Source organism: Tubulanus polymorphus, chromosome 5 (assembly GCF_964204645.1).
Source record: "Tubulanus polymorphus chromosome 5, tnTubPoly1.2, whole genome shotgun sequence".
Taxonomy (NCBI): domain Eukaryota; kingdom Metazoa; phylum Nemertea; class Palaeonemertea; order Tubulaniformes; family Tubulanidae; genus Tubulanus; species Tubulanus polymorphus.
In genome coordinates this window covers 11,177,855-11,466,212 of record NC_134029.1, presented here as the reverse complement: position 1 = coordinate 11,466,212, position 288,358 = coordinate 11,177,855, and the positions used below count along the sequence as shown (strand labels likewise).

Below are 288,358 nucleotides of genomic sequence, written 5' to 3'. Positions count from 1 at the left end.
ATATTTATATCAAGAAATTTGCCAATTTAACCGGTCCTACATTGTTAAAATCAAAATTTTCAGTAACTATGGAAACAAGGGCACCTAGTTATTTGAAAAAAATGGTAAATAGAGATATATTTCTAGTAACACAGGGACAGACTACGGGTTTGGAGGGTCGGTAGTCCGGACCCCTGCTCCTTCCCATTAAGATTACCATCTTTGTCAAGACAGTGATCGCATAAAACTTACAAATCTAACACTCATCCTCTTGCAAATTAAATTGTTTTGGATGTATTTGTTTCAACACCGAGGGGCACCCTACTCACAGCCTTAAACCACGGAAAATGTCCTTATTTTTGGACCCCTCTCCCAATCATCTAAGATAGTCAAAAAAGTCGAAATAAGTCTTAGTGTCAGGCATTTAAGTTTCATTGATCTCCCGTCTATATTATATCGTTTCACAGTATATTGCATCAATGAAATATGGCCGTTGGCTGGTGATTCTGGAGCCAGTTGCTCAAAAGTTAACCATCAGAAATACCATGGTGTAATGGCGAGCACTCGGTCCTCGGTTAAATACCGGTACCCGATTTACATTTTTGAATTTTCAGCAGCAGCTCCACACAAATGGAGGCAGCCACGGCCGTGTCAAACTTGACGCTTGCAAACCGTTGGATCGGCTTTGCTTTTTTGAGAATGTTCGATGTTCGATCTTTATTACTGATCGTGACAAGAGCTGGAAGGTGTTTCAAATTGAATTTGAATATATTTGGCTTAGTCGATTGTGTTGGAAAGATTGGAACTTTGGAATATATTAGTAAGGAACATAACTTTCGTTTACTTTCTGTCAAAATTGATCTCGTGTGTTTGATAGTTGTTTTGAGATTTGGCACGAATTCCAAGTCAGTTTTGATCACACAAGGTCTGTATTAGCCCACTTCACGTAAGTAGCCATGCAAATTTGCGACGGCAATGCGACGCAGCATTGAGACTGTGGTCCTCATACATGTGCCACATAATGTCTGACTTTCACATTTGCAATCGTATACCCGTACGTGCAGCTTTGGAATCGAATGAAACACGTTGGACAAAATGATCTGTTGTGAACCTAGGTAGCTGGTTAAAGCAACACCTGGGTTATTTTGTTTATTTTGACAAATCCTAGAGAATATATATCTTTAATAACCATTTTTCAAAAACCTAGGTGCCCTTATTTCCATGGTTACTTAATGAATTGATTTTCAACAAAGTAGGGACCGGTGAAATTGTGAAATTTCCTGATATAAAGATGCACCCAGGGGACCCGGGAAAACGTGTTTTGGAAGTTTGACTCGCAATTACTTAAAAACTAATAAAGATAATTGAAAACGGTAAAAGGTATATAAGACCACATATAGATGGCTATTGGTCCTGAAAATTTCAAAAATGTAGATTAATATTTGTAAGAATTACGAACTTTTGAATGGGATGAGCAATAATTCAAGTTGAATTATCGGGAAGACGATATCAATGTTTATAACTTCACCAGCGCACATTGTTGCATTAACTTTATAAATGAGTGATATCATAAAAAAGTTTATTATCAGCCGAGTTCATCGATATTTCTACTTTGTTTCTATCTTAATCAAATCCAGAGATATGAACGAAATAGAAAAATTAAACCGGAGAAAAATAGGGACAAAAAATTCAACAATGCGGACCCGGCGGGTACCCAAAAAAATGGCGCCTGGAAACTGTAAAAAGGCTTATTACGCTCTCGTGCGCGCGTGCGACAGTCACCCCCAGCCGCAGCGCTGAAATATGTAATTATTTATCAAATTTAATGACCCTAAAACTGCGATGAGTCGCGTTGCCGTACGATTTCGGCAGCGCGATTTCGGCAGCGCGGCGGCCCGAGGATGGATCGGCACGGTATCGCTCCGAGGAGCAGCGACATCGCGGTCGGCAAAAACATTAATCTCCGTCCCTTCTTTCACCAAATAAGGAATTCGCTACCGCTGGCCACTTGCACTATTAATTTTGAGCCGTAGATTCCCGGTCCTCGACATTCCCCCGAGAATTAGAGACAAATAAATATTTTTCGCGAGAGAAATCAATTTTTTTATTGACATTTGGATTTTACTGCTGATGATTTATTCGATTTTTTTTCTGGCAGAAAAAAATTATGCGATCGATGCGTTTCAACGTGTCTTTCATTTTTTCGTGTCTTCCTTTACTTTTCAAATGGAGCTAATCTCTAAATTAACACCAGGTCAAATTCTTCAATCTCGCAAACCGTCTCAGTTTCACCATAATGTCGGTTTTTACATTTCGTGTTTTGCAAAGTGGTTTATAAACCATTGAAAAATTCCTGATACAAATCGAAATAGTAATCTTTTTAGCAGTGGTAAACCGACCTACCCAGGGTAGCCAAAGACCAGTTTATATTTAGTTAAGAAATGGGTCAAGTTATTTTCATAGAACATTGAATTTCATTAGATCTACAGATGAAATGAACAGGTTCGTCATAATTTTCCTAATCAAAATATAAGCCAAAATTTTTAATAACCAGAAATTAATCGAACCTTAAAGTTGAAGTTTCATCTACTTTCCCCCACCACTTAACTATATGGCATTAGTTTTCATTTTTCCAAGCTTAACAATAAGAATTGATTTAATTTCTTCAATAATTTAATGCTCGGGGCCTAAATCTACAGAACAATTTCAACATCGAAATAAAATTGATAGACTTTAAGAGTCATAGTAAGAGTTTCTTGGCAGTTTCATTGACAACAATTAATTTTCTCGGTGTTCCTTTAGTCACTGACATTATTTTGAGTGGTTTCGTTACACTCCGTGAACGAGGTTGTTTTCGAATCGTTATGATTTCTTAATCTTAGTCGTAAAAATTAAATCAAGCTGCAGTGACGAAGCGTCCGTCACTTAGATTTCATCTATTACATATTAATCTTTCATATCATTTAATTATAAAAGATAAACCACATTATTTCGCTTATAACAACAATGTAGACACACAACACGCATGAACAATCCTAAGCCAGAATGAAATATACATAATGTCTATTTATTTTCGTCTGACATCGATCCAGTTCCACAGTTGTGAGTTAACTATGTGTTACTTAGAATCAATTCATTTCCAATGTTTTAAATCCAGAGACCAGAGTCAAATCTTAACTCGGAAGTGAGTCCTGGAGAATGACCCATGGTGTCATCACAAATCCTACGTTTACGTACCATCGATTTGTATTCCTTCAGTTAATGCAGCGATACTCTGTATCACTGAATTCGCAAAGCACGTATTGCCTAGGTTCTCCATTATTTGGAACAGTATCGTTAAGTTGTTGACTGGCGATATAATAAATTATCAAATACTAATTCCCGGTGTTGAAAACCTGGGTCCGGTGCCCTGTCCGACAGTGGGTATCCCGGTGGGAAAACCCGTTTACTATTTATAGTAAAAATGAAGAAATTCCGCGTTTTTGGAAAATTACGCGATTCTCTCTTTCCGCGATATGACAACACCGAATATTTAGAGTGTCTTTCTTCCTGGATCGTTTGGCCAGTGTCATACACAAAAGACTGGTTCAGCTGGGAATAAATGCCAGGAAACCAACAAAGCGTGGTTCCCTCGTGCCGGTCATAGAAAGCAAAGACACATAAAATCAATATATGGGATTACGGGAAGTCAACCATGGACATCAAAACAGAGTGGAGTAAATATAAACAATTTGACAGTTATTCCAAAGATTTTATCAGTTACCCGCCGACTTGAAATAATGCTTTTTAATACACGATCACTTGTGAATAAGACAACATTAGTTAGTGAACATGTTTTAGATCAGTCCGCAGACATTGCTCTCTTTACAGAAACCTGGATTAAAGACAATGACCTCAATTCTTGTAGCATAGAGAATTTAAAACCTGAAGGATACAAATTCAAAAGTCAACCCCGGTCGTCTGGCCGCGGAGGCGGCATTGGCATCCTGTATAAGCCATCAGTTATTGTCAAAGTCAGGAAACCTCGAGTTACAGTTTCCACCTTCCAACTGTTGGAATCTGAGATCATTTCTGATAAGACAGTTTTGTCTATTATCTCTGCAGTTTATCGCCCTCCTCCGTCGAAGAAGAACCGCTTTACGGTAGGACAGTTCTTGGAGGAGTTTGAACAGTATATCGCTACTATGGCAATGTTACAATACCCTATTATTATTGCTGGGGATTTTAACCTTCACGTTGACGGTGCCAGCAAGCCAGATGTGGCTAAGTTTCTAAGTTTACTATCTGTTTATGGATTTAATCAGCGCGTCACCGGTTCAACTCATAAATATGGACACACGCTTGATCTTATCCTTTCTCGTTCATTGGATACTATCATAAGCAGCGTCACAGTTGAGGATTCTTGTATATCTGATCACTCAACAATTTTGTGTGAGTTATCTATAGATAAACCTAAGTGGCCTTTGGTGTGTAAAACTTCAATGAATCTCCGTAGCGTTAATTCACTAACTTTTTCGACAACTTGGGCTTCTCAACTTATGCATATTGGTCACTGGAATGCTAATCACTTAGTTGAGCAGTACAATCTCACTGGCTCTTATATTTTGGACTCAGTTGCGCCTCTGAAGAAACGTACTTTGAAACTACGACCAGGAACTTCTAAGTGGTACAACAATGACATCCACAGTGCTCGACAACTTCGCCGGAAACTAGAACATCAGTGGCAAAGGACAAAACTTGTTGTACACAAACAGCCGTTCCTTGATCAACGGAGTAAGGTCGTAAATTTAATTAAATGTGCCAAATTTGAATATTACAAAAGTAAAATGTGCAATATGAAACAAACTTTTAATGTTATCAACAGGGAACTTTTAAATAGGAATGCTACTTCTCTGCCATCTGGTGAACATGAGTTTATAGCTGAATCTTTCAGTAAATTTTTCTCTGATAAAGTGCAGCATATTCGTGAACAACTAGATGCTAATAACTGTGTTCCATTATTTGATAATGCTACTAAACCGAATCTTTGTGGGCCTTTGCAGTTTGATCACACAAATGTACTCGAGTTTTTCAAAATTATATCCACAATGCCTGATTAGATCCAGTACCTACTGCTGTTTTTAAACCTGTATTGAATGATTCTGGTATACTGCAGGTTCTAGTTAATATTGTTAACTCATGTATATCATCCAGCTGTTTTCCTGATGTGCTCGAGCACGCTATTGTTCATCCGTTGTTGATGAAATCGTCTCTAGATAGTGAAGTTTTTGGCAATTATCGGCCGGTTTCAAACATTCCTTTCCTCTCAAAGGTTATCGAGAAGGTCATTGCTTGTCGTATCACAGATCACCTAAAGTCTAATGGTTTATACTAACCTTTTCAGTCTGCATACCGCCCTTTCCATAGTACTGAAACAGCTTTGGTAAGAATGCAACTTGAATCAGAGCCTGCCGATAAAAACTTAAAGCGTGATCATGAGGAGAATATGGAAATTTGTAAAAAATTAAAACGTGAGCATTACATTCACTTTACCAAATATCCCACAATCCATCCAGCAACACTTAGAACCAAAGAAAACTGGACAATGAAAAGAGGTCGCTATTGTTAAAAATCATTTATTAGAATGAAGTGTCGGTATGAGAAGGTCGGCTCTCCAGAATTCAGAATGATTGCTGAAAATCGAATATCTCAATACCCGCTATCATTCGAATGTAGGCTACTGGGTCAATTCATTAAGGACGGAAAGGGTATCATAGTTAAGAAATTAGAACAACTTCGGGACCATGGAACTAGGTTGAAAAGACAAAGCGAAGATGGTGTAAACCTAAAAAACATAAAACTGCAACCGTGACATCCTTATTGAAATCTGATAAAAATCCAAATATGGTTAAAGTAAAAGAACTATATCAAAACAATGTGATCGATAATGTGGAAATAGTTGATCTGCTTAGAAAAAGGCATGATATTATTAGGAAACAGGTGCTAGAAAGACAACACTCTGAAGTGGTGAAGGGTAACTGACCCTTGGCCCTATTCCATAGGAGACATTTTGTTGACTTCTGTACATCTATTGATGGTAGTATGAACTTTGATGATGCCCGTGTAATGGACCGATTGTCTCTCCTCTATGATTTCTTAAAATCCAAGAATTATGAAATAGAGCACAGCGATCACCTCGAGGACCAATGCTTCAAAATGTTGACAACATTCTTCAAGGAAGATATAGAAATGGTTGAAAATGAGGTGGATGCTCCCGATGAAAGAAGTTGTACGAAATGTGTTGCACCTATGATATTGATATTTTGTTAGTATGAAATTATGATTTAGCACTTTTTAGCCCAATTGGGCCTTTAGTTCCAGCGGGCTATTGCAGCCTATAGACGCTTCTTTGGATTGTCTTGACACTTTATGAATCACGACGACTGACGACACATTGAAAGATGGCCGCCCATTCATAAGTGGAACAAGGAAAATATGAACAGGTTTTAACTGATAGTCTTAATACTTGGTTATTATTTGCAATGTTATAGGATATATCTCATCTCATTGAATTGGGATCCACCAATTTTAGGCTGGGCTGAGCCTATTACTTTACCAATGGAGGGAATTTAAATGACATGGTTTCCAGAGCTAAGGCCCTTTGACTGTGCAACCGAATACATATTCATAAAAATCATTCATACAAGTTACACACGCCGAATTAATCTCGAAAAATATTTTTAATAGATATGTCCACAGTATGGTGGCTGATTCGGGCCATACGAAAAAATTTTTCTGTACGGCTAAAGCACCGATAAAAAATTTTTCACATTGGCCCGTTTTTTGACGCCTTATAAAACGTTACCATTATGAAACCTAAACAATGATAACCATCCAGCGTCATTTTACAAACGACAACCGTAAATCGATGTACAAAACGTCACAGGTTTATGTGTACACATACAAGCTATTTGGCAAAATATTATTGATAAAGATGTAGAATGGCTCCCTGGGATTATATAATGACCTCTATTTGAACGTCGAAATGTTATATCGCATTGAATATCGTGAGAAGACGTATTGTAATAGTAAAGGATGTATGATTATATCAGGAGCGGCAGGGATAAATAGAAATGATAAGTAAATCGGATTATTCGGTTAAATGGCGGATGTATACACGATTTGGAAGTCTGATATAAAAGTCAGACCCTGACATGGGGATGCTAGTGGAATGGCGAAGCTATCTACGATCTGAGTTGGGCCAGCGTGAATTTCATCGGCGGCTACAAGCGGTCTATATAAAAACGTGTAAACATATAATTTCAATATTCAAATGTTTAGAAAATGTGTTCGATATTAGACGTATGCAGGTTTCATGAGATTAGCAATCTATAATAGCATAGCTGTCATATACGGCTCCGCGTCCACTGATGGCATGTGTATAAGGTGACAATTCAATTCAATACTTTATTGATCCTTATTTCATTGAAATTCCGGGATGAAATTCCAAAAATCAATAAATTTGCAAATTTTAAAATAAGAAAATACAAGACACACGGCTAATTCATACAGAATAACATGAATAAGTTATTTAAATGACAATGTCTACTTCAACCCAGACTCAAGTCTAGGATATCAAGTGACAGTCAGACCGGGCCCCAGGACCGGGCTGGCTGACTACACGATATGCTCAAAGTCATGATGAAGCAGACATCGGTGAGCTCTTTCTTCAACCATGGAGGCAATGAAGTTGCAGACCAGCTTAGCGGCAAAAGTGAATCGAAGTCACAAGTTGACAATTTTTTTTTTTAATTAGACCAGTCGAAGACTGTATCATCTACCCAATCACCAAATCTCATAATTCCCGAAATTTCTTAAAACTTCGATTTCAAATTTGCAATTCCACATTAGCTTATACCAGAAATTCTACATTTTTTCGCAGGCGTCAAATAATTTATTAAAGTTAATTTTCTTGTTTGGTTTTCTCGCGCGAGAATTCAAGACTTTCGGTTTTCTCGCGCGAAAATTCAAAAAGTTTGAAAACCCAAAAAGGGCCACTGTGAAAATTTTTTTATCGTTGCTCTAGCCGTACAGAAAATTGTTTTATTATGGCCCGAATCAGCCACCATACCACAGGACGCTTCCGTAGGTTTTAGTTTAGATCATTATTTTAGAGCTAAAATTGTGAAATTTTGGCTACCTGTTGATCTCAATAGAGCAGGTAATTCATTTTTAGATACTTAGTATTTTTTTAAAGCTAATTGTTTTAGCATTTGAAAATTTTTATTTGGAATTTGAGCTTACTCAGATTTAATGTACATTATAAAGAGTACAGATGTTAGTCCACCCACAAGTGAGTTTGCCCTTCATGAAATGAATAACTAATCTGTTTTATGTACACCGGTGTGATAATTTCATAAAGTGAACTATTGACGGAAAGATTTATATTGTATGTTATTATGTTTGCTCCAAGGATTCACCTTTAACATGTATAATTTTGGTCATAATTTCATAAAGTAAACTATTGATTGATTGATTTATATTGTAATAAATATTGCTCCAAGGATAGACCTTATACATGTAAACATGTTAGAAATAGTTAGGCAGTACACGTCTTAGGGCTGTTTGTAGGGCTTTTCTAATCAAACATGTTGTTTTATTGGAGATGTGATTATGTCAATTTCTAAGGGGAAGATGCCCTTATTACTTTTCTGGTCATTTTCCATGAGAAATTTCAGTTTGTTATCAATTACCACGTTTATAGTTCATTTATCAGAGCTCATTTATAGTTCATTTATAGGTCATTTATCAGAGGTTTTTCACCGTCTGGCAGCGAATTTAAATTAAACCGTTTATATACGGATCTCCATCGTCATAAAACGAATCCGTTTATGTTCTGGCCCGGGAAATATACCGCATAATAACGGAAAACGGTTTTCAATCCGTTTTAAAATTACGACAGCCATGCCGTTTTTAAACGGAGAATCAGAAATTTTAATTTACGGATTTATTCCCGGAAACACTGCAACAACGTGAAATTACGGCTTCTAGCCGTTAACTTACGGAAATACTTTTTACAGTGTGGTGACAGCCGTGTTAGCCCGCATATACCCAAACTCGTCCTGCCCAAATTTGACGTTGATTTTCTGAAGTGGCAAGGGTTCTGGGACTCCTTTGAATCCGCTGTACGCTGTAAAAAGTCGGCCGGATTTTCCATACGCATTTACAGTAATTTCCGTCATTTTCAGTTAAAACTTGGTTATTGATCGGGAAATTCATCACTTTCCGTAGGGTACAGTTTTTCCGGTATGTAATTTGTCCGTCCCGTTGCTTTTATAAGCGGTCAGTAATTGGGAATATGGGGGCTCATGCCAAAGGTCGAAGGGTCGAGCTCGCAAAAAATAAAAATCTCGCACGCTCGAATTTATTTTTATTTTTTTTCTCACTCGCCCCTTCAACCTTTGTTATGAACCCCCATATTCCCAATTACTCCTAATAATGTTCATATATATGAATAACATATAAATGAATAACATATATAAATGAATAACTTCTAAAATCAATTTTAATAAAAAATATGTTATTAAAATGGAGAGTAAACAAATATACAGTGAGAACAACAAATCATTTTTGATAGAATTAAAGATACTAAAATGCTAAATCAGTTAATTCAAAAAGTTAAATGAACTAACAATTCAAAAGAAATAATTAATTACAAATATTGAAACAATTACTAATAATTATGGAGATAAACTAGTTATCCACTTAGAATATGAAGGATTGAAATGAAATAAATATAAATTCAGAACATATTTACCAGATAGATTTCACAGATTATCAAGTGAAGATTTAGAAGAATTATGTTCAGGTGATTTCTATTTCATATACAAAGGTAAGAATGAAAAAGGGCACCATGATATAAATTTCGAATAATGTAAAAATATGTAAAATAAATGGTAGAATTGAAAGAATATAGAATATTTGTTGATTCAAGAAGACTTACAAATTATAAATCACATAATTTACTAGTACAATTAGATAGAGAATTTAAAAATTGTGTAGATTTAAAATTAGTAAATGTAAGTATATGTAACTCTTTTTACAATATATCGAATAAAAGTCTTGATCATTTAGCTTTTTTAGTTCATGCTAGAAATTTGAATAAATGGTATCATCTATTTTTAAAACCTGGATTATATAATTTAGTAACATTAGTGCAAGAAATTTATAAAAGAGCTCGTTGGGATTTGGAATTAAACTTTTAAAAAGTGATATCAATAATAAAGTAAGAATAAAGTTAGCTAATGATGAACATCAATTTGTGGTTAAAAAACCTATAGCTAAACTGTTAGGAATTAACCGAGATGTAGGGATACGTAATGCTGATGCTACACCAAACTTAATACCTTACACAAATTTTTATATTTATTGCAATTTAATTGATGCTACAAAAACATTCGAAGCAACTAAAGATACAACTTGTAATTCTAGTATATTAAATATTTTACCACTGAAGAATGGGGTCCTGCTAAAGTACGAAACTACGAAATTACGAAATATGGAGCGAAATTACGAAACGAAATTACGAAATTACGAAACTACGAAATTAAGAAATGGAAATTGTTTTGCCAGTAGGGCTAAAATACGAACCGAAATACTAAACGAAATGGTCACATTTCAAACACACGCCCATACTATGGTCAAAGCTCGTTATAACGCTACGGGACTGTAAAAATCTCGGCGGTGCATGTAAATGATCTTTTGAAAGTAACATATTCAAGAATTTATTTTCTTAAACTGGAGGGTTTTAAGAACGTCTACAATTAGTAGAAACTTGTAGGATGTTCTCAAAAACAAATAATGAATACGCGACGCCATTTCCACGAACTTAGACGCGGTAAAGCATAGTGAAATGATAGGCCCTACACATGGACTACATGACGATCTTTTTACCGCTTAACAGCGTAGTGACGAGCAATTTGAAAAAAATTCCGGCCGTGAATTTTCTTTTCGAATCCGCATCCCTTGCAAAATCCAGACTTTTAAGCTCCTCAGCAGAGGAGAAACGAGGTATCAATTTTTTAGCCTAAACACTGCAGGATATATTTTAAGGCACACTTCGTTCTCTAACCCTTAATTTATTAATCGCTACCTTCCAGTTGTATATGAGCATGCGCAGATCATTCTCCCTGATGGCATCGCTAAACTCAGTCGCGGCACGGAACCCTGCCACACTAGACCGGGTGCGCATGTTTAAGCCAGCTCCACGAATCCGCTGCTATAGCGCAAAAAATTACAAAATTTTCGTTTCGTATTTCATTTTATACTTTAGCAGGACCCACGAAAAAATCACCATTTCGTTTCGTAGTTTAGCATTTCGTATAGTATTTCGTTTCGTACTAGTAATAGGGATAATAGGCTTTCAAGCCAAAGGTCGAACGGTCGAGCTCGTAAAAAATGAAAATAATAACAATTTCTACTTGAATTACTCGCGAAACGCATAAAAATGAAAAATAAATTCTCACACGCTCGAATTTATTTTTCATTTTTATGAGTTTCACTCCTAATTCAAGTAGAAATTGTTATTATTTTCATGTTTTTCCTTTTTTACTCACCCGCCCGTTCAACCTTTAGCTTGAAAGCCTATTATCCCTATTACTCTTAAAATAATCATATACATGAATAAAATATATATGAATAGTATATAAATTGATAGATTATTCAATATAAAAGTGTGAGTAAAGTGTGAGCTCTTATAGAATAGATATAAAAGTATATATTTACAACATTATTTCAATATTCATATTTGTGTGAGTTAGATTTTTAAACATTAAAAGTGTTAGTAAAGTGTGATTGAAATAATGCATGATATAAATCATTGAACTTCTAAAATCAATTTTAATAAAAAATTTAGTATTAAAATGGAAGCAAATAAGTACTACTGTCCAACATGTAATATCAATATAGATAAATCCCAAAAAGCAAGACACAATAAAACTAAAACACATTTAGAGAATAAATTGAAATTAGAATATAAAGATGATATATTAGAAACTAAATTAGATGAATTAAAGAATGAAAAAGAAACATACAAATGTGATACATGTAATCAATCATTCAGTGATAAAAGATATTATAAAGAACATTTAAAATCTAAAAGTCATATTAGAAATAAGAATAATGATATTTTAGGTGAAGATTATTTTGATAAAGATAATTATAAGAAACAGAAGACAATTAAAAACATAAAAAATAAATTAAACAATAAAAGACCATACATGGAAGATGTAAGAAAATATATTAATTCATTAGATAATAAAAAAGATATAGAGATAACCGAAGCATTTAAAAGTGATATTGGTCCAGCAGCTATTGAGTTTAAATTTCATAAAGGTAAAACATTAGAAGAAAATAAAAAACATTTAGAAAATATGAAAGAAATAATAAAAATAATAACTGATGTTGAATATCCTAAAATAAGTATATCTTCTAAAGTTAAATTCATAAAATCCGAAGATAAACCAATATATAATATAAATTCTCATTCACAACATATTATTTCAAAACAACATATAGATGATAAATTAGATAAATGTTATAATGAAGTAAAAACTAAAATAGAAGAGAAATATTTTGATGGATCTGGTTTAATATTTGATGAAATAATATTTATGACTTTACATGTTTATAACACAAAATATAATAAGTTAACTAAATCAAAACCAATTGATGAAAATAATGTATCATATTATAAAGAACCAGATATTGAAGCATCGAGTTATATTAAACTACCATTTAAAACTAATGCTGTAATAAATGTACAAAATGAAGATGATAAATGTTTTCTATGGGCTATAATTAGTTGTTTACACCCAGTTGAAGATTATAAACAACATAGTTTTAGATTACCTCATTATAAACCATTTGAAAATAATTATAAGATAGATAAGTATCCTGTTAGAATTAAAAACATCCCAAAAATAGAAAGAGATAATAATTTAAGAATAAATGTATTTGATTTAATCAAATTACCAAATACAAAAGGTAACAACATAAAACATTATACATTAGAACCTTTATACCTATCAAAAGATTATGATTCAAATGATGTTATAGATATATTATATTATGAGAATCATTATATGTGGATTAAACAAATAGATTTATTCTTTAGAACAGAAAGTGATCACCATAATAAAATATATCTTTGTAGAAAATGTTTACATAGATTCAGTAATGAAAGTACATTATTAAATCATAAACAATTATGTGAAAATCATGATTATTGTAAATTAGTTTTACCAAATGAAAAGGATAAAATATTAGAATTCAAAAAATATGATCACAAAAATAAAGTACCATTTGTAATATATGGAGATTTTGAATCATTAAATAAAGAATTATCTGATCAAGATAGAAAAGAAATATATTATAAAAGAAAGAAATTAAATTCTAATGAAAATGATTGTTCTGATGAACCACCAATAACAAATACAATTAAAAAGATTCATCAATCAGCTGCTGCTTTCGGGTTATATATTAAATCTGATTATCCAGAACTAATTGAAAGTGAATATTATAATTATAGAAATGAAAATGTTATCAATCATTTTTGTGACTTATTAATTGAATATGAAATAAGATTTAGTAAATTATTGAATACAAATATAGAAATTATAATGACAGAAGAAGATAAAGAAGAATTTGAGTTTGCAGATAAATGTTATTATTGTGAAAAGATATTTAATTATAAAGATAAAAAAGGAAGAGACCATGATCATTTGAACGGAAAGTTTAGAGGCGCTGCACATGAGAATTGTAACTTACAAGCTAAGAAAATTAATTTTGTACCAGTTATATTTCATAATCTATCAGGATATGATGCACATTTATTCATCAAACAGTTATGCCATAAAATAGAAGAAATTAATAATGAAATAGAAAGATTAAATTCAAATAGATCAAAAGATAAGATACCAACTTATAAATTTAGAATGTTAGCTAAAACATCTGAGAATTATATATCATTCCAATTTGGATGTCTAAGATTTATAGATTCATATAGATTTTTAAATAGTTCATTAGATAACTTATAAAAATCATTAGTTGATGATGAATTAAAGTTATTAAAAGAATATTACCCAAATAATGATGATTTTCAATTAATGAGATATAAAGGAGCAATTCCATATTGATTTTATAAATCACATAATGATTTCAATATAACTGAATTATTGAAAGAACAATTCTATGATGAATTAAAAAATGAATACGTTAAAGATGTAGTCTATAATAGAACATTGAATATTTGGAATCATTTCAAAATAGAAAATCATGGGCAATTAGTAGATTTATATTTAAAATCAGATGTATTATTATTAACCGATATATTCGAAAGGTTTAGAGATGTAAACCTAAAATATTTTAACATTGATCCTTCTTGTCGTTGTTATTCATCACCAGGATTAACATGGGATTGTGGATTAAAATTTACAAATATAAAAATGGATTTGTTAACAAATATAGATCAATTACTATTATTTGTAAAATCTATAAGAGTTTTGGGTGTATTAGGTGATAGATATTTCAATGTAAATGATAACCCTGGATATAAGTTATTATATATAGATGCAAATAATTTATATGGTTGGGCTATGATGGAACCACAACCTTATGGAGTATTTGAATTAACTGAAGTTTTACAGAATGAAAATAATGATAAATTTGATTGGAAGAAAAGAATTCTAGATATTGCAGATGATTCAGATACTGGTTACTTCTTTGTTGTAGACTTGGAATATCCTGAACATATTAAATTTAAATCTAGAAATCTAGCTTACTGTCCCGAACATAAAACTGTAACTCATGAAGAATTATCAAATTACCAAAAAAGAATTAAACCCGAAAATCATATTCATACAGAAAAGTTAATGGTAACTCAAGAAGATAAATATAATTATGTAGTACATTATAGAATGTTGAAGTTTTATCTAAAACAAGGAATGGTTCTAAAAAAAAGTACATAGATATATTTCATTTAGTCAATCGAAGTGGTTAGAAAAATATATAGATTTTAACACCAAACAGAGAACTGAAGCTAAAACTGATTTTGAGAAAGATTTCTTCAAGTTAATGAATAATGCATTCTATGGTAAGACTTGTGAAAATATTAGAAATAGAAATGATATTGAGTTAGTTAGTAATGGTAAAAGAATTAGACATTTACAATCATATCCTAAGTTCATTGGTAACAGAATATTTGATGAAAATTTAGCTGCAGTTAAAATGAGGAGAACGTCTATGAAATTTAATAAACCAATCTATGTTGGCGCTTCAGTTTTAGAATTATCAAAATTACTAATGTATGAATTCTATTATAATATATTACAACCACTTTTTGGAGAAAAACATATAGAAATATTATATTTTGATACTGACAGTTACATATTAAAGATAAAAACTGATAACATAACTGATGATTTAAAAACATTAAAACATCATTTTGATTTTAGTAACTATCCTAAAAATCATGAATTGTTTAGCAATGATAATAAAAAAGTTCCCGGTAAATTCAAAGATGAATTAGGTGGTGAAGAAATGATTGAATTCATAGGTATTAGATCTAAAATGTATTCATATAAAACTAAAGAACATGAAGCTAAAAAGTTAAAAGGAATAACCAAAAGTGTAGTAGAAAAGAATATTCATTTCAAAGATTACATCAATTGTATATTCAATGAAGAAGTTAGAAAACATAAGATGAGATGTTTAAGATCTGAAGATCATGAAATGTTTATTGAAGAAATTGAAAAGATAAGTCTAAACCCATTTGATGATAAACGATATATTTTAGATGATGGAATTCATACAGTTGCTTATGGTTGCAATTTAGATGAATACTTAAAATTTAAAAGAGAAGAAACAAAAGAGAACGAGATAATGAAAAGAATTCTAACGTGTTTATCAAATTTTAATAAAAATATGTTATTAAAATGGAGAGTAAACAAGCGCACAGTGAGAAAAACAAATCATTTATAGATAGAATAAAAGATACTACAAATGTAAAATCTGTAGATTATAAATTCAAAAAGTTAACAGAATTAACAATCCATAAGAAATATCTAATTACAGATATTGTTACAGTTACTAACAAATATGGAGATAAATTAGTTATACACTTAGAATATGAAGGATTAAAAGGAAATACATATAAATTAAGAACATATTTACCGGATAGATTTCATAGATTATCAAGTGAAGATCTAGAAGAATTATGTTCTGGAGATTTCTATTTCGTATACAAAGGTAAGAATGAAAAAGGGCACCATGAAATAGATTTCGAATAAGATAAATTTTTAATTAAATTTAATAAAAGTGATAGCACAAATACAATTAAAATAAAGTTACATGATGAAAGTCAACATGCATTTATGGTAAAAAAACCTATAGCTTAACTGTTAGGAATTGTACCAGATACTGTTACAGGAAACGTAGATGGTAATTCAAATATAATACCTTTTACACACTTTTATATTTATTGCAATATAATCGAGCCTACAAAAACATTCGAAGCAACTAAAGATACAATTTGTAATTCTAGTATATTAAAAATTTTACCATTTAAAAATGTTAAACAATTTGGAACGCAAATAAATTATAATTTAGCTGAATGTGATTTTAAACCTTGCATTCCTAAATTTAATAATTTTAAATTAGAAATTAGAAATCATAATGGTTATTTAATTGATTTGAATAATTTCCCTGTAATTTATGAATTAGTTATAAGATGTAGAGAGTAATTCTTTTCACTATATAAATGAATATAACTGTTGGGCCGAGTATATGTTTTGGGTTTGATTTTAAACGTGAGAAAGAAATGAAATTTAACTTTAATGATGTAATTACACATATCAAAAATATTACATTTTCGTATGAAACAACATTTGAGTATGAAACAACAATAGATAAAGAAACTTATAATGTAGAAAAGATTACTAATTTAATTAGAGAATCTTTAAGATTTTATGAATTAGATGAAGATGAAGATCATCGATGATATTAAAAAAATAATAAATGAAATATATACAAATGAAACTAGTAATGAAATAAATGTTGAATTAATCGAATTAATCGAATTGAATAATGTTGAATTAAGATAACTAAATATTTTGATGATAGTAATTTTTTGATAAATAAATGAGTGATAATAAGTGGATAATAACTGGATTATAAAATGGCGCATTACTATCAGTTGGAACTGTTGGTTATTCAATGGTATTTAAAAAAGTATTCAAAATGGGAAGTGTTAATGTTGATAGATTTGATATAAATGATATTTTAAAATTAACATTAGCAGTAACTTTATCTAATTTAACTATTGATTATTTGGAAAAACAAAAATATATTCCTCCCATATAAATGCATAATTATTTTACTAAATAAATGGCTTCTGCAGTTATAACTATTATAGGATCGGCAATTGTTAACGCTTTAGCATTTACTGGTGGTGGTTATTTATTTAAACATATTGATAAATATGGATCATTAACAGAACAAAAAAGACATAACTTAGCATTAGAGAAATACAATAAAGCAGCAGAAGAATATAGAGAAAAAAGACAAAACTATATGGATTACATCAATAAAGAATTATATGATCAGAAGATTTCACATAGAGATTTTCAATCAGTTGATGATGCAATGAGTTTATATAACGCAGTAACAAATAAAGAAAAATTACATCTATACAAACCTAAATTATCAGATTATTATACCCCAAGTAAAGAACAACAGAAATATGAAATAATTTGGATTTTAGGCGGAACTGTTATTGTTATATTTGTTGCTTATAAGTTTACTAATTAGTAATTTTTTTTCTAAATAAATGGAAGATAATATTGATATTATTCCTCATGATATAAATAAAACTAAATTAAAAATATATTTAGAAAAACAAATATTAGAATTTGAAAATGATTTAAAAGTTAAAAAGAAAAAATATTTAAAATCTAAGATTATATATTATTTGATTATAAGTGGTTTGGTTACAATTAGTTCTGTAATAATATTTCTAGCAATATTCAGTCCATTAACACCTTTAGCTATATCAATTGGTGTATTAGGATTATCATCAAGTGTTTTAACTGGTATAAGTTCAAAATTAAATATAAAAAGTAATAAAGAAAAAATTAAAACTAATAAAAGAAATTAATAAATTAAAGAATACACTAGATTATATAATAAGTTTAAATGGTCATATAACAGTTGAAGAACAAGATAAATTATTAAAAGAATTAATAAATTATTAATTTTTTTATTATATAAATGGCAGATAGTTTTGCAAAAGCTTTCCAATATAATAAATCAATTAAATATTATTAAATATTCCTGCAATAGATTTTAATAAAGATATTACATATAGAAATGAAGTTTTAAATTCATTAATTGATTTATATATTTATGTTACTGAAAGTAATAATTTTCATGTAAAGATGGAAAATATATTTCATGTGTATACAATTAATTTCAAAAATTTAAATGAGGCAAAACAATGGTTATTAAAATCTAATATGAAGTATTGGCAGAACCAATTAAATTTTGCTGTTTATTGTGCAACAACAGGATGTGGAATTAGTTGGAATGATCATTTAAACAAACGAAGTTTACCATTGATGTTATCACTTTTTAGATTTCATACATATTTTCAAATAAAATTAATATTGGATGAATTAGAATGTCCTTTACCAGGTTCAAAATATTTTAAAGAATTGAATAATAATATTAATTGTTCTAAGTTTTATAAAATATGTAATGAATTTAATATTAATTCAAATAAAGATTTTAGAGCAAAAATTGGAACAATGGGTGGATTAGGAATATTATATACTAAAGAATTTGGAAAAATAATGACAAATTCAGATATAAGAACACTAAATTGGAATGAATTACCAAAATATTATAATAATATACAACAACAAAACAATAATGGTTGGGTTAATTTCATTTTAGAAAATAGTGAAGGTTTTACTAAAGCTGGAATACAAAGAATAAATCAATCTATTAGAACTTATTTGATATGTATTTTAGGTGCACAAGTTGAAACAAGATCCCCAATAATTGGAAATGATAACACTTCATTCGATGCGCAGAAACAATTCAAAGTATTATTTGAAGATTCCATTCATAATGATAAAAATAGATCGATTCCAGAAAACATTGTAAGATATCAAAATTATTTAGATAAATCACATATTAGATTAAATTATTGTATAGGCCCTAATCTATTTATTATTTCTAATGATTTAGTACAAAAGATGGGAAATATAATTGGTTATAATAATCTAATTAAAACTGCAACAATAAATAATTCATTTGGATTAAATGATATAGATAAAAAGATTATTACTGCTCCAAAATTAATGGAAGGTGAAAAAAATAAAAAAACACATTCAATCAACTGAAACTAAAACTAATAATATTAAATTAAATAATGATTCTAAAATAAAAGATTACAATACATCAGAAAATATAAAAACTGATATTATTCAACATGATATAATTAAACTAAATGATGATAATAAATCCCATGAAAATGCTAAATTAGCTTTAACTTGTATAGGAATTGTAATCGGAGGAATATTATATTCTAAATCTTAATTTTTTATTATGTAAATGGCAGAAGGTGGGGAAGATATTCCATTGGACCCTTTAGATGAACCTGGTATAAGTGATGAACAACCACCTGATTTTAGTGAAACAAGTTTTAATGATGGTAATGAGCCAGAATATAATTCTAATTTAAATACACCTGAAGTTGTTCCTGGTTCTAAACCCCAATCAACAAATGAATATATTAAAGGAGCTAGATCGAAAATACGTGCTGAAAATTTAGTCCTAGGTTTAATTAATAAAGAATTAAATTATAATGAAATTACTGACTGTTTTAACAGATAGTGGAATTACTTGTCCAAAAAGTAAATACTTTGATGGGTAATAAATGTTTTATATTTGAATAATCATCTATAATAAAGTATTGAACAAGGGTTGAATGAGAGAAATTTTTAACTCTTTATAGAAAATATCAGATTCAGAATTACATAATCCCAGTAAGAGATGACATCTCTGAACAGACAAATAGATACATTAAAAAATTTATATTAACAAGTGCATATGAGGTAGTATATTAAACTTATATAAAATTTAAAATAAAGTATTACATGATTGTAGGCATTTTTAGCCTAGATCACTTCACAACAAATTAATAGACTTACTAAATGCACAAAAATATTAAATGGTTGTATTTTGCTCAAGATTCAAGGACTGCCAATGTAAATGATCAGTAGCAGAATATGAGACTAAATAATAGGGTTTGTGAACTTCGCTGAAAAAACCACTGAAATTTCAGGGAATTCTTGAAAAACGCTGAAATCGTGCTAGGAACCGACAATACACGTTTTGTTATTTCTTCTTAGTCTTTATCTAATCAAGGTAAAGACTAAAGCACGGTTCAGGACTACACAGCAGCCTGGAAGAAATAACAAAACGTGTATTGTCGGTTTCTAGCACGATTTCAGCGTTTTTCGGCAATTCCCTGAAATTTCAGTTGCTTTATTTCAGCTTTTTCAGCGAGGTTCAGGAACCCTAAATAATACATGTATATAGGATCAGATGCAACTTCAAAACGTCTTACAAAATTAAGTAATCATATGAAAATTAATATAAAGCATTACATAGCATAAGGTATCACCGTTGCCCTATTTTTAAATAACGGACAAAAAACAATTATATGACTGTAGACAGATTCTCTAAAGTCATTAGTCAGTATATGAGATTACGTAAAAAGGTGCACTTGACTACCAGTTTGCAAAATCAAATGCAGCGATTACAATTAAGGTTACATCATACTCATCCCTACAAATTTAATGTATGGATTTACTTTTTAGCTTTGGATGATTTTGTTGGAGTAGTGGCAACAGTTTCAGAGTTAGAAATTATGGTACTGCATGTACTAGTGGGAGCAGTAGAGAGGACAATAGCACTGGCTACATTGTCATGAGATACATGAATAGTGATAGGTCCACATTCAAGGAAGTAATCTTCTAACAGATCAGGGTTATCTAATAAATGAGTCTTGGACAAAGGAGTAAGAAAATTAGACAGGGTCTCATCAAAACTCCTTATCTTATGATTCATAACATTCAAGAAAGCACAGGTGGTGGATTTCAGTCGAGAATGTAACTGTTTCATTCCACAGTTGCTGCATTTCAAAATGTTGCTACCAGTTCTTGTGATTTTAGTTTTGCAATTGTTACAAGAATATGACTTAAGAGACTTTAACTTCTGTAGTTTCACCTGTAATAACTTTATCCTTAGGTATCTCTATTTTAAAATTCAAACGAGGTAGATCTTGAACTTCGGTAATGGATGATGAAGGTGTAGATGTCAAGGTTTTAATGTCATGATAATTTCTGACTGATAGGTCTGTGAATTTATATGAATAATCTTTAGAAATCTCTCTGATATGGTCACCCCATAAAATTAATTCCATCGAATGTGTTTCATCAGCTATAATGAAGGACTGTTTGTCCATTTGTGTACCACGAACATCAATACGTTTAATTCCAGAGTATTCACCAACTACAGAAGCAATGATGTTTACCTGAAAACAGATGATAAAAAAAATTGCTTAAGAGAGAAGGTATATGAACCAAACAATTAACAACAATGCATAAGAAACAATGATTATACATGAAGAGCCAGCTGTAATTCAGATTTGGAAACGATGCACAAATGTGGGTAGATTGCGCCATATGTTCAAAATGATAAATAGGCTAAAATAGCTAATTTTAGGGAAATGAAACGGGTTATGAAATAGCTTTATGAAAAGGGAAGACTTCATTGTGTGATAGCAAACCAAGATCGTGAACAAAATGTTCCAAGTGACAAGAAAATTTATGGAGAAAAATGTGACGCAAATAAAAGGTGATGACAGAGGGATGGATGGATGATGGCTAATTCCATAACCTTACAGCTCAGCTGATATTAGATCACAGTGGAGCTAAAAAACAGAAGGTTTAGTACATTGAAGGAACTGATTAAACTGACACGTATTGGGAGTGATTTACCTTCTGATTTGAGTTTATACGATCTTTAATATGTTGGACTGTCACAATCTCACTTTGCACAGGAGCATTGTAGTTGAAGGAAAGTTGCTTTTTGACAACCGACACAGATGATTGTTTTCCAAATTTTACATCATATGTTGAAGAGTCACGAAATCCAGGTACTAAGTCAACGTTTTGCAAAGCAATAGGAGTTGAGTGGGTCTGCATTTTTGACTTGTTCATACTTGTCAGCACGGAAAAATACTGCAGGATGAAACTCGTTCTCAGACGGCAGGTGGCATTTTACGATGTCGCAAAAACTTACGTCGTCGGTAATTCATCAATACGTCGTGACATATGGCATAAAATAATACATCGTCGTAACAATTATATAGTGTACGTCGTCGCAGCACTCACATGAATCGAGCACTTGCAAGTCAAAAATTGTCATGAGAAATCTTACCTTTTCGGATCAAAGCCACCAGCACGTCTTTTTCTTTTAGGCATGATGTTAGCCTACTTAATGTGAACAATTTGACCTGTTGAATAGATATCAAACCATGATTATGGATCCAATAGTCAATACCTTGTTACTCGTAAGACTTTAATCACATTCAGCAAACATCTAGTGACTTAACTACACCCACGAGAGACTGGTGTGAATTCAGCAGAAGTTCTAACACTAGTAGATTCTCCTTTCGGAGCGACTGCAATTTAGGTGTCCCTAATGGTTATGTACCTAACCTAACCATAACACTATTCTTAATTAACACTAGCGCCACACAGTGGAAAGGTGACCTAAACTGCAGTTGGACCCTCCTTTCTACTACTACTAATTATTCTGTCACCCATGCTTGCGACGTTTTGATCCGTAATTTTTTTAATGATCAGTTGAAATAAACTGGGTTTTTCCTTAAGTTTTTCTGCTTTCATCTATCAGCGATACAGACAGTAGGGTTAAAACATTGAAATTGAACTGATTTTAACTCAAGAGTTAACTCTAATAACTCACAACTGTGGAACCGGGCCCAGGCAGGTGAATCAAACTTTGGCAAGGGCCGGCGCGGAGGATGAAATAGTACGGCGCGTACGGCCCGACTTCCTCCGCCAAAAATTCGTGTTTCAGTCATTGTCGTGGGCCGGCTATAAACAACTACAAGAAAGTGCTTCATCCTTACCTTTTACGTTGTTGTTCACTAAAGCTTATACACAACACAACCACAGGGGTTTGGCGATGGGCTTGGATTTTATTTCCGGGTTGTTGATAATCTCGCGAGCATGGCGCTAAATATGAACTGCGAATAAATTCAAAATATCACGGAAATACCTTGTTTTTATATTGTTTATTTATCCGCTATAAAGTTCTGATAAACAATTGGTCGTTAAGAATCATTTATCAGACGGTCGTCACGCTTTACTATATAAAATAACTATTATTTTATATAGTAGCGTGACGACCGTCTGATAATGATTCTTAATGAGTTAATGTTACATTTTTCTGGGAAACTGTCACGTATAATGTCCTTTTGTAATTATTTCGGTTGAATAATGATATTTTTATGGGCAACGCTGTTGCGCTAACGACAAATTAACGGGCTTTGGCAATGTCGTTCGCTAATGAGATGGGTTGGAGAATTGACTATATATACTGGGGTTTTTGGACCGTGGGGGAGACCGCTAGAAATATTTAGATCGTTGAGATCAGTTCGTGAAATAAAAAGTAATTTTGAAGACAGGAACTCTGTGTGTTGCGACTCGTTTATTCTTGGACGTTTGTTAACATTTTATCACTCAAGTGGAATTCAAAGATCCCGTTAGTGACAGAATTACTGTAGTTAAGAATTTATTCAAATGAAGTGAAAACTTCATTGTTAGCTCATACGGGTACATACATGCACATAAAACAATAACAACAATTTATATCATGATGCACAGTAAAATAAAATGAAAGTAAAATAGTATTTATTTATTTTCCATTTTGGAGAAGCATGATGGTAGCTTTTGGAACTGATGCAGTTTTTATGAACTAATTTTTGGCTAGTAAGTATCATGTTATGAAGTTTTTCCTGAACAATTATTGTTCCTCCTGATTCAACTGAAGATTCCGGCTCTTGTCAAGGAAATGAGGTCCTCCATCAATCGATCAAAAGTTGAGCTCAGACCACTATCTCATTTGCCGAAATTATGGCAACATTTATGGGGGACCTCTTCTTCACTCTAGCTACTATGGTCCGGCCATACGCACCTTCAAGCTACTAACTTATTTATTGTGGTCTGATGCCAGTTGAAAATGTTGAAGGGTGCCGAAGACAACGACCTTGTAGGCGTATCTCTATAACCCGAAAAAATTCGGTGAAGACTAAAGCACGGTTTAGGACCCGGCAGCAGACACCGGGCCCGGAAAAATTTTCAAAACATGTATCGTCGGTTCCTAGCACGATTTCAGCGTTTTTCTGGAATTGGATCTTAGGAAGAGAGTTCAAATATCCGAATAACCATAGAAGCGATAACATTAAAAACCTCATTTTCTAATGAGTAACTACAGTTTATTAACACGAACGTTTTCGGGATCATATCCCCTCATCAGGTGAAATACAAGTGAATCAAATGATTAAACTACAGGTTTATATACAACATAAGTTACAAAATTACAAGTGCTAAATTCTAAGCTAATTACAAACCAAGTATTTAATTACAAACTAATTATTTGAATACATTTAGGATAAAGGATGAGCCGTTTTGAAATAATTGTTGATTTAAAGAGGGTCGTTGCGCTTTAATAAACAGGGCCTCCCTAATTTTACAGTCGAGATCAGATGAACCTTTGTCTAGAATTTTGAATTTGTTGTTACTGAATTCCTGATCACAAGTGTGACAAATTGCGAGATGTTGTCCAATCGCAGAAGTCTTTGATCTGTGTTCCTTAATCCTGATGGCCAAATGTCGTTTAGTTTTCCCAATATAGGAAGTGTTTATATCACATAAACAATTAAATTTATATATGACTTTAGCCTTCAGCGATTTAGGGGTAGCACATTTCAAAGAGAAAAAATTCTTAATTTTGGTCGTAGTGAATGCACATTTCAAGTTGATTTCAAAATTCCTCTTAAATAGATATTTTAATTTTCGGGCAAATAGGATTGACGGGTTACCAATATACGGTAATGAAATGAATAGATCAATTCCATCTTCAACAGGTTTCGGTTGAGGTTCTGAGTTCTGTTTTGATTTCAAAAATCTATTAATACATTGATCGATGACATGAATAGGAAACGCATTAGATTTAAACAGATTTTTCAAGAAATTGATTTCTTCTAAAAAGATGGTCCAATCACTGCAAATATTGTAGGCACGAAAAAGCATGGTATTGATGAGTCCTATTTTCCATTTATACGGACACATGGCGTTGAAGTTCAAAAGTAGGCCTGTGTTGGAAGCTTTCCTGTACACTCGAGATATAAAGTCACTACCGGTTTCTAACGGAATTTGTATTTCGGTATCGAGAAAAGGTAATAGATTAGGACCTAGTTCAAAAGTGAATTTAAGGTTAGAATGGAGGCGATTCAATTCTTCAAAAAATAGTCTATAACTGGATACATTTCGAAATATGCCGAAAATATCGTCCACGTATCTCAGGTATAATGTCGGTTTGTAATTAGTTTTGGAGAGGAGCAAGTTTTCAAAATGGGCAAGACAAAAGTTCGCTAAGGTTGGGCCTAAGGGGCTGCCCATGGTGACCCCATCAACTTGCTTGAAAATACGATCATTGTACATAAACAAACCCGAAGTTGCGATTTTAAGTAATTCTTTGAATGTAGCCTGATCATATGTAGGTTTAGAGTCGGAAGCATATATATAATCGGAAACTATATCAATGGTTTCTTTCAATGGAACATTAGTGAAAAGTGACTCTACATCAAAACTTATTAGAATATCAGAAGGTTTAAAAACGAATTGTTTCAGTTTTTTAAGGAACTCCCAAGTGCTATTTAACATGAATTTAGACGGTATATGTGGTTTAATGATTTTATCGAGATATTTGGCCAGGTTATATTCAGCAGTGTCGATCATTGATACAACGGGTCGAAATGGAAAGTTTTCTGGAATTCCCTGTTTTATTTTCAGCGTTTCAGCGTTTCAGTGTTTCAGCTTTTTCAGCCAAGTTCAGGAACCGCACCCATTTAGATATGTTACAAAGTTTGTTTCAAATAAAAAAGTAAATGGTAAAGATTTATATGAAGATTTATTAGGTGAATTTTTATCTAAGGAACCTGAACTCAGTAAAGATGAATTAGATTTAACTGATGCTAATAAAATATTAGGATCAAACACTGTAAATAAAATATTAAGGTCAAACACTAAGAAAGAGGATAAGGAAAATATAGTTACAGTAAAGCATATATGAAATTGAAAGCAGAAAATATAGATACAGATTGGACGAAACGGAAAGTAGTAACTATTAATGATGCGGTAGATAGGATGAAAAAAGATTATAATGAAGAAACTTATGTCGATCCGGTAGATAGGTTGAATAAAATGTTAGAGTCTGATGATGAATTGGAGAATGATGATGAAAATGATGTTAATTATTACAAACTCACATAATATATTAGGTAAAGATTAAATATAATAATAGTTAATAAAAAAGGGGGTTTTAAGTATTAAGGTATCTAATACGTATTTAATGCGTAATTAATACATGGGTTTAAGTATTAAGGTATTTAATACGTATTTAAGTATTTATGTATCTAATATGTATTAATTTACATAACCTTTATTACTTTCAAACTTATTCATATATAAGTTGAAAAAATAAAAATATATTAATAAGTTGAAAATTGTATAAATAATATTTATCTAAAAAAGGGGGTTTTAAGTATTACGGTATCTAATAAGTATCTTATACGTATCTAATACATAAATGCTTAAATTAGGATTTTATTTTATAAATTTATATTCAGAGGGAAATTGTAGTCTCAGAAGTAATTTGGAACCTTTATTACTTTTTAATTTATTCATATATTCATCATGTAATTCAGTAGGTTTTATTTGATTCTCTTCCAATGATTGTTGCATAGATTTTCTATCTTTATTGTAGAATAAAACTAAAAATCTAATGTTTTCTCTAAAATCTTTAACAATTGAATTATATTTTTGATTCAAAACCCACGTTGTTATGCCAAAATGTCTACCAGAGAAAGCTAGATAACATAGTTCACTTTCTCTTACTTTTGAATCGTGTAAATTTGCACAATCATCAATGATGAATAATGTATTAGATCCTTTATAAATATCAATTGCTATTTTAATACAATTATCTAAATTTTCTTTAACTGTTTTAGGATCTAATATAATAAACTTTTTTACATTAACTATATCCCTATTATATGTTTTATTCATTTCATAAGTAGGGCAAAATAATATTATATCAAAATGATTCTTATAAACAGTTTCTAACAAATCTTATATGAAAGGTGTTTTACCACAATTTGTTACTCCAGTAACTAACATATTATGTGGTTCAAATATAGATAAATCTTTATTCATTAATTCTTTTAATTTTACTAGATAAAATCCATTCATTACATTTATCATCATACCCTTTATATTTCACCAAAGAATATTTCTTACCACGTAACGTTTTTGTTTTCAATACTTTTTCTATTTTGTATTCTATTTTATCTGGGTTTGGTACAAGTGATAATTCTTGTTCGTAGAAATAACCTAATATTTCGTCATCTTTTAAATCTACTAATTATTAACAAAAGGTTTAGTTAATATTATCTTTTTCATTTTAAATATTTCTTCGGTAATATTTGGAGTATATCCTTTATAAAATGTTTTTCGATATTTAGATATTCTTTCATGTTGCCCAATTTTGAATTTAGGTTCTCCGAAATCATGCGTTACAAATGCTCCATATAAATTATTACAAACAACTTCTGAATTATATTCTTTTCTAGCTTGTATAGGTTTCATATTTATAGAACTATGTTTAGAGTTATTATAACCTTTCACTAAATCATCTTACACATCGATATATCTATATGTTTCATTAGCAGTAAAATATTTCCACATTCAAGTTTTCAATGTTTTATCAAATCTTTCTATAATAGATGCTTTTTTATCTGAGTGTGTTGAAAAATACTCTACATCGTTATCAGATAATAATTTTTTTAATGTTTATTATAAAATTCCTTACCTTCATCAAATTGTATCTTACCTGGAATAGCTTCTTTAAATATTAACTTGAACGCATTAGTAACTTCTATACCTGTTTTATTTTTGATTGGAATTGACCATGCGTATCTAAGTAAGTTTTTCATGTCAATTAAATCTGCTTGCCATTGTTGATCGATATACGAAACCATAACTTTTCTTGTTTAATAATTTTTATCCATTTTCTTATGGATTTGATATGTGGGTTGATTTTGTAACCATAATTCTAATTCACTATATTTTATATTTTCATTATCAGATTTAATTTTATCCCATAATTCTGAAACACTAGAATATGAAACTTCACTCTCTGGATTATAATATAAGTCTCTTAAATATTGTTCTTTTTTCATCTTATTTTAATCCATTAATTATAATTTAGATTCAGTTTCATGTATAGTAGGTTTATAATCATCACTACTATCATCATTATCACTATCATCATTATTATTAGATTTGGATTTATACTTATATCTATATATTACACCAGAGAATATAATTACTGTTACTAATCCAATTGTAAAATATAATTTATTATTACTTCCAGCATTAGACGAATTAGATAAATTATTATTTGAATTAATATCAGGTGATTCATTAATATCAGTTAATTTCTTTTTCTTAGCTTTTTTTAATTCTGCAGATCTTTTCCCAACTCCTTTGCCCACTGTACTTGTTTTTCAGATCTAGGCTTCTTCTTAATATCATCACTCATTTATTAGGGTTTTCTGTTATTTCACAGAAAACCCTATTGATATCCGCGTGATTATTATTAGGGTTTTCTGTTATTTCACAGAAAACCCTATTGATATCCGCGTGATTATTATTATTATTATTTTCTTCCACACTATTTTTACCAAAAGAACATAGGCTTTGTTACCTTACCACTGTTTCATATACAATCCATATAATATCGTTCAGCTCACTGAGATCTACAAATAGCCCGCGTGTTTTTTCACGAATCATCGTTACAAAAGCGCTGTCGGGCCGTAAACATCGAAAATTTAGCCCCATTCAATGGGGCGACATGTTTTTCGAGTCTTCATCCCGAAATCAACCAGCAGGCCGACTGTCACTTCGATTATCAATTCAAGTATAAATGAACTAATTTATTGCCGCAGACTTCAAATTCAGTCGCGGTCTTCAAACAGTGATTTTAACAATAGCCCATTTTCCTCATCAAATCATATTACCGATACACTGGAAATTTACTACTTTAGATTTTAAAAGCACTGTCGAGCCGTAAACATCGACGAATCGACGTGTGTTACTACATCGTCGTTCCGGGGATCAGCTGCGAGTTTCTCCTCATCATGAGAATCAAATCGAGTACAAATTAATTTATTACTACCAGTGATTTGGCTGCGGGTTTCAAGGAGTTAGTATAACAATACCTATTTTTCTTCACCGAATTAACCGTGTATTTACTAAGATAAATCTTTAGTGTACCGGGGAATCGTAGGCCTAAACTAAACACGCCGAAGAGATATAGCGGAGAAAAGCTGTTATGTCGACGAGGTATCAAAATAAAAGAATATATTACTTTATTCGGCCGCGGGCTTCAACCTCTATATCAATACCATCAATACTCTATATTTCCTACAGTACATACCGATCATTGTCAAATGCACAAGTTATTTACTAAATACAAGTATATAACACACTCCTATCCGTATGCTGGACTCACTTGACATTCGGAGTAAGCGTTCGCTGTGGGGGAAAGGGATCGTTCGCTGTGTCGCTTGAAGTGTTTATCGAGTTTGACGCGGCTTTAGGCCTACCGGTACTGAGCTTTACTGTATCAAACAAACGCAGTACAATTGTTACGTTTATTAACGGACTCATTGGATTGAACTTCAAAACAAAATTTACGATATTTAGGTGGGTTGTTAAATTCAATAGGCCTACGACCAATCTGTCCGGATGTTAGGCCTACGCATATACATAGGCCTACATAGGCTAGTAGCCTCTACTAGGTTAAGCGTTCGCTGTAGGGGAAAGGAGATCGTTCGCTGTGTCGCTTGAAGTGTTTATCGAGTTTTACGCGACCTTAAGGCTTTAGTATGGTGGCTGATAAGGGCCATGCGTAAAAAAAACACGTACATGCAAATGAAGGCGACATTATGACAAAACCACAAAACTAAAATAACGCGACAAAACATTATTTCGGTTTTATCGCCCGCGACAACTCATTATTTTGATTTTATCGCCCGCGACAATTCATTAATTTGGTTTTGTCACCCGCGACAAATCAATATTTTGGTTTTGTCGCCCACGACAATTCAATATTTTGGTTTTATCGCCCGCGACAATTCATTATTTTGGTTTTATCGCCCGCGACAATTCATTATTTTGGTTTTGTCGCACGCGACAATTCATTATTTTGGTTTTATCGCCCGCGACAATTCATTAGTTTGGTTTTGTCGCCCGCGACATTTCAATATTTTGGTTTTATCGCCCGCGACAATTCATTATTTTGGTTTTATCGCCGCGACAATTCATTATTTTGGTTTTGTCGCCCGCGACAACTCATTATTTTGATTTTATCGCCCGCGACAATTCATTAATTTGGTTTTGTCACCCGCGACAAATCAATATTTTGGTTTTGTCGCCCACGACAATTCAATATTTTGGTTTTATCGCCCGCGACAATTCATTATTTTGGTTTTATCGCCCGCGACAATTCATTATTTTGGTTTTGTCGCACGCGACAATTCATTATTTTGGTTTTATCGCCCGCAACAATTCATTAGTTTGGTTTTGTCGCCCGCGACAATTCAATATTTTGGTTTTGTCGCCCGCGACAATTCAAGATTTTGGTTTTATCGCCCGCGACAATTAAATATTTTGGTTTTATCGTCCGCGACAATTCATTAATTTGGTTTTGTCACCCGCGACAAATCAGTATTTTGGTTTTGTCGCCCACGACAATTCAATTTTTTGGTTTTATCGCCCGCGACAATTCATTGTTTTGGTTTTATCGCCCGCGACAATCCATTAATTTGGTTTTGTCACCCGCGACAAATCAATATTTTGGTTTTGTCACCCGCGACAATTCAATATTTTGGTTTTATCGCCAGCGACAATTGATTATTTTGGTTTTATCGCCCGGAACAATTGATTATTTTGGTTTTATCGCCCGCGACAATTCATTAATTTGGTTTTGTCACCCGCGACAAATCAATACTTTGGTTTTGTCGCCCACGACAATTCATTATTTTGGTTTTATCGCCTGCGACAATTCATTGTTTTGGTTTTGTCGCACGCAACAATTCATAATTTTGGTTTTATCGCCCTCGACAATTTTTTTTTGTCCCGGTTTTATCGCCTGCGACAATTAATTATTTTTGTTTTATCGCCTGCGACAATTCATTATTTTGGTTTTGTCGCCCGCGACAATCCTTCTTTTTAGTTTTGTCGCCCGCGACATTTCATTACTTTGGTTTTATATTTTGTTTTTGTCGCCCGCAACAATTTTTTTTTGGTTTTGGCGCCCGCGACAATTTTTTTTTTGGTTTTGTCGCCCGCGACAATTCAATATTTTGGTTTTATCGCCCGCGATAATTCATCATTTTGGTTTTGTCGCCCGCGATAGTTCATTATTTTGGTTTTATCGCCCGCGACAATTCATTATTACGGTTTTATCGCCCGCGACAATTCATTATTTTGGTTTTATATTTCGTTTTTGTCGCCGACGACAATTTTTTTTTGGTTTTGTCGCCCGCGACAATTTTTTTTTTTGATTTGTTGCCCGCGACAATTCAATATTTTGGTTTTATCGCCCGCGATAATTCATTATTTTGGTTTTTTCGCCCGCGATAATTCATTATTTTGGTTTTATCGCCAGCGACAATTCATTATTTTGGTTTTATCGCCCGCGACAATTCACCATTTTGGTTTTATCGCCAGCGACAATTCATTATTTTGGTTTTATCGCCCACGACAATTCATTATTTTGGTTTTGTCGCCCACGACAATTCACCATTTTGGTTTTATCGCCAGCGACAATTCATTATTTTGGTTTTATCGCCCGCGACAATTCATTATTTTGGTTTTGTCGCCCCGACAATTCTTTTTTGGTTTTGTCGCCCGCGACAATTCATTAGTTTGGTTTTGTCTCCCGCGACAATTCAATATTTGGTTTTATCGCCCGCGACAATTCATTACTTTGGTTTTATCTCCAGCGACAATTCATTATTTTGGTTTTGTCGCCTGCGAAAATTCATTATTTTGGTTTTATCGCACGTGACAATTAAATATTATGTTTTTGTCGCCCGAGACAATTCATTATTTTGGTTTTATCGCCCGCGACAATTCATAGTTTGGTTTTATCGCCCGCGACAATTCATTAGTTTGGTTTTGTCGCCCGCTACAATTCAATATTTTGGTTTTATCACCCGCGACAATTCAATATTTGGTTTTATCGCCCGCGACAATTCATTACTTTGGTTTTATCTCCAGCGACAATTCATTATTTTGGTTTTATATTTTGTTTTTGTCGCCCGCGACAATTCATTATTTTGGTTTTATTTTTTTTTTGTCGCCCGCGATAATTCAATATTTTGGTTTGTCGCCCGCGACAAATCATTATTTTGGTTTTATCGCCCACGACAATTCATTATTTTGGTTTTGTCGCCCACGACAATTCACCATTTTGGTTTTATCGCCAGCGACAATTCATTATTTTGGTTTTATCGCCCGCGACAATTCATTATTTTGGTTTTGTCGCCCCGACAATTCTTTTTTGGTTTTGTCGCCCGCGACAATTCATTAGTTTGGTTGTGTCTCCCGCGACAATTCAATATTTGGTTTTATCGCCCGCGACAATTCATTACTTTGGTTTTATCTCCAGCGACAATTCATTATTTTGGTTTTGTCGCCTGCGAAAATTCATTATTTTGGTTTTATCGCACGTGACAATTAAATATTATGTTTTTGTCGCCCGAGACAATTCATTATTTTGGTTTTATCGCCCGCGACAATTCATAGTTTGGTTTTATCGCCCGCGACAATTCATTAGTTTGGTTTTGTCGCCCGCGACAATTCAATATTTAGGTTTTATCACCCGCGACAATTCAATATTTGGTTTTATCGCCCGCGACAATTCATTACTTTGGTTTTATCTCCAGCGACAATTCATTATTTTGGTTTTGTCGCCCGCGACAATTCATTATTTTGGTTTTATATTTTGTTTTTGTCGCCCGCGACAATTCATTATTTTGGTTTTATTTTTTTTTTGTCGCCCGCGATAATTCAATATTTTGGTTTGTCGCCCGCGACAAATCATTATTTTGGTTTTATCGCCCGCAACAATTCATTATTTTGGTTTTGTCGCCCGCGAAAATTCATTATTTTGGTTTTATCGCACGTGACAATTAAATATTATGTTTTTGTCGCCCGAGACAATTCATTATTTTGGTTGTGTCGCCCGAGACAATTCATTATTTTGGTTTTATCGCCAGCGACAATTCATTATTTTGGTTTTATCGCCCACGACAATTCATTATTTTGGTTTTGTCGCCCACGACAATTCACCATTTTGGTTTTATCGCCAGCGACAATTCATTATTTTGGTTTTATCGCCCGCGACAATTAAATATTATGTTTTTGTCGCCCGAGACAATTCTTTTTTGGTTTTGTCGCCCGCGACAATTCATTATTTTGGTTTTGTCGCCCGCGATAATTCAATATTTTGGTTTTGTCGCCCGCGACAAATCATTATTTTGGTTTTATCGCCCGCAACAATTCATTACTTTGGTTTTGTCGCCTGCGACAATTCATTATTTTGGTTTTGTCGCCTGCGAAAATTCATTATTTTGGTTTTATCGCACGTGACAATTAAATATTATGTTTTTGTCGCCCGAGACAATTCATTATTTTGGTTTTATCGCCCGCGACAATTCATAGTTTGGTTTTATCGCCCGCGACAATTCATTAGTTTGGTTTTGTCGCCCGCGACAATTCAATATTTTGGTTTTATCACCCGCGACAATTCAATATTTGATTTTATCGCCCGCGACAATTCATTACTTTGGTTTTATCTCCAGCGACAATTCATTATTTTGGTTTTGTCGCCCGCGACAATTCATTATTTTGGTTTTATATTTTGTTTTTGTCGCCCGCGACAATTCATTATTTTGGTTTTATTTTTTTTTTGTCGCCCGCGATAATTCAATATTTTGGTTTGTCGCCCGCGACAATTCATTATTTTGGTTTTATCGCCCACGACAATTCATTATTTTGGTTTTGTCGCCCACGACAATTCACCATTTTGGTTTTATCGCCAGCGACAATTCATTATTTTGGTTTTATCGCCCGCGACAATTCATTATTTTGGTTTTGTCGCCCCGACAATTCTTTTTTGGTTTTGTCGCCCGCGACAATTCATTAGTTTGGTTGTGTCTCCCGCGACAATTCAATATTTGGTTTTATCGCCCGCGACAATTCATTACTTTGGTTTTATCTCCAGCGACAATTCATTATTTTGGTTTTGTCGCCTGCGAAAATTCATTATTTTGGTTTTATCGCACGTGACAATTAAATATTATGTTTTTGTCGCCCGAGACAATTCATTATTTTGGTTTTATCGCCCGCGACAATTCATAGTTTGGTTTTATCGCCCGCGACAATTCATTAGTTTGGTTTTGTCGCCCGCGACAATTCAATATTTAGGTTTTATCACCCGCGACAATTCAATATTTGGTTTTATCGCCCGCGACAATTCATTACTTTGGTTTTATCTCCAGCGACAATTCATTATTTTGGTTTTGTCGCCCGCGACAATTCATTATTTTGGTTTTATATTTTGTTTTTGTCGCCCGCGACAATTCATTATTTTGGTTTTATTTTTTTTTTGTCGCCCGCGATAATTCAATATTTTGGTTTGTCGCCCGCGACAAATCATTATTTTGGTTTTATCGCCCGCAACAATTCATTATTTTGGTTTTGTCGCCCGCGAAAATTCATTATTTTGGTTTTATCGCACGTGACAATTAAATATTATGTTTTTGTCGCCCGAGACAATTCATTATTTTGGTTGTGTCGCCCGAGACAATTCATTATTTTGGTTTTATCGCCAGCGACAATTCATTATTTTGGTTTTATCGCCCACGACAATTCATTATTTTGGTTTTGTCGCCCACGACAATTCACCATTTTGGTTTTATCGCCAGCGACAATTCATTATTTTGGTTTTATCGCCCGCGACAATTAAATATTATGTTTTTGTCGCCCGAGACAATTCTTTTTTGGTTTTGTCGCCCGCGACAATTCATTATTTTGGTTTTGTCGCCCGGGATAATTCAATATTTTGGTTTTGTCGCCCGCGACAAATCATTATTTTGGTTTTATCGCCCGCAACAATTCATTACTTTGGTTTTGTCGCCTGCGACAATTCATTATTTTGGTTTTGTCGCCTGCGAAAATTCATTATTTTGGTTTTATCGCACGTGACAATTAAATATTATGTTTTTGTCGCCCGAGACAATTCATTATTTTGGTTTTATCGCCCGCGACAATTCATAGTTTGGTTTTATCGCCCGCGACAATTCATTAGTTTGGTTTTGTCGCCCGCAACAATTCAATATTTTGGTTTTATCACCCGCGACAATTCAATATTTTGTTTTATCGCCCGCGACAATTCATTACTTTGGTTTTATCTCCAGCGACAATTCATTATTTTGGTTTTGTCGCCCGCGACAATTCATTATTTTGGTTTTATATTTTGTTTTTGTCGCCCGCGACAATTCATTATTTTGGTTTTATTTTTTTTTTGTCGCCCGCGATAATTCAATATTTTGGTTTGTCGCCCGCGACAAATCATTATTTTGGTTTTATCGCCCGCAACAATTCATTATTTTGGTTTTGTCGCCCGCGAAAATTCATTATTTTGGTTTTATCGCACGTGACAATTAAATATTATGTTTTTGTCGCCCGAGACAATTCATTATTTTGGTTGTGTCGCCCGAGACAATTCATTATTTTGGTTTTATCGCCAGCGACAATTCATTATTTTGGTTTTATCGCCCACGACAATTCATTATTTTGGTTTTGTCGCCCACGACAATTCACCATTTTGGTTTTATCGCCAGCGACAATTCATTATTTTGGTTTTATCGCCCGCGACAATTCATTATTTTGGTTTTGTCGCCCGCGATAATTCAATATTTTGGTTTTGTCGCCCGCGACAAATCATTATTTTGGTTTTATCGCCCGCAACAATTCATTATTTTGGTTTTGTCGCCCGCGACAATTCATTATTTTGGTTTTGTCGCCTGCGAAAATTCATTATTTTGGTTTTATCGCACGTGACAATTAAATATTATGTTTTTGTCGCCCGAGACAATTCATTATTTTGGTTTTATCGCCCGCGACAATTCATAGTTTGGTTTTATCGCCCGCGACAATTCATTAGTTTGGTTTTGTCGCCCGCGACAATTCAAGATTTTGGTTTTATCGCCCGCGACAATTAAATATTTTGGTTTTATCGTCCGCGACAATTCATTAATTTGGTTTTGTCACCCGCGACAAATCAGTATTTTGGTTTTGTCGCCCACGACAATTCAATTTTTTGGTTTTATCGCCCGCGACAATTCATTGTTTTGGTTTTATCGCCTGCGACAATCCATTAATTTGGTTTTGTCACCCGCGACAAATCAATATTTTGGTTTTGTCACCCGCGACAATTCAATATTTTGGTTTTATCGCCAGCGACAATTGATTATTTTGGTTTTATCGCCCGGAACAATTGATTATTTTGGTTTTATCGCCCGCGACAATTCATTAATTTGGTTTTGTCACCCGCGACAAATCAATACTTTGGTTTTGTCGCCCACGACAATTCATTATTTTGGTTTTATCGCCTGCGACAATTCATTGTTTTGGTTTTGTCGCATGCAACAATTCATAATTTTGGTTTTATCGCCCTCGACAATTTTTTTTTGTCCCGGTTTTATCGCCTGCGACAATTCATTATTTTTGTTTTATCGCCAGCGACAATTCATTATTTTGGTTTTGTCGCCCGCGACAATCCTTCTTTTTAGTTTTGTCGCCCGCGACATTTCATTATTTTGGTTTTATATTTTGTTTTTGTCGCCCGCAACAATTTTTTTTTGGTTTTGGCGCCCGCGACAATTTTTTTTTTGGTTTTGTCGCCCGCGACAATTCAATATTTTGGTTTTATCGCCCGCGATAATTCATCATTTTGGTTTTGTCGCCCGCGATAGTTCATTATTTTGGTTTTATCGCCCGCGACAATTCATTATTACGGTTTTATCGCCCGCGACAATTCATTATTTTGGTTTTATATTTCGTTTTTGTCGCCGACGACAATTTTTTTATGGTTTTGTCGCCCGCGACAATTTTTTTTTTTGATTTGTCGCCCGCGACAATTCAATATTTTGGTTTTATCGCCCGCGATAATTCATTATTTTGGTTTTTTCGCCCGCGATAATTCATTATTTTGGTTTTATCGCCCGCGACAATTCACCATTTTGGTTTTGTCGCCCGCGACAATTCATCATTTTGGTTTTATCGCCCGCGACAATTCATTATTTTGGTTTTGTCGCCCCGACAATTCTTTTTTTTTGGTTTTGTCACCCGCGACAATTCATTATTTTGGTTTTGTCGCCCGCGACAATTCATTATTTTGGTTTTGTCGCCCGCGAAAATTCATTATTTTGGTTTTATCGCACGTGACAATTAAATATTATGTTTTTGTCGCCCGAGACAATTCATTATTTTGGTTGTGTCGCCCGAGACAATTCATTATTTTGGTTTTATCGCCAGCGACAATTCATTATTTTGGTTTTATCGCCCACGACAATTCATTATTTTGGTTTTGTCGCCCACGACAATTCACCATTTTGGTTTTATCGCCAGCGACAATTCATTATTTTGGTTTTATCGCCTGCGACAATTCATTATTTTGGTTTTGTCGCCCCGACAATTCATTATTTTGGTTGTGTCGCCCGAGACAATTCATTATTTTGGTTTTATCGCCAGCGACAATTCATTATTTTGGTTTTATCGCCCACGACAATTCATTATTTTGGTTTTGTCGCCCACGACAATTCACCATTTTGGTTTTATCGCCAGCGACAATTCATTATTTTGGTTTTATCGCCCGCGACAATTCATTATTTTGGTTTTGTCGCCCCGACAATTCTTTTTTGGTTTTGTCGCCCGCGACAATTCATTAGTTTGGTTTTGTCTCCCGCGACAATTCAATATTTGGTTTTATCGCCCGCGACAATTCATTACTTTGGTTTTATCTCCAGCGACAATTCATTATTTTGGTTTTGTCGCCTGCGAAAATTCATTATTTTGGTTTTATCGCACGTGACAATTAAATATTATGTTTTTGTCGCCCGAGACAATTCATTATTTTGGTTATATCACCCGCGACAATTCATTATTTTGGTTTTGTCGCCCGCGACAATTCATTATTTTGGTTTTGTCGCCCGCGAAAATTCATTATTTTGGTTTTATCGCACGTGACAATTAAATATTATGTTTTTGTCGCCCGAGACAATTCATTATTTTGGTTGTGTCGCCCGAGACAATTCATTATTTTGGTTTTATCGCCAGCGACAATTCATTATTTTGGTTTTATCGCCCACGACAATTCATTATTTTGGTTTTGTCGCCCACGACAATTCACCATTTTGGTTTTATCGCCAGCGACAATTCATTATTTTGGTTTTATCGCCTGCGACAATTCATTATTTTGGTTTTGTCGCCCCGACAATTCATTATTTTGGTTGTGTCGCCCGAGACAATTCATTATTTTGGTTTTATCGCCAGCGACAATTCATTATTTTGGTTTTATCGCCCACGACAATTCATTATTTTGGTTTTGTCGCCCACGACAATTCACCATTTTGGTTTTATCGCCAGCGACAATTCATTATTTTGGTTTTGTCGCCCCGACAATTCTTTTTTGGTTTTGTCGCCCGCGACAATTCATTAGTTTGGTTTTGTCTCCCGCGACAATTCAATATTTGGTTTTATCGCCCGCGACAATTCATTACTTTGGTTTTATCTCCAGCGACAATTCATTATTTTGGTTTTGTCGCCTGCGAAAATTCATTATTTTGGTTTTGTCGCACGTGACAATTAAATATTATGTTTTTGTCGCCCGAGACAATTCATTATTTTGGTTTTATCACCCGCGACAATTCAATATTTGGTTTTATCGCCCGCGACAATTCATTACTTTGGTTTTATCTCCAGCGACAATTCATTATTTTGGTTTTGTCGCCCGCGACAATTCATTATTTTGGTTTTATATTTTGTTTTTGTCGCCCGCGACAATTCATTATTTTGGTTTTATTTTTTTTTTGTCGCCCGCGATAATTCAATATTTTGGTTTGTCGCCCGCGACAATTCATTATTTTGGTTTTATCGCCCACGACAATTCATTATTTTGGTTTTGTCGCCCACGACAATTCACCATTTTGGTTTTATCGCCAGCGACAATTCATTATTTTGGTTTTATCGCCCGCGACAATTCATTATTTTGGTTTTGTCGCCCCGACAATTCTTTTTTGGTTTTGTCGCCCGCGACAATTCATTAGTTTGGTTTTGTCTCCCGCGACAATTCAATATTTGGTTTTATCGCCCGCGACAATTCATTATTTTGGTTTTATCTCCAGCGACAATTCATTATTTTGGTTTTGTCGCCTGCGAAAATTCATTATTTTGGTTTTATCGCACGTGACAATTAAATATTATGTTTTTGTCGCCCGAGACAATTCATTATTTTGGTTTTATCGCCCGCGACAATTCATAGTTTGGTTTTATCGCCCGCGACAATTCATTAGTTTGGTTTTGTCGCCCGCGACAATTCAATATTTAGGTTTTATCACCCGCGACAATTCAATATTTGGTTTTATCGCCCGCGACAATTCATTACTTTGGTTTTATCTCCAGCGACAATTCATTATTTTGGTTTTGTCGCCTGGACAATTCATTATTTCGGTTTTATATTTTGTTTTTGTCGCCCGCGACAATTCATTATTTTGGTTTTATTTTTTTTTTGTCGCCCGCGATAATTCAATATTTTGGTTTGTCGCCCGCGACAAATCATTATTTTGGTTTTATCGCCCGCAACAATTCATTATTTTGGTTTTGTCGCCCGCGAAAATTCATTATTTTGGTTTTATCGCACGTGACAATTAAATATTATGTTTTTGTCGCCCGAGACAATTCATTATTTTGGTTGTGTCGCCCGAGACAATTCATTATTTTGGTTTTATCGCCAGCGACAATTCATTATTTTGGTTTTATCGCCCACGACAATTCATTATTTTGGTTTTGTCGCCCACGACAATTCACCATTTTGGTTTTATCGCCAGCGACAATTCATTATTTTGGTTTTATCGCCCGCGACAATTAAATATTATGTTTTTGTCGCCCGAGACAATTCTTTTTTGGTTTTGTCGCCCGCGACAATTCATTATTTTGGTTTTGTCGCCCGCGATAATTCAATATTTTGGTTTTGTCGCCCGCGACAAATCATTATTTTGGTTTTATCGCCCGCAACAATTCATTACTTTGGTTTTGTCGCCTGCGACAATTCATTATTTTGGTTTTGTCGCCTGCGAAAATTCATTATTTTGGTTTTATCGCCCCGACAATTCTTTTTTGGTTTTGTCGCCCGCGACAATTCATTAGTTTGGTTTTGTCTCCCGCGACAATTCAATATTTGGTTTTATCGCTCGCGACAATTCATTACTTTGGTTTTATCTCCAGCGACAATTCATTATTTTGGTTTTGTCGCCTGCGAAAATTCATTATTTTGGTTTTATCGCACGTGACAATTAAATATTATGTTTTTGTCGCCCGAGACAATTCATTATTTTGGTTTTATCGCCCGCGACAATTCATAGTTTGGTTTTATCGCCTGCGACAATTCATTAGTTTGGTTTTGTCGCCCGCGACAATTCAATATTTTGGTTTTATCACCCGCGACAATTCAATATTTGGTTTTATCGCCCGCGACAATTCATTAGTTTGGTTTTATCGCCCGCGACAATTCATTAGTTTGGTTTTGTCGCCCGCGACAATTCAATATTTTGGTTTTATCACCCGCGACAATTCAATATTTGGTTTTATCGCCCGCGACAATTCATTACTTTGGTTTTATCTCCAGCGACAATTCATTATTTTGGTTTTATATTTTGTTTTTGTCGCCCGCGACAATTCATTATTTTGGTTTTATTTTTTTTTGTCGCCCGCGATAATTCAATATTTTGGTTTGTCGCCCGCGACAAATCATTATTTTGGTTTTATCGCCCGCAACAATTCATTATTTTGGTTTTGTCGCCCGCGAAAATTCATTATTTTGGTTTTATCGCACGTGACAATTAAATATTATGTTTTTGTCGCCCGAGACAATTCATTATTTTGGTTGTGTCGCCCGAGACAATTCATTATTTTGGTTTTATCGCCAGCGACAATTCATTATTTTGGTTTTATCGCCCACGACAATTCATTATTTTGGTTTTGTCGCCCACGACAATTCACCATTTTGGTTTTATCGCCAGCGACAATTCATTATTTTGGTTTTATCGCCCACGACAATTAAATATTATGTTTTTGTCGCCCGAGACAATTCTTTTTTGGTTTTGTCGCCCGCGACAATTCATTATTTTGGTTTTGTCGCCCGCGATAATTCAATATTTTGGTTTTGTCGCCCGCGACAAATCATTATTTTGGTTTTATCGCCCACAACAATTCATTACTTTGGTTTTGTCGCCTGCGACAATTCATTATTTTGGTTTTGTCGCCTGCGAAAATTCATTATTTTGGTTTTATCGCACGTGACAATTAAATATTATGTTTTTGTCGCCCGAGACAATTCATTATTTTGGTTTTATCGCCCGCGACAATTCATAGTTTGGTTTTATCGCCCGCGACAATTCATTAGTTTGGTTTTGTCGCCCGCGACAATTCAATATTTTGGTTTTATCACCCGCGACAATTCAATATTTGGTTTTATCGCCCGCGACAATTCATTACTTTGGTTTTATCTCCAGCGACAATTCATTATTTTGGTTTTGTCGCCCGCGACAATTCATTATTTTGGTTTTATATTTTGTTTTTGTCCCCCGCGACAATTCATTATTTTGGTTTTATTTTTTTTTTGTCGCCCGCGATAATTCAATATTTTGGTTTGTCGCCCGCGACAAATCATTATTTTGGTTTTATCGCCCGCAACAATTCATTATTTTGGTTTTGTCGCCCGCGAAAATTCATTATTTTGGTTTTATCGCACGTGACAATTAAATATTATGTTTTTGTCGCCCGAGACAATTCATTATTTTGGTTTTATCGCCCGCGACAATTCATAGTTTGGTTTTATCGCCCGCGACAATTCATTAGTTTGGTTTTGTCACCCGCGACAATTCATAGTTTGGTTTTATCGCCCCCGACAATTCATTAGTTTGGTTTTGTCGCCCGTGACAATTCAATATTTTCGTTTTATCACCCGCGACAATTCATTAGTTTGGTTTTGTCGCCCGCGACAATTCTTTTTCAGTCCACTTGGGACTTTAGTCCCAGCGGGCTATTGCGTTCACTTTTCGTCCGTCCGTCCGTCCATAGACGGAATCCAGTTATTTCGGGAAGTTTTGAAGACGCTTCAAGGTAATGTCTTGATATTTGGTTTATACATGTATCTACCCTAGACACATCGTCAGCCCAAAAACTGGCCCTGTCAGATTCAAGATGGTCGACTGGCAGCCATTGTTGTTTGCCATAATCAGCACTTTTTAAACATTTTCGAAGTTTTCGTGGGAAATTTTGAAGACGCTTTGATCAATTACCTTGATCTTTCGTTTATATTTGAATCTACCAAAGGCCCATCAGCATAAGAAAATTGGGTCGATCTGACTCAAGATGGCCGTCCTATGACCTTTTTAGTGCCCAAAAATGTCAATTTTGGCCAGAATTCTAGGTCCTGTAGCTTCCTACTGGTTTGCCATTTCTCATTGCAATTGCTGATGGGTATTCTTTAGAGAGGGATGTTTTATACCTGGGACAGGTATTTTGATCAGACAATTATGACGCAATTGGCGGCCATCTTGGTGTCATCAGTACTCATTCGTAGGTGGGAAAAAGTTTTTTCCACATTAAATCGATACCTAAGCATATTGTGTTACTATATTCAATTGGAAAGTTGTAGCCCATAACGTGTTCTATGATTTTGGTGAGTTTCAAGGTCATTGGTTTTTGTATGTGGCCATCAGGGGGCGTTGAATAATACAATAACTTAGTATCGCTATATTATATTTGTACCAAGGCATATTTTGTTACCATGATCAATTGCAAAGTTGTAGTTCATGACATCGTCTATGATTGCGGTGAGTTTTTAAGGACATTAGTTATTCCATATAGTCACCAGGGGGCGTTGAATAGTAGAAAAGCTTAGTTTTTCCTTATTAGATTGGTACCTAGGCATAGTTTGTTACCATGATCCATTGTTAAGATGTAGTTCATGACATGTACTACGATTGTGGTGAGTTTTAAGGTCATTGGGTTTTGCATATGGTCACCAGAGGGCGTTGAATAGTAGAATAACTTAGTATTTCCATATTAAATTGGTAACGAGGCATATTTTGTTATCACAATCAATTACAAAATCATAGCTGCTCACATGTTCTATGATTGTGGTGGGTTTCAAGGTCATTGGTTTTTGTATATGGTCACTAGAGGGCGTTATGTATTTAAATTGTTAGATAGTTGAGCATTTGAAACCACTTCCCAAGTGAGCATGGTGTCCCTGGACCCCTAGTTTGGTTTTGTCGCCCGCGACAATTCATTATTTTGGTTTTGTCGCACGCAACAATTCATTATTTTGTTTTTGCCGTCCGCGACAATTCATTATTTTGGTTTTATCGCCCGCGACGATTCAATATTTTGGTTTTAACGCCCGCGACAATTCATTATTGTGGTTTTATCGCCCGCGACAATTCATTATTTTGGTTTTATCCCTCGCGACAATTCATTATTTTTGTTTTGTCACCCGTGACAATTCAATATTTTGGTTTTGTCACCCGCGACAATTCATAATTTTGGTTTTGTCGCCCGTGGTTTTGTCGGAACATTAAGTTTTTTGGTCGAACAGTGTGTTAAGGTCGTTTTGGAAATTTACTCGGTCTGGTATATTTTGGATTACTGTGTATGTCATTTGTCAGGAGATTAAACAGAAGACGACTTAGGATACTACCTTGCGTGACTCCACTAGTTAGACCGTCTCATTCCAAGATGAGGCGTTCCGTTGATTTCGGTTACAAGTTTCCGTTCAGAGATAACTGCTGAGCCATTTGGCGACCTATCATTGATACTGTTTCCTAATAGCCTGTTTAGTAATGGCTGATGTTGAGCCTTATCAAATGCTTTGTTGAAATCCACCGTTGAACAGGATTCTAAGACTGTGCAGAAAACCCGTTATCGCTGCTTTGCAGCTATATTTATTATTATTTTCTTCCACACTATTTTTACCAAAAGAACATAGGCTTTGTTACCTTACCGCTGTTTCATATACAATCCATATAATATCGTTCAGCTCACTGAGATCTACAAATAGCCCGCGTGTTTTTTCACGAATCATCGTTACAAAAGCGCTGTCGGGCCGTAAACATCGAAAATTTAGCCCCATTCAATGGGGCGACATGTTTTTCGAGTCGTCATCCCGAAATCAACCCGCAGGCCGACTGTCACTTCGATTATCAATTCAAGTATAAATGAACTAATTTATTGCCGCAGACTTCACATTCAGTCGTGGTCTTCAAACAGTGATTTTAACAATAGCCCATTTTCCTCATCAAATCATATTACCGATACACTGGAAATTTACTACATTAGATTTTAAAAGCACTGTCGAGCCGTAAACATCGACGAATCGACGTGTGTTACTACATCGTCGTTCCGGGGATCAGCTGCGAGTTTCTCCTCAGCATGAACCTACGTGAAGTGAGCCTGTTATTCCAGCCTCGTATTCAGATATAGTGTGTACACACTGTACAGCTGCCTGTAGATACTGGTTGACATGAAATGTATAACTTAGCATGACGGAGCGATGATAACTAACGTTAACGTTAGTATATAGCATCGGATACTGATACTCAAATTTCTCTGAAACAAAAACTCCAGGTTTCGTAAAAACTGAGTATATTACTGAGTAGGCTCGATTGTTCAAGTAGATATATAAAGTAAATGTCTGTGCATCGATTTGTTCAGGTATTATTTCAACTCACGATTGCATCATTCCGCGACAATTCATTATTTTGGTTTTGTCGCCCGCGACAATTGATTATTTTGGTTTTATCGCCCGCGACAATTCAATATTTTGGTTTTATCGCCCGCGATAATTCATTATTTTGGTTTTATCGCCCGCGACAATTCATTATTTTGGTTTTGTCGCCTGCGAAAATTCATTATTTTGGTTTTATCGCACGTGACAATTAAATATTATGTTTTTGTCGCCCGAGACAATTCATTATTTTGTTTTTATCGCCCGCGACAATTCAATATTTTGTTTTTATCGCCCGCGACAATTCATTATTTTGGTTTTGTCTCCCGAGACCATTCATTTTTTTGGTTTTATCGCCCGCATCAATTCATTATTTTGGTTTTGTCGCCCGCGACAATTCATTATTTTGATTTTGTCGCCCGCGATAATTCAATATTTTGGTTTTGTCGCCCGCGACAAATCATTATTTTGGTTTTATCGCCCACAACAATTCATTACTTTGGTTTTGTCGCCTGCGACAATTCATTATTTTGGTTTTGTCGCCTGCGAAAATTCATTATTTTGGTTTTATCGCACGTGACAATTAAATATTATGTTTTTGTCGCCCGAGACAATTCATTATTTTGGTTTTATCGCCCGCGACAATTCATAGTTTGGTTTTATCGCCCGCGACAATTCATTAGTTTGGTTTTGTCGCCCGCGACAATTCAATATTTTGGTTTTATCACCCGCGACAATTCAATATTTGGTTTTATCGCCCGCGACAATTCATTACTTTGGTTTTATCTCCAGCGACAATTCATTATTTTGGTTTTGTCGCCCGCGACAATTCATTATTTTGGTTTTATATTTTGTTTTTGTCCCCCGCGACAATTCATTATTTTGGTTTTATTTTTTTTTTGTCGCCCGCGATAATTCAATATTTTGGTTTGTCGCCCGCGACAAATCATTATTTTGGTTTTATCGCCCGCAACAATTCATTATTTTGGTTTTGTCGCCCGCGAAAATTCATTATTTTGGTTTTATCGCACGTGACAATTAAATATTATGTTTTTGTCGCCCGAGACAATTCATTATTTTGGTTTTATCGCCCGCGACAATTCATAGTTTGGTTTTATCGCCCGCGACAATTCATTAGTTTGGTTTTGTCACCCGCGACAATTCATAGTTTGGTTTTATCGCCCCCGACAATTCATTAGTTTGGTTTTGTCGCCCGTGACAATTCAATATTTTCGTTTTATCACCCGCGACAATTCATTAGTTTGGTTTTGTCGCCCGCGACAATTCTTTTTCAGTCCACTTGGGACTTTAGTCCCAGCGGGCTATTGCGTTCACTTTTCGTCCGTCCGTCCGTCCATAGACGGAATCCAGTTATTTCGGGAAGTTTTGAAGACGCTTCAAGGTAATGTCTTGATATTTGGTTTATACATGTATCTACCCTAGACACATCGTCAGCCCAAAAACTGGCCCTGTCAGATTCAAGATGGTCGACTGGCAGCCATTGTTGTTTGCCATAATCAGCACTTTTTAAACATTTTCGAAGTTTTCGTGGGAAATTTTGAAGACGCTTTGATCAATTACCTTGATCTTTCGTTTATATTTGAATCTACCAAAGGCCCATCAGCATAAGAAAATTGGGTCGATCTGACTCAAGATGGCCGTCCTATGACCTTTTTAGTGCCCAAAAATGTCAATTTTGGCCAGAATTCTAGGTCCTGTAGCTTCCTACTGGTTTGCCATTTCTCATTGCAATTGCTGATGGGTATTCTTTAGAGAGGGATGTTTTATACCTGGGACAGGTATTTTGATCAGACAATTATGACGCAATTGGCGGCCATCTTGGTGTCATCAGTACTCATTCGTAGGTGGGAAAAAGTTTTTTCCACATTAAATCGATACCTAAGCATATTGTGTTACTATATTCAATTGGAAAGTTGTAGCCCATAACGTGTTCTATGATTTTGGTGAGTTTCAAGGTCATTGGTTTTTGTATGTGGCCATCAGGGGGCGTTGAATAATACAATAACTTAGTATCGCTATATTATATTTGTACCAAGGCATATTTTGTTACCATGATCAATTGCAAAGTTGTAGTTCATGACATCGTCTATGATTGCGGTGAGTTTTTAAGGACATTAGTTATTCCATATAGTCACCAGGGGGCGTTGAATAGTAGAAAAGCTTAGTTTTTCCTTATTAGATTGGTACCTAGGCATAGTTTGTTACCATGATCCATTGTTAAGATGTAGTTCATGACATGTACTACGATTGTGGTGAGTTTTAAGGTCATTGGGTTTTGCATATGGTCACCAGAGGGCGTTGAATAGTAGAATAACTTAGTATTTCCATATTAAATTGGTAACGAGGCATATTTTGTTATCACAATCAATTACAAAATCATAGCTGCTCACATGTTCTATGATTGTGGTGGGTTTCAAGGTCATTGGTTTTTGTATATGGTCACTAGAGGGCGTTATGTATTTAAATTGTTAGATAGTTGAGCATTTGAAACCACTTCCCAAGTGAGCATGGTGTCCCTGGACCCCTAGTTTGGTTTTGTCGCCCGCGACAATTCATTATTTTGGTTTTGTCGCACGCAACAATTCATTATTTTGTTTTTGCCGTCCGCGACAATTCATTATTTTGGTTTTATCGCCCGCGACGATTCAATATTTTGGTTTTAACGCCCGCGACAATTCATTATTGTGGTTTTATCGCCCGCGACAATTCATTATTTTGGTTTTATCCCTCGCGACAATTCATTATTTTTGTTTTGTCACCCGTGACAATTCAATATTTTGGTTTTGTCACCCGCGACAATTCATAATTTTGGTTTTGTCGCCCGTGGTTTTGTCGGAACATTAAGTTTTTTGGTCGAACAGTGTGTTAAGGTCGTTTTGGAAATTTACTCGGTCTGGTATATTTTGGATTACTGTGTATGTCATTTGTCAGGAGATTAAACAGAAGACGACTTAGGATACTACCTTGCGTGACTCCACTAGTTAGACCGTCTCATTCCAAGATGAGGCGTTCCGTTGATTTCGGTTACAAGTTTCCGTTCAGAGATAACTGCTGAGCCATTTGGCGACCTATCATTGATACTGTTTCCTAATAGCCTGTTTAGTAATGGCTGATGTTGAGCCTTATCAAATGCTTTGTTGAAATCCACCGTTGAACAGGATTCTAAGACTGTGCAGAAAACCCGTTATCGCTGCTTTGCAGCTATATTTATTATTATTTTCTTCCACACTATTTTTACCAAAAGAACATAGGCTTTGTTACCTTACCGCTGTTTCATATACAATCCATATAATATCGTTCAGCTCACTGAGATCTACAAATAGCCCGCGTGTTTTTTCACGAATCATCGTTACAAAAGCGCTGTCGGGCCGTAAACATCGAAAATTTAGCCCCATTCAATGGGGCGACATGTTTTTCGAGTCGTCATCCCGAAATCAACCCGCAGGCCGACTGTCACTTCGATTATCAATTCAAGTATAAATGAACTAATTTATTGCCGCAGACTTCACATTCAGTCGTGGTCTTCAAACAGTGATTTTAACAATAGCCCATTTTCCTCATCAAATCATATTACCGATACACTGGAAATTTACTACATTAGATTTTAAAAGCACTGTCGAGCCGTAAACATCGACGAATCGACGTGTGTTACTACATCGTCGTTCCGGGGATCAGCTGCGAGTTTCTCCTCAGCATGAACCTACGTGAAGTGAGCCTGTTATTCCAGCCTCGTATTCAGATATAGTGTGTACACACTGTACAGCTGCCTGTAGATACTGGTTGACATGAAATGTATAACTTAGCATGACGGAGCGATGATAACTAACGTTAACGTTAGTATATAGCATCGGATACTGATACTCAAATTTCTCTGAAACAAAAACTCCAGGTTTCGTAAAAACTGAGTATATTACTGAGTAGGCTCGATTGTTCAAGTAGATATATAAAGTAAATGTCTGTGCATCGATTTGTTCAGGTATTATTTCAACTCACGATTGCATCATTCCGCGACAATTCATTATTTTGGTTTTGTCGCCCGCGACAATTGATTATTTTGGTTTTATCGCCCGCGACAATTCAATATTTTGGTTTTATCGCCCGCGATAATTCATTATTTTGGTTTTATCGCCCGCGACAATTCATTATTTTGGTTTTGTCGCCTGCGAAAATTCATTATTTTGGTTTTATCGCACGTGACAATTAAATATTATGTTTTTGTCGCCCGAGACAATTCATTATTTTGTTTTTATCGCCCGCGACAATTCAATATTTTGTTTTTATCGCCCGCGACAATTCATTATTTTGGTTTTGTCTCCCGAGACCATTCATTTTTTTGGTTTTATCGCCCGCATCAATTCATTATTTTGGTTTTGTCGCCCGCGACAATTCATTATTTTGATTTTGTCGCCCGCGACGATTCAATATCTTGTTTTTGTCGTCCGAGACAATTCATTATTTTGGTTTTATCGCCCGCGACAATTCATTAGTTTGGTTTTATCGCCCGCGACAATTCATTAGTTTGGTTTTATCGCCCGCGACAATTCATTAGATTGGTTTTGTCGCCCGCGACAATTCATTATTTTGGTTTTATATTTTGTTTTTGTCACCCGCGACAATTTTCTTTTTTGGTTTTATCGCCCGCGACAATTCAATATTTTTTTTTTATCGCCCGCGATTATTCATTATTTTGGTTTTGTCGCCTGAGACAATTCATTATTTTGGTTTTATCGCCCGCGACAATTCATTATTACGGTTTTATTGCCCGCGACAATTCATTATTTTGGTTTTGTCGCCCGCGACAATTCACCATTTTGGTTTTGTCGCCCGCGACAATTCACCTTTTTGGTTTTGTCGCCCGCAACAATTAACCATTTTGGTTTTGTCGCCCGCGACAATTCATTATTTTGGTTTTATCGCCCGCGACAATTCATTAATTTTGATTGATCGCCCGCGACAATTCATTATTTTTGTTTTGTCGCCCCGACAATTCTTTTTTTGGTTTTGTCGCCCGCGACAATTCAATATTTTGGTTGAGTCGCCCGCGACAATTCAATATTTTGGTTTTGTCGCCCGCGATAATTCATTATTTTTGTTTTATCGCCTGCGACAATTCAATATTTTGGTTTTATCACCCGCGATAATTCATTATTTTGGTTTTATCGCCCGCGACAATTCATTATTTTTGTTTTATCGCCCACGACAATTCTTTATTTTGGTTTTATATTTTGTTTTTATCGCCTGCGCCAATTTTTTTTGGTTTTGTCGCCCGCGACAATTCAATATTTTGGTTTTGTCGCCCGCGACAATTCAATATTTTGGTTTTGTCGCCCGCGACAATTCATTATTTTGGTTTTATCGCCCGCGACAATTCAATATTTTGTTTTTATCGCCCGCGACAATTCATTATTTTGGTTTTGTCGCCCGAGACCATCCATTATTTTGGTTTTATCGCCCGCGACAATTCATTATTTTGATTTTGTCGCCCGCGACGATTCAATATTTTGTTTTTGTCGCCCGAGACGATTCATTATTTTGGTTTTATCGCCCGCGACGATTCAATATTTTTGTTTTATCACCCGCGACGATTCATTAGTTTGGTTTTATCGCCCGCGACAATTCATTAGTTTGGTTTTGTCGCCCGCGACAATTCATTAGTTTGGTTTTGTCGCCCGCGACAATTCAATATTTTGGTTTTGTCGCCCGCGACAATTATTTTTCAGTCCACTTGGGACTTTAGTCCCAGCGGGCTATTGCGTTCACTTTTCGTCCGTCCGTCCGTCCATAGACGGAATCCAGTTATTTTGGGAAGTTTTGAAGACGCTTCAAGGTAATGTCTTGATATTTGGTTTATACATGTATCTACCCTAGACACATCTTCAGCCCAAAAACTGGCCCTGTCAGATTTAAGATGGCCGACTGGCAGCCATTGTTGTTTGCCAAAATCGGCACTTTTTAAACATTTTCGAAGTTTTCGTGGGAAATTTTGAAGACGCTTTGATCAATTACCTTGATCATTCGTTTATATTTGAATCTACCAAAGGCCCATCAGCATAAGAAAATTGGGTCGATCTGACTCAAGATGGCCGTCCTATGACCTTTTTAGTGCCCAAAATGTCAATTTTGGCCAGAATTCTAGGTCACGTAGCTTCCTACTGGTTTGCCATTTCTCATTGCAATTGCTGATGGGTATTCTTCAGAGAGGGATGTTTTATACCTGGGACAGGTATCTTTGATCAGCCAATTATGACGCAATTGGCGGCCATCTTGGTGTCATCAGTACTCATTCGTAGGTGGGAAAAAGTTTTTCCACATTAAATTGATACCTAAGCATATTGTGTTACTATATTCAATTGGAAAGTTGTAGCCCATAACGTGTTCTATGATTTTGGTGAGTTTCAAGGTCATTGGTTTTTGTATGTGGCCATCAGGGGGCGTTGAATAATACAATAACTTAGTATTGCTATATTTGTACCAAGGCATATTTTGTTACCATGATCAATTGCAAAGTTGTAGTTCATGACATCGTCTATGATTGTGGTGAGTTTTTAAGGACATTAGTTATTTCATGTAGTCACCAGGGGGCGTTGAATGGTAGAATGGCTTAGTATTTCCTCATTAGATTGGTACCTAGGCATATTTTGTTACTATGATCAATTGCAAAGTTGTATTTCATGATATGTACTACGATTGGGGTGAGTTTTAAGGTCATTGGGTTTTGCATATGGTCACCAGGGGGCGTTGAATAGTAGAATAACTTAGTATTTCCATATTAAATTGGTAACGAGGCATATTTTGTTATCACAATCGATTACAAAATCATAGCTGCTCACATGTTCTATGATTGTGGTGGGTTTCAAGTTCATTGGTTTTTGTATATGGTCACTAGAGGGCGTTATGTATTGAAATTGTTAGATTGTTGAGCATTTGAAACCACTTCCCAAGTGAGCATGGTGTCCCTGGACCCCTAGTTTGGTTTTGTCGCCCGCGACAATTCATTATTTTGGTTTTGTCGCACGCAACAATTCAATATTTTGTTTTTGTCGTCCGCGACAATTCATTATTTTGGTTTTATCGCCCGCGACAATTCAATATTTTGGTTTTATCGCCCCCGACAATTCATTATTTTGGTTTTTATCGCCCGCGACAATTCATTATTTTTGTTTTGTCGCCCGTGACAATTCAATATTTTGGTTTTGTCACCCGCGACAATTCATAATTTTGGTTTTGTCACCCGTGGTTTTGTCGGAACATTAAGTTTTTTGGTCGAACAGTGTATTAAGGTCGTTTTGGAAATTTACTCGGTCTGGTATATTTTGGATTACTGTGTATGTCATTTGTCAGGACATTAAACAGAAGACGACTTAGGATACTACCTTGCGTGACTCCACTAGTTAGACCGTCTCATTCCAAGATGAGGCGTTCCGTTGATTTCGGTTACAAGTTTCCGTTCAGAGATAACTGCTGAGCCATTTGGGCGACCTATCATTGATACTGTTTCCTAATAGCCTGTTTAGTAATGGCTGATGTTGAGCCTTATCAAATGCTTTGTTGAAATCCACCGTTGAACAGGATTCTAAGACTGTGCAGAAAACCCGTTATCGCTGCTTTGCAGCTATATTTTTAGTTAATTTTTGTCCTGATTCAATATTTTCTGACTTATTATCTTTATATAATATAGGTTTGATATTAGAAAATGTAATTACACCAGTAGAAATAATTGTCATAATCGATCCTAATTGAAATGAAGCATATCCAACCCATTTTTAGCATTGGTTGACGTCTATGACGTCATGCCAATGCTAGTAAAATGGATCGAAAATAGTAGTACGAAAAAATAGCGCCGACTCTTCTCATTTTCATAGTAACTTCAAATTGTCACTCCGTTCACGTAAAACATTAGAAACAGCTGAAAATGACTAAAAAAATGTTCAATTATTCCCCACATCATAGCGTCGCCAGATTTCTGATTTAATGGTCCAAAAAGTTATTCGATGCAATTTTTTCGTTCATTATCTGGTAGATGAGAGCGGGTTAAACAATCGTGTAGCGATATGTCCGCATTGACATTGGTAGTAAAGAACGGGGAACAGCCTCTTCTGAATAGAAAAACATAAAATTATGTACCTCCGGTTTATAAATATCACAGTGTATCAATGTTATTTCAACTATCAGTATCCATGGGAATATTTGGGATTAATTCTCAGCGTCAGAATACGTATTTCTAGAGCAGTGGAACGGCAGCCTACTCGTGACTGAAACCCGTATGTGATCGTGCGGGAACGCCTTTACTAAAGTTAAAACCTTTTCATGATGACACGAAACATCGAACGGTAAACGGTAGGCTACCACCATGATACGATATCCCCAATAAAGATAGATCATTTTATTCAATTTTACCAGAGTTGTTTATTGGAGGAAAATATCATTGTTATGTACGCCGAGAACAACCATGTTGTATTATCAATCAGTTGACTGACATTGTAAAATTCGATTCGGCTATATTCTAATATAAGTTTTCTTTTTAGGACGCCCTACCCGCCTGCTGCGCACTCATAAGGCGGTAGCACCCTCTTACGCACTCGGCAGAGATTCGCTTTGTAATGCGCGCCGGGAAAAAATACCTTTTATTATCTTTTCCATGCGTTAAACAACAGTGATTGAATTTACGCGTTGTTTGTCGTAAATTGCAATATTGCGATGGTTATTTGCCGCTGCTGTTGTTTCTTGGAATTGAATCGAGCGGCCTCGGTAGCTCAGTGAGATAAGGGTGATGCTGTTGAATCCACTATCGATGCTGAGTTACAAGTGGGTTCGAGTCCTGCTGGCTGCGAACAGTGTGCGGGCAACACTTCAAAGGCCGTACCGTCGTGAGGTTAAATGAACAATCCAATAGGAATAGTCTTGGGAAACCAATATCCAAACGACGTACGTAAAACCAAACAAACAAAAAGACAAACAAACAATCATCAGCCGGCCTCTGTGACACCAACGCCGGCATCGCTCTCTGCGACGTTTTGCATGCGTACATGCATCAGAGCTTGGAGCTCTAAGATCAGAGGGTCTTGCAATTGCATTCAGAAAAATCGTTCTGTTTTTGTTTTCATTATTCAGTGGGGCCTAACAGTTCATGCGTAAAAATGGGTTTTTGTATCCAAATCTTGATTGATATAAATATCTTGGCTGGGACATGATGGAAAACATCAGAATAAACTAGTTTCGTCTTTTTAACAGAATCGCATTAATGAGGTTTAACAGTACAAATAGCCTAGGCTAAATCGTTTGGCAGAAAATAAATTCATTTTCAGGAATAAAATCGTACTAGACAAATAGACCTTTAAGTCTGTGGTCAGTAGTATTATATATAGGATTCCTAAGAAGGGATTCCTGCGTAAAAAAGCACCCGATTCCTCGGCTGCTATTTCTGCGAAATACCACCCCAGTAATCGCGCGCTTTTTTCCGCATGAACCCCTTCTTATGAATCCCACATATAATACTACGTTCCGGCGTAGATTTTTAAAAACGTCGGTTTCCCGCGCGCTATCGCGTATATATACTATTACGTTTTTACGCGCGAACCTATTCGATTGTTCTCCGACTTTCCGGCGCAGAAATTTTTAAAAACGTCGGTTTCCCGCGCGCCATCGCGTATATATAATATCACGTTTTTACGCGCGGACCTATTCGATTGTTCTCCGACTTTCCGGCGCAGAATTTTTTTAAAACGTCGGTTTCCCGCGCGCTATCGCGTGTATACTATTACGTTTTTACGCGCGAACCTATTCGATTGTTCTCAGACTCTCCGGCGCGGATATCTGATGGAAACGTTGGCTTTCCTGCGCGTTCCTTATAAAACATATATTACTTTTTTATTGCGTGATCTCTCTCCCTATGATCTTATTTTCCTAGCTTTGTTTTCAAACGTCTGCTTATATCCCGGGTAGACTTTTGTGGGAAAAAAAATGTTGCTTCCCCTCCGTTCTCCAAATATTATTGCATTGCCTCATGTTCTGGGAAATCCTCGATTTTTCAATATCTCCGCTTCCTTGTCTCTCCCTTCCGGAAAAAAAACTCTACAGCACAGCGAATACGACTGTACAGAAAACGACTGTAAGACTGAAGGATACCCCGAAGGCAGCAGAAAATAACTACAACGCGGCTAGATACAAATAGAAAACCGAACCGTACTTTATTTTTTTACAAATTCAAAAACGCTCTAGCTCACCCCAATCCCGATCCCCCTTTCTTTCTAGCTACCCTTCCACCTCCTCGATATTATCTAATACGTGTAAACCGCGTAAACCCCTTTTCATCGCTGCATACTGAAAAATATAAAACAATTACGTTTAGTAAGATTTTAAACGAGATATTACGCTTGATTTTCTACTAAACCGAATAAGATTTTTCTTTAGAAAATGTACTTCCGTTGTTTTGAGAATTAGAAGTTAATTTATTTTGGATATCTTCGCCGGGAATCCCTACGCACAACGCGTGGGAGACAATTCCCCCTATATAATCGTATCTCAAATTCGGTAACCCCTTTGCTTTAACTAGAAATGGCGGTTGAGAAACGCTCTCTACTTACGAAAAACTCGATCTCAACTTTTTCCCCGAAGGGCGTCCGCCGTTTTACCCGGAGCACGAGACTCCGGTATACGTCTCCTTCTCGTGGGCCAATGCTCCTCGGCGTACTCCTCCGCCTTCCGTCTGAAATGAAAAGTAGGCCGTTGATAAATACTATCACTCGCAATCATCAATATTCGAATACGTAAATTCTTAAGCTTGTTTACCGTTCAAGCCCCCCCCCCACGTCTGGGCTACGTCTAATACGAATTTCCTTACGTTCCTTTCGTTTGTTTGATCGTTGTGTTCGTGTTTCTGCAATATCAAAAGCATAATTTCGTGAATGTGTGCAAATAAATTTATATCGAATGATTTGCTTGCGGACGATCGACTGTTTTACCGTTTTTCAGAAGGAGTCATCTCCGGAACATTCCTTCGTATTCACGCTCACTTCTCGCCACCCCCGATATAAAAGTTTATCTACACCGTACACATGTATGATTGTTTTATTTATTTACATCTATTTAAACTTAAGCTCGCGTTTCTTTCCCTACATTTCCAAAAATAATATCTAAAAAACCCTTCAAGAAGTTCGAATTTCCCTCCCCGTATAGCGTCTATATTTTCTCTCAACTTTTTTTGGTGTTTTTTCTAAGCTTGCGCGTGGTCTTCCTATCGGTTTAGTTAATTCATCTGAAATTTGTTTCAAGCAATGCACACGGCATTGCTTGCATTTGGCGGAGAGGCAATCATTTTCGAAATAATTCATTATGAATCTATGCGTCTTCTTCGAACATTCCACCTGCGTGGCTAAAGCGGTGGATTTCTGGTGGCAGATTTCCAACGCATTTTTCAAATTTAAAAACGAATTTTCGAGATCTATCTCGTGTTTCCTAACCGCATCTGCGTGCGCGGACAATTTTTCCCCCACGCGGATATTTTGGTGAGGGAATTTCGCCCGCTCTTCTCATTGATTGATAGGTTGATAGAAGCGTTTATCAACCTATCCGCGTCTTTCTTTTCCGCGCAGATGCTTTTTATTTCTTGCCCTTCGCTGGAAAGCTCGCTTGACTCGCTGCGCACCGGCGATGTTGATATAGATTTGGTGCGTGCGCGTTTTCTTTCTATTAAAACCGATCGACTGCGTGCTCGTTTTTTGTTGCAACTCGTTGGTTTGCCCTCGAGCTGACATATCACTAAATCATTATCGTCGTCCAATATTATTTCCAAATGTTTCATATGTTTTCTGTTATCGCCGAAATTTCTCGCCCGAATGGTAAATTGACAAGTCTACGCTCCCTAAATTTGCGAGCGTTTCGAAAAACGAGTTCAACGAGCTTTCGATCATTTTATGTTCGCTTCCGCGTTTCTGCAGACACGAATTTAACTCGATCTTACTCATAGTTTTACGACGAAATATTGGCGGCAAAGCTACCATCGCATTCGAAAAAAAATCACAATTATTCTGCGTATGTAGCTTTCATTTACGCTCTCGCGCACTTCACGAGCCCTCATTCGAACGAATGATTTAAAAACCCCATCGACATTTTTTACGAGCTAGCGATATTGTATAAGAAAAATATATATCACTCTTAACGCGATGTACGTATACGACTAAAAAAAAACTACTATACACATCCTAAGCGGACCTATGACGTGCGGCTACCAACAGCTTTCGCGTATAGCGAATATACCAGCCGAAGAAACCTCGGCTCGAATACTTCCACTATAGGACGAAATATCGGTAACCTCGATGCGAATAAGAAATTAACTAATAATTCTGAAAATCGTAGATACCGATGCTTATTCGATAATGGTTCTATTAAATCTGTACGTACACGTATTAAATACAAAATAATAACGAGTCACACTGCTCGACTGAATACTTATGAAACAGCGCTTACCTTTGATACTCGTCGTCGATGTTGCTACTGCGATTTTCTGTCGAGTTGAGCCCGGAAAATATGAAACTGACGATTTCGCAAAAGCTTGCCGTTTTTCAGGAACCCGGAGCCAGGAGTGTTCACGAACTGATCTCGACGATCTGAATATTTCTAGCGCTCGCCCCAAAACGGTCTAAAAATTCCGGTATATATAGTCGATTCCCCCAATCCATCTCATTAGCGAAGCCCGTTAAATTCTCGTTAGCGCAAAAGCGTTGCCCATAAAATATCTGAATTCGACCGTAATAATTACAAAACGACGTTATAAGCGACAGTTTCCCATAAAAATGTAACATTAACTTTGAATAATCTTTTTCATTAGGTTCAATTTCGGATAATTCGTCGTTAGCGCAACGGCGTTGCCCGTAAAATATCGGAATTCGACTGTAATAATTACAAAACGACGTTATAAGCGACAGTTTCCCATAAAAATGTAACATTAACTTTGAATAATCTTTTTCATTAGGTTCGATTTCGGAAAATTCGTCGTTAGCGCAACAGCGTTGCCCGTAAAATATCGGAATTCGACCGAAATAATTAACTTTGATTAATGTTTGCAGCTGTTGCTCGCGAAATTTTTATCGCGAATAATGGCACGGTTGAACGAGTTGGATAATGAATTCGGAATAGTTTATGACATCGTTAGAAGATGACAACACCGCCTACGAATTGAGACTGCTGTTGAAACTCGATAATACTGTTGTCACCCGATATCATCAACGGACGAGAGTTATTGCCCGCGTAGATATTAAAAGCCAGAACGAATTCGGCGTATTCGTGCGAAATCTATTCCCTTCTACGAAAACTATTCTGTAAACTATCGATTCCACGATGTGTTTTCGTCGGTATTGCCGATTTAATTTTTTCAACGCGCGAAACTATGAACTTCTCTGTAATCTAACACCGCCGTTTGTCCGAAATATACGTACGACGCGTTATATACGCGCGGAAAACTGTTGATAGAACAAACTAAAATTTATACCGATGATGTGAAATTTAAAAAAAACAATCGCCTATACCTGTGTCGACAGTACTGTAACGCGCTATCCTCCAATCCGAAATTTACCCCGTTTTGCGCCTAAATCTACTCTACTGCCTTTATTTATTGTTAAATCTTTGAAGCCCAGTCAGTATGATAAATGTTCTCCCGGTTGACTCTCTTCCGAATGATACCAAACTTCGAATGATACTGAAAATAATGCCGCTGCGAGCTGTGTATAAACTTTTCAACTCACAGCCATTTTACTACGTATCCGAGGCAAAAGTGTAGCCGTACAGCCGGTTTTTATAAGCTTATTGTCAGCTTATATTATCTTGTTAACTAATTAGGATAGCGCACAAACCCGAGCGGTTTTCAACAGGGAAAACGTATTGTGGTTTTCAGAAGATATAAGTTCGGCGGTTGTACATTGAATAACCAAGCCGCGGTTTACCAATACCGCTGCTAACTATGTTACTCTTAATACTGCGCACAGAATACTACTGAGAAGCGTAGCTCGGTGTGTTGACCCCTGCTTATAGCGAGTTCGCCAACGTTCCCATATGCATATGTAACCTTTGCAAAATTTTGGAGGAAAAAAATGACAGTTAGGTTGCTGCTCTTTGCCAAAAGTTGAGTGGGAGGGACTCGGAATTTCAATAATGCCGACTCTTTCTATAAAAGGGGCCCGCACTCAGGGCGAGCAGACACTCGAGAGAGACACATTCAACGGACACTCGATAGACACGAGAAATTTGTTAGAAACTAGCGCTAGGGATCTGGATTGCGGTTGTTGGCTGGACATAAAACTATTTAAGGTAAATAAACTTCGTTTATATTTTTATCGTTAATCAGAATTCCGGCAATTCTTGTTTTTACTTGGGTTCGTGCACGGACGCGTTCTCTCGCCAGGGACCGATCTTTACGTTTAACGATTAACGATTAAGGAGAGGATTTCGACCGGTGTATCATTGCTGCCGGAACCCGTACAGTTTATCAGTTGCGCCGGAATTTTTTTTTGCATTGATCAATCATTGTTGTTCGAATGGTACATATTTTTGTATGTTCTCATTGTGGTGCGAAGAACGCGTTCTCTAAGAAGCGCCGCACCACAACCGACACGACACGCGGAAAGAAATTGTGGGAGTCGAACCCACCTCGTGTACAACCATTTGAAATTCCGGCGGAGTTTCGGGAACCATTGTGGGATTCGAACCCGCTGCCCACTCCGGTCGTCCCTGTTGAGACATTGCGGGATTCGAACCCGCGACGTGCGCGACCGTTCGAAATTCCGGAAGAGCATAGGGAGCCGTTGTGGGATTCGAACCCGCCGCCGACTTTGGCCGTCCTTGCTGAGCCTTCGCGGGATTCTAACCCAACTGCTACACAGCAGGAGGCCTCAGTTTCGATCACTTCAAGGGATTCGAACCCCCTCGAACGCCGGCAAAGGGTAAAGCCGGTGAGAGTGCCGGAAAAATTCGACCCATTCTGGGCACATTTCTTTCGCGATTTTGCCAACCCGGCCGAGTTGTTCTTCGGTGATAAGGACGCAGACGGCTACTTTCTTTGTCCAGCCTAGACCGGGAAACTACCGTTAGTTGATATCATCGCGATTGTCTGTTTTTTGTTGTTGTTGATACATGTCGGTTGGGTTGAAGTGTGGTCACCGGGGGCGACGGTTTTTAAAACGCACACGCTTGCCCCAGTTCACGAGTCTAGGCGGGAGGTACCGGCTCGTATATTAAGGGAGCCGCCGCGGGATTCGAACCCGCTCGGCACCAAGCGTACTACCACCGACGGAATTGTTGAACAGCCGCCGAGGGATTCGAACCCTCCACCCGACAGGTTGCCTTATACGGCTACCCGGGATCGGGGGGATTTCAGTTTATGCGCTATCCCCGATCACGACGTATTGTTAGCCGACAGGTCGCGTGTTTACGGTTACTTCGAGTGATCTGAAATTTTACAGCGTTATTTTGTAATAACGTTTCGTATATTATTACGTATTTCTTTTGATAGGCTTATTCATCTTTCGCGTCTTAATGACGGGGCCGATACCAGTTCGGTGTACGAATAAACGTCGCCGCGCCGGCTATTCGGGTGCCCCACCCCGCAAAGGTGTCTCGTTACGGTTCGTTTGACACCCGCTGCTCCTACCGAGACACCCGCTGCGCAGTCACCCTCCGGGGCCAGTACTAGGACGAATTCTCGGTCGTCCGACTTTGATTTTGCGGACGGGTGTTTGTATTGTGATTGTCCGACGTTAGCTGTTTTCCAGGACGAAATAAAGTGCACGTGCCCACCTTCGGCCTTCCCTTTCCCGACGACCGTAAGTCCTTCGGGTACGGATTCGAACCGGTGTAGCCCGATACGGGCTAGTGAACCATACACACGGCCGCCTTCATCGGCTGGTTCGACCTGTTCTAGCGCCTCCAGTTTTTCGTGCTGTTGTTCCGTGACGCCGGGTTCGCCAATTAGGTAATTACGTGTGTCCATTCGACGCGGAGCAACCGATAGACCCTACGTAACACCATTTTTCGCGGGCGAACCATCAGCGGTTGACACGTCTGCGGCGGACCGATTGTTGGGCGGGTCTATGGGCACACCCGTCTTAAATTTTCCGCTGGACCTGGTCTTAGGCGCGTCCGCGGTTGACCGACCGTTGGACCTTTCACCCGGCGAGTGTTTAGGCCCATTTTTGGAGAAGCAGCCCGCCCCTAGTCCTTGCTTGTCGCGGACCATTGAGGAGATCATTTGACGAGATTATTTTGTCGTCGACAACCGAAGAGTTGACCGTAGAAAACGTCGACCGCATTTGGGAGAACCTGCTCAGTTGGGCCGATCGCTACGATCAAGTTTCGAGTTAAGAAAATAAGGTAACAACTAGTCTACTGTACTCACCCGCTAATTCGATATCCGCTGTTAGGGCGGCGCCTTATTCCGCTGTTTCGCGCTCGGTTCGATATAGTTTTCGGTTTTATTCGCCGACGATTACAGCCGCATTCTGCTTTAAAAGAGCGCGCCCCCCATTTCGTCGCCACTCTCCTCCTTAACGCGATTGTTCATCAGGGCAGTTCGTTAACGTTTCAAAAAGTTCTACGAATGAAAGTTACGAGGGTATTCTTCACAACCTTCGCCGGCGGCGGTACTTTCCACCCGTCCTTACCGGCGAGCGTAGCGCGGAAAAAAGGGTGCGTCGAGGTAGAAAACGTTCCTAACGACGACGGCAAATGCTTCCTTTATTGTATACTCGCGACTCGAATGTGCGAGCGAAAAAATAAAAAGAGTAAATGTTATATAACGAAGCAACGCCTCTTCGATTGGACTTACAGAAATCACTACGAAGGTCTCGACGTTTCGATGCTCGGTTTTCCCACGTCTGTCAAACAAATCCCGAAATTCGAAACCAGAAACGCTATTTCCATCAACGTTTTCGGGCTGAACACGAATGAAAAACTCTTCGTGTTGTTCAACACGAAAAATCCCCATTGCGCGGAACGAGTAAATTTACTTTACCACCGGAAGCATTTCTATTTGATTAGGCACTTGAGCAGACTTTTGAACAGGAGAGATGTCGGTAAACGAAAGGTACACGTTTGTCATTATTGCCTCGCGACGTATAGCTGCAGGAGAAAACTATCGGAGCACGGGGTATTTTGTAAAAAGAAAGGCATCGTGTATCGTATGCCCGAGGGAGACGAAGAAAGTTGCTTGAAGTTTAGGAATATTTCAGAAGTATGTGTTACGCCGATCACGTGGTATTTTTCGATATAGAAACAGCGGCGATACCGACCGACGAGGGGGAGAAAGGACCGGTGAAGCGCCACCGCGCGATATGCGCGGCGGGAATTCGCTTATGTTCGAACGAGAAATATAATTCTACCTTGGCGATATTCGTCGGAGAAGACTGCATTGTTAAATTGGTGAAATGGTTCGTGCTGCAAAGAGATCACGTCGCTATAATCAACGACAAGATATACCGGCCGTTGAACATGACGGGAAAGGACTGGTTGCATTATTCGAAAGTTACGAAATGCGAATATTGTCAACGTAAGTTCCGCGCCGATGAAAAGCGGGCGGAGCACCACGATCACCTCACCGGAAAGTTTCTCGGCGTTCTCTGCGACGTCTGCAACAGAAATCGCGCGCAAAAATACGCACAGATTTTCGCGTTCGCGCATAACGGATCGCGATTCGATTTCAATTTGATCATCAGGGAACTGGTGGCTTTCGCGAAATCGCGGGAATTCCCTACCCCGAGAATAATGGCGAAAACGAAAGAAAGGTTTATCGTTATCAACTTCTTGAATTTCGTTTTTTTTGGACAGTTTTCAATTCATCCCCTATAGTTTGGCTAATCTAGTAGAATTGAAAAAAAGGAAATTCATCGACGACCGGAGAAGAAACGACCGTAGTAATAGGGGTAATGGGCTTTCATACCAAAGGTCGAAAGGTCGAGCTCATTAAAAAACAAAACATTAAAAGTAATTAAAAACTATAATATATTTTCATAACCGCGTGCATTTTATATTAAAACTAAATATTTATTCTAAGATATCAATAATTTAAAAAGCATATTGTAAATAAATCAATTGGTCGCTCCGCTTCGCTCCGCTCCGCGACCAATTGATTTATTTACAATACACAAATTCATATAATCAAATATATTCAAATAATAATAATTATTCTATTATTCAACTGAAATGCACGCGGTTATGAAAATATATTATAGTTTTTAATTACTTTTAATGTTTTGTTATTAATGAGCTCGACCATTCAACCTTTGATATGAAAACCCATTACCCCTATTACTCTTAAAATATTCATATAAATTAATAACATTTAAATCATTGAACTTCTAAAATCAATTTTAATAAAAAATTTAGTATTAAAATGGAAGCAAATAAGTACTACTGCCCAACATGTAATATCAATATAGATAAATCCCAAAAAGCAAGACACAATAAAACTAAAACACATTTAGAGAATAAATTGAAACTAGAATATTTACAGTTATATTCAGAACAGTTAACAAAGGCAAAGAAATTTATTGAATTATGGAACAATGATCCAAATAATGAACAATACGTTGAGGAATTTGATATCAAGGAATCGAAACAACTTATCAAAAGCATCGAGGAATGAAAAAGGATGACGTTGGTCGAAGAAATGGAAGAGGATTCTAAAATTATTAACCAATTTTTAATAAAAATATATATTTTAAATGGAAAGTACACAAACTATAAATATAAACAATAAGAAATGTTCTAAATGTAAAATAAATAAGCAACTCTCGGAATATTATAATTTAAAACTCAGAAAGATGGTAAGCAAAGTTATTGTAAAACTTGTCAAACAAAATCATAGAAATAATGCTGAAACACGCAAAGATAAAAATAAGCAATGGAAAGAAAATCATTTAGAACATATTAAAGTGTATAATAGAAATTATTATAAGGAAAAATATCATACAGATTTTAATTACAAATTGAAACAATGTTTGAGAATTAGATTAACACAATTATTCAACAAAGAAACACATTCAGAAACACTATCTAATCTATTGGGTTGTTCAGATGAATTTCTCAAATCATGGATTATATTTCAATTCGATGATAAAATGAATATAGATAATTATGGTGAATACTTTCATATTGATCACGTGTTGCCGATTTCTAAATTTGACATGAGTGATGATTATGATAAGAAGCTAATCTGGAACTGGAGAAATTTAAGGCCTTTAGAAAAGAAAGAAAATATAATTAAATCTAACAAACTAGATATGAAATTATATTTAGATCAACTGGATAAAGCAAATACATTTGTTGTATTATGGAACTCAACACATAATGAAAAATACGTTGAATGTTAAACGCTTAGAAAACCGGTTTCTCTCGATCTATGTCAAACCGCCTGTATGTAATTGTATTAGGTTGTTTACAAAAACATCTGTGCCGTATTTCATATTCAGTTGAATGGGGCGCAGCTCATTTGAATATTGATCGAACGTGCTATTTCAGTTGAAAAGGATTAATCAATTATATTACAAAAGAAGGAACATGTGTTGCACCAGACGGTGTTTAGCTAGTGAATAACTACCAGTTATAAACGCGCAGCACGTAAGCATAGGAACGTATTGGATATTCTCTCTCAAAACACAGTTTACAGTTCTAAATCTAAATGTAAGTAAATATATTATGAAGTAGGGAAACCTTTAAACATATTTAAGTACAGTAATTCATTTTCACGACATCTTTTAGATTAAAATGGAATACAAAGATGAACCAGAAATTCTAAGCCAACCATCGGAAAAGGAACTGATGCTGCTGAATAGTGAAACTCAGGAATCAATAGAAATGGAGGATGAAACACTCGTAACACACTGAAGGTCTTTAAGATATCAAAAAATGTAATCTCGATTGTATATATCTGTTTTAATATTGTATTGATTACTGTTAACTGTGTATTGCGCAATAACCGGTCCGATTAAACCGCTTTTCTATTGTTCTCCATTGTTCTATTATTGATCGTTGTTAATGGCGGCGGTTGTTCTATATTGATTGTTTACTGTTAACGAAGTATTGCGCAATAACCGCTCCGATTGGACCGCATTTCTATTTTTCTCCATTGTTCTATTATTGATCGTTGTTGACGGAAACAGCTGCTCAATATTGATCAGTTCTATGTTTGAATGTTGTAGTTTACAGAATAAAAATATAACTGTGTATTGCGCAATAACCGGTCCGATTGGACCGCTTTTCTATTGTTCTCCATTGTTCTATTATTGATCGCTAAAATTTACATAATAAATATATGTGTTTATGAAATAATATTTCCACCAGTCGTTTCTTTGAATTTATTTTCAGTTTGAGGATTTATTATCGAGGATCCGAAATGACTTATCTGGACAGTTATAATTACTGCTCCTAATAGATAAACAAAAGTAGTGAGATATTAAATCCTAATTTAAATAAAAAGTATATTATAAATGGAGGAACAATCACAAGCTATAAATATAAACAATGATAATGGTGTTGTAAATATATATCAGAAGACATGTTGCAAATGTAAAAAAAGTAAACCATTTACAGAATATTATAATAATAAAACTAAGAAAGATGGTAAACAAACATATTGCAAAAGCTGTGCTAAACTATATAGTAAAGAATTTCTTGAAAATAATCCAAATTATTCAACAGAATATTATATGGATAATATTGAAAAAATTCAAAGTTAAAAATAAAAAATGGAGAGAAAATCATCGAGATTATAAAACAGAATATATGAGAGAATGGAGGGATAATAATCGTGAACATTATAAAGAATATATGAATAATTATCAAAAAGAAAGGCGCCAATCAGATTTTAATTTTAAATTGAAAAAATATCTAAGTTCTAGATTATCAAATTTATTCAGTAAAGATAGACGCTCATACACGCTATCTAATTTGTTAGGTTGTACAGATGAATTCTTAAAATCATGGATAATATATCAGTTTAACGATGAAATGAATATAAATAATTATGGCGAATATTTTCAAATAGACCATGTTTTACCAGTTTCGAAATTTAACATGAATGATGAATACAATCAGAAGTTAATATGGAATTGGAAGAATCTAAGACCTCTTGAAAAGAAAGAAAATAAAATAAAATTTAATAAACTAGATTTACAGTTATATTTGAATCAACTGGATAAAGCAAAAAAAATTATTGAATTATGGAATTCAACACATGATGAACAATACGTTGAGTCTTTAATGAGTGGTTAAAGAATAATAGATTTTAAATAAAATATAATAAAAATTACATACCTTCAACTATCTATTATTTCTATTATATTTTTAATATTTTCTTTTCAAAAAAGAATACTTTATATCACAAATAAAAAATACTAAAAAAACAATAACTAATACTAGAATTCTTTAACTTGAACTATCTAGTATCATTTGAAGAATACTTATAATATTCTTTTTTGCTTTTTTCCTCTAATATAAATGTCAAAGAAATCGAGTAAGAATAATATTGATATTGAAAAGACATTAGATGATTTGGGTATAAGTGATAATAAAGATACAGTTGTTTCTAATTCTATTCAAGTTAATAACAATATAGATTATGAATACTACTTATATCGTAAGCATCATCTAGAACTATTGATTGCCGGTGGAAAAACTAAAGAGTTTTTAAATAGAATTATTACTTTTCAAGAATTAGATGCTATGAAACCCGATAAAGTAATAAAATATTTTAAGATTTATGAAGAAGCTAGATTAGCCCGAATAAATGATTCTATTTCAGATGGTATTGTCAAATGTTATTCTAAGTTATGTAACCAGTTAATACCAATTAATGATGAAAATGAATTATATAGTGATTTGAAAAATGACTACTTAGTTATGACTGAATTACAAAAATGGGTTGGATATGCTTCATTTCAATTAGGATCGGTTATGACATTAATTTCTACTGGTGTCATAACATTTTCGAACATCAAACCTATGGAATATAAATCGGGTAAGAACGAAACAGATGTACTACAACCAAACGTCGAAACAGAAAATGAATCAGAACAAAAATTAACTAAAATAAATGAGTGATGGAGTTAAGAAAAAGATTAGATCCGAGAAACAAATTAAATGGGCAAGAGAATTAGGTAAAAGATCTTCAGAATTAAAAAAAGCTAAGAAAAAGAAATGAACTGATATAAATGAATCACAGACTTTATCTGATATTGTTTCAAATAATAATCCATCTGATTCTTCTAATGCTGGAAGTAATTATAAATTATATATTACAATTGGATTAGTAACAGTTATTATATTCTCCGGTGTAATATATAAATCAAAATTCAATTCTGATGATAAAGATGATTCCAATGATGATAAACCTATTATACCAGAAAATAAGTAAAATCATAAAGTCATTGAAACTAAATCTAAATTATTATTAATGGATTAAAAGAAGATGAAAAAAGAACAATATTTAAGAGATTTATATTATAACCCAGAAAGTGAAGTATCATATTCTAACGTTTCAGAATTATGGAATAAAATTAAATCTGATAATAGTGATATAAAATATAGTGAATTAAAATCATGGTTACAAAATCAACCAACATATCAAATCCACAAGAAAATGGATAAAAGTTATTTAACAAGAAAAGTTATGGTTCATATGTCGATCAACAATGGCAAGCAGATTTAATTGACATGAAGAACTTACAGGAATACAACAAAGGATATTTCTGGATATTAAATGTTATAGATATATTCAGTAGATACGCATGGTCAATTCCAATCAAAAATAAAACTGGCATAGAAGTTACAAATGCTTTTAAATCTATATTTAAAGAAGCTATTCCAGATAAGATACAATTTGATGAAGGTAAGGAATTTTATAACAAACATTTCAAAAAACTATTATCTGATAACGATGTAAAATATTCACTATATAAAATATAACACACTCAGATAAAAAAGCATCTATTATAGAAAGATTTAATAAAACATTGAAAACTAGAATGTGGAAATATTTTACTGCTAATGAAACATATAAATATATCGATGTGTTAGATGATTTGGTGAAAGGTTATAATAATTCTAAACATAGTTCTATAAATATGAAACCTATACAAGCTAGAAAAGAAGATAATTCAGAAATAGTTTGGAATAATTTATATGGTGCGTTTGTTACACATGATTTCGGTGAACCTAGATTCAAAATTGGACAACACGTAAGAATATCTAAATATAGAAAAACATTTTATAAAGGTTATACCCCTAATTTTACAGAAGAAATATTTAAAATTAAAAAGATAATATTAACTAAACCTTTTGTTTATAAATTAGAAGATTTAAAAGATGAAGAAATATTAGGTTATTTCTATGAACAAGAATTATCACTTGTACCAAATCCAGATGAAATAGAATACAAAATAGAAAAAGTATTGAAAACAAAAACTCTTAAAGGAAAAAATTATTCTTTGGTGAAATATAAAGGATACGATGATAAATTTAATGAATGGATTTTATGTAGTAAAATTAAAAGAATAAATGAATAAAGATTTATTTATTTTTGAACCGCATAATATGTTAGTTACTGGAGTAACCAATTGTGGTAAAACACATTTCATATTAGACTTGTTAGAAACTATTTATAAGAATCATTTTGATAATATAATATTATTTTGTCCTACTTATGAAATGAATAAAACATGTAATAGAGATATAGTTAAGATGAAAAAGTTTATTATATTAGATCCTAAAACAGTAAAAGAAAATTTAGATGATTGTATAAAAATAGCAATTGATACTTATAAAGGATCAAATACATTATTCATTGTAGATGATTGCGCAAATTTACATGATTCAAAAGTGAGAGAAAGTGAGTTATGTTATTTAGCTTTCTCCGGGAGACATTTTGGGATAACAACATGGGTTTTAAATCAAAAATATAATTCAATTGTTAAAGACTTTAGAGAAAACATTAGATTTCTAGTTTTATTTTATAACAAAGATAAAAAATCTATGCAACAATCATTGGCAGAAAATCAAATTATACCTACTGAATTACATGATGAATATATGAATAAATTAAAGAATAATAAAGGTTCAAAATTATTACTGAGACTACAATTTCCATATGAATATAAATTTATAAAATAACTATTTATATGACTATGTATTAGATACCCTAATACCTGATACCCCATTAGATACCCTAATACCTGATACCCTTATACCTGATACCCTATTAGATACCTTAAATACTTAAAACCCCCTTTTTTATTTACTATTATTTTATACAATTTTCAACCTTTATTATTATTTGATTGTTAGATAATTAATTTCTGAATCACTTTCATCATCACTCTCCAATTCATTATCAGGCCCTAACAATTTATTCAAATGCTCTACCGTATCTTCATAAATAATTGGTTTATTGATATACTTATTAGGCAGCTCAACTATATCTTTATTTTCTGATTTAAGTTTCATAGAATCTTTATTATCAATGCGCTTTCCTGTATTTTCATTATTATTAGGGTTTTCTGTTATTTCACAGAAAACCCTATTGATATCCGCGTGATTATTATTATTATTATTTTCTTCCACACTATTTTTACCAAAAGAACATAGGCTTTGTTACCTTACCGCTGTTTCATATACAATCCATATAATATCGTTCAGCTCACTGAGATCTACAAATAGCCCGCGTGTTTTTTCACGAATCATCGTTACAAAAGCGCAGTCGGGCTGTAAACATCGAAAATTTAGCCCCAGGGGCGACATGTTTTTCGAGTCGTCATCCCGAAATCAACCCGCGGGCCGACTGTCACTTCGATTATCAATTCAAGTATAAATGAACTAATTTATTGCCGCAGACCTCAAATTCAGTCGCGGTCTTCAAACAGTGATTTTAACAATAGCCCATTTTCCTCATCAAATCCTATTACCGATACACTGGAAATTTACTACTTTAGATTTTAAAAGCACTGTCGAGCCGTAAACATCGACGAATCGACGTGTGTTACTACATCGTCGTTCCGGGGATCAGCTGCGAGTTTCTCCTCATCATAAGAATCAAATCGAGTACAAATTAATTTATTACTACCAGTGATTTGGCTGCGGGTTTCAAGGAGTTAGTATAACAATACCTATATTTCTTTACCGAATTAACCGTGTATTTACTAAGATAAAACTTTAGTGTACCGGGGAATCGTAGGCCTAAACGAAACACGCCGAAGAGATATAGCGGAGAAAAGCTGTTATGTCGACGAGGTATCAAAATAAAAGAATATATTACTTTATTCGGCCGCGGGCTTCAACCTCTATATCATACCATCAATACTCTATATTTCCTACAGTACATACCGATCATTGTCAAATGCACAAGGTATTTACTAAATACAAGTAAATAACACACTCCTATCCGTATGCTGGACTCACACTTGTCATTCGGAGTAAGCGTTCGCTGTGGGGTAAAGGGATCGTTCGCTGTGTCGCTTGAAGTGTTTATCGAGTTTGACGCGGCTTTAGGCCTACCGGTACTGAGCTTTACTGTATCAAACAAACACAGTACAATTGTTGCGTTTATTAACGGACTCATTGGATTGAACTTCAAAACAAAATTTACGTTATTTAGGTGGGTTGTTAAATTCAATAGGCCTACGACCAATCTGTCCGGATGTTAGGCCTACGCATATACATAGGCCTACATAGGCTAGTAGCCTCTACTAGGTTGAGCGTTCGCTGTGGGGGAAAGGAGATCGTTCGCTGTGTCGCTTGAAGTGTTTATCGAGTTTTACGCGACCTTAAGGCTTTAGTATGGTGGCTGATAAGGGCCATGCGTAAAAAAAAACATGTATATGCAAATGAGGGCGACATTATGACAAAACGACAAAACTAAAATAACGCGACAAAACAATAATTTTGGTTTTGTCGCCCGCGACAATTCATTATTTTGGTTTTATCGCCCGCGACAATTCATTAATTTGGTTTTGTCACCCGCGACAATTCAAGATTTTGGTTTTTCTGCCGCGACAATTCATTTTTTGGATTTGTCGACCGCGACAATTCAATATTTTGGTTTTATCGCCAGCGACAATTCATTATTTTTGTTTTATCGCCTGCGACAATTCATTAATTTGGTTTTGTCACCCGCGACAAAACAATATATTGGTTTTGTCGCCCACGACAATTCACCATTTTGGTTTTATCGCCCGCGACAATTCATTATTTTGGTTTTATCGCCCGCGACAATTCATTATTTTGGTTTTGTCGCACGCGACAATAGCGACAATTCAAGATTTTGATTTTATCGCCCGCGACAATTCATTTTTTGGATTTGTCGCCCACGACAATTCAATATTTTGGCTTTATCGCCCGCGACAATTCATTATTTTGGTTTTATCGCCCGCGACAATTTTTTTCTTTTTGTCGCGGTTTTATCGCCTGCGACACTTCAATATTTTGGTTTTATCGCCTGCGACAATTCATTATTTTGGTTTTATCGCCCGCGACAATTCATTTTTTTGGTTTTATCGCCCGCGACAATTCATTAGTTTGGTTTTGTTGCCCGCGACAATTGAATATTTTGGTTTTGTCGCCCGCGACAATTCATTATTTTGGTTTTATCGACCGCAACAATTCAATATTTTGGTTTTATCGCCCACGACAAATCACTACTTTGGTTTTATCGCCAGCGACAATTCATTATTTTGGTTCTGTCGACCGCGACAATTCTTCTTTTTGGTTTTGTCGCCCGCGACAATTCATTATTTTGGTTTTGTCGCCTGCGACAATTCACCATTTTGGTTTTGTCGCCCGCGACAATTCACCATTTTGGTTTTGTCACCCGCGACAATTCATTATTTTGGTTTTATCGCCCGCGAAAATTCATTATTTTGGTTTTGTCATCCGAGACAATTCATCATTTTGTTTTTATTGCCCGCGACAATTCATTATTTTGGTTTTGTCGCCCGCGACAATTCACCATTTTGGTTTTGTCGCCTGGACAATTCATCATTTTGGTTTTGTCGCCCGCGACAATTCATTATTTTTGTTTTGTTGCCCCCACAATTCTTTTTTTGGTTTTGTCGCCCGCGACAATTCATTAGTTTGGTTTTGTCGCCCGCGACAATTCAATATTTTCGTTTTATCGCCCACGACAATTCATTACTTTGGTTTTATCTCCAGCGACAATTCATTATTATGGTTTTGTCGCCCGCGACAATTCTTCTTTTCGTTTTGACGTCCGCGACAATTCATTATTTTGGTTTTATATTTTGTTTTTGTCGCCCGCGACAATTTTTTTTTGGTTTTGTTACCCGCGACAATTCATTATTTTGGTTTTATCGCCTGCGACAATTCAATATTTTGGTTTTATCGCCCGCGATAATTCATTATTTTGGTTTTATTGCCCTGTGACAATTTATTATTTTGGTTTTGTCGCACGAGACAATTCATTATTTTGGTTTTATCGCCCGCGACAATTCATTATTTTGGTTTTGTCGCCCGAAGAAAATTTTGAAGACGCTTTGATCAATTACCTTGATCTTTCGTTTATATTTGAATCTACCAAAGGCCCATCAGCATAAGAAAATTGGGTCGATCTGACTCAAGATGGCCGTCCTATGACCTTTTTAGTGCCCAAAAATGGCAATTTTGGCCAGAATTCTAGGTCCTGTAGCTTCCTACTGGTTTGCCATTTCTCATTGCAATTGCTGATGGATATTCTTTAGAGAGGGATGCTTTATACCTAGGACAGGTATTTTTGATCAGCCAATTATGAAGCAATTGGCGGCCATCTTGGTGTCATCAGTACTCATTCGTAGGTGGGAAAAAGTTTTTCCACAATTAATTGATACCTAAGCATATTGTGTTACTATATTCAATTGGAAAGTTGTAGCCCATAACGTGTTCTATGATTTTGGTGAGTTTCAAGGTCATTGGTTTTTGTATATGGCCATCAGGGGGCGTTGAATAATACAATAACTTAGTATCGCTATATTATATTTGTACCAAGGCATATTTTGTTACCATGATCAATGGCAAAGTTGTAGTTCATGACATCGTCTATGATTGTGGTGAGTTTTTAAGGACATTAGTTATTCCATATAGTCACCAGGGGGCGTTGAATAGTAGAAAAGCTTAGTTTTTCCTTATTAGATTGGTACCTAGGCATAGTTTGTTACCATGATCCATTGCTAAGTTGTAGTTCATGACATCGTCTATGATTGTGGTGAGTTTTTAAGGACATTAGTTATTCCATATAGTCACCAGGGGGCGCTGAATAGTAGAATGGCTTAGTATTTCCTTATTAGATTGGTACCTAGGCATATTTTGTTACTATGATCAATTGCAAAGTTGTATTTCATGACATGTACTACGATTGTGGTGAGTTTTGAGGTCATTTGGTTTTGCATATGGTCACCAGGGGGCGTTGAATAGTAGAATAACTTAGTATTTCCATATTAAATTGGTAACGAGGAATATTTTGTTATCACAATCAATTACAAAATCATAGCTGCTCACATTTTCTATGATTGTGGTGGGTTTCAAGGTCATTGGTTTTTGTATATGGTCACTAGAGGGCGTTATGTATTGAAATTGTTAGATTGTTGAGCATTTGAAACCACTGCCCAAGTGAGCATGGTGTCCCTGGACCCCTAGTTTGGTTTTGTCGCCCGCGACAATTCATTATTTTGGTTTTGTCGCACGCAACAATTCAATAGTTTGTTTTTGTCGCCCGCAACAATTCATTATTTTGGTTTTATCGCCCGCAACAATTCAATATTTTGGTTTTAACGCCCGCGACAATTCATTATTGTGGTTTTATCGCCCGCGACAATTCATTATTTTGGTTTTATCGGCCGCGACAATTCATTATTTTTGTTTTGTCGCCCGTGACAATTCAATATTTTGGTTTTGTCACCCGCGACAATTCATAATTTTGGTTTTGTCGGAACATTAAGTTTTTGGTCGAACAGTGTGTTAAGGTTGTTTTGGAAATTTACTCGGTCTGGTATATTTTGGATTACTGTGTATGTCATTTGTCAGGACATTAAACAGAAGACGACTTAGGATACTACCTTGCGTGACTCCACTAGTTAGACCGTCTCACTCCAAGATGAGGCGTTCCGTTGATTTCGGTTACAAGTTTCCGTTCAGAGATAACTGCTGTGCCATTTGGGCGACCTATCATTGATACTGTTTCCTAATAGCCTGTTCAGTAATGGCTGATGTTGAGCCTTATCAAATGCTTTGTTGAAATCCACCGTTGAACAGGATTCTAAGACTGTGCAGAAAACCCGTTATCGCTGCTTTGCAGCTATATTCTTTATTAGTGTTTGCTCCTAGTATTTCATTTACAGTGTTTGATTCTAATATTTCATTAGCATCGGTTAGATCTAATTCATCTTTATTAGGTGTTGCTAATAAAAAATCTTTATATAATTCTTTACCATTTACTTTTTGATTTGAAACAAACTTTGTAACATATCTAAATGGGTGTTCTATAAATTCTTTTAAACCAACACGTTCTATAACATTAGTAATATGTGAATTTGTATTCATATGTTTATTCCAATTTGATGGAGCGTTTGAAAATTCACCTTTACAATAATCACAATAATTTCTATTTTTACTAACATTTAATATTATTGCATTATTATATGTAGAAGGTATTACATTATTAGATGTAGTAGGTATTACATTATTAGATGTAGTAGGTATTACATTATTAGATGTAGTAGGTATTACATTATTAGATGTAGTAGGTATTACTGTAGTAGGTATTACATTATTAGATGTAGAAGGTATTACATTATTGTCAATTACATTACTTAAATTATCAACAACTTCACTTTTATTATTATCGATTTCTATTAGTTTAGTTTTATAAATTTTGAAAATAGGATCAAATATCAAAGCTATATTACAAGGTATTACATAATATAAACCATCATTATTTTCATGTGTATCGATGTATGGAATATGTTTATATACTTTACCTCCTTCCATTTATATAATAAATTTTTATTAAAGTTAAAATTCTAATACATAACACTATCTAATTGTGAATTTACAATATTTAATTGCGCGTCAGATATAATATAAATATGCATTTTAAAATTTTTGATTCCTTTATTCTTTGTCATGAATAATTGTATTCCATCTTTAGTGTTTTGTAATTTTTTTCCAGAACCATGTAATGAATTATCCTCTGTTGTTCTAAAATCTAACCATAATGCGTATTTATTGCCGGTATAATAATCAATTTGATTAATATTACAATTTTCGGATGATTTTACTTTTTCATTCATAAAATGTTTTCTAATTTCTGGCCATTGATCTATCATTCTCATTCCTTGACAAAATATTTTATTTGCTATTCCTTCGATAGTTATTTCTACTTTTGTTATTTCAGGATTATAATAATTATCAACATTTATTGCGCCATTAGTATATGTTGCAATGGTAAAAAATATTAATATGCCTTTAATAGATCTTCTTGGGAAGTTAATATTCTCATTAATTATTTCATCATTTGCATTAATAGTTACAGTTTTAAATTTATCAATATAATCATATAATAATGAAAATCCTTGATTGTATTTAGTTTGAATTATACTTGAAATATTTTCATCAGTTACTGTATCATATTCTAAACATATATTCGATAATTTATAACTCATATCTTTAACAACGCTAGATAATACAATTTCATTTACAGGAGCAAATGTTATCTCAAATATAATATCTTCTTGGATTGCGTATTTATATAAAGGTGCATTATTATTTATCAATTCAAAGTCTAATGGAATTTTATATTTGCTTCCATAAATCTTTTTTATCAAATTATCTACAGCATTAGTTACTACTGCATTATTGGCTTCAGATCTTAATTTGTTATGGTTTTCTGATTGGATGCCTTGAAATATCATATTATTTCTGTTCTCTTTAGTTAACCATAAATCTTTATAATGCATAAATAAATTATAATCATCTAATGAGAAAACTGTTTCTGGACCAATCTTTATTGTTAACTTTTTAATCAAATATCTTCCAACATTATCAACAACATAATAATTATTATTACCGATTACTTTTATATCGGCTGATAAATGAATACTATTTGGAACGTAAAAAGTATTTTGTGTTAATCGAGGGATTCTAACGTATTAAGTTTCATCGGGATTAATATTTGAAGGGTTATGAGTAATTATACGATGTGATCTTTCTGCTTTAATAGCATTAGATATTCTATGATTCTTAGAAGGATTGATATAACTCCCACTCATTTATTTAACAAAAAAATTAATTATTTATTTTTGATATCATGTTTACTAAACCAAAAATAATAGCACTTACAACTGTAATTAAAAATAAAATAATATGTTCAGCAGCAAAGTTAATAATGTTTCCTGCAGATTTCAATATAAAACCAACAATTGATGCAATAACTCCTGGTAATGCTGCAGCAGATTTTTTAGATAGTTCCCATAAATATTTTGCTAATTTCTTTAAACCATCTTTAACTTTATCTTGTATAGAATTATTACTTGGAGGTTTATCTGGTTTATTGGGAGTAGGAGTAGATTTCAAAGCATTTGATATTGCTAAACCAATTGTTGTAAATAACATAGTTACAGCTGTTAGAATGGAAAGAATTGTTATTCCTTCTAATTTAAATAATAATTTTATTCTATCTTTCAATGATATTCTAGAATCTGGTTTTATCAACAAATCTTTAAAAATAACTTTTAATTTTTTAATATGATTAAGATCATATGATTTTAATAATATATCTCTTTCTTCTTTTTGTAATTTTATGTTATATTCTAAATCATCTATTTCTTTTTCTAAAGCTAACTTTCTGCTTTCATAATCAGCTTCCTCGATTAATTGAAGATCTCTATTTAATTCTAATTGTTTTAATTCTTCATCTGCATTAGCTAATTCTTTTTCGAACATGGTTATTTTAGAAAATCTCATCTTAATATTAGCAATTTCACCAGCTGATTCTTGCATACCTTTAATTTCTCTACGTGCTTGTTCAGGAAATGCTTCTAATTCTTCATCAGTTAAATCAAGTATTCCTTTTTCTAGTAAAGATTGTATTCGATTTATTCCAGTTTCAGTATCTAAAATACTATTCATCTCTTCGTCAAATGAATGAATTGTATCAAACATTTTATCAAAATGTTTTACTACTTGTAATTGATTTGAATCATTATCAATTTGTTGAATATCTCTTCTAGATGTTTCGGGTGTTGAAGATCTTAATTTATCTAATCGATCTCTATTCTCTTCCATTTCTGTTTTTAAATTATTATCGATTGTTTCAAATAAGTCATCAATTCTTTGTTTGAATTCTTTTCTATTTTTTTTCATTTCTTCTTGTGTTACATTAGTTATTTCATTACTATTAATTATTCTCTTAATTCTATCTGGTTCTAACTTAAGCAAAGTTGATTCTGCTAATATTATATTTTGACTTTTATAAGAGATGTTAAAATAATAATCATCTCTCAATTTATAATAATATTCACCATCTAAAAACTTTAAATCTTGTACTAAAAGTCTGGCGCCTCTGTAATTTATATTATATCCAGATCTTTCAAATACAGGTTGGAATTTATATATAAATTTAATATTTTCTAAATCTTCCTTTTTTAAACCTTGATTTTCATATTCAGCAGGTATTCTCGATCTAGTTTTTCTATCATATTCCTCTGTTGATGGGGCTTTAGACCCACTATCTGCTATATTAGAATTATATGCTGATTCATCATCATTATCAATATTAGTTTCATTAAAATCAGGTTGTGGTTCATCACTTATACCGGGTTCATCACCAAAAGGATCCAATGGAATATCTTCTCCACCTTCTGCCATTTACATAATACAAAAATTAAAATTTAAAATATAATATTCCTCCGATTACAATTCCTATACAAGTTATAGCTAATTTAGTATTTTCATGGGATTTATTATCATCATTAGTTTTAATTATATCATGTTGAATAATATCAGTTCTATTATTTTCTGATGTATTATAATCTTTTATTTTAGAATCATTATTTAATTTAATATTCTTAGTTTTAGTTTCAGTTGATTGAATGTGTTTTTTATTTTTTTCACCTTCCATTAATTTTGGAGCAGTAATAATCTTTTTATTTATATCATTTAACCCAAATGAATTATTTATTGTTGCAGTTTTAATTAGATTATTATAACCAATTATGTTTCCCATCTTTAATACTAAATCATTAGAAATAATTAATAGATTAGGGCCTATACAATAATTAAGCCTTACATGAGATTTATCTAAATAATTTTGATATCTTATAATGTTTTCTGGAATCGATCTATTTTTATCATTATGAATTGAATCTTCAAATAAAACTTTAAATTGTTTTTGTGTATCGAATGATGTATTCAAATTTCCAATTATCGGTGATCTTGTTTCAACTTGTGCACCTAAAATACATATCAAATAAGTTCTAATTGATTGATTTATTCTTTCTTTACCTGATTTAGTAAAACCTTCACTATTTTCTAAAATAAAATTAACCCAACCATTATTATTTTCTTGTTTTAAATGATCATAAAATTTCGGTAATTTATTGAAATTTAATGTTTCTAAATCCTTTGTTTCTATTTTACCATAACCTAATTTATTATTATAGATATTATAAAAACTATTAGATGGTATGGGAAGTACACAATATTCTGCAATCTTTTTAGGGCAAGGAAGTGATCTTATTGTTCCAATTTTTGTTCTAAAATCAGAATTATTTATATCTATATTAAATTCATTACAAATTTTATAAAACTTTGATAAATTAATATTATTATCTAATTCTTTAAAATATCTAGATCCTGGTAAAGCACACTCTAATTCATTTAATATTATTCTGATTTGAAAGTATGTATGAATTCTAAACAAACTTTGAATTAGTTTATATTTAGAATTATTCAAATGATCATTCCAACTTATTCCACATCCTGTTGTTGAACAATAAACAGCAAAATTTAATTGATTCTGCCAATACTTCATATTAGATTTTAATAACCATTGTTTTTCATCTTTCAATTTTTTAAAATTAATTAAATATACATGAAATATATTTTCCATCTTTGCATTAAAATTATTAGTTTCAGTATCATAAATTTCTAAATTAGTTAATGAATCTAAAACTTCATTTCTATATGTAATATCTTTATTAAAATCTATTGCTGGAATATTATATTTAATTGATTTATTATATTGGAAAGCTTTTGGAAAACTATCTGCCATTTATATAATTAAAAAATTAATAATTTATTAATTCTTTTAATAATTTATCTTGTTCTTCAACTGTTATATGACCATTTAAACTTATGATATAATCTAGTGTGTTCTTTAATTTATTAATTTCTTTTATATTAGTTTTAATTTTTTCTTTATTACTTTTTATATTTAATTTTGAACTTATACCGGTTAAAACACTTGAACTTAATCCTAACACACCAATTGATATAGCTAAAGGTGTTAATGGACTGAATATTGCTAAAAATGTTATTACAGAACTAATTGTAACCGAACCACTTATAATTAAATAATATATAATTTTACTTTTTAGATATTTTTTCTTTTTTATCTTTAAGTCACTTTCAAATTCTAATATTTGTTTTTCTAAATATGTTTTTAATTTAGTTTTATTTATATCATGAGGAATAATATCAATACTATCAACTTTATCTTCCATTTATTTAGCAAAAAAAAATTACTAATTAGTAAACTTATAAGCAACAAATATAACAATAACTGTTCCGCCTAAAATCCAAATTATTTCATATTTCTGTTGTTCTTTACTTGGGGTATAATAATCTGATAATTTAGGTTTGTATAGATGTAATTTTTCTTTATTGGTTACCGCGTTATATAAACTCATTGCATCATCAACTGATTGAAAATCTCTATGTGAAATCTTCTGATCATATAATTCCTTGTTAATATAATCCATATAGTTTTGCCTCTTTTCTCTATATTCTTCTGCTGCTTTATTGTACTTCTCTAATGCTAAGTTATGTCTTCTTTGTTCTCCTAATGAACTATTTTTATCAATATGTTTAAATAAATAACCACCACCAGTAAATGCTAAAGCGTTAACAATTGCCGATCCTATAATAGTTATAATTGCAGAAGCCATTTATTTAGCAAAAGAATTATGCATTTATATGGGAGGAATATATTTTTGTTTTTCCAAATAATCAATTGTTAAATTAGATAAAGTAACTGCTAACGTTAATTTTAAAATATCATTTATATCAAATCTATCAACATTAACACTTCCCATTTTAAATACTTTTTTTAATACCATTGAATAACCAACAGTTCCAACTGATAGTAATGCGCCATTATATAATCCAGTTATTATCCACTTATTATCACTCATTTATTTATCAAAAAAATTACTATCATCAAAATATTTAGTTATCTTAGTGATGATTAATTCAACATTTATTTCATTACTAGTTTCATTTGTATATATTTCAATTATTATTTTTTTAATATCATCGATGATAAAATCTTCATCTAATTCATAAAATCTTAAAGATTCTCTAATTAAATTAGTAATCTTTTCTACATTTAAAGTTTCTTTATCTATTGTTGTTTCATACTCAAATGTTGTTTCATTAGAAAATGCAATATTTTTGATATGTGTAATTACATCATTAACGTTAAATTTCATTTCTTTCTCACGTTTAAAATCAAATCCAAAACATATACTCGGTCCAACAGTTATATTCATTTATATAGGTGAAAAATTACTCTCTACATCTTATAACTAATTCATAAATTACAGGAAAGTTATTCAAATCAATTAAATAACCATTATGATTTCTTATTTCTAATTTAAAATTATTAAATTGAGGAATACAAGGTTTGAAATCACATTCAGTTAAATTATAATTTATTTGAGTTTCAATTGTTTAACATTTTTTAGCGGTAAAATATTTAGCATACTAGAATTACATGTTGTATCTTTAGTTGCTTCAAATGTTTTTGTAGGATCAATTAAATTGCAATAAATATAAAAGTGTGTAAAAGGCATAATATTTGAAATGCCTTCTACGTTTCCTGTAACAGTTTGTGGTTTAATTCCTAACAGTTTAGCTAAAGGTTTCCTTACCATAAATGCATGTTTGCTTTCATCATCTAACTTTATTTTAATTTTATCAGAACTATCACTTTTTATAAATCTAATTGAAAATTTATCATCTTTTCTAATTTTCAACCGTGCTCTCCGATTAATTTCTTGGGCTAATGTTTCTAAATTATATAACCCTGGTTTTAAAAATAGATGATACCATTTATCCATATTTCTAATATGAATTAAAAAGACTCTATGTTCAATAGTTTTATTCGATATATTGTAAAAAGAATTACATAAACTTATATTAACTAATTTTAAATCTACGCAATTTTTATATTCTCTATCTAATTGTACTAGTAAATTATGAGATTTATAATTTGTAAGTTTTCTAGAATCAACAAATATTCTGTATTCTTTTAATTCTACCATTTATTTTACATATTTTCTTATTCGAAATCTATTTCATGGTGACCTTTTTCATTCTTACCTTTGTATACGAAATAGAAATCTCCAGAACATAATTCTTCTAAATCTTCACTTGATAATCTATGAAATCTATCCGGTAAATATGTTCTGAATTTATATGTATTTCCTTTTAATCCTTCATATTCTAAGTGTATAACGAATTTATCTCCATATTTGTTAGCAACTATATCAATATTTGTAATTAGATATTTTTTATGGATTGTTAATTCTGTTAACTTTTTGAATTTATAATCTACAGATTTTACATTTGTAGTATCTTTTATTCTATCTAGAAATGATTTGTTATTCTCACTGTGCGCTTGTTTACTCTTCATTTTAATAACATATTTTTATTAAAATTTGATTAACACGTTAGAATTCTTTTCATTATCTCGTTCTCTTTTGTTTCTTCTCTTTTAAATTTTAAGTATTCATCTAAAGTGCAACCATAAGCAACTGTATGAATTCCATCATCTAAAATATATCTTTTATCATCAAATGGGTTTAGACTTATCTTTTCAATTTCTTCAATAAATATTTCATGATCTTCAGATCTTAAACATCTCATCTTATGTTTTCTAACTTCTTAATTGAATATACAATTGATGTAATCTTTGAAATGAATATTCTTTTCTACTACACTTTTGGTTATTCCTTTTAACTTTTTAGCTTCATGTTCTTTAGTTTTATATGAATACATTTTAGATCTAATACCTATGAACTCTATCATTTCTTCACCACCTAATTCATCTTTGAATTTACCGGGAACTTTTTTATTATCATTGCTAAACAATTCATGATCTTTAGGATAGTTACTAAAATCAAAATGATGTTTTAATGTTTTTAAATCATCAGTTATGTTATCAGTTTTTATCTTTAATATGTAAGAATCTGTATCAAAATATAATATTTCTATATGTTTTTCTCCAAAAAGTGGTTGTAATACATTATAATAGAATTCATACATTAGTAATTTTGATAATTCTAAAACTGAAGCGCCAACATAGATTGGTTTATTAAATTTCATTGATGTTCTTCTCATCTTAACTGCGGCTAAATTTTCATCAAATATTCAGTTACCAATGAACTTAGGATATGTTTGTAAATGTCTAATTCTTTTACCATTACTAACTAACTCAATATCATTTCTATTTCTAATATTTTCACAAGTCTTACCATAGAATGCATTATTCATTAACTTGAAGAAATCTTTCTCGAAATCAGTTTTAGCTTTAGTTCTCTGTTTGGTGTTAAAATCTATATATTTTTCCAACCATTTAGATTGACTAAATGAAATATATCCATGTACTTTTTTTAGAACCATTCCTTGATTCAAATAAAACTTTAACATTCTATAATGTACTACATAATTATATTTATCTTCTTGAGTTACCATTAACTTTTCTGTATGAATATGATTTTCGGGTTTAATTCTTTTTTGGTAATTTGATAATTCTTCATGAGTTACAGTTTTATGTTCTGGACAGTATGCTAGATTTCTAGATTTAAATTTAATATGTTCAGGATATTCTAAATCTACAACAAAGAAGTAACCAGTATCTGAATCATCTGCAATATCTAGGATTCTTTTCTTCCAATCAAATTTATCATTATTTTCATTCTGTAAAACTTCAGTTAATTCAAATACTCCATAAGGTTGTGGTTCCATCATTGCCCAACCATACAAATTATTTGCATCTATATATAATAACTTATATCCGGGGTTATCATTTACATTGAAATATCTATCACCTAATACACCTGAAACTCCTCCTCTTATAGATTTTTCAAATAATAATAATTGATCTATATTTGTTAACAAATCCATTTTTATATTTGTAAATTTTAATCCACAATCCCATGTTAATCCTGGTGATGAATAACAATGACAAGGATCAATATTAAAATATTTTAGGTTTACATCTCTAAACCTTTCGAATATATCGGTTAATAATAATACATCTGATTTTAAATATAAATCTACTAATTGCCCATGATTTTCTATTTTGAAATGATTCCAAATATTCAATGTTCTATTATATACTTCATCTTTAACATATTCATTTTTTAATTCATCATAGAATTGTTCTTTCAATAATTCAGTTATATTGAAATCATTATGTGATTTATAAAATGAATATGGAATTGCGCCTTTATATCTCATTAATTGAAAATCATCATTATTTGGGTAATATTCTTTTAATATCTTTAATTCATCATCAACTAATGATTTTGATAAGTTATCTAATGAACTATTTAAAAATCTATATGAATCTATAAATCTTAGGCAACCAAATTGGAATGATATATAATTCTCAGATGTTTTAGCTAACATTTTAAATTTATAAGTTGGTATTTTATCTTTTGATCTATTTGAATTTAATATTTCTATTTCATTATTGATTTCTTCTATTTTATGGCATAACTGTTTGATGAATAAATGTGCATCATATCCTGATAGATTATGAAATATAACTGGTACAAAGTTAATTTTCTTAGCTTGTAAGTTACAATTCTCATGTGCAGCGCCTCTAAACTTTCCGTTCAAATGATCATGGTCTCTTACTTTTTTATCTTTATAATTAAATATCTTTTCACAATAATAACATTTATCTGAAAACGCAAATGCTTCTTTATCTTCTTCTGTCATTATAATTTCTATATTTGTATTCAATAATTTACTAAATCTTACTTCATATTCAATTAATAAGTCACAAAAATGATTGATAACATTTTCATTTCTATAATCATAATATTCACTTTCAATTAGTTCTGGATAATCAGATTTAATATATAACCCGAAAGCTGCAGCTGATTGATGAATCTTTTTAATAGTATTTGTTTTTGGTGGTTCATCTGAAAAATCATTTTCATTAGAATTTAATTTTTTTCTTTTATAATATATTCCTTTTCTATCTTGATCAGTTAATTCTTTATTTAATGATTCAAAATCTCCATATATTACAAATGGTACTTTATTTTTGTAATCATATTTTTTGAATTCTAATATTTTATCCTTTTCATTTGGTAAAACTAATTTACAATAATCATGATTTTCACATAATTGTTTATGATTTAATAATGTACTTTCATTACTGAATTTATGTAAACATTTTCTACAAAGATATATTTTATGGTGATCATTTTCTGATTTAAAAAATAAATCGATTTGTTTAATCCACATATAATGATTCTCATAATATAGTATATCTATAACATCATTTGAATCATAATCTTTTGATAGATATAAAGGTTCTAATGTATAATGTTTTATATTGTTACCTTTTGTATTTGGTAATTTGATTAAATCAAATACATTTATCTTTATATTATTATCTCTTTCTATTTTTGGGATGTTTTTAATTCTAACAGGATACTTATCTATCTTATAATTATTTTCAAATGGTTTATAATGAGTTAATCTAAAACTATGTGTAATATCTTCTGTTGGATGTAAACAACTTATTATAGCCCATAGAAAACATTTATCATCTTCATTTTGTACGTTTATAACAGCATTAGTTTTAAATGGTAGTTTGATATAACTCGATGCTTCAATATCTGGTTCTTTATAATATGATAAATTATTTTCATCAATTGGTTTTGATTTAGTTAACTTATTATATTTTGTGTTATAAACATGTAAAGTCATAAATATTATCTCATCAAATATTTAACCAGATCCTTCAAAATATTTCTCTTCTATTTTAGTTTTTACCTCATTATAACATTTATCTAATTTATCATCTATATGTTGTTTAGATATAATATGTTGTGAATGAGAATTTATATTATATATTGGTTTATCTTCAGATTTTATAAACTTTACTTTAACTGATATACTTATTTTAGGATATTCAACATCAGTAATTATTTTTATAATATTTTTCATATTTTCTAAATGTTTTTTATTTTCTTCTAATGTTTTTCCTTTATGAAATTTAAACTCGATAGCTGCTGGACCAATATCACTTTTAAATGCTTCGGTTATCTCTATATCTTTTTATTATCTAATGAATTAATATAATTTCTTACATCTTCCATGTATGGTCTTTTATTGTTTAATTTATTTCTTATTCTTTTAATTGTCTCATGTTTCTTATCATTATCTTTATCAAAATAATCTTCACCTAAAATATCATTATTCTTATTTCTAATATGACTTATAGATTTTAAATGTTCTTTATAATATCTTTTATCACTGAATGATTGATTACATGTATCACATTTGTATGTTTCTTTTTCATTCTTTAATTCTTCTAATTTAGATTCTAATATATCATCTTTATATTCTAGTTTCAATTTATTCTCTAAATGTGTTTTAGTTTTATTGTGTCTTGCTTTTTGGGATTTATCTACATTGATATTACATGTTGGACAGTAGTACTTATTTGCTTCCATTTTAATACTAAATTTTTTATTAAAATTGATTTTAGAAGTTCAGTGATTTAAATGTTATTCATTTATATGAATATTTTAAGAGTAATAGGGGTAATGGGCTTTCATATCAAAGGTTGAATGGTCGAGCTCATTAATAACAAAACATTAAAAGTAATTAAAAACTATAATATATTTTCATAACCGCGTGCATTTCAGTTGAATAATAGAATAATTATTATTATTTGAATATATTTGATTATATGAATTTGTGTATTGTAAATAAATCAATTGGTCGCGGCGCTATTTCTCCGAAAGAAAGAACTGGGGGTGTTGGCTAGACGAGCGGAGAGCAACGCTTACGCGAAGACGAAAGAGAGGGGGAAGGCTATTAGCGACAGCGACGGCGACAGCGAGGGAGATTCCGACAGCTGCGATCCGGCACCGAGAAGGGAAGAAAAGTGAAAATATAAAGGTGTAACGGCGCGTCCCGTTCATAGTAAGAAACGCGGCAAACACGACGACGGCGGGGGCGAGAAGAGACGGATGACGAAAAGCGCCGCGAACGATGCGAGACGAGATACCGGTGACAACGACGACGACGAGAGAGGAGACTACTTCCTCTAATCGCCGCCGCCGCAATATCAACAGCCCGCAAACGCTTTTGAAAGATATCGAATGTAAATACGTTTGTTGCAGTTATATAAAAACGAAAACGGTTGACAAAGACGAAATCGACGGAAACAACCCCGCGGAGGAGGGGTGTTGGAGGCGGTTTGTTCGGCGCATTATCCCTCGCTGCTGCTATAGTCGCGCAACGGATTGATCATGCAACGCGTCGACGGTCGTATATTGTTGACGTTCGTTTCCGGAAACATCGCCGCCGGGAAAACGACGATGATAGAACGGTTTATGGACAGAAAATCATCTCCGCTGTTCGAAAATTTCAACGTCCTGCCCAATTACGAACCGGTAGAACTCTATTCGAAATTTGAGAACCATAACCCTTTCCGTTTAATGCACGCGGAGAACAAATGTTTTTCCGTGTGCGCGCAACTGCATATCATCGATTGCGGGCAGCGATGCCTGCAAAACGCTATCGACGCCGCCAAAAATATCCGAAATGGGAAACCGACGCTGATCATCTCGGATAGGTCCGTGTTCGCGCCTACGGTTTTCACGGGAGTCGCTTTCCAGAGGAATGTAATCAACGAGTTCGAAAAGGACTTCATTCAGAAACAAACGCTCGACGGAGGGAAGGCGTTACTAGCGAGAAACAACCTCTCCTACGTCGGCGGGTATATTCTTTTACCGCCGGTGCAGACGTGCGCCGACAGAATGGAGAAACGTAAAAGGGAATACGAGTCGTCGAGCGTTACCATATCGTACCTACGCGATCTTCAGCGCGGTTTTGCCGCGCAAGAGAATTGGTGGAAAAAGAATTTCCCCGACACGATTGTCGAAACGTCCGAAACGAATTGCGAGACGGAGTACGAACGTTTTTTGAACAAGTGCATCGTCCAGGAACGGCGCGCGAAAACGGGGCCTTCAGAGGAAGAAATATCGCTGTAATAGTAGTTCGCGCTAACCCGGTTTAATAATAGCGCCGGACCACCGTCGTAAGAAAGCACCATGGAAACCAACGCCAACGCATCATTTCCGGACGATACGGATTTCACAAAAATTAGTAAACCGTGTTTGTGGTGCAATAGATACGTGGAGCTCGTCGAAGGGAAACAATATTGTAAAACGTGCGAGGAGAAAATGTTTCGCGAGTGCAGCAGGTGTCACAAACCGTACCCGGATAAACATTGCTTCGAATTGGACGAGTCGAGATGTAATTCCTGTCAGAATAAGTACAACAAAGAAAAAGAAAAACGTAAGTTAAAGCAAGCGGCGTTGATAACGACAACTACGAAAGTCGGAGAGAAAAAACAGCAGGTGTCCCGTTCGGCACCGACAACGACCGCGGCGAGCGTTACCGCGGCGGCGGACGAACCCACGCCCTCGACATCGGCGATCGGAGAAAAAAACAGAAAAGCGGCGATTACGGTGACGGACGACGACGAGGAGGAGGAGGAGGAGGAGGAGGAGGAGGAGGAGGATGACGACGACGAGGAGGAGGAGGACGTCGACGCCGACGAAAAGGTAGAGGCGCGACGCCGAAGCGGGATTAAAAAAGATATTTTTGACCTGTCCGACAGCAGTTCCTTCGAAGAAATCATCGCCAATAGAAAACTGAAAAAGACGAAATCATCGCATCGTGGCGCTGCCGCGAAACGAAACTCGAGCGGCGAAATCGAGCGGAATAGAAAACCGAAAAAGATAATTGTAATGTTGCCCGCCTACACCCTCGACGAAGAAGAAATTTAAATGGATAAGGGGGACATTTTTTCGCAAATTTATTACAACCCTGCCGAACCGGGATCGTTCGCTTCTTCGAAAAGTTTGTTCGAGAGAGCGAAAAAAACCGACCAAGCGGTGACCAGAAAATCGACGAGCGAGCGGTAGAAAACGCCAGACACGTACACGCTCCATAAACCAACCCGGAAGAAATTCCCGAGAAGGAAAGTGATCGTTCGCGGCATCGACGACCAATGGGCCGCAGATCTCGTATTTCTCATCGACTTGCAAAAATATAATTCGGGCTACAAATACTTGTTAACGGCGATCGATTGTTTCAGCCGTTACGCAATCGTTCGCGCGTTGAAGAGCAAGCACGCGAGTTCGATCGTAGACGCGTTCAAAGATATATTCCGTCGAGAACGACGCCATCCGCGACTGTTACAAGTCGACGCGGGAAGCGAGTTTCATAACGCGTCCGTGAAAACTTTTTTGAAGAATTACGGCAACGTCGAACTGTTTTCGACGAAAAGCGTCATAAAAGCTTCGTTGGTGGAAAGATTCAATCTCACGCTGAAACGTCGCATGTTTCGATATTTCACGAAAAACAACACGAGGCGATACCTGGACGATTTAGACGATTTCGTAACCGCGTACAATAACTCGGTGCATAGGACTCTCGGAATACCGCCGGCGCGCGTCAACGCCGACAACGAGGAACGTTTGTGGAAAAAGCTTTACGGAAACGAGTTTCCGAGTAAAGCGACGTTCAAATACGACGTCGGAGACACCGTTCGAGTAGCGAGGCAGAAGAAAACCTTCGAAAAATCCTACCATCCTTCGTGGACGGAAGAACTATTCGAAATCGCCTACCGAAGAGCGACGCGACCTGTAACGTATCGCGTGAAAAGTCTCGACGGGGAACTTATCGAAGGATCTTTCTACGAGCCGGAGTTACAAGCCGTCGCGAAACCGACCGCCGAAAAAACCTACCAAATCGATATTTTGAAACGGAAGAAAGCGAATAGAAAGTTGAAGTATTTCGTACATTATCGCGGGTGCCCGAGTAGTTTCGACGAGTGGGTCGACGCGAACCAATTGAGCGAAAATACGAAACGATGACGGAAACTTTCAACGCCATGATCGAGGTTCCGGCGGGGATGTTAGTTTGCGGCCCGCTGGGATCTGGTAAATCGCGTTTCATCACCGAATTGTTACGCGAGAGGGAGCGATTGTTTTCGAGAAAATTCGATTATATCGTCTATTTTTACGGAGAATACAGCTCGACGATCGAATATCTACAAACGAACGATCCGGCCAACGTGCAAACCGTGAAGGGAATTCCCGATAACATCGAAGAATACGTCGACAGCGAACGGGGCTACGGGCTACACGTTTACGACGATCTGATGGGACAAATCGCGAGCAATAAAAAAGTCACCGATATCGTGACGACGAAATGTAGGCATAGGAATATCAGTTGGATCGCTACGTTTCAAAATGTTTTCTACCACGGGGAAGAACGCGTCACGATGTTTCGAAGCGCGCATTATTTAGTCCTTTTCTAAAACCCGTTGGACAAAACGATCGTCAACTATCTCGCCGGTCGCATAATGCCGAAGAATCAAAAAACCTTCACGAGAATATTCGAACGCGCGACCAAAAGAACCGCACGGGTACCTTTTCGTCGATGGGGCACAAAATACGCCGGAGGAAGCGAGATTGAGAACGGATATTTTCGGGTCACACCAACGCGTCTTTATTCCCGAAACGTCGAATAAGTAACTGTAATGCGACGCGCGCGGTTTTTTTTTGTCTACACGAATGCGAGAGAGAGTATGTATAGGAAACATGGGAGTGGCGTCGAATTGAAGAAGAAGAAGAAGAAGAAGACGACGACGACGAGGGGGAAAAACCAGCCGATCGCGCAAAAACATTTGGATTTCCTCTCGTTGTTGGGGAAAGCGAAAACGGGACAGAGGCGTACGAAACTAATCGATTACGCGGGGCGAGATCAAATTGCGGCCGTTACCGAGTGCATTCATAACGTCCTCGATGGAAACGTGCCGTTGAAAAGGAGTTCAGTCCAGTTTTTGAGGAAATACCGATCGCCTATGCGCAAGATAGTCGAAAGGAACGTTCCGTTGCGAGAGAGGTAACGGATTCTTAAACAGCGAGGAGGCTTCATCGGGGCTTTAGTGGCCGCGGTTATAGGAATGATCACGAGCTTAGTGGCGGGTTAAACGAGGACGATGCCGAAGAAAAAGGGAAATTCGCAAAAGGCGATCTTCGAACGGCACCGGGATTTCCTCTCGCTGTTGGAGAAAGCCGAAAGCGAGCAAAAACGTTCGAAACTGATCGACTACGCCGATCGAGATCAAATTCTCGCTGTAACGCGATGCGTACGCGAAATCCTCGAGGGAAACATACCGGTGAAACGAGGGGAAATCCGAAAATTGAAAAAATATCGATCGCTTTTACGGAGGTTTGCCGATAGTAAATTATCGTTGCGCGAAAGAAAACGGATTCTCAAACAACGGGGGGGGGGGGAAGCCGCAAGTCGGGGAGTTTTTTTGACGGCCCTTTATGGGAGCTCTTCGGCATCGCGTTGAACGCGGCTATGAAATGAACGCGTAGTCGTTCGTTAATCGAACAATGGGGCAGAACAAAGGGTTCAGCGAAAGCGTAATAATTCCGCTCGAGGAATACGTTAAGAAATGTAAGAAATCGTACGACGACGACGACGAGGTGGTGGAGGAGGAGGGGGAGGAGAATGTTTCTCGAGAAGATACACTACCGGTGGATTTAAGAGTTAAACTGTTCGATCAAGCACGTAGGTGGGAACCCGGAAAATCCAGAAACGTCTCGAACCCGACGAAAAGAGGGAATTGTACGACAATTCCGCGTTGATCAGAGATAACGTTCACGCGAAAGCCATCGTCGAACGGTACATCGATAGACACGCGCACGAAATCGACTGGCACCCGGTTACTTTGGAAATTATCATCGACGGAAAACCATTGGCGAACAGTAACATTATACGCGCGCTCGAATATTTGGTTAAACCTGAAATTTTCGCGTTCGTGAAACCATCGGCAAGCGATCAATTGAAACGTAAACTTATCGACATCGGTGTGCCGACTAGTTGGATATCGTACGAAAGTAGCTCTGAGGCGCGGATGATTAGAGCCGATCGTTCGCCCGAAAAATACAAATCAACGCCGGTGGGAGACAAATCAACGGTTGAAGAAAAAAAATCGTCGCCGAATAATCGTCCGCAGTTCTCGAAAGGCGAGCGTGACAGATCGTCTTCACCGCCGCCGCCGCCGAGAAGAGCATTGCCGAGAAAATTGCTAGTTAAAGAGAGAAGTAAGTCGCCACCACGGTTAGCCGAAGGAGATCACCGCGGCCGTCGACGCCGTCGCCAAGACAGCCCGGAGGACCTGCCGACACCGCCGCAGTCGCCGCCGCCGCTCAAGTGGGAGGCGACGCGTGCGAGGAAGAGCGCGCGGAAAAAGAAAAACTAAGATCGTTTGGACGCCTCATACATAAATGAAGCCGACTAACGAATTTTACATGGTCTTGCCGAGCAACGTTCGCTCGACGAACAGTTCGTTCGATAATAAGACGAACCATTATAAGACGGAGTTGATGAAACCGTTAGAATTGGACAAACAAAAGTGGAAAGTCGGGCTCTCGGAGATCACGTTTCCGGTTTCGTGGAATGAGGAAATTCTCGCGAAAAGATGCGAATACAAGGTGGCGGTGGCCAACACGGGTGATACCAGTACGGAGACGAAGGTAGAAGATGGATGCTTACCGGAACGATATACGACGAAAAGCTACGATAATGTAGAAGTGTTGATCGAGGAAATGAATAAGAGAAAACCGAAAATCTTCCGCGGGAAATTCAAACTAGCTAACGGGAAAGTCGTCATCGAATTACGAGAGGGAGAGATGATCGAATTGAACGAGTACTTAGCCGATCTACTCGGGTTTCGGAGAAATAAACTGGTTTTCGCGTACGGAAAAGAGAAAGTCGTCGGAGGGAACGAAAAAGTATACGAAGTAGCGGCGGACAGTAAACCGGATATGAAAATCTCCATGTACAACATGTACGTTTACTGCAATCTAGCCGATCTAACGGTCGTCGGAGATACGTTGGTGCCGCTTTTGCGAACGGTGCCGGTCGACTACAAACGAGGAGGCAGGCGCGTAGTTAAATCGTTCTATCCGGTCAGATATATCCCGGTGTCTTCCTCGTTTTTTCAAGAAATCGAAATTTTACTGACGGACGACGTCGGCGATCCGATCAAGTTCGAATCCGGTAAAGTAATTGTAACGCTACACTTCGTCGAAAAGTAAAAAAAAGAAAACGAAAACAACCGAGAGAGAGGTACGTACGTACGCAGAAACGATGAGACCGCGCAATCCTTACGTTCCCGATAGGGACGCTTATAAACAGCACTTCGGAGCGGGGTTGTCCGTATTCAAAGGTGACGTGTATCAAGACGGGCACGGTTTAGGTAGTTTGTTCGGCAGTTTGATTAAAAAATCGTTCCCGTTGTCGCGAAAAGGGTGCTACCAGTAGCGAAAAGCGCGTTAAAATCGGCGGGAAAAACATTACTAAGCACCGGCGCCGAAGTCGTGAGCGATGTTTTAAGCGGGGAGAAAAGTTTGAAAGAATCCGTCGAAGAAAAAGGAAATGCCGCTCTAGTCGAATTAGGAAAAGAGGCGTTAAAGAATATCATCGCTACGGAGAACGAACGGGCAAACGAAAACTCGATGCGTCGAACAAAGCGATTAGTGGCGGGAAAGTAGACAAAAAGCGGAGGAAACAAAACGTGGCACGAACGTCTAAAAAGAAAAAGAACACGCGGGCGGACATATTTTCTTAAAAACGGCGCTGTAAACGGGGAAGTATACGTACGTAGTTCGCGGAAAGAGCGTAAAGATGTCTCTACTCGACGACGACTCGTGTGACTGCACGAAAACGGAATTAGAATTGTTCGAAATACCGCCCACGCAAACGAGCGTTGAAGCAACGAGATATGAAAAGTTCTTCCCGCTAACGTCAACAGATCGTTCCGGCCCGATCGAATTCAAAATTTCACTCGGAAACGACGACTATATCGACACGGAAAACGTGCTCGTAGTTCTCACGGCGAAAATTGTAGACAAGAACGGCGCCAATTTACCGTCGGAGGATAAGGCGGACGATGAAACTATCGTGTATCCGATCAGCAATTTCGCGGGTAGCGCTTTTCGACAAGTGGAAGTTACGATGAATAATAAACCGATAGGAAACAGCGATAACATGTACGCGTATCGATCGTACATGGAAAATCTGTTTTCCCACAGCCAAGAGGCGAAAAAAAATCAATTGGGCGCGATGATGTTTTACCAGGACCAGGGCGATATGAACGTCGTTGGCGATACGGTGAAAGCGAAAACAGCGAATAATAAAGGGGCGCTGTTTCGGTACGAGAGAACCAAAGAAAGTCGTACGTTCCATTGCGTCGGTCGAATTCACAACGAAATATTTCAACAGTAGAAATATATCATCAGCAAAGTGAGCATCGGCGTAAAATTACACCGTTCGGAAGAGGATTTCGTACTGATGGCAAAAACCGCGGACAAGAAATATAAAATCCAATACGAAAAAGCGTATTTGTTAGTCGGCGTGAAAAAGGTAGCCGATCACGTTAGAGAAGCGCACGAACTGCGGTTGAAAACGGTTAACGTGAAATATCCGGTTCGAAAAATCGACATCAAATATTTTACGAGAGGAGGGAACCGTGCTGATATATCCGAGCCGAATCTGGTGAGCGGAACTTTGCCGAATCGAATCATCGTCGGCGTGGTTAAAACGGACGCGTTCAACGGGAATAAACACATGAACCCGTTCGATTTCGATAATTTCAAAATCAATTACGTCGCCTTGAGGCAAAACGGCCAATCGGTTCCGCACGAACCGTTCGTGTTAGATTTCACCGCTACAGAAGGGTACATCGAAGGGTATTACACGCTGTTGCAAAGTTTAAATAAGTGGAACCTCGCGTACGGCTCGTGCGGTATATCCTACAAACAATACATGAAAGGATTCACATTTTTCGGTTTCAACTTAGCACCGGATGAAACGAATGGAGGAAACATGAACTTAACCCGCGAAGGTCATATAAGTCTAGACATGAGGTTGAAAACGCCGAACGCGTCCAGTCTCACGATTATCGCCTACATGGAATACGACGCTATCGTCGAAATAGATAAAGATCGAAACGTCTTCTACAATGAATAATCAAGAAATCGGCGAAGCGCTAAAAAGTCATCCCGTTACGAAAGGGGTGTTCGTAAACGTTCGTCCGTTGGATATGTTACCCGTCGAGTCGCGAAAGAAGAAACCGTGCGCTTACGTCGTGAATTTAGACAGGTCAAACCAACCCGGATCGCATTGGGTGGGAATTTATTTCCCGAAAAATAACGAACCGGTCGAATATTCCGATTCTTACGGATTAAAACCGCGTAAGAAACAATTGATAAAATTCATCGGGAAAAAGGCCTTCAAATGGAATACGAGGCGATTGCAAAACGTACTGTCCAGCGCTTGCGGGCAACACGTGATTTTCTTCGTATATTGGAGGTGTAAAGAGGTCAGCATGGAAGAAATAGCCAAAACGTTAGGAAAAGTCTCCGATAAAGATACGTACGTGAACAAATTTGTCGAAAGAACGTTCGGAAAAAAATTCAAAACCTTCGACCGAGAATACATAAGAAATGTGTTAAACAGGAAATATATGCTGTAACACCGTGCGCGGAATAAACAGAAGCGGTTCGACGGGGACATCGAAAAGAGGTATGGAGACACCACCGATCAAATTGAAAATACTGCACCCGGATGCGCGGGTTCCGGTAAAAGCGACAACCGATGCGGCTGGTTTCGACGTTCACTCCGTCGAATCGACAACAATAGCGCCGATGGAACAACGGTTAATCAACACCGGTTTCGCTTGCGAAATACCGAAAGGTTATTTCGGGAAATTATGCGGTCGTTCGGGACTGGCGTACAAAAGACGAGTTACCGTGGTCGAAGGAATTATAGACTCGGACTATCGAGGAGAAATCAAAGCGTTGGTAAAAAACGAAAAAAGAAACGAGAGCGAAAAAATCATTAGCGGGGAAAGAATCGTGCAACTCGTTATCGTAAGAATTCATCCCCATCAAGAAATGGTCGTCTGCAAAAATCTCGAAGATACACAACGATCTGCGAGCGGATTCGGTTCGAGCGGGTTGTACGAAATGAAAAACCCCGGCGGGGAGTAAGAATGCCCGCTTATTGTGCGTAACGTTAACGTTTTCGTAATCAGTTTCGTCCTAGCGAACGCGTTGGACGCGTAAAAGCATTACGGCGATGGTGTTAATATTATGTCATTTTAGAAAAAGTTGTTGTGGGGTTGCTTTCGGTTCTCCAACAATGTTGTGGGGTTGAGTTTCTCAACCAATTGTTGTGGGGGCCACGTTGCGTTCTCCCCTCGTGTTGTCGTTCTTGGCTCCGATTAATCCGATAAGTGATATCCCTCTGACTCCGGAATAATAACAACTCTTCTCGTGGGTCTACGTTCTTTCTTTATTTTCCCGCACAATTCTTATTCCTTCCTTTTGTTTACAATACACAAATTCATATAATCAAATATATTCAAATAATAATAATTATTCTATTATTCAGTTGAAATGCATGCGGTTATGAAAATATATTATAGTTTTTAATTACTTTGAATATTTGTTTTTAATGAGCTCGACCATTCAACCTTTGATATGAAAGCCCATTACCCCTATTACTCTTAAAATAATCATGTACATGAATAACATTTAAATCATTGAACTTCTAAAATCAATTTTAATAAAAAATTTAGTATTAAAATGGAAGCAAATAAGTACTACTGTCCAACATGTAATATCAATGTAGATAAATCCCAAAAAGCAAGACACAATAAAACTAAAACACATTTAGAGAATAAATTGAAACTAGAATATAAAGATGATATATTAGAAACTAAATTAGATGAATTAAAGAATGTAAAAGAAACATACAAATGTGATACATGTAATCAATCATTCAGTGATAAAAGATATTATAAAGAACATTTAAAATCTACAAGTCATATTAGAAATAAGAATAATGATATTTTAGGTGAAGATTATTTTGATAATGATAACGATAAGAAACAGAAGACAATTAAAAGCATAAAAAATAAATTAAACAATAAAAGACCATACATGGAAGATGTAAGAAATTATATTAATTCATTAGATAATAAAAAAGATATAGAGATAACCGAAGCATTTAAAAGTGATATTGGTCAAGCAGCTATCGAGTTTAAATTTCATAAAGGTAAAACATTAGAAGAAAATAAAAAACATTTAGAAAATATGAAAGAAATAATAAAAATAATTACAGATGTTGAATATCCTAAAATAAGTATATCTTCTAAAGTAAAGTTTATAAAATCTGAAGATAAACCAATATATAATATAAATTCTCATTCACAACATATTATTTCTAAACAACATATAGATGATAAATTAGATAAATGTTATAATGAAGTAAAAACTAAAATAGAAGAGAAATATTTTGAAGGATCTGGTTTAATATTTGATGAAATAATATTTATGACTTTACATGTTTATAACACAAAATATGATAAGTTAACTAAATCAAAACCAATCGATGAAAATAATGTATCATATTATAAAGAACCAGATATTGAAGCATCGAGTTATATCAAACTACCATTTAAAACTAATGCTGTTATAAACGTACAAAATGAAGATGATAAATGTTTTCTGTGGGCTATAATAAGTTGTTTACATCCAACAGAAGATATTACACATAGTTTTAGATTAACTCATTATAAACCATTTGAAAATAATTATAAGATAGATAAGTATCCTGTTAGAATTAAAAACATCCCAAAAATAGAAAGAGATAATAATATAAAGATAAATGTATTTGATTTAATCAAAATACCAAATACAAAAGGTAACAACATAAAACATTATACATTAGTACCTTTATATCTATCAAAAGATTATGATTCAAACGATGTTATAGATATACTATATTATGAGAATCATTATATGTGGATTAAACAAATCGATTTATTTTTTAAATCAGAAAATGATCACCATAAAATATATCTTTGTAGAAAATGTTTACATAGATTCAGTAATGAAAATACGTTATTAAATCATAAACAATTATGTGAAAATCATGATTATTGTAAATTAGTTTTACCAAATGAAAAAGATAAAATATTAGAATTCAAAAAATATGACTACAAAAATAAAGTACCATTTGTTATATATGGAGATTTTGAATCATTAGATAAAGAACTAACTGATCAAGATAGAAAAGATATATATTATAAAAGAAAGAAATTAAATTCTAATGAAAATGATTTTTCAGATGAACCACCAAAAACAAATACTATTAAAAAGATTCATCAATCAGCTGCAGCTTTCGGGTTATATATTAAATCTGATTATCCAGAACTAATTGAAAGTGAATATTATAATTATAGAAATGAAAATGTTATCAATCATTTTTGTGACTTATTAATTGAATATGAAATAAGATTTAGTAAATTATTGAATACAAATATAGAAATTATAATGACAGAAAAAGATAAAGAAGAATTTGCGTTTGCAGGTAAATGTTATTATTGTGAAAAGATATTTAATTATAAAGATAAAAAAGTAAGAGACCATGATCATTTGAACGGAAAGTTTAGAGGCGCTGCACATGAGAATTGTAACTTACAAGCTAAGAAAATTAACTTTGTACCAGTTATATTTCACAATTTATCGGGGTATGACGCGCATTTATTCATCAAACAGTTATGTCATAAAATAGAAGAAATCAATAATGAAATAGAAATATTAAATTCAAATAGATCAAAAGATAAAATACCAACTTATAAATTTAGAATGTTAGCTAAAACATCTGAGAATTATATATCATTCCAATTTGGTTGCCTAAGATTTATAGATTCATATAGATTTTTAAATAGTTCATTAGATAACTTATCAAAATCATTAGTTGATGATGAATTAAAAATATTAAAACAACACTACCCAAATAATGATGATTTTAAATTAATGAGATATAAAGGAGCAATTCCATATTCATTTTATAAATCACATAATGATTTCAATATAAATGAATTATTGAAAGAACAATTTTATGATGAATTAAAAAATGAATATGTTAAAGATGAAGTCTATAATAGAACATTGAATATTTGGAATCATTTCAAAATAGAAAATCATGGGCAATTAGTAGATTTATATTTAAAATCAGATGTATTATTATTAACCGATATATTCGAAAGGTTTAGAGATGTAAACCTAAAATATTTTAACATTGATCCTTGTCATTGTTATTCATCACCAGGATTAACATGGGATTGTGGATTAAAATTTACAAATATAAAAATGGATTTGTTAACAAATATAGATCAATTATTATTATTTGAAAAATCTATAAGAGGAGGAGTTTCAGGTGTATTAGGTGATAGATATTTCAATGTAAATGATAACCCTGGATATAAGTTATTATATATAGATGCAAATAATTTGTATGGTTGGGCAATGATGGAACCACAACCTTATGGAGTATTTGAATTAACTGAAGTTTTACAGAATGAAAATAATGATAAATTTGATTGGAAGAAAAGAATCCTAGATATTGCAGATGATTCAGATACTGGTTACTTTTTTGTTGTAGACTTAGAATATCCTGAACATATTAAATTTAAATCTAGAAATCTAGCTTACTGTCCCGAACATAAAACTGTAACTCATGAAGAATTATCAAGTTATCAAAAAAGAATTAAACCTGAAAATCATATTCATACAGAAAAGTTAATGGTAACTCAAGAAGATAAATATAATTATGTAGTACATTATAGAATGTTAAAATTCTATTTGAATCAAGGAATGGTTCTAAAAAAAGTACATAGATATATTTCATTCAGTCAATCTAAGTGGTTAGAAAAATATATAGATTTTAACACCAAACAGAGAACTAAAGCTAAAACTGATTTCGAGAAAGATTTCTTCAAGTTAATGAATAATGCATTCTATGGTAAGACTTGTGAAAATATTAGAAATAGAAATGATATTGAGTTAGTTAGTAATGGTAAAAGAATTAGACATTTACAAACATATCCTAAGTTCATTGGTAACAGAATATTTGATGAAAATTTAGCCGCAGTTAAAATGAGAAGAACATCAATGAAATTTAATAAACCAATCTATGTTGGCGCTTCAGTTTTAGAATTATCAAAATTACTAATGTATGAATTCTATTATAATGTATTACAACCACTTTTTGGAGAAAAACATATAGAAATATTATATTTTGATACAGATTCTTACATATTAAAGATAAAAACTGATAACATAACTGATGATTTAAAAACATTAAAACATCATTTTGATTTTAGTAATTATCCTAAAAATCATGAATTGTTTAGCAATGATAATAAAAAAGTTCCCGGTAAATTCAAAGATGAATTAGGCGGTGAAGAAATGATAGAGTTCATAGGTATTAGATCTAAAATGTATTCATATAAAACTAAGGAACATGAAGCTAAAAAGTTAAAAGGAATAACCAAAAGTGTAGTAGAAAAGAATATTCATTTCAAAGATTACATCAATTGTATATTCAATGAAGAAGTTAGAAAACATAAGATGAGATGTTTAAGATCTGAAGATCATGAAATGTTTATTGAAGAAATTGAAAAGATAAGTCTAAACTCATTTGATGATAAAAGATATATTTTAGATGATGGAATTCATACAGTTGCTTATGGTTGCAATTTAGATGAATACTTAAAATTTAAAAGAGAAGAAACAAAAGAGAACGAGATAATGAAAAGAATTCTAACGTGTTAATCAAATTTTAATAAAAATATGTTATTAAAATGGAGAGTAAACAAGCGCACAGTGAGAACAACAAATTATTTCTAGATAGAATTAAAGATACTACAAATGTAAAATCTGTAGATTATAAATTCAAAAAGTTAACAGAATTAACAATCCATAAGAAATATCTAATTACAAATATTGATACAGTTGCTAACAAATATGGAGATAAATTAGTTATACACTTAGAATATGAAGGATTAAAAGGAAATACATATAAATTCAGAACATATTTACCAGATAGATTTCATAGATTATCAAGTGAAGATTTAGAAGAATTATGTTCTGGAGATTTCTATTTCGTATACAAAGGTAAGAATGAAAAAGGTCACCATGAAATAGATTTCGAATAAGAAAATATGTAAAATAAATGGTAGAATTAAAAGAATACAGAATATTTGTAGATTCTAGAAAACTTACAAATTATAAATCACATAATTTATTAGTACAATTAGATAGAGAATTCAAAAATTGTGTTGATTTAAAATTAGTTAATATAAGTTTATGTAATTCTTTTTACAATGTATCGGATAAAACTTTTGAACATAGAGGGTTTATGATTTATATGAGAAATAAAGATAAATGGTTTCATATATTTTTAAAACCAGGATTATATAATTTAGAATCATTAGCGCAGGAAATTAATAGAAGAGCTTGGTTGAAAATCGGGGGCACTTCTGTATTTGAAATTAAATTTAATAAAATTGATAGTACTAATAAGATTAGAATAAAGATATCTAATGAACAACATAAATTTATGGTAAACAAACCACTGGCTAAAATGTTAGGAATTAAACCGCTTACAGTTACTGGAAACGCAGACGGCAGCTCAAATATAATACCTTTTACACACTTTTATATTTATTGCAATTTAATCGAGCCTACAAAAACTTTCGAAGCAACTAAAGAAACAATTTGTAATTCTAGTATACTAAATATTTTACCGCTAAAAATGTTAAACAATTTGGAACTCAAATAAATTATAATTTAACAGAATGTGATTTCAAACCTTGTATTCCAAAATTTAATAATTTTAAGTTAGAAATAAGAAATCACAATGGATATTTAATTGCTTTGAATAACTTTCCTGTAATTTATGAATTAGTTATAAGATGTAGAGAGTAATTTTTTCACTATATAAATGAATATAACTGTTGGACCGAGTATATGTTTTGGGTTTGATTTTAAACGTGAGAAAGAAATGAAATTTAACATTAATGATGTAATTACACATATCAAAAATATTGCATTTTCTAATGAAACAACATTTGAGTATGAAACAACAATAGATAAAGAAACTTTAAATGTAGAAAAGATTACTAATTTAATTAGAGAATCTTTAAGATTTTATGAATTAGATGAAGATTTTATCATCGATGATATTAAAAAAATAATAATTGAAATATATACAAATGAAACTAGTAATGAAATAAATGTTGAATTAATCATAAATAAGATAACTAAATATTTTGATGATAGTAATTTTTTTGATAAATAAATGAGTGATAATAAGTGGATAATAACTGGATTATATAATGGCGCATTACTATCAGTTGGAACTGTTGGTTATTCAATGGTATTAAAAAAAGTATTTAAAATGGGAAGTGTTAATGTTGATAGATTTGATATAAATGATATTTTAAAATTAACATTAGCAGTTACTTTATCTAATTTAACAATTGATTATTTGGAAAAACAAAAATATATTCCTCCCATATAAATGCGTAATTATTTTGTTAAATAAATGGCTTCTGCAATTATAACTATTATAGGATCGGCAATTGTTAACGCTTTAGCATTTACTGGTGGTGGTTATTTATTTAAACATATTGATAAAGATAGTTCATTAGGAGAACAAAGAAGACATAACTTAGCGTTAGAGAAATATAATAAAGCTGCAGAAGAATATAGAGAAAAACGACAAAACTATATGGATTATATTAACAAGGAATTATATGATCAGAAGATTTCACATACAGATTTTCAATCAGTTGATGATGCAATGAGTTTATATAACGCGGTAACCAATAAAGAAAAATTACATCTATACAAACCTAAATTATCAGATTATTATACCCCAAGTAAAGAACAACAGAAATATGAAATAATTTGGATTTTAGGCGGAACAGTTATTGTTATATTTGTTGCTTATAAGTTTACTAATTAGTAATTTTTTTTGCTAAATAAATGGAAGATAAAGTTGATAGTATTGATATTATTCCTCATGATATAAATAAAACTAAATTAAAAATATATTTAGAAAAACAAATATTAGAATTTGAAAGTGACTTAAAGATAAAAAAGAAAAAATATCTAAAAAGTAAAATTATATATTATTTGATTATTAGTGGTTCGGTTACAATTAGTTCTGTAATAACATTTTTAGCAATATTCAGTCCATTAACACCTTTAGCTATATCAATTGGTGTGTTAGGATTAATGCAACCGTCAATTGTAACCCTGAACCCCCCCCCCCTCCTCAGGCATACGACACTTTATCGACGCATTTGGTATTTCTAATCGACCAGGGAACGACCCTGTTTCACCATGGTATTTCATGCTGAACGACATTTTATCACTAGAGCATTGCTACGCAAGAGTCAGGCAAGAGACGCTAAACCACCTGCTACCATTTTCATGAACGTTAGGGTATCGACAGCTGATGCAGTATGTCTAAATTTCGATATTTTTACCACTGGACATGCAAAACTATCCTTTTTTAAATGAAAAATTAAAAAAAAAGATTTGATCTTATCTGGGTTAGCGTTGTACATAGTTTTTTTCAGAAACAGAATTCGCTGCAAAGTAGTGATTTATATGCATACGGTTTGACTTTACTTGGCCTTGTTAATAGCTTATGCTGACATTCAGTTATCGTTTCATTTCATATCATTAATCATCAAGACAAAAGTAATCACCTCCTGTCAGCCGGTTCAGCCAACACGAGCAGTTAACGATAAACCATACACTGCAAATCCATTTGTGACGTCACCGTCGTTGTAGCATGGTCGAATCCCACATTTAGTAAATTATATTTAACTTATCCGATGATCATCCTTGCCCCGAACTCGCTACGCCGATGATGTAAGAAACCCGAAAAAAGTTTGATAAATTGAACGACAGGCTATCGTTGCATAATATTCTTTATTTACGCCAAGATATCACCAATCAGACTAAAATCTATACGACAGGCACACACCATTTCATTTTGCTCTTAGCACCACCCAGTCGACTATGTTGAAAAAATAGATCGTCCAGGTGACGACACTCTAACGACGTCGATCAAGTGTCGATCCCTGAGGAGGGGGGGTTCAGGGTTACTATTGACGGCTGCATAAGTTCAAGTGTTTTAACCGGTATAAGTTCAAAATTAAATATAAAAAGTAATAAAGAAAAAATTAAAACTAATATAAAAGAAATTAATAAATTAAAGAATACACTAGATTATATCATAAGTTTAAATGGTCATATAACAGTTGAAGAACAAGATAAATTATTAAAAGAATTAATAAATTATTAATTTTTTAATTATATAAATGGCAGATAGTTTTCCAAAAGCTTTCCAATATAATAAATCAATTAAATATAATATTCCAGCAATAGATTTTAATAAAGATATTACATATAGAAATGAAGTTTTAGATTCATTAACTAATTTAGAAATTTATGTTACTGAAACTAATAATTTTAATGCAAAGATGGAAAATATATTTCATGTATATTTAATTAATTTTAAAAAATTGAAAGATGAAAAACAATGGTTATTAAAATCTAATATGAAGTATTGGCAGAATCAATTAAATTTTGCTGTTTATTGTGCAACAACAGGTTGTGGAATTAGTTGGAATGATCATTTGAATAATTCTAAATATAAACTAATTCAAAGTTTATTTAGATTTCATACATACTTTCAAATCAGAATAATATTAAATGAATTCGAGTGCGTTTTACCAGGATCTAGGTATTTTAAAGAATTAGATAATAATATTAATTTATCTAAGTTTTATAAAATTTGTAATGAATTTAATATAGATATAAATAATTCTGATTTTAGAACAAAAATTGGAACAATAAGATCACTTCCTTGCCCTAAAAAGATTGCAGAATATTGTGCACTTCCCATACCATCTAATAGTTTTTATAATATCTATTATAATAAATTAGGTTATGGTAAAATAGAAACTAAGGATTTAGAAACATTAAATTTCAATAAATTACCGAAATTTTATGATCATTTAAAACAAGAAAACAATAATGGTTGGGTTTATTTTATTTTAGAAAATAGTGAAGGTTTTACTAAATCAGGTATAGAAAGAATAAATCAATCAATTAGAACTTATTTGATATGTATTCTAGGATCACAGGTTGAAACAAGATCCCCAATAATTGGAAATTTGAATACATCATTCGATACACAAAAACAATTTAAAGTATTATTTGAAGATTCAATTCATAATGATAACAAGAAAATTAATTTTAGAAAATTATTTGACGCCTGGGGAAAAAATGTAGAATTTCTGGGCTAAGCTAATGTGGAATTGCAAATTTGAAATCGAAGTTTTAAGAAATTTGGGGAATGATGAGATTTGGCGATTGGGTAGATGATACAGGTCTTCGACTCTAGTAGTGGTTTAAATTTTTTTATTGAAAATTCTCAATAATTGATCGCGAACTTGCGACCGACTTCATTTACTTATGCCTCTAAGCTGGTCTGCAACTTCATTGCCTCCATGGATGAAGAAAGAGCTCTTCTGATGTCTGCTTCATCATGACTTCGAGCATATCGTGTGGCCTAGCCAGCCAGCCCGGGCCACGGGTTTGGCTGTCACTCGATATCCTAGAGTCTTGAGTCTGGGTGGGTTGAAGTAGACATTGTCATTTAAAATAATATGATTATGTTGTTCTGTATGAATTACCCGTGTGTCATGTATGTTGTATTAATTTATTTTAAAATTTGTATTTATTGAATTTGGGAATTTTATCCCGGAATTTCAATGTAATAAGGATCAATAAAGAATTGAATTGAATTGTCACCTAATACACATGCCATCAGAGGACACGGAGCCGTATATGACAGCTATGCTATTATAAATTGCTAATCTCACGAAACTTGCATACTCCTAATATCAAACATATTTTCTAAAACGTTTGAATATTGAAATTATATGTTTACACATTTTCATATTGACCGCTTGTAGCCGCTGATGAAATTCACGCTTGCCCTACACACATCGTAGATAGCTTCGTCATTCCACCGGCATGCCCACGTCAGGGTCTGACTTTTATATCAGACTTCCGCGTCGTGTATACATCCGCCATTTAACCGAATAATCCGATTTACTTATCATTTCTATTTATGCCTGCCGCTTCTGATATAATCATACATCCTTTACTATTACAATACGTCTTCTAATGATATTCAATGCAATATAACATTTCGACGTTCAAATATAGGTCATTATATAATCACAGGAAGCCATTCTACATCTATGTCAATAATATTTTGCCAGATAGCTTGTTTGTGTACACATAAACCTGTGACGTTTTGCACATCGATTTACGGCTGTCGTTTGTAAAATGACGCTGAATGGTTAGCATTGTTTAGGTTTCATAATGGTAACGTTTCATAAGGCGTCAAAAAATAGATCGATTCCAGAAAACATTATAAGATATCAAAATTATTTAGATAAATCTCATGTAAGACTTAATTATTGTATAGGCCCTAATCTATTAATTATTTCTAATGATTTAGTATTAAAGATGGGAAACATAATTGGTTATAATAATAATAATAATGCATTATGGTTAGATTTTAGAACAACAGAGGATAATTCATTACATGGTTCTGGAAAAAAACTACAAAACACTAAAGATGGAATACAATTATTCATGACAAAGAATAAAGGAATCAAAAATTTTAAAATGCACATTTATATTATATCTGACGCGCAATTAAATATTGTAAATTCACAATTAGATAGTGTTATGTATTAGAATTTTAACTTTAATAAAAATTTATTATATAAATGGAAGGAGGTAAAGTATATAAACATATTCCATACATCGATACACATGAAAATAATGATGGTTTATATTATGTAATACCTTGTAATATAGCTTTGATATTTGATCCTATTTTCAAAATTTATAAAACTAAACTAATAGAAATCGATAATAATAAAAGTGAAGTTGTTGATAATTTAAGTAATGTAATTGATAATAATGTAATACCTACTACAGTAATACCTACTACATCTAATAATGTAATACCTACTACATCTAATAATATAATACCTTCTACATATAATAATGCAATAATATTAAATGTTAGTAAAAATAGAAATTATTGTGATTATTGTAAAGGTGAATTTTCAAACGCTCCATCAAATTGGAATAAACATATGAATACAAATTCACATATTACTAATGTTATAGAACGTGTTGGTTTAAGAGAATTTATAGAACACCCATTGAGATATGTTACAAAATTTGTTTCAAATCAAAAAGTAAATGGTAAAGAATTATATAAAGATTTTTTATTAGCAACACCTAATAAAGATGAATTAGATCTAACCGATGCTAATGAAATATTAGAATCAAACACTGTAAATGAAATATTAGGAGCAAACACTAATAAAGATTCTATGAAACATAAAGTAGAAAATAATGATAACTTTGATTGGATGAATAAGCATAACAATGAAACAACTATTGATGATGCGGTAAAAAGGGCGAAGAATAAGTATAAAAATAAAACAACTATTGATGTAGATTCGGTAGAGCATTTGAATAGATTGTTAGGGTCTGATAGTGAAAGTGATTAAGATATTAATTATATTTAACTCAAATAATAATATTAGTTGAAAATTGTATAAAATAATAGTAAATAAAAAACGGGGTTTTAAGTATTTAAGGTATCTAATAGGGTATCAGGTATTAGGGTATCAGGTATTAGGGTATCTAATGGGGTATCAGGTATTAGGGTATCTAATACATAGTCATATAAATAGTTATTTTATAAATTTATATTCATAGGGAAATTGTAGTCTCAGTAATAATTTTGAACCTTTATTATTCTTTAATTTATTCATATATTCATCATGTAATTCAGTAGGTATAATTTGATTTTCTTCCAATGATTGTTGCATAGATTTTTTATCTTTGTTATAAAATAAAACTAGAAATCTAATGTTTTCTCTAAAGTCTTTAACAATTGAATTATATTTTTGATTTAAAACCCAAGCTGTTATCCCAAAATGTCTCCCGGAGAAAGCTAAATAACATAACTCACTTTCTCTCACTTTTGAATCATGTAAATTTGCGCAATCATCTATAATGAATAATGTATTTGATCCTTTATAAGTATCAATTGCTATTTTTATACAATTATCTAAATTTCCTTTTACTGTTTTAGGATTTAATATAATAAACTTTTTCATCTTAACTATATCTCTATTATATGTTTTATTCATTTCATAAGTAGGACAAAATAATATTATATTATCAAAATGATTCTTATAAATAGTTTCTAACAAGTCTAATATGAAATGTGTTTTACCACAATTGGTTACTCCAGTTATTAACATATTATGCGGTTCAAATATAAATAAATCTTTATTCATTTATTCTTTTAATTTTACTAGATAAAATCCATTCATTAAATTTATCATCATATCCTTTATATTTCACCAAAGAATACTTTTTTCCTTTAAGAGTTTTTGTTTTCAATACTTTTTCTATTTTGTATTCTATTTCATCTGGGTTTGGTACAAGTGATAATTCTTGTTCATAGAAATAACCTAATATTTCTTCATCTTTTAAATCTTCTAATTTATAAACAAAAGGTTTAGTTAATATTATCTTTTTAATCTTGAATATTTCTTCAGTAAAATTTGGAGTATAACCTTTATAAAAGGTTTTTCTATATTTAGATATTCTTACGTGTTGTCCAATTTTGAATTTAGGTTCACCGAAATCATGTGTTACAAACGCTCCATATAAATTATTCCAAACTATTTCCGAATTATCTTCTTTTCTAGCTTGTATTGGTTTCATATTTATAGAACTATGTTTAGAATTATTATAACCTTTCACTAAATCATCTAACACATCGATATATTTATATGTTTCATTAGCAGTAAAATATTTCCACATTCTAGTTTTCAATGTTTTATTAAAGCTTTCTATAATAGATGCTTTTTTATCTGAGTGTGTTGAAAAATATTCTATATCGTTATCAGATAATAGTTTTTTAAAATGTTTGTTATAAAATTCCTAACCTTCATCAAATTGTATCTTATCTGGAATCGCTTCTTTAAATATAGATTTAAAAGCATTTGTTACTTCTATTCCAGTTTTATTTTTGATTGGAATTGACCATGCGTATCTACTGAATATGTCTATAACATTCAGTATCCAGAAATATCCTTTGTTGTATTCTTCTAAGTTCTTCATGTCAATTAAATCTGCTTGCCATTGTTGATCGATATATGAAACCATAACTTTTCTTGTTAAATAAGTTTTATCCATTTTCTTGTGGATTTGATATGTTGGTTGATTTTGTAACCATGATTTCAATTCACTATATTTTATACCACCATTATCAGATTTAATTTTATTCCATAATTCTGAAACGTTAGAATATGATACTTCACTTTCTGGGTTATAATATAAATCTCTTAAATATTGTTCTTTTTTCATCTTATTTTAATCCATTAATAATAATTTAGATTTAGTTTCAATGGCTTTATGATTTGACTTATTTTCTGGTATGATAGGTTTATCATCATTGGAATCATATTTATCATCAGATTTGAATTTTGATTTATATATTACACCGGATAATATAATAACTGTTACTAATCCAATTGTAATATATAATTTATAATTACTTCCAGCATTAGAAGAATCAGATGGATTATTATTTGAATCAATATCAGATAAAGTCTGTGATTCATTTATGTCAGTTAATTTCTTTTTCTTAGCTTTTTTTAATTCTGAAGATCTTTTACCTAATTCTCTTGCCCATTTAATTTGTTTCTCGGATCTAGTCTTTTTCTTAACTCCATCACTCATTTATTTTACTTAATTTTTGTTCTGATTCATTTTCTGTTTCGACGTTTGGTTGTAGTACATCTGTTTCGTTCTTACCTGATTTATATTCCATAGGTTTGATGTTCGAAAATGTTATGACGCCAGTAGAAATTAATGTCATAACCGATCCTAATTGAAATGAAGCATAACCGACCCATTTTTGTAATTCAGTCATAACTAAGTAGTCATTTTTCAAATCACTATATAATTTATTTTCATCATCAATTGGTATTAACTGGTTACATAACTTAGAATAACATTTGACAATACCATCTGAAATAGAATCATTTATTCTAGCTAATCGAGCTTCTTCATAAATCTTAAAATATTTTATTACTTTATCGGGTTTCATAGAGTTTAGTTCTTGAAAAGCAATGATTCTATTTAAAAACTCATTAGTTTTTCCACCGGCAATCAATAGTTCTATATGATGCTTACAATATAAATAGTATTCATAATCTATATTGTTATTAACTTGAATAGAATTAGAAACAACTGTATCTTTATTATCACTAATACCCAAATCATCTAATGTCTTTTCAATATCAATATTATTCTTACTCGATTTCTTTGACATTTATATTAGAGGAAAAAAGCAAAAAAAATATTATAAGTATTCTTCAAATGATACTAGTATCTCTTTAGGTTAATACTAAATTGACTAGGTTAAATAAAGTTAAAGAATTTCTATTCAAATCTATTCAAAATCTATTCAATCTAATGTCAATTTGAATTACCAAAAGAAAATATTGAAAAATATAATAGAATTCACTAGCTAGTTGAAGTTATTTTTTTATTATATTTTATTTAAATTAGGATTTAATATCTCACTACTATTGTCTATCTATTAGGAGCAGTAATTAAAACTGTCCAGATAAGTCATTTCGGATCCTCGATAATAAATCCTCAAACTGAAAATAAATTCAAAGAAACGACTGGTGGAAATATTATTTCATAAACACATATATTTATTATACAAATTTTAGCGATCAATAATAGAACAATGGAGAACAATAGAAATGCGGTCCAATCGGACCGGTTATTGCGCAATACACAGTTATATTTTTATTCTGTAAACTACACCATTCAAACATAGAAATGTAACCAATCAATATTGAGCAGCTGTTTCCGTCAACAACGATCAATAATAGAACAATGGAGAACAATAGAAATGCGGTCCAATCGGACCGGTTATTGCGCAATACACAGTTAACAGTAAACAATCAATACGGAGCAACCGCCGCCATTAACAACGATCAATAATAGAACAATGGAGAACAATAGAAAAGCGGTCCAATCGGACCGGTTATTGCGCAATACACAGTTAACAGTAAACAATACAATATTAAAACAGATATATACAATCGAGATTACATTTTTGATATCTAAGACCTTCAGTATTATAATTTATAATTTTGTCCAGAATTCTTTAATTACTGGATTGTTTCCAATCATTTCTTCAATTTCTGGTAAATGTCTTACTACTTCACTAAATGCTAATCCTAATATTTTGAATTTTTCATATTTTATTAATCTACCTACTCTTCTCAGTTTTCTTTCAAAACCGGCACTGATATCTATGTTCTTTTTAACCCACAGTCCCCAAGAAATCCCCTCAGTTTCTTTATCAAACATTGAAAACCCTATATTTAGATAACCCCCGAAAATGATGTGGTCCCATAGGTGATTTGCTTTTCTATTTAATATGGTTTTATAACTTTTTTTTAAGATATCAGTAATTTCAGCAAATGAAATAACTTCTACACTTTGTATTTCCGGAAAGTTTAAATGTTCTGTGTCAATGATTAATTTAGATTTTAAAAACTCGTTCAACTCTTCTCCACTCATTTTCTTAGTTTTCGATTCTTTGAGCCCCAACAGCAATTGGAGTCGCGTTGCTGGTAATTTTGGTAATTGTAGTTCGCGCGGTAATTGTTTATTATATATTACATCACTCAGAATTTTCACCATTTCTTGATGATAGTCCAAATGTTCTTGTAATTTTTGTGAAGTTTGTTCGTCAATTACGAGAGTTTCATCCTCCATTTCTATTGATTCCTGAGTTTCACTATCCAGTAGCAATCGTTCCTCATCCGTTGGTTGGCTTAGAATTTCTGGTTGATCTTTGTGTTCCATTTTAATCTAAAAGATATCGTGAAAATGAATTACTGTACTTAAATATGTTTAAAGGTTTCCCTACTTCATAATAACTACAAAAAACGGTACTTACATTTAGATTTAGAACTGTAAACTGTGTTTTGAGAGAGAATATCTAATACGTACTATGTATGTGAAAGTTGATTTCTAACTGCCGACGTGGCGCACGTTCGACCAAACTAATTACTTCTGCATGTTTGCCTGGATTGTAACAGATGTTCCTTTGTGATGTAATTGATTAATCCTTTTCAACTGAAATAGCACATTCGATCAATATTCAAATGAGGTGCGCCCCATTCAACTGAATATGAAATACGGCACAGATGTTTTTGTAAACAACCTAATACAATTAAATATAGGCGGTTTGACATAGATCGAGAGTAACCGGTTTTCTAAGCACTTAAGCTTCAACGTTTTCATTATGTGTTGAATTCCATAATTCAACAAATGTCTTTGCTTTATCCAGTTGATCTAAATATAACTGTATATCTAGTTTATTAGATTTAATTATATTTTCTTTCTTTTCAAGAGGCCTTAAATTTCTCCAACCCCAAATAAGTTTTTTATTGTATTCATCATTTATGTCAAATTTAGAAATCGGCAACACATGATCAATATGAAAGTATTCACCATAATTATCTACATTCATTTTATCGTCGAATTGATATATTATCCATGATTTTAAGAATTCATCTGAACAACCCAATAAATTAGATAGTGTTTTTGAATGCGTTTCTTTGTTGAATAATTGTGTTAATCTAGATCTTAAACACCGTTTCAATCTAAAATTAAGATCTGTTTGATATCTTTCTCTCATATATTCTGCCATATAATAATTATAATGTTCTATATTATCTTCTCGGTATTGTTTGGTGTATAGTTTAAAACAAGTTTTACAGCAATATTGAAAACCATCTTTGCTAATCTTACGCTTACTAAATTCTGTTAATGATTTATCTAATTCACATTTAGAACACTTCTTGTAGTATATGTTTATAACGCCAGTGTTATTTGTAATATTGATAATTTGTGGTTGTTCTGGTTCCATTTATTATACGTGTTTTTTTACTAAATTGGTTAATAATTTTAGAATCCTCTTCCATTTCTTCGACCAACGTCATCCTTTTTCATTCCTCGCTGCTTTTGATAAGTTGTTTCGATTCCTTGATATCAAATTCCTCAACGTATTGTTCATTATTTGGATCATTATTCCATAATTCAATAAATTTCTTTCCCTTTGTTAACTGTTCTGAATATAACTGTAAATATTCTAGTTTCAATTTATTCTCTAAATGTGTTTTAGTTTTATTGTGTCTTGCTTTTTGGGATTTATCTACATTGATATTACATGTTGGACAGTAGTACTTATTTGCTTCCATTTTAATACTAAATTTTTTATTAAAATTGATTTTAGAAGTTCAATGATTTAAATGTTATTCATGTACATGATTATTTTAAGAGTAATAGGGGTAATGGGCTTTCATATCAAAGGTTGAATGGTCGAGCTCATTAAAAACAAATATTAAAAGTAATTAAAAACTATAATATATTTTCATAACCGCGTGCATTTCAGTTGAATAATAGAATAATTATTATTATTTGAATATATTTGATTATATGAATTTGTGTATTGTAAATAAATCAATTGGTCGCGGAGCGGAGCGGAGCGAAGTGGAGCGACCAATTGATTTATTTACAATATGCTTTTTAAATTATTGATATCTTAGAATAAATATTTAGTTTTAATATAAAATGCACGCGGTTATGAAAATATATTATAGTTTTTAATTACTTTTAATATTTGTTTTTTAATGAGCTCGACCTTTCGACCTTTGGTATGAAAGCCCATTACCCCTATTACTACTAGCAACCCTACGCAGATACTCACGTCACTTTCACCTATCTTCTATTCAGTGTCTTATGTGCGACGTAAGCATCTACGTAGGTTATTTACTAACTTCAGCCACTGCCCTGAACTCTGGCTTCCCTCCCTCTATGCAAACTACTAATTTATCACCCCAATACTATCCTCCTCCCCAGACGATTGGTCCCCAATCGCCAAAAAGTCACAAGACCCTATTGTAGTTTCCCAAAAAAAAAGATCTTTTCAAAAGTGCACAGGCTTCAGAACATCATTTATAAGCAACATCTCTTACAACTTAAAGCCAGCCGCAGGGTAATGAAAATTACACAAAACCTTCAGAACATCAAGACTAATGATACACAACCACCATTCCGTACATCAATTTACAACACCTGTAAAGTAGCCATCAATCACAATGTCTGACCCTTTCCCCTTATTATCCAATCGCGCATAACTTCTACCTAAACTAAGCAACACACCCCACACATCATCACTTCATCTTATTCATCAACGAAACCTACATGGACCCCATAGAATTTTACGGTAAGCCAAAAAAATTTCTAAATACTTATGAACTTAACACACGAACTTTATCTAAGGGAAAGCAATCATCTAAAAATATCAAATATGAGACTCTTTTCATCAGTAATATATAACAATTATGAGGCATGTACATCTGTATATTGATCTTACATTTAATGAGAACAAGCCTATACAATTGTAGTCATGCAAAAAAAACATATCAAACACAATTTCCCAAATAGCTTTCATAGACAATCACCCATTTCTCTATATCCACATTTATGTAGTCTAATAATTTAACAATATATGACCAACCACTTCAACTTTCTGACTCTTCTCGTTCTCGTTATCTTTACCAAAAAAAAATCAGTGTGTGCAGCCTAATTTGTCTTTAAAATTACCATTGCAAACATGTCAATTTCCCACTGTCCAAACTATCAGCCGTTACCTTAACCGATATCAGATGATTTGTCAAACCTGTCCCGACCCCAATCAACGACGTAAATTAATACAGATGCCAGATACATCATTTAGTTGATTATTATGTGCCCAGCACACGTTGGCAACAGACATGCTCAACAATGAATTCACAAACAATTTCATAATAATTTTTCTATGTGTACGTAACATAAAGGTAAGCCAAAACATACCAAAAATGAATATACCGCATGCGTACATTCGCATTATTGAGATGTCAGCTGCTAGTCCCCACCCATTGCCTCAGAAAGCACATTTATCCGTAGTCTAGGCAGGGATAACATGAACTGCTATTTGCGGCTTGGAACCGTTGAAATAGACAGGCAGGCCGCCATATATTTATGGAAGGATGTCATAAAGTGACCAAAAACTCATTAAGATGCATCACCCAAAAGTTAGGGAAAATTCCTCTGGACACTACTCATTCAGTGCCATTCAAACAGCCGATTCTCAAAAATTAACTTTAACTCCTGGGCCTATGGTCTTCCAAACCACCCACATCTGATATTCGAATTGTTCTAATTCCTTCCCGCAAATCAGGGGATATAACCCCACATGTAAAACGGCCGACGCCTCATCCTGTATATAAACCGGTCAAGACGGACTGAAAGTTCGGAAAAAAACATAGCGCTCACACATCCCTGCAATCTACGACCATTCAGTTAAGATACCCAATCTACCGAATAATACTTATCATACTTATTGTATTACGCAATGAGCAACCCTTTACTTCTAAAAAACCAATCCCCTGAATGGCCATTTCAGCATACCTAACAAATAGCTGTATCGTGACATTTCTCATTTCCGTATCATCCCCCATGTCACGCCTTACCGGAGTAAAATAAAATCAATGGATAAATAGGGAACCGGCCGACGAATCACCCATTTGGTATTTCTTGATATTCGACCCTAATAATGTCCAACATATATATCCAATCTTTCCCAGAGGCTAGCCATTAAACATTATACTGTTTCAAAGGATCTTCAGAATTAATCCTTCGGGCTATAATCCCCCGTTTTATTCCGGACCATCCCTAGAGCATCCCTTACTCTTCATCCAGGTCCCTGGTCCACCTTAATTCATCTCATATAAACTACTCTATTCAAACCCCCCTCCGGTAAGATTCACCACTGAGCGCCCAATCTAACCTTTGCACAATAAACATATTCTATACTAACTCGCGATACTCATTATATTTCTTAAAACCACATAAACACCACAGTTATTTGTTAGGTATATACAGGCAGTGAGCGCTTTCAACTATCGTTACACTGATAACCGAGTGGCTTACCTAGACTAATAAATCATTCTTTCGCGAAATACCATCCAGCAAATTTAGCAAACTATAAAAGATTTACGTAGTGCATATTTATATCTACGTAGATACAATAACCCAGCACACAAGCAACTTAAAAACGCTGAGTATCATTCTACAAAAGCAATCAAAACATGCAGAAATACATATCATATTATTTACAATTACTATAAGCCGCAATCGTAGTCCGTTGAACGTCTCCAAGGTCGATTTCCCGTAGCAGATCTATGAACTGTCCGATGATGAAATGCGTTTGTATAATGCCTCTAATACTCCACTGTTTTTCATTTATCGCGCTATGATCGCAGAATCACTTCGTTTCCGAACGCCATTATGTCCGTTAATTCACACGAATCTAAATTCGGAGTCGTAAATTCAATTTGCTGCCATGTAAAACGTAGTGTCCAAAACACGATCTTACGAAAACGCCACACCAAATCGAATAATTCAATTAATTTAAATATGGAAAGAAACAACTACTTTCCGCACTGGAAGCTCTATAATTCATTTCAACTGAATCTGACGATATGACGATTACATATTTCTCGAATAAGACAAACAAACAGCTATTAAATCCAGACGGGAATGATTTTTATACACAGATCGAGTTATCCGCAATATTTCAACTTAACCCGCGGTAGCGGTCCGTACTTCATGTAATTATAACGGTTACGGAATGTAACGTTCATCTTACACTTTTACTTCACCCCTGCTCACTCACCAAAAGTAATTAGAATATGTGGGTTTCATACCAGAGGACGAGAGGACGAGACACCACTCATCACCACAAGTAATTTTTTTCCTAACACTCATCACCACAAGTAATTTTTTTTCCTAATAAATGGGGGAGAATGAACACCAACTAGAAAACAATAATGTCAATAAAAATCAATATTATTGTCAATATTGTAAAAAATACATCGATACATCTAATAAAACACGACATGAAAAAACTGCAAATCATATAAAAAATGTAATAGATTTTGAAACTACAGAAAATTCCAATGAAAGAAAAGAACGATTAGAAAATATGAATGTGAATGAAATAAAATGTGAAGTTTGTGATGAATTTATAACAAAAAGGAATTATAATAGACATCTCGAAACAGAAAAACACCGTCAAAATTTGAGAAATAATGTTTTAGGAATAGATTATTTTGATGATAAACCTCAACAAGTAAAAGAATCAACTTCAAAAACTAAATCCATTTCAAATAAACCTTACATGGAAAATGTTAGAAATTATATTGATTCACTAGAAATAAAAGATACAATTGAAATCTTAGAAACATTACATAGTAAAATTGGTCCTGCAGCTATTATATTTAGATTTTTTAAAGGTACAACAATAGAAGATTATAGTAAATTTAATGAAATAATAGAAAAAATACTAGATTTGATAACAGATGTTGAATATCCAAAAATTAGTATCTCTGGGAAAGTAAGTTTTATAAAGTCAGAAGAAAAAATGAATTATAATATTCAAACACACTCTGAAGAAATAATTTCAAAAACACAAATAAAAGAGAAGTTAGAAAAAATATTAAATGAATTTAAACGTCATATTGAAGAAAGATATTTTGAGGGTTCTGGCTTAACATTGAATGAAATTATATATTTAGATTTAAATGTTTATAATACAAAAAGGAATAAAACATCAAAAAGTAATAAAATGTTTAAAAATGATTCAAACTTTACAACAGAAAAGGATATGAAAGCATCAAGTTATATCAAATTACCGTTTACAACAAAAGCAGTAATAAATATTCAAAATGAAGATAATAAATGTTTTCTATGGTCAATTATTAGCTGTTTACACCAAACAGAAGATATGACGCATAGTTTTAGAATAACAAATTACCGGAAATATGAAACATTATATAAAATTGATCAATATCCAGTAACTATAAAAATGATTCCTAAAATAGAAAAAATTAATAATTTAAAAATAAATGTATTCGAATTAATGCAATTACCAAAGACAAAAGGTGAAAATATTAAAGATTATACATTGGAAGCTTTATATTTAACAGAATATTATGATGATGAAAATGCTATAGATTTGTTATATTATAAAAAAGATGAAAATGAACATTATATGTGGTTAAAACAAATTGATTTATTCTTTAGAACAGAAAGTGATCATCATCGTAAAATTTATCTATGTAGAAAATGTTTATCTAAATTTATGACTGAGAATACATTACTAAAACATAAAGAATTATGTGATAATAAAGATTTTTGTAAATTGATAATGCCAACAGAAAAAGATTATAAATTGAAATTTACTAATCATAAATTTAAAAATATTGTTCCATTTATAATTTATGGGGATTTTGAATCGTTGAATAAAGAATTAACTGATCAAGATAGAAAAGAAATATATAACAAAAAGCAATTATTAAAATCAATGGATAAAGGAAATGAATTAAATGAAGACGCAATACAAGACCCACCAATTATAAATACAATTTAAAAAGTTCATCAAAGAGCTGCTGCTTATGGAATTTACATAAAATCAAATTATCCCGAATTATATGAAAGTCAATATATTTCTTTTAGAGGTGAAAATGTAGTTTATGATTTTTGTGATAAAATGATTGAATTAGAAAGTGATTTTACAAAATTATTAAACAAAAATAAAAGAATAGTTATGACAAAAGAAGATGAAATTGATTTTAATTATGCAACTCATTGTTGTTATTGTGAAAAACGTTTTTATTCATTTGATAAAAGAGTTAGAGATCATAATCATTTAAATTCAAAATATCGTGGAGCTGCTCATGAAGATTGCAATTTACAAGCTAAAAAAGTAAATTTTGTACCAATATTATTTCATAATTTATCAGGATATGATACCCATCTATTTATAAAACAATTATCAGGAAAATTGGGTGCAATTAATCAAGAAATAGAAGAATATAATGCTATGAATGAAGCAAATGTAAGAAAATATGATTTTAAACTATTAGCTAAAACATCTGAAAATTATATTTCATTTCAATTTGGTTGCATTAGATTTTTAGATTCTTATAGAATTCTAGCAAGTTCATTAGATAATTTATCAAAAAGTTTAGTTGATAATGATTTTGTTATAACTCGATATTATTATCCAAATGACCAAGATTTTAAACTATTGAGATATAAAGGCGCAATACCTTACTCATTTTATAAAACACACGATGATTTTAATGTAACAGAATTATTAAAAGATCAATTTTATAATAAATTAAAAGAGGAGCATGTGAAAGACGAAGTTTTTGATAGAACATTAAATATTTGGAACCATTTTAATATGAAAAATCATGGTGAATTAGTTGATTTATATTTAAAATCAGATGTTATGATATTAGCTGACATATTTGAAAAATTTAGAGAAGTTAATTTGAATCATTTTAATGTTGATCCTTGTTATTGCTACTCTAGTCCTGGTTTAACCTGGCAATGTGGTTTAAAATATACAAATGTAGAATTAGATTTATTAAAAGAACCAGATATGGTTTTATTATTTGAAAAATCAATTAGAGGTGGAATTAGTGGTGTTATGGGAGATAGGTATTTTAAAGCAAATGATGAATATAAATTATTATATATTGACGCCAATAATTTATATGGTTGGGCAATGATGCAACCTCAACCATATAAAAATTTTATATTAACAGAAGTTGAAAATGGTGATAAAACTGATTGGGAAAACGCAATTGCGAGTTTAAAAGATGAAGCACCAATTGGTTATTTCTTTGTAGTTGATTTAGAATATCCTGAAAATATAAAGTTTAAAACAAGAAACTTACCTTATTGCCCAGAACATTTAACTGTAGATGATAGTTATTTAAGTGAATACCAGAAGAAAATAAAACCGAAAGATCATGTTTTTACAGAAAAATTAATACTTACTCAAAATAATAAATACAATTATATTGTTCATTATAGAATGTTAAAATTTTATCTAAAACAAGGAATGAAATTAAAGAAAGTACATAGATATATTGAATTTAATCAATCAAAGTGGTTAGAAAAATATATAGATTTCAATACTCAACAGAGAACCATATCAAAAACAGATTTTGAAAAAGATTTCTTCAAATTAATGAACAATAGTTTTTATGGTAAAACATGTGAAAATATTAGAAATAGAAATGATATTGAATTAGTAAATAATTCTGAACGATTGAGACACCTACAATCAAGTCCTAGACATTTAGGAAATAAAAGGTTTGAGGATTATTTGACCGCGGTAAAATTAAAAAGAACGTCAATGAAATCTAATAAACCTATTTTCATTGGTTCAACAGTTTTAGAAATATCAAAATTATTAATGTATAATTTTTATTATAATGTTTTACAACCATTGTTTGGGGAAAAACATATAGAAATTCTGTACTTCGATTCTGTAACGGCCGACACCCCAATATTATTAAAATGTAATAATAAAATATTGGTAAGAAGAATTTCAGAAATAATTCTAAAACAAAATGAACTTTATATTTCATATGGTGAAAAAGAATTAATACAAATAAATGGTTTAATAGATGTTTGGACAAGAAATGGATGGAAAAAATTGAAGAATATTATTAGACATAAAACAAATAAGAAAATCTATAGAGTTAGAACTAAATTAGGATTTGTAGATGTTACTGAAGACCATAGTTTAATTAAACGAAATGGTGATGAAATAAAACCAACTGATATAAAAATTGGAGATGAATTATTACATAAGAGATTTTACCCAAGAATGAATCATATGTCATTTGATGAAATAATTGATAATATTTATAATATAGAACCCGAAACATTAGAAGAAAAAGAATATTTTATCAAAGGATTTTTCATGGGTGATGGTTCAGCAGGTGTGTATAATTATGTTAATCGCACTCAATATCGTTGGTATTTATGCAATCAAGATTTGAAATTATTAGAAAGAATAAAGAAATTTTGCGAAGAAGTTTATTCACATAAAACATTTAGAATCATGGACCATATGAAATCATCCGCGGTTTATAGAATATTTGTAAATAATCCTAAAGATTTTGCTATAAAATATAATGATGAATTCTATATTCATGCAATAGTGAAAAGTAATACTTCAACTAAAGAAAAGATAGTACCAGATTATGTATTAAATGCAAAAAATAATTTAAGAAAATGGTTCTTCATTGGATTCTATGCCGCAGATGGCACTAAAAAATTTACAAAGGATAAAACGATAACCTTTGCACAGAAAGGAAAAGTTGCTATATCAGGATTGAATATATTATGTAATTCATTAGGCTTCAATATGAATATTGGATTGATTAAATCTAAACCAAATTGCTTTAATTTAAGGCATGTAGAAAAAGATTTAACTGAAGAAGTTAAAGATTTATTTGAAATATATAACCCAACTGACTATGTTTATGATTTATCAACAGATGATGGAACATTCAATTCTGGGTTCCCATTAATCCAAAAAAATACTGACGCCTACATACTAAAAATCAAGACAAATGACATAACAAAAGACTTAAAAACATTAAAACATCATTTTGATTTTAGCAATTATCCTAAAGATCATGAACTATTTAGCAATGATAATAAAAAGATTCCTGGTAAATTTAAAGATGAATTAGGAGGTGATGAAATGATTGAATTTGTTGGGATAAGAAGTAAAATGTATAGTTACAGAACAAAAGATCATGAAGCTAAAAAGTTAAAAGGAATAACAAAACATGTGGTTGATAAACATATAGAATTTCAAGATTATATAAAGTGTTTATATAAATCAATTGTAATGAAACACAAGATGAATTGTTTAAGATCAGAAGATCATGAGATGTACATTAATGAAGTTGAAAAAACTTGTTTAAATCCATTTGATGATAAAAGGCATATTTCAGATGATGGTATAAAAACATTACCTTATGGCCATTAAAACATAAAATCAATATCATCAAACTCGAAATCACTATTGGCTTCTTCATTTTCATTTAATTGTTCAGGTTCTTCTTCCATTCCATTTTTCTCATTTAAATAAAGTTCTATCTTGTTCCACATTTCATCTCGCTCTCTTTGTTTCTTTTTGTTTGTTAATTCATCAAATGGAATTATAATATCTAGGTTTAAATAATTTACAATCTTATTTAAAAAGAATTCATAATTTATTGAATCTGTTATTCTATTTTCCAAATGATACATTAATATTTGTTTAAATATTTTTTTTATATTTTCCATATCTTCTTCTGTTAATTTAGGTTTTTCATAATAATCGTTAAATAATAAATATAAATACATTTTCTTTTGTTTTGTGTTAAATGTTGGTGGAATAATTGTTTTTATAATATCTTTTTTAGTTATTTCACCATTTTTATTTTCTATTATTTTCATTTTTTCAAGCCATTGCATATATTCTGGTGTATGATCTTCTATAGAAAATATTTTAAAAATTTCATCAAGATAATTTAATTTTGGTTCTATAAGAAAATTTCTAGTTTTTTCTTCACCCCATAAATTCCTTTGCCATCCACAATCAACACAAAATAACACAGTACCTTCTTGCCTTAAGGTCGCATAAATACATTGTGGGCATTTTTGTTTATAATTTACTGGTAATAGATCTTCATTAAGCTCTTGGTATTTTCTTACGTTTTCTTTTATGTTTTATTGTTCTATTATGTAGATTTGAATTACTTGTTGTAATAATCAATTTACAATATTTACAATAATATGTTTTTCTTGTTAATTCATTATATTGTTTTTCTAACTTTTCAACTGTTTCTTTATTATCTGGTAACGTTTTCTCATATTTTATTTTTTCTAATAAATTATTTTTTCTTTCATTGAATTCTGCTTCAAATTTATTAGAAATTTTATCTATATGTACTTTATGAAATTGATGATTCTCCCAATCTTCTATATTTTCAGGGTTATATTTTATTCGACAAGGCTCACAGAAATGATCTTTTATATTATCCTTATCATAGAATAAGAAAGGTCTTTTCCAAATAATTTCAGGTTCAACTTCAACAGAATTATTATTACTTTCGTTACTATCAACATTAACTATTAAGTTATTATTTTTACACTTCTCCGAATGTTTTTTGAAATAATTTCTAGAGAATGTTTTATTACAATTTGGACAGTTTATTTTAGGGGGTTTATAATTTTCATCATGTTTTTTCATATGTCGAGCCTTATTACTTTTTCTTAGAAGTTCACCACAAATTTCGCATGCTATCTTCTCATCCATTTATTAAGGAAAAATTTTATTAAAATTAATTTTTAGTGATGAGCGGTAATTTTTTTATGTTATAAATAATGGTAGAATTAAAAGAATACAGAATATTTGTTGATTCTAGAAAACTTACAAATTATAAATCTCATAATTTATTAGTACAATTAGATAGAGAATTTAAGAATTGCGTTGATTTGAAATTAGTAAATATAAGTTTATGTAATTCTTTTTACAATGTATCGGATAAAAGTATTGAACATAGATTGTTTATGATTTATGTAGAAAATATAGATAAATGGTATAATCTATTATTAAAACCAGGATTATATAATTTAGAAACATTAGCTCAAGAAATTAATAAAAGAGCACGATTAAAACTTAGAAGTGAAGATAAATTTTTAATTAGATTCATAAAAAGTGATAGTTCTGATAAAATTAAAATAAAGTTAGATGAAGGAAACAAACAAACATTTATGGTAAACAAACCATTAGCTAAAATGTTAGGAATTAAACCATTTACTGCTACAGGAAACGTAGAAGTTACACCAAACTTAATACCTTACACACACTTTTATATTTATTGCAATTTAATCGATCCTACAAAAACATTCGAAGCAACTAAAGATATAACTTGTAATTCTGGTTTACTAAACATTTTACCATTGAAGAATGTTAAACAATTTGGAACGCAAATAAATTATAATTTAACAGAATGTGATTTCAAACCATGCATTCCTAGTTTTAATAATTTTAGATTAGAAATTAGAAATCATAATGGATACTTAATTGATTTAAATAACTTTCCTGTAATTTATGAATTAGTTATAAGATGTAAAGAGTAATTTTTCACCTATATAAATGAATATAACTGTTGGACCGAGTATATGTTTTGGGTTTGATTTTAAACATGGTAAAGAAATGAGAATTAAACTAAATGATGTAATTACTGATATAAAAAGTAAATCATTTAACAATGTGTCAATGATTGATAAAGAAAAGTATAATATAGAAAAAGTAATTGATTTAATTAAATCACCTTTAGAATATTATGAATTAAATGAAGATGGAATTATTGAAGATATCAAAAACATATTATCCAAAATATATGATAATCATAAAACTAGTAATGAAATAAATGTTGAATTAATCATAAATAAGTTAACTAAATATTTTGATGATAGTAATTTTTTTGATTAATAAATGAGTGATAATAAGTGGATAATAACTGGATTATATAATGGCGCATTACTATCAGTTGGAACTGTTGGTTATTCAATGGTATTAAAAAAAGTATTCAAAATGGGAAGTGTTAATGTTGATAGATTTGATATAAATGATATTTTAAAGTTAACATTAGCGGTTACTTTATCTAATTTAACTATTGATTATTTGGAAAAACAAAAATATATTCCTCCCATATAAATGCATAATTTTTTTGTTAAATAAATGGCTTCTGCAATTATAACTATTATAGGATCAGCAATTGTTAACGCTTCAGCATTTACTGGTGGTGGTTATTTATTTAAACATATTGATAAAAATAGTTCATTAGGAGAACAAAGAAGACATAACTTAGCGTTAGAGAAATACAATAAAGCTGCAGAAGAATATAGAGAAAAGAGACAAAACTATATGGATTACATCAATAAAGAATTATATGATCAGAAGATTTCACATAGAGATTTTCAATCAGTTGATGATGCAATGAGTTTATATAACGCAGTAACAAATAAAGAAAAATTACATCTATACAAACCTAAATTATCAGATTATTATACCCCAAGTAAAGAACAACAGAAATATGAAATAATTTGGATTTTAGGTGGAACAGTTATTGTTATATTTGTTGCTTATAAATTTACTAATTAGTAATTTTTATTCTAAATAAATGGAAGATAAAGTTGATAATATTGATATTATTCCTCATGATATAAATAAAACTAAATTAAAAATATATTTAGAAAAACAAATATTAGAATTTGAAAGTGACTTAAAGATAAAAAAGAAAAAATATTTAAAAAGTAAAATTATATATTATTTGATTATAAGTGGTTCGGTTACAATTAGTTCTGTAATAACATTTCTAGCAATATTCAGCCCATTAACACCTTTAGCTATATCAATTGGTGTATTAGGATTAAGTTCAAGTGTTTTAACTGGTATAAGTTCAAAATTAAATATAAAAAGTAATAAAGAAAAAATTAAAACTAATATAAAAGAAATTAATAAATTAAAGAATACACTAGATTACATAATAAGTTTAAATGGTCATATAACAGTTGAAGAACAAGATAAATTATTAAAAGAATTAATAAATTATTAATTTTTTTAATTATATAAATGGTAGATAGTTTTCCAAAAGCTTTCCGATATAATAAATCAATTAAATATAATATTCCAGCAATAGATTTTAATAAAGATATTACATATAGAAATGAAGTTTTAGATTCATTAACTAATTTAGAAATTTATGTTACTGAAACTAATAATTTCAATGCAAAGATGGAAAATATATTTCATGTATATTTAATTAATTTTAAAAAATTGAAAGATGAAAAACAATGGTTATTAAAATCTAATATGAAGTATTGGCAGAATCAATTAAATTTTGCTGTTTATTGTGCAACAACAGGATGTGGAATTAGTTGGAATGATCATTTGAATAATTCTAAATATAAATTAATTCAAAGTTTATTTAGATTTCATACATACTTTCAAATCAGAATAATATTAAATGAATTAAAGTGCGCTTTACCAGGATCTAGGTATTTCAAAGAATTAGATAATAATATTAATTTATCTAAGTTTTATAAGATTTGTAATGAATTTAATATAGATATAAATAATTCTGATTTTAGAACAAAAATTGGAACAATAAGATCACTTCCATGCCCTAGAAAGATTGCAGAATATTGTGCACTTCCCATACCATCTAATAGTTTTTATAATATCTATAATAATAAATTAGGTTATGGTAAAATAGAAACAAAGGATTTAGAAACATTAAATTTCAATAAATTACCGAAATTTTATGATCATTTAAAACAAGAAAACAATAATGGTTGGGTATATTTTATTTTAGAAAATAGTGAAGGTTTTACTAAATCAGGTATAGAAAGAATAAATCAATCTATTAGAACTCATTTAATTTGTATTTTAGGTGCGCAAGTTGAAACAAGATCACCGATAATTGGAAATTTGAATACATCATTCGATACACAAAAACAGTTTAAAGTTTTATTTGAAGATTCCATACATAATGATAAAAATAGATCTATTCCAGAAAACATTATAAGATATCAAAATTATTTAGATAAATCACATATTAGATTAAATTATTGTATAGGCCCTAATCTATTAATTATTTCTAATGATTTAGTATTAAAGATGGGAAATATAATTGGTTATAATAATCTAATTAAAACTGCAACAATAAATAATTCATTTGGGTTAAATGATATAAATAAAAAGATTATTACTGCTCCAAAATTAATGGAAGGTGAAAAAAATAAAAAACATATTCAATCAACAGAAACTAAAACTAAGAATATTAAATTGGATAATGATTCTAAAATAAAAGATAACAATACTACAGAAAATAATAGAACCGATATTATCCAACATGATATAATTAAACTAAATGATGATAATAAATCACATGAAAATACTAAATTAGCTATAACTTGTATAGGAATTGTAATCGGAGGAATATTATATTTTAAATTTTAATTTTTTTATTATGTAAATGGAAGTAGAAGGTGTAGAAGATTATGAAATGGGAGAAATGGGAAATAATAATGAAGGATATATTGATGATGATTATAATGATGCAGAAACTAATATTGATAATGATGATGAATCAGCATATAATTCTAATTTAACTACACCTCAATATATTGATAAAACACGTTCAAAGATAAGTATTGAAAATGAAGTACCAGAAATAACAGAAAAAGAATACAATTATAATGAAATTATTCATGAATTTAAACCAATATTAAAAAGATCTGGTTTCAATATAACAAATAAAGGTATGAATTATTTAGTAAAAGATTTAAAATATTTAAATGGTGATTATTATTGGAAATTGAAAGGCGACTATTATTTTAAGATTTCAAATCTTAAAAGTAGCGATAAAATAATAACACAATCAACTTTTAATTTATTTAAACCAGATAGAATTAAGAAAATCATTGATGATGTTATAACTGATGTTACACAAGAAGAAAGAATTTATAATATAAAAGAAATTAAACAAAGAAATGCTAATTTTTTTAAGATAATTAATGAAAATTTAGGACAAAAAAAAATTCCTAAAGAAGTTATTAATTCCAAAACTAGTAAACCTAATTCAAGCGAAGTTCAAACTGAAAAACTTTTACCAAATGGATTACTTGATGCAACAGATCAACAATTAGAAGATTTAAATATATTTTCTGATAAAGCAATTAGAGAAATTATTAGTATAAGACTTGCATCTAATAAAATTGCGCATGATAAAAGTATAAGAGATTTTAAAATTAGAACTTTAGAAAAAGAATTAACTGATAAAAATAAAGAAATAGAACAATTAAAGTCTGATTTAGATCATCAAGTAATTGATGAAATAGAATATAAGCAAAAAGAATTACGTTTAGAAAAAGAAATAGATGATTTAAAATATAACAAAGAATTACAAAAAGAAGAAAGAGATACATTGTTAAAATCATATGATTATAATATTAATAGATTAAAAGTTATTTTTAAAGATTTGTTGATTAAACCAAATTCTGAAATATCACTAAAAGACAGAATAAGATTATTATTTAAATTAGAAGGAATAACAATTCTTTCAATTCTAACAGCTGTAACTATGTTATTTACAACAATTGGTTTAGCTATATCAAATGCTTTAAAATCTACTCCTACTCCCACTCCCAATAAACCAGATAAACCTCCAGGCAATAATTCTATACAAGATAAAGTTAAGGATGGTTTAAAGAAATTAACAAAATATTTATGGGAACTATCTAAAAAATCTGCTGCAGCATTGCCAGGAGTTATTGCATCAATTGTTGGTTTTATATTGAAATCTGCTGGGAATATTCTTAACTTTGCTGCTGAACATATTATTTTATTTTTAATTACAGTTGTAAGTGCTATTATTTTTGGTTTAGTAAATATGATATCAAAAAATATCAAGTAAACCATGATATCAAAAAATAAATAATTAATTTTTTTGTTAAATAAATGAGTGGGAGTTATATAAGTCCTTCAAAGATTTCTAGAATATCTAATGCTATTAAAGCAGAAAGATCACATCATATAATTACTCATAACCCTTCAAATATTAATCCCGATGAAACTTTATATGTTAGAATTCCTAGATTAACACAAAATACTTTTTATGTTCCAAACAGTATTTATTTATCAGCTGATATAAAAGTAATCGGTAATAATAATAATTATGTCGTTGATAATGTTGGAAGATATTTGATTAAAAAGTTAACAATAAAGATTGGTCCAGAAACAGTTTTCTCATTAGATGATTATAATTTATTTATGCATTATAAAGATTTATGGTTAACTAAAGAAAATAGAAACAATATGATATTTCAAGGCATCCAATCGGAAAACCATAATAAATTAAGATCTGAAGCCAATAATGCAGTAGTAACTCGTGCCACAGATAATTTGATTAAAAAGATTTATGGAAGCAAATATAAAATTCCATTAGACTTTGAATTGATAAATAATAATGCACCTTTATATAAATACGCAATTCAAGAAGATATTATATTTGAGATAACATTTGCTCCTGTAAATGAAATTGTATTATCTAGCGTTGTTAAAGATATGAGTTATAAATTATCGAATATATGTTTAGAATATAACACAATAACTAATGAAAATATTGCTAGCACAATTCAAACTCAATACAATCAAGGATTTTCATTATTATATGATTATATTGATAAATTTAAAACTGTAACTATTAATGCAAATGATGAAATAATTAATGAGAATATTAACTTTCCTAGAAGATCTATTAAAGGTATATTAATATTTTTTACTATTGCAACATATTCTAATGGCGCAATAAATGTTGATAATTATTATAATCCTGAAATAACAAAAGTAGAAATAACTATCGAAGGAATAGCGAATAAAATATTTTGTCAAGGAATGAGAATGATAGATCAATGGCCAGAAATTAGAAAACATTTTATGAATGAAAAAGTAAAATCATTTGAAAATTGTAACATTAATCAAATTGATTATTATACCGGTAATAAATTTGCATTATGGTTAGATTTTAGAACAACAGAGGATAATTCATTACATGGTTCTGGGAAAAAACTACAGAACACTAAAGATGGAATACAATTATTCATGAAAAAGAATAAAGGAATCAAAAATTTTAAAATGCACATTTATATTATATCTGACGCACAATTAAATATTGTAAATTCACAATTAGATAGTATTCAATATTAGAAATATAAAGTTAAAATTAAGGATATATAAATGGGTGGTAAGAAAACTCCTAATACTAAAGAACAATATTTAAGAAATTTATATTACAACCCTGAGAGTTCGGTTGCTTATTCTTCTACTAAAAATATATGGCGTAAAGTAAAACAAGATAAATTAGATAAGATAATCCCACAAAATTTAGTTAAATATAAAGATATAAATGAATTTATGTTAGAACAACCAACATATACAACACATAAAAAAATTGTTAGAAAATATAAAACTCGTAAAACTATGGTAAGTTATGTAGATCAACAGTGGCAAGGAGATTTAATTGATATGAAAAATGTTAAGAAAGATAATGATGATTATTGGTGGTTATTGAATATAATTGATATTTTTAGTCGTTATGTATGGAGCTTCCCACTTTATAGAAAAGATGCTGTACAAACATCAAATGTTTTAAGAAAATTTCTTTCGGATGATAAACTAAAACCAGAAAAAATACAATTTGATGATGGAAAAGAATTTGATAATTCATTAGTTCATGAACTCTTAGATAATCATAATATTAAATATTTTTAAACAAAATCGGATAAAAAAGCAGCAGTTGTTGAACGATTTAATAGAACATTAAGAACAAGAATGTGGAAATATTTTACAGCAAATAATACTTTTAAATGGATTGATGTTTTACCAAAATTGATAGAAGGATATAATAATTCTTATCATTCTTCTATTGGAATGAAACCTATTGATGCTAGAAAATCTGAAAATGCTGAAATTGTTTGGAATAATTTATATGGAGCATTTCTTATAGATGATTTTGGTGAACCTAAATTTAAAGTTGGTCAAAATGTTAGAATTTCTAAGTATAAAAAGATATTTGACAAAGGATACGATCGAAATTTTACTAGGGAAATATATAAAATAAAAAAGGTAATAACAACAAAACCATATGTCTATAAATTAGAAGATTTAGATGGTGAAGAAGTTGATGGCTACTTTTACGAAGAAGAATTAAGTTTAACTACTGAAAATCTAGAACAAGAATATAAAATTGAAAAAGTATTAAAAACAAAAACTATTAAAAGAAAAAAATATTCTTTAGTAAAATGGGTTGGATGGCCAGATAAATTCAATGAATCGATATTATCAAGTAAAATTAAAAATATATAAATGAATAAGGAATTATTCATATTTGAGCCTCATAATATGTTAATTTCTGGTGTAACAAATTGTGGAAAAACTTATTTTATATTAAATTTATTAGAAACTGTTTACAAAAACTATTTTGATAATATAGTATTATTTTGTCCAACATATGAATTTAATCAAACTTATGATAGAAATATTACTAGGAATAATAAATTTATTATATTAGATCCTAAAACAGTAAAAGAAAATTTAGATAATTGTATAAAAATAGCAATTGATATTTATAAAGGATCAAATACATTATTTATCATAGATGATTGTGCAAATTTACATGATTCAAAAATTAGAGAAAGTGAGTTATGCTATTTAGCTTTCTCTGGGAGACATTTTGGGATAACAACTTGGGTTTTAAATCAAAAATATAATTCAATTGTTAAAGACTTTAGAGAAAACATTAGATTTCTAGTTTTATTCTACAATAAAGATAGAAAATCGATGAAAAATGCACTTGAGGAAAATGATATTATTCCACATGATTTACATAATGAATATATGGATAAGTTGAAAAATATTAAAAGATCAAAATTACTATTTAGATTACAACACCCATTTAAATATGAATTTATTTAAATTCAATTAGTTTGTTAATCTAGTTGAATTCTAGTTGAATTCTAGTTATTAGTAGTTGTAACAAAAATCAAATAGATTTAACAATATTTTAACTAGCTTGTTAATCTAGTTTAATTCTAGTTACATTCTAGTTGAATTCTAGTTGTTAGTAGTTGGAACAAAAATCAACTAGATTTAACAAGAAATAAACAAAAACAACAATATTTCAACTAGGTTGTTAATCTAGTTGAATTCTAATTACATTCTAGTTGAATTCTAGTTGCAACAACACAACTAATTTATTTGTTTTATAAATGGGAGGTGAAAAGAAAATAAAATCTAAAAATGGTGATGTTCCAATTGAAAAAACTTTAGATGATTTAGGAATAACAGAAACAAAATTAACTCCAGATGATGGTGCTTTAAATAATGTTACAACAAATAATAATTATGAATATTATCTTTATTGTAAACATCAATTAGAAATATTAATAGCATCTGGAAAATGTAAAAAATTTGTCGATAAAAATTTAACTTATAATGAATTAGATACAATGAAATCAGTTGAAATTATTAGATTATTTAAGATTTATGAAGCCGCGAGAACAGCTAAAATTAATGACGCGATATCAGAAAATGTAGTAAAAGGTTATAGTAAATTATGTAATTATATACTACCAATTGAAGATGAAAATAGATTATATTCCGATTTAAAAAATGATTATTTAGTTATGACTGAATTAAATAAATGGATTGGATATTTATCATTTCAATTAGGAGGATTTATGACATTATTATCAACTGGGGTTATAACATTTTCAAATATTGAAAGTAAAAATATTTCTATAATAAATGAGCGAAGTGAAAGAAGTGAAGGAATTAACTGTGAAGAAAAAACCGAGAACTCAGAAACAAATTGAATGGTCTCGACAATTAGGAATTAAATCACAAGAATATAAAAAAGCTGTAAAAGAAAAAATAAGTAATAAAAATGTTAATAAAAATGGTGAAAATATTGTTATTTCTACTCCTTCTGATAATAGAATATTTGATAAATATTTATATTTTACAGTTGGATTTGTAATTGTATTCATTTTGATTGGGTGTAATTGGTATAAGAAATCAAATAAAATTCATGATATTAATAATTCTGAAACAACTGCTATCAAAAATGAAAATACTTCTGAAATTCCAAAATTAATAATAAAAAAAATGGATTAATATTTTAGAAAAAAAGCAAAAAAAAATAATTTTTTTAATTAATTGAATATTAATTGAATATCTCACTACTTTTGTCTATCACTGTGTGGGTGCTGTTTATGGCACCATCTATGCGGAGCAATTAAATTGTCCAGATAAGTCATTTCGGATTCTAGATATTCATTATTTTTATTTCTTATTTAATCAACAATTTCTAAATCATGATGACCGTCTTCATTTTTTCCATGATATATTATTTTAAATCCTACTAAATCTTTCAATTCCTCTGTACTCAATGAAACCCATTTATCGGGTAAAAACACTTTAAATTCTCGTGATGTACTAACATTACAGTAGCTTAAATTAGCTGATACTTTCTCTCCATATTTAGTTTTTATCTCTTCTAATTTCAATATTTTATGTTCAATTTCTTTTGTAACATCAACTAACTTTTTTATTTCAAATTGTTTTTTTGCTGGTTTTATTCTGTTATTTATTGTTGCTAAGAATGCTTTTCTATCTCCCATTTATTAGGAAAAAAAATTACTTGTGGTGATGAGTGTTAGGAAAAAAATTACTTGTGGTGATGAGTGGTGTCTCGTCCTCTCGTCCTCTGGTATGAAACCCACATATTCTAATTACTACCAAATATACACGATCGCTTGGCAGCGAGAGGTGCAGGATACACCACTGTTCTCCACCAATGTTGTGGGGTTGCTTTCGGTTCTCCAACAATGTTGTGGGGTTGAGTTTCTCAACCAATTGTTGTGGGGGCCACGTTGCGTTCTCCCCTCGTGTTGTCGTTCTTGGCTCCGATTAATCCCTCTGACTCCGGAATAATAACAACTCTTCTCGTGGGTCTACGTTCTTTCTTTATTTTCCCGCACAATTCTTATTCCTTCCTACAGCTCGTATTTTTAGGCTTCTCCGCCACTCTAGCATCTCTCTCCCCCTTACTGTGCTGACCCTCCCTTTTTATCTTATTTCATGTTACTCGTGACGTATACTTCTACATATGTTATACGTCACGAGTTTATTACTTGTTTACTTCCTAGCCATACCAGAGCTCAAGGCTGCCGCTATAACCAGCAACCCTACGCAGATACTCACGTCACTTTCACCTATCTTCTATTCAGTGTCTTATGTGCGACGTAAGCATCTACGTAGGTTATTTACTAACTTCAGCCACTGCCCTGAACTCTGGCTTCCCTCCCTCTATGCAAACTACTAATTTATCACCCCAATAAAGTCTTAATATTGTACGTTTTAAGGAATTCGAACATATTATCTTATCCGACATGCATAAATAATGTATAACTATTTAGCGGAGTATTAACGGTGTTAGAATATAATAGCCATATATGTTATGCCGAATAATGATGTGTAACCGTTGCGGGAATAGTAGCTGAAAAATCAATAAGTTATAATGTTATAATTTCACAGAATGAAAATTATATCCTTCAAATATGCGATTATATTGTACGTTTTAACGGTGTTAGAATATAATAACTATATATCCTATCCTGCTCTGAAAAAAAAAATGTCTGTCGGAAAAAAAATCACTCGTTATGTACTCGTTGTAATAGGTGTTATGTCATAATATCGAAAAGGAGGAAAAAGAAAAAAAGAATGGAAAAAATAAAAACCAGACACCCAAAGCGTAATAGAACCAACCGGCGTGCGTGATAAAGAAACGGCGAGGATGGTTTTATTTCGCTATTGGTTGTTGGATAAATCAACGCGGCGTAAATACAGTCGGAGCACAAGAAAGTAAGACTTCATAACGGGGAAAGAAACGAGACAAGGATTTACGGAGAACAGGTGAATAGACCGATTTGGAGCAACTGAAACTAATTTTAAAAGATCAATTTTGTAGTCGGAAAAGATCAACGAACACATCGATTTCGGAGAGAAGGATTGACGAACGAACGGTAATTGAATAGATTGGTATCCGTTCTGGGATCCGTTTTGTATCGCGGATGCTAGAACTGGGACTAATTCAAAACGTCGATTTCGTTATCGGAAAGGTAAGCATTCGTTTCGATATGAAGAAGATTTCAAAGTACCACCAACCAAAAAAATGTGGAAATTGTAGGTATTAAATACGCTGGAAAGATGATAGCATATAGAAAGCGCGCGGCAAGCCGACGTTTTCAAAAATCTGCACCGGAAAGTAGTATTATAGGCGGAATTCGTAATAAGGGTATCACGCGGAAAAAGCGAGCGAACAACGTTTTCAGAATATCCGCGCCGAAGAGTCGGAGAACAATCGGATGGGTTCGCGCGTAAAAACGTAATATAACATATACGCGATAGCGCGCGGGAAACCGACGTTTTTAAAAATCTGCGCCGGAAAGTCGGAGAACAATCGAATAGGTTCGCGCGTAAAAACGTAATAGTATATATACGCGATAGCGCGCGGGAAACCGACGTTTTTAAAAATCTGCGCCGGAAAGTAGTATTATATGTGGGATTCATAAGAAGGGGTTCATGCGGAAAAAAGCGCGCGATTACTGGGGTGGTATTTCGCAGAAATAGCAGCCGAGGAATCGGGTGCTTTTTTTACGCAGGAATCCCTTCTTAGGAATCCCATAAATAATACTACTGTGGTCCTCCCAATCAACATCGTCATAGAAGATTTGCCGGCAGATGTAAAACATTATAACCACTTAATACCACAGTATAATCTACCAATGCTTCAAGGCCCATGGGCCTCTTGTTGTAATTCTTTCTAATAATTTCAAATCTTGATTACATAAATACCAACAATATTTTGTACAATTAACATATTTATAAACACCTGCTGAACCATCACCCATAAAAAATCCTTTGATAAAATATTCTTTTTTTTTCTAATGTTTCAGGTTCTCTATTATAAATATTATAAATTATTTCATCAAATGACATATGATTCATTCTCGGATAAAATCTTTTATGTAATAATTCATCTCAACTTTTTATATCAGTTGGTTTTATTTCATCACCATTTTATTTAACTAAACTATGATCTTCAGTAACATCTACAAACCCTAATTTAGTTCTAACTCTATGAATTTTCTTATTCGTTTTATGCCTAATAATATTATTTAATTTTTTCCATCCATTTCTTGTCCGAACATCCATTAATCCATTTATTTGTATTAATTCTTTTTCACCATATGAAATATAAAGTTCATTTTGTTTATGTATTATTTCTGAAATTCTTCTTATCAACATTCTATCATTATATTTTAATAATATTGGGGTATCAGCTGTTACAGAATCAAAATATAATATTTCAATATGTTTTTCCCCAAAAAGTCGTTGTAAAACATTATAATAAAAATCATACATTAATAATTTTGATATTTCTAAAACAGTTGAACCAATGAGTATAGGTTTATTAAATTTCATTGGCGTTCTTTTTAATTTTACCGCGGTTGAATAATCTTCAAATCTTTTATTTCCTAAATGTCTAGGACTTGATTGTAAATATCTTAATCGTTCAGAATTATTTACTAATTCAATATCATTTCTATTTCTAATATTTTCACATGTTTTTCCATAAAAACTATTATTCATTAATTTGAAGAAATCTTTTTCAAAATCTGTTTTTGATATGGTTCTCTGTTGAGTATTAAAATCTATATATTTTTCTAACCACTTCGATTGATTAAATTCAATATATGTATGTACTTTCATTCCTTGTTTTAGATAAAATTCTAACATTGTATAATGAACAATATAATTGTATTTATTATTTTGAGTAAGTATTAATTTTTCTATAAAAACATGATCTTTCGGTTTTATTTTCTTCTGGTATTCACTTAAATAACTATCATCTACGGCTAAATGTTCTGGGCAATATGGTAAGTTTCTTGTTTTAAACTTTATGTTATCAGGATATTCTAAATCAACTACAAAGAAATTCATTTACTACATCTTCACCTCTAAAAGAAATATATTGACTTTGATATAATTCAGGATAATTTGATTTTATATAAATTCCATAAGCAGCAGCTCTTTGAAGAACTTTTTAAATTGTATTTATGATTGGTAGGTCTTGAATTATGTCTTCATTTAATTCATTTCCTTTGTCCATTGATTTTAATAATTTCTTTTTGTTATATATTTCTTTTCTATCTTGATCAGTTAATTCTTTATTCAACGATTCAAAATCCCCATAAATTACAAATGGAACAATATTTTTAAATTTATGATTAGTAAATTTCAACTTACAATCTTTTTTTGGTGGCATTATTAATTCAAAAATTTTAAAATTCAAAAAAACTTTATTATCACATAATTCTTTATGTTTTAGTAACGCATTCTCAGTCATAAATTTAGATAAACATTTTCTACATAGATAAATTTTACGATGATGATCACTTTCTGTTCTAAAGAATAAATCATTTTGTTTTAACCACATATAATGTTCATTTTCATCTTTTTTGTAATATAACAAATCTATAACATTTTCATCATCATAATATTCTGTTAAATACAAAGCTTCTAATGTATAACCTTTAATATTAATATTTTCACCTTTTGTATCTGGTAATTGCATTAATACGAAAACATTAATTTTTAAATTATTAACTTTTTCTATTTTAGGTATCATTTTTATAGTTACAGGATATTGATCAATTTTATATAATGTTTCGTATTTCCGGTAATCTGTTATTCTAAAACTATGCGTAATATCTTCTGTTGGGTGTAAACAACTAATAATTGACCGTAGAAAAGATTCATTATCTTCATTTTGAACATTTATTACTGCTTTTGTTGTAAATAGTAATTTAATATAAGATGATGCTTTAATATCCTTTTCTGTTGTAAAGTTTGAATCATTTTTAAACATTGTATTACTTTTTGATGCTTTATTCCTTTTTGTATTATAAATATTCAAATCTAAAAATATAATTTCATTCAATGTTAAACCAGAACCCTCAAAATATCTTTCCTCAATATGACGTTTAAATTCATTAAATATTTTTTCTAATTTCTCTTTTATTTGTGTTTTTGAAATTATTTCTTCATGGTGTGTTTGAATATTATAATCCAATTTTTCTTCTGATTTTACAAAACTTACTTTCCCAGAGATACATTATTTTTTCCATGATTTCAATAAATTTACTATAATCTTCTATTGTTGTACCTTTAAGAAATCTAAATATAATAGCTGCAGGACCAATTTTACTACGTAATGTTTCTAAAATTTCAATTGTATCTTTTATTTCTAATGAATCGATATAATTTCTAACATTTTCCATATAAGGTTTATTTGAAATAGATTTAGTTTTTGAAACTGGTTTTTTTACTTGTTTAGGTTTATCATCAAAATAATCTGTTCCTAAAACATTATTACTTAAATTTTGTTTGTGTTTTTGCGATTCGAGATGTCTTTTATAATTCCTTTTTGCTATAAATTCATTACAAACTTCACATTTTATTTCATCCACATTCATATTTTCTAATTGTTCTTTTCTTTCATTGGAATTTTCTGGAGTTTCAAAATCTTTTTTTCAAAAACATTTTTTATATGTTTGCAGTTTTTTCGTGTCGTGCTTTATGAGATTTATCAATGTATTTTTTACAATATGTACAATAATATTGATTTTCATTAACATCAATTTTTTCTGTTTGGTACTCACTGTCTCCCATTTATTAGGAAAAATAATTACTTGTAGTGATGAGTGATTATAAAAAGCAAAAAATTTTAATTCATTAAACAATATATCTATTTTGAAACAATTAAATGAACCCGGACCATCCGAGCGCAGTCACCTCCCCCCGTGTATAACAAACACGCAATCAAGCGTTCTCGTTAGTGCCTCACTGCATCGATCTATCCGAGCGCAGCTGGTACACAATCACTGTACTACTATATATAGCAACGCACTATCGACCGTTCTCGTCAATGCCTCGCCGCGTCGATCTATCCAAGCGCGGCTGTTGTTACGCGCACTCACTGTACATCACAACGCAATCGACCGTTCTCGTCAGCGCCTCGATCAATCAAATTGTCCAGATAAGTCATTTCGGATTCTTAATATTTGATTAATTTTATTATCAATTTATTTTTTAATCGACAATTTCTAAATCATGATGCCCGTCTTCATTTTTCCCATGGTAAATTATTTTAAATCCTTCTAAATCTTTTAATTCCTCTGTACTCAATGAAACCCATTTATCAGGTAAAAATACTTTAAATTCTCGCGTTGTACTAAAATTACAGTAACTTAAATTTGCTGATACTTTATCTCCATATTTAGTTTTTATCTTTTCTAATTTTAATATTTTATGTTCAATTTCTTTTGTAACATCAACTAACTTTTTTATTTCAAATTGTTTTTTGCTGGTTTTATTCTGTTATTTATCGTTGCTAAGAATGCTTTTCTATCTCCCATTTATTACGGGAAAAATTACTTGTGGTGATTGGTGGTGTGACGCCCTCTCGCCCTCTGGTATGAAACCCACATTTCCCAATTACTCGCGTTCACTTGACGACTCGGATCGATGACAACGACAGCAGAGTTTATGCAATTTAAGGTGAGTATCCACTAACCAGGGAATGTTAGACATGATTTCTTGGTCTAACTGCAGTTCAGGTTACCTTTCCACTGGGTGGTGCTATGATATGAGTACATATGATATCAAATAAGTACTCGGCAAAGCAATGATCATTGTTGGCTACCTACTTGCCTAATGCCTAGCTTTTTGGGGGATACGTCTTGAATAGATTTAGGCCCTTAATGTAGTAGAGCAATTGGAAAGCCTTAGTAGTTAGTGAGGGACTGGTTTACACTTATGTATACGACTATTTATTTCGATTACTTTCTTTCCAGCTATTAATCGTGGGATGAACTGGTCACTACGGTCTTCAATTCCTTTGCCGATTCTTGCAGCTGGTGGGAATATATTTAAACCACAGTGTGCAAGTGTACGTTTCAAATTAAGCGTCTCAGATGCTGTAAGTACTTGACGTTTTGTGTAATTGTTTCTAATTTTTTAATGTCAAGTTTAAAATATAGCTGCAAAGCAGCGATGACGGGTTTTCTGCAAAGCCATTCACTAGGATGATGGAAATTGTAGTAAATTGAAATACTGATACATAGAATAGAATGCATTGACAGATTCGAACCTAATATGCAACTGTGTAAACGTCAAATGTGATTCAGCATTGAAACCGAACATACGCGGACGGACATACAATCAACAAATATGAATTTATTCGACCAGGCATTTATTTTGGCATTCAAACATCATGATCCTGTATCATCACCACACTAAAAATGGATCTGTACTATTAAGAACTCATCTTAAGCACCTGCTGAGTTAATAGATTAGGTAAATTTACAGATAAGAACGTATTATGATTTGGAATAGATTTAAGAAGTTGATCGTTTTATTGAAATATTTGAATAAATACATATATTGTAGTGTAGATCCAATCAATAAATTATGAATTGATTTGGTCTGGGTCTCGACCGATGTTGATTTCGGCTTTTATGTTTTACAAATTCTATAATGATAAACATTTTATACCTGCAACATGTGTGTTAATATCAAACCTATTCCACTAGTTACGTGTGTTTCCTAATAAACGGGAGAGTCACTCTTGATCTTATTTATTAGAAAAATATTGTTCATTTAGTTATAGAAATTCATTACCTTTTTGAAAATTCTATTATGATATTTGTTCTGTCCTAATTTTAATTACTGCATGAACCAATGTCATTTGTCATTTATTTTATTACATCATATTTACAAAGCATATCATTATGATATGTTTTGTAAATATGATGTAATAAAGTAAATTTGAATTGTGATTCGATTTGAATATGAGAATCAAGAATAACTTGTGTTTTTTCCACTTGTCTTGCTTGTCTCTCGTTAACAGTTCCAGAGTATCAATTACAATCAAATCCAAATTGGCTAAAAGTACATAGGACTAAATGAAATGAACTGTTAGTCACTGCAAACCTATTCCAGTGTTATGTCGATCGTGTTGAATCATTTTGATTGATTTGAAAGAATCAGATCTTCTATGGTGCAACATCGGTCGAAGAGTGATATCTTGGTGTTGACTGTGCTTGACCATCTAACTTCATGCGTTTGACATTGGAATCAGCATCACACCCACGTGAACTGCACAATATTCACCCAACATGAAAACCTACAGTACATGTATACAGTAATCAAACTTTCACAGATTTTTGGATATTTGAATGAACGTTAGGCTTATTTCAGTATTTTAAAGCAGGAAATAATAAGCCCAATCAATAGGCCCTATTCCTATTGGTACAACTGTATAATGCGTACAGCTGTACCGTACACTTATCAGTCAAGATTGGAGAAATCGGTATACGAAACCTATCTAAATGTACTGGCCTACAATGATTTCTGGTATACAAGCCGTGACCACATGAACGTTTTGGATCTAGGTTTGACTATTAATGTCAGCAGGTCAGAGAAGGCCTGGTTAAATTTAATCACATGGCTCAAATCTATTAGCCCTTCTGCCTGTGAATACTTCAGTGTATTGTTTTAATAATATCGAGTGAAAAGTGCATAGACTGAATTAGACTTTGGGCTAGTCCTGATCAAATCCTATCCATGTGATAACGGTACCAGTTATAGTAGGCCTAATATCAGTGTAGGGCCGACTAGAGGGAAAAAGTTGAGTTTGTAGTACGTACCCGTAGGCTTATCGTACTCACTTAATACTTAAAACGCTGTTGTTACCCTACGTGACTGTACGGTAAATTCCACAGGTTAGCCGTATGTGAGTACGAAAAAAGAATTCCAGCGGTAGTCCAGTGATTTACCCATTGAGCCACAGAACGTAACTGCAGGGTGGATGAAAGTTGATTTACAAATAGCCTCACCTTACCCAAACCCTTCTTTCACGCATGCGCTTATGTAGATTATAGGAACTCACGTAGGCCTACGGCGTTTGTAGGGAACTCACGTACGGTTAACCTGTGGATATCACCGTACAGTCACGTACGGGTAACAACTTCGTACTTAAAATGGTATTGGCTACTATATGATAGGCCTATAGACAAATAAATACCGGTAGGCTTTCTTAGCTTCCACACTTCACAACCGAACCAACTGACCTTCCAGTATATTTTAGTCCCAATACGCACCAACCGGCACAGGCCTAACACTGTTTGTCAACTGTGTGTTCCGTAGTAGGTTATCGTAATCACCTGATACTTGTGTGTCGTTTGTTTTCTTTCTGAGTCGAACGTAGCGCAATTTGTGTAATGTTGAAACCATCCACAAATCAATGCAATGCGCATGCGCGAATGCATTGGACTTAATAAATTCTAAGAGATATCCACGAAAATTGGGATTCGAACACGCAAGCACGTGAGTGCTAGCCTAACGTTCCCCCTCAGCGCTATAGCAAAAGATGCCAGACACCGTAACTTTTTAACTACTTATAGCCTCATCCTAACCCTACCCTATTATAATATGTAACGGAACCTAACCCTAACCCTAACCCTCTGAACCCTCTTGACCCTAACCCTAACCCTCTGGACACTATAGACCCTAAACCCTGGACCCTAAACCCTATCCCTTCTTCTATTCAAAAAGCCGCCATTTTGTATCTTTCCAATATCACTTCCGTTTTGTGGATGGTTTCAACATTACCTAAATTGCGAACGGCATAGCCACCCGCGACTCAACGACCTTGATCAATTCAAAATCTATTTATTGACACTTTTGGTGATTACCAACTTTGTTGATCACACAACAATGCGCATGCTCATGAACAACGATCAACTAAAAAGTGCCTATTAAAATATGAAAGGACCGTATTTCAAAACGAATTGTATCGGAATGTGATGCATGGCAATATATATTGAAAGAAGATTCCATTATTTTAAATTGCGATCGTTCGATCTGTGTAATTTTCAAATTTGAAGAAAATACTTTTTATATTGACATTTTGCATTTGAAAATTAAGTCATTTTCCCGTTCAGAATGCGAGTTCAACCATCAAGTCTTGACTATCACGCCCGAATTCACAAAACTTGTGAATTACTTATCGGATTGTGTTGAAATGATTTTGCATAGAGACATTTACAACTGAAAGAAAAAACATGACTAACTCAAGTGACTTCAGGTGAAGAGAAGCGAACACGAAAATAGATAGGAGTCACGATTTTTCTTTTTTAAATAATAAAGACATTAAGCAAGAATAAGTTGCATTTCCTTCAAATGACAATCCACCACGATCATCTGATAAAGTTTATTGCCACCATAGACTACCGCCCCCTGGCTCTTTGGAGAGAGGGAACCAGTCTTCAATTCAATTCAGAATTTATTTTACAGAAAAGCGGTTTTAGATATACTGAAAAATATAAATGTTTATAGAGGGATTTTTCAAATGGCCGCTAACGCAAGCACCCAATGAAAGTAAAAGAAAATTAAAAGAATTTTTTATAAACGTGAAAGTAAATTTTTTATTGTGAAATTTTAATTGTGTCAATAAAGAATGAATTGAATTGTCGGCAGCACTATGCCGCACACGAATACCAATTTAAAGACTGATCACGCACGCTCAACCAAGGTTTGTATGCGCTGCTGAAATAACAAAAACGATTAAACAAAATCATAAAACAATGAAAACGACAACCGATATAGCCAATATACGAAAGGAAAGTAATAGGGATAATGGGGGTTCATACCAAAGGTCGAACGGTCGAGCTCATAAAAAATGAAAAAATGAATTCTCACACGCTCGAATTTATTTTTCATTTTCTACTCGCCCGCCCCTTCAACCTTTGATATGAACCCCCATTATCCCTATTACTCTTAAAATAATCATATATATGAATAACATATAAATGAATAACTTCTAAAATCAATTTTAATAAAAAATTTGATACTAAAATGGAAGCAAATAAGAAGTACTACTGTTCAACATGTAAAATCAATATAGATAAATCTCAAAAAGCAAGACATAATAAAACTAAATCTCACTTAGAAAATAAATTAAAGTTAAAATATAAAGATGATATATTAGAAACTAAATTAGATGAATTAAAGAATGAAAAAGAAACATACAAATGTGATACATGTAATCAATCATTCAGTGATAAAAGATATTATAATGAACATTTAAAATCTAAAAGTCATATTATTAGAAATATGAATAATGATATTTTAGGTGAGGATTATTTTGATAAAGATAATAATAAGAAACAGAAGACAATTAAAAGAATAAGAAATAAATTAAACAATAAAAGACCATACATGGAAGATGTAAGAAATTATATTAATTCATTAGATAATAAAGAAGAAATAGAGATAACTGAAGCATTTAAAAGTGATATTGGTCCAGCAGCTATCGAGTTTAAATTTCATAAAGGAAAAACATTAGAAGAAAATAAAAAACATTTAAAAAATATGAAAAATATTATAAGAATAACTACTGATGTTGAATACCCTAAAATTAGTATATCTTCTAAAGTTAAGTTTATAAAATCTGAAGATAAACCAATATATAATATAAATTCCCATTCACAACATATTATTTCAAAACAACATATAGATGATAAATTATATAAATGTTATAATGAAGTAAAAACTAAAATAGAAGAGAAATATTTTGAAGGATCAGGTTTAATATTTGATGAAATAATATTTATGACTTTACATGTTTATAACACAAAATATAATAAGTTAACTAAATCAAAACCAATTGATGAAAATAATTATTATATCATATTATAAAGATGATAATATAAATGGATCAAATTATATTAAACTACCATTTAAAACTAATGCTGTAATAAATGTACAAAATTTTGATGATAAATGTTTTCTATGGATAATTATAAGTTGCTTACATCCAACAGAAGATATTACACATAGTTTTAGATTAACAAATTATAAACAATTTGAAAATAATTATATGATAGATAATTATCCAGTTAGAATTAAAAACATTCCAAAAATAGAAAGAGATAATAATCTAAAAATAAATGTATTTGATTTAAACAAATTACCAAATATAAAAGGTGATAAAATTGAACATTATACATTAGAACCTTTGTATTTATCAAAAGATTATGATTCAAATGGTGTTATAGATATATTATATTATGAGAAACATTATATGTGGATTAAACAAATAGATTTATTTTTTAGAACAGAAAATGATCACCATAAAATATATCTATGTAGAAAATGTTTACATAGATTCAGTAATGAAAGTACATTATTAAATCATATACAATTATGTGATTATCATGATTATTGTAAAATAGTTTTACCAAATGAAAAGGATAAAATATTAGAATTAAAAAAATATGATCACAAGAATAAAGTACCATTTGTAATATATGGTGAGTTTGAATCATTAAACAAAGAACTAACTGACCAAGATAGTAAAGAAATATATTATAAAAGAAAGAAATTAAATTCTAATGAAAATGATTATTCAGATCCTCTAATAACAAATATTATTAAAAAGATTCATCAATCAGCTGCAGCTTTTGGATTATATATAAAATCTGATTATCCAGAACTAATTAAAAGTGAATATTACAATTACAGAAATGAAAATGTTATCAATCATTTTTGTGGCTTATTAATCGAGTATGAAATAAAATTTTATGAAAAGTTAAATGAAAATAAAGAAATAATTACGACAGAAGATAAAAAAGAATTTGAGTTTGCAGATAAATGTTATTATTGTGAAAAGATATTTAATTATAAAGATAACAAAGTAAGAGACCATGATCATTTGAATGGAAAGTTTAGAGGCGCGGCGCACGAGAATTGTAACTTAAAAGCTAAGAAAATTAACTCTGTACCAGTAATATTTCATAATTTATCAGGGTATGATGCTCATTTATTTATCAAACAGCTATGTCATAAAATAGAAGAAATCAATAATCAAATAGAAAGATTAAATTCAAATAGATCAAAAGATAAAATACCAACTTATAAATTTAAAATGTTAGCTAAAACATCTGAGAATTATATATCATTCCAATTTGGGTGCCTAAGATTTATAGATTCATATAGATTTTTAGGTAGTTCATTAGATAATTTATCAAAATACTTAGTTGATGATGAATTAAGAATATTAAAGCAACACTACCCAAACAATGATGATTTTCAATTAATGAGATATAAAGGCGCAATTCCATATTCATTTTATAAATCGCATAATGATTTCAATTAACTGAATTATTAAAAGAACAATTTTATGATGAATTAAAAAATGAATATGTTAAAGATGAAGTATATAATAGAACATTGAATATTTGGAATCATTTTGAAATAATAAATCATGGACAATTAGTAGATTTATATTTAAAATCTGATGTATTATTATTATCGGATATATTTGAAAGGTTTAGAGATGTAAACCTAAAATATTTTAATATTGATCCTTGCCATTGTTATTCATCACCAGGATTAACTTGGGATTGTGGTTTAAAATTTTCAGATGTAAAAATGGATTTGTTAACAAATATAGATCAATTATTATTATTTGAAAAATCTATAAGAGGAGGAGTTTCAGGTGTATTAGGTGATAGATATTTCAATGTAAATGATAATCCTGGATATAAGTTATTACATATAGATGCAAATAATCTATATGGATGGGCAATGATGGAACCACAACCTTATGGAGTATTTGAAATAAGTGAAGTTTTACAACATGAAAATAATGATAAATTTGATTGGAAGAAAAGAATTCTAGATATTGCAGATGATTCAGAGACTGGTTACTCCTTTGTTGTAGACTTGGAATATCCTGAAGATAAAAAAATTAAATCTAGAAATCTAGCATACTGTCCAGAACATAAAACTGTGACACATGAAGAATTATCAAATTATCAAAAAAGAATTAAACCCGAAAATCATATTCATACAGAAAAGTTAATGGTAACTCAAGAAGATAAATATAATTACGTAGTACATTATAGAATGTTGAAGTTTTATCTAAAACAAGGAATGATTCTAAAAAAAGTACATAGATATATTTCATTCAGTCAATCTAAATGGTTAGAAAAATATATAGATTTTAACACCAAACAGAGAACTAAAGCTAAAACTGATTTCGAAAAAGATTTCTTCAAACTAATGAATAATGCATTCTATGGTGAGACTTGTGAAAATATTAGAAATAGAAATGATATTGAGTTAGTTAGTAATGGTAAAAGAATTAGACATTTACAAACATATCCTAAATTTATTGGGAACAGAATATTTGATGAAAATTTAGCTGCAGTTAAAATGAGGAGAACTTCTATGAAATTTAATAAACCAATTTATGTTGGAGCATCAGTTTTAGAAACATCAAAGTTATTAATGTATGAATTCTATTATAACGTATTACAACCTCATTTTGGAGAAAAGCATATAGAAATCTTATATTTTGATACTGACAGTTACATACTAAAGATAAAAACTAATAACATAACAGATGATTTAAAAACATTAAAACATCATTTCGATTTTAGTAATTATCCTAAAGATCATGAATTGTTTAACAATGATAATAAAAAGGTGTCTGGTAAATTCAAAGATGAATTAGGAGGTGAAGAAATGATTGAATTCATTGGTATTAGATCTAAAATGTATTCATATAAAACCAAAACTCATGAATCTAAAAAGTTAAAAGGAATTACCAAAAGCGTTGTTGAAAAGAATATTCATTTCAAAGATTACATCAATTGTATATTCAAAGAAGAAGTTAGAAAACATAAGATGAGATGTTTAAGATCTGAAGATCATGAAATGTTTATTGAAGAGATAGAGAAGATAAGTCTAAACCCATTTGATGATAAAAGATATATTTTAGATGATGGTATACACACAGTTGCTTATGGTTGTAATTTAGATGAATACTTAAGATTTAAAAGAGAAGAAACAAAAGAGAAGGAAATAATGAACAGGATTATAACGTGTTAATCAAATTTTAATAAAAATATGAATTACAAATGGAGAGTAAACAAGCACACAGTGACTCTATGTCTTTATTGTCTTTAGTACTTTTAGTACTTTTAGTACATAAAGAATAAATCTTTATATTTTAAGTAGTGAATAAAATTATTTTTAAAACTACTAAACTACTAAAGACAATAAAGAAATAGATTTATCATTGCTGAAACAGTAATATATAATAAATCTGTGAGATAAACAAATATTACTGAATAAAATATATATAATAAATCTGTGGAATAAGAAAAATATTATTATTGAAAAAGTAATATATAAAATCTATCAGATGAATAAATATTATTATTGAAAAAGTAATATATAAAATCTATCGGATAAATAAATATTATTATTGAAACAGTAATATATATATATCTATGTCTTTATTGTCTTTAGTAGTTTAGTATTTCTATTTTATCTTTAAAGTATTGATGATATAAAGATTTATTCTTTATGTACTAAAACTACTAAAGACAATAAAGACATAGGGGGTATTATATTCATATTATAAATCCCTCTCAACCTTTAATCTAGAACAACTAATTCCCTATTACTCTTAAAATATTAATCTAATAACTTCTAAAATCAATTTTAATTAAAATATGTATTATAAATGGAGAGTAAACAAGTACACAGTACACAGTGAGAACAACAAATCATTTCTAGATAGAATAAAAGATACTTCAAATGTCAAATCAGTAGATTATAAATTTAAGAAGTTAACAGAATTAACAATTCATAAGAAATATTTAATTAAACATATTGATACAGTTACTAATAGATATGGTAGTAAATTAGTTATCCACTTAGAATATGAAGGATTAAAAGGAAATACATATAAATTCAGAACATATTTACCGGATAGATTTCATAGATTATCAAGTGAAGATTTAGAAGAATTATGTTCTGGTGATTTCTATTTCATATATAAGGGTAAGAATGAAAAAGGGCACCATGAAATAGATTTCGAATAAAATATTTAAAATAAATGGTAGAATTAAAAGAATACAGAATATTTGTTGATTCAAGAAGACTTACTAATTATAAATCACATAATTTACTAGTACAATTAGATAGAGAATTTAAGAATTGTGTTGATTTAAAATTAGTAAATATAAGTTTATGTAATTCTTTTTACAATGTATCGGATAAGTCTATTGAACATAGAGTCTTTTTAATTCATGATAGAAATAAAAGTAAATGGTTTCATCTTTATCTTAAACCAGGATTATATAATTTAGATACATTAGCGCAGGAAATTAATAGAAGAGCTCGGTTGAAAATTGGTGCATCTGCTGGATTTGGATTAAGACTGATTAAAAGTGATAGCTCTGATAAAATAAGAATAAAATTAGGTAACGAAGATCAACATCAATTTCTAGTTAAAAAACCTTTAGCTAAAATTTTAGGAATAACCCCAGATGTAAGGATACGCAATGCTGATGCTACACCAAATATAATGCCTTTTACACACTTTTATATTTATTGCAATTTAATAGATCTTACAAAAACATTCGAAGCACCTAAAGTTATAACTTGTAATTCTGGTTTATTAAACATTTTACCATTGAAGAATGTATTTTACCATTGAAGAATGTTAAAGAATTTGGAACACAAATGAATTATAATTTAACATAATGTGATTTCAAACCATGCATTCCTAAATTTAATAATTTTAGATTAGAAATGAGAAATCATAATATATATCTAATTGATTTGAATAACTTTCCTGTGATATATGAATTAGTTATAAGATGTAGAGAGTAATTTTTTTCACTACATAAATGAATATAACTGTTGGACCGAGTATATGTTTTGTGTTTGATTTTAAACATGGTAAAGAAATGAGAATTAAACTAAATGATGTAATTACTGATATAAAAAGTAAATCATTTAACAATGCATCAATGATTAATAAGGAAAATTATAATATAGAAAAAGTAATTGATTTAATTAAAACACCTTTAGAATATTATGAATTAAATGAAGATGGAATTATTGATGATATTAAAAACATATTATCCAAAATATATGATAATCATGAAACTAATAATGCTATAAATGTTGAAATAATCATAAATAAAATAACTAAATATTTTGAAGATAGTTTTGGTAATGGTATTAAAAAAAGTATTCAAAATGGGAAGTGTTAATGTTGATAGATTTGATATAAATGATATTTTAAAATTAACATTAGCAGTTACTTTATCTAATTTAACTATTGATTATTTGGAAAAACAAAAATATATTCCTCCTATATAAGTCCATAATTTTTTTGCTAAATAAATGGCTTCTGCAATCATAAATATTATAGGATCGGCAATTGTTAACGCTTTAGCATTTACTGGTGGTGGTTATTTATTTAAGCATATTGATAAAAATGGATCATTATCGGAACAAAAAAGACATAACTTAGCATTAGAGAAATACAATAAAGCTTCAGAAGAATACAGAGAAAAGAGACAAAACTATATGGATTATATTAACAAAGAATTATATGATAAGAAGATTTCACATAGAGATTTTCAATCAGTTGATGATGCAATGAGTTTATATAACGCAGTAACCAACAAAGAAAAATTACATCTATACAAACCTAAATTATCAGATTATTATACCCCAAGTAAAGAACAACAGAAATATGAAATAATTTGGATTTTAGGTGGAACAGTTATTGTTATATTTGTAGCATATAAATTTACTAATTAGTAATTTTTTTGCTAAATAAATGGATGATAAAGTTGATAATATTGATATTATTCCTCATGATATAAATAAAACTAAATTAAAAATATATTTAGAAAAACAAATATTAGAATTTGAAAGTGACTTAAAGATAAAAAAGAAAAAATATTTAAAAAGTAAAATTATACATTATTTTATTATAAGTGGTTCAGTTACAATTAGTTCTGTAATAACATTTCTAGCAATATTCAGTCCATTAACACCTTTAGCTATATCAATTGGCGTGCTAGGATTAAGTTCAAGTGTTTTAACTGGTATAAGTTCAAAATTAAATATAAAAAGTAATAAAGAAAAAATTAAAACTAATATAAAAGAAAGTAATAGATTAAAAAACACATTAGATTATATAATAAGTTTACATGGTCATATAACAGTTGAAGAACCAGATAAATTATAAAAAGAATTAGTTAATTATTAATTGTTTTATTATATAAATGGTAGGTAGTTTTCCAAAAGCTTTTCAATATAATAAATCAATCAAATATAATATTCCTGCAATAGATTTTAATAAAGATATTTCATATAGAAATGAAGTTTTAAATTCATTAATTAATTTAGATATTTATGTTACTGAAACTAATAATTTTAATGCAAAGATGGAAAATATATTCAATATTTACGTAATTAATTTTAAAAATTTAAATGAGGCAAAACAATGGTTATTAAAATCTAATATGATGTATTGGCAGAACCAATTAAATTTTGCTGTTTATTGTGCAACAACAGGATGCAGTATAAGTTGGAATGATCATTTAAACAAACCAAGTTTACCATTGATGTTATCACTTTTTAGATTTCATACATATTTGCAAATAAAATTAATATTAGATGAATTAGAATGTCCTTTACCAGGTTCAAAATACTTTAATGAACTAAATAATAATATTAATTTTTCTAAGTTTTATAAAATATGTAATGAATTTAATATTAATTCAAATAATGATTTTAGATCAAAAATTGGTGCAATGGGTGGATTAGGAATATTATATACTAAAGAATTTGGAAAAATAATGACAAATACATATATAAGAACAGTAAATTTGAATGAATTACCAAAATATTATAATAATATTCAACAACAAAATAATAATGGTTGGATTAATTTGATTTTAGAAAATAGTGAAGGTTTTACTAAAGCTGGAATACAAAGAATAAATCAATCAATTAGAACTTATTTGAGATGTATTCTAGGTGCGCAAGTTGAAACAAGATCACCAATAGTTGGAAATGATAACACTTCATTTGATACACAGAAACAATTCAAAGTATTATTTGAAGATTTCATTCATAATGATAAAAATAGATCGATTCCAGAAAACATAGTTAGGTACCAAAATTATTTAGATAAATCACATATTAGATTAAATTATTGTATAGGCCCTAATCTATTAATTATTTCTAATGATTTAGTATTAAAGATGGGAAATATAATTGGTTACAATAATCTAATTAAAACTGCAACAATAAATAATTCATTTGGATTAAATGATATAAATAAAAAGATTATCACTGCTCCAAAATTAATGGAAGGTGTAAAAAATTAAAAACATATTCAATCAACAGAAACTAAAACTAAGAATATTAAATTAAATAATGATTCTAAAATAAAAGATTACAATACTACAGAAAATATTAAAACTGATATTATTCAACATGAAATAATTAAACTAAATGATGATAATAAATCCCATGAAAATGCTAAATTAGCTATAAATTGTATAGGAATTGTAATCGGAGGAATATTATATTTTAAATTTTAATTTTTTTATTATGTAAATGGCAAAAGGTGGAGAAGATATTCCAATGGGTACTTTTGATGACGCCCCCGGTATAAGTGATGAACCACAACCTGAATTTAATGAAACTAATATTGATAAGGATGATGAAACAGCATATAATACTAATTTAGGTGAAGATGATGATTATGATGGAATTAATGCCGAAGTACGTGAAAAATTAAATAAATATTCAAAAGCCCCTGAAAGTGGTAGAATTACAACTATAACAGAAAGAAAAGAATTAATGAATCTATTAGAAAAACAACAAGAAAAATATCCTGATAAACCCATGGAATTATATCGAATGAAATCTAGAGTAACAGATACAATTGTTAACGAATTATTACCAAAAGAAGTAATATATGAAATTGATTCAGAAGATGTTGTAATGCAAATTTTAAAAGATGACCCATTTTTCATGAATAATTTAGAATTTAAAAATGATTCATGGTATTATAATCTTGAATTAAATAGGAATACTGTAACAATTCAATTATCTAAAATGGGACAAGAAAATATGTTTGAACCTGGAATGTTAGCATTATCTACAATTGAAGGTTCAATAGGCGGTAGAGAATTTCTCAGAATTATATGGAATGCACTCGATAGAATAAATGAAGAAGAACCAATTCCGAATATTGATATTAACAATTATTCACCATTTAAAAATTCAAATCCAAATCCTACTTCTGTTGACCCAGAAAATGATGAAGATTTCGCAGATCGATTAGATAGATTAAGATCTTCAACACCAGAAACATCGAGAAGAGATATTCAACCAATCGATAATGATTCAAGTCAATTACAATTAGGAAAACATTTAGATAACTTACTGGATACAATGAAGAAGATATGATTAGTGTTTTAGATACACCCGGTACTGAAACTGGAATAATGATTGATTTAACTGATGATGAATTGGAAGCATTTCCTGAACAATCACGTAGAGAAATAAAAGGTATGCAAGAATCAGCTGGTGAAATTGCTAATATTAAGATGAGATTTTCTAAAATAACCATGTTAGAAAAAGAATTAACTAATGCAAATGAAGAATTAAAAAAATTAGAATTAAATAGAGATCTTCAAGTAATAGAGGAAGCTGTTTATGAAAGCAGAAAGTTAGCTTTAGAAAAAGAAATAGATGATTTAAAATATAACAAAGAATTTCAGGAAAAAGAAAGAGATATATTATTAAAATCATATGATCTTAATCATATTAGAAAATTAAAAGTTATTTTTAAAGATTTAATAATAAAACCAGATTCTGAAATATCATTGAAAGATAGAATAAAATTGTTATTTAAATTAGAAGGTATAACAATTCTTTCAATTCTAACAGCTGTAACTATGGTATTTACAACAAATGGTTTAGCTATATCAAATTCACTGAAATCTACACCAAATCCTAATAAACCAGATAAACCCCCGAATGAAAATAATTCTATACAAGATAAAGTTAAGGATGGTTTAAAAAATTAGCAAAATATTTATGGGAACTATCTAAAACATCTGCTGCAGCTTTACCCAGAGTTATTGCATCAATTGTTGGTTTTATATTGAAATCTGCTGGGAATATTCTTAACTTTGCTGCTGAACATATTATTTTATTTTTAATTACAGTTGTAAGTGCTATTATTTTTGGGTTAGTGAATATGATAAAAAATAGATAATTAATTTTTTGTTAAATAAATGAGTGGGAGTTATATAAATCCTTCTAAGAATCATAGAATATCTAATGCTATTAAAGCAGAAAGATCACATCATATAATTACTCATAATCCTTCTAATATTAATCCCGATGAAACTTTATATGTTAGAATCCCCAGATTAACACAAAATACTTTTTATGGTCCAAATAGTATTTATTTATCAGCCGATATAAAAGTAACTGGTAATAATAATAATTATGTTGTTGATAACGTTGGAAGATATTTGATTAAAAAATTAACTATAAAGATTGGTCCAGAAACAGTTTTCTCATTAGATGATTTTAATTTATCTATGCATTATAAAGATTTATGGTTAACTAAAGAAAATAGAAATAATATGATTTTCCAAGGCATCCAATCAGAAAATCAAAATAAATTAACTCTTTCAGATCAGAAGCTAATAATGCAGTAGTAACTAATGACGTAGATAATTTGATTAAAAAGATTTATGGAAGCAAATATCAAATTCCATTAGAGTTTGAATTGATAAATAATAATGCACCTTTATATAAATACGCAATTCAAGAAGATGTTATATTCGAAATAACATTTGCTCCTGTAAATGAAATTGTATTATCTAGTGTTGTTAAAGATATGGGTTATAAATTATCGAATATATGTTTAGAATATGATACAGTAACTGATGAAAATATTGCTAACACAATTCAAACTCAATACAATCAAGGATTTTCATTATTATATGATTAAATTGATAAATTTAAAACTGTAGCTATTAATGCACGTGATGAAATAATTAATGAGAATATTAACTTCCCAAGAAGATCTATTAAAGGTATATTAATATTTTTCACAATTGCAACATATTCTAATGGCACAATACAGGTCGATAAGTATTATAATCCTGAAATAACAAAAGTAGAAATTACTATCGAAGGAATAGCAAATAAAATATTTTGTCAAGGAATGAGAATGATAGATCAGTGGCCAGAAATTAGAAAACATTTTGTGAATGAAAACGTAAAATCATCTGAAAATTGTAATATTAATCAAATTGATTATTATACCGGTAATAAATATGCACTATGGTTAGATTTTAGAACAACAGAGGATAACTTATTACATGGTTCTGGAAAAAAATTACAGAACACTAAAGATGGAATACAGTTATTCAAGACAAAGAAAAAAGGAAGCTTAAATTTCAAAATGCAAATTTATATTATATCTGACGCACAATTAAATATTGTAAATTCTCAATTAAATAGTGTTATGTATTAGAATTTTAATTTTAATAAAAAAATTTATAATAAATGGATGCAGGTAAAGTAAATAAACATATTCCATACATCGATAAACATGAAAATAATGATGGCTTATATTATATAATACCTCGTAATATAGCTTTGATATTTGATCCTATTTTCAAAAATTATAAAACTGAACTAATAGAAATCGATAATAATAAAAGTGAAGTTGCTGATAATTTAAGTAATGAAATTGATAATAATGTTTTACATTCTACATCAAATAATGTTTTACCTTCTACATCAAATAATGAAATAATATTAAATATAAGTGAAAATAGAAATTATTGTGGCTACTGTAAAGGTGAATTTTCAAACAGTCAATCAAATTGGAATAATCATATGAATACAGCTTCACATATGACTAATGTAATAGAGCGTGTTGGTATAAGAGAACTTATAGAACACCCATATCGATATATATCAAAGTTTGTTTCAAATAAAAAAGTAAATGGTAAAGATTTATATAAAGATTCATTAGGTGAATTTTTATCTAAGGAACCTAGTAATGATGAATAAGATTTATCTGCTGCTAAAAAAATATTAGGATCAAACATTGTAAATGAAATGTTGGAGTCACACACTAAGAAAGATGACAATGAAAGCATATTGATAATGAAGATTATATAGATTGGACGAAACGTAAAGTAGTCGAAAAAATTGATTATGCGGCAGATAGGATGAAAAAGGATTATAATGAAGAATTTAATGATGATTCGGTAGAGAGTTTGATTAAATTGTTAGGGTATGATGAAAGTGATTCAGATAGTAATGATAATTATCTAACACGCACATAATATATTAGTTGAAAATTGTATAAAATAATAGTTAATAAAAAAGGGGTTTTAAGTATTTATGTATCTAATACATATCTAATACATATCTAATACGTATCTAATACATATCTAATATGTATTATTTGAAAATACCTTAAATTATAATTTTGAAAAAAATTTATATTGAAACCTCAGTAATAATAAATAACCTTTATTATTTTCAAACTTATTCATATATTAGTTGAAAAAATAAAAATATATTGGTTGAAAATTGTATAAATAATATTTATTTTAAAAAGGGGGGGTTTAAGTATTAATGTATCTAATACATATCTAATACGTATCTAATACATTAATACTTAAAATACCTTATTTTATAAACTTATAGTCATATGGAAATTGAAGCCTCAGTAATAATTTTGAACCTTTATTATTCTTTGATTTATTCATATATTCATCATGTAATTCAGTAGGTATAATTTGATTTTCTACCGATGATTGTTGCATAGCTTTTCTATCTTTATTGTAGAATAAAACTAGAAATCTTATATTCTCCCTAAAGTCTTTAACAATTGAATTATATTTTTGATTTAAAACCCATGTTGTTATCCCAAAATGTCTCCCAGAGAAAGCTAGATAACATAACTCACTTTCTCTCACTTTTGAATCATGTAAATTTGCACAATCATCTATAATGAATAATGTATTTGATCCTTTATAAATATCAATTGCTATTTTAATACAATTATCTAAATTTTCTTTTACTGTTTTAGGATCTAATATAATAAACTTTTTTATCTTAACTATATCTCTATTATATGTTTTATTCATTTCATAAGTAGGACAGAATAATATTATATTATCAAAATGATTCTTATAAATAGTTTCTCGCAAATCTAATATGAAATGTGTTTTACCACAGTTGGTTACTCCAGTAACTAACATATTATGCGGTTCAAATATAAATAAATCTTTATTCATTTATTCTTTTAATTTTACTAGATAAAATCCATTCATTAAATTTATCATCATACCCTTTATATTTCACCAAAGAATACTTTTTTCCTTTTAAGAGTTTTTGTTTTCAATACTTTTCTATTTTGTATTCTATTTCATCTGGATTTGGTACAAGTGATAATTCTTGTTCATAGAAATAACCTAATATTTCTTCATCTTTTAAATCTTCTAATTTATACAAAAATGGTTTAGGTAATATTATCTTTTTAATCTTGAATATTTCTTCAGTAAAATTTGGGGTATAACCTTTATAAAATGTTTTTCGATATTTAGATATTCTTACATGTTGCCCTATTTTAAATTATGTTCTCCAAAATCATGTGTAACAAACGCACCATATAAATTATTCCAAACTATTTCTGAATTATCTTCTTTTCTAGTTTGTATAGGTTTCATATTTATAGAACTATGTTTAGAATTATTATAATCTTTCACTAAATCATCTAACACATCGATATATTTATATGTTTCATTAGCAGTAAAATATTTCCACATTCTAGTTTTCAATTTTTTATTAAACCTTTCTATAATAGATGCTTTTTTATCTGAGTGTGTTGAAAAATATTCTACATCGTTATCAGATAATAGTTTTTTAAAATGTTTGTTATAGAATTCCTTACCTTCATCAAATTGTATCTTACCTGGAATAGCTTCTTTAAATATATTCTTAAAAAGCATTTGTAACTTCTATACCAGTTTTATTTTTGATTGGAATTGACCATGCGTATCTACTGAATATATCTATAACATTTAATATCCAGAAATATCCTTTGTTGTGTTCTTCTAAGTTCTTCATGTCAATTAAATCTGCTTGCCATTGTTGATCGATATATGAAACCATAACTTTTCTTGTTAAATAAGTTTTGTCCATTTTCTTATGGATTTGATATGTTGGTTGATTTTGTAACCATAATCTTAATTCACTATATTTATATCACCATGTGGGTGCCATACGGCACCATTTTCTTTATCAGATTTAATTTTATCCCATAATTCTGAAACGCTAGAATATGATACTTCACTTTCTGGGTTATAATATAACTCTCTTAAATATTGTTCTTTTTTCATCTTATTTTAATCCATTAATAATAATTTAGATTTAGTTTCAATGACTTAATCATTTGATTTATTTTCTGGTATAATAGGTTTCCGATCATCGGAATCATTATCATCAGATTTATACTTATATTTATATATTACACCAGAGAATATAATAACTGTTACTTATCCAATTGTAATATATAATTTATTATTACTTCCAGCATTAGAAGCATTAGATGGATTATTATTTGAATTAATATCAGGTGATTCATTTATATCAGTTCCTTTCTTTTTCTTAGCTTTTTTTAATTCTGCAGATCTTTTATCTAATTCTCTTGCCCATTTAATTTGTTTCTCGGATCTAGGCTTTTTCTTGGCATCACCGTGTGGGTGCCGTACGGCAACATCATCACTCATTTATTCTAGTTAATTTTTGTTCGGATTCATTTTCTGTTTCACCGTTTGGGTGTCGTACGGCCCCATCTGTTTCGTTCTTACCTGATTTATATTCCATAGGCTTGATATTCGAAAATGTTATGACACCAGTAGAAATTAATGTCATAACCGATCCTAATTGGAATGAAGCGTATCCGACCCATTTTTGTAATTCACTCATAACTAAGTAGTCATTTTTCAAATCACTATATAATTTATTTTCATCATCAATTGACATTAACCGGTTACATAATTTTGAACAACAAATGACAATACCATCTGAAATAGAATCATTTATTCTAGCTAATCTTGACTCTTCATAAATCTTAAAATATTTTATTACTTTATCTGGTTTCATGGCATCTAGTTCTTGAAAATTAATAATCTTAGTTAAAAATTGCTTACACTTTCCGCTAGCAATTAGTAATTCAAGATGGTGCTTACAATATAAGTAGTATTCATAATCAATATTACAATTAATATTATTTTTTAATTTTGGTTGGAATATCCTTATTATCACTAATGCCCAAATCATCTAATGTTTTTTCAATATTAATACTATTCTTATTAGATTTCTTTGACATTTATATAGGAGAAAAAAGCGAAAAAAATATAATATTTTAATACTAGCTAGTTAAGTTAAAGAATTTTAAATACAAGCTTAGTTAAAATAAAGAATTTCTATTCGAATCTTATCAAAATCTATTTAATCTAGTGTTAACAAGAATTGCAAAAGAAAATATTAAAATTATAATAGAATTCACTAGCTAGTTGAAGTTATTGTTTTTTAAATATTTTTTATTTGAGATATATTAATCTTTAACCACTTATTTAAGACTCAACGTATTGTTCATTATTTGGATCATTATTCCATTGATCAATAAATTTCTTTGCCTTTGTTAACTGGTCTAAATATAACTGTAAATCTAGTTTGTCATGTTTAATTTTATTTTCTTTCTTTTCAAGATGTCTTAGATTCTTCCAATTCCAAATTAGTTTTTTATTGTATTCATCCTTCATGTTAAATTTAGATATCGGTAACACATGATCAATATGAAAGTATTCGCCATAATTATCTATATTCATTTTATCGTCGAACTGATATATAATCCATGATTTGAGAAATTCATCTGAACAATCCAATAAATTTGTTAGTGTTTCTGAATGCGTTTCTTTACTGAATAATTTTGATAATCTATTTCTCAAACATTGTTTCATTTTAAAATTTAGATCTGTTTGATATCTTTCTTTATGATATTTATTTTATATACTCATTATAATGTTCTCTATTATTTTCTTTCCATTGCTTATTTTTATCTTTGCGTGTTTCAGTATTATTTCTATAATTTTGTTTGTCACTTAGTTTACTACACGTTTTACGATAACTTTGCTTATCATCTTTCTGAGTTTTATAATTATAATATTCCGAGAGTTGTTTATTTATTTTACATTTAGAACATGTCTTCTGATAAATATTTATAACGCCAGTATTGTTTGTAATATTGAGAGTTTGTGATTGTTCCGGCTCCATTTATAATATATATTTTTATTAAAAATTGATTAACATTTTAGAATCCTCTTCCATTTCTTCGACTAACGTCATCCTTTTTCATTCCTCGCTGCTTTTGATAAGTCATTTCGGTTCCTTGATATCAAAATCATACCATTTGCAATATCCGTGCCGCATGCGCACTGGGCAAAACCGGGCATACAGGTGCGCTTTTGCTTAATACGCATGCGCCTATCATAATTATATATTTATTTTGTAAAATTGAAACGACCGAACATAGAAAATTCAAACGCATGCGCACTGATCAAAAGCGGGCATACAGGCGCCCTTTTGATCAATACGCATGCATGTTCGGTCGTTTCATCCAATACATCATTTGATTTCTATAAATACAATTTATAATTACAAACATTTTTTCAATTGTCGGTAGATATTTAACTACATCAACAAATGTTAAATTTAATCATTGGAATTTTTGGAGTAGTCTTAATGTTTTTTAAATTCTTATATAGTTTCTTCGTTGATCTTTTGTGTTTCTTGTGCTTCTACGCCAATTTCTATTGGTTCGATATCCATTGCTATCGATTCCTCAGAAAGAGTATCTTGAGTTTCTCTATCGCTTCTTGATGCGTATGACATTTTATTAATCTAAAAGATATTAGTGGTTACTCTAGCTATCTAAAGTATATACTAAATATAAATATATTTAAAGGTTTCATATTTAATAGCCCCCTTTCCCTACTTCATGATAACTACAAAAAACGGTACTTACATTTAGATTTAGAACTGTAAACTGTAAACTCGTAATTGCGTTTCGAGATAGAATATCCTATGAGTTCTGTATACATCATCTATTCAGTTCGGGCGCGCCTTCCAGAATGATCTTATGCATCTGCGGTTTATTATGACTCAACATGTCTGGCGTCATGGAAACGCTTGACAGCTGTGAATTTATAGGCATAATGAAATCAATTCTTTACAATTGAAATGTAACAGATGTTTTAGTAAGCAAAAACTATGTATTATATACATACAAGGCTCAAATAGAGTTGCCGGTTTTCTAACCACTGATTTAAACCTCAGAATTGTGGTTGATTCTGTGAAATACTATTCCATAATTCAACAAATGTCTTTGCTTTAACCAGTTGATCTAAATATAACTGTAAATCTAGTTTATTAGATTTAATTTTAAGAGTAATAAATAGGGATAATGGGGGTTCATATCAAAGGTTGAAGGGGCGGGCGAGTAAAAAATAAAAATAAATTCGAGTGTGCGAGAATTTATTTTTTCATTTTTTATGAGCTTGACCGTTCCTCGTCGGAGTAGTTGTGCGAGGTTGGTGAGATTGTACTGGTGCACGCAGACAATACAGACCGTCTGTATTGGAAGATGGCAGTTGTGACAAGACTATACCCGGGACCCAATGCCCGATGGCGTAGTTCGAGTCGCCGGTATTAGAACGAGTCAGGGTTATACAAATCGCCCTGTATCGCCGCTGTACCCGCTCGAGATGTCGTGTGATGAAAAGGAACGAGATGTGATTTTCGATCGGGTTAACGATCAACCAGTGTCAGCAGCTGCAAGACCCAAACGTGCTGCTGCTATACGGGCGATGGAACGCATAAAAGAGCAATCACTTGACTAATGTTATGTTGTATTACATGTTCAGTTGTATAAACGCGTGGCCGGAGTGTGTCGGGAAAGTTTATGTTTAATTCAAGTTTGAATTTACCGCCTCATTTATAGTTCCCGACATGCTTCTGTCATGCCTCCTTTGCGCACGCGCATTGTTGTTGTTGTGTTACGGTGGTAGCCATTAAAAGTTGCTGATATAAATTTTGTCGTTTGTTTTTACTCGTATTTACTGTCCATGCGACAATGCTCATTCTCCCCACACGATGCCCATACGAAGACGGGATCGCTATGGACAAGCCGTGTCGAACTGATCCTAAACAATACTTGTTCACCTGTTCGGTATTTTCTGTATGCATATAAAATGGGTAGTGCGTAAAATTCATCCGAATATTCATACACACGTTTTATTCAACAAAATAAGCACTGGTGCACCAAAAATCCATTTTAGAATGCAAAATATTTTCAAATTAATATTTCTATTTTCATACAATATAGATTTAGAATACAAGATGGCAAGGAAAATGTGTTACTTAACAGTCCATCGACGGGACTCGTAGCATGTGCGCGTAGCTCTGATTGGTTGTTGCGATGCACCCCATTAATGAGGAATCTCGAGATGCCAACTGTCGCCGTCTGCAGTAAATGAATAAAAGCACGCCACAATGCCATACAACTCGGCGATAATTTTGGTTTCAACTGTAAAAATTTAAGGCTTTCAAGACCATTGTCTGCTAACTTTTCAAATTTAAAGACTCCCATTGACTTTCCAAATTTAAGACCGCTACGGTACCGACCCTTGGTGCAAGGTGCCCGTTCACGCCAACTGATGTAGTCATCCGCATATTTATTCACCTTGTAAAAAATGAATTCATCCGTACGAATTATTGATAAAATATTATTCAAAAATCTTGATATTATTGTGATCAGCTTCTATCACCATTCAACCCAATATAATGTGAAATAACCTTGAATACAAAGTTGCCAGATTTATTTTTGCAGCGTATTGACCCCAGTAATTGGATCTTTAGTTAACTCAATGACTGTAAAATTGGTGTGCTTTGGTTCACCGTAAACATACACGACACGATGCCGACACGCTCGTAATAGCTCTCCCGTTCCTCGAGAGCTAAAAGTCGACTTTTAAGAGGCCCATGGAAAGTAAATCAAGACACTCTGTAGGCGGCCATGTTACATTGTTCCCGTGATAAAATACTTTAATCTGATTGGATCCGTATATTCCACGGGAGATGGCGGACGGGTTAAACCTGTCCTATTCTGACTGCGAATGCAGGTGGCGCAAAATTGGACAGGCGGCCAGTCTATCGGAGGATAATACGAAATGAAATTTTACAATTTCGTTTCGTATTTCTTAATTTCATTTCATATTTCGTACTTTAACTGGCCCCGTCGTATCTCGAGAATTATAGAACAGTAATCAAATGATTAGAATAGTAATAAATTGCCCATGGGCAAAATGTAGTTTACCTTGAAAAAGCTAGAGGCTGTTTGGGACAAGGGCATTGCTTGAAAAACCTAACTCTATTTCGTGACTTCAAAATTCTAGAAGTTTATATTGTATTTTATCTTTTCAAAGACTTATTTTGTAGTCAAATAAGACCAAAAATATACATTTGTTTACGGTGACAAAAATATTTTTCACAATATGAAAAAATATTACAATATAAATCATATGATGTCACCAATCAGAGGGCGGCTGAATATTGAGTCATGGAAACCTCTTCCAATGTATGGCCGGGGAAGCTAAAATACCGGTACCGTAAAAAATCGGCGTATGTAAGTAGATCGTGGATTTAACTACTAAAATATTCAGACCTCAACCAATAACTATAGTTTGCTGCTTAGTATTATCAGGTCACAAGAAATTACAATTTATTACAAATTCTATCAAACATAAAACACAGCGCTCATCTTCTGCTATAAAGGCTGGCTTATGTCGACAAACAACGTGACGCCTACCGACGCAACTGAGAGCAACCGCAATCGCAGCCCATCTCATGTCGGCTGCGCTCCGATTCGCAGCAACTGAGGCCAACTAGCGGGATACGAGATCCTCCCAGTTGCTTCCCTGCTTACGTCGGTTTGCGATTACTAGCAACTGCAACAGCTCAAATGGTCAAGTGAAAAAGCATTTTTAAAGCATTTACATTTTGAACTACTCCAATTTGAAAGTTTATGACTAATTACGAATGACGCTAACTAGCGGTGATAATTTGAACTATGTATATGCGGTCTCTTATTGGCTGGAACCCCTGCGCTCAGTTCCGTCACGTCGCAGATGAGCTTATGTCAGTTGCGATCGATAGCAACTGTCCGCCTACCTTAGGCCGGAGTAGAACATGGGCAACTAGCTGGATACAGCTTGCGACGAGTCGGTAGGCGTCGGGTTGCCATCGCAAGCCGGCTTATGTCGAACCGATAGAGCAGCAACTGGCGGCCTCTCGTAGGCCGCTAATCGTTGATAAACCCAGTTGCGTCGGTAGGCGTCACATTGCTTGTCGAAAAGCCTTTTGTCGAAAAGCAACGCCTACCTCCATTCCTCCCCATATCTACCCAACCCAGGCTGGTGGAATTAGGAGTTTATACTCAGAGAGGAGAGTGGAAGCATTTCTCCTGTAAAATGAAAAGAGGTCAGTTCAGCATTCACATTTAACACATTGAGTGCCAGCTACGAATTAATTTGTACTCCCAGTTCTGTCACCAGTCCCGGCTACGAATATATTCGTAAAGATTCATCACATCTGCAAAAGATATTTGCACTCTGCCACAGAGGAATGACACTTCCTGTATGGCTGGCAACATGAACAAACTACATCCTACCTATTGGTCAATTTGGAACAAAGGCTGACTATGTAACAGCTCCAATGCCAACCCACGTGTATTCGTTTAGCACCTGGGGGGGCAGCACCATATTATCAAGCTGGCAGTCAACATGATAATTAATCCCGAAGGACCATGAGCAACAAACTTCTTGTTGAGAGGGAAAACCTTTGAAACAAGAAAATAAATATGTTGTTTGAATCTACCTGGTATATACAATTCATATGCACATTGTTTACATACAATACTTAAAAGTTCAATGATGTTAAAGCAATGAAATTACGATCAACCTCGGTCAACCTAATCTATATTACTCGGGATCAACTTATTTTGGTATGGATTTGGTGATATAAGGTACTATACGGCATAGCCTCTATAACTCATGTTTACAGATTGTTAAATTGCGTACTTTATGTCGTGTGGCTACAAATGTTTGAAATTAATAAGAATCCAGGCACCCATCATTAAATAGAGGTCAATGACTGATAGCGTACAACGGTGGTCTGTCTATACACTGTTTTTCACTACAGACGTTATAAGCTGATATGGATTACACAAAAAGTTGCACATAGAAATCGAATAATGGGATCACATGTTTGTCTACGGAATAGAAATTAAGAAGTATGAATTCGACTTTCTTAAAAATGGAACCAATCTATATATTTAGCACTTATACGATACAGCAGGGACAGAATAACCGAGGTTGACATTCCCTACGCTAAATGCCTTTGTAAATATTTCATTCATAGTCCTTATTTCATCCATAGTCCATAGAATATTCACTCTAGCATTTTCAATTATTTCCATTATTCAGGTGGAAGAGATGGATCTTTATTTGATTCTCCTCCTCCGCTGCTATCATCTTTCTCGCGTTTCGATCGTTTGCTTTTCTTATGTCTGCGACGTCGTTCCTCATCAGAATCCTCGTGTTTCCTACTAAAACATGAAAGAAATTTCATGAATGATAATGACAGAATCAACATCGTACAATTTATCAAAGAAACAACTCATTATTTTTATCAATTTGACTGGCAAGAATTATTAACATGTTACAGTCTACCTAAGATGTAACGCATCAGTCGCGACCAGATAATTTATACGTTATAACCCAAATAAGGTATACGTATATACCATTGAAACTTTGTCATATCCGAATGTCATTTAAAACCATGCATGCCTATGGTGTGCGTAAAAAGTACATACATTCAGTACCCCCATATGCCCTCTATCTGACTTCCAATGAAGTTTAAATAGCTTGCGTGTGCCTATGGTAGCCCTGGCAACAGTTGACGTTGGCGTACATGATGATTCACGAGCTATGCTCATGTAGAAATCTATCCAGGAAGAAACTCTAAATCATTGGATGGATATATGAAAGCTGTGGGTACTGGAGTGTGTAATGGGTAGTGTAGTGTGATCTGTGTGCATTTGTGGCCAGCACACAGATCACATTGTTCAATGGGGTTTGGTCCAGGACTCGCGAGATTTTCAACAACACGGAAGTAACGTGTAATAAATGATGACTTGAATTGCATGACTACCTACCACCCCTCATTAATGTTGGAAAAATAAACATTCGGCACTGACTAAAAATAAGTAATAACATTTTAGAAATGGCCAGAATTTTAACTTAGGTTCTATCTATTTTTATTTTACAATTGCGATTGATATAATTTTTTTTAAACGGCCGTTAAGGCTTCATGTTTCGTCTGCAATTCACTGCAAATAGTTACGCAACTACGCACATTTCAGTGTTTTTGGCAGCTGTACACTCAATCGGCACCATTCGTCACTAGCTTCACTGTGGAATTATCATTAATTAACATCCCCATATCACATCATCAACTTATATTGTGCCTTAAAACCCTAACAGCCGAAATAATTGAAATGCACACACGATTTCTATCATTGAAAATTGAGAGAGTGGCCATGTTTGTGTATGCTGCTTCGCGTAAATCCCGTGCGGTGGCACAACCGCGCGGAGTGGGGCCGATACGTCTAGGTCAGCACACCATAAACCGTGATATACCTATCTATACTATATACTATAATACCCTATTGAACAATCAACCGCATTCGTTACATATACCTTCTTAAGGCTTATATAATCAATACATTTTTAGGTCCAATGAAGTACATGTAATTCTGTTTTATCGCAAAACTATGTAATTATAAGTATAAGAGTGGCAGAACTATCTTTTCTATTGCGATTAGGTTCCAGGTGCGGGACATCTATTCTATGGAATTACTGTCTGGTTGGCAATATCCATATCTGTTGGGACCTTTCTGCCTTGCGGTAAACATAATGTTTGTAATGCAAGGGTATGGGTGTGTCTCTGTCTATGTTTATGTGTTATGTCATCGGAAGGAAATTTTCCATTTTCATGCTAATTTTGTTCATATTACGGTAATCGGATTGATTACACGAGTTATTGTGATATACGGAAGTGATTTTTTTCGATGGATGGATCGGTGTACATAGCTCATAACAAATTGATTCTATTTCTAGAACAGGATCCAAAATTTTAGGGGTAATTTTCCAATAATTGGGAGAAATAATTTTCTTTACTTTTTCCAATTTGTTCATTCAATACTAATTGCATTTGAAAAATTCATATTTTAATTCATTTCTGCCAATGAAAAGTACTAGACTTTAAACATGCTTATATGTCTGCTCAAGAACAGGCATTCTTATGTTCAAGCTAGAGTTTAATCATTTAAAATATGCTTTTTGAGGATATTTCTATTCAAAGCAAACTGTTTTCTTTGTGAACCTTAAAAGTTCTACTTGTCAGACTGAGTGCCAAGTTAGGGGTTTCCATAACAAATGAATCAATATTCTAAAAGGCCCTTGTCTTTTTCCCTTCTGATCTATCCAAAATTACTAACAAAAGAATCATTGTACTTCATTACAAATTATGGTCATGGACTGAAAAGGAGTAAAGCACACTAAACACCAGAAGTACATAGCCACAGCAACACCTCTGTTTCGAGTTCTATTCTACCATACCTTCGCTTATGTTCTCTTTCTGGCCTGTCCCGGTGTTTTCGATCTCGGTCTCTATCTCTTTCACGTTCTTTTGATCTGGAATCCGATGTATCCCTGTCTCTACGATAGCTGCTGCGATCTCGATCGTAATCACGATCTCTCTCCCTGTCTCGTCGATATCTCACATCCTCTTCTGACCTACACAACAAAGAGAATGGTATCCTTAATATAATATCAGAATTGCATACAGTAAAAAACTAAAACATGGCGGAATACCATGTACATGACCCTGATATGTTAAATAAATTGCCCATGGGCGAAGTGTGGTTTACCTTGAAAGCTAGAGGTTGTTTGGAATAAGGGCATTGCTTGAAAAATCTTTTTAATTCGTGACTTCAAAGTTCCACAAGTTTATATTGTATTTTATCTTTCTCAAAGAATCTTTTGTAGTCAAATACGACCAAAGATATACATTTGTTTACGGTCCACGTCCAAAATTTTGAAGGGTACAGGTAGGCACGGCAGGGAAACTATTTTATATTTAAAAAAAATATGTTTCACAATATGAAAAAATATTCAAATAAGGCCATCCCAAAATAATTGTCTGTTTGCCGCAACACTGACTCAACTTTTCAGGATGAGTCGGTAGGTAGGTAGAAATTTTTTTTGGCAAGATTTTTGGTAAAGAAAAAAATTTTTTTTCACCTTTGGGCTTTTTTTCATGGAAACAATATCGCAAAAAAATCATCTACGTTGTGCACGGGTAATTTGTCTAATAGCGTAGATTTCAAGAATTATTCTAAAATTATAACTTCGCCCAGAGCGTCATCTCTGTGTTAAAAATGAAACAGTACATTGAATATGTGCGCGCTTTTACGTTACCAGCATTAGAATGAATGGCAGCTTATTGGAACACTGTCAGTTTCCTGGAAAACTTAAACTAGGCCACATGTCAAGGCATTTTTTCACACGATGCACACTTGAATTCAAAAATACGTAGCTCATAGTAGGCAGTGGGTCGGTCGGCCGTTTTTATCAAAGATAAAATTTATTTCAATGAATCCCAGAAAAAAGTTTTGGATTCGCGTAGAGTCGGGTTGGTTGGGTTACGGCAAACAGACCATTATTTTGGGATGGCCTGAAATTCATATGATGTCACATATCAGAGGGTGGCTGAATATTGGGTTTTGGAAACCTCTTCCAATGTTGGCGACGGAAGCTAAAATACCGGTACAGAAGAAATCGGCTATTAGATCGTTTTAAATCCTGGAATTTACCACTACAATATTCAGGTCACAAGAAATTACAAAATTCTATCGAACAGAAAACACAGCGCTCATCTTCTGCTACGATTATTCAGCCTATTTTCATGTCAAACGTGCACGTGTTACAGCATCACCCTTAGTAGTGTACTGTACGAGCTTGTGTGTGTGTGTGGTGTAGCACTCCGCGTGCATGTGGAGGCCTCGTGTAAGTGAATATTCGCATACACCTCAATGTCAATCAAAACAATCACCGGGTATTAAAATGAAACAATACCTATGGCAGATGAGTGAAATAATTACATCCTCACCAGCAATGAGCATTTGAAATCGGAACGTATACGGCACCTAGTCGAATGAAACGTACGCCATTCTATGGCTTTCCCATAATTATTTTAGTAGCGCCGGAATTCCCCGTTACACCCACCAAGTTTAAAAGAAATCGCATTTTATTAGATGTGTGTACAGCACTAATGATTAATTCAAGATGTCCACCTTGGAGGCCATTTTGAGATGTGAGCACGGTGAATTTCGATATGAGTAATCCATGGACATTGTTACCAACCTTCAGAAAATTGCTTATCATTTGAAGTGTCATGAGCACTAACAAGGAATTCAAAATACCCACCATAGCCATATTGGAAGAGCAAGAAACTTGCAAACCTTTCGGTGTAATTAGTGGGTGTACGGCAACCAAGTTAAATAATTGCCCATGGGCCAAGAGGTTTACCACAGCCTTATGAGATATGAGATACTTGACAAAGTTTAAAATATTTCAGAAAAGGATATAGGGATGCAATTTGTAAGGTACATTACATATGTCCTAATTTATACTAGTTCACCTGTTTTGGTGTTTTATATATCAGGGGCGTAGCCACCTAAAATTCAATGGTGCGACAATCTGGAGCGCACATCCAAACGAGCGCCGAAGGCTCGATGTCTAGAAGGGGGGTTTGGGGGCCCTCCCACAAGAAAATTTTTAACATTAAAACGTCTGAGATGCGTTCTGATGGCTATGAGAGCTGATATTTGAATAATTTTTCTGTAGATAATATAATGCCTATAAGGTTATCTTTGGTCTAGGGACGGATCCAGATGTTTCACCATCCCAGAGCGGTTTCTGAGTCCTGCTGAACTGGAATGGCAACTATATCATAGCACAAAACGGACCTGGGGGCACTCCCCCAGAAAATTTTGATTTTTCAAGGCTCTGAGATGCAATCTTTAAGCATATTTGGGGTATAAAGTCTACCCCCCTTGAAGTTAATTATTTTCGTTTAGATTCATTTAGACCATTTTCTATACTACTTCCAGAATACTTGCCCGGAATAAAACATTCATTTTAGTACAAGAGCCTGTCAAAATCACGAACTAGAAAAATAGCAGGGCAAATCTGAGTACCCCTCGATACAAGTGGTAGGCTGGATCTGCCCTTGACCATTTATTGATGAATAGTTAACTGATGTTAGCTTATTGCACATCAATACCGGTACTCTCTCGATTTTCTCGGTTTCCATGTCTCGGCACTTGAGCAGAATTTTTTGGTCAAATCCCTTATTATGGTTCATTTTTCATGAACAAAAAACACCTACAGAATCAGTGAAATATAACCAGAAGAATACCGGTTTGAGTCACTGTAAAGTAATATGAAAAAAGTCTTCTGAATTCGGCAACTTTGATACTGTGAGGTGCATGGTCCAGATGTGATACCGTAAACACTATAAACAAAACTCGCTGGAGTCACTGGGTTGGATGTGGCCTACACCGAAAGTCTCATGTGCATTACCAATGCCTCTGTAAATTAGCACCACTGACATCTTCGAAAGAACTTGATACCCCCCCCCATGTAAATACAGAATAACGTTTATTATGACGTTTTAGCATAATGGGTTTTTAAATTATTGGTGCGACATATGTCGCAGTTGTCGCATCCGTGGCTACACCCCTGTATATGCAAATAAGTATTGCGTAAAATTCATCTGCATATTCATACGCACGTTTTATTTACCAAAATAAGCACTGGTCATGGTTCGAATTTCACGACGGCAATTGACGGCTTTTGCCGACGATGTGTTAGTACATAGCCTTTGATGTATCATTGTACCAACGGCTTCAAAATGCTGTCTATTAAATTTCTTTAAAATGCTGTTGACAATTTTAATCACTGACACCAGATTTTGTAATCAATATTCTGAAAAGTTTGACATGAAATTGAAAGTTACAGCAGCTGATGCCTTAACTGCAAGGCGTACGGTGCTCCCACCTTGCAAAATTCCTGTGCTAGCACCAACAACTATTTCCGTACAGTAAGTTATGAGTATGTAATAACAAATATGTATGATATTTGGCATTTATTGCCAGTTTCTATGTTGCGCCATTCTCGCGAGATTTTCAACAACACGGAAGTAACATGTGGTAAATCATGACTTGAATTGAACGACTACCTACCACCCCTCATCATTGTTCCAAAACCAAACGTTCCGCACTGACTACAAATTATAATATAATTTTGCTATAATTTTAGAAATGGCCATAATTTTAACTTAAAGCCCCCCGCACACTAGCGCCAAAGCCGCCACAACAAAGCTGCCGGCGTCAAAAGCGCCTAGTGTGCGGGTGATATTTTCAGCCCTTTTTGCCGCTTGCGGCTTTGACGCCGACATCAAACTTGCTTGATATTTTTGGCGTGGTGCGGCAAGTACGCCTGAGTGTGCGCCTAATCCTGCGGGAATGCCGCCGGTTTCAGAATCAGTGCCCATGCGTTGAGTATATACAATACTAATTTAATTTATATATTCGAAATGCCCAGCGAAAAGGAATCGGACGCAGTATTGGACAATAAAATTGTTGTGACAGGAGTATCCCTGTCTGTTTGATCCATCACCCGCCCGTGTAGATCGTGGGGTCCCGCATGAAAATTTTCGTATTTCATTATTTTTCATTTTTATGTTCTAATTTGTTTGTAACTATCCAGAAAATGGACAAAATGCTAAAAGCATATATAAGTCATTGACAATCAATATCTAAGATGTAGATTGCCATTAAGTTTAGATGGCAGTCTTGATATTTAGGAATGACTATCGGAATGTGACTGCCTTGTCAGTAAAGTTATTTTGACATCTTTTCACTTTCGGAACAAGATAATTCTGCAATGGGCGCTGCCATTTTCTATGACCACATGATTGATAAAAGTGGCAGCACAGTATCGTATAGCAGCGTCGTTGTCGCAAGTGTGCGGGCAACAAATTTAAAGTTGTATATCATTATTATCTTTCAATTCTGATTGCTAGAATGTTTTTGTAAACGGCCATTAAGGCTTCATGTTTTGTCTGTACTTTACTGCAAATAGTTATGTAACTACCCTAATTCATATGTTTCTGACTGCTGTTCACTCAATCGGAACATTTCGTGACTGGCTTCACTGCGGCATTATCATTTATTAACAATGCCATATCACATCATCTAGTTATATTGTACCTTGAAACCCTAACAGCTGAAATAATTGAAATTCATGTACAATTTCTAACATTGAAAATTCAAAAGGTGGCCATGTTTGTTTCTGCTGCTTTGCGGAAATCCTGTGCGGTGGCTCATCCGCGAAAGTGGGGCCAAAACGTCTAGAATACAAGTTTGGCAAGGAAAATGTGTTACTAAACAGTCTATCCACAGGACTATGTTACAGGTGCGCGAAGCTCTGATTGCTTGTTGCATAGGGAACCATGTTAATGAGGAATCTCCCGGGAATCGGCACCACTATTTGCATAAAAAACCGTACCACCAAAAAGTGGACGCACTCGCTCGTCCAGGGACGCCATGCCCACTTGGGAAGTTGTTTCAAATGCTCAACAATCTAACAATTTCAATATTCAACGCCCCTGGTGACGATATACGATATCATACAACATATCAGCAGCTACGATTTTGTAATTGATTGTGATAACAATATATGCCTCGTTACCAAGTTGATATGGAAATGCTAAGTTATTCTACTAATCAATGTCCCCTGTTGACCATCTGCAAAACCCAATGACCTTGAAACTCACCACAATCATAGAAAATGTCATGAGCTACAACTTTGCAATTGATGATAGTAACAAAATATGCCTAGGTACCATATAATAAGGAAATGCTGAGTTATTCTACCATTCAACGCCCCCTGGTCACCATATAGAATAACAAATCTCCTTAAACTCACCACAATCATAGACGATGTCATGTGCTACAACTTTGCAATTGATTTTGCTAACAAAATATGCATAGGTACAAATATAATGTAGAAATACTAAGTTATCATATCATTCAATGCCCCCTGGTGACCATATAGAATACTAATGACATTGACACTCACCAATATCATAGAACATGCTATGAGCTACAATTTCTAATTTCTACAATGGCGGTAACAAGAATATGCATAGGTGTCGATAAAATAGGGAAAAACTTTTTTCCACAATGAATGACTACTGATGATACCAAGATTGCTGCTGATCAGAAATACCTGTATCAGGTATAAAAGATCCCTTTCAAAAGAAGACCCATCACAAATTGCAATGATAAATGGCAAACCAGCAGGAAACTAAAGGAATCGGAATTCGGGCCAAAATTGACACTTTAGGGCACAAAAAAGGTCATAGGACAGCCATCTTGAGTCCGATCGACCCAATTATTCTTATCCTGCTGGACCCTTGGTGAATTCAAATATATACAAAATATCAAGGTAATTGATCGAAGTGTCTTCAATATTTCCTTCAAAAAGTTCAATAATGTGTAAAAAGTGCTGATTTTGGTGAACAACAATGGCTGCCAGTCGGCCATCTTGATTCTGACAGGGCCAGTTTTTGAGCTGAAGATGTGTCTAGGGTAGATACATGTGTAACCCAAATATAAAGACATTACATTGAAGCGTCTGAAAAACTTCCCAAAATAACTGGATTCCGTATACAGACGAAAAGTGAATGCAATAGCCCGCTGGGACTTAAGTCCCAAGTGGGCTAAAAAGCTGAATTTTACACTCTGCATTAATATGATTAAAGTATTTATTCGTTTGACAAATCTTCGTCTGAACTCCACCAACAAGTTATAAGCGGTGACACGAAAATGACATCATCGACTCGCTACCATCTTATAACCTTCATGACTACGTCATGAAGGTAAAAAGTAGAATTTACTTTTATTTTGTATCCCACTGTCAAACGAGCCATGTAGAGTCGATACAGAATGGTTCATTGAGGGTTAATTTCTTAATAATTTATGACCTCTTTCATCAAAAACTCCGACTCGAATGCCGCTAAACGGAATGATTTTTTTCTGGTCCATATGAATGTGAGTTGAGAGGAGTCTACTATAGCAAGAATCTAATTTTTCCTCAAGACAGCCTCAGTCAGTTTAGCCTGTTTTTTTAAATCCATAACAGGATGTATGACAATGATAGAATGCATTTTGCCATACAAATTACCAATTAAAAATGTCTCACACTTTGTAAATCTTAATCCAATTGACAGTGACTGACAGTAAGAAGTGTCATGTCAATACATGATCAAATCAAGTTTGTTAGATTTTACTAACTAATCATCTTTATTAACTAATCATCTATTACTAGCTAATCATCATAAAACAACTTCCAAATGAAATGAATTACATGACTACACGTAGAACAACTTTACCTATAAGCCCTATCAAGCTGCCAGCATAGGCCCTGCCTATTACTCCTCAAGGTGCCCAGATCGGCCCTGACTCTTTTTTTGTCTTGACATAGAAATGTCAAACCTATTAACTTAGGATAAACAAGACACCTAAGAAGTCAAATTTGTGTAGAGAAATCAACATGGTCCAATTTGAAATTTTAGAGTACATGTATTTGGAGTATGAAAATGATCTGAGCACTCATTTGTATCAGTAAGTCTGGATGAATTTTCAGGGGACAAAAGGTCGTGATTTTGGTGGGCCACCTCATCAAATTATATATCATGAGAGCATACTGTGTTTACAAAATAACATGAACATGAAATTTTACATGAAAATAATTGGAAATGATCTACTGTAATGTCGTAAATGTGGGTTTCTATTTGATTTTCTGAAGAGTAATTGACGCTACATAGTGAAATTCCTATGTGCTAATGTGTTAAAATCCATACAGAGATTACTACTGTTAAAGTGAAACTGGCAAACAACATATAATTTGTTTAGGAAACCTACCGCTACTTTTGAGTAAAATTAGCATTAGGCAAGACATTATTTGAAAAATCTCAGGCATTTTAGCAGGAAATGATGGACTTTTCTCAAAGATTGAAAGCGACAGATACTGATAGATAAAGAAAATGCGGAATTCAAGACATTTACAAAAGCGATGGAAATTAAGCCTTACCCACTACTCCAGCCTGGTGATCGGCTTTTATTAAAGTCCCAATCTCGGACAGGCGATTCACGACCTGGTGACCTGTAGTAAATCAACGAACAGATCCATAGCACATTTACTTTCACACCAAACATAGTCTAACATATTTCATCCAAAGCTACATATAATTTGCCCCAAAACCTGGGAATTAGGATCAATTAGAACCAAAACCAACATTGCACCAAGGTCGAGGTTTAATAGACAGGTACTGATTTCATTCAAACACAAGGAACAATTTTGAATTGACAGTTTAGCTTTCTGTTTGTAAATTGTAGATAATGACTAGATTATCGATTTAATGCTTGTGTCAATTTCAATGCCCAGTCTATGTACAACCATAGCCAGATTGCCATCCAAATCATGAAAATTTCTTTCCATTGAGGAATTGATGCCAGGCAAACACATACCGTTTTTCCCAATGAGGTGGCGGTCCAGAGAACTGAGGTGGATGAATGAAATTGGGAGGTGGAGCACCATAGAAAGGTGGCATTGGACCTCTGAAAAATAACAAAAACAGAAGTTGAATGATTGAAAGTATGAAGTGACATATCTTTCATACAGCTTTAAGTTAAAGATATAGATGAAAGCACATACCTGTCTGGTGGAGGTACCATGGCTGGCGGAGGAGGGCCTCCATAAAATGCTGAAATACACCATTATAATTGCTCTTTAGACTAGGACTAGGCAATATGAAGATAGTATCATATTCGGCTATTTAGCACCCCCTGGTGACCATATACAACAACCGATGTCCTGAAGACACTTCACAATCATGGAACATGTCATGAGCTACAATTTTGCAATTGATTGTGGTTACAAAATATCCATAGGTACCAATATACGTATATAGGCAAATTGTATGTACTTCAATATTCAACTCCCCCTGGTGGCGAGAACCAAAAAACATGGGTAACCCCAATTCCACAAGAAGTGATGAAATTACAACAGCGATACTATTTATCAATTTATCAGATTTTTCCCAGAAACTAAGAACGCTTGCTGAGCTATAGGTAGCTAGACCAGTTGTCGAACTCCCCGGGTATGGGCCCGACTCATTGCTAGGATCCAGGATTAGGAGAGGAGAAGTGTGTCCAGAAAGACTGAAACACACTCTTGCCTTGATGCTTTAATCTTCTGCTTGGCTTCATCCGAACACTCCCTTCTGCTAGTTCTAAATATTGTTCACATCAAATATTTGACTCGCGTGCTTCTTAGTGAATATATGTCAATCAAAAACAACCTACAGCGGATGATACATTTATCAATACCAATACTAAATGAAAAATTATTCACTTACCATCTGGTGGTGGTCCCATTGGTTGAAAATTGCCATTAGCACTGCTTATTACTGGAGGAGGCACCCCTAGAAAACAAAAATATTCCCATTCTATGTCAATGGAATAACACAAAAAAATGCATTTTTGATGGAATGGGTTATGAAAATGGATAACAAAATATATTTCCAACAGTTTAAATATTTTCGTTTTAAAGTTATGGCACTGGTGTACTGTCACCAACATTCAGACACAATTGGGAAAGAACAACACAAAGGGAACTGATTCATCTTAAACACAGGATAATAAATAGCAAACAAAGTTATCCCTTTTTGAAGCAGTTATACACTTATCCTTTCTACAATACAAAGCAATTATCCACAACTTCCCTTGAATTACTTAGTTTTCCGCTGTGAGAAACTAATCAATAATACAATATACAAACATCATAACTTACAAAGGAAGAACAGTCAAGGAAAGAAAACCAGAAACAAACAAAATCGACCAGACCCTTTTACCTCTCTTCATTTCCATAATTGAATTTTAATCTGAACCATATTTGAAGAATATGTCAACCTTCATACCTTAAGATGGGCTATACTATTTTCTAAAGATTTTGATACATATTCAGATTAGGATTTTCCAAATTTTGCATTTTCAGTATAAAAATCTGATTTGGACATACCTTAACTGCAAATCCACCAAATATGCATGACAATGCCAATGGTCCTATCTTAGTTTCTTACTAGTCATGACACTCTTATAGCCCAATTACAGCAGAACTACAGGTAGGCCTAGATTGAAAAGGCAGGCCTCTGGTATAACCAAGGATGTTCATGATGTTACTTCACATTACTTTTCATAATTCATATTTCAAAATGAACATGGTTTATACCAGTATGATAAATCTTAAAATCAGATTCCAATGGGATTACCAATTTGTGACATGACACTGACATGACATGCCGTTGGTCGTTAATATAGGCTGACAGATTATTCAAATAACTGATTTCTCTAATGACCAACTTACGTACTTTCAAAATAGTACTCATTCTCGTCATAACTTTCAGCGCTACCTGGGGGTGGGGTAGTGGTTCCTAAAATATGGTTAGCAATAATGAACTATGTATGTGTGACTCAGTTCGACACTAAGTAGAATGTAGCATTGCCACATGTCTCTCTTGGGTAAGCAAGAAAACAGACAAGACAGGCAACATAAAGATAAAAACCCATTATATACAGATTTAAGTTTAAAAACCAAGGATTAATCAAATCAAAATATTACATGAGGACCATGAGGTCCATATGGTCAAAGACCGGGTTTAAAATTGACTAAATAGTACAGTGAATGGATGCATGAGATGCCAGTTCTATCAGAGGATTTCCGAGAGGCTGTTTTTTAACAAACTGTTAAACAACATTTTCCCCCAATCAAAAGTGGTCCAATTTTCTCCAAATCCTGAAAAATTCTTTGAGGACTTGTGAAAATAAATTGATCGTTCATTTTCTAAAGACATTATAGCGTTCTTATTTTAGTACATTTCAATGTAACGATCTGTTTCAAAAATAAAATGCATGGCTGAGGAAGTTGTGTAATAGTAATAGCCATAGGTAATATCTACCTTCGCTACAAAGCATAGTGTAATCGCCTTAACGGATCCTACCCATCCTATTTTCCATAATGGTATAGTCAACACGTTAGCCAATCGAACCGTGTTCACTGTGTGTGTGATGCTTTAAATGAATGAATGAAGTTCACGTGACAGGCACTACTACTAAGCGGTAGTTTTAATTACGACAAAGACCACATAACATAAGAATGCACTTAAAATGGCTCCAAAAATCCTCAGAACTTCCCCCTTTAGGCTTCACGTCTTATGCTTTCATCTTGGCATGGATACAGTGTAGGCTTGTACAATTTTTTCCCCGATAAAGAGTAATGGACTATCTTTTAACGATCGTGGGAACCGTGCGCCTAAGTTTATTTTTCATCAGTCAATCCGAGTCGGCCTGTGTTTATATACGAGGCGGGACGCAGCTGCTTACCTCGCTGTGCATATACAGCACTAGTGTCTCCATACTACTATATGTGCTGACTTGGGCTATTCCCGAGAGTACAGCATATTCGCATTACTGGTAATTTTCATGAAGAAAATCCCGCACTCAAAGTGCTTTCAAGAAATAAATCCAGGCTAGCTACCGACAAACCCTGCAGAGACAACACTTACGATCCTCTCCGGTATAAACCACAAACTGTGCAGTTGCTATGAACTACGTATGAAGGTATCAGTACGCGAGCACCTGTGAGGATAATGATGAGAATAACACTTCATTGCCAGATAAAACCGATACAGACAATTCACTGACATGTAGGCCCTTCATGCGCCTCAAAACTTTCCATAATTGATCATGATTTTTGGAACCTAAGAACAACAGGCCATGATAGTCGTAGCTAGGATCTTGGATACAGGCAAATGACGTGTTGATACAGGCAAATAACGTGTTACAGACCATCTTTCATTGGATTATCAGTTCTATATGATACAGCATTATGGGACTATATCCATGGCAGAAAAGATACTACGGCATGATTTTTACTAGCGACAATGCCTATATGGTCTTCGACCATAAAAATGATACAAAAGATGATCGTCAGGTGTATCGTCACAACTGACGATGATCTCTAGTGTTAATTGATTTCCGAGAGATCCCTTTTTCATAAAAATTCATGAAAAATATTCAAATTGAATTCAATGTGTGGGAAAGGTAAGTACCATTTGCTAGCGCCACAGTGTTCAATTGTCTTATTAGGCCTATAGCAATCCAGGGACAGATACAGGGGGTCACACCTGTGGCACGTGCGCCCACTTTAATTTGTCTCAATAATAGTGTCAAATATTCACGAAAATTGTTCAAATTGCCAAAAATCCTTAAGGGCATGTCATATTGCCAATTATTCAGAAAAGAGCACTAAAAATTAATATATAGAAACAAATGTATAGAAATCCTGTAAGCGCAAAATATATTTCCAAAAATTCCAATCTATATTACCAAAATAACTTCCTAAATAGGAACAGACACGACTCAATAGTATATTGCCAAGTATTCCAGAAAGAGCATGTTCAAATTGCCAAAAAACCTTATGGGCATCAATAATCTACCTATTCGTTGTGCATTGTATTTGTAATTATGTTTCGATCAAATTGATGATGAAAATAAATTACTATTACTATATTGCTAAACTTCAGAAAAGGGCAACAAACAAAGAGGACCATGGGCCTTGAAGCATTGGTAGATTATACTGTGGTAAGGTAATAAGTGGTTAATGCTTTACATCGATGTTGATTGAGGGCCACAAACTTAAGAATTGAATGAATTTCATTTTTTTGCCAAATGATTTAACCTACGCTATTTGTATTGTTAAACCGCGATTCTGTTCAAGATGAAACTAATTTTTTTCTGATGTTTCCATCATGTCCCAGCCAAGAGATTTATATCAATAAAGATTTGTATAAAAAAATCCATTTAATACAACAATTTCGGCACTTTCGCCTACACAAGATTCGTATTCAACATATAACTGTAAGGGTAATCTAGACTGACTGGTTTTTCTTGCATGAACTGTTGCTGAATAATGAAAACAAAAACAGAACGATCTTTCTGAATGCAAAATACTCTGATGCATTATAGGTAGATCAACCGGACAAACGTACGCATGCAAAACGTCACACAGAGCGATGCCGGCATTGGTGTCACTGAGGCTGATGGTTGCTTGTTTGTCTTTTTGTATGTTTACATCATTAGGACCTTGGTTTGTAACCCTATTGGATTCTCCATTTAACCTCACGAAGGGACGGCCTTTGTAGTGTTGCCTGCACACTGTAAGCAGCCATTATTCCACCTAGTGTGCAGGTGATATTTTCAGGCGTCGGCTTTGACGCCGACATCAAACTTGTTTGATATTTTTGACACCGCGTGGCAAGTTCGCCTGAGTGTGCGCCTAATCCTGTGGCAATGCTGCCGGTTTCAGAATCAGTCCGCATGCGTCGAGTATAAACAATACTAATTTAATTTATATATTCGAAATGGCTGCGCCCACGGCTGCGCCCAGCGAAAAGGTATCAGACGCAATATTGGACAATAAAATTGTTGTGGCAGGAGTATCTCTGTCTGCTTGATCCATCACCTGCCCGCTTACATCATTGGGTCCTGCATGTTGTTCCAAAATGTTCATATTTCATTATTTTTCATATTTATGTTCTAATTTGCAGCCTTGTGTAGTGAACGTTCGCTTCACTTCAATCTCAATCAACACAATCACCGGGTATTAAAATGAAACAATACCTATGGCGATATGTGAAATAATTATATTCCCACCAGCAATGAGCATTTAAAATTCGCACCTAGTCCAATGAAACGTTCGCCATAAATGGCTTCCCCATAATTATTTTAGTAGCGCCGGAATTCCCCGTATAACCCAAAAACAGCCAATCACATTCGCTCGTAGAGACGACGCCCCCCAATCGAGGTCATTGCAATTATATACGCAAGAGCTAAGAATTTTCCCGCCAAAAACAGTTTTTCGTCGAATTTAAACAGAAATGACCATGTCATCGACGGAGGTTCGTCATGTCTTCAATCGCATCAAGTATACGTCGTTTAACCCGAGAACCAATTATTTATTATTCTTTGATTTATTCATATATTCATCATGTAATTCAGTAGGTATAATTTGATTTTCTACCGATGATTGTTGCATAGCTTTTCTATCTTTATTGTAGAATAAAACTAGAAATCTTATATTCTCCCTAAAGTCTTTAACAATTGAATTATATTTTTGATTTAAAACCCATGTTGTTATCCCAAAATGTCTCCCAGAGAAAGCTAGATAACATAACTCACTTTCTCTCACTTTTGAATCATGTAAATTTGCACAATCATCTATAATGAATAATGTATTTGATCCTTTATAAATATCAATTGCTATTTTAATACAATTATCTAAATTTTCTTTTACTGTTTTAGGATCTAATATAATAAACTTTTTTATCTTAACTATATCTCTATTATATGTTTTATTCATTTCATAAGTAGGACAGAATAATATTATATTATCAAAATGATTCTTATAAATAGTTTCTCGCAAATCTAATATGAAATGTGTTTTACCACAGTTGGTTACTCCAGTAACTAACATATTATGCGGTTCAAATATAAATAAATCTTTATTCATTTATTCTTTTAATTTTACTAGATAAAATCCATTCATTAAATTTATCATCATACCCTTTATATTTCACCAAAGAATACTTTTTTCCTTTTAAGAGTTTTTGTTTTCAATACTTTTCTATTTTGTATTCTATTTCATCTGGATTTGGTACAAGTGATAATTCTTGTTCATAGAAATAACCTAATATTTCTTCATCTTTTAAATCTTCTAATTTATACAAAAATGGTTTAGGTAATATTATCTTTTTAATCTTGAATATTTCTTCAGTAAAATTTGGGGTATAACCTTTATAAAATGTTTTTCGATATTTAGATATTCTTACATGTTGCCCTATTTTAAATTATGTTCTCCAAAATCATGTGTAACAAACGCACCATATAAATTATTCCAAACTATTTCTGAATTATCTTCTTTTCTAGTTTGTATAGGTTTCATATTTATAGAACTATGTTTAGAATTATTATAATCTTTCACTAAATCATCTAACACATCGATATATTTATATGTTTCATTAGCAGTAAAATATTTCCACATTCTAGTTTTCAATTTTTTATTAAACCTTTCTATAATAGATGCTTTTTTATCTGAGTGTGTTGAAAAATATTCTACATCGTTATCAGATAATAGTTTTTTAAAATGTTTGTTATAGAATTCCTTACCTTCATCAAATTGTATCTTACCTGGAATAGCTTCTTTAAATATATTCTTAAAAAGCATTTGTAACTTCTATACCAGTTTTATTTTTGATTGGAATTGACCATGCGTATCTACTGAATATATCTATAACATTTAATATCCAGAAATATCCTTTGTTGTGTTCTTCTAAGTTCTTCATGTCAATTAAATCTGCTTGCCATTGTTGATCGATATATGAAACCATAACTTTTCTTGTTAAATAAGTTTTGTCCATTTTCTTATGGATTTGATATGTTGGTTGATTTTGTAACCATAATCTTAATTCACTATATTTATATCACCATGTGGGTGCCATACGGCACCATTTTCTTTATCAGATTTAATTTTATCCCATAATTCTGAAACGCTAGAATATGATACTTCACTTTCTGGGTTATAATATAACTCTCTTAAATATTGTTCTTTTTTCATCTTATTTTAATCCATTAATAATAATTTAGATTTAGTTTCAATGACTTAATCATTTGATTTATTTTCTGGTATAATAGGTTTCCGATCATCGGAATCATTATCATCAGATTTATACTTATATTTATATATTACACCAGAGAATATAATAACTGTTACTTATCCAATTGTAATATATAATTTATTATTACTTCCAGCATTAGAAGCATTAGATGGATTATTATTTGAATTAATATCAGGTGATTCATTTATATCAGTTCATTTCTTTTTCTTAGCTTTTTTTAATTCTGCAGATCTTTTATCTAATTCTCTTGCCCATTTAATTTGTTTCTCGGATCTAGGCTTTTTCTTGGCATCACCGTGTGGGTGCCGTACGGCAACATCATCACTCATTTATTCTAGTTAATTTTTGTTCGGATTCATTTTCTGTTTCACCGTTTGGGTGTCGTACGGCCCCATCTGTTTCGTTCTTACCTGATTTATATTCCATAGGCTTGATATTCGAAAATGTTATGACACCAGTAGAAATTAATGTCATAACCGATCCTAATTGGAATGAAGCGTATCCGACCCATTTTTGTAATTCACTCATAACTAAGTAGTCATTTTTCAAATCACTATATAATTTATTTTCATCATCAATTGACATTAACCGGTTACATAATTTTGAACAACAAATGACAATACCATCTGAAATAGAATCATTTATTCTAGCTAATCTTGACTCTTCATAAATCTTAAAATATTTTATTACTTTATCTGGTTTCATGGCATCTAGTTCTTGAAAATTAATAATCTTAGTTAAAAATTGCTTACACTTTCCGCTAGCAATTAGTAATTCAAGATGGTGCTTACAATATAAGTAGTATTCATAATCAATATTACAATTAATATTATTTTTTAATTTTGGTTGGAATATCCTTATTATCACTAATGCCCAAATCATCTAATGTTTTTTCAATATTAATACTATTCTTATTAGATTTCTTTGACATTTATATAGGAGAAAAAAGCGAAAAAAATATAATATTTTAATACTAGCTAGTTAAGTTAAAGAATTTTAAATACAAGCTTAGTTAAAATAAAGAATTTCTATTCGAATCTTATCAAAATCTATTTAATCTAGTGTTAACAAGAATTGCAAAAGAAAATATTAAAATTATAATAGAATTCACTAGCTAGTTGAAGTTATTGTTTTTTAAATATTTTTTATTTGAGATATATTAATCTTTAACCACTTATTTAAGACTCAACGTATTGTTCATTATTTGGATCATTATTCCATTGATCAATAAATTTCTTTGCCTTTGTTAACTGGTCTAAATATAACTGTAAATCTAGTTTGTCATGTTTAATTTTATTTTCTTTCTTTTCAAGATGTCTTAGATTCTTCCAATTCCAAATTAGTTTTTTATTGTATTCATCCTTCATGTTAAATTTAGATATCGGTAACACATGATCAATATGAAAGTATTCGCCATAATTATCTATATTCATTTTATCGTCGAACTGATATATAATCCATGATTTGAGAAATTCATCTGAACAATCCAATAAATTTGTTAGTGTTTCTGAATGCGTTTCTTTACTGAATAATTTTGATAATCTATTTCTCAAACATTGTTTCATTTTAAAATTTAGATCTGTTTGATATCTTTCTTTATGATATTTATTTTATATACTCATTATAATGTTCTCTATTATTTTCTTTCCATTGCTTATTTTTATCTTTGCGTGTTTCAGTATTATTTCTATAATTTTGTTTGTCACTTAGTTTACTACACGTTTTACGATAACTTTGCTTATCATCTTTCTGAGTTTTATAATTATAATATTCCGAGAGTTGTTTATTTATTTTACATTTAGAACATGTCTTCTGATAAATATTTATAACGCCAGTATTGTTTGTAATATTGAGAGTTTGTGATTGTTCCGGCTCCATTTATAATATATATTTTTATTAAAAATTGATTAACATTTTAGAATCCTCTTCCATTTCTTCGACTAACGTCATCCTTTTTCATTCCTCGCTGCTTTTGATAAGTCATTTCGGTTCCTTGATATCAAAATCATACCATTTGCAATATCCGTGCCGCATGCGCACTGGGCAAAACCGGGCATACAGGTGCGCTTTTGCTTAATACGCATGCGCCTATCATAATTATATATTTATTTTGTAAAATTGAAACGACCGAACATAGAAAATTCAAACGCATGCGCACTGATCAAAAGCGGGCATACAGGCGCCCTTTTGATCAATACGCATGCATGTTCGGTCGTTTCATCCAATACATCATTTGATTTCTATAAATACAATTTATAATTACAAACATTTTTTCAATTGTCGGTAGATATTTAACTACATCAACAAATGTTAAATTTAATCATTGGAATTTTTGGAGTAGTCTTAATGTTTTTTAAATTCTTATATAGTTTCTTCGTTGATCTTTTGTGTTTCTTGTGCTTCTACGCCAATTTCTATTGGTTCGATATCCATTGCTATCGATTCCTCAGAAAGAGTATCTTGAGTTTCTCTATCGCTTCTTGATGCGTATGACATTTTATTAATCTAAAAGATATTAGTGGTTACTCTAGCTATCTAAAGTATATACTAAATATAAATATATTTAAAGGTTTCATATTTAATAGCCCCCTTTCCCTACTTCATGATAACTACAAAAAACGGTACTTACATTTAGATTTAGAACTGTAAACTGTAAACTCGTAATTGCGTTTCGAGATAGAATATCCTATGAGTTCTGTATACATCATCTATTCAGTTCGGGCGCGCCTTCCAGAATGATCTTATGCATCTGCGGTTTATTATGACTCAACATGTCTGGCGTCATGGAAACGCTTGACAGCTGTGAATTTATAGGCATAATGAAATCAATTCTTTACAATTGAAATGTAACAGATGTTTTAGTAAGCAAAAACTATGTATTATATACATACAAGGCTCAAATAGAGTTGCCGGTTTTCTAACCACTGATTTAAACCTCAGAATTGTGGTTGATTCTGTGAAATACTATTCCATAATTCAACAAATGTCTTTGCTTTAACCAGTTGATCTAAATATAACTGTAAATCTAGTTTATTAGATTTAATTTTAAGAGTAATAAATAGGGATAATGGGGGTTCATATCAAAGGTTGAAGGGGCGGGCGAGTAAAAAATAAAAATAAATTCGAGTGTGCGAGAATTTATTTTTTCATTTTTTATGAGCTTGACCGTTCCTCGTCGGAGTAGTTGTGCGAGGTTGGTGAGATTGTACTGGTGCACGCAGACAATACAGACCGTCTGTATTGGAAGATGGCAGTTGTGACAAGACTATACCCGGGACCCAATGCCCGATGGCGTAGTTCGAGTCGCCGGTATTAGAACGAGTCAGGGTTATACAAATCGCCCTGTATCGCCGCTGTACCCGCTCGAGATGTCGTGTGATGAAAAGGAACGAGATGTGATTTTCGATCGGGTTAACGATCAACCAGTGTCAGCAGCTGCAAGACCCAAACGTGCTGCTGCTATACGGGCGATGGAACGCATAAAAGAGCAATCACTTGACTAATGTTATGTTGTATTACATGTTCAGTTGTATAAACGCGTGGCCGGAGTGTGTCGGGAAAGTTTATGTTTAATTCAAGTTTGAATTTACCGCCTCATTTATAGTTCCCGACATGCTTCTGTCATGCCTCCTTTGCGCACGCGCATTGTTGTTGTTGTGTTACGGTGGTAGCCATTAAAAGTTGCTGATATAAATTTTGTCGTTTGTTTTTACTCGTATTTACTGTCCATGCGACAATGCTCATTCTCCCCACACGATGCCCATACGAAGACGGGATCGCTATGGACAAGCCGTGTCGAACTGATCCTAAACAATACTTGTTCACCTGTTCGGTATTTTCTGTATGCATATAAAATGGGTAGTGCGTAAAATTCATCCGAATATTCATACACACGTTTTATTCAACAAAATAAGCACTGGTGCACCAAAAATCCATTTTAGAATGCAAAATATTTTCAAATTAATATTTCTATTTTCATACAATATAGATTTAGAATACAAGATGGCAAGGAAAATGTGTTACTTAACAGTCCATCGACGGGACTCGTAGCATGTGCGCGTAGCTCTGATTGGTTGTTGCGATGCACCCCATTAATGAGGAATCTCGAGATGCCAACTGTCGCCGTCTGCAGTAAATGAATAAAAGCACGCCACAATGCCATACAACTCGGCGATAATTTTGGTTTCAACTGTAAAAATTTAAGGCTTTCAAGACCATTGTCTGCTAACTTTTCAAATTTAAAGACTCCCATTGACTTTCCAAATTTAAGACCGCTACGGTACCGACCCTTGGTGCAAGGTGCCCGTTCACGCCAACTGATGTAGTCATCCGCATATTTATTCACCTTGTAAAAAATGAATTCATCCGTACGAATTATTGATAAAATATTATTCAAAAATCTTGATATTATTGTGATCAGCTTCTATCACCATTCAACCCAATATAATGTGAAATAACCTTGAATACAAAGTTGCCAGATTTATTTTTGCAGCGTATTGACCCCAGTAATTGGATCTTTAGTTAACTCAATGACTGTAAAATTGGTGTGCTTTGGTTCACCGTAAACATACACGACACGATGCCGACACGCTCGTAATAGCTCTCCCGTTCCTCGAGAGCTAAAAGTCGACTTTTAAGAGGCCCATGGAAAGTAAATCAAGACACTCTGTAGGCGGCCATGTTACATTGTTCCCGTGATAAAATACTTTAATCTGATTGGATCCGTATATTCCACGGGAGATGGCGGACGGGTTAAACCTGTCCTATTCTGACTGCGAATGCAGGTGGCGCAAAATTGGACAGGCGGCCAGTCTATCGGAGGATAATACGAAATGAAATTTTACAATTTCGTTTCGTATTTCTTAATTTCATTTCATATTTCGTACTTTAACTGGCCCCGTCGTATCTCGAGAATTATAGAACAGTAATCAAATGATTAGAATAGTAATAAATTGCCCATGGGCAAAATGTAGTTTACCTTGAAAAAGCTAGAGGCTGTTTGGGACAAGGGCATTGCTTGAAAAACCTAACTCTATTTCGTGACTTCAAAATTCTAGAAGTTTATATTGTATTTTATCTTTTCAAAGACTTATTTTGTAGTCAAATAAGACCAAAAATATACATTTGTTTACGGTGACAAAAATATTTTTCACAATATGAAAAAATATTACAATATAAATCATATGATGTCACCAATCAGAGGGCGGCTGAATATTGAGTCATGGAAACCTCTTCCAATGTATGGCCGGGGAAGCTAAAATACCGGTACCGTAAAAAATCGGCGTATGTAAGTAGATCGTGGATTTAACTACTAAAATATTCAGACCTCAACCAATAACTATAGTTTGCTGCTTAGTATTATCAGGTCACAAGAAATTACAATTTATTACAAATTCTATCAAACATAAAACACAGCGCTCATCTTCTGCTATAAAGGCTGGCTTATGTCGACAAACAACGTGACGCCTACCGACGCAACTGAGAGCAACCGCAATCGCAGCCCATCTCATGTCGGCTGCGCTCCGATTCGCAGCAACTGAGGCCAACTAGCGGGATACGAGATCCTCCCAGTTGCTTCCCTGCTTACGTCGGTTTGCGATTACTAGCAACTGCAACAGCTCAAATGGTCAAGTGAAAAAGCATTTTTAAAGCATTTACATTTTGAACTACTCCAATTTGAAAGTTTATGACTAATTACGAATGACGCTAACTAGCGGTGATAATTTGAACTATGTATATGCGGTCTCTTATTGGCTGGAACCCCTGCGCTCAGTTCCGTCACGTCGCAGATGAGCTTATGTCAGTTGCGATCGATAGCAACTGTCCGCCTACCTTAGGCCGGAGTAGAACATGGGCAACTAGCTGGATACAGCTTGCGACGAGTCGGTAGGCGTCGGGTTGCCATCGCAAGCCGGCTTATGTCGAACCGATAGAGCAGCAACTGGCGGCCTCTCGTAGGCCGCTAATCGTTGATAAACCCAGTTGCGTCGGTAGGCGTCACATTGCTTGTCGAAAAGCCTTTTGTCGAAAAGCAACGCCTACCTCCATTCCTCCCCATATCTACCCAACCCAGGCTGGTGGAATTAGGAGTTTATACTCAGAGAGGAGAGTGGAAGCATTTCTCCTGTAAAATGAAAAGAGGTCAGTTCAGCATTCACATTTAACACATTGAGTGCCAGCTACGAATTAATTTGTACTCCCAGTTCTGTCACCAGTCCCGGCTACGAATATATTCGTAAAGATTCATCACATCTGCAAAAGATATTTGCACTCTGCCACAGAGGAATGACACTTCCTGTATGGCTGGCAACATGAACAAACTACATCCTACCTATTGGTCAATTTGGAACAAAGGCTGACTATGTAACAGCTCCAATGCCAACCCACGTGTATTCGTTTAGCACCTGGGGGGGCAGCACCATATTATCAAGCTGGCAGTCAACATGATAATTAATCCCGAAGGACCATGAGCAACAAACTTCTTGTTGAGAGGGAAAACCTTTGAAACAAGAAAATAAATATGTTGTTTGAATCTACCTGGTATATACAATTCATATGCACATTGTTTACATACAATACTTAAAAGTTCAATGATGTTAAAGCAATGAAATTACGATCAACCTCGGTCAACCTAATCTATATTACTCGGGATCAACTTATTTTGGTATGGATTTGGTGATATAAGGTACTATACGGCATAGCCTCTATAACTCATGTTTACAGATTGTTAAATTGCGTACTTTATGTCGTGTGGCTACAAATGTTTGAAATTAATAAGAATCCAGGCACCCATCATTAAATAGAGGTCAATGACTGATAGCGTACAACGGTGGTCTGTCTATACACTGTTTTTCACTACAGACGTTATAAGCTGATATGGATTACACAAAAAGTTGCACATAGAAATCGAATAATGGGATCACATGTTTGTCTACGGAATAGAAATTAAGAAGTATGAATTCGACTTTCTTAAAAATGGAACCAATCTATATATTTAGCACTTATACGATACAGCAGGGACAGAATAACCGAGGTTGACATTCCCTACGCTAAATGCCTTTGTAAATATTTCATTCATAGTCCTTATTTCATCCATAGTCCATAGAATATTCACTCTAGCATTTTCAATTATTTCCATTATTCAGGTGGAAGAGATGGATCTTTATTTGATTCTCCTCCTCCGCTGCTATCATCTTTCTCGCGTTTCGATCGTTTGCTTTTCTTATGTCTGCGACGTCGTTCCTCATCAGAATCCTCGTGTTTCCTACTAAAACATGAAAGAAATTTCATGAATGATAATGACAGAATCAACATCGTACAATTTATCAAAGAAACAACTCATTATTTTTATCAATTTGACTGGCAAGAATTATTAACATGTTACAGTCTACCTAAGATGTAACGCATCAGTCGCGACCAGATAATTTATACGTTATAACCCAAATAAGGTATACGTATATACCATTGAAACTTTGTCATATCCGAATGTCATTTAAAACCATGCATGCCTATGGTGTGCGTAAAAAGTACATACATTCAGTACCCCCATATGCCCTCTATCTGACTTCCAATGAAGTTTAAATAGCTTGCGTGTGCCTATGGTAGCCCTGGCAACAGTTGACGTTGGCGTACATGATGATTCACGAGCTATGCTCATGTAGAAATCTATCCAGGAAGAAACTCTAAATCATTGGATGGATATATGAAAGCTGTGGGTACTGGAGTGTGTAATGGGTAGTGTAGTGTGATCTGTGTGCATTTGTGGCCAGCACACAGATCACATTGTTCAATGGGGTTTGGTCCAGGACTCGCGAGATTTTCAACAACACGGAAGTAACGTGTAATAAATGATGACTTGAATTGCATGACTACCTACCACCCCTCATTAATGTTGGAAAAATAAACATTCGGCACTGACTAAAAATAAGTAATAACATTTTAGAAATGGCCAGAATTTTAACTTAGGTTCTATCTATTTTTATTTTACAATTGCGATTGATATAATTTTTTTTAAACGGCCGTTAAGGCTTCATGTTTCGTCTGCAATTCACTGCAAATAGTTACGCAACTACGCACATTTCAGTGTTTTTGGCAGCTGTACACTCAATCGGCACCATTCGTCACTAGCTTCACTGTGGAATTATCATTAATTAACATCCCCATATCACATCATCAACTTATATTGTGCCTTAAAACCCTAACAGCCGAAATAATTGAAATGCACACACGATTTCTATCATTGAAAATTGAGAGAGTGGCCATGTTTGTGTATGCTGCTTCGCGTAAATCCCGTGCGGTGGCACAACCGCGCGGAGTGGGGCCGATACGTCTAGGTCAGCACACCATAAACCGTGATATACCTATCTATACTATATACTATAATACCCTATTGAACAATCAACCGCATTCGTTACATATACCTTCTTAAGGCTTATATAATCAATACATTTTTAGGTCCAATGAAGTACATGTAATTCTGTTTTATCGCAAAACTATGTAATTATAAGTATAAGAGTGGCAGAACTATCTTTTCTATTGCGATTAGGTTCCAGGTGCGGGACATCTATTCTATGGAATTACTGTCTGGTTGGCAATATCCATATCTGTTGGGACCTTTCTGCCTTGCGGTAAACATAATGTTTGTAATGCAAGGGTATGGGTGTGTCTCTGTCTATGTTTATGTGTTATGTCATCGGAAGGAAATTTTCCATTTTCATGCTAATTTTGTTCATATTACGGTAATCGGATTGATTACACGAGTTATTGTGATATACGGAAGTGATTTTTTTCGATGGATGGATCGGTGTACATAGCTCATAACAAATTGATTCTATTTCTAGAACAGGATCCAAAATTTTAGGGGTAATTTTCCAATAATTGGGAGAAATAATTTTCTTTACTTTTTCCAATTTGTTCATTCAATACTAATTGCATTTGAAAAATTCATATTTTAATTCATTTCTGCCAATGAAAAGTACTAGACTTTAAACATGCTTATATGTCTGCTCAAGAACAGGCATTCTTATGTTCAAGCTAGAGTTTAATCATTTAAAATATGCTTTTTGAGGATATTTCTATTCAAAGCAAACTGTTTTCTTTGTGAACCTTAAAAGTTCTACTTGTCAGACTGAGTGCCAAGTTAGGGGTTTCCATAACAAATGAATCAATATTCTAAAAGGCCCTTGTCTTTTTCCCTTCTGATCTATCCAAAATTACTAACAAAAGAATCATTGTACTTCATTACAAATTATGGTCATGGACTGAAAAGGAGTAAAGCACACTAAACACCAGAAGTACATAGCCACAGCAACACCTCTGTTTCGAGTTCTATTCTACCATACCTTCGCTTATGTTCTCTTTCTGGCCTGTCCCGGTGTTTTCGATCTCGGTCTCTATCTCTTTCACGTTCTTTTGATCTGGAATCCGATGTATCCCTGTCTCTACGATAGCTGCTGCGATCTCGATCGTAATCACGATCTCTCTCCCTGTCTCGTCGATATCTCACATCCTCTTCTGACCTACACAACAAAGAGAATGGTATCCTTAATATAATATCAGAATTGCATACAGTAAAAAACTAAAACATGGCGGAATACCATGTACATGACCCTGATATGTTAAATAAATTGCCCATGGGCGAAGTGTGGTTTACCTTGAAAGCTAGAGGTTGTTTGGAATAAGGGCATTGCTTGAAAAATCTTTTTAATTCGTGACTTCAAAGTTCCACAAGTTTATATTGTATTTTATCTTTCTCAAAGAATCTTTTGTAGTCAAATACGACCAAAGATATACATTTGTTTACGGTCCACGTCCAAAATTTTGAAGGGTACAGGTAGGCACGGCAGGGAAACTATTTTATATTTAAAAAAAATATGTTTCACAATATGAAAAAATATTCAAATAAGGCCATCCCAAAATAATTGTCTGTTTGCCGCAACACTGACTCAACTTTTCAGGATGAGTCGGTAGGTAGGTAGAAATTTTTTTTGGCAAGATTTTTGGTAAAGAAAAAAATTTTTTTTCACCTTTGGGCTTTTTTTCATGGAAACAATATCGCAAAAAAATCATCTACGTTGTGCACGGGTAATTTGTCTAATAGCGTAGATTTCAAGAATTATTCTAAAATTATAACTTCGCCCAGAGCGTCATCTCTGTGTTAAAAATGAAACAGTACATTGAATATGTGCGCGCTTTTACGTTACCAGCATTAGAATGAATGGCAGCTTATTGGAACACTGTCAGTTTCCTGGAAAACTTAAACTAGGCCACATGTCAAGGCATTTTTTCACACGATGCACACTTGAATTCAAAAATACGTAGCTCATAGTAGGCAGTGGGTCGGTCGGCCGTTTTTATCAAAGATAAAATTTATTTCAATGAATCCCAGAAAAAAGTTTTGGATTCGCGTAGAGTCGGGTTGGTTGGGTTACGGCAAACAGACCATTATTTTGGGATGGCCTGAAATTCATATGATGTCACATATCAGAGGGTGGCTGAATATTGGGTTTTGGAAACCTCTTCCAATGTTGGCGACGGAAGCTAAAATACCGGTACAGAAGAAATCGGCTATTAGATCGTTTTAAATCCTGGAATTTACCACTACAATATTCAGGTCACAAGAAATTACAAAATTCTATCGAACAGAAAACACAGCGCTCATCTTCTGCTACGATTATTCAGCCTATTTTCATGTCAAACGTGCACGTGTTACAGCATCACCCTTAGTAGTGTACTGTACGAGCTTGTGTGTGTGTGTGGTGTAGCACTCCGCGTGCATGTGGAGGCCTCGTGTAAGTGAATATTCGCATACACCTCAATGTCAATCAAAACAATCACCGGGTATTAAAATGAAACAATACCTATGGCAGATGAGTGAAATAATTACATCCTCACCAGCAATGAGCATTTGAAATCGGAACGTATACGGCACCTAGTCGAATGAAACGTACGCCATTCTATGGCTTTCCCATAATTATTTTAGTAGCGCCGGAATTCCCCGTTACACCCACCAAGTTTAAAAGAAATCGCATTTTATTAGATGTGTGTACAGCACTAATGATTAATTCAAGATGTCCACCTTGGAGGCCATTTTGAGATGTGAGCACGGTGAATTTCGATATGAGTAATCCATGGACATTGTTACCAACCTTCAGAAAATTGCTTATCATTTGAAGTGTCATGAGCACTAACAAGGAATTCAAAATACCCACCATAGCCATATTGGAAGAGCAAGAAACTTGCAAACCTTTCGGTGTAATTAGTGGGTGTACGGCAACCAAGTTAAATAATTGCCCATGGGCCAAGAGGTTTACCACAGCCTTATGAGATATGAGATACTTGACAAAGTTTAAAATATTTCAGAAAAGGATATAGGGATGCAATTTGTAAGGTACATTACATATGTCCTAATTTATACTAGTTCACCTGTTTTGGTGTTTTATATATCAGGGGCGTAGCCACCTAAAATTCAATGGTGCGACAATCTGGAGCGCACATCCAAACGAGCGCCGAAGGCTCGATGTCTAGAAGGGGGGTTTGGGGGCCCTCCCACAAGAAAATTTTTAACATTAAAACGTCTGAGATGCGTTCTGATGGCTATGAGAGCTGATATTTGAATAATTTTTCTGTAGATAATATAATGCCTATAAGGTTATCTTTGGTCTAGGGACGGATCCAGATGTTTCACCATCCCAGAGCGGTTTCTGAGTCCTGCTGAACTGGAATGGCAACTATATCATAGCACAAAACGGACCTGGGGGCACTCCCCCAGAAAATTTTGATTTTTCAAGGCTCTGAGATGCAATCTTTAAGCATATTTGGGGTATAAAGTCTACCCCCCTTGAAGTTAATTATTTTCGTTTAGATTCATTTAGACCATTTTCTATACTACTTCCAGAATACTTGCCCGGAATAAAACATTCATTTTAGTACAAGAGCCTGTCAAAATCACGAACTAGAAAAATAGCAGGGCAAATCTGAGTACCCCTCGATACAAGTGGTAGGCTGGATCTGCCCTTGACCATTTATTGATGAATAGTTAACTGATGTTAGCTTATTGCACATCAATACCGGTACTCTCTCGATTTTCTCGGTTTCCATGTCTCGGCACTTGAGCAGAATTTTTTGGTCAAATCCCTTATTATGGTTCATTTTTCATGAACAAAAAACACCTACAGAATCAGTGAAATATAACCAGAAGAATACCGGTTTGAGTCACTGTAAAGTAATATGAAAAAAGTCTTCTGAATTCGGCAACTTTGATACTGTGAGGTGCATGGTCCAGATGTGATACCGTAAACACTATAAACAAAACTCGCTGGAGTCACTGGGTTGGATGTGGCCTACACCGAAAGTCTCATGTGCATTACCAATGCCTCTGTAAATTAGCACCACTGACATCTTCGAAAGAACTTGATACCCCCCCCCATGTAAATACAGAATAACGTTTATTATGACGTTTTAGCATAATGGGTTTTTAAATTATTGGTGCGACATATGTCGCAGTTGTCGCATCCGTGGCTACACCCCTGTATATGCAAATAAGTATTGCGTAAAATTCATCTGCATATTCATACGCACGTTTTATTTACCAAAATAAGCACTGGTCATGGTTCGAATTTCACGACGGCAATTGACGGCTTTTGCCGACGATGTGTTAGTACATAGCCTTTGATGTATCATTGTACCAACGGCTTCAAAATGCTGTCTATTAAATTTCTTTAAAATGCTGTTGACAATTTTAATCACTGACACCAGATTTTGTAATCAATATTCTGAAAAGTTTGACATGAAATTGAAAGTTACAGCAGCTGATGCCTTAACTGCAAGGCGTACGGTGCTCCCACCTTGCAAAATTCCTGTGCTAGCACCAACAACTATTTCCGTACAGTAAGTTATGAGTATGTAATAACAAATATGTATGATATTTGGCATTTATTGCCAGTTTCTATGTTGCGCCATTCTCGCGAGATTTTCAACAACACGGAAGTAACATGTGGTAAATCATGACTTGAATTGAACGACTACCTACCACCCCTCATCATTGTTCCAAAACCAAACGTTCCGCACTGACTACAAATTATAATATAATTTTGCTATAATTTTAGAAATGGCCATAATTTTAACTTAAAGCCCCCCGCACACTAGCGCCAAAGCCGCCACAACAAAGCTGCCGGCGTCAAAAGCGCCTAGTGTGCGGGTGATATTTTCAGCCCTTTTTGCCGCTTGCGGCTTTGACGCCGACATCAAACTTGCTTGATATTTTTGGCGTGGTGCGGCAAGTACGCCTGAGTGTGCGCCTAATCCTGCGGGAATGCCGCCGGTTTCAGAATCAGTGCCCATGCGTTGAGTATATACAATACTAATTTAATTTATATATTCGAAATGCCCAGCGAAAAGGAATCGGACGCAGTATTGGACAATAAAATTGTTGTGACAGGAGTATCCCTGTCTGTTTGATCCATCACCCGCCCGTGTAGATCGTGGGGTCCCGCATGAAAATTTTCGTATTTCATTATTTTTCATTTTTATGTTCTAATTTGTTTGTAACTATCCAGAAAATGGACAAAATGCTAAAAGCATATATAAGTCATTGACAATCAATATCTAAGATGTAGATTGCCATTAAGTTTAGATGGCAGTCTTGATATTTAGGAATGACTATCGGAATGTGACTGCCTTGTCAGTAAAGTTATTTTGACATCTTTTCACTTTCGGAACAAGATAATTCTGCAATGGGCGCTGCCATTTTCTATGACCACATGATTGATAAAAGTGGCAGCACAGTATCGTATAGCAGCGTCGTTGTCGCAAGTGTGCGGGCAACAAATTTAAAGTTGTATATCATTATTATCTTTCAATTCTGATTGCTAGAATGTTTTTGTAAACGGCCATTAAGGCTTCATGTTTTGTCTGTACTTTACTGCAAATAGTTATGTAACTACCCTAATTCATATGTTTCTGACTGCTGTTCACTCAATCGGAACATTTCGTGACTGGCTTCACTGCGGCATTATCATTTATTAACAATGCCATATCACATCATCTAGTTATATTGTACCTTGAAACCCTAACAGCTGAAATAATTGAAATTCATGTACAATTTCTAACATTGAAAATTCAAAAGGTGGCCATGTTTGTTTCTGCTGCTTTGCGGAAATCCTGTGCGGTGGCTCATCCGCGAAAGTGGGGCCAAAACGTCTAGAATACAAGTTTGGCAAGGAAAATGTGTTACTAAACAGTCTATCCACAGGACTATGTTACAGGTGCGCGAAGCTCTGATTGCTTGTTGCATAGGGAACCATGTTAATGAGGAATCTCCCGGGAATCGGCACCACTATTTGCATAAAAAACCGTACCACCAAAAAGTGGACGCACTCGCTCGTCCAGGGACGCCATGCCCACTTGGGAAGTTGTTTCAAATGCTCAACAATCTAACAATTTCAATATTCAACGCCCCTGGTGACGATATACGATATCATACAACATATCAGCAGCTACGATTTTGTAATTGATTGTGATAACAATATATGCCTCGTTACCAAGTTGATATGGAAATGCTAAGTTATTCTACTAATCAATGTCCCCTGTTGACCATCTGCAAAACCCAATGACCTTGAAACTCACCACAATCATAGAAAATGTCATGAGCTACAACTTTGCAATTGATGATAGTAACAAAATATGCCTAGGTACCATATAATAAGGAAATGCTGAGTTATTCTACCATTCAACGCCCCCTGGTCACCATATAGAATAACAAATCTCCTTAAACTCACCACAATCATAGACGATGTCATGTGCTACAACTTTGCAATTGATTTTGCTAACAAAATATGCATAGGTACAAATATAATGTAGAAATACTAAGTTATCATATCATTCAATGCCCCCTGGTGACCATATAGAATACTAATGACATTGACACTCACCAATATCATAGAACATGCTATGAGCTACAATTTCTAATTTCTACAATGGCGGTAACAAGAATATGCATAGGTGTCGATAAAATAGGGAAAAACTTTTTTCCACAATGAATGACTACTGATGATACCAAGATTGCTGCTGATCAGAAATACCTGTATCAGGTATAAAAGATCCCTTTCAAAAGAAGACCCATCACAAATTGCAATGATAAATGGCAAACCAGCAGGAAACTAAAGGAATCGGAATTCGGGCCAAAATTGACACTTTAGGGCACAAAAAAGGTCATAGGACAGCCATCTTGAGTCCGATCGACCCAATTATTCTTATCCTGCTGGACCCTTGGTGAATTCAAATATATACAAAATATCAAGGTAATTGATCGAAGTGTCTTCAATATTTCCTTCAAAAAGTTCAATAATGTGTAAAAAGTGCTGATTTTGGTGAACAACAATGGCTGCCAGTCGGCCATCTTGATTCTGACAGGGCCAGTTTTTGAGCTGAAGATGTGTCTAGGGTAGATACATGTGTAACCCAAATATAAAGACATTACATTGAAGCGTCTGAAAAACTTCCCAAAATAACTGGATTCCGTATACAGACGAAAAGTGAATGCAATAGCCCGCTGGGACTTAAGTCCCAAGTGGGCTAAAAAGCTGAATTTTACACTCTGCATTAATATGATTAAAGTATTTATTCGTTTGACAAATCTTCGTCTGAACTCCACCAACAAGTTATAAGCGGTGACACGAAAATGACATCATCGACTCGCTACCATCTTATAACCTTCATGACTACGTCATGAAGGTAAAAAGTAGAATTTACTTTTATTTTGTATCCCACTGTCAAACGAGCCATGTAGAGTCGATACAGAATGGTTCATTGAGGGTTAATTTCTTAATAATTTATGACCTCTTTCATCAAAAACTCCGACTCGAATGCCGCTAAACGGAATGATTTTTTTCTGGTCCATATGAATGTGAGTTGAGAGGAGTCTACTATAGCAAGAATCTAATTTTTCCTCAAGACAGCCTCAGTCAGTTTAGCCTGTTTTTTTAAATCCATAACAGGATGTATGACAATGATAGAATGCATTTTGCCATACAAATTACCAATTAAAAATGTCTCACACTTTGTAAATCTTAATCCAATTGACAGTGACTGACAGTAAGAAGTGTCATGTCAATACATGATCAAATCAAGTTTGTTAGATTTTACTAACTAATCATCTTTATTAACTAATCATCTATTACTAGCTAATCATCATAAAACAACTTCCAAATGAAATGAATTACATGACTACACGTAGAACAACTTTACCTATAAGCCCTATCAAGCTGCCAGCATAGGCCCTGCCTATTACTCCTCAAGGTGCCCAGATCGGCCCTGACTCTTTTTTTGTCTTGACATAGAAATGTCAAACCTATTAACTTAGGATAAACAAGACACCTAAGAAGTCAAATTTGTGTAGAGAAATCAACATGGTCCAATTTGAAATTTTAGAGTACATGTATTTGGAGTATGAAAATGATCTGAGCACTCATTTGTATCAGTAAGTCTGGATGAATTTTCAGGGGACAAAAGGTCGTGATTTTGGTGGGCCACCTCATCAAATTATATATCATGAGAGCATACTGTGTTTACAAAATAACATGAACATGAAATTTTACATGAAAATAATTGGAAATGATCTACTGTAATGTCGTAAATGTGGGTTTCTATTTGATTTTCTGAAGAGTAATTGACGCTACATAGTGAAATTCCTATGTGCTAATGTGTTAAAATCCATACAGAGATTACTACTGTTAAAGTGAAACTGGCAAACAACATATAATTTGTTTAGGAAACCTACCGCTACTTTTGAGTAAAATTAGCATTAGGCAAGACATTATTTGAAAAATCTCAGGCATTTTAGCAGGAAATGATGGACTTTTCTCAAAGATTGAAAGCGACAGATACTGATAGATAAAGAAAATGCGGAATTCAAGACATTTACAAAAGCGATGGAAATTAAGCCTTACCCACTACTCCAGCCTGGTGATCGGCTTTTATTAAAGTCCCAATCTCGGACAGGCGATTCACGACCTGGTGACCTGTAGTAAATCAACGAACAGATCCATAGCACATTTACTTTCACACCAAACATAGTCTAACATATTTCATCCAAAGCTACATATAATTTGCCCCAAAACCTGGGAATTAGGATCAATTAGAACCAAAACCAACATTGCACCAAGGTCGAGGTTTAATAGACAGGTACTGATTTCATTCAAACACAAGGAACAATTTTGAATTGACAGTTTAGCTTTCTGTTTGTAAATTGTAGATAATGACTAGATTATCGATTTAATGCTTGTGTCAATTTCAATGCCCAGTCTATGTACAACCATAGCCAGATTGCCATCCAAATCATGAAAATTTCTTTCCATTGAGGAATTGATGCCAGGCAAACACATACCGTTTTTCCCAATGAGGTGGCGGTCCAGAGAACTGAGGTGGATGAATGAAATTGGGAGGTGGAGCACCATAGAAAGGTGGCATTGGACCTCTGAAAAATAACAAAAACAGAAGTTGAATGATTGAAAGTATGAAGTGACATATCTTTCATACAGCTTTAAGTTAAAGATATAGATGAAAGCACATACCTGTCTGGTGGAGGTACCATGGCTGGCGGAGGAGGGCCTCCATAAAATGCTGAAATACACCATTATAATTGCTCTTTAGACTAGGACTAGGCAATATGAAGATAGTATCATATTCGGCTATTTAGCACCCCCTGGTGACCATATACAACAACCGATGTCCTGAAGACACTTCACAATCATGGAACATGTCATGAGCTACAATTTTGCAATTGATTGTGGTTACAAAATATCCATAGGTACCAATATACGTATATAGGCAAATTGTATGTACTTCAATATTCAACTCCCCCTGGTGGCGAGAACCAAAAAACATGGGTAACCCCAATTCCACAAGAAGTGATGAAATTACAACAGCGATACTATTTATCAATTTATCAGATTTTTCCCAGAAACTAAGAACGCTTGCTGAGCTATAGGTAGCTAGACCAGTTGTCGAACTCCCCGGGTATGGGCCCGACTCATTGCTAGGATCCAGGATTAGGAGAGGAGAAGTGTGTCCAGAAAGACTGAAACACACTCTTGCCTTGATGCTTTAATCTTCTGCTTGGCTTCATCCGAACACTCCCTTCTGCTAGTTCTAAATATTGTTCACATCAAATATTTGACTCGCGTGCTTCTTAGTGAATATATGTCAATCAAAAACAACCTACAGCGGATGATACATTTATCAATACCAATACTAAATGAAAAATTATTCACTTACCATCTGGTGGTGGTCCCATTGGTTGAAAATTGCCATTAGCACTGCTTATTACTGGAGGAGGCACCCCTAGAAAACAAAAATATTCCCATTCTATGTCAATGGAATAACACAAAAAAATGCATTTTTGATGGAATGGGTTATGAAAATGGATAACAAAATATATTTCCAACAGTTTAAATATTTTCGTTTTAAAGTTATGGCACTGGTGTACTGTCACCAACATTCAGACACAATTGGGAAAGAACAACACAAAGGGAACTGATTCATCTTAAACACAGGATAATAAATAGCAAACAAAGTTATCCCTTTTTGAAGCAGTTATACACTTATCCTTTCTACAATACAAAGCAATTATCCACAACTTCCCTTGAATTACTTAGTTTTCCGCTGTGAGAAACTAATCAATAATACAATATACAAACATCATAACTTACAAAGGAAGAACAGTCAAGGAAAGAAAACCAGAAACAAACAAAATCGACCAGACCCTTTTACCTCTCTTCATTTCCATAATTGAATTTTAATCTGAACCATATTTGAAGAATATGTCAACCTTCATACCTTAAGATGGGCTATACTATTTTCTAAAGATTTTGATACATATTCAGATTAGGATTTTCCAAATTTTGCATTTTCAGTATAAAAATCTGATTTGGACATACCTTAACTGCAAATCCACCAAATATGCATGACAATGCCAATGGTCCTATCTTAGTTTCTTACTAGTCATGACACTCTTATAGCCCAATTACAGCAGAACTACAGGTAGGCCTAGATTGAAAAGGCAGGCCTCTGGTATAACCAAGGATGTTCATGATGTTACTTCACATTACTTTTCATAATTCATATTTCAAAATGAACATGGTTTATACCAGTATGATAAATCTTAAAATCAGATTCCAATGGGATTACCAATTTGTGACATGACACTGACATGACATGCCGTTGGTCGTTAATATAGGCTGACAGATTATTCAAATAACTGATTTCTCTAATGACCAACTTACGTACTTTCAAAATAGTACTCATTCTCGTCATAACTTTCAGCGCTACCTGGGGGTGGGGTAGTGGTTCCTAAAATATGGTTAGCAATAATGAACTATGTATGTGTGACTCAGTTCGACACTAAGTAGAATGTAGCATTGCCACATGTCTCTCTTGGGTAAGCAAGAAAACAGACAAGACAGGCAACATAAAGATAAAAACCCATTATATACAGATTTAAGTTTAAAAACCAAGGATTAATCAAATCAAAATATTACATGAGGACCATGAGGTCCATATGGTCAAAGACCGGGTTTAAAATTGACTAAATAGTACAGTGAATGGATGCATGAGATGCCAGTTCTATCAGAGGATTTCCGAGAGGCTGTTTTTTAACAAACTGTTAAACAACATTTTCCCCCAATCAAAAGTGGTCCAATTTTCTCCAAATCCTGAAAAATTCTTTGAGGACTTGTGAAAATAAATTGATCGTTCATTTTCTAAAGACATTATAGCGTTCTTATTTTAGTACATTTCAATGTAACGATCTGTTTCAAAAATAAAATGCATGGCTGAGGAAGTTGTGTAATAGTAATAGCCATAGGTAATATCTACCTTCGCTACAAAGCATAGTGTAATCGCCTTAACGGATCCTACCCATCCTATTTTCCATAATGGTATAGTCAACACGTTAGCCAATCGAACCGTGTTCACTGTGTGTGTGATGCTTTAAATGAATGAATGAAGTTCACGTGACAGGCACTACTACTAAGCGGTAGTTTTAATTACGACAAAGACCACATAACATAAGAATGCACTTAAAATGGCTCCAAAAATCCTCAGAACTTCCCCCTTTAGGCTTCACGTCTTATGCTTTCATCTTGGCATGGATACAGTGTAGGCTTGTACAATTTTTTCCCCGATAAAGAGTAATGGACTATCTTTTAACGATCGTGGGAACCGTGCGCCTAAGTTTATTTTTCATCAGTCAATCCGAGTCGGCCTGTGTTTATATACGAGGCGGGACGCAGCTGCTTACCTCGCTGTGCATATACAGCACTAGTGTCTCCATACTACTATATGTGCTGACTTGGGCTATTCCCGAGAGTACAGCATATTCGCATTACTGGTAATTTTCATGAAGAAAATCCCGCACTCAAAGTGCTTTCAAGAAATAAATCCAGGCTAGCTACCGACAAACCCTGCAGAGACAACACTTACGATCCTCTCCGGTATAAACCACAAACTGTGCAGTTGCTATGAACTACGTATGAAGGTATCAGTACGCGAGCACCTGTGAGGATAATGATGAGAATAACACTTCATTGCCAGATAAAACCGATACAGACAATTCACTGACATGTAGGCCCTTCATGCGCCTCAAAACTTTCCATAATTGATCATGATTTTTGGAACCTAAGAACAACAGGCCATGATAGTCGTAGCTAGGATCTTGGATACAGGCAAATGACGTGTTGATACAGGCAAATAACGTGTTACAGACCATCTTTCATTGGATTATCAGTTCTATATGATACAGCATTATGGGACTATATCCATGGCAGAAAAGATACTACGGCATGATTTTTACTAGCGACAATGCCTATATGGTCTTCGACCATAAAAATGATACAAAAGATGATCGTCAGGTGTATCGTCACAACTGACGATGATCTCTAGTGTTAATTGATTTCCGAGAGATCCCTTTTTCATAAAAATTCATGAAAAATATTCAAATTGAATTCAATGTGTGGGAAAGGTAAGTACCATTTGCTAGCGCCACAGTGTTCAATTGTCTTATTAGGCCTATAGCAATCCAGGGACAGATACAGGGGGTCACACCTGTGGCACGTGCGCCCACTTTAATTTGTCTCAATAATAGTGTCAAATATTCACGAAAATTGTTCAAATTGCCAAAAATCCTTAAGGGCATGTCATATTGCCAATTATTCAGAAAAGAGCACTAAAAATTAATATATAGAAACAAATGTATAGAAATCCTGTAAGCGCAAAATATATTTCCAAAAATTCCAATCTATATTACCAAAATAACTTCCTAAATAGGAACAGACACGACTCAATAGTATATTGCCAAGTATTCCAGAAAGAGCATGTTCAAATTGCCAAAAAACCTTATGGGCATCAATAATCTACCTATTCGTTGTGCATTGTATTTGTAATTATGTTTCGATCAAATTGATGATGAAAATAAATTACTATTACTATATTGCTAAACTTCAGAAAAGGGCAACAAACAAAGAGGACCATGGGCCTTGAAGCATTGGTAGATTATACTGTGGTAAGGTAATAAGTGGTTAATGCTTTACATCGATGTTGATTGAGGGCCACAAACTTAAGAATTGAATGAATTTCATTTTTTTGCCAAATGATTTAACCTACGCTATTTGTATTGTTAAACCGCGATTCTGTTCAAGATGAAACTAATTTTTTTCTGATGTTTCCATCATGTCCCAGCCAAGAGATTTATATCAATAAAGATTTGTATAAAAAAATCCATTTAATACAACAATTTCGGCACTTTCGCCTACACAAGATTCGTATTCAACATATAACTGTAAGGGTAATCTAGACTGACTGGTTTTTCTTGCATGAACTGTTGCTGAATAATGAAAACAAAAACAGAACGATCTTTCTGAATGCAAAATACTCTGATGCATTATAGGTAGATCAACCGGACAAACGTACGCATGCAAAACGTCACACAGAGCGATGCCGGCATTGGTGTCACTGAGGCTGATGGTTGCTTGTTTGTCTTTTTGTATGTTTACATCATTAGGACCTTGGTTTGTAACCCTATTGGATTCTCCATTTAACCTCACGAAGGGACGGCCTTTGTAGTGTTGCCTGCACACTGTAAGCAGCCAGCAGGACTCGAACCCACTTGTCACTCAGCACTGATAGTGGATGCAACAGCATCACGCCTTATCTCACTGAGCTACCGAGGCCGATCGATTCGATTCCAAAAAACTACAGTAGCAGCAAATAACCATTGCCATATTGCAATTTACGAGAAACACCGTGTAAATGTTATCACTGTTGTGGTGTTCAATGCATGGAAAAGATAAGTTATTTTTCCCAGTGCGCATTACAAACCGAATCTATCTGCTGAGTGCGTAAGGGGCTGCTACCACCTCGTGATTGCGCAGGAGGCAGGCAGAGCATCTTAAAGTGAAAACTAATCCTGCAGGGTTCGAATTTCACGATGGCAATTGACGGCTTTTGCCAACGTTGTATTAGTACATAGCATATTAGTTGACGTATCTTTGTACCGACGGCTTCAGAATGCCGTCTATAAAATTTCTTTAAAATGCCGTTGACAATTTCAATGAATATTCCTGTGCTAGCACCAACAACTATTTCTATACAGTGCTGCCATCTAACAAAAACAACTGCTATTAACATGAATTTTGATCTGAATTTTAAAACTTCCAATACATGTAGGCCCAATATTCATTCGGTCAGTAGTTTAATTTAATAGTTATACACAGTGTCATATTCTATCTTTGAGAAATTATAGATTATTAGAATATAACCATGTTATAAGTTTTTTCAATAATAAAGTAATCAATTATTCAATTTCAATGACATATCATTATGAACTGATGCAACTCTAATGATTTCATTTTTAGTGTTTAATTTTTACAAATATTGTAGACAATATTATAATTGATTTGATATACATTTAAATGTTTAAGTCAAGTAACCAAATAACATTGACTCTCATATAGAGTTTTCAATGATCATGGAATACATAATTAACTGGGTATTGTTTTCAAGATAGGCACTTGCTGTGGTGAGATCTAGACTTGCTTCCGCCATCCACAGCATTTCTGAAAGTAACTTGCTGTGGATGAAAAATTCTGAAATTCGAACCCTGGAATATAGCTGTACTGATGGAATTTTACGATAAACTGTCAGTCAACTGATTGATGATACAATATGGTTGTTCTCGGCGTACTTACCAACGATATTTTCCTTCAATAAACAACTCTGGTAAAATTGAATAAAATAATTTTTCTTTACTGGTGATATCGTATCATGGTTAAGGTGGTACTGTTAACCGTTCGATGTTTCGTGTCATCATGAAAGGGTTTTAACTTAATATACCGGGGTTACATAAATTTATGTTTTTCTATTCAAAAGAGGCCATTCCCCATTCTTTACTGCCAATGTCAATCCGGACATATCACTACGCGATTGCTTGACCCCCTCTCATCTACCACATAACTAACAAGAAAAATGTGATTATAATTTCTTGGGCCAATTAATCACTTGGCACATTAGGATGTCTAAACCCACCGCACGCTATCATCAAAGCCGCCGCAACAGAGCCGCCGGCATCAAAAAGGCCTAGTGTGCAGGTGATATTTTCAGGCGTCGGCTTTGACGCCGACATCAAACTTGTTTGATATTTTTGACACCGCGTGGCAAGTTCGCCTGAGTGTGCGCCTAATCCTGTGGCAATGCTGCCGGTTTCAGAATCAGTCCGCATGCGTCGAGTATAAACAATACTAATTTAATTTATATATTCGAAATGGCTGCGCCCACGGCTGCGCCCAGCGAAAAGGTATCAGACGCAATATTGGACAATAAAATTGTTGTGGCAGGAGTATCTCTGTCTGCTTGATCCATCACCTGCCCGCTTACATCATTGGGTCCTGCATGTTGTTCCAAAATGTTCATATTTCATTATTTTTCATATTTATGTTCTAATTTGCAGCCTTGTGTAGTGAACGTTCGCTTCACTTCAATCTCAATCAACACAATCACCGGGTATTAAAATGAAACAATACCTATGGCGATATGTGAAATAATTATATTCCCACCAGCAATGAGCATTTAAAATTCGCACCTAGTCCAATGAAACGTTCGCCATAAATGGCTTCCCCATAATTATTTTAGTAGCGCCGGAATTCCCCGTATAACCCAAAAACAGCCAATCACATTCGCTCGTAGAGACGACGCCCCCCAATCGAGGTCATTGCAATTATATACGCAAGAGCTAAGAATTTTCCCGCCAAAAACAGTTTTTCGTCGAATTTAAACAGAAATGACCATGTCATCGACGGAGGTTCGTCATGTCTTCAATCGCATCAAGTATACGTCGTTTAACCCGAGAACCAATGAAATAAATGCTCACATAAAAAAAACGTACCGCGATTTTACATGAATTGGCTCAATGCCAACCTCATACTGCTGACAAAGGTAAACCAAAAATCAACTGAATATTTCACAGAAATCGATCTTGAAATACAACTTTAAATCTTAAAATAAAACCCGGAAGTAAAACAGTAGACGATACCGCAGGTTCATGTGAACACCTGCTGATTTCTGCGGTAAAGCCCATCATAGAGCAGACTTTCTGATTGGCTTTTTAAAACTGATATTTTTGCATTCAGATTTCGCGAATAACTAGGAATTGGAGAATGGATAACGCTTGAATGGATGACTTGTATGAATATATGCTCAGTTGCACAGTGTAAAAGCCTTTCATCTGGAAACCATGTCATTTTAATTCGCTCCATATGTAATACATGACAACAAGGAAAAGACAGGACCGTTGGGAGCTCGGTGGCACATGACACAGATAAACATCGGTCAGATGACTGAATTACCAATGGATCACAAGGGTAGGCTGTTTAAAAGCCAACTTGAATCAAGTGTTGTGATCCAGAAGGCATTGCAATCTCAGTCTCTCTGAAGGGTCATCCTTTCAGATCAAATATATTGCATCAGTAACGGAAGGCCAAAAATGAAATGATGCTTATAGCCAAAAGGCTGTGCTTAAAAATGCAGGCTGTATCATGCTAACTAGAAATTGAAGAAGAAAAAGAAGATGCTAATGACCAATGACATCCATTTTCAATCGGAGTGAATATTTCACCTGCTCAAATAAAACCCAGTTTAATGGAAAGCCATGTAATGTGCTTGCTTACAAGGTGTTAGTGATTGCAGTACAGGCGCCGATCCGACATAATACATTCAACAAAATACATTTGCGGCATGTGGCACATACTAGAGGGGCCTAGCCACCGTGCATTGAATTTTCAATATATCAGGTATGTACGTATGCAGTTTACCGTCTTTTGGAGTGGAGGGTTATTAGGCATAAAATAAAAAAGTCTTTGTTTCCGGTCCCTCGGCCAGGTTATCATAATACTGACATCATAGAATCTACAACTAGTTGACGCGCTAAAGCATTTTGTTTACACAAGACTGCTGGCATGAGCTGACATACACGTGGCTTCCCACAAGCATGCACACGATACAGAGATCAGCCGGCCATCACCGGGGCAACCTATACATTGAGCGAGAGCATTACTGTACAGCAGCGCAGTGCGCACTGCTGTGAAAATATTGCAACTTTTGCAATAACCCTACGTAAGATGATCTGTGTTATAATATATCAATTCATGACTCTGCTTTATCTATTTTGGTCGAAATAAAAAACAAATTGAAATACATAGTAAGTATTAATTTGTAAACACAATCTCCCTGTTTTGCCGCCAAACAGTCACATTGGTTCTCTGCAGTAATTGGTGTGACTGATACAATGGCAGCTGCCGACGTTTGCGATGATGGATTTAGAGGATATTTTAAGCATGAAGAACCTACTAATGATGAACTGGTAACAAAACGAAAGAGGCATCAGACTTGTTTGCTAATAAAATGAATTGCAAATAAAGATTTCACAATAGAGTTCGCAGTTTGGTAGAGAATTTTATATCTGGACGTATCATTTTGATGTGTTGAACACCAAAAAAATTTTAAAAAAATTCCCCACCTACCTACCCATAAAAATCATAATAGTGTGACCGGAAAAAAAGACTTTTTTATTTTATGGCTTGGTGCGTGCCAAATTAGCGCGAGCCTATTAGAGCATCCGAGGCACTGAAATAGCCAACAATTACACTTCATTTTACACTAAAATTCATGAAAAGGACACCGTGCTTTTTATGTTGGCCGCTAAATTTCAAAATAAAACGGTTGACATGTAAAGTAAATTAACTACAATGTATGTAACATACATGTACTATCTTAGCGGTATAAGGAAAACTGGGTCAGCGACTCAGAAACTACGAAAAAACTCATATAGATTTTAACAAGGCCCTCTTTCAAAATTCAGCTTCATAGAGTTTTAAGAATGGATAATGCTTTAATGAAGGATTTGTATGAATATATGCTCAGTTGCACAGTCGAAGATCCTTTACTCTGGAAACCATGTCATTTAAATTCGCTCCATTTGTATAGTAATAGGCTCAGCATACAGCTGGTCGCATAAAATGAGATATTTTTTTTGTTCATTCCATGCTGAATATTTCAAAATAACATTATATGCAAATTATACAGGAAATAACATTTCACAAAGATTACAAAATAACATTATATGCAAATTACACAGGAAATAACATTTCACAAAGACTCCAACCACATAACATTTTGCCAAATCTTTCTATGCAATTCAAATGATACAATTCAAACGAACACCAGATATGATAATTAGTCATTTCCAGCTTAGAATTGGTCCAGTCAGTTTTCAGTCAATAAACTCCACAATTCTGCATTAAGATCTACTGGCAAATGATTAAAAATACACTCACCCTGACTTTTAAGTGAACTACAGGAAACTACTCATTCTATATGAGGAGACTCAATGTCAAAAAGAATGAGCAAGTATTTCAAGTATATTTATAAAGAATGGCCACAAATACCTAGCATAGTTTCATAGTTTTCTAATGCTAAAAACACCAGCATTATGAACCAACTTAATAAGTTACCTGGAGGAGGAGGATGAACGCCTGTAGGTGGAGGCTGATTGAAATTCGGCACTGCAACCCCGGATGGTTCAACACCTGGCGGCAGTGGTGCATTTTCACTGAAAAAGATATACCAATTTTGACAATTTTCACTCTTCCCCCATATGTATACATTAGTAAAGATGCTTCGAAGAAAGTGTATTCACTCCTCACGTGGCAGGGGCATACTTTAGTCATCCTCCCTCGGCAGGGATTCAAACCCGATGGCATCACTACTCTCAGCTACGGCACGAACCCCTGCCACAGTCATCAATCAGATTGCTCGTTGTTTAATCGCTGAGGCAAATTTCACTGAAAAACTATAAATGGGAAAACCCGGGCTAAAACAAAATATATATAACATCCCTTTCCAAAGAATATCCATTACAAATTGCAATGAGAAATGGCAAACCAGTAGGAAGCTACAGGACCCAGAATTCTGGCCAAAATTGACATTTTTGGGTACTAAAAAGGTCATAGGACGACTATCTTGAGTCTGATCTACCCAATTTTTCTTATGCTGATGGGCCCTTGGGAGATTCAAATATATACAAAAGATCAAGGTAATTAATCAAAGCGTCTTCGAAATTTCCCTCAAAAACTTCAAAATGTGTAAAAAGTGCTGATTTTGGCGAACAACAATGCTGCCAGTCGGCCATCTTGATTCTGACAGGGCCAGTTTTTGGGCTGAAGATGTGTCTAGGGTAGATACATGTGTAACCCAAATATCAAGACATTACATTGAAGCGTCTTCAAAACTTCCCAAAATAACTGGATTCCGTCTAAGGACGGACGACGGACGAAAAGTGAACGCAATAGCCCGCTGGGACTAAAGTCCCAAGTGGGCTAAAAAGGGCTTTCATATCATAACAGTTTAACCAGTCGTCCTCAACTTTCGTCATTTCAGTTTTGCACCATTAAGTTTATTTGTAAAGCACGCTACACTAGGGGCTGAATTATCAGTGGTTTGCATATTTATCAATCAGATCAAGTAACACAACATCAGATGACTCTACGAGATCAGTAACAGATTAGTGTAGATGGGACAGACGATGAAATGACTGAATGCAGACAATGAAGTCATCAATGTTCTTACCATGATAACATCTAAACAACACAGTTTTCTGCCCAAAAGGAGGACAACTATTAGATAAATTAGTTTCACAGACGGATCATCCAGATAATAGATGACAAATATTCAACTCACTACTTCTAGTGTTACATAGGGCTATTCAGAAACAGACCAGAAATTAAACAATGATTTGACTGTATCCCAGATACTTACTAATTACTACCTGTCACTGGAATATTAACAGGATTAAAATCTTCTATATTAGGTCGCCGTGAGTTTGATGATGATCCTCCAATGACGCTGATAGTACCACCGGATGAAATATGTGGTCGGAACTTTCTGGGTCCTTGGAAGAAAAAATATTCACACATGAAATATCAAAATATGGCCGAGTGAAATAAATGTATTCCACCTCCCTACTTCAAGAAAGCACTGATTTTAGTTATAATCCATCATCATCACTACAATTCAACAAAAGCTTCAATTGAGAAAAGTTTCGATTTGAAAGTTTTCTAGTGAATGGAACGATTTGTACATACCTGGTACAAATACACTGACCAAATTCGGATTTGATGGGTTAACAATAGTTTTTGCAGCAAAATCCTGAAATTGACAACCGAATATGTTCAATATCTGTTGATGCATGTATAGCTGGTGGTTAATTTCAATATGAAATGATATTCATTTCCATTTTTTTTGCAATGATAGTACACACCGTTGATTTTGTTCCAATTGGAGCATGGTTCTCAGCTCGTAGTTTAGTTTGTTTTTCGCAATAAGCTGACCAAGTGGCCTCATTGAATCCATAGTTAAAATAATCAGTTATATCTGCACCTGAAAATTTAATAATTCCATAAACGTCATTTTATGAGAACTATATTTCTTAACAAGGGGCTTGTTGACAGAATAGTACATGCTCACCTGTGTGGCGAGATTTCAATACAAGCCTACTGAATTTTTAGCACATTAATGAACTAAGAAATATCCCTGACGAATGAGGGCATCTATGTTTGGTCAAAATAATACAAGTGGACATTGGACCTTGAGACTTCGGCAAAAAAATTGGAAGTTCCAAACAGTGGGAAGAAATTCCAAGACATGTTTCGTAAGGTAAAAATATTATAGGATAATTATGTTTCTTATACAAGAGGACTTCAAAGTCCTGAGGTTCGAAGAAGCAGTCTGATGTATAAATCAAAAATTAGATAAAAGAAAGGCAAATTATGAAAATAAATTAATATTCTGTAAGAGAAGTTTGTTTAAGAAAAATTCAATTTGTTTTCCATTAGCATTGCGCATGTGGAAATGTTATTGTTTACATCTGACGTCATTGATAAAATGAGACGCGCAGCTAAGCCTGCCTGTCAATCAACATAATTGGCTTACACTAAAAATGCGCTTACTCGAAAACTATGTAGTGTATCAATCTGGAGAATTCGGTACAACATCCGATGCTAAATACCTTATTTTAAAGGTTTATTTGGTGTAAATCGGATCACAAATATTTCTAATATTTTGTTTTAATAACTTTTGAAGTGGAGGCCGCTGTTGGCATCAATGTGTGTATGGGTGTACATACGGGAACTGGCGCTTACGACAGGCGCAGCATTGATGGTGTGCTTGTGCACGAGTAGATGTAATGATTTGTTTTAACCACTAAATCGCATTCATTACGCACTAGTGGAAACCACGGGTAATTCATTAAACACAGAACTTCCGACTTATTGAGTAGGAGTATTTTAAAGCGGCCTATTATGTGGTATGATCGCCTGTGCCCGTTGAGACCATATGGGATCTTGGGACAGACTTGACCTGTGCCCGAGGATACTCGGTCCCTTAATCACTGTCTAGGAACCCATGGAGGCCCGTAACAGCACTATAGATGGCAAAAAATATGTAAAGTACCGATATGATCAGCTGTGGGTGCAGCAGGTAACAGGTAAAAACGAAAATGCTGATTTTAGTAAGTATGGAAACCACGGGTGATTTTTAAACGTAGAACTTACAACCTTTTTTGTGAATAGATTGGGAGTATTTTGTGATCACCCATGCCCGTTGAGACCATATGGGATCTCGCGACCGACTTGACCTGTGGCCTAGGACACTCGGTCCCTTAATCACATACTGAAAATTTCTTCCCATGGAGGCCCATTACAGAACTATAGATAGCAAAGAAATATGTAAAGTACTGATATGATCATTTCATAATGCATGAATTATATGCGGTACTGAAGATCTGAACCCGTGGGTGCAGCAGGTAACAGATAAACAAAAATGTTCAGTCACACACGCTAATGCCTCAGCCCAATACAATCACTCTATTGACTTCAGTGAGTTTATTGCTTTGAACCGGCAGCAGTGCCTCGTAGGTTACACTAAGTGGGTTAATTTCTTTTTTATTTACTATCATCTGTTACATTTGAAAAACTGTTTTGTGACCTGGCAGCCAGGTCACAAAGGCAGCTGTAACTCGTTCTGTATCAACAGACAACTCAAGTCAGTGGCTATGCCAGTAGACCCCTACGCCCTCTGTGAACAGTAGGAGAGGCTACTAAAAATTTGGTAAATGGCGCACCACATAAATTCCAGAATACATTTTCATTGGAAACCATGCCCAAGCGATAAAAAACGTCGAGATCTACCACCTGGCAAATTTTTAGGGCGATACATCCAGTAACGGCAGAGCAGTCGGTACGTTCATTCTTCGAACCAAAAACTGACTGTTGTCAGGAACCATTACTTCACATTTTTCCTTCAATTGCAATCATTTGCATGATTTTTGAATGAAATTCAATGGAACTCTTTCATTTATGACTGCATAGAATTGAATTGAATTGGAGTGAAAAGCGCCAATAGATTTGATCAATTATAGATAATTCTGAGATGCTGTGACAACTTGTGTGGCAACAACAGGTACAAAAGATTATGATAAATCCAATCATTATAATTCATGTATGTGTAACATCAGTGTCCAGATAGAGAGAGAATGATGGTGTTATTGCAATAATCCAAATGCATGCTTGTACGTGGGCTTATTTATATGCCCTTCTGTACAAAGTTTATTTCATATCTATTATCATACCTGTCGAGACTGAAGTGGATTGTGTTGGATTATATTCTTTTTCAAAATGAATTTTGATACTGTTGTGATTTTGTTGGGGTTTTATTGTTTATTCGACCTCTCTACCTTAAGGATTTATTGAATGCTTACCTGGTTTATTCCACGCTTTATCCTCTATACTACTGAGATCATATTCATAAATCGGTACACTGTTAATTGTTCCTACAGCGTCTAGATCTGCACCACTTTTTGAGGATTCTTGTGGCTTCTTCTGAACTGAAAATGTTTTGGAAGCAACATTTTAAATCATTTTTCAAAAGAGCTAGGGGTTCAGGGACACCATGCCAATTTGGTGATATGATTGGCAATCTGAGAATTTCAATATTCAATGCCCCTGGTGAACATATACAAACCAATGACCTCAATGATACTCAATGCAATCAAAGAGCATGTCGTGACCTATGAATCTGCTAATAAATGATTGTTAAAAGGAAATATACTGCGACAGGTGGTTTTGCATTAAAGTCATTAAAAATCAAGATCAAAAAAGCCCTTAAGGATAAAATTCTTCCGATTTTGGAGGGAGTAGTCATAAAGAATGAATAAATTAATGAAGATTAAAAAATCGGAAGTAATAAACGAACAGTTTAAAAGCGGAAGCACCCGTCGTGATAAAATGAAGATTTAAATATTACAAAATCATTATGAAAAACGGAATGAAAAGAAAACGAATGCTACCGTTGATAGTATTCACGTACAAATTGTAGAATGAGAATAGAAAATTTAATTGAATACAAGTCACGAGAAGAGCAAAGAGATTTAGACAATCAACCCGGCGGCTTGAAATAAAGAAACTCCTTAAAATGAATAAACTCGAATGCAAGATCTTTGTTTAATTACAAGGGTAGACCTAAGGTTCATATAAATCTATATTTTTGAATTCAGAAATCAGGGGATCTAAAAATAATATTCATCATTAGCGGGACGTCGATTCAGCAATTAATTTTTCAGGGAAGAGCCGATCAGCCGTTCCCGAAAGGGAATTGCGCATCATCCGTGAGTGTCGCAAAAAATTATCTCAATGCTAATTAAAGTTGAAAAATAAGATGCATGTACGTTGTTTTCTGAATACTAAAAGATTCTTAATTTTATGTGTTCTGTCTACTTAATTGCGGAAATCCGATGTATTTGCAGTACTGGGAACAATAAAGTATTGAATAAAGTATTAATTAAGTATATTTGAATAAGTATTAATAAAGTATATTTGAACTTGAATTGAGCCCACTAGGTGGTGGTATTGGAAGACACCAGGTGGTTTGATCATCTTAATATGCTCCAGCGCCGTGGCGCTGTCGCAAAAAAATATCCTATGGAGAAACGGAGCATGACTACACTACACTCACTCAAATTTGTACTAGGCAGATATTTGGTAGTGTTCAGTCACGCTCTGTTTCTCTCTAGTGGTCTGTCACACATCATTTATTTTCTATAGGTAGCTACCCAACACCCCATCTGAAATCTCCTAGAAAATTAGCTTCGACCGGTGTTATGGAACATTCTCTGAGGCTTTGGTTTTTTAAGAAACATGCAAAAAAATTTATATTTCTAGGTGCTCAGATGCGGTTGCCCAGCATTTGGGGACCATAATAAACTAGTTCAAATTTGTTCGAATAGTTCGGTAGTTTGTTAGAGGCACTTTTCTGCCACATATTGGTAGGCTTACGTGCATTAAATAGTTCCGATGTTCTCATATCTGTTAATATAATTTGATTTTATCATCAACAGCTTAGAGGAAGCATTTAATAATTTCGATTTGCAAAATATTTTGGTGACTTTGATAAGTTGTGATGATTGAATTTTTGTGTCGATAGGAGACTAACTGTAAGTTAAGAAATATTGACATACAGATTTCAGAATTCAAGCCAAAAATTACCCTTTCAGACTCAAAAAAAGTTACAGGACAGCTATCTTGTGTGTGATTGACCCAATTTTTGCGATGATTGGCTAGGGGATACATATATGCATAGATATATTAAGAAAATTGACCAAAGAGTCTTCAAAACTGCCCTGAAAAATGAGTATGCGCCCCGTCTTGGTGAACGACAATGGCTGCCAATCATCATAATGAATCGGATTGGGCCAGTTTTGGCTGTAGATTATGTGATGGGTAGATATAACCCAAATATCAAGACAATCCATTGTAACGTACTCAACATTTCACAAAACAACTGGATTCTGTCTACAGACCTAGAGATGAACAGATGCACAACAGATGAAAGGTGAATGCAAAAGCCCATTGGGACTTAAGTCTGAAGTGGGTTAAAAAATATCAGGACCATGTCTATCCAAGCTCTGAGTTAATTATGACAATTGAGCAACAAGAGTCCCAAGGGGCACTACCGCTTTTCATAAATGGCAAATGATGCAATCTGTGGGGTTGTCAAATGCACTCCCCACTCAATATATTTTACACAATACAATTGTGTTTAAATAAGTAGCTCAGATGGGGAGATGGCAGGAACGAATACCTCAGATCAATCATTTCCCTTGATCTTATTGATTTGAATGCAGAATAGAATTGAATTGGATTTTATGTAAAATTGTTATAAAAATTGAATTGGATTTGATGGTTCATTTATTCAATAAAGTAAAACTGAATTGGACGATGATGATTTTTGCTGAATAAAATTTGATTGAATTTGCTATGCGAGCACATGCGAAATTAGCATATCAAGGTCTTCTACTGATTGGAGAAATGGCTATTTTTCCCGAACCTTGCATAGTCAATGACATTTTCTGTAGCACAAATAGAAATATTCTTCCCAAAAATCGAATCAGCCTTCACAGAAATCGATCTTGAAATACAATTTTAAATTTTAAAATAAAACCTGGAAGTAAAACTGTACACAATACCACGGGGTCGAACACCTGCTGATTTCTGTGGCTAGGCCAATCATAGAGGAGACTTTGCTTTCAGCTTGGCTTTTTAAAACTGATATTTTTGCGTTCAGTTTTCGTGAAAAGCCTCATGTGAATTTCAGAGACTCTTTTTCAAAATTCAGCACTCTTAAGAATTGGAGAATGGTTAATGCTTTAATGAATGATTTGTATGAATATATGCCCTGTTGCACAGTCAAAAGGCCTTTCCTCTGGAAACAATGTCATTTAAATAATAGGCTCAGCCTATGGCTGACCTCAAAATGAATATGAAGTTCATTTTCAAATAAATAACCCTAGAAGCAAATTTTCTAGTAATTTATATTATCCCTTAAGTTAAGACAATCTACAGTTAATTCTCATGTAATAATCAAAGCAATTCTAGCTACAAGCCTGTCAGATACCTTCAATTTTTCAAGAATTTTAATGAATATATAAACTATCAAATACCTGCAACCGTTGCAGCTTGATATCTTGTTCCTCCTTTGAATAAATTTCGTTGTCTGCAAAAAATAAAAGTTAAAAATTCAGGTCCCTGTTCCAGAGTTTTCGAGTATAAATTTTAGTTTCCCATTTCAAAATTGTGGTTCATTTGACAAATCAAAAGAAAATCAAGAATTAACGAATAAGATGCATTTTTTCATAAAAAGTAACCTCAAAAATGGATTTGTGTCTTATAGGTACATGGATACATAGTTTCTCAGTTTTTTCGGGATGTGAACTGGGGAAAATCATGGTAAACTTGATCATTGACAATGAAAGAAAATACTATAATTGTTATTTTCAAGATACTTATCTGTAAAAACATACATAGCCATGGCTTACCAGAACCAAATAACTTTTGAGTAATTGACCAGTGGTGCCTGTACCCAAAGGTGACTACATCTTAAAATCAGAGATGAGAACGCCGCCCTATAAAATCCGCATTTTTTTCTTTATTTACACACGCCAACCAGCTGACGGTGAAGAAAATTTTAGAAATCAAAAGCGTTTGTACGGATATCAATTTAACTAGGTAATATTTCATTTTGATAACGTAACGTTTTTGACTGCGCTGATCTACTGACCTTCGACAACCAATTAGAATTTGGGCTTTCCACAAAATAACAAATTTTCCCTCCATTCATCAAAGATACATTTCTTTTCTAAACATCCTAATCTCACAAATCAATGCATTAAATGGAGTATATAATCACTTTAATCTGAAATAAACAAAGGTTAACAAGCAATATTCGAACATACCGCACCGCCGTCAAATATCTGTATGTTGAATGATTGCGTACTACAGCGCGCATGTATCGGCCAGCTATAATGCTAATACACTAGATTGATAAACAGTCCGAATTGCTTGCTAGTGGTGAACTGTGAGGCTTCCCTAGAACACTGTCCAGAATAAACGCGCGTAAACTTTTGCGAGCGTAACAATTTTTTGTGAAGTGAAACAAATGTAACGTTCGACTACATCAATTTGCCGATAAGGCATATATTTTTGCGCAACATCATTTGCCCTTTTGATTGTCCCTCCAGGAATATAATGGCACGGGCAACACTTAAACGACAGTTACATATACGTTGCCATGAAATTTGATTTTTATGACCAAAGTCAAATAAGAGTTACGCTCGATCGGCTTTACATACACTGGATCTATCTTGCGATATTTTAGAATTATGCAGGTTTTGATTGATTTTTATGGTCAATTGATAAATAATGATATCTTTCCTTCCATCATTCGTGTTTCAAGTGATAATCAGGTAAGGGGAACTAAATTACATGCTGAGTACCTGATCAGGAGGAAATTGCCAGTGTAGCGAACGTAACAGCGTAACCCTTCAGAGGATTTTCAAAATGGCCGAACGAAGTGGTCACCTGTAATTTGTGCTCCTCAAACTTTGGTGTAATTTGGACAACTTAAGCGACTGGGCGTTTCCTGGATGTGGCTGTCTGCTGGATTGAAGCTCTCTCAATGGATTTACCTAACATTTTTAGTTGTGCATAATTCAGAAAATGTTGAAAAGATGGTTTTTTTTCAAAATTCCTCAACTTTAACTATAACAGATCTCCAGTGATTACAGTTCAGGAGTACATGTCAGCTCGATAATTCTATAAGACTTTGTGAACTGAGTTTGTGGTCTGACACATTAATTACCTGCTACTCATGCTAGTACCTCCATGAACTTTCAGCTATAGTTGTAGTGGATATTGATAAATAGATTCGTTTTATAGCGCGCAAAATTCGCCATGGCTACCCAAACTACTATGTTGTCATTTGTTACGCAAGAAGCAGATACATGTATTAATAACTCAATTGGACAAACCACAAGTGAAGATTCTGTTGATAATCATGAAAATGATGTTTTCTTCAAAGCTAATGGAAAAACGACCGATCAGACAAAAAAGCCAAAAGAGACAGGCCTTTGTCAATTGATGCTGTAGCCGAGCTTGCGTGTGAAGTCAACAGCCTTGAAAACGCCCTTCAAAAACACACTGATATTATTGAATCTATGATAATGAAGTTTCAAACTGAGAAATAGAAAAATAAAAATTAAAAAATGAGGTGGAAATATTGTCAAAAATGAATGCACAGATGATCTCCACATTGATTTATTACAAAGAAGCATATCTGAATGTAAAACTATGGCTACTGAAAACAACCAGTATTCTAGGAGGAACGCATATCCGGGCTAGCAGAATCAACAAACAAAACTGTAAATTGGTTGTGGCTACTCAGTTATCCTCCAATCTTGGAATCGAAGTTGATGTATCCGACATGGAAGAAGCCCATCGCGTAAGGGCAAAGGAGAAAAGTATAAATAAAAAAACCGGAAAACCAGAAACGAGAGGAGGTCCTTACAAACAGGAGTACACTGAAAGGCAAAGGAATCGTTATACGCGAGGACCTAGCGCCAGAAATAATAAATTAAAGGACCAATAGTCCAGTGGCTCGCCAAACTGGTGTGAAGTAAAAATCTGTCACGTAGGATACCGGTATGCAAAAATCATTTCATTGAAAATCAAACAAGAAAAAAATATATAAAAAAGGACTCAATTTTGATCAGTGTGAACTTTAAATGATGACTGACTTTTAACGAGAATGAAATCTTCGAAAAATTTATTATGGGCCTTTTGTCTGAACAAATGTTCATAATTGTAATACATCCCTTGAATGATGTAAAAACAACTAAAACTATGAGTGACCCGATAAGATACGGTACAAATTTGGTGAGAGCCTGGGTTTCATTGGAGGTTTTATCATACGGACCAAACAGCACAGAAGCTCCCAAGTTCCTCAAATTTGAGGCCAGTCAGTGCTAGTTACTGACGAAACAAAGTTTATCGACTGACATGATTTTTAATAATTTCACGATAGGATTGCTTTAAGTAGCTTACATCTTCACTCAGACAAATCGTTGTTACGCGCGACCTACACCGTGGCGCACGTACTCTATAACTGATACATAAGGCGCGTTCACATGACGAAATTTAGACCGGTCTAAATTTGGTCCGGTCACACGGGCTAAAATACCGTTCCAACATTCTTTCAAACTTTTAAGTAGGTTTAATAATATGGCGAATAATGAGAAAATTAAATTTCTATCTTTAAACTGCAATGGTTTAGTATTTTCTAACTCTAGAACCAATGCACTTTTTGAGAAAATTAAAAACTGCGAAATTTTCCTACTTCAAGAGACTCATATATCTACTGATTTTGAACAGCATAAAATCTTTAAACCTCTTCAGAAATATTTTGAAATCTTTTATAATATTTATGCTAATGAAAGGAAGAATGGAGTGGTCATTGGGATAAAAAGATCTTTAGATTATTCCGTCATTAAAAAGAACAATGACAATATGGTTAATCGCTCTCAAATTAACACTTTTTGGCAAAATTATTAGCTTGGTCAGTATTTATGCTCCAAACAAAGATCGCAACAGAAATACCGTTCCAAATTAGACCGGTCTAGTTTAGACCAGTCTAATTTGGCACGGTCAAAAAGAGCGAACCAGGTCCGGACCAAATTTTGGACCGGTCTAAATATGCGTGTGTGGACAGAAACTGGTACTGGTACCAGGTCCGGTCTAAATCGTTATTCTGAATCTCTGCGGTAGATGTCGCAACCTCTGCGGCAGAGTGTGAGTCCAGTTTAATAAGTTTTAAATGCTTTTATTACCGTTTATGTAATTATTTTTAAGTACTCTTTTTCCTCCCTAATCAATGGAAATGTTTGGAGCGTAATTCGTATTTGTATATCGCGATCATCATCCGTTTTACTGCTGTGCTTTGAACCGTGTTTAAACGACACTTTAGAGTTTCAGCGTGATAGAATAAAATCGAATTCGCAAAAATGTATAAACGTGACATAGGATGGAATTGGTCAAATGAAGAATGTCTTGCTCTACTTGGAATCTGGAAGCAAGACTTCATCCAGGCGCAATTAATTATTTAGCAGATGGCGACATCTTGTGGGCCGATGACAAGCGATTTTATCACCGCGTGTCAAAACGCCGTGTGAACGCTCACCAAAATTTGGTCCGGTCTAAATTTGGACCGGACCAGGTATGAACCCATCTAGACCGGTCTAAGTAGTTGTCGTGTGAATGCGGCTATACACGCAGTGAACACAGGAGTAAAAGGCTATCTTGCTTCGCGACTGTACACGACTGTTTTCAACGCCGACGCTCCACTGTGCCGCAGTTAACAAACTAATACAAATAATCAGGCTCTAAAACGGATCGCTAATGCGAACGTTAATAAAATGACTTCAATTAATGGTGATAAAACAAGTATTCCAGTCGTGTAAATATCAGACTCATCTCTAAAAATTCGATGCCATCAGTGAATCAGCTGTGTGGCGAATACGCAAGTAAATTTCTGCATTTTGAAACCACATTTTCGTCAGATATCTTGATGCAATGTTACCTTATGCACAGGATATCAAAACTAGATGAATCCTTGAACACATCGCACACAATAAATCGTTATATCATGCGCCTTGAATATCAGTATTCGCGCTAGAAATGATGAATATCAACCTATTCAATCGTGCCGCCATTTTGTTTGTGAAATAACGCGCACCAGCTGATCCACCTCGTTCAATGTTACGACGTCATGATGGAAGTAAAAACTGGACGTATCGGCCCCACTCCGCGCGGGATTTACGCAAAGCAGCAGAACACAAACATGGCCACTCTCAATTTTCAATGATAGAAATCGTGTGTGCATTTCAATTATCTCGGCTGTTAGGGTTTTAAGGCACAATATAAGTTGATGATGTGATATGGCGATGTTAATTAATGATAATTCCGCAGTGAAGCTAGTCACGAACGGTGCCGATTGAGTGTACAGCTGCCAAAAACACTGAAATGTGCGTAGTTGCGTAACTATTTGCAGTGAATTGCAGACGAAACATGAAGCCTTAACGGCCGTTAAAAAAAAATTATACCAATCGCAATTGTAAAATAAAAATGAGATAGAACCTAAGTTAAAATTCTGGCCATTTCTAAAATGTTATTACTAATTTTTATTCAGTGCGGAACGTTTAGTTTTCCAACAATAATGAGGGCTGGTAGGTAGTCATGCAATTCAAGTCATCATTTATTACACGTTACTTCCGTGTTGTTGAAAATCTTACGAGTCCTGGTCCAAACCCCAATGAACAATGTGATCTGTGTGCTGGCCACAAATGCACACAGATCACACTACACTACCCATTACACACTCCAGTACCCACAGCTTTCATATATCCATCCAAATATTTAGTGTCTTTCTTCCTGGGTCAACACAAATTTTATAGAACCAAGATTTTGAGGGGTTTCGTCTTTGAAAGCCCATAACAACCAAACCACGCGTCGGATCTTAGTGATATAAAGTGCTTCCGACACAAATAGCATTGAATTTTCACATGTGCTATTTTGGACGGTTAAGATGCTGCATAAAAAAACGTGCTCAAATAAATCAAATTTTAGAACATTTTTGGTAAATTTCTCAGAAAATATGAAACCCACGGCTTTCAACTTAGCGCACCATAAGGTGAAACCAATTACGAAACATATTAACATTGCTTAATCCATTCAATTCGCCCGTTAGTAGTGAAATTACAGGCTAATGAAATTGCGCTTGAGTGTGCTAAAAATAGCTTCGAGCGTAGTGTATTAAGCATACGAATGATTATCGATCGGCTAGACCGTTGACATAGGCTCACTAATGCGAGCCAACTAGTAAACCGAACAAAGAAATCCGGCGATTACCAATCAGTGTGGACCATGAATGGGAAAGTTTCTGCTACAAATATGGGTGACATCAAAAGACGTACAAACTTGAACCAACTTTAATTCAAAGTTCTGAGACTATGTATCGCTATTATTCTTCTATTATATTGTATCTCCCATGTTTCAACATCCCTGTTTTGATTTACTTAGATTACACCAAAGTACTTATAATAATCATAATTACAATTGGCACTGCGCTGAATGCATCTCAACTTATCTTTTTTTTCTTTTGGTAATACTTATAACCTTATTTTTCTAGATTCTTTTTTAACATACAAAGTTATTACTGTCAAGCTTTTGCAGTCTTATCAATGCTAAATGGTACTATTTTCCAACTTCCATCTCCATGTTAGTTTTTCATTCATATACATATTGAGACGGTTTCTTCAAAAAGCAGAAATGCAGATACACAGAAATTGGGGCGCTAATTTTAGGGACAATGTTAAGGTTTCATTAGAGATGCATATGAAGTCGTAACCTGTCTGAGGTTTAATATCACGATCGAATATTTTCACAAACCTCATGTTGGTATAAGCCCATCCCATTATAAAAAGCTTACCACCAAACAATTGGGTAACTAACTAAGTAAGCTGCATGCAAACATATTTTTACTACACAGCTGCATACAAACGAATTTGACCTTCGAACTCACTCACTCTACTTGCTCATTTACGATTTGGTTGCTGAGAAAATAAACATTTTTGTCTCATCAGCGGGCTATTTATTACCATGAGTTTCGTTAATTGTTTATCTGTTAATCTGTAGATGATATTGAGAGAAATCTTTCGACCTTTCAACGAATCTTTTAAACCACAGTAAGTGTTACATCTTCGATTTGATGAGTTCCCTTTTTCATCAGTAATGAATGATTTCCTGAGACGCTGAGCATTACATTTGCGGGTTATGCATAAAACTCTTGGACAAATCTCCAAATCTCATGATATGATTGAATTTTTTTTGTGAGTAAGGTAATATCTACATTTTTTCCATTGTCGGCGCTTATCGTTTTTGTGCTTCAGCATTGGGTTTTGAATGAATTCTTAAGAAGCAGAATCATATATCTCAGTTTTTTTAATTTAATTGTAAATCATTCATCGTGGCTCATAACATTGTGAATTTGGCTATGTCGTCTGGATAATTTCAACAACACAGTATAACGGAAATAATTACTGAAATTGAGCTGGATAAAGTAAAATTCAATATAGCTTGATTGTCCGTAAAATTAACACACCAATTTCTGCATTTCTGTGTTTTGAAGAAACCGACATTGAGAGCACCTGGTTTGTTGATCTGTTATGTTTCAATCTCTGTGGAGAGAACAGGGATTGGCTAGATGCCTGTTAATTATCAACAACATTGGGCATCTGCTGGCTAAAGATATTATTTAATTATCAACCCTTCCAATGTCAAAGACAAACCTAACTTTTACACCAATATCGGTATGAATAGACTAACGGTGCTTCTACTTGTATTTGGGATTTTGTTCCTAGGGTATAAATCATTATGGATGGTTAGAGACCCTCTGCCTCTTTTGTTATCTGTGTGCATTTTTCACATTGTTCCTTTATACAGCTGGATGCATCTCATAATTATAGATAGTAAGCATACATATAATTTTCGAACACTTAGGGCCTAAGCTAATTTTGGTTGGACTTCTGCTTAGATAGGATATGACGAACGGATGGACGACGGACGAAAAGTGAACGCAATAGCCCGCTGGGACTAAAGTCCCAAGTGGGCTAAAAATAGTTGGAATAGTTGACGTGCCCTTGAAAATTTGGAAAACAGGAAGATAGGAATGATCCAACATCTGGCAATCAAACTAAACCTACAGGCCTATTAGAATGGTAATTGACAAACAGTGAGAACTTCCAAAAACCATATACTGTACTTATTTTTTATTTTAAAAATTTTCAATGGAGACTTTTTGTAAATAGAAATAAAACTAGGGGTCCAGGGACACCATGCCCACTTGGGAAGTGGTTTCAGATGCTCAACAATCTAACAATTTCAATATTCAACGCCCCATCCAATGACCTTCAAAAATCCAATGACCTTGAAACTCACCACAATCATAGAACATGTCAGCAGTTACAATTTTGTAATTGATTACGCCTAGTTACCAATATGATATGGAAATATTAATTTATTCTTCTATTCAACGCCCCCTGGTGACCAAATGATGAATATCAAAACTTCCCAAAATAACTGGATTCCGTCTACGGACGGACAACAGACGAAAAGTGAACGTAATAGCCCGCTGGGACTAAAGTCCCAAGTGGGCTCAAAAGGCCAGCCTGGTGGAAATATATCAAATTTCATACTTTTTTATGGAAAAAAATAAAAATAAAATGCTGCCTGCCAGGTCACTTTTGGGCTTACAGTTTTCCTCCATAAATAAGAAACAAGGTCTCATTTTTTAGCCTAATGATATGGTTTGCCATCGATCGATGGAAGCTATACGGAGGCCAAATAGTTTGAAATCCTGCTGATAATGATGAATAATGAAGAAACTGCAGAACTTACTCCAAAGGACCAGTTTTGATATCTCCGATTGTGACCTGGACATCGTCATCATCATCAGAATCCTCTACGTCATCAATTTTCTCCACTTCATCTTCCTATAGTTATATTCAACAATAACTTAACATGACCATTCATTAAAATATCAAAACTAAAAAATTAATTACATAGCCTACATGTGATATCATACTCAGGAATTTCTAAGCAATTGCCAATGCACTCATACCTCAAATTAACGCCACCCGTGGGGATTCCTGACTATGGCGGAAAATAGAGCGTGGCAGTAAATCAGGGTTTAGGTCAAGTTAATCAGATACCTACTACATCTGCTAAAATATATATAGTCGTGCTCAGAATGATATATATTGTCGTGATGAACTATAGCTATGTAATTATACTTTCAGTAAATAGAATCTACATTAAAAACCACCTTTCAAAAACTTTTTACATAACAAACATCAGGCACAGCAGAAAAATATCGTAGGTGAATCATGCAACATTTACCGTACATTACGATATTAATCTCTGATGGATTTGTAAATACACATTGCTACTACTGCATGTCGCCTTAATATACAGTGGAACCTTCTTCGAACCGCAGGGGGAAAAATAAAAAGTTTGTAATATCTGTTCCATCATTAAAGCATGAAAATGGAACACCCCTGTATGTAATGAAACACAAACCAACTGGTTTCATTAGAGTAGGTCTACTATCTAAGTATAAATACTTTCAACTAATCGCTTATTGACAACTGCAAACTATGAAATAAAATATATATGCAAACCATAAATTCAGATATGTTTTTTCGTAACTTTGAGTGGCAAATCATAATAAAGTATGATAATCTTAGGGCGTTATTACCTAGAGTTCATTCAAGGGGTCATTGGTTTTGATGAAATTTAACTAGTAAATAACAAGGATTTGGCCCAGGATTTTTTTTCATACATAACTACATGTATATTGATTACATAACCACTAAATAATTGAAGAAATCCAACAATTCAAATTTTATACGATAAAATGTATTATTTTGAAACCACAATGTTTCGTTGGAATGATTCACCGTTCCGCCTGATGATGATTGTTAGTCAACAGCCGAAATGTCGTGGTTTCAAAAAGATCCATTTGATTCGAGATTTCTTCCAATTATCTACAGTGTACATGGATAAGAGTGTTTATTGAACTACTAATTACTAACCTCTGTTGCTGGTTGTTTCATTTCACCATCTTCATCCACATTTTTTGGAACAAATGGTGCTGCATCTACTGATAAGCTGTTAAAAGAATTCAATCATTCGGGTAAATATGTTTTCATAGGTCATGAAAAAATGTCTTTAGGAATTAATGTCTTAATCTAAGTATTTCCTAGGGGTCCGAGGATACCATGCCCACTGGAAATGATTTGAACAGCTTAAAATTGTGACAATTTCAATATTTGACCTTAACTCCCAGTGGCAAAGTACTGAAACCTATTACCTTGAAACTTTTCACACTCACAGAACATTTCATGAGCTATACTTACCCTTCACCCATTACAGTGGAATCATTCTTTTCATCTTCTTTTTTATCATCTGCAAATAAATAATACTATTTGAAATGTAATTTCAAATACATATTTGGAAAATGTCTAGCAATGAGGCTATGTGGACTGATGACACTACGGTGGCTGTTAATTAGGCCGCTACTAAGTAACTTTGTTAACATCCAATCCACTTCAAATAAGATTATTCATAAAGATAACAAATTTTGGAGCCAGACCAAGTGGTTTGTAAAAAATATGGGTGCCTTTGAGATCTTTAAATAGTGCGATTAATCGGAAAAATCGGCAAAAAGTGTCTGTACAGCACCAGCCTACTCGTTGGAAGTAAAAATGACCATGATTTTTGAACACGAATGGTGCTTTTGACCAGTAAACTAGGGGTCCAGGGACACCATGTCCACTTGGAAAGTCGTTTCAAATGTTCAACAATCTAACAATTTCAATATTCAACGCCCCTGGTGACCAGACACAAAAACCAATGACATTGAAACTCACCACTATCATAGAACATGTCAGCAGCTACGTTTTTGTAATTGATTGATCAACCCAATTTTTCTTAGGCTGATGGGCCCTTGGGGGATTCAAATATGTACGAAAGATCAAGGTAATTGATCAAAGCGTCTTCGAATTTCCTTCAAAAACGTGTAAAAAGTGCCGACTTTGGCGAACAACAATGACTGCCAGTCAGCCATTTTGATTCTGACAGGGCCAGTTTTTAGACTGATGATGTGTCTAGGGTAGATACACGTGTAACCCAAATATCAATACATTATATCGAAGCGTCTTAACAAGTGCCCCATGGGCTTGACGCGGCATCAACAAATATAAATGAGCTGTCCATCAATCAATTTCATATTTCAAATATGCTAAAAGGGCATATCTAGGAACGGATCCACGGATGAATGGACATTGAAAAGGGCAAGTTAAGTATCCATTTTTCTTCAACCAGAATTTATTTTTTCACTATTTATTATGGAAAACTAAAAGATTTGAAATATAAGTTGGAAAACTATCAAAAATAAAAATTGTCGTTTCGTTTTGAAAGTTTTATATAAATAAATCCTTGTAGGTCACCTGGTCTATCATGCCACATGTATGCAATAGGCTACAGAGAAATGGCGGCCAATGGCAAAATTTGTGGAGAAATTAATTAATTTCTCAAAATAATGTTGATTAATCGCTCGAAACATACATAAAATTTGATTATTTCAAAAGGTACCTGTGTTAGTTTGTGATTTAAGCCATTAATTGAGGACTGAAATCAATAGAAAATATATTTTTGAAGTGTTATTTTTTTCAACCGTGTTTTGGCCCTTGTCATCCCTAACGTACTCCTGGTATAAGCACAGGCACTCGCCGATGGGCTTGGGATACAGTTGCTGGGGTTTTTGATAGTGTATTTGTGTTTTCACTCGTTATTCTGCAATAAATCCGATTTTGATTTGTTAAACGTCTTTAGTAATATAAAAGAAAAGGTAGTTGACGAAGCGTGAGCGTATAGGAAAAACTTTACAGGCGATGACACGGCAACACCTTTTCTTTTATATTACTAAAGACGTTTCACAAATTGATAGTGTCTTACAGTCGGATGGAATAATAGGATATATAACTGTCATACCACTCGTAAGTGTCATGTAGAATAAAAGTTTTAATTTTAGATTGAAAAACGAAATTTGTTAGTGTTTTGTGAGGTCGCCGTATGTGGAGCCAGCGGCCATTATCTTTTTAAACGTATCAGCACCGAGACATTTTTTCTCTGACTTATTGCAGAACTACTCAAAACACAGATACACTATCAAAAACCCCAGAAACTGTATCCCAAGCCCATCGGCGAGTGCCTGAGGCATAAGCCCATCCGATTATAAAAAGCTTATCACCAACAATTAGGTAACTAACTGCTGTCTGTCACACCTGCTCTCCGTGCGAAGTTTTGGTCTGTAATTTCGTTAATAAACAGTTTATCTACCTTTATTACCCATCAATTTGTTTGGTGAGGACTTAGCATTCAGAAACGCCCTCGTTTGTAAAAATCGGTTCAGAATTTCTGGTCGAAAGCGCCGTTTGTTTTCAAAAATCATGGTCATATTTACTTCCAGGCTGGTGCGGTACAGAAAGATTTTGCCGAGTTTTTGGGATTACCGTAATCGAACGATTTAACAATCTCAAAGGCACTCAAATCTTCCTCAAACCACCCAGATTTGACAGAGAGTTGGCTCCCTTGTTTTTTTATATATAGTACAAGGATACTGGGGTCAAAAATTTTTTTGTCAGGTCCCTGTGATTCAGACTAATTTGACTTGTGACGAGGCGTCCATCTCTCAGATTTCATCTATTATAGACGGACGCCAGGCGGGCGTCCCTTTGGTAAACGCGTATATGTGGATACTACAAAGAGTCTTCTTAACCGATTCTGACTAGCTGACAAAGTCAGAAAAAAATGACATCACTTGACGTCCGGTTTGAATCTCATGGGGGAAATCGGAAGTAGAATTACGTCACGCTAAAATCCAGCATTGAAATAACTAAAATCCGGCAACTTTTGGATCGGGTGATTTCAGAATTTATTCATTTTGTGATATTTAGAACAAGATTGAGTTGTTGAGTAGTTTAACAATGAACCGCGTTGATGGAACGAGTTGAAAATAGCTGAAATTCCCTTAGCAACGGGAGCGAATTCAAAATAACACGCAACGCCCACCGGTTCGGCGCCGCGGGTTCGAATCCCAGAGAATTATGCTCGCGCGCGGAGCAGTCAATCCCAAGCCACGGCACTAAAAAAACGTTTATTTCATAAAATTTTTATGACCCCAAAACTGCGGTTAGAGATGCATTAGAGTCGTACGATTTACTCAAAATTTCACGGCAGCCCGCGGATCGGCACGTCTCGCTCGCAGCAGCAACATCGCGGTCGGCAAAAACATTAGTCTCCGCCCCTTCTTTCACCAAATAAGGAATTCGGTAGGCCTACCGCTGGCCACGTGCACTGTTTATTTTGGGCCGTAGATTCCCGGTACTCGATATTCCTGGAGGATCGGAAACAAATAAATATTTTTCGAAAGAGAAATCAATTTTTGTATTGACGTATGAATTTTCCTGCTGTATTTAATTTGATTTTTTTTGGCAGAAAAAAATTTTCGATTGATGTTCAACGCGTTCCATTTTTCCTCACGGTACCCTAATTAAAAAATTTGTAATAATCTTCAGTTTCACTTAGTCAGTAACCTGACTGTGGTTTAGTTTTTCAATGAAATTTTCGTGAGTCAATTTGACTCACGAGGAATTTGCCTGTCATTTCATTGTCTCTTAAGATATCCGTCTAATTTTTGTTGTAATCAACGCAATATAGGTAATGTTGAAACCATCCACAAAACGGAAGTGATATTGGAAAGATACAAAATGGCGGCTTTTTGAATAGAAGGGATAGGGTTTAGGGTCCAGGGTTTAGGGTCTAGAGGGTTAGGGTCAAGAGGGTCCAGAGGGTTAGGGTTAGGGTTAGGTTCCGTAACATATTATAATAGGGTAGGGTTAGGATGAGGCTATAAGTAGTTAAAAAGTTACGGTGTCTGGCATCTTCGGTTATAGCGCCGAGGGGGAATGTTAGGTTAGCACTCTCGTGCTTGCGTGTTCGAGTCCCAATTATCGTGGGAGTCTCTTAGAATTTTCTAAGTCCAACGTATTCGCGCATATGCATTGCATTGATTTGTTGATGGTTTCAACATTACACAAATTCCGTAATCAACGCACAACAGATTCGTAGTTTGTTTGATCCCCATAAAACCTCACCTGACGATCTTAATCCATGTGCAAATCGGCCGTAAAGTGAGAGTAAATTTCCGTCGATTCGACAGCGGCCATTTTGAAAACGTGTGGAGGGTGCTGGCACATGTGGACTGAGGCCAGGACCACAACACAAACTAACGAAACGACGAAATTGAAAAAATTAAGAAATCAACACTTATTCACATTTTCTTCAACCAGAATTCATTTTTTCATCATTTATTGTGGAAAACACGAAGATTTGAAATATAAGTTGGAAAACTATCAAAAATAAAAATTGTCGTTTCGTTTTGAGTTTTATATAAATCCTTGTAGGTCACCTAGTCTATCATGCCACATGTATGCAATACAGACAAATGGCGGTCAATGGCGAAATTTGTGGAGGAATTAATTAATTTCTCAAAATAATGTTGATTAATCGCTCGAAACATACATAAAATTGGATTATTTCAAAAGGTACCTGTGTTAGTTTTTGATTTAAGCCATTAATTGTGGACTGAAGTGAATAGAAAGTATATTTTTGAAGTGTTACTTTTTTCAACCGTGTTTTGGCCCTTGTCACCCCTAACCGGCTAACCTAACAGCCAGGAACACTTTCCAAAAACGACTTATTCTACCAATTTCGGCGTTTTCCGCCAATAACGGCAGAATCAGCTATTTATGGATTACTCAGTTTTAAACTGCTTCTGTCAATTTAGCCGAAATCGGCGTTTTCTGCCATTTTTGGCTTGTTCTTAAAAAAACGCCATTTCCGTCGTTTTCAGCTGTTACAGTTTTTAAAACTACATCGCCAGAAACGGCGTTTTTAGCTTAGATAGTTTTACAGGTGCTATTTACAGTGCTTAGTTCGATGGGAGTCCCTATTATGACATCATCGCTTTTCTGCTGGCATACATTTGTATATTTGCGCCGAAAAATTAATCTCATTGATCCGTTCCAGGCTTCAAGAAAGAATTAAATATAAATGTACGGGTTTCCGATGGCAAATGTATTTGAATTCTGTTCTTTCTGTATACCTGTATTCTATGTAATAAATATATACATACATTTATCCCAAATTGTTTCGAAAATGTTTGTTATATTTTGAAATGAGTCTAGATACAGCTGTATTGATTTTGAGTTGTAATGTCATCGGCCACCAATTCATTCAATCACTATCCATCACAAGTATCCATCAATTAGCTTGGAGGCATCGAAGATGTTAATTACCTTCAATTAACCGTTTATGATTAATAATTTATGATTAAAAAACTAACTACGCCAAAATGGCGAATGTTTTTATGTGTACCCATGGCAACGTTTACTTTAAAACTTTATAATAGTTTTTAAAACTAGTTCCCAAATTTATTTTTAACAAAAATCATGATTAATAAACTTGTTTCATGCTGTAGTAGTTTTGAGAGTTTTCCCGGAGTTTTTGGGCTTCATACGACGTAATCATTTAGAAAAACGTAAATTTGACCACTTTACCTAGCCACAGGGGCTCGTTACGATAGCTGGGGGTCCAAAATCAAAGATTTGACCCAGTATCCTAGGTACCACCTATAAAAAAAGAAAAGGGAGCTAACATTTTGACATACTAGAATTGACCTTCTCATTTCAATCGCTCATAACTTCGTAACCCATCGACCGATTCGCTCGAAATTGGTTTCGTTTCATTCCTAAGAGGTTACTTTTTTGTTTGAGACCTTCCGCGACAAAATCGGATAAGAGACACCCGAGAAATCACGACTCAAATCCGAAAAAACGAGTCAAAATAGCCAAAGCCGGAATTACTAGGACGTCTCGGAGTAGTCGATTCCCGACAAAAAACGATGAGTTGACGCGGTTCCCAGACGTTAATCTTCACATATCATACATCGCTGGAAAGCTTATGAACTGACCTTATTGAAAAATGCGTTTATTTGATAATCCGTTCCGAAACCGGCGACAAGCGAGGTGATAATACGCACCGAACCGATAAATACGCACTTTAAGCGTCACTGAACCGCCATTGAGGGTGTGACGTCACGGGCTCTGAGGACTGATAAATTCGCGATACGTGATTGGTCGACTGAATATGTCAATTATCTAGCGTTGCATGCTGGGATTTCTCATGACGTCACGCAGTTAATGGCGGCCGGAATACACTTGGAAATCGTATTTATCACATCAATCTGGATTATCAGCTTGCCAGTCGCGGGTATCGGAACGGATTATCAAATAAACGCGTCTGTCAATAAGGTCAGTTCATAAGCTTTCCAGCGATGTATGATATGTGAAGATTAACGTCCGGGAACCGCGTCAAATCAACGTTTTTCGTCGGAAATTGAGCACTTCAAGCCGTCCTAGTAATTCCGGCTTTGGATATTTTGACCCGTTTTTTCGGATTTGAGTCGTGATTTCTCGGGCGTCTCCGGTCCGATTTCATCGGGGAAGGTCTCAAACGAAAAAGTCACCTCTTGGGAATGAAACGAATCTAATTTCGTGTAAATCGGTCGATCGGTTACGAAGTTATGAGGGGTTGAAATGAGAAGGTCAATTCTTGTACGTCAAAATGTTAGCTCCCTTTTCTTTTTTTATAGGTGGTACCTAGGATACTGGGTCAAATCTTTGATTTTGGACCCCCAGCTATCGTAACGAGCCCCTGTGTACCTAGCTCAAAAATTTCCATCCTAGCGTCATATGAAAGCTTATCGTCTGCTCGAGATTATGACGTCATCGGCAACATGCACTAATTGAACCGGAAGTGTGCAAAAAACTTGAAAGCAAAACTCGAAACTTGGTGAGCTGAAACTGGCTGACTGTGAAAGTTTCAAAACTGAGTGATCTATAAACGGCTGATTCTGCCGTAATTGGCGGAAAACGCCGAAATTGGCAGAATAAGCCGTTTTTGGAAAGTGTTCCTGACGACTGCCTAAACGTTAAGCTCATCCGATAATAAAAAGCTTACCACCAACGATTACATATTACACATATGGGGCATATCAAGAAATTTTTTTCGGGGTTGTAACACGCACCTCCACCATACAGCCAAGCATCGTCGTCGTCGTTTAAATCAACGGTGGCAGCTACGGGAGCGGGATGACCAATATTCTCCACAACGGTAGCGGCCATCTTTCTTTCATGTAAACTGCAACGAGGGGGCACCACGTGCCGGTTGTACCTCAAATTTATATTTAGACTGGTTACCGGTCTCTATCTCTGTTACGCCCCAAGTGAGAATACAACCCAAGTTGAAATATAGTTGCATCTAAAATCCGAACTCCGCTACGACTGAAACGCTGATGTGTTAGTTAATTAGATGGCGCCAGCTACCGGTGCAAAAATAGTCGAGGCTCGAATTTATCCTTTTTTCACCAGGTTTTTGAACTGATCAAAACAGTAAACTCATATCGATATGAAATCTTTAATTAACTAAAATTCACACCATTCATTCTATATTTAAACTTGACATGGAGTGTCTGATTTTTGGGCATTCCATATCACTTTCCGAGTAGGCATAGTATAGTGTTCCTGGACCCCTTTAAAAATGTACTCTGAAAAAAGAATATTCTCTATTTTGTTATGTCATTGAAGATTCTCTTCTATGGTTGTGCCAACGCAACTTCTTCTAATTTTGATTCCATGTGTGAATTTGTATAATTGATTTGCATTTGCAGGTATGAACTTGTATTGAATATTCAAACATTTTTGTCCATTTGAGGATTATGAGTGTCCATAGATGGAATCAGGTTTCTTTTTAACGTTTTCATTACACTTTGATGTGTTGTCTTGATGCCTTTCCTAGGGGCATCGTATAATTTTTATGGACTTTTGCTTTACTGAAGTCCATTTTTGCTCATGTATGACACGTGCCTCCATTGGTACAAAATAACTTGCGAAAGAAGCTTAGTTTCTCATCTGAACTTTCAAAATGTTCAATGTTGTAATAATCTCTAACCCTCCTGCACCACCCTCCTGTAAGGTTTGTTAGAACTCTACAGCCGGTAAGTCTTAATAAATCTTCTTGAAAGTTTGTGTATGAGTTGGAACAGGTAAGAGGTGATATTGAAAATGGTGATCTATCAGCTAGATGATATGTCCAACATGACAGCCATGTCTGCCATCTTGAATTTTTCATTGGCACCATACAGCCTGCCAACCTATATTGATTTCCTTGACCCTGGTGTATTAGCAGGTAAGAGGTCTACCCCTATTAAAATTGGTGACCACCAATTGTCTAATATTGCTGCTATCCCTTACGAAAATGGTACACGTGTAATTGTAAATGAAAATACACGTGTATTTCAAGTACACGTGTAAAATTTGCCCAATTTTACACGTGTACTTTATCCCAATTACACGTGTACTTCATCCAAATTACACGTGTACTTCATCCAAATTACACGTGTATTACACGTGTACTTCATCCAAATTACACGTGTACCTCATCCAAATTACACGTGTACTTCATCCTAATTACACGTGTACTTCATCCAAATTACACGTGTATTACACGTGTACTTCATCCTTATTACACGTGTTTTTCATCTTGTATTACACGTGTACTTTATCCTAATTACACGTGTATTTCATCCATTATTACATGTGTCTTACACGCTAAATACATGTGTCTTCAATTGCCATTTTTTGTTGAATTCAAATCAAACCACCATGTGAGGAAATCTCCTTAATCCATGTGCTGTTTAGAATGAACGTACTCAAGAGATTCACATTTTCCATACTAACTGATTTATTCATCTTCATAAATTTTATAAATCTTTGAGTTATGGCATGTCTTATGTTGGCCTCTTTCGCACCCTTCTCCTTTCGACATTGTTCTGAAATGATAACCATTTGAAAAAATTAAGCAAAAGTATAGAATGATTTCTTTACCCGGATAAATAATTCAACTTCAGCTGCTTGGGATGATGATTGAATTCTGTAGCTTTTTCTAAGATTCTTCTGCATATAACAGTTAACAGTTTTTGCACTCTTCAATGACTTGATTTTAAGCCATATGGTGAAATGCTTGACAATCTGGAAATTTCAATTTTCAACGCCACCTGATGAAAAACAAGGGGTCTAGGGACACCATGCCCATATGGTTTCGAATGCTAACCAATCAACATAATAAAATAGAAACAGGACATTGAAACTCACCACTATCATAAAACATGTCACAAGCTACAATTTTATAATTGATCGATGTTATTAAGTATTCATAGGTACCAAAATAAATTAGACAAATTGTATGGGATCATTCATTTATTACGTACGCATAAAATTTGAATTTTTCAAACCCCCTCCCCTTTGTACGCAAAATCGGCCATTTTTTCATATACATTCAGCAATACAGTACGCAATTGCACTGACCCCTCCCCTTCCCCTAATGCGTACGTAATAAATGAATGACCCCTGTATAATTCAATATTCAACTCCCCCTGGTGGTGAGAACAAAAACCTGGGTAACCCCAATTCCACATGAGATGAATACTACAACAGTGGTAACAATTATCAAATATCAAGACTATAAGTCAAAACCTGTTGATATTTTCCTTCAAAAACCTTTTTCTATCTATGAATAAGAACTGATGACACTAAGATGGCTGCCAAATGTGTCACGCTTGATTGATCGAAAAATCTGTCTCGTATGTTTTAGATTGTTAAGAATGTACACCCATTACAAATTTCAAAGAAAAATTGCAAACCATTAGGCAGCTACAAGACAAAAATGACCTTTTTGGGTACAAAAAAGGTCACATGATGGCCATCTTGTGTCAAGATTGAAGCATCTTCAAAATTTCCCTTGAAAACTTCAAAAAATTGCATAAGTTATGATTTTGGGGAATGAAAATGGCCAATGCAGTTGGCCATCTTGATTCGGACCAGTTTTGGGCTGGAGACATGGCTAGGATAGATATATGTATAACTTAAATATCAAGAGTATTAAAACTTCCCAAAATACTGGATTCCAACAACAGACGAACGAAGGGTGAATGCAATAGCCCGCTTGGACTAAAGTCTCAAATGGACTAAAGGTGGGGACACATTAGGCAATTTCGTCAAGCACTTATGTTGTGCAATGAAATCGTCGGTAAAATCACCTAGTTTGTCAGGGTCTGCGCCGACTGAATCGCCCGAATCCAACACGTCCTTCGACTGAATCACCCAACGCATCAGGACACGGTGATTGTTCGCCTCGAGCCATATTAAACGTTAAACCCTCCCCTTTTCTGACCAAGTGCCCTTTTGAATCACAGGAGAAAAATTCCACCCTATGATCAAAGTGCACAAACCCCATACAACCGTTTCACACCGGGAGACCTGTATTGACTAGGGCCCTTTTCATAAGAGCTGAACCCTCGTTCTTCCAGCTTGGATCCGCCCCTGTAAATCAACAACAAATGAACGCTAGCCATTATATATTGAATTCATGTACTTACGTATTATTTAGCCGACCCGGTTTGGGTCCAACTTTTTTCCTCATGGAAGACTTTCATTGCGTCGCATCCAGTCCAATGCCTTGACAATTAGATCTTCTTTTAAATGAGTGGACGACAGCATGCATGCACCCAACAGTATTAGGTTTTCCGACTAATCAGCGTATGGCAGCAGCTGTTGTATCATCCAATAGTGAGTAGGCATCCTAAAATGAGAAGAATTTACAATGCTCACGCTGTAATCTATACTAAAACCATTTCGACGCTCATATAATCTATTATGTAAATACCTGATTTTCATCACACTGTCGTTGTTGAGAAATCAGTGGAGAATTGAAGGCTCTCTCGCACTAACATCGTTTTCCAACAATCCCCTGGTGGACACATTTTTAAGCCAAAAAAATGGGAATTCCAATTTTATAGTGTCGGTCATTGGATCAATTCTTATTGGTGTAGACCCTATAAAGTTTGAAAAAAAATGGTCAAGAATTGATTGCACTAATGTCGTTTTTGTCCCCAATCGAAACTCCGACAGCGACCTAATTTCATGTCCAGCATACAAATTTAATGGCGATGATGGGCGCACAACAAAATCAAAATGACTCTGCGGTTTTTAGATTGGATGAATAAACACCAAAGACACTCCATTTTTATCCCTCACGATTGGAATGATCACTCACAATTTTTAGGCCTACAAGTACAATATTTACTTAGTCATGTTAGTTTTCATTCCAATAAACATATTCTTTTAGTGACCTTGTGGTGGCCTGAAGCCCAACACAATAAACCTTTACTTTACTACATGTACATAACAATAATCATACCTGAACAATCCACAACGTCCTTTAAACGCGGGATAATAAATGGCCTTCGACTTTTTCTGTTCCACTTCCATACGAATCCACTCTAATGAATCTAATCATTCAATGATCCACTATGTGTTTCACCTCAAACAAAGAAGCAGTGTCACTTTTGGTCCAGTTGTCAATGATCCCCTATTATACATTGTCATCCATAATTGCGTTTTGAAATCATTATGAGAATAGAATACTGAATAGATCGTGAAAGCCTGTGAAAACGGCGTGAAAACGTGTTGCTTAACAATGGCAATATGGCTGCCACCGCGCAGGGGTGCTTGGGAGTTTAATTGAAATAGATTATTTAATTATTAATAAGTTTTACATCTGCATTTTAGTTCTTTTAGAATTTAAGAATAATCGTGATTAGTGATATTTAATTCGTAAAAATAACTTATACTAAGTTATTATGAAGCTAAGGCAAAATCAATTAAGTAAGTTGAAAATAACGATTCAGTGAAGAAATGACGATCATTTTAATATACGCTGTATTATAAAAAATAGACAAAAAGGTGCATGAATAAGGCCTGTTACTATTTAATTCAACATTTAGATGAGATTAGATTTGTCTAGGTTGTTTTTCTGTTCATTGAAAACCATTTAATCGGAGCTAGTCAGTTCGTCGGTGAGGTTTTCATTTTAGTAGTGTTCCAAAATGGAAGACAAATAACATAAAGATGCACTTTTTAGTGGAAAAATTACCCGTAAATATCGATGTATACCAACCGAATTCGTCTTTTGCAAGCATGGAGTTTGAAAAAGAAATTGCAAGTAGCAGGCCAGTTAAAATACGCGAGTAGGCCTACATGTTAAACATTTGGAGGTAAGATCATTTTAAATCTAAGCAAATCAAATTGACTTTATTGGTTCTTATCAATTCAATGTTAAACAAGTATATTATTGGTTTGACAATAAAGTTGACAGGACAAACAAGCGACATGTAGAATTATGCAATTGCATAGGCCAATTGTTTAGTTTAATGTTAATGTTGTTAGTTTTTACAAGCGGGCTCAGTTCTAATAGAGGGGATGGCCTCTGTCTGTCTCAGTGTCTGTATATTGGACGATCGCATTGTACCACATTTTTGTACCTTTTTGTGTATAACATACAAAATATGGTGTATACATATATAATGGATAATGTATGATAGACAATGCTATGTATTTCGTATATAAGCCCTTACAGACAAAAAAGCCAGGTCCGATCTGGTACGTTATGCATGTTCATCGCAACAATAGGCTACTAAATCGCTAGCTGGAAACCAACCTACGTATAGGCCTACTGTAGCCTTAAGTTCTATATGCTTGGGAATAATTTATTCTCAAATTACTTCTTGTTTTGTAGATGGTAATATGTTGCTAAATGAGGGACATTTCGATTTTGCAAGAAGTCGATTTTGAGAATCTGGAAGATTTAAGAATTGAAAATGGCCACAATCCACCAATAATGCAGACAATGGTTGTGACGACGTAAGTTAGTAATACAGTGCTTTATGACTAAAGTGAATGCAATCTTAATTGCCAATCTACTCATCCGATATGAACTTGACCAATCACCACAATGTTTAATCTGTTTTGCAGCCACAGCTCATTGATGGAAATAGATGATCCTCTCCACACAAATGCTGAGGTGACCCTTCGTGGGGCTGTTACTACTATTATGACGTTCTCCCTCGAAGCTGGATCCACATCAACTGTTTTGACTGGATTGTTGGATCGGTTGAATTTACTGTTACTGAGAAGCGGTTCTACGCAGTTCTAAATGCCTATTTTGAAAAGATTTTCTCTATGTGCGGAGGTGAACAAATATTACTGCGCTGTATATAAGACATTATTCAAAAAACTGCAGGTATGATGCAAATGTTCATTATGTGATATACAGTTTGATAAGGCAACATTAGAGGAAAAAGGACATTTTTTGTGTACATGCCCATTAATGAACAACTGAAAAGACTCCTCGGCTAAGAAGAGCTAGCTAGCAAAATTAATGAATGGGCCTACAAGGAAAGCAGAACACTTGGAGCTGGTGACAGCAATATATTCAACATTTTTCATAAATAACATTGTAATTCGGGGCTTGGGCAGTCCCCTAAGCCTCTAGTTATCTTGATAATAAATGAAACATCAAAAATTTTTTGTTCAGATCATGATTTTTGTGAAACAGTTTTTGGCTTTATTCAGAGGGCAACAAAGACATGTGCTTCATTCATACAGGATCCAATCTAGTCAATACAGGACAAACAACATGACTTTTTTGACACGGCATCCTGGAAAAAAACTAAATGAGGATCAAACAATTAAAAAGACAGGAGATTCCTTCAATTCTCCGAACATTACATGCAAAATCTTACTTTTTATGAAATCATGTGAAGCTAAATGATGTAATTACAAATTTTATTGCAGTTCACAAAAGTGACCAATTATGAGAAACAAGGTAGATGTATAATTTAGCCTAGTACATGCATCCAGATTGCACATGTATTTACACGTGTTTTTAAAATACACGTCCTAAGTTACACGTGTATTTCAAAATACACATCTTCAGTACACGTGTAATTCAAAATACATGTCCAAACTACACGTGTATTTTAGAAATACACATGTTTTACACATGTACTTCAAAATACACGTCAAAAGTACACGTGTAATTTCATATTACACGTGTATTACACGTGTATTTAGCTAAATACACGTGTACCATTTTCATAAGGGATATTATCCAATGTATGATTTTCTTCATTTTCAATAATCATTAGCACTGTCACATGTTATATACCTGTAGAAATCTGTGACTAATGAGTATACTCTACACCAGGGGAGTTGAAAATTTGAATACACTACTACGTATTAGTCAATTTTTATGAAAACCATGTTATGTATTGATAATGATGTTAAATGGCCATTTGTCTACAAGGTATATATTGATTCCCCTATGTAGATTCAGTTATTTTTGATTTGAGGAATTTCTATCAACCTCAGGTACATGTATATCGTACATAGTTTAAAATGACCCTTGGGTAAAAGATTAATTTTGTGCTGTAATTATCAAAAGTGTCGGAATATTCATTATTGCCATACCACGTACCAACCATTGTGGGAATAGATTATTTCTGTTGCATGGCATGTTGTCTCTACTAAGAGTCCTCCATGGTTGTACATCAGGGGGCCAGTCAAAAAATGAAAAAATAGTTGAGAAAAAAATGTTTCGGTTCTCCATCGTAGGTTTGACACATATGTATTAATGTTGTAGTCATCGAGAATTAATCATATCTCTACAGATTTTGTGCATATTTACATGTCAATAAAGATATTTTCAAATAAGACCATAGCGTTGTGTTTCCATTGCTGAAAGGGAATAGGATCGATTCGATGCAGCATACTTGATTCCTTATACGACTAGGGCCTACATATGTTAAATTCCCCGACATCAATTTCCGAAGTTCACGTTATCGTATTGGGTTTTAGTTCAACATTTTAGTTGAGTAGTTTATGCATCTATAGTTTTGACTGGAAGACAACACCGTTGGGCAAATATCTCAAATATATAGAAGGAAAAATATCGAATTGTGGTCGGCCCAGACTGCAGATCGATTCCTATGTACTGCCAAGGCTTCTAATGCAATATCTCGAGGCCCCCACATCGCTGCTGCAGACCAGATCTTTGATGCAGAGCCCAACATATGAATGACCTGTTCAGCCCTACAAATACATTTTTCTGGCATTCTATCATATCATTTAATGATAATTACTGAAGTAAAGTACTCGACGTAAGCCCCAATACGAAATATTTTGAAGCATGAATTTATTTTTATTGTTTCAATCATAATATTACATGTAATGCATTCACATCGTGATGTTACTTAGCCTAAATGTTTAGAATAGTTATTAAGATGAGCGCAACATACATAGCATCAAAATTTAAAAATTCAGCCATCCATTAAACATATTGACTCGTTTTTTAGTGGGGTAACTAAAACACATTTTAAAAAATAATTTCCAGTGCCGAATCTGTAAGGAGAGATGAAGTGGGGTTTCTTCCGACTTCCTGAGCTATGAATAACTAGTTTTAAAATTTAAAAGTGATTTCGACGGTTTATCCGAAGTTTAAAAGCCTTGCGTAAGTTGGATCTTTTGGGACCAAGACAAATCCTTCGACTTCGAAAAATTCCGATTTCCAGCCGTTTCCAAAATCTATACGACTTCCAATTAATTTCTGTAAACGGAAAAATTTAATCCATATCTACAAGAATGATTAAAAACACTGAAATATTTCGGGTTCAATTTTTCCAATATACTCTCACAACTAGAATAACAACTGTTGACATGTATCATCGATTTACAGCCAGAAAAAAAGGGTCGGAACAGAAAAGAGAATAGAGGAGAAAATTCTGGACCATCAGTATTCATGTGATATAAATGTGATCGTGATATAAGCGAGTATCCGACTACGTAAATTCCTTGTTTCTGAGTTGAAATCATCGCCCTTTTATTTCCGCAAGTGACTTTTTAGGTATTTTCCGAGTTTCTGAGCTGAAATCATCGCCCTTTTAATTTCGCAAGTGACTTTTTAGGTAAATTCCGAGTTTCTGACCTGAAATCATCGCCTTTTTAATTTCGCAAGTGACTTTTTAGGTAAATTCCGAGTTTCTGACCTGAAATCATCGCACTTTTAATTTCGCAAGTGATTTTGTAGGTTAATTTCGAGTTTCTGAGCTGAAATGATCGCTCTTTTAATCTCGGAAGTGACTTTGTAGCTAAATTCCGAGTTTCTGACCTGAAATCATCGCCTTTTTAATTTCGCAAGTGACTTTTTAGGTAAATTCCGAGTTTCTGACCTGAAATCATCGCCCTTTTAATTTCGCAAGTGATTTTGTAGGTTAATTTCGAGTTTCTGAGCTGAAATGATCGCTCTTTTAATCTCGGAAGTGACTTTGTAGCTAAATTCCGAGTTTCTGACCTGAAATCATCGCCCTTTTAATTTCGCAAGTGACTTTTTAGGTATTTTCCGAGTTTTTGAGCTGAAATCATCGCCCTTTTAATTTCGCAAGTGACTTTTTAGGTAAATTCCGAGTTTCTGACCTGAAATCATCGCCCTTTTAATTCCGCAAACGACTTTTTAGGTAAATTCCGAGTTTCTGAGCCGAAATCATCGCCCTTTTAATTTCGCAAGCGACTTTTAGGTAAATTCCGAGTTTCTGAGCCGAAATTATCGCCCTTTTAATTTCGCAAGTGATTCTGTAGGTAAATTCCGAGTTTCTGAGCCGAAATCATCGCCCTTTTAATTTCGCAAGCGATTTTGTAGGTAAATTCCGAGTTTCTGAGCCGAAATCATCGCCCTTTTAATTTCGCAAGCGACTTTTAGGTAAATTCCGAGTTACTGAGCCGAAATCATCGCCCTTTTAATTTCGCAGTGACAACCGGGATCACACACAACTCACCAGAACAACAATGGATTCTTTTCAAGAGAGCGATGTCACAACGCTACATTTCTGAAGTGAAATCATCGCATTTCACAAGTGATTTAGGTAAATTCTGAGTTTCTGAGCTGAAATCATCTTTTTTTAATTTCGCAACTGACTTTTTAGGTAAGCTGAAATCATTGCCCTTTTAATTTTAATTAAGAGATTTTGTTAGGTACATTCTGAGTTTCTGAGTTAATCATCGCCCTTTTTTCACGAGTGTTTGTGTAAATTTAGAGTCTCTGAGCTGGACATCACTAGTTTAATTTCACATTAAGGGATTATTGGTAACTTTCGACTCGAGATCTAGAATCATTATAGTTATTGATTTTCGAGGTTTATACCGTTTGTGAGCTAGGAATGATTACATTTTAACAAAAGGGAGTCGCTTGACGAAACTAAGACTAGGAATCAACTATCTTAGATTTCAAAAGTTATCTTGATCGCCATCGTACGCCAAAATCTTTCCTCGTTTTATTCCGAGTGAAATAGGAATAAATTCCACTATTGCTATTTTCGGTATGATTCCAAGTCTGTGAGCTATTCAACTTAGGGAAAGTTGGACTTAAATGCCAATTCTAGGAAATTATCTGACCGCTGATTTTTGTCCCCGAAATGTTTGTATGATCGTCGAATTTATTCATCACATCGGCATACCAAGGACTGCAGTTGTCACCTTGTTGTGTTTTAATATGCAGTTGAGGTTCCGTCCATATTTACCGTCTGGATTATTTAGAAGAACGGTTTTATGATAAGCCAATAAGGAACTTCATGGTACAGGCTTACTAACGAGGATATCATCCACCCTCTAAGCAGTCTTTACTACGTGATACTAAACTATAAATACGTACTACTAATACCGGTACCATTCTATTCTCAGAAGATTGATTTTTCAAAATCCCAATCACATCATAACTGGGAGATATAAATTGTATTAATTCCAACGAACGAATTGGCGGTTGCGGGGCCACCCAGCTTAGCAAAAATTCAAAAAACAATCGGATCCACCCGCTCGTAATGAATGATTTGGCTTCCGTTTATATAATTTCTTAATCTTCTACTTCATATGAATTATTTTTCTTCTTTTCCTGGAGCCTACGGCGGCCCGCAAACAAATCATCGTGCCACCTTTGAAATCTTCAATTTATAATAGTTTGAATACGGGGTGATTGCCACTTGGGTTGTGACATCTTCAATTAGAATATTAGACTGGTCGCCTGTCCAATTCTGCGCCACCTGCATTCGCAGTCAGAATCTAACTGAAGGTAGAGACCGGCCACCAGTCTATTAGAATATATTGAATGGGACAGGCAACCAGTCTAAACAACCACGAAAAAGAATCAATTTTCGATTTTACATTAACATTTAACGTTAGGCCTAGTTCAGGCTTAATCACATAGTAAGACAATTGAATTAAAACGTTATCTTACTTATATGAGCGATCAAATGACGGTATCGTAATTGATCGTTTCTCAACTCAAGGTCGTTGCATCTCCCCGGTTACGGAGAAATGAACATTTTTGGCGAAGACTGAAGTGGAAGTGCCTTTCCTTGGTAGGCCTAAATCACTTTGATATATATTTTCAGAATGTGGAGCTGGGCTAGCTGTAGGAACCGGGGGCATGGCTTTTTTTACATACGGTCACATATGAGGCTCATGATGCACAGGGGTTTGGCGATGGGCTTGGATTTTATTTCCGGGTTGTTGATAATCTTGCGAGAATGGCGCTAAATATGAACTGCGAATAAATTCAAAATATCATGGAAATACCTTGCCTAAATCATTTCCAAACCACATTGTTTTGATACCTTTGACAAAGCCATCTTTATTCACTAAAACAAATTTCTAGAGTAATATTTTGAGTCGTTGGTTGGTCTCTTGGCGACAAGAAGATGCTTTATCCCCCATGATATAATTGACGCATCCTCACCTCATTGCGCATGTGTGCAATGCCTTATTTGCATAAAGAAATAAGCAAAAATGAACAAAATAGCGGTTGTTCTCGCCGATTTAAGGCTAAATTTTCGAGAATATTCATCAATCCTTCTAAACAGTGTAAAATGGATATAAAAAACGATGATTTATGTGGAGTGCAAAACGCTGCTGATTCGATTAAGACCTTTTTGAGGTATGCGCTCCCAAAATTAAGCGAAATATCCCAAAAAGATCGCGGACAATCAGAAATAAATAGACATTAGCTTATAACGTGTTCTATGATTGTGGTGAGTTTCAAGGTCATTGGTATTTGTATATGGTCACCGGGGGGCGTTGAATATTGAAATTGTTAGATTGTTGAGCATTTGAAGCCACTTTCCAAGTGGGCATGGTGTCCCTGGACCCCTAGTTTTTAGCCCACTTTGGACTTTAGTCCCAGCGGGCTATTGCGTTCACTTTTCGTCCGTCGTCCGTTGTAGCGTCCGTCCGTCCGTAGACGGAATCCAGTTATTTTGGGAAGTTTTGAAGACGCTTCAAGGTAACGTCATGATATTTGGGTTACACATGTATCTACCCTAGACACATCTTCAGCCCAAAAACTGGCCCTGTCAGAATCAAGATGGCCGACTGGCAGCCATTGTTGATCGCCAAAATCAGTACTTTTTACACATTTTTGAACTTTTTGAGGGAAATTTTGAAGACGGTTTGATCAATTAGCTTGATCTTTCGGATATATGTGAATCCCCCCAGGGCCCATCAACATACCGAAAATTGGGTTGGTCGGACTCAAGATGGCCGTCCTATGACCTTTTTAGTGCCCAAAAATGTTAATTTTGGCCCGAATTCTGAGTCCTGTAGCTTCCTACTGGTTTGTCATTTCTCATTGCAATTTGTGGTGGGTATTCTTTGGAAAGGGATGTTTTATACCTGAGACAGGTATTTTTCATCAGCCAATTACGACGCAATTGGCGGCCATCTTAGTGTCACCAGTACTCATTCGTAAGTCGGAAAAAGTTTTTCCACATTATATTGATACCTAAGCGTATTTTGCTACCACAATCAATTAGAAAGTTGTATCTCATAACGTGTTCTATGATTGTGGTGAGTTTCAAGGTAATTGGATTTCGTATATGGCCACCAGGGGGCGTTGAATAATACAATATCTTGGCATTTCTTTATTATATTCGTACCTATGCATATTTTGTAACCACAATCAATTGGAAAGTTGTAGCTCATGACATCATCTATGATTGTTGCGAGTTTTAAGGACATAAGTTTATCTATATGGTCACCAGGGGGCGTTGAATAGTAGAATAACTTAGTATTTCCTTATTATATTGGTACCGAGGCATATTTTGCTACCATGATCAATTGCAAAGTTGTAGTTCATGACATGTTCTATGATTGTGGTGAGTTTCGAGGTCATTGGGTTTTGAATATGGTCACCAGGGGGCGTTGAATAGTAGAATGACTTAGTATTTCCATATTAAATTGGCAACGATGCATATTTTGTTATCACAATCAATTACAAAATCGTAGCTGCTGACATGTTCTATGTGTAGTGAGTTTCAAGGTCATTGGTTTTTGTAAATGGTCACCAGGGGGCATTGAATATTGAAATTGTTAGATTGTTGAGCATTTGAAACCACTTCCCAAGTGGGCATGGTGTCCCTGGACCCCTAGTTTTATAAGTTACACACTCATAAAATATCATCATCAGTTCTGGTAGGCCTAGTGGAAATCATCCGTTAGTCATCCCAATAACTATTTACACTTCCACAATATACTATTTACGCTCCCGAAATATACAATTTACAATTTACGCTTCCACAATATACCCCCTCCCCCCACCCGTTACCATTTCGATGGTCCCATATCGAATCATGAATCAGAATTATAATGCCATGAAATAGATCAATATGCATTGGATACTATATTGCAAATCCCCACATGTCCCTAAAACGTCCTGTAAAGTAATGTCAATTAATCCATTGTGTCACACGCGCATACTTTGAGAATAGCCTCAATAATCGATGTATTTGAACTAATAGCAGGATCTAGGCCTGCAGCAAACAAAATTTCTATCTTCTGCGCCCAAGAAGGACTTAACTGCGTTTGTCCCACCAAGCAATCGCCAAATCTGACTGGCAATTTCCTTGTACGTGGGGGTCAGCCAACAGTACTCTCAAGCTCCTGAATGGACTCTACTTGAGATTAACCCTCATTCCCCTGGACACCACTCGTATCAAACTGATTGGCTATTGGTGTGTGTTTGAAGTTATCTCAGAATGACCACGTTCATGATCCGCCGATAAGAGTGGGGACTATGAAGGAGTAGTAAAAGTATGGTAGGCACAGAATCAATAACAACATTCAACTCCCCGAAGAGGGAATCTGAATTCGATTCTTGCTTCCCACCACGACAAATCGTCCTACTCTCTATGATCACAAAGTGGTCCAACTCTCCATCGTCCTCTGGTACAGCTTCTGCTGTATCATGACTAGGTGAGTTATGAGTCTTGGGACTCAGCTCTTTTTCCTGGGTTCGAAACCTGAGGTATATGAAGGGGAACCGAAAGAACCATCAGCAAATTGTGGTGTAAGGTTTTTTGCTTGTCAGTCACGGTATCTTGACCATGTACACTGGTATCTCAGGATTTGGCTGACGGACTACGAGATAAGGGTTTTCTTCCCAGCGGTCACCTAATTTATTTCGCCCCTTTACCCCGACTTTCCTAACAAACACCATGTCCCCAATAGCAACCGACATCCCTCAAACCTAAGAGTTGTAGTACCGAGCGAACTTGTTGGCTGAACTGGCTGAACCTTTTGCGAGCTTGATTCTTGAAGTGTGGCTGCAGATTGTGACCTAGGCTTGTTTAACTGATAAACCTCATCCACCGGCAACAAAGGCTCTCGACCGAAAAGCATTTGATATGGCGAGAATCCAGTAGAGTCATGGGGTGTACAGTTAGACTGAAACACGACTGAGGAGATGTGATCTTTCCACAATCTTTTTCGTCAGTTCCAACTAACCCAAACGTTGAATAAGCGTGGAGTTAAAACGCTCTGCTTGGAGTATACCAGAGGGAAATAGAAAATTTAAGAGTTTGCTCATTTTTAACTGATATCTCATTTCACTTTCTTTTCGTTAATTTGATTTTGAGAGTCTGATGTTAAATAAATTCTGAATAACATCATAAATTGATAAAGCATACTTTTATGTATTTTCAAAAATACATCTCTTTAATGTATTTTTGGTATTTTTGATGACATTTTGAGTTAAAGGAGAGTCCAATCATTGACATAAACTTGAGCATTTTGTGGTTGCATAATGGATTTATAATTGAGTCAGAAATACGTAAGGATAATCCATTTATTTTGCTAGAATGTATAGATCCATGGTTACAATTGTGGTGTCACTCAAAGGTCACCTCAGATAGGCCTAACCCCAATCAATGAAAGAATGGCAGTTACCATCCATAAAGATGACACATTCCAGATGTTAGGCCTATCTTGCAGGAATATAAACCCTGGAGTTCATAAATTTCTTTGCATTTGCTCGACCAAAACACGGACTAGCGATGGATTACACCGAAATGACATCGCTAAAGGATATGTTTAAATCTATATCTGGAGATTTGGCCTCAGAAACTGCTGAATATGAACTCCTGTTCTTATGGAGATATCTTAGTAGGGATTTTGATGTAATCGGTCCATATTTCAGCTGTCACACTACAGCTTGCTTGTTTGATGTAGGAAAGATATTCTACAATTACGGATTTAAGGTATGTATATGGAATTAGTTAATAAATTATCAATAATCTGAATTCATATCTGTCAGATGTTCTGTGTATTTCAAATAAATAATTTATATTCCAGACAAGGGCAGTAGTCACAGATGGAGCAAATACTAATCTGTCGATGATTAAGATGCTGTCTGGTTATCCACATGGTGCTTTTGAACTCAATCACGGAAATCCGAATGACCTACACAGCGTTTCTCCCCGAATGATGAACCCTCATGAGCCAGGAAAGAACATTTATTTTATCATATGTCCATCACACCAAGAACGTACTGTCACACAAAATAAATTTATTTCTTTGATTGTGGTACTCTAGAAATGTTTCAGCCACGGCTAGTTCTAGATTATTTCTTCAGATAAAAAATGTGATAAATCAGCTGAACCGGGAGGGAATAAAGAATTTGTCACTGAAGGAAGAAACAGTGTGAATTTCGGATGGGAGGAAATAATGAGTTTGTGGAATCGGGAAATGCTTGTCATTGTCTCAACCCGTATCCGATTTTCGAATGTTCCCATATGTTTATGTTTATGTTTCGGTCTACTCTTATATTGCAGACATATGATTTGTTGCGAGTTAAGGTTTTCGGCTTCTTAGGTTTCTGTGATGAATATCTGACCGAGTTTCCAGATTATTACATCACACCACTCACTGTGAATGGTAGTGCCGTGGAAATTTTGTTTTCACAATTTAAACATTATGTAGGGGAAAACTAGACTAGGAAGGCTAGAGGTACTGTAATGCTGCGTAGGGAAGTTCATGGACATCAGAATAAGAACAAAAGAAACTTTTACCGCGATACACCTCTGTACACGAAAGATGTGCCTTTGATGAGAAAATAAGATGCATATTGTGTAAATTTAAGTTGCTTTATTTCCTATTTATATATCAAATACCAGTATTGAAAATTGTATTTTTGTGAAATTGGTAGCCATGTAAATTCAAATATAAAACTGATCAATTGAAATACTTTTTTTAGATATTTCTATTAGCCAATAATCTATTTCTTAGTCTTTTTTGTCGTCTTTGAAGTCGATGATTTCTTTGTAGTAGCTCTGTTATTTGATGCTGGAGGACAACGCAAATTTGCCTTGCTGACACTGTATAATTGTTCACGTAGATTTGAACCACCCTTTAGCCGTTTACCAGCCTTTTCACTCAATTTCTCTCAGTGACCCACAATAAATCCATTTATGCGCGCATGTGTATACTTTCTTATAGAATATTGCCAAACCAAATAAATGTTCGGTGACAATCCTTGGGCTAATGCCAATCCAAGTCTGGTAGTTGTCAAGTTAACGAAAACAGATTCCATTTCATTGTTCAGTCAAACTTCAGTAGTGGCAATCTAAAAAAATAAATGGATTAGTTAGAATATTGAATTCCATTACGTATCTGATTCAAATGATGTAACAGCAGAATTTTTATTACCTTTATCAGAGCTTTCTTTTGTTTTTGTCAACGGTCTGGCCGATCGATAATCATTCATATGCTTAATACACTACGTTCAAAGCTATTTTTAGCACTGTAATTTCACTACTAATGGGCGAATTGAACGGATTAAGCAAAAATATATTTCGTAATCGGTTTTTCATTATGGTGCGCAAAGTTGAAAGCCGTGGGTTTCATATTTTTGAGAAATTTACCGAAAAGTTTCAAAAATTCGATTTATTTGAGCATGTTTTTTTATGCAGCATCTTTAACTTTCCAAAATAACACATGTGAAAATTGAAAGTTTTATCATCATTAATTGAAGCATAACGATCTGTTTTAGGAGCCTGATTATTAGTGTTAGTTTGTTAACTGCGGCACAGAGAACAGTCGTACAGTCGCGTAGGCAATATCGCCTTATACCCTCTTGTTCACTGCGTGTGTGCATCAGTTATAGAGTACGCGCGCCACGGTGTAGGTCGCGCGTAACAACGATTTGTCTGAGTGAAGACGTAAGCTACTTAAAGCCATCCTATCGTGAAATTATTGAATACCATGTCAGTCGATAAACTTTGTTTCGTCAGTAACTGGCACTGACTGGCCTCAAATTTGAAGAACTTGGGAGCTTCTGTGCTGATTGGTCCGTATGATAAAAATGAAAAAACCTCCGATGAAACCAAGGCTCTCGCCAAGTTTGTACGTAACTTAAGGGGTCACTCATAGTTTTAGTTGTTTTACATCGTTAAAGGGATGATTTTGAACATTTGTCCAGACAAAAGGCCCATAATCCATTTTTCGGAGATTTCATTCTCGTAAAGTCAGTTATCATTAAAAGTTCACACTCACCAAGATTGAGTCCTTTTCATATATTTTTTTCTGGTATAATTTTCAATGAAATGAATTTTTTGCATACCGGTAGCCTACGTGACAGATTTTTTACTTCCCCACACCAGTTTGGCGAGCCACTGGACCATTGGTCCTTTATTTAAACTCCTGTTTGTTTACTATGCGAATAATTGTATTATCAAGTGATTTCAATTCTTCCATATATTCTCTCCTGAGTACATATAGTCCACCTCTGTCCCGACATCGTTACTCCACGGGTATTTTTTCAGTCGTTTTATCCAATACAATTATACGTCCCAAAACAGTTAGATTTTCCTTTGCTGGTATATATCCATTTCGTCGTTGTCGTTTGTACAATGAAAGCATAAGCCCGAGACAACCACCCGAAAGTACATAAATACCAGTTTCTGGTTGAAATTGAGTATATATTGAGTATATGATTTGTCGCCGTCAGTAGTGGTGTCCGATTTATCCGGAGAATTCAGAATTCTTTGTATGAAGTCCCTCACATAATCGCCAATGGAGTGGATAAAAGCAGCTATATCCATCTCCGTGGTTTCGTCTGTAGGCCTATCCAATACAAATTTTTGAAATTCAGTTCGACTAACATATTTGTCAGTCAATGGTTTTCCGATATGATCCACAGCAATAACTTCCATGTAAGCAGAAAATGGACGTAAGGGTCCTTGAGCCGTTGAGAGTCAGAGAGTCAGTTTGAATGCTAGTACTAAGTCAGATATTAAGAGTTTAATAAGATATCTTTTAAGTAGAAATGTGTCACATAGTCTTTTCGATTTCGATTCGAAAAAAGGATATGACCATCAAATATTAATCGATTCTGCAAACCGTTGAAAATATCTTCAATCGAGATTTTACTCAGAAAATCTGGATTCAGTTTCTTTGCCATCATCAGTGTAAATGAATGTAGAGTTGTCAGGCACTTGTAATAGACTATAGTACATCCATCTGGCACTTACTTGAATCATAATTAGCCATGTGGTCTACTCTGGACTTATGCCAAGAATATGCCGTATTTAGAACAAAACTAAAGTGCTGACATCTAGCAGCCCTGCATGGAATTGAGTCCCCGGTGAAATGCTAGTGAATCTTACAAGTAAAAAGTCTAAAAGAACACTTTTTCATTTAGGCTTTATACAAAACTTGCTGTTTCAATTAATACAGAACAAACATCAATGCTCAGTTCAGAACCTTCTGGTTCAATTGATACAAATATTACGCATGTAGCTATTCTAACAATGAAATGATAGCCTATTGAAATACCCCAGTTTTTCAGGAAATAAGTTGTACATTTTCCTCTGAATGTATTTTTGGCGGTACACATGGCACTCATAACTTCGGTATTTACATGAATCTGACGACTGAGAGTGTCCGCATCAATGTTACTTTTTCCCGAAAAGTACTCTATTGATAAATTGCAGATGGCCAGACTCTTCAGCCAGCGATGGCTGATGGCATACAGCTTTGCCGACGACAACCCATAAGTGAGAGGATTGTTGTCTGTCTTAACTGTACAGCTGTGACAGTGTAGTCATAGAACTGGGGGTTCTGTCAGTACCTTCTTCAATGCGTCGAAGGCCTGTTGCTGGGAGTCTCCCCATTCTATTTGCTAATTAGCTTTACTAGACTGGCTAACTTTTGGCACTCCATTCAGCTAGTCATAAAGAGGTGTAACGGTCCTGTCTTCTAAATATCTAATACCTCCTTTAAGGATGATCTACACTCCGACAGTAGGCTAAAAGGGGCAATTTATCCCGAACAAAAGAACAACAAACTTACTCGGACAATGGATTCACTTCTAAGAGACCGCACCTAGCGGTGATTTATTACACTATACATTACACTAATTACTGACGGTAAACTATGTAAATAATAATGGGTACGAGACCCGTTACACCACTCCCCCAAAAGTGTTGTAAGCGACCGCACATACGTCCAGTATCCACATACGTCCAGTTCATATATCATGTCGATATTCAGTGTCCGTTACAAAAATGTCATAAACTACAGGTTACGCCAACACACACATTCGCACACATTCGGTATTTACAGTTCGCAATTCGCAATAAATCCAATTATCCAACGCGACCCAACTGATACATCAACACTACGCTTATGTTCCACTGGGGGTAGATTAGAGGCGATTAAACCATCTGAAGGTACTCACTCAATAACCAACACACTTGCCTAGGTCAGTGAACAGCAGGTTCCTACGTGCTGAAATCACAAAGGTTCGTCCGGTCGGTTGGGCCTCCTGCAGAAGGTTCCAACATGAGTCTGATTCCGTATCAACAAGGTAAGCTAAAAATAAAAATCCAAAATAACGGCAGTACCCAAATTCGAGGTAAAACGTCAGCTCGGTAACCATATTTCAGTCTGTTCCTAAAAAGAGAGTAGAGACAAAACATTTTTATAGTGATGCGTTCCAAGAGATTTAACCATGTAGGTGCTCTCTCCCGCAATAATCTCCCTTTCTCCCTTTCTCCCTTTCTCCCTTTCTCTCTTAGCCATTTTGCCTTGTTGTCCATTATCCTAGACCAGCGCTGCTGACAGCAGGTGCATGCTTTCGATGAACCGACACATGACCTGGTGAACTCGCGGTATCTTACTAGTGGTCTAATAACATTCCGAGGCCGAAGCTGTCTGTGATTGTCCTGGAAAACCTCAGCAGGCATCGCTGGAGCTTCGACGTGGTCGATGTCCGCTGGTTGTGGAGCAGGCTCATTGTCAGTCCCCACCTGATCAGGGGTGAACTCCTCCTCGGATCCTGAGCTGTCCAAATTCATTTCTGGATTTTGGCGCCGTACCCACACAAATGCCTCATCCTCCGACTCTTGAGTGTTCAGGGCTCGTCGGATGGACTGGCGGTTGGTGGGTTCTAAGGCATCTTCGTTTTTTCATCCGCGACTTGTTTGAGGAAACCTCAACTATGGGTCCATGACAGAGCTTCAGTTCATTGAAATGCACTGTCCAAACCTTGGTTCTCCCTCCAACTGAACCCGGTAAGTGACCTCAGAGATTTTCTCAACAATTATGTAAGGACCCATCCAGCGCTTATGGAACTTGGCTGCCTCATCAGTCTTGAGGGCATGGCTATACCTCCATACTCGGTCACCCACGTTGTACCCCCCACGCTGAGCAAATCTATCGTATTTTGCTGCCTGACGTCGTTGGGCTTTTCCGAGGCGGTCACAGACTCTCACAGACTAATGAGCTTCAGTCAGGTTTCTACACATGTCCTGACTAAACTTGGTCAGGTGGACAGGTTCCTCAGGCAGGCTAACTAAAACAGCCAGTGGTAAGGTCATCTCACTGCCGAATGTCATGAAAAATGGCGTTTCGCCAGTCAATTCCTGCATATTAGAACGAAAAGCCATCAAACAGGACTGAAGTTTCTCGTCCCAGTCATTCCCCATGTCATTCACCGTCATGGTCAACATTGATTTTATAGACTTGTTAAAATTCTCAACCTGGCCGTTTCCCATGGGGTGATAGGCGGTCGTTCTGGTCTTTTCAATCTCAAGCAGGCTCAACATCTCACTGAATAGTTGAGATTCAAAATTGGATCCACGGTTCCGAATGAATACTTTCGATGCTACTCGGCAGACGTCGTTGATGCTGCCTAATCGGCTTATGCTCCCCGGTATCGATCTCAAACTTAATGAGGGGTGTCCTCCCAATATCAAATTCCCCCTGAGAAAATACACCCTGATGCTGCACTAGGACCGTCTTCAAATCTTCCCTATCACCCTCCGAAATCTCGAGACTATCGACATTTAGTTCGTCATAAAGACCCTTTAAATCATGGGGATCCTGCTGGGGCTGAGGCAGTTCCATCTCTGACAAACCAAAAGTGTCTTGCAATGTGAGTACATCGACTGATTCAATAGGCCAACAAATTCCCACAAACTCCCATCCCGCGGGCATACCAGAGATTTGCCAGCCAGGCACAGAGTACTGTTCCCTCGACCAACCATACCAACAAAATTGTTATTTACACTATATCTCTGCTTGAATTACGCAGTGGCCACCACCTCATGGCCTCCCAGAATATAACAAGTCTCGGTCAGGAACAAACGACAGCAACTAGGTCGTGGATCCTTGGTCTCCAATGGTACATGGGTAAGGCCACACTCAAGAACTCTACCAGAGTAATCAATAATGCAACCATATTGTTCAGAGAAGTCACTCCTGAGCCAATTCATCGGCTATTACCATGGGGACCATGAATCTACAGGTTCCCAACTGGAGCTCTACCTTGGCCACCCCATGAACCTTCATGTTCGCACCCGAGGCAGTGGCTAATTCGAAGTCGACTGGCAGCAGATTTTCCTGATCGATCCTACGACTCTTCTCCCAGACAGAGGTTTTCAACAAAGTCACAGAGGTACCGGTGTCTAAGAGTATAGACGTACGTGTTGAACCATTAAGAATTTCAGAGCAGTAAAGCTCAGTGTCTCTCAAATCGACACGATGGACCACCATTTTCTCAGCCACGGGGCAGCTCGGACCTATTGACACATCTGGCTTTTCAGTTGTTATTGTGGTTACGACAGTATCTTCGTGTGACTTTATCAACAGAGAGTTGGCAGGGCACAGACATAAAATATTTGAAACTGGCTCCTGCCTCAGAGTAGAACCATCCGAAATTCCATCACCCGGTTGACCGACCGACAGTGAGGTATCTGGGTAAGGAGTTAAAACATTTGAAGTTGCCTGCTTTTCGAGATATGTACGACCTGTCATATCGGTTCCACCAAAAATTTCGTTCCCAACAATTTCCCTTACGCAAGGGTCTAGTGAACTATTTACAATTATTGAAGTATTTACAATTTGGGCTCTATCATGTACGGAATCGTTAACGGGTGAAGGAAAATGTTTCCGGACTTCTCCATCATATATGTGGAGGGTCTCTCTATTGGCGGCGATTCCCTTGCTCCCTGGAGAACCGCCTGTAATCGTTTCCCTGTTTCCAGGGGCAGCTCCTGGCATAATGAACTCTACCAGAACATGTATGACATGTAACCTGCGGACATGTATCCGCTGTATGATCCGGTTCTCGACACCGCCAGCATGTTTTGTCCCTCCCCTGGGAGTTGGCCTGAGTCTGTGTGTTAACCCTGGCCTCTAAACCATCCATCCGGACATTCAAACCCTTGACGAGGCCCACGAGTTCCGAAAGTAGCTCATCGGTCTGACTGGCCTTCACCTCATTTACATGTCGATGAGGGGGTCTGGACTTGTGTCTCTCAGTCAGGCGCCGCACAGTCTCATGACCCGAGCCAATGACAAAGGCTCTGATAGGGACTGTGGCCGAGCCACGCACAACTGCTCCCTAACACTCGAGGGTACCGCCACAACTGCCAAGAATTGGTCACGTGCTAACTCATGGTCACGTGCTAACGTGCTCTGTGCGAGTTCTGTCAATGCATCCACGTAGTGCCCGATGTTTTCTTGGGGTTTCTGCTCTCGAGATTTCAACATCATTTTGAAATCGGAAGCTGACCGTGTCAATGACATACAGTCCTTTATCCCCTCAACGAGACTATTGTAATCCAGGGATGGGGTGAGATGGAGGTTATTAACCGCCTGGTATGACTCGTGGTGCAGGTACGTTAGTAAATGTTGTTTCTTAAGCTCACTACTACATACACCGGACAATGTGCAGTAGCTCTCAAAACGCTCAGACCAGACGGGAAAATTATGCCCCACTCTGTACATTTTGGGGCACGGGACTTTTACCCGGGCATCCTCCTTGGTCCCTGATGGCGATTTGGATTCCCTTTTTATGCTACGTGAGACATATTGGGTAATTTGAGCTTAAAAAGTCATCCAAACCTGTAATTGGATGGACCCTTTCCTGGGCCGCACCCGGTTGGCCTGCATCTGGGTCAGAATGAGACATTCCTGATCGTGGATATATTGTATATACTGAACAAAAACTGATTTAAACACGCTTGCCAAAGGGTAGCGATTCAACTCAATAATACTGCCGTAAGGCTCTCCAATCGCATTAACGCTGCCACCAGTGTAACGGTCCTGTCTTCTAAATGTCTAATACCTCTTTTAAGGATGATCTACGCTCTGACGATAGGCTAAAAGGGGCAATTTATCCCGAACAAAAAAACAACAAACTTACTCGGAGAATGGATTCACTTCTAAGATACCGCACCTAGCAGTGATTTATTACACTATACATTACACTAATTACCGACGGTAAACTATATACATAATAACGGATGAGACCCTTACAGAGGCCTCGCAATTTTTGCAAAATTTTGAACAAAGTGCTGATAGTATGAGGCGAACCCCATGAAACTACGGACTTCACCAATGGTTTCGTGTACCTTCCACTTTAGAATCGACTCTGTTTTCTTAGGATCTGGTCTAATGCCAGCTTCTGAAACCACATGACCTAGATATTAGACCTTTAATTGAAAGAAAGAACACTTTGAAGGTTTTAATTTTAGCCCCGCATCTTTCAACTTTTGGAACACATCAGTTAGACGGAGGATATGCTGATCAATGGAATTAGAAAACACAATTATGTCATCTATGTAGACAAGGCATTCTTTGAGATTGAGGTCTCCTAAACAAATTTCCATGAGTAAAAGATTTGACTCTGAGTAAAAGATGGCGGTGCATTAAGAGTGCTGGTCGGTCAACGAAGCAGAAAATACAAGGAATCTATAGAAGCTCTGGAAAGGTGAAGAAAACTTTAAATAACTTCATATGATAGAGATCGAATAACTGTCCGCTATTTCATTTGCATTTACTGTAGTACTGACATTTACCTGGTGGACATTCTATATCACCTAACATACACGGAAGCCCGTTCCGCATGAATTAAGATGAGTTGTAACAAAGTACAAAATGATCAGACCAGTCTAAACGATCAAACGCTGTGCAAAACTAAAAGAACACTAGATGAAATAAGATCGCCAAATTCATCTGAGAGCCCTGATCACAAAAAACCAAACGTGACTGAAAAAGAGTCAATGGATCAGTCAACCTTATCAGAGGCAGAGTCTATAAATACTATCATTGATCGTCTTGACCGTTTTGATATAAGTATTAAGGGCAACACTCAGGCCAATGCACATTTGAAAAGAGACAACTGACAACCTGGTCAGCCGACAAATTCGGAACTGTATGAAATGGTCGTTTCCCTCAATCGCAAACTAGAGCAGGCCGAGTACAAAATTCAGGAATTGAAAGATGAAAACACTGATTTGAAATTCCCATCGATGCGGCAAAACCTGCTGATACATAATCTTCTCGAGAAACCAGGAGAAAACTGCTCTGGTAAACGAATTTATGAAAAATCAAATGAAAATTCCTAGTGGAAAACTAAAAACAGAACTGATTGTTGATATTGTCCATCAGTTTGGAAGCAGTGTCATCTGCCACTTACTTTAGTCCCAGCGGGCTATTGCGTCCCCTTTGGGAAGTTTTGAAGACGCTTCGATGTAATGTCTTGATATTTGATTTATACATGTATCTACCCTAGACACATCTTCAGCCCAAATACTGGCCCTGTCAGAACCAAGATGGCCGACTCTCAGCCATTGTTGTTCTCCAAAATTAGCACTTTTTACACATCTTGAAGTTTTTGAGGGTAATTTTTAAGACACTTTGATCAATTACCTTGATCTTTCGTATATATTTGTATCTACCAAGGGCCCATCAGCATAACAAAAAGTGGGTCGATCGGACTCAAGATGGCACTTTTTACACATTTTTGAAGTTTTTGTGGGAAATTTTGAAGACGCTTTTATCAATGACCTTGCTCCTTTGTATATATTTGAATCCCCCAAAGGCCCATCAGCATAAGATAAATTGGGTTGATCGGACTCAAGATGACCTTTTAAGTGCCCAAAAATGTCAATTTTGGCCCGAATTCTGAGTCCTGTAGCTCCCTACTTCCTACTAGCAACCTGTCAATAGCCACTTTTTAAGTAAAGATGCGAATAGTAGCGTGAACCGGATAAAGCGTTCAGGTGTTCATCGATACAGGGCAAACAATAATGGTCTGGGATTGTCCGTTTGATTAGCGCCAGATAATCGATGCAAAATTGCCGTAAGTCTCCTAATTTTTTCCTCACCAAAACCACTGGAGAAGCAAATGCAGTGGACGAGGATTTGATTACGCCTGCCGCAAGCATCATTTTGATGTGTTTTCTAACCTCGTCTACCATTGCAGGAGGGATGCGTCTACACCACCGACAAAATTTATCGAATTTGTCATCATCGTTAATATTATCATCACTACGAATATCAGTTTTATTTACATCAGTTTTACAGGAGACATCTACATCTACCTCATCGTCATCATGTATGTCCCTAACTTAACAATTCTCGGTATCATCGGAGAGATCAATTAATCTATGTCCAGTGACAAAATCAACGGCTGATAGGAGCAAACCACTGCCTTGGCCAGAATAGTCACGGTTTTCTGGATTTCTAACCCGAATAGACATGCAATAAGTTGAGGCTTGGCCAATCTCTTGCGCCGAAGGGATCACCAGGAGGCCAGCAAACAACTCACTTATCGAAGATGTTTGGAAATTCACTGATCCTGTACATTTTGGATTATTCTGTATATCATTTGACAGTGAAGAGAAGACAACTCAGGATACTACCTTGCGTTACTCCACTGGTTAGATCAAGATGACGTTGATTTCGGCCACCGTTTTTCTTTCGTAGAAAAATGCTAAGCCATTTAAGCGACCCATGATCATTGATACCATTTCCTAATAGCTTGTTTAGTAATCGCTGATGTAGTTCTTTATCAAATGCTTTTTCGAAATCTATAAAGACTAATTAAGGCCTAACAATCGATTTTCCAGAGTAAAAAACCATCTGGTTCAATCATCCATGGTTTCAAGTTAACCCAATTGACTTTTTGTAGACCTTCCTTTAATAAAACCGTGTTGACTGTTGAACAGGATTCAAAATTCCCTTCATTTTCATACCATAGTGGGGCTGCGTCATACACGCATTCGTTGGTCGACACATTATCCAGACAAGATCAAGAATTACGAACAAAGCTGTGCAGAAAACCATTATCGCTGCTTTGCAGCTATATTTATATTGAGATTCGCGTGTTTCGCATGTTTCATATTATTATTATTTTATGTCACACTATTTTCACTAATGGAACATAGGTTTTGTTACCTTGCCACTGTTGCCGACATAATCCGTCTGATTTCATTAAGCTCACTTCATTCTACAAATACTCCATGCGTATTTTGATAATTCAACGTTACAAAAGCACTGTCGGGCCATAAACATCGAAAATTGGGTCCCATTCATTGAGGCGACATGTTTTTCTGAGTCGTCATCCCAAAATCCACAGGAGGTTGCTCATCACTTCGATTCTCAATTCAAGTGTAAATAAACAAATTTATTGCCGCAAGACTTCACATTCAGCCACGGTTTTCAAACAGTGATTTTTAACAATTACCCATTTTCCTCATCAAATCATATTACCGATACACAGGAAATTTACTGCTCTAGATTTAAAAAGCACTGCCGAGCCGTATCAACGTGTGTCTCTTCATCGTTGTTCCGGGGATCGGCTGTGAGTTTCTCCTCATGGTGACAATCAAATCAAGTACAAATAAATTTATTACTACCAGTCATTTGGCCGCGGGCTTCAAAAAGTTAGTTTAACAATACCTTATTTTCTTTACCAAATTAACCATGTATTTACTAGGATAAATCATTAGAGTACCGGTGATTCGTAGGCCTATACTAAACATGCCAAAGAGATGTAGCGGAGAAAAGCTGTTGTGTCGACGAGGTATCAAAATAAAAGAATATAATACTTTATTCGGCCGCGGGCTTCAAAAATTTATCAATACTCTATATTTCCTACAGTACATACTGATCATTGTCAAATCCACAAGGTATTTACTAAATACAAGTATATAACATACTCTTATCCGTAAGCTGGACTCACGCTTGATATTTGGGGTAAGCATTCGCCGCGGGGAAAGGAAATCGTTCGCAGTGTCGCTTGAAGTGTTTATCGAGTTATGCCAGACCTTTGGGCCTACAAATACTAAGCTTTACTGTCTCAAACAAACGCAGTATAATTCTTGCATTTATTAACGGACTCATTGGATTGAACTTCAAAACAAAATAGAAATAAAAATTCGGCAACATTGCTACGACTTACAAAAGATTTCTTTCTTCATAATCCGAAAATGAAATCGATTATATGAATTTAATACCCCAGAGACCCATCCCTGTTGAAAAAGGTGTAGGATTACGATGTTTAGGAGGGTTGAAATTCAATAGGCCTAAGACCAATCTGTCCGGATGCTTTGCCTACGCATATACATAGACCTAGGAGGGTTGAAATTCAATAGGCCTAAGACCAATCTGTCCGGATGCTAAGCCTATACATATACATAGGCCTACAGAAGTTAGTAGCCTCTACTAGGTTAAAGCTAAGTTCCCTGTAAAAGAGGAATCATATTAATTAGATGGCATATATTAGTTATTAACTGGTTCTGACTTCCAATGATCAATCACAATTATCGACGATATTTTATTGGCAAAAATGAAGATTTTCATCGGAAAATTTCGTTAAAAAAAAATTGTTTTCGTCCGAACAAATCTTTTTTTTAATAAGAGGTTTTTCGTCCGAACAAATTGTTCGATCGAACAGAATCGGTTTCATTCAAATATCCATTCGAATAAAATTGTTTTCGCTCAACAAATTTTTTTGTCGGGACTGATAGTTTTTCGTTTGAACAATAACATAGCCTTTCATTCAATCAAATTTTTGTCGGAGCGAAGAAAAGTATTTGTTCGAACGAAAAGCTTATCGCTCTATTGAACAGAATCGTTTTCATTTGAACGAAATTTTCTGATCAGAACATTAAGTTTTTTGTTCGAACAAGTATATTGTTCGATTGAAGTGTTTTTCGTTCCAAACAACAAAATTCTGATGGAACTAAATGGTCTTTTGTTATAATGAGTAATATTTATTCGAACAAAATAATCTTCTCATTCGAACACAAGGGTATAATCTGAACCTGGGTTTTCTTTGTATCGAATATCCATATCATGCCTTTTAGGTTGAAGCCCATCTTCCATGTTTCTGACCATGTACGGAACACAGCTTGTTTAGGTCGTTTTGGAAATTTACTCGGTCTGACTCAGTCATTTTGGATTACTGTGTATATCATTTATCACGACCGTGAAGAGAAGAGGACTTAGGATACTACCTTGTGTAACTCCATTTGGTAGACCGACTTAATCCAAGATGAGGCGTTCTGTTGATTTTGGCCACCTGTTTTCGTTCAGATTTTTTTTGCCATTTGAATGACCCATCATTGATACTGTTTCCCAATAGCTTGTTTAGTAATGGCTGATGTTGTACCTTATCAATTGCTTTGTGTCGAAATCCATAAAGACTAATTAAGGCCTAACAGTCGACAAATAAGACCATCTGGTCCAGTCGTCCATGGATTCATGTAGGTATAATTGACTGTTTGTCGACCTTCCATTTATAAAACTGTGTTGACCGTTGAACCGGATTTTAAGACTGTGCAGAAAACCCGTTATCGCTGCTTTGCAGCTATATTTGATATTGTTATTTGCGAAGGTAATAATGCAAGAGGTAAAAATGCCTGGGTAATAATGCCAGAAGTAGATATACCAGAGGTAAAAATACTAGAGGTAAAAATCACACCATAGGTAAAAATGCCAGAGGTAAAAATACCAGAAGGAAAATCTAGCGAAGAATTTATTAACATTGGACCTGATATTCTTATTTACACTAGATTTTACGTTACGAATGCACAGTTTATATATAGCCTACATAACATGTTCTTATGATAGTAGAAATTCAAATATGAATGACAAATTTGTTAAATAAAGAGAATCACAAATTTATAAGATAAAAGTCTGACATAGACAAGAAATTCATTAGAATTATTGTTATTCTTATTTGCACAAGATGATATTGACATACAACATATTTTTAGCTGGGAAATTAACAAATTTATGCACATATTCTTATATGATTGAAATCAAAAAGCGAACATGGTCAATATATATAACACATTTCTAGATTAATGAATATCAACATATTAATGCACAGAGTTTACATATTGAACGCACAGTTCAGATAAAGCATATTTCTAGGTATAATGATAGGTATGATAATTAAGTCAAAAAGTTTTCGACGTGTTAATCTGCTGTAATTCATAGGATCAAAGCAACAATTCGATGAATAGTTTATAAGTTTTGATACACTTGTTTCTTATAATCATTATAATCATTATAATATCATTATAATCTCTGGCATTTTTATGGGCTTGCATGCTTGCAAGCCCATATTATATATATATAAGCCCATAGCGTATACCAACCTTGGTTGAGCGTGCGTGGTCAGACTTGAAATTGGTATTCATGCGCGGCATAGTGCTGCCGACAATTCAATTCATTCTTTATTGACACAATTAAAATATCCCAATGAAATATTTACTTTCACGTTTAAAAAAAATGCTTTTAATTTTCTTTTACTTTCATTAGGTGCTTGCGTTAGTGGCCATTTGTAAAATCTCTGTATGAACATTTATATTTTTCAGTTTAAATATCTAAAACTTAAAAACCGCTTTTCTGTAAAATAAATTCTGAATTGAATTGAAGACTGGTTCCCTGTCTCCAAAGAGCCAGGGGGCAGTAATCTATGGTGGCAATAAACTTTATCGGATGATCGTAGTGGATTGTCATTTGAAGGAAATGCAACTTATTCTTGCTTAACGTCTTTATTATTTTAAAAAGAAAAATTGTGACTCCTATCTATTTTCGTGTTCGCTTCTCTTCACTCGAGTTAGTCACGTTTTTCCTTTCAGTTGTAAATATCTCTATGCAAAATCAATTCAACACAATCCGATAAGTACCGGTAATCTAGCAATTATCGACATGATGATAGATTCCGTTAAGACACTACAATATTCAAATGACAACAACCCAAAAGCTTGCACTAACTTGGTCCACGTCTACAATGAAACTATTCGGATTCCCAGTCCCCGTGTGTAACATTTCATTGTGTGATGTAAGACAACACCGATCTCTCAGCTCTTTAAAAAGTGTTCAGTTCAAAAGTTCAGTTAATTCTACTACAGAAATACAAAACCACCAAGCCAGCTTTCAGTACAACCATGTCAGCAAGCCCATTTTTAGAATTTCTTTCTTGTTACTTCTGGCATTATTAGCTATGGCATTTTTACCTATGGTATTATTACCGCGTACCATTATTTACACAAGATGTATTAAGATATAAAATATTTTCAGATCATTGAAAATTAACAACTTAATGCACATATTCTTATATAATTGAAATAAAAAAGCGAACATCGTCATGATTATTACACATTTCTAAATTAATGAATATTAACAAATGAATGCACAAGTTTACATATTGAATACACAGTTCAGATAAAGCATATTTCTAGGTATAATAATAGGTATGATAATTAAAATCAAAGAGCTAGTTTGCTGTAATTCATGTCATCAAAGCGACAATTCGATGAATAGTTTATAAGTTTTGATACACTCTGTTTCTTATAATCATTGAATCAATTTACCCTTCTGGCATTATTTCCTCTGGCATTTTAACCTCTGGCATTTTTACACCCCTGGTTTTTTTACGATTGGCATTTTCACTTTTGGTATTATTCAGACAGGTCACTGACAAGATGGGGGTTCGTTGGTTCCAATAAATCTGAACATTTGAACCATTTCCCGGCTGATTAAAGTGAATGTATTTTGTGAATGAAAATAGCAGAAGTCGGCATTATCTGCCAGGTAGGTGTGTTTGAATTGTTGGATTGCCATTGGTGATGAGAGAACTGGATTGACTATCAGGGTACATTGTTTCTGATTGCCAATCGCCAATAGTTGACCAGAGTTCTGGTCAACTATGATGATGCATTCGTTGAAGTATTCATATATAGGTCTAAAAATTAAGAGGACTTAAAATGAAAAAGCTCATGTATTTTTCAGATGAATTGGTGCTGATTGATACAAGATGTTTGGAATAATACAAACTGCTGTTGCAAGATTCTGTCATTTTGGACCGAGGACCCATTTCATAACAAAACAAATATTCAATTCATCAGTGGGGCTTGAGTACCAGTACCAGAAGTTCATGCAGGTGTCAAAAGTTACAGAAAACCTTGTAAAATCCCTAGAAATTGGTGATTATTTAGGCCTGATTCAACGAAAGACATTTGTGACATCAGTTGTGCGTACAAAATTAAAACAACCAGATGATGACCTCAACCGGGAGGTCGAAGCAACAATTGCGATAGATAAACTCAATAAACAGAAAATCAAATTGTTGGGAAATTCAAATCAAGATTTAGGTGTAATGACTTTAAATGTTGCCAAGAAGAAAGCATCAGTAGATAATCTGAAAGTTGTATTGATAGATTCGAATGTGGACCCACCTGTTTATCAACTTAAAACTGGACGCGAACTTCACCTAATGCGAGTTGAAAAACAACAACAACAATCAAAATATAAGAATGTGGAAAAATCAATGAAGGTGAAGAGTTCAATTAGTGCGCATGATTTACAATTGAAGATAGCACAGTTTACTGGGTGGCTAGAAAAAGGATATTCCATCAAAGTTAACATTAAAGCATCAAGACGGAAACGTATTTCAGAAGAGCAGGTAATAAAAATATGCTACAGTCAATCTTGCTTAGTCATCAGTGTGTAATTCGTCACGCTGGCTTAATCGTCATCTTCCAGAACGGATAAACCCTTTATTACCTTAATGATTCTGTGGTTAATTTGTCATTCATAAGTCATCATTTTGCTTTAATTGTCAATATTATGACATTGGCTAAACCGTCACAAATGAATATAGAATGAATAAATGGGTGCAGCACTGTTTATTTATTAAGCCATAGGGTCTCGGTTAGCTTTATGGCGCTACCAAAAACAAGAAATTGACATGTGTATCAGCTTATCGCATGTGCTCATCCGTACATAGTAAATAGAGCCTCAGGGCAACTAGAGATCAACAAAAGGGAACCAAAAAGTTTCTAAGAACTTGCGAAGAAAAGAAAAGTGAGAAATTTTTGAAATTCATTCAAATCTGTCCATAAGAATAACAAAAAAGTCAAAATGAAGTTTTAATTCAGGGCCTGCTGAGCCGAGTTGGCTATGGCCAGGCTGGCTTTGACCGGACCAATGATTTTGCCAATGATAATCTTTTCATGAAGTTTATTTAAAAAAACCTCAGCTTGGCCTGCTCCCTTCCCGAAAAAATTTATTTGTGATTGACTATGAAACAGCCACATCTAAACAAAGTGAATAAATGAATCTGAATTATGAAAGCAGTAAACTTGTCTCAAATAGCCCCAGAGCCTTTCAAACGCAACCATTTAAAAAGCTTTCTCCAAGTAAGACCCGAAACCCTTGAAAAAACAGACAAAAATATTTTGGCACAGTTTAGACCTCACGCCATCAGATATGAGCTGGGCCAATGTCAACTAGCTTCCGCTGGCCCTGCATATGTACCTTGTATTTATAACCTCATTGTGGGTAACGTAAAGAAATTACCTAGCCCATCAGAAACACCCCATGGTTACACAGGTTCCATAAATGAACAAAGAGTGATAATATGAGTCAGAAAGTCAAAATGCAAGGCGACTGCACTGATACAGGAATTTGGGAAGTTCTTAATTATGGGATTATTTTGGGACATTATGATTTTGGTAAAGTTACACCCTACACAACTTCCCCTATTATTGGTAATTTTCCCCTGGAAGATCATTCCACCACAGCTATTTGTTTTCATATAATTCTAGGCTCATAGGAAATAGGCTTCCTTTTACGAAATATTAGTGTATATTACGAAATACGAGTGTATATTCTTTATTGATCCGTAATGATAATATTATTGGAATATTTACAGTAATGTGAATATAAGAGACAAAATAATGTAATATTCACATCAATGTAACAATTAGATATGTCCTAATGTTTGTTAGTTTACACAGTTATTAACAATTTTGGGGTTCGTAATCTTTCAATGTAGGCCTATTGCAAGAGATTTTGACGAGATATTGCACTATTAAAGCTGATGGCATTTTTTAATTGAAATTGATTGAAGTGGAATAAAAAGTGAATAATGGTTGCATATTTTGACTGGGTAACTTATATGGTATATATCTCCAGTAGCACCACCTACAGAATGCCATGGAAAACCACATTTTTTGTCCATTTGGGACTTTAGTCCGTAGATGGAATCCTTATAAAATGGTCCTGAGAGTAACTTCCTGTTCGCTCTTGGTGGCACTACTGGATAAACACAGCTTATATTTTGTCATTAGGATGGAGATAAGTGTTAATATGGAGAGTTTTGTCCATCAGCTCGTAGCTGTTTAGATGTACTGAGAGAATATGTGCAAAATTTCTATGAGTTTTTCCTCATTCTAATCGATTCTTGACCTTGTTTCTTGATGATGACATAACAGCGAAAGCCCTTAATAGGGGCATCACTTGGAAAGTCCTTTAGAAGGGATTTGCCACTGATGTCCTTATTAAGAACACATAGTATTGATTGTTTTGCAATGTGCGAGTGAGTCATAGGGAAAACCCATTATCATCTATATCATCAAAGTTGAACATGCTTACTACACAGTTTACCATGATTTCATCTTTATCAGCTGTTTGTACATTATTGCAAATCTAAGAATAAATCAATTTTTAAGCTCAAGAGTAAAATGTCCTCAGTTGATCCTACTGAGACCATGGTCCTTTATTTAAGTTTTTGAGTGAAATTTTGAAGACGATTCAATCAATTTCCTTGATCTTTTACGTTTGATTTCCCCATTTCTTATCAACATAAGAAAAATTGGGTCCCTCCGGTGTCAGACCTTTTTTGTGCCCAAAAATGTCATGTTGCCCTGAATAGTGAGTCCTGTAGCTTCCTAATGGTGTGCAATTTTCCATTGAAATTCATGGTGGGTATACCTTGCGAAGGGATCCTAAATATTTCTATCAATCAATTGTCACACAATCAGCAGCCATCTCAATGTCATGAATCCTCATTCATAGATAGAAAAAGGTTTTTTATAGGTAGATAGTGATAAGTTTTGACTTATAGTCTCGTTATTTGATAATTGTTACCACTGTCATAGGATACATCTCCTCATGTGGAATTGGACTTACCCAGTTTTTTGTTCTCCCCTCCTGGGGGAGTTGAATATTGAATATACCATTTATCTATTTATAGTGGTACCTTTGGTATTTTGTAACCGCAATCAATTGCAAAATCCTAGAAAAACTTACTCTTTTCATATTTTACTGGTACCTTGGCATACTTAGTTACCATAATCAATTGCAAAATTGTAGCTCGTGACATGTTCTAAGATTGTGGTCAGTTTTAAGGTCATTGGTTTTGTATATGTTTACTGCATTGAATATTGTAATTTCCTGGTTGCTGAGCATTTCAGACCACCAAAGCAATTTCTTATTTTACAATGCAAGCCACTATTTCCAATCACGAATGATCTCTCTGATAAAAACGTTTCAAGGAAGCTATGTTCCAGGGTCAGATTAAAGTGAGGTTTTCAGTGTGCCGTTGATTATTTCATTGATATACCAATTATTCATGTACGCCAATGATGGTAGTATGTGACGTATGTTACGGTCTGGGTACCAAAATTCGAATTCTTATGTGATAGAATTTATTCAGATGAAACCACATCATTTCGACTATATATAATTATGGGAATATTTAGCCATCATGAGATGGAATGATCAGAAACTGAAGTAACAACAGGAATATAAACTCACTGGACATTAACAAAAGCTGTGTCAGAATTAAAATACGTAAACAAAGCTAGCAGTAATAACAACAAGGGGTTCTGTAGAAACCACAACATTCTGAACAGTTTAGAAGGATTTGATATATATGTAACTACATACAGTTGAGGGAATTGAAATTAGAGTGACATTAACCAAAATCTAATGAAGAGTTGATGTGTAGACAATGATTGATTATTTGGAGAAAACCTGTTATTTAGATTAGGAGATAGGCCTATGTAGATTTCAAAAGTTTGCAAATTAGGTGAAAAGATTGTGATAATCTTTAGAATTCACTTCATTGTCAGCTTTTCGCATTTAATTTAGTAGTTTTTAGGAGTATATGCTGTACCAGTAGTTGTGCCTGGGTCCTGTGGTGGGCTGGTGTTCGTAAGTCAGACCACAAGTTTGGTCAATCATCTTCAAACTCGGATGCATTGTGTATGACCAAAAAATCGGGGACAAGTTTGATATTTGTGGTAATCGTATCCAAGATTGGCAGCCATCTTGGTTTCTGAACCTGCCCATTTTGGCTATCAACTGATAATAGTCTCCATGTAGAGCTTTCCTTTTTATATGAGAATGTGAAATGGAATGGTAGAGCTATCAGATTTAATATGTCAGCTTTGATATGTAACCTACCAAATGACCAAACTAGGTTATGATGTCCTCCAGGATGGCTGACTTTCATGTGCTTCAAAGTGCCAGCATTTAGTGGTATAGTCTATTCAGCTATCCAACAAAATCGGTAGAATTACAAATATCTTTTTAATCAATACTGTTTGTCATTATAAAAAATGAACATCTATACTGGTAGTTGTCTATTCTGGTTTATTTTGCTGTACCAGCGCTATAGTTATAGGTGGAGTCTACTGTAGGTTGTGTTAGATATTGTAATCGATCACACATTTTATTCTATGTTAATGACATTCTTTTATTACATTTTAGGAAGGTGAAGTAATGATGACAGAACTAGATACTGTTTTCAAATCATTCTCTAACTCAGTTGCTGAAATCGCTGTTGTTAAGGAAGTTCTCAGAACTGAAAATGAACTCAAATTATATGCAAAACCATGTGATATCAGTATCATTGGTAGCGAAAGTTGAAAGTGGTATTAAGTTGCCTTGTTGTCACTGAATCATCCCTTATTAACTGGAATTCGGCTACCTTTCCAATATATGAAAGAATTTCTTAAATTTCTGTCTTAACTTTTAATCGTATATTCATGGAAGTAATAGGGGTAATGGGCTTTCAGATCAAAGGTCGAAAGGTCGAGCTCATAAAAAAACATATATTAAAAGTAATTAAAAAACTATAATATATTTTCATAACCGTGTGTATTTTATATTAAAACTAAATATTTATTCTAAGATATCAATAATATAAAAAGCATATTGTATTAAATCAATTGGTCGCTCCACTTCGCTACCGCTCCGCTCCGCGACCAATTGATTTAATTACAATACACAAATTCATATAATCAAATATATTCAAATGATAATTATTATTCTATTGTTCAACTGAAATACACACGGTTATGAAAATATATTATAGTTTTTTAATTACTTTTAATATATGTTATTAATGAACTCGACCATTCAACCTTTAACCCGAAAGCCCATTACCCCTATTACTCTTAAAATATTCATATATATGAATAACATTTAAATCATTGAACTTCTAAAATCAATTTTAATAAAAAATTTAGTATTAAAATGGAAGCAAATAAGTACTACTGCCCAACATGTAATATCGATATAGATAAATCCCAAAAAGCAAGACACAATAAAACTATAACACATTTAGAAAATAAATTGAAACTAGAATATGAAGATGATATATTAGAAACTAAATTAGAAGAATTAAAGGATGAAAAGGAAACATACAAATGTGATACATGTAATCAATCATTCAGTGATAAAAGATATTATAAAGAACATTTAAAATCTATAAGTCATATTAGAAATAAGAATAATGATATTTTAGGTGAAGATTATTTTGATAATGATAACGATAAGAAACAGAAGACAATTAAAAGAATAAAAAATAAATTAAACAATAAAAGACCATACATGGAAGATGTAAGAAATTATATTAATTCATTAGATAATAAAAAAGATATAGAGATAACCGAAGCATTTAAAAGTGATATTGGTCCAGCAGCTATCGAGTTTAAATTTCATAAAGGAAAAACAATAGAAGAAAATAAAAAACATTTAGAAAATATGAAAGAAATAATAAAAATAATTACAGATGTTGAATATCCTAAAATAAGTATATCAGTTAAAGTAAAGTTTATAAAATCTGAAGATAAACCAATATATAATATAAATTCTCATTCACAACATATTATATCTAAACAACATATAGATGATAAATTAGATAAATGTTATAATGAAGTAAAAACTAAAATAGAAGAGAAATATTTTGAAGGATCTGGTTTAATATTTGATGAGATAATATTTATAACTTTACATGTTTATAACACAAAATATAATAAGTTAACTAAATCAAAACCAATTGATGAAAATAATTTATCATATTATAAAGAACCAGATATTGAAGCATCAAGTTATATTAAACTACCATTTAAAACTAATGCTGTAATAAATGTACAAAATGAAGATGATAAATGTTTTCTATGGGCTATAATAAGTTGTTTACATCCTGCAACTTATAATATTTGTAGATTAACTCATTATAAACCATTTGAAAATAATTATAAGATAGATAAGTATCCTGTTAGAATTAAAAACATCCCAAAAATAGAAAGAGATAATAATATAAAGATAAATGTATTTGATTTAATCAAATTACCAAATACAAAAGGAAATAATATTAAACATTATACATTAGAACCTTTATACCTATCAAAAGATAATGATTCAAATGATGTTATAGATATACTATATTATGAAAATCATTACATGTGGATTAAACAAATCGATTTATTTTTCAAATCAGAAAATGATCACCATAAAATATATCTATGTAGAAAATGTTTACATAGATTCAGTAATGAAAGTACATTATTAAATCATAAACAACTATGTGATAATCATGATTATTGTAAATTAGTTTTACCAAATGAAAAGGATAAAATATTAGAATTCAAAAAATATGATTACAAAAATAAAGTACCATTTGGAATATATGGAGATTTTGAATCATTAAATAAAGAATTAACAGATAAAGATAGAAAAGATATATATTATAAAAGAAAGAAATTAAATTCTAATGAAAGTGATTATTCAGATGAACCACCAATAACAAATACAATTAAAAAGATTCATCAATCAGCTGCAGCTTTCGGGTTATATATTAAATCTGATTATCCAGAACTAATTGAAAGTGAATATTATGATTATAGAAATGAAAATGTTATTAATCATTTTTGTGACTTATTAATTGAATATGAAATAAGATTTAATGAAAAGTTAAATAAAAATATAGAAATTATAATGACAGAAGAAGATAAAGAAGAATTTGCGTTTGCAGATAAATGTTATTATTGTGAAAAACTATTTAATTATAAAGATGAAAAAGTAAGAGATCATGATCATTTGAATGGAAAGTTTAGAGGCGCAGCGCATGAGAATTGTAACTTACAAGCTAAGAAAATTAACTTTGTACCAGTTATATTTCACAATTTATCGGGGTATGACGCGCATTTATTTATCAAACAGCTATGTTATAAAATAGAAGAAATCAATAATGAAATAGAAATATTAAATTCAAATAGATCAAAAGATAAAATACCAACTTATAAATTTAGAATGTTAGCTAAAACATCTGAGAATTATATATCATTCCAATTTGGTTGTCTAAGATTTATAGATTCATATAGATTTTTAAATAGTTCATTAGATAACTTATCAAAATCATTAGTTGATGATGAATTAAAGATATTAAAAGAATATTACCCAAATAATGATGATTTTCAATTAATGAGATATAAAGGAGCGATTCCATATTCTTTCTATAAAAATCATAATGATTTTAAAATAACTGAATTATTAAAAGAACAATTCTATGATGAATTAAAAAATGAATATGTTAAAGATGAAGTATATAATAGAACATTGAATATTTGGAATCATTTCAAAATAGAAAATCATGGGCAATTAGTAGATTTATATTTAAAATCAGATGTATTATTATTAACCGATATATTCGAAAGGTTTAGAGATGTAAACCTAAAATATTTCAATATTGATCCTTGTCATTGTTATTCTAGTCCAGGATTAACATGGGATTGTGGATTAAAATTTACAGATATAAAAATGGATTTGTTAACAAATATAGATCAATTATTATTATTTGAAAAATCTATAAGAGGAGGTGTTTCAGGTGTATTGGGTGATAGATATTTCAATGTAAATGATAATCCTGGATATAAATTATTATACATAGATGCAAATAATCTTTATGGTTGGGCAATGATGGAACCACAACCTTATGGGATGTTTGAAATAACTGAAGTTTTACAAATTGATAAATTTGATTGGAAGAAAAGAATCCTAGATATTGCAGATGATTCAGATATTGGTTACTTCTTCGTTGTAGATTTAGAATACCCCGAAAATATTAAATTCAAATCTAGAAATCTAGCATATTGTCCCGAACATAAAACTGTTAAACATGAAGAATTATCAAATTATCAAAAAAGAATTAAACCCGATAATCATATTCATACTGAAAAGTTAATGGTAACTCAAGAAGATAAATATAATTACGTTGTGCATTATAGAATGTTGAAGTTTTATTTAGATCAAGGAATGATTCTAAAAAAAGTACATAGATATATTTCATTCAGTCAATCTAAATGGTTAGAAAAATATATAGATTTTAATACTACACAGAGAACTAAATCTAAAACTGATTTTGAAAAAGATTTTTTTAAGTTAATGAATAATGCGTTCTATGGTAAGACTTGTGAAAACATAAGAAATAGAAATGATATTGAGTTAGTTAGTAATGGTAAAAGGATAAGGCATTTACAATCATATCCTAAGTTTATAGGTAACAGAATATTTGATGAAAATTTAGCTGCAGTTAAAATGAGGAGAACATCTATTAAATTCAATAAACCTATATTTATTGGTTCGACTGTTTTAGAATTATCAAAGTTATTAATGTATAAATTTTACTATAATATACTACAGCCCCATTTTGGAGAAAAAAACATAGAAATATTATATTTTGATACAGATTCTTACAGATTAAAGATAAAAACTGATAACATAACAGATGATTTAAAAACATTAAAACATCATTTTGATTTCAGTAATTATCCTAAAGATCATGAATTGTTTAACAATGATAATAAAAAAGTTCCTGGGAAGTTTAAGGATGAATTAGGTGGTGAAGAAATGATAGAGTTCATTGGTATTAGATCTAAAATGTATTCATATAAAACTAAAGAACATGAAGCTAAAAAGTTAAAAGGAATAACCAAAAGTGTAGTAGAAAAGAATATTCATTTTAAAGATTACATCAATTGTATATTTAATGAAGAAGTTAGAAAACATAAGATGAAATGTTTAAGATCTGAAGATCATGAAATGTATATTGAAGAGATAGAGAAGATAAGTCTAAACCCATTTGATGATAAAAGATATATTTTAGATGATGGAATCCACACAGTCGCCTATGGTTGCAATTTAGATGAATATATAAAATTCAAAAGAGAAGAAACAAAAGAAAATGAGATTATGAAAAGGATTCTAGCGGCGTGTTAATCAATTTCAATAAAAATTTGTATAATAAATGGAGAGTAAACAAGTACACAGTGAATTCTTAGATAGAATTAAAGATACTTCAAGCGTCAAATCTGTAGATTATAAATTCAAAAAGTTAACAGAATTAACAATCCATAAGAAATATTTAATTACTAACATTGAAACAATTACTAATAAATATGGAGATAAATTAGTAATTCATTTAGAATATGAAGGATTAAAAGGAAATAAATATAAATTCAGAACTTATTTACCAGATAGATTTCATAGATTATCAAGTGAAGATCTAGAAGAATTATGTTCTGGAGATTTCTATTTCGTATACAAAGGTAAGAATGAAAAAGGGCACCACGATATTGATTTTGAATGAAAATATGTAAAATAAATGGCGGAATTAAAAGAATACAGAATATTTGTTGATTCTAGAAAACTTACAAATTATAAATCACATAATTTATTAGTACAATTAGATAGAGAATTTAAGAATTGTGTAGATTTAAAATTAGTAAATATAAGTTTATGTAATTCTTTTTACAATATATCGAATAAAACTATTGAACATAGAGCCTTTTTAGTTTTTAATAAAAATAAAAATGAATGGGTCTATATATATTTAAAACCGGGGTTATATAATTTAGATACATTGGCACAAGAAATTAATAGAAAAGCCTGGCACAAATTAGGTAGTAGTTCTGGGTTTAGTATTAGATTTTTAAAAAGTGAGAGTTCTGATAGAATAAAGATAAGGTTGTCTAATAGTGAAAAACATAAATTTATGGTAAAAAAACCTATAGCTAAACTGTTAGGAATTCTTCCAGATAGATCTTTTACAAATATTGACGCTACTACACCAAACTTAATACCTTACACACATTTTTATATTTATTGCAATTTAATCGATCCTACAAAAACATTCGAAGCAACTAAAGATATAACTTGTAATTCTGGTTTACTAAACATTTTACCATTGAAGAATGTTAAAGAATTTGGAACGCAAATAAATTATAATTTAACAGAATGTGATTTCAAACCTTGCATTCCTCATTTTAATAATTTTAGATTAGAAATTAGAAATCATAATGGATACTTAATTGATTTAAATAATTTCCCTGTAATTTATGAATTAGTTATAAGATGTAAAGAGTAATTTTTTCACTATATAAATGAATATAACTGTTGGACCGAGTATATGATTTGGGTTTGATTTTAAACATGGTAAAGAAATGAGAATTAAACTAAATGATATAATTACTGATATAAAAAGTAAATCATTTAACAATGCATCAATGATTGATAAAGAAAATTATAATATAGAAAAAGTAATTGATTTAATTAAATCACCTTTAGAATATTATGAATTAAATGAAGATGGAATTATTGATGATATCAAAAACATATTATCCAAAATATATGATAATCATAAAACTAGTAATAAAATAAATGTTGAATTAATCATAAATAAGTTAACTAAATATTTTGAAGATAGTAATTTTTTTGATAAATAAATGAGTGATAATAAGTGGATAATAACTGGATTATATAATGGCGCATTACTATCAGTTGGAACGGTTGGTTATTCAATGGTATTAAAAAAAGTATTCAAAATGGGAAGTGTTAATGTTGATAGATTTGATATAAATGATATTTTAAAGTTAACATTAGCAGTTACTTTATCTAATTTAACTATTGATTATTTGGAAAAACAAAAATATATTCCTCCCATATAAATGTGTAATTTTTTTTGTTAAATAAATGGCTTCTGCAATTATAACTATTATAGGATCGGCAATTGTTAACGCTTTAGCATTTACTGGTGGTGGTTATTTATTTAAACATATTGATAAAAATAGTTCATTAGGAGAACAAAGAAGACATAACTTAGCGTTAGAGAAATACAATAAAGCTGCAGAAGAATATAGAGAAAAGAGGCAAAACTATATGGATTACATCAATAAAGAATTATATGATCAGAAGATTTCACATAGAGATTTTCATTCAGTTGATGATGCAATGAGTTTATATAACGCAGTAACAAATAAAGAAAAATTACATCTATACAAACCTAAATTATCAGATTATTATACCCCAAGTAAAGAACAACAGAAATATGAAATAATTTGGATTTTAGGCGGAACAGTTATTGTTATATTTGTTGCTTATAAGTTTACTAATTAGTAATTTTTTTTGCTAAATAAATGGAAGATAAAGTTGATAGTATTGATATTATTCCTCATGATATAAATAAAACTAAATTAAAAACATATTTAGAAAAACAAATATTAGAATTTGAAAGTGACTTAAAGATAAAAAAGAAAAAATATTTAAAAAGTAAAATTATATATTATTTGATTATTAGTGGTTCGGTTACAATTAGTTCTGTAATAACATTTCTAGCAATATTCAGTCCATTAACACCTTTAGCTATATCAATTGGTGTATTAGGATTAAGTTCAAGTGTTTTAACTGGTATAAGTTCAAAATTAAATATAAAAAGTAATAAAGAAAAAATTAAAACTAATATAAAAGAAATTAATAAATTAAAGAACACACTAGATTATATAATAAGTTTAAATGGTCATATAACAGTTGAAGAGCAAGATAAATTATTAAAAGAATTAATAAATTATTAATTTTTTAATTATATAAATGGCAGATAGTTTTCCAAAAACTTTCCAATATAATAAATCAATTAAATATAATATTCCAGCAATAGATTTTAATAAAGATATTACATATAGAAATGAAGTTTTAGATTCATTAATTGATTTATATATTTATGTTACTGAAACTAATAATTTTAATGCAAAGATGGAAAATATATTTCATGTATATTTAATTAATTTTAAAAAATTGAAAGATGAAAAACAATGGTTATTAAAATCTAATATGAAGTATTGGCAGAATCAATTAAATTTTGCTGTTTATTGTGCAACAACAGGATGTGGAATTAGTTGGAATGATCATTTGAATAATTCTAAATATAAATTAATTCAAAGTTTATTTAGATTTCATACATACTTTCAAATCAGAATAATATTAAATGAATTAGAGTGCGCTTTACCAGGATCTAGGTATTTCAAAGAATTAGATAATAATATTAATTTATCAAAGTTTTATAAGATTTGCAATGAATTTAATATAGATATAAATAATTCTGATTTTAGAACAAAAATTGGAACAATAAGATCACTTCCATGCCCTAGAAAGATTGCAGAATATTGTGCACTTCCCATACCATCTAATAGTTTTTATAATATCTATAATAATAAATTAGGTTATGGTAAAATAGAAACAAAGGATTTAGAAACATTAAATTTCAATAAATTACCAAAATTTTATGATAATTTAAAACAAGAAAACAATAATGGTTGGGTTTATTTTATTTTAGAAAATAGTGAAGGTTTTACTAAATCAGGTATAGAAAGAATAAATCAATCTATTAGAACTTATTTGATATGTATTTTAGGTGCGCAAGTTGAAACAAGATCACCGATAATTGGAAATTTGAATACATCATTCGATACACAAAAACAGTTTAAAGTTTTATTTGAAGATTCAATTCATAATGATAAAAATAGATCGATTCCAGAAAACATTATAAGATATCAAAATTATTTAGATAAATCTCATGTAAGACTTAATTATTGTATAGGCCCTAATCTATTAATTATTTCTAATGATTTAGTATTGAAGATGGGAAATATAATTGGTTATAATAATCTAATTAAAACTGCAACAATAAATAATTCATTTGGATTAAATGATATAAATAAAAAGATTATTACTGCTCCAAAATTAATGGAAGGTGAAAAAAATAAAAAACACATTCAATCAACAGAAACTAAAACTAAGAATATTAAATTGGTTAATGATTCTAAAATAAAAGATTACAATACATCAGAAAATAATAGAACTGATAAAATTCAACATGATATAATTAAACTAAATGATGATAATAAATCACATGAAAATACTAAATTAGCTATAACTTGTATAGGAATTGTAATCGGAGGAATATTATATTTTAAATTTTAATTTTTTTATTAAGTAAATGGATGTAGAAGGTGGAGAAGATTATGAAATGGGAGAAATGGGAAATAATAATGAAGGATATATTGATGATGATTATAATGATGCAGAAACTAATATTGATAATGATGATGAATCAGCATATAATACTAATTGAGGTGAAGATGATGATTATGATGATGGAATTAATGCCGAAGTACGTGAAAAATTAAATAAATATTTAGAAGCTCCTAAAAGTGATAGAATTACAACTAGAACAGAAAGAAAAGAATTAATGAATGTATTAGAAAAACAACAAGAAAAATATCCTGATAAACCTAAGGAATTATATAAAATGAAATCTAGAGTAACAGATACAATTGTTAACGAATTATTACCAACAGTTGTAATACATGAAATTGATACAGAAGGTGTTGTAGAACAAATTTTTAAAGATGACCCATATTTCACAAATAATTTAGAATTTAAAAATGATGCATGGTATTATAATCTTGATTTAAATAGGAATATTGTAACAATTCAATTATCTAAAATGGGTCAAGAAAATATTTATGAACCTGAAATGCGAGCAACATCTACAATTGAACGTTCAAAAGGTGGCACAGAATTTCTCAGAATTATATGGAATGCACTCGATAGAGTAAATGAAGAAGAACCAATTCCTAATATTGATATAAACAAATATTCACCATTTAAAAATCCAAATCCAAATCCTACTGATTTTGATCCAGAAATGGAAGAGAATAGAAATCGATTAGATAGATTGAGATCTTCAACACCCGAAACATCGAGAAGAGATATTCAACAAATTGATAATGATTCAAATCAATTAAATTATGGTAAAATAATTGATACAATGAATTCATTTGAAGAAGATATGATTAGTATTTTAGATACGCCCGGTACTGAAACTAGAATAAATCGAATACAATCTTTACTAGAAAAAGGATTACTTGATTTAACTGATGATGAATTAGAAGCATTTCCTGAACAAGCACGTAGAGAAATTAAAGGTATGCATGAATCAGCTGGTGAAATTGCTAATATTAAGATGAGATTTTCTAAAATAACCATATTAGAAAAAGAATTAGTTAATGTAGATGAAGAATTAAAACAATTAGAATTAAATAGAGATCATCAAGTAGTTTATGAAGCTGATTTTGAAAGCAGAAAGTTAGTTTTAGTAAAAGAAATATATGATTTAGAATATAACATAAAATTACAAAAAGAAGAAAGAGATATATTATTAAAATCATATGATCTTAATCATATTAAAAAATCAAAAGTTATTTTTAAAGATTTGTTGATTAAACCAGATTCTGAAATATCATTAAAAGACAGTATAAAGTTATTATTTAAATTAGAAGGAATAACAATTCTTTCAATTCTAACAGCTGTAACTATGTTATTTACAACAATTGGTTTAGCAATATCAAATGCTTTAAAATCTACTCCTACTCCCACTCCCAATAAACCAGATAAACCTCCAGGTAATAATTCTATACAAGATAAAGTTAAGGATGGTTTAAAGAAATTAGCAAAATATTTATGGGAACTATCAAAGAAATCTGCTGCAGCTTTACCAGGAGTTATTGCTTCAATTGTTGGTTTTATATTGAAATCTGCAGGAAACATTATTAACTTTGCTGCTGAACATATTATTTTATTTTTAATTACAGTTGTAAGTGCTATTATTTTTGGTTTAGTAAATATGATATCAAAAAATATCAAGTAAACCATGATATCAAAAAATAAATAATTAATTTTTTTGTTAAATAAATGAGTGGGAGTTATATAAGTCCTTCGAAGAATCATAGAATATCTAATGCTATTAAAGCAGAAAGATCACATCATATAATTACTCATAACCCTTCAAATATTAATCCCGATGAAACTTTATACGTTAGAATCCCTCGATTAACACAAAATACTTTTTATGTTCCAAATAGTATTTATTTATCAGCTGATATAAAAGTAATCGGTAATAATAATAATTATGTTGTTGATAATGTTGGAAGATATTTGATTAAAAAGTTAACAATAAAGATTGGTCCAGAAACAGTTTTTTCATTAGATTATTATAATTTATTTATGCATTATAAAGATTTATGGTTAACTAAAGAAAATAGAAATAATATGATATTTCAAGGAATTCAATCAGAAAACCAAAATAAATTAAGATCAGAAGCTAATAGCGCAATATTAACTAATGATGTAGATAAATTGATAAAAAGTATATATGGAAGCAAATATAAAATTCCATTAGACTTTGAATTGATAAATAATAATGCACCTTTATATAAATACGCAATTCAAGAAGATATTATATTTGAGATAACATTTGCTCCTGTAAATGAAATTGTATTATCTAGCGTTAATAAAGATATGAGTTATAAATTATCGAATATATGTTTAGAATATGATACAGTAACTGATGAAAATATTTCAAGTATAATTCAAACTCAATACAATCAAGGGTTTTCATTATTATATGATTATATTGATAAATTTAAAACTGTAACTATTAATGCAAATGATGAAATAATTAATGAGAATATTAACTTTCCTAGAAGATCTATTAAAGGTATATTAATATTTTTTACTATTGGAACGTACTACATACTAATGGTGCAATAAATGTTGATAATTATTATAATCCTGAAATAACAAAAGTAGAAATAACTATCGAAGGTATAGCGAATAAAATATTTTGTCAAGGAATGAGAATGATTGATCAATGGGTAGAAATTAAAAAACATTTTATGAATGAAAAAATAAAATCATCTGAAAATTGTAATATTAATCAAATTGATTATTATACCGGTAATAAATATGCATTATGGTTAGATTTTAGAACAACAGAGGATAATTCATTACATGGTTCTGGAAAAAAACTACAAAACACTAAAGATGGAATACAATTATTCATAACAAAGAAAAAGGGAATCAAAAATTTTAAAATGCACATTTATATTATATCTGACGCGCAATTAAATATTGTAAATTCACAATTAGATAGTGTTATGTATTAAAATTTTAACTTTAATAAAAATATATATAATAAATGGAAGGTGGAATATATGAAATACAAACTCCAAGTGAAATGATATCAGATATATATTATATATTACCTTATGATGAATACAGTAAGTATTTTGGAGATTACTTTAATCAATTCAAATATAGAATAAGTAAAATAGATAAGAATATTGAAACAAAAATAGAAGATAATATTGAACCTAAAATAGAAGATAAGAATGATATTGAATATAAAATAGAAGATGATATTGAATCTAAAATAGAAGATAATGTTATACCTTCTACATCGAATTATGATAAGATTGAACCTGATATCAAAACCAAAAAGATAAATGAAAAATATTGTGATGTATGTAAGAAATATATATCATATAAAAATTGGGCATCACATAAGAAATCAAAGAAACATATAGAAAAAGAAAAGAATAATAATGATAATAATATATCAGTTAGTAATATAAAAGATAATGTTAACCCAATTGAAACTAATGATACCATAGATAATATAACAGATAATGTAATAAATAATGTTAACCCAATTGAAACTAATGATAATGATATAACAGATAATGAAATAATTGATGATTCTAAAAAACATTGTAACATTTGTAATTTAGATATTTCTAAAAGTAATTTTTCTAAACATAAAAAATCTAAGTGGCACATAGAAAATGAAAAAGAATTAATATGTGATTATTGTAATAAAGAAACTGAACCTGTTGATAAAATTACTCATTATAAATCAAAATTACATCTAATTAATGTTTATAAAAAAGTGGGTATGTTACCATTGTTAAATAACCCTTTAGAATATATAAAATATTTTGATTATAATATTAACCAATATGATATATTCTATAATTTGTTATTACATAAATTTTTAGATTATGCAAACGATAATCTTGAACAAATGTATAAATTATTATATTTGAGAAGAAAAGATTCAACTTATTTGATAATTAATTTTGGATATGATAGTGATTTTTATTATTATGATTTTGATGAAAACTTTGAAAAAATAAAAGAAAAAATTAATATGCCTACTGATTATAGATTAATGATGGATCGACTAAACTCAATAAATATACCAAAGACTTATGGAGAATTTGATATAAACGAAGATGATTTTATAAATGTATTAGAAACAAAATTAGAATAATTATTATAAAACTATTTATATATCTATAAAACTATTTATATATCTATGCACTAGACGTACGAGTAAGAAAGTAAGAATCCAAGAATCCTTGCCAAGAAATATAAATTATAAACATAGATTATAAACATAAATTATAAACATAAATTATAAATATAAATTATAAATATAAATTATAAACATAAATTATAAATATAAATTATAAATATAAATTATAAACATAGTTTTAATATATGATTTATTCATTATTATATATTTCATTTAATAATTCATATTTTTATGGACTAGACGTACGTAAGAATCCAAGATTCTTGCCAAGAAAGTAAAAAGGTAAGAATCTTACTTTCTTACTCGTACGTCTAGTACATAGATATATAAATTAGTTTCTATAATATTCCAAATTAGGATTTTATTTTATAAATTTATATTCATATGGAAATTGTAATCTCATTAATAATTTTGAACCTTTATTATTCTTTAATTTATTCATATATTCATCATGTAATTCAGTAGGTATAATTTGATTTTCTTCCAATGATTGTTGCATAGATTTTCTATCTTTGTTGTAGAATAAAACTAGAAATCTTATATTCTCTCTAAAATCTTTCACAATTGAATTATATTTCTGATTTAAAACCCAAGTTGTTATCCCAAAATGTCTACCAGAGAAAGCTAAATAACATAACTCACTTTCTCTAATTTTAGAATCATGTAAATTTGCGCAATCATCGATAATAAATAATGTATTAGATCCTTTATAAATATCTAATGCAATTTTTATACAATTATCTAAATTATCTTTCACTGTTTTAGAATTTAATATAATAAACTTTTTATCTTTAAAAACTATATCTCTATTATACGTTTCATTCATTTCATAAGTTGGGCAGAATAATATTATATTATCAAAATGATTTTTATAAATAGTTTCTAATAAATATAATATGAAGTGTGTTTTACCACAATTTGTAACTCCAGTAACTAACATATTATGTGGTTCAAATATAAACAAATCTTTATTCATTTATTCTTTTAATTTTACTAGATAAAATCCATTCATTAGATTTATCATCATATCCTTTATATTTCACCAAAGAATACTTTTTTCCTTTAAGAGTTTTTGTTTTCAATACTTTTTCTATTTTGTATTCTATTTCATCTGGATTTGGTACTAATGATAATTCTTGTTCATAAAAATAACCTAATATTTCTTCATCTTTTAAATCAGACAATTTATAAACAAATGGTTTAGTTAATATTATCTTTTTAATTTTAAATATTTCTTCAGTAAAATTAGGGGTATAACCTTTATAAAATGTTTTTCGATATTTAGAAATTCTAACATGTTGTCCTATTTTAAATTTAGGTTCTCCAAAATCATGTGTAACAAACGCACCATATAAATTATTCCAAACTATTTCTGAATTTTCTTCTTTTCTAGCTTGTATAGGTTTCATATTTATAGAACTATGTTTAGAATTATTATAACCTTTAACTAAATCATCTAACACATCGATATATTTATATGTTTCATTAGCGGTGAAATATTTCCACATTCTAGTTTTCAATGTTGTATTAAATCTTTCTATAACAGATGCTTTTTTATCTGAATGTGTTGAAAAATATTCTACATCGTTATCAGTTAATAGTTTTTTAAAATGTTTGTTATAAAATTCTTTACCTTCATCAAATTGTATTTTATCTGGGATAGCTTCTTTAAATATTAATTTGAAAGAATTTGTAACTTCTATACCAGTTTTATTTTTAATCGGGATACTCCATGCGTATCTACTGAATATATCTATAACATTTAGTATCCAAAAATATCCTTTGTTATATTCTTCTAAGTTTTTCATATCAATTAAATCAGCTTGCCATTGTTGGTCAATATATGAAACCATTACTTTTCTTGTTAAATATTTTTTATCCATCTTTTTATGAATTTGATATGTGGGTTGATTTTGTAACCATGATTTTAATTCACTATATTTTATTTTTTCTTTATCAGATTTAATTTTATTCCATAATTCTGAAACACTTGAATATGAAACTTCACTTTCTGGATTATAATATAAATCTCTTAAATATTGTTCTTTTTTCATCATATTTTAATCCATTAATAATATTTTAGATTTATTTTCATTTGATTTATTTTCTGGTATGATAGGTTTATTGTCTGTACACGGATAACTAAGTTTCCGATCATCGGAATCATCTTTATCATCAGAATTGAATTTTGATTTATATATTACACCGGAGAATATAATAATTGTGATTAACCCAATTGTAATATATAAGTAATTATTTCTTCCACTATTAGAAGAATCAGATGGATTATTATTTGAATCAATACCACCGTGTGGGTGCTGTACGGCACCATCAGATAATTTCTGTGATTCATTTATATCAGTTAATTTCTTTTTCTTAGCTTTTTTTAATTCTGATGATCTTTTACCTAATTCTCTTGCCCATTTAATTTGTTTCTCTGATCTAGCCTTTTTCTTAACTCCATCACTCATTTATTTTAGTTAATTTTTGTTCTGATTCATTTTCTGTTTCACTGTTTGGTTGTAGTACATCTGTTTCGTTCTTACCTGATTTATATTCCATAGGTTTGATGTTCGAAAATGTTATGACACCAGTAGAAATTAATGTCATAACCGATCCTAATTGAAATGAAGCATATCCAACCCATTTTTGTAATTCAGTCATAACTAAATAGTCATTTTTCAAATCATTATATAATTTATTTTCATCATCAATTGGTATTAACTGGTTACATAACTTAGAATAACATTTGACAATACCATCTGAAATAGAATCATTTATTCTAGCTAATCGAGCTTCTTCATAAATCTTAAAATATTTTATTACTTTTTCTTTATTCATATTATCTAATTCTTGAAAAGTTATTGTTTTACCAATAAACTCTTTAGTTTTTCCACCGGCAATTAATAATTCAAGATGGTGTTTACAATATAAATAGTATTCATAATCAATATTGTTATTAACTTGAGTAGAATTAGAAACAACTGTATCTTTATTATCACTAATACCTAAATCATCTAATGTCTTTTCAATATCAATACTATTCTTATTAGATTTCTTTGACATTTATATTAGAGAAAAAAAGCAAAAAAAATATTATAAATATTCTTCAAATGATACTAGATAGTTAAAGTTAAAGAACTCTAGTATTGACTACTGATACTAGCTATTTGAATTTAAAGAATTTCTATTCGGATCTATTCAAAATATAAAGTATTCTCTTTTTGAAAAGAAAATATTAAAAATATAATAGAATTCGCTAGCTAGTTGAAGTTATTGTTTTTTAAATACTTTTTATTTAAAATCTATTATTCTTTAACCACTCATTAAAGACTCAACGTATTGTTCATTATGTGTTGAATTCCATAATTCAATAAATTTTTTTACTTTTTCCAGTTGATTCAAATATAACTGTAAATCTATTTTATTAGATTTGATTTGATTTTCTTTCTTTTCTAAAGGTCTTAAATTTTTCCAATTCCAAATAAGTTTTTTATTGTATTCATCATTCATGTTAAATTTAGATATTGGTAACACGTGATCAATATGGTAATAATCCCCATAATTATCTATATTCATTTTATCATCGAATTGATATATAATCCATGATTTGAGAAATTTATCTGAACAATCCAATAAATGTGCTAGTGTAACTGAGTGGTTTTCTTTACTGAATAATTTTGATACTTTAGATCTCAAACATTGTTTCATTTTAAAATTAAAATCTGTTTGATATCTTTCTTTATGATAATTTCTATTATACACTTTAATATGTTCTAAATGATTTTCTTTCCATTGCTTATTTTTATCTTTGCGTGTTTCGGTATTATTTCTATAATTTTGTTTGTCACTTAGTTTACTACAAATTTTACAATAACTTTGCTTACCATCTTTCTGAGTTTTATAATTATAATATTCCGAGAGTTGTTTATTTATTTTACATTTAGAACATTTCTTATTGTTTATATTTATAGCTTGTGATTGTTCTGGTTCCATTTATTATACGTATTTTTATTAAAATTGGTTAATATTTTATAATCCTCTTCCATTTCTTCGACCAACGTCATCCTTTTTCATTCCTCGCTGCTTTTGATAAGTCGTTTCAGTTCCTTGATATCCAAATAATACAAGCGGCCGGCCATTTATGGCCGGTTTTGCTTAATGCGCATGCGTTAATCATAATTATATATTCATTCTATAAATTCTGTAAAATAGAAACAACACATGCGTTACATGTGTCACATGCGGCCATTTATGGCCGGTTTTGATCAATGCACATGTGTTAATCCTAATTATATATTCATTCTATAAATTCTGTAAAATAGAAACAACTGAACATAGAAAATTCAAACGCATTCATGTCCCTCGTCACATGCGTTACATGTGTCACATGCGGCCATTTATGGCCGGTTTTGCTTAATGCGCATGCGTTAAACATAATAGAAACGACTGAACATAAAAATTCACAAATCAGATTTACACAATACATTATACAAGTTGTTCAGTCATTTCTTCTAATACATCATTTGATTTCTATAAATACA

General features: G+C 33.4%; 7 protein-coding genes and 1 long non-coding RNA gene across 16 annotated transcripts; 5 read left to right on the top strand and 3 right to left on the bottom strand.

Moving 5' to 3' along the window:
* The first annotated feature begins 3,758 nt into the window (after positions 1-3,758).
* Positions 3,759-5,078, top strand: LOC141906233 (uncharacterized). Its single transcript, XM_074795476.1, has one exon. It carries the CDS (start codon positions 3,759-3,761, stop codon positions 5,076-5,078), a length of 1,320 nt encoding a protein of 439 aa, XP_074651577.1.
* An 83,088-nt stretch (positions 5,079-88,166) lies between these two features.
* On the top strand, positions 88,167-89,999 carry LOC141906232 (uncharacterized). Its single transcript, XM_074795474.1, has 2 exons — positions 88,167-88,586; positions 89,046-89,999. Exons 1-2 carry the CDS (start codon positions 88,167-88,169, stop codon positions 89,997-89,999), a joined length of 1,374 nt encoding a protein of 457 aa, XP_074651575.1.
* A 3,832-nt stretch (positions 90,000-93,831) lies between these two features.
* Positions 93,832-95,175, top strand: LOC141906390 (uncharacterized protein F54H12.2-like). Its single transcript, XM_074795647.1, is given in 2 exon segments — positions 93,832-94,243; positions 94,355-95,175. Coding segments are annotated over 2 exon segments (1,233 nt in total).
* Positions 95,176-95,732: 557 nt separating this feature from the next.
* LOC141906231 (deoxyuridine 5'-triphosphate nucleotidohydrolase-like) lies at positions 95,733-96,197 on the top strand. Its single transcript, XM_074795473.1, has one exon. The coding sequence runs from the start codon at positions 95,733-95,735 to the stop codon at positions 96,195-96,197; it is 465 nt and encodes a 154-aa protein (XP_074651574.1).
* A 63,279-nt stretch (positions 96,198-159,476) lies between these two features.
* Positions 159,477-178,298, bottom strand: LOC141905694 (uncharacterized). 2 transcript variants are annotated; one of them, XM_074794670.1, is made up of 9 exons: positions 176,572-176,656; positions 175,869-175,917; positions 175,682-175,771; positions 175,245-175,316; positions 167,640-167,816; positions 164,630-165,562; positions 161,190-161,315; positions 160,928-161,098; positions 159,477-160,803 (listed from the first exon to the last, which is right to left on the bottom strand). In XM_074794670.1, exons 1-6 carry the CDS (start codon positions 176,588-176,590, stop codon positions 165,436-165,438), a joined length of 534 nt encoding a protein of 177 aa, XP_074650771.1. In that variant the 5' UTR covers positions 176,591-176,656; the 3' UTR covers positions 159,477-160,803; positions 160,928-161,098; positions 161,190-161,315; positions 164,630-165,435. The 2 variants fall into 2 exon arrangements, with proteins under 2 accessions (XP_074650771.1, XP_074650772.1); XM_074794671.1 differs by lacking the exons at positions 159,477-160,803; positions 160,928-161,098 and adding exons at positions 177,583-177,645; positions 178,171-178,298 and having other exon boundaries at positions 164,630-165,565; positions 176,572-176,637.
* Positions 178,299-184,126: 5,828 nt separating this feature from the next.
* LOC141905289 (uncharacterized) lies at positions 184,127-234,325 on the bottom strand. Of its 6 annotated transcripts, none has more exons than XR_012619252.1 (20): positions 234,199-234,325; positions 227,405-227,453; positions 227,081-227,156; positions 225,885-225,979; positions 217,541-217,593; positions 214,304-214,429; positions 211,808-211,926; positions 211,632-211,695; positions 211,306-211,438; positions 210,003-210,100; positions 202,231-202,293; positions 201,220-201,285; positions 200,517-200,565; positions 200,330-200,419; positions 199,893-199,964; positions 192,288-192,464; positions 189,278-190,210; positions 185,838-185,963; positions 185,576-185,746; positions 184,127-185,451 (listed from the first exon to the last, which is right to left on the bottom strand). XR_012619252.1 is itself a non-coding variant. In XM_074794121.1 (17 exons), the coding sequence occupies exons 1-17, from the start codon at positions 234,293-234,295 to the stop codon at positions 190,084-190,086; spliced, it is 1,557 nt and encodes a 518-aa protein (XP_074650222.1). In that variant the 5' UTR covers positions 234,296-234,325; the 3' UTR covers positions 188,109-190,083. The 6 variants fall into 6 exon arrangements, 1 of the variants encoding a protein (XP_074650222.1); XR_012619255.1 differs by having other exon boundaries at positions 184,131-185,451; positions 189,278-190,213; positions 234,132-234,297; XR_012619254.1 differs by lacking the exon at positions 199,893-199,964 and having other exon boundaries at positions 184,129-185,451; positions 189,278-190,213.
* Positions 234,326-235,919: 1,594 nt separating this feature from the next.
* On the bottom strand, positions 235,920-238,715 carry LOC141906024 (uncharacterized). Its single transcript, XR_012619289.1, has 4 exons — positions 238,428-238,715; positions 237,894-238,062; positions 237,607-237,809; positions 235,920-236,001 (listed from the first exon to the last, which is right to left on the bottom strand). It is a non-coding gene; the product is annotated as an uncharacterized LOC141906024 (long non-coding RNA).
* A 6,605-nt stretch (positions 238,716-245,320) lies between these two features.
* LOC141905752 (translation initiation factor IF-3-like) lies at positions 245,321-270,997 on the top strand. 3 transcript variants are annotated; one of them, XM_074794753.1, is made up of 4 exons: positions 245,321-245,472; positions 265,659-265,783; positions 265,982-266,654; positions 270,749-270,997. In XM_074794753.1, the coding sequence occupies exons 3-4, from the start codon at positions 266,007-266,009 to the stop codon at positions 270,905-270,907; spliced, it is 807 nt and encodes a 268-aa protein (XP_074650854.1). In that variant the 5' UTR covers positions 245,321-245,472; positions 265,659-265,783; positions 265,982-266,006; the 3' UTR covers positions 270,908-270,997. The 3 variants fall into 3 exon arrangements, with proteins under 3 accessions (XP_074650854.1, XP_074650856.1, XP_074650855.1); XM_074794754.1 differs by having other exon boundaries at positions 245,323-245,472; positions 265,663-265,783; XM_074794755.1 differs by lacking the exon at positions 265,659-265,783 and having other exon boundaries at positions 245,322-245,472.
* The last annotated feature ends 17,361 nt before the right edge of the window (positions 270,998-288,358 follow it).

What these genes read in the sequence shown, in the direction of transcription:
- LOC141906233 (XM_074795476.1), top strand. Translation starts at nt 3,759, where the DNA reads ATGCTTTTTAATACACGATCACTTGTGAATAAGACAACATTAGTTAGT.
- LOC141906232 (XM_074795474.1), top strand. Translation starts at nt 88,167, where the DNA reads ATGGAAACCAACGCCAACGCATCATTTCCGGACGATACGGATTTCACA. An exon ending in ACAGAAAAGCGGCGATTACG is followed by an intron (nt 88,587 to 89,045) that starts GTGACGGACGAC and finishes AGCGAGCGGTAG; the next exon opens with AAAACGCCAGACACGTACAC.
- LOC141906231 (XM_074795473.1), top strand. Translation starts at nt 95,733, where the DNA reads ATGGAGACACCACCGATCAAATTGAAAATACTGCACCCGGATGCGCGG.
- LOC141905694 (XM_074794671.1), bottom strand. An exon ending in TCACCAGGCTGGAGTAGTGG is followed by an intron (nt 167,817 to 175,244) that starts GTAAGGCTTAAT and finishes TTTGTTGTGTAG; the next exon opens with GTCAGAAGAGGATGTGAGAT. An exon ending in GAAAGAGAACATAAGCGAAG is followed by an intron (nt 165,566 to 167,639) that starts GTATGGTAGAAT and finishes TTCATGTTTTAG; the next exon opens with TAGGAAACACGAGGATTCTG.
- LOC141905289 (XM_074794121.1), bottom strand. Translation starts at nt 234,295, where the DNA reads ATGGCCGCTACCGTTGTGGAGAATATTGGTCATCCCGCTCCCGTAGCT. An exon ending in ATCAAAACTGGTCCTTTGGA is followed by an intron (nt 217,594 to 225,884) that starts GTAAGTTCTGCA and finishes TATTTTTTGCAG; the next exon opens with ACAACGAAATTTATTCAAAG. An exon ending in GAAAGAGAACATAAGCGAAG is followed by an intron (nt 190,214 to 192,287) that starts GTATGGTAGAAT and finishes TTCATGTTTTAG; the next exon opens with TAGGAAACACGAGGATTCTG.
- LOC141905752 (XM_074794753.1), top strand. Translation starts at nt 266,007, where the DNA reads ATGTTTGGAATAATACAAACTGCTGTTGCAAGATTCTGTCATTTTGGA. An exon ending in AACGTATTTCAGAAGAGCAG is followed by an intron (nt 266,655 to 270,748) that starts GTAATAAAAATA and finishes ATTACATTTTAG; the next exon opens with GAAGGTGAAGTAATGATGAC.